This window comes from Hemibagrus wyckioides, linkage group LG01, assembly GCF_019097595.1.
Source record: "Hemibagrus wyckioides isolate EC202008001 linkage group LG01, SWU_Hwy_1.0, whole genome shotgun sequence".
Classification (NCBI taxonomy): Eukaryota; Metazoa; Chordata; class Actinopteri; order Siluriformes; family Bagridae; genus Hemibagrus; species Hemibagrus wyckioides.
The window spans coordinates 20,729,615-21,017,972 of NC_080710.1; the positions used below are offsets into that span (position 1 = coordinate 20,729,615).

The 288,358-nt window shown below is 39.1% G+C and overlaps 11 protein-coding genes across 14 annotated transcripts; 6 read left to right on the forward strand and 5 right to left on the reverse strand.

Annotated features, from left to right (window-relative positions):
* Window positions 1–5,342: 5,342 nt before the first annotated feature.
* tgfbr2b (transforming growth factor beta receptor 2b) lies at window positions 5,343–23,704 on the forward strand. The gene is made up of 7 exons (XM_058390196.1): window positions 5,343–5,654; window positions 10,608–10,758; window positions 10,985–11,175; window positions 16,541–17,322; window positions 18,288–18,429; window positions 21,582–21,709; window positions 22,725–23,704. Exons 1-7 carry the CDS (start codon window positions 5,576–5,578, stop codon window positions 22,911–22,913), a joined length of 1,662 nt encoding a protein of 553 aa, XP_058246179.1. The 5' UTR covers window positions 5,343–5,575; the 3' UTR covers window positions 22,914–23,704.
* Window positions 23,705–49,115: 25,411 nt separating this feature from the next.
* On the forward strand, window positions 49,116–84,531 carry stt3b (STT3 oligosaccharyltransferase complex catalytic subunit B). Its single transcript, XM_058399597.1, has 16 exons — window positions 49,116–49,613; window positions 66,783–66,891; window positions 69,356–69,643; window positions 70,387–70,452; window positions 72,726–72,825; window positions 76,077–76,175; window positions 76,320–76,466; window positions 76,941–76,989; window positions 77,847–78,001; window positions 79,797–80,008; window positions 80,421–80,608; window positions 80,779–80,950; window positions 82,009–82,182; window positions 82,307–82,420; window positions 82,529–82,735; window positions 82,853–84,531. The coding sequence occupies exons 1-16, from the start codon at window positions 49,357–49,359 to the stop codon at window positions 82,931–82,933; spliced, it is 2,418 nt and encodes an 805-aa protein (XP_058255580.1). The 5' UTR covers window positions 49,116–49,356; the 3' UTR covers window positions 82,934–84,531.
* On the reverse strand, window positions 83,913–133,761 carry osbpl10b (oxysterol binding protein-like 10b). Its single transcript, XM_058399609.1, has 12 exons — window positions 133,341–133,761; window positions 130,192–130,367; window positions 129,165–129,244; window positions 126,733–126,963; window positions 113,159–113,378; window positions 111,684–111,832; window positions 98,088–98,234; window positions 94,942–95,422; window positions 90,440–90,626; window positions 90,100–90,282; window positions 87,426–87,579; window positions 83,913–86,968 (listed from the first exon to the last, which is right to left on the reverse strand). Exons 1-12 carry the CDS (start codon window positions 133,550–133,552, stop codon window positions 86,921–86,923), a joined length of 2,268 nt encoding a protein of 755 aa, XP_058255592.1. The 5' UTR covers window positions 133,553–133,761; the 3' UTR covers window positions 83,913–86,920.
* Window positions 133,762–135,632: 1,871 nt separating this feature from the next.
* Window positions 135,633–144,861, forward strand: gpd1l (glycerol-3-phosphate dehydrogenase 1 like). The gene is made up of 8 exons (XM_058383851.1): window positions 135,633–135,810; window positions 136,153–136,330; window positions 136,501–136,641; window positions 138,993–139,131; window positions 140,800–140,912; window positions 141,552–141,788; window positions 141,956–142,062; window positions 143,091–144,861. The coding sequence occupies exons 1-8, from the start codon at window positions 135,767–135,769 to the stop codon at window positions 143,185–143,187; spliced, it is 1,056 nt and encodes a 351-aa protein (XP_058239834.1). The 5' UTR covers window positions 135,633–135,766; the 3' UTR covers window positions 143,188–144,861.
* A 73-nt stretch (window positions 144,862–144,934) lies between these two features.
* kiaa1143 (KIAA1143 ortholog) lies at window positions 144,935–146,977 on the reverse strand. The gene is made up of 3 exons (XM_058384259.1): window positions 146,727–146,977; window positions 146,479–146,623; window positions 144,935–145,732 (listed from the first exon to the last, which is right to left on the reverse strand). The coding sequence occupies exons 1-3, from the start codon at window positions 146,832–146,834 to the stop codon at window positions 145,536–145,538; spliced, it is 450 nt and encodes a 149-aa protein (XP_058240242.1). The 5' UTR covers window positions 146,835–146,977; the 3' UTR covers window positions 144,935–145,535.
* A 252-nt stretch (window positions 146,978–147,229) lies between these two features.
* tmem42a (transmembrane protein 42a) lies at window positions 147,230–150,584 on the forward strand. The gene is made up of 3 exons (XM_058384144.1): window positions 147,230–147,546; window positions 148,302–148,448; window positions 149,270–150,584. Exons 1-3 carry the CDS (start codon window positions 147,370–147,372, stop codon window positions 149,408–149,410), a joined length of 465 nt encoding a protein of 154 aa, XP_058240127.1. The 5' UTR covers window positions 147,230–147,369; the 3' UTR covers window positions 149,411–150,584.
* Window positions 150,585–150,747: 163 nt separating this feature from the next.
* zdhhc3a (zinc finger DHHC-type palmitoyltransferase 3a) lies at window positions 150,748–159,479 on the reverse strand. Of its 2 annotated transcripts, none has more exons than XM_058383976.1 (7): window positions 159,285–159,479; window positions 157,808–158,127; window positions 157,600–157,724; window positions 157,215–157,311; window positions 156,592–156,673; window positions 155,684–155,814; window positions 150,748–151,238 (listed from the first exon to the last, which is right to left on the reverse strand). In XM_058383976.1, exons 2-7 carry the CDS (start codon window positions 158,105–158,107, stop codon window positions 151,032–151,034), a joined length of 942 nt encoding a protein of 313 aa, XP_058239959.1. In that variant the 5' UTR covers window positions 158,108–158,127; window positions 159,285–159,479; the 3' UTR covers window positions 150,748–151,031. The 2 variants fall into 2 exon arrangements, with proteins under 2 accessions (XP_058239959.1, XP_058240011.1); XM_058384028.1 differs by lacking the exon at window positions 150,748–151,238 and adding an exon at window positions 152,652–154,562.
* A 1,574-nt stretch (window positions 159,480–161,053) lies between these two features.
* Window positions 161,054–171,074, forward strand: ebag9 (estrogen receptor binding site associated antigen 9). The gene is made up of 7 exons (XM_058395795.1): window positions 161,054–161,344; window positions 161,775–161,871; window positions 164,991–165,069; window positions 166,121–166,279; window positions 166,404–166,511; window positions 167,047–167,138; window positions 167,596–171,074. The coding sequence occupies exons 2-7, from the start codon at window positions 161,789–161,791 to the stop codon at window positions 167,711–167,713; spliced, it is 639 nt and encodes a 212-aa protein (XP_058251778.1). The 5' UTR covers window positions 161,054–161,344; window positions 161,775–161,788; the 3' UTR covers window positions 167,714–171,074.
* A 418-nt stretch (window positions 171,075–171,492) lies between these two features.
* Window positions 171,493–183,185, reverse strand: sybu (syntabulin (syntaxin-interacting)). Of its 2 annotated transcripts, none has more exons than XM_058395781.1 (8): window positions 182,837–183,185; window positions 179,501–179,561; window positions 179,184–179,355; window positions 177,382–177,582; window positions 174,557–174,659; window positions 174,093–174,242; window positions 173,242–173,397; window positions 171,493–173,169 (listed from the first exon to the last, which is right to left on the reverse strand). In XM_058395781.1, exons 2-8 carry the CDS (start codon window positions 179,522–179,524, stop codon window positions 172,002–172,004), a joined length of 1,974 nt encoding a protein of 657 aa, XP_058251764.1. In that variant the 5' UTR covers window positions 179,525–179,561; window positions 182,837–183,185; the 3' UTR covers window positions 171,493–172,001. The 2 variants fall into 2 exon arrangements, with proteins under 2 accessions (XP_058251764.1, XP_058251758.1); XM_058395775.1 differs by having other exon boundaries at window positions 179,184–179,361; window positions 182,837–183,184.
* Window positions 183,186–185,421: 2,236 nt separating this feature from the next.
* On the forward strand, window positions 185,422–191,557 carry gdf6a (growth differentiation factor 6a). The gene is made up of 2 exons (XM_058407441.1): window positions 185,422–185,923; window positions 189,017–191,557. Exons 1-2 carry the CDS (start codon window positions 185,578–185,580, stop codon window positions 189,910–189,912), a joined length of 1,242 nt encoding a protein of 413 aa, XP_058263424.1. The 5' UTR covers window positions 185,422–185,577; the 3' UTR covers window positions 189,913–191,557.
* A 73,482-nt stretch (window positions 191,558–265,039) lies between these two features.
* eny2 (ENY2 transcription and export complex 2 subunit) lies at window positions 265,040–266,692 on the reverse strand. 2 transcript variants are annotated; one of them, XM_058405706.1, is made up of 5 exons: window positions 266,614–266,692; window positions 266,074–266,149; window positions 265,889–265,959; window positions 265,390–265,464; window positions 265,040–265,288 (listed from the first exon to the last, which is right to left on the reverse strand). In XM_058405706.1, exons 2-5 carry the CDS (start codon window positions 266,139–266,141, stop codon window positions 265,215–265,217), a joined length of 288 nt encoding a protein of 95 aa, XP_058261689.1. In that variant the 5' UTR covers window positions 266,142–266,149; window positions 266,614–266,692; the 3' UTR covers window positions 265,040–265,214. The 2 variants fall into 2 exon arrangements, with proteins under 2 accessions (XP_058261689.1, XP_058261604.1); XM_058405621.1 differs by having other exon boundaries at window positions 266,540–266,629.
* Window positions 266,693–288,358: the final 21,666 nt, after the last annotated feature.

Genomic DNA, 288,358 nt, shown 5'->3' on the forward strand with positions numbered 1-288,358 from the left:
GAATTCATCTCTGGGAAGGTGCAGAAATCATTTTGAAATTGTTCCAAAAAACAAAAAAAAGTGTTACCATGTTTCTTCTTTGGTGTAAACTACAGTCCACGGCGAGTTTGTGTTAGTAATAGTATGCACTCAGACACAGGAATTCTACATAAAATGTAAAAATTAAAAGTGGAGCAAAAGCCTAATTAATGGCTGCTTGATCACCCAAACACATGTGCCAATTTCTTATAATTGCATCGGATTAAACACTTTTTTGTGTGTCACATATTATGCATATGCACTATTTACTACAATAAACAGTAAACAAGAATAGAAGCCTTTATTTGTCAAATATACATTACAGCACTGTGAAATTCTTTTTTGCCATATCCCAACTTGCAGGGTCAGCCATGATACAGCAACCCTAGAGCAGGGAGGGTTAAGGGTCTTACTCAAGGACCCAACAGTGGGAGCTTGGTGGTGATAGAACTTGAACCCCGACTTTCAATACCCAGAGCCTTAACCACTTACCCTTCTTGGGTACTTATAGTAGGTACAGCAGGGCTCATCGGTGGAAAAAGCAAACGCATTTGGTGTTAGTGCTGATTTTGTCAAGCTAAGCCTCACCTTCCTGTGGAAGAGGGTCTATTAGTCATGCTGTGTTTGTATTGCGTTTGCTCTCTCATACTGATTAACTCATAGCAGTTACTGAATAACTGAATAATAACTGAAAGTAATAATAAATTACTTTGTAACGAATAACTGAATGATCTTGATTTGGCTCTTTAGTTGGTTAACAGCTTAATTATTTGATTGTGTGCTGCTTCACATGCAAGTCATGCAAGTATTTGTCAAATTGATTAAAAAAAACATACTTAAATATATATTCAGAATGCATATGGCTAGAAATACATAACAGAATTATGTAACAATTTTCTGTGGAAGGTTAAATAATTGCTCCTTGATGACTGATTTCCTGTTTATAAACACATCATAAAAGCATGAGACCTATAAACCTGAATGCTGGAAAAATGATGAAATCCAAAGTAATGCCTAAACTATTCTATTGAGATTTATTAGTAAATAAAACTTATTTCAGACTGAGGTGTAGGCATAGCATTCATTATTTGCTTTCTTTCCGTTATGGTATTGGTCCTTATAAGACAAACAATGTTAACATTCTTCGCTGTTTGTGTGACTGATATGATCTGTAGTGTGACGCAGACTTTTTTTTTTTACTCATCAGACCGTGAGTGAGCAGCTGTTCTCATTTCTGTTAGCAGTCTAGCAGACATCCATGAGTTCCTTTACAGGGTTACAGTCTTTTTTGCACAGCCTTCAACTCTGTATCCCAGCCACTTGCCCCGCAATAAAACATGCTCCACTTCCCACCATCCATCATCTAGTGTTCTCCTGTGTAAAATGTCTTTATATAATGTAGCCTTGGTTTTGTGAGGCATTTTTATTTACATTTCTTTTACACTATCATGGCGATCAAAGTAGTTTCTTCGTATATAATAGATACATATGCGCAGATATTCTTTTGCAATGTAACCTTTGCTGTGAACCTGCAATAATATCGTGGTGAAATAGTTGGTTATAAATGTAAATATAAATGTAAAATGTGAATAATATTATTCCTGTGCATCTTTTTCAACTAGGAATCTTGTATGTTATTGATCTATTATTGACAACATAAGGAAGTTTACACCTTCGGGACTACAGTAAGTGAAAATAAAGTGAGTTTGACTGCAGGCACAAAGGCTGCAGCTTGTCTAATACAGGTGTCTTAGGTTAGTAGATTAGTGTAATGCAGGTACAAAAGAATTTTGCTATTATTTTTCTGCACTGTATATTATTCCAGACCTTTTTATTCGACACACCTCCCTTGGTGGACCGTCTTGTGCATATACACAGAGAGGGCAGATCATCTTTTCCATGCACAGCATATGTTCATCCTCCTGTAGTCTTTCATCAGTGGTCAGTGTCCGACCACTTCACCACTGTCAACACTCTAAACTCAGCAGCGACATTGGGATGTTTAAAATTTCCAGCAACACTACTGTTCCTAATATACTCATACCTGCGTCACAGCCATGGCACCACTACGATAATAGTGGCACTGCCATGCCGGATAACAGGAATGATCCCAAGGGCCCTTTCATTACTTTTCACATCCACATTGTTCTGAAAGCATTTACAAAAGAATGAATAGTGACTATTATATTCATTATTATTTCTATTATTTTCTGACTGCTTTGTTCAGTTGAAATGTGTTGGACCAGTACACATTTTGGCAGACATAGGGATGTATTAATAGCCTAAAATGAATGTAAACTTTCTCAGTAAAGCAAAGCTCCTCAAGTTTGGTTTATGGCTCTGACCTGCGGCACGTATGTACGAAGCATCCCACCCGCTGCTGCTTTCCACAGTGGCTCAGATCATATGACGCTGGAGGAGGGAGACACGGCACCTCTGTCAAAGCAAAGCGTGCCAACAGAAACCCAACTCCTCTACTCTGCCACTAAGTGCCAAGAATAGACCTGAACAAACTTTGCACCCCTGAAAACACTTTGATACAAAAGAAGGATAGTGTAACCATGGGAATAGTATATTGGCCTCTGCTTTTTACATCAAATATTGACTAGCTTGTTAGATATGGTGCATTTAGATATGTCTGTCTTTGTATTGTTGTGACATGTGTATCAAGCATGAAATATTAATAAATATTATATTATATAATATTGGTTTTATCACAGTGTGGAACAGCCTAAGACACTTTGTATCATCAGTACCTCATCTGCCAGAATGACAGGTCTGCATTCTATGTAAAAAAGGAGTGTTTAAAAAAGCATGGGAATTTTGTCTTCTTAGCAAATCAAGTCTTCCTATTGACCTTCAGAGGCTCCTGAGGTTTGGATTTTCTCTTACAGTTGTCTTTTCTCTTGCCAAATTACACAGTGCTTAAAAAACCGTCCCAGTGGAGGGAGCTATAGAGTATGATCTCTCTCTCTCACACACACACACACACACTCACGCTTTCTCTTGCTTTCATTAAAACCTCATTCTGTGAAGGAGTAACCTTCTGATGCTCTTGAAAATATCTATCAGAGCTTTCATAACCTATGCTGCTCGTTATGCAAGGGTGCTCTAACATAATGAAATGAGCCCTTGGCGTAATTTTAAGTGAGAGTAAGTTGAGTAGTTGTCACTCTAGACCAGGTGATGGAGGGAGTGACGGTGTGTGTTAGTCTGGGAATTAATCTTAGATAAACAGTGTAGCTAAAGAGATGAAGGAGGAGACCAACAAGGCGTCTGAGCCACGCTGATACATGCGTGCCCTAGCACAGTTATGTAAGCCGAGAAAATGTTTCAACATGAGCATTCACAAACAACAATCGATCATCACAAGATCTCTGCAGTCTTGGCTTGCGGGCTCAGAACACAGCCATATGTGCTGTCTTTTGATGTGTGATTTCTGTCTGTCTCTACATCAGGTGCTCATGGCTGTGTGTTTAGCGCTGGAGACAGACTGCATGTCTCCTCTCTCTTCTCTCCTCTCCATGTTCAGGGATAGGGTGTGTGAAGATGGCTGGGTGGCAACTTGCCAGGTGTGTGCATGTTCAGGCCTGTCTGTCTGCACTACTTCTTCATGTTGCTGAACCTCAAAGAAATGGGAGACAGTAGGAGACAGTACTAAGTCAATACACACTTTCTCACACACAGTACACTTAAAATACAGTTATTTTTTTAACCACTGTACATCTGTGTGAGCTGATATGTTTAAATGATACGTTTGCTAATTTTGAGACTTATCAGTCTTTAACAGGTGGCATCAAAGTCTACAGTGCAAAACAAGCTCTCTCTCTCTCTAGCTCACACTTGCCCTCTTGCTCCCTCTCTCTCTCTTACACCCTCTATCTCCACCTGTTTATATCAATTCAGTATGACTTTTGCCAGTTTTAGACACGCAATTACAGTGGCCTTTTAAAATCATTACATGCCATATTGTATGAGTTGATTCCAGTAAAATATTGGCAAAATTGTATAACAAACTGTGATATGTGTTCAGAGTATACACTGAAGCTCAGCGATTAAAGGAAGTTATACCACAGCTTGAATGAACTCTGATGCATTCAATCTGCTGTAATCTCATGCACCAGAACTGGTGCATTATTTTTGTAAAAAAGTGCATCTTCAGTACTTCAGGACCAGTACTTCCATCTGAAATATAAACAATAGGTTAATATGAATGCACTTTTTGTGATGAATTCTTGTTTCTACAGTAACAGCTCATAAAATGTCAGTGACGGATCGTACAGACTAACAATATAGTAAGTAATAATTATAATAAATATAAGTATAATAAATAATATAAGATTAACAATATAAAGTAGCACTGTAATTGCACAACTTTAGAACAGCTCTAAAGTTCAGACAGTTTTGGATGCATTCTAAGACCATCAGTCTCAAGTCAGGAACATAAATTCATATATATATATATATATATATATATATATATATATATATATATATATATATATATACATACACTACCGCTCAAAAGTTTGGGATCACTTGCATATTTCAGCTTAATTTCAGCTACGGAGGAAGATGCCATCAAACCAATCCATCTTGCAGGAGATGCTCCAGGAAGCATGGGGTGAAATCTTATCAGATTATCTTGAAAAATTGACAGCTAGTATGCCCAGGCTGCCGCAAAAGTTGTTTGAAATGATCAGAATCATTATTTCTAACTCTGACATGACATGTATATATGACAATATATTTTCTATTCATCTATTCAGACTAATTTCGTGTGTGTTTCTTGGGAAAACAATAACATTTTTAAGTGATCCCAAACTTTTGAGCGGTAATATATATATTATCTATCTATCTATTTATCTACCTATGACTGAATCAAGTAGCTTCATTAGGCGAAATGAATAACAATTGTTTTTTAATTGAAGCGTTTTACCAAAGTACCTTCAGATCCAGCAGCCTATAATCAGCATAACAATGTCAGAAATACAAGTATATCCAAAATTATAATAATTATAATTATATATGATAAGGCATGGCTTAAAAAAAAATGAAATAGCCCATAAAGAGCAGAGGTTTAAGTAGAGTATGTTTCATCTCTTGATCTTCTCTACGAGAATGAAAAAAAAATAATAACAATAATAATGATGATAAAAACTTCTGAGTGTAATATTGTCAACGTGTCATTTTAAGTGGTCTACCCTAAATTAGACTTTAAGGCGTATAATTACAGACCAGGGCAAAAAAAAAAAGTGCGTTCAGCAGCGGGAGGGAGTCGGAGGAGGAAAAGTCCTGCCCTTACTGAAAGATTTCCTGTTTCAGAGCAAAGCGAGCAGAATCCAGTGAGTCAACCCGCTTCATCGTTCACTCTCACACACACACACACACACACACACACTCACACTCACACACACACGCTGAAGGAGAAGGACAGATCCTGTTCGTACCACAGCTGGAGCAGAGGAGCGGAGTTACAGCCAGCGGGAACTTCTTTCCAACTCGGGGACACTTTAAACTTTATTAATGTGAGACACCGACAGAGAAAAGGTCGCTAATGGAGTATGTTGGCTTTTCCGTGCTGTGGTGGGTCGCTGTCTTCATGCCTACGCTCGCGCAGGAGAGGAACGCAGTCGGTGAGTTATTGTGGACCCTTCTGGTAGATCTGGGACGCTACCACAGTGGAGCACTGTTGAACACTACGTTCACAACTGGGTCCAACAGGTTATATTTCACTCTCGGTGTACTTTTCGCGTATTGCTTCGCCGTGCGGTAAGGTTACGCAACGTTATTACGCGCGCACTTTTATACAGGTGCTATGGTTCGAATGACGTCACTGCCGTAGTGACGTTTATCGTCAGCTCGTGCTGCTCGGAGTTCAGTTCCTTTAACTATAACTGTAACTTTCTCCTGTAGTGTTGTGTGGTGGAAAGTATTGACAGAGTTTTGGAGTGGTTGTGGATGTGACCACTGAACATAAGTGCCGTGGATTCTCACGTCATAACACATTTCCATCAGCCTCGTTCACTATTTCATCACTTTCATGCATCTTGCACAGTTGGTCTTTCTAACTCAGTTCTCATGTGGCTTAACCACGAACAGGTCTACACTGTGCACGAACGTTAATAAGCATAAACCTGTGCATTGACAGTGTGTCCTTATAGTTTTGTAATGGTTTCCAGACATACTACTCATACTACCAGGACAGAACATGTCCCCTCAATGGTAGCACCTCAGCAAGGAGGAAGAGTGTGGTTTGCTGGTTTGCCACCTTCATTACCGAGAACTTTTCATATCAAATTTAATCTCTTAAACTCTTAAACAGTGCATGGTTCCACACTGCTCTTAAAACGTTACACTACTTCTATTATTATATCATTATTATATTATTAGCTTAATTTTTGGCATCGTTTTCCATCCAGTTGCTGAATTATTGCCTTTAGGGTTAGAAAGAAATTCCATAATTAAAATGACTGATTATTCAGTATACCACAATGGGAAACCATTTTTAACAGGTCATGTATTAAAAGATGTAATTTTTTTTTGTTTGTTTTTTTGTTTTTTTTTTAAAAAAGAGCATCTAAAGTTCAGGCCAGGAGATCATTTGACCCTTTTTTGCAAGGGGTTTAAAATGTTGCACACATATTGCATCCATAAATCTGAAAGGTCACGTCATGACAAGTGTCCCACAACCCCTGCAACCAGAATTAAACAAACCAGATTAATGATGACTGCAGAGCTTTTCTTTTATCGTTCTGCAAGATTAAGTGACACTTTCACAGTAGTGTGATCTTGGGAGGGCAAGATTTCAATTCTAGCCAAATTCCCCCTCCTTTTATTGGACAGTGTAAGCTGCTTGTTTATTCACCTTTGCCTTGGCATTCATTTTAACTCTTCATCCCATAATTATAGGTGAGTCAGGTACTAATTACATCTAATGAGTCCCTCCCTGCCTCAGCTCTCTTCTTAAACAGCAACCTGTCTGTGAGAGACAAAGCTAATAGTTCCTCTTTGGCCTGTAGTGAGAAAGAATTCTTGTTATCTGTTATCAAGAAATATTGTCTATATACTTTGTGTGTGTGTGTGTGTGTTTGATTCAGTTACTATATCTTTGTTTGTCTTTTATATGCTATTACATATAAATGCTATTACTATACATTACTATTACTATATGCTATTACATATAGTAATTTTACGTAATGCTTTTACTTAGCTAGTGACTTTCTTTACTATCTTCTCCTTGTCTACTTGCTGTACTTGTCATTTACACACAAACTGTCATTGGGTAGAGTGCCACACACAGGCATTTATATCTTTAGTTTGGATCCTCCATGTTTACAAAGGCCCCTAAATTTGTTATATCCAAATGTGTGTGCATGTGATTGCTGTAAAACTTGTGTGTGTTATCATGTGCATGCTGTCTGGGTGCTCGTCTGTCTGCCTGTCTCGTGCTCGTCTGCCGGTCTGTCTGAATGCAACTTTGACTCCACTGCCATGATGTGGATAATCACATGTTACTCTGAGATAAAGTGTGCCACCGTTTCTGTTGCCTGAACTGACAACGCCACCAGTGCAAAATGCAGACTCCAACCCTTTCTATGTTTTTTTGCAGTAACTACCCTAGAAATAGTTGACTTTTCATACACAGAGAGAGGACTGGAGGACTTCAGTATCTCCTTTAAGAAGATTACAGGGATGGACTCTCCAGTGAAAGGCTCTTCAGTGCAGGCAGCAGAGCAGTGCCTGCCATCTGAAAGAGACCTTTTGTAGGCCTTTAGAAAACTGTAACGCCCAGGCAGTGAAGCAGGAAGGGGTGTTAGTCTGAGCCCATGTTTACTCTTGCCTCTCTGGGCCTCTGAGTGAAGAGTTGAGAAACAGCTATTTAGGGAGGAGAAGAGGGTCACATAACCTCTAAGTGGCAGGATCTGATTTGACCATATTAGTCTTCCTCTCCTCATCGTGGACACAATCCCCTCTTGGCCTGCTTCAGTAACCCTGAACATTTGCCCAGCTGATCAGCAAAGAAGGTCTGTTGTCTTCCCAGCATGTTTTGGCACTGTGATATCAAATTCAAACCAGATGCACTCCACCCATGACGCATGTAGAGAATTTGCATTGATAACTCTCCACAGTTGCTGTATGTTTTTTTCCCCCTAAAGTTTGTTATTTTAGCTGTGCAAAGGAAGACACATTTCCACCTTGTCTGTTCTTCCTTCCTCGTCCAGGTCACCTGGTCCATCCTTTACTGGCAAGAAGTGGAGAGGACGTAAGACAGGAAAGGATACAGAGAGAGAACAGTTTAGTTTAAGGCCATAACTTTTAAAGTTTAACGTGTTTAAATCCATGATTACGTTTTTTTTGGTTTGGCAGAGGGATTTAAACTCTTTCTACCAGTGAAGAACAATTTGTAACCTGCTAGCATGCAAAAAGTACATCATGTTTTAGATTTTGTATTGTTATAAGGGTTTCTGAAGCTTTTAGTGGGAATTAGTAGTGAAATCTCATAATCGGAATCATATTTTGCATACTTAATTTTCTTTTGCAAAATTGAAAAGAAAATGCCAATAAGTGTTTCATCTTGATCTAGCACATTTGCAATGTAGGTGCAATCACCACAGATCTTAAAATAATTTGCAGCAAGAGAACGGCACAAACAAAGTCTGACTTATAATAGAAGGCTAACACAAAATATTTTAGTGAACACTAATTATTTTCAGTAGTTAATATGATCTAAATTCACCTTGACTGATAGATTATAATGGTTGTAGGTGTGAGGCAGCCTTATGTAGTTGCATATTTGAAATATTTATCTATGGACTTAGACTGCCCTTAGACATCTATTATAAGTGAGTTCCCGTACTTTTCTCAGAACAGGGAAGTGTAATTTTTTACACTTAGGCATTTGTGGTAATCACACCTATAATACAGATGAAGTTGATAAACTCTGGAGTGTTCCTTTAAATCCCGCTGACTACTTGATTATTGTAACTCATAGCATATGTGGTTAACAGCAGTATATATCAGTTTCAGGGATCAAAGTTATAGTTAAGTGGCTTCATTCACAGCTTTATGTGGTTGATATTGCGTCAGTGCAATTTGTTGGAGTTGGATGTTCTTGGGTTTTACCAGCTGTTCACTGGTTGCAGTGCTTATATATCCTATTACATTCATGGGACCCGATTTTCTGTGATTTGTTTGCCCAAATGTTTCCCTTTTCAGCCAATCAGAAGCTGGGAAGCCTTTTATCAGATGAGAGGAAGGCTTTTATCAGGGGAGGCATGCTTATTACACAAGCCAACAGCTGGTCTAGAGGGCTACATTACACCATTTAATGCGTGCATATGCCCCCCACACACAAATATGAGCACACACACACACACATACACATTCACACACACTCACAGTCAACAGGGCCCTCAGCTGCTGGTGTTGGTTTGGCTAAACCTGACTATGCACCACATTTATTTACGACAAAGCAATCATTCAAAGTTTTAGCATACACCAAAACACTTTTTCACACCAGATTCAAAATCAGTATAAGTGGTGTATTTGTGGCAAAACTTATTTTAAGTAATCCAGCATAATAATGTCAGATCCAAGGAAAATTGGCCCAAGTGTTTTGGGTTTGTGTCTGAGGAAACTATCAATGTGGCTAGAGAGGAGAACAGGTCTGAGCAAGTCCTAAAGAGAAGATGGCCAAGGAGATCAGCATGTAAGATTGTACTGATCATGCTGACACACCATAATGAGCCTTTACACACTCCCCGTCCTCCAACCCACTGGTATGCCCCTTGAAGACAGGAAAAGGGGTATTATAAACGCAATATAATAAAAAAGACCTTCCTAATCCAGTGCTCAGGGACCACCAGGCCACTATTTCATTCTGTTCCGAACCAAAACAAACTTAAGATAGGTAATTAAGGGCTGTAGAGTGGTAATTATCTGGCTCTGCTATGGTGGGAACTGGAACAGAGAAAAAACGTGGACTGGCTGATTGTCTTGGATAACTAAAAATATTCATAATTAGACAAAATGTGAAGTAAAGGCTTTATTCATTCAGCGTTTATTATATGATGAATAAAATACAACAGAGTATGCTGTTATAAGAAAAGAATCCACAATGAGTTACCAAGCTAAGGTTGAATTATTTTCCCTATTATTTTAAACTGATTTATTCTTATTCACTGTTACTTTCCAACAGTTATTATGATCCTGTAATTGCTTATTTTACAGCAATTATAAACATTCATTCCCTCACTAAACTCTTTTTTTGCTCACTTTTAGTTTGAGTCTGACATGTTACAGAGAAACTGGAAAGCTCAAAGTCCTGCTACGGAAAATTTAGTGCTGACTCTTTCCGTAAATTTTAAATAAACATTTGGCCATCTATGTATCAGAAGGAGGAATACTTTAAAACATTTTAATCACAGCCAGGACTGTTATCTTGTCAGATGTGTCGTTCTAAATATTATTCAACACCTCCTGGCCAATCAGATTTGAGAACTGCGGTTTAACTTCTTTTTTTAAAGCACATTTTGTAGATTGTATACAAGATAGTATTGAACTCGTGTTTGTATGTTGTGTTTTAGGTGGGATGGTCCCCGGAAGATATAAAATAAACAATCTGTGTAAGTTCTGCGATGTACAGATCTCCACCTGTGATGGTTCTAATGAATGCCAGGCCAACTGCAGCATTACCTCTATCTGTGAACAAAACGATGAAATCTGCGTGGCAATCTGGTACGTCACTACTACAGTTTTTTGTTTCGTTTTGTTTTTTCACAAAATATGACACCATATTTAGTTCAATTTTATTTGTATAGTGCTTTTAACAATGTCTCAAGGCAGTTTTACAGAAATATAAATATTTCAAATAGATTCAAATTGCAGCTTATAAAATGCAAATGAATGACAACTTTTCTTGAATAACCCCATTAATTATTGTATGTGCGGTGCGGTCCTTCAGGAGAAAGAACGAGGAGAACACCACAATCGAGACGGTGTGTCACTCTCCAACACAACCGCTGTATGGCATGTTTCTGAAGGACTACAACAGCAGCATATGTGAGATGAAGCAACAAAAGACAAACAATGGGCTGCTCTTCATCTGTTCTTGTAATGAGGAAGAGTGCAACGAAAAATTGTTCTTTCCTGACAGTGAGTTTCACCTTTTTCTTACAGTCTTGCTATGAGCAGTGTAACTTTTTGATTCCGGGCCCCTGACCAGCATGGGGTCCACTGAGTTTAAAAAAAAAACACTTATTTGGCAAAAATGAGTATCAGGTATAAGGGGGGAGGGGGAGGAGACAGGGTGAGGGATATGGTATGAAAAGAGTAGAGACTGCAATTTAAGTAACAAGTTATGACATCAGGAAATAACAAAGAAGTGATTATCATGAAGCTGTGTGTGGCGCACAAAGAAAAAAGCGGAGGGCAAAAAACAGACCCACCTTAACTGCACACCAGTAATACCAGTCATGCTAATTAACCGAAGTCGGTTTGTCAAGTGAAGTAACTGAAATGGAAAAAGTACCTGGCTAGCTAATATCTAGAGTAAGAAGAATTAGCGTACCTTTCTAGCTACGTTTCTAGCTTAGGTTTTGTTACTGTTAGTTATGGCAGCAGTAGCTCAGGTAGCTGAAACCTCAATCACACACTTCTTTACGGACAAACAGTAACTCAGCCGATCACAACCTAAAAAAGAAATGATTTTACGTTCAGACCTTTCACTATGCTACGTAGCCAAATGGTAATTTTTCAGGTGCTAAAAGGAAAAATGTGGGGGACTCGTCAGGATTAGAACTTACTGAAAACGATTGAGGTACATTTTAAGCCAAAATTCGTCTTGACTGTATAAAACTAGATCTTTTCCCCCAGTCTAGTCTAAAGGACATTAGCTAAGGTTAACAGCTGGCAATTATGTTAGTGCAGATTATTTGCAATAGTTTTGTTGTCATTTATTTTTAATACATGCTTTGTTTCCATTTTTAATTATTTATTTAATTCATAGAACTTACTTGTTTTATACAGTATATGCCCTTGTATATGTATGTTGTGTATCCTTGTGTAGGTAGTTTAGTTGTTCAGATATTCTGATTTTCTTGTTGATTAAAGTATTATTTATTGGTTTTCCCTCAGGTAGGATAATTAAGTATTAGTTATGCTATTCTTGCATATAAAATAATATATATGATTGATGTGGGTGGAGCTCCTCATGCATGTTGTCACTTAGGGCCCACGACACTTTCATGAAAACAGAAAGCAGAAGGGTAAGCATGTGCTTGTAGGAGTGTGTGTGTGTGTATGAGGTTTTAAAGTTACACTTTGCAGGGTTAAACTTATGCTGTGACATGACTAGAAGTCTATTGGCAGCTGCTGGGACAAAATTGTAGTAGATCATGTTTATCATTTTCTTTAGCTAAGTGTTCACATTTGTAAACCTGGGACTGGATATGGTGGGGGGGGGATGGTTGAGCAGCATGATGGTGCAGCTCCTAAGCTCAGGTTACTCTGTGTGCAGGTTTCTTTACATGTTCATGTCCATGTGTATTTGCTCTGGGTTTCCTCCTACCTCCCGAAAACGTGCCAGTAGGTGGATTGGATAAAGATAAATTTTTTCCTGGTGTGAATGGGTTCATGGATGTGTGTGTGTGTGTGTTACCATCTGATTCCTAGAGTTCCTGTAGTTATGTGGGTCTGATTGCTCCATGAAACCCTGAAAATAATCTTCTTCTTTTTTTCACTCTATTGCTTTGTTGCATACTTAAATAAAACTATGGCCCAGGTTTGGTGAGGCACTCAGTGTCTCATTACTTTCTTCTTGTATGTTTATTGTTATAATGTTTACAGAGTATAATGGTTATGTAACATATTACATATTCTTAATATTTATTGATGGAGTTTAACAAACCTCCTTTACGAAACTATTAATGTACCTCTCTTTATAAGTAAACTTAAATTAGTGTGTGTAAATGTATTCCTTTTAATGGTTTTAATGTAAGTATACAGTCTGGATGTCATATAGTCTCTGACTTCACCGCAATATAACAGTGACAGGAAATGGTTATTGCGTCATAAAAAAAAATCACAGCTTATCCCATTCCAGTATGGAAATATGGGAATATGTACATCGGAAGTTGTTTGGGAATATATAGGGACAGATGTGTTTCCAATTCACGTTTACATACAAGCTAGAATGTGGAGTAAACGTGAAAACATCCTTCTGTACTTCTTTCTACTATGTGGTATGTCCTGTGAAACATCAGTGGTAGAATTCTCGCCTGCCACAGGGGAGGCCCGGGTTCAATGCACGGCCAGTTTTGTGGCTGGGACAACTTACTTTCAGTCCTTAGCTCTGTGTTGTTATTTAGCTCTCTGTTGTTTTATGTAGCACCATGGTCCTGGAGGAACATTGATTCATTTCACTATATACTGCATCAGCTATATATGATTGAAATGAATAAAAGCTTCTTGACTTGACTTGACTATTTTTAATACAGTGTAGGAAAAAAGATCTTGATAAACTACAAGCTTGTGAATAAGCGTACCCGAACGTCTCTAGTTAGAATGATATAATAGGGTTGCGTATAGGACACCTGCAGATAATCTTCACCACTTTACATTAGTTAGCAGTGTTTTGCCTGTTCAAGACAGACTGTAGTGTTGGCTCTGGTTGTGTGGTGAGGCAGGCAGCAGAGGATCCCAGACGTGTGGTTTCCTGTCTCTTTAACTCAAAACAGAGACAACACAACCACATAGCAAAACAGCTGGGTGTACTGGGCATGCTCTGACTTAATACGCTCGTGTGTTAGCAGGCCTGTAGCAGTGTGTGCACCATGTGTCATAATACGCTCTTCATGCTACACAAACCTAAGCATTACGGTAGTCATAGACAGCCCTAATATAAAATTTACATTACACAGATTCTTTCGTTGCCCCTGTGAGGTTGTAAGTATGAAATGAAATGTGAAAAGGCAGTCCAAGCTTCTAAGGAGTAGTCCTACTCTATGGTGAGCACGTGCTGCAGGAAGTCCATGTTTACTTATAGGAAAGGAGCCAAGGTTAGTTTTCTCAGAAAGGCTGAAATATTCTGCATTTTTTTCACTGCACATAACACATTTGTGACATAAAACGAAACTGAGAAGAGGTTTGCGCTCTTGCGTCCTCAAAAATTGCACGGCTATCAGTAGCTTTGCACCAAATGTCAGTGACAAGAAGATGGAATGCTATTTAGAAGACAAGAGAAGACAATTAAACAGTCATATGGACTCCAAATCTCTTCTGACTGTGCTTTCTGAATTATTCCAGACTTTGTGTTTGGTGTTTCCGTGTGACAGTCAAGGACAACACAAACAGATCTGGCTCTGAATTCAATACAGATGGTTATCACTACGGAAACCTCTTTATAGTGATAACAGCTAGTGGATTAGCTTTCTACCCGAAGAACATGCGCCTTTAATAAGCAACTTATAATACTTGTCAGAGAGCGTATGTTGGTTGTTGCAGTGTGAGTTTCGCACGGTTTATTTTCTGTTGTTGACGTCGTAAACGTGATTGGCTCAGTGCAAAGAGTGACAAATGTACTGAAGACAGCAGCAGCTGTCTTGATTTATAGCTGTTGCAAGCGTCTCGCTTTCATTGTCAGAGCTTCACACTTGACAAGTTTCACACTCAGCTTTCGCAGCTTGTTACTGTATGTGGCCACAGTGACAGGTTGTGAAATTCATTTGTCGCTGGGAATATTTTGCAAATTTTCTTTAGGAAAATGTACAAGAATAGTATAGATTTCACGCTGTTTTCTTTTTAGAGACACAAACGCGAGAGACCCGTGAGTTAATGTCTCATCTTGCAAGCACCTTCAAAATGTCTTTATCCTGCTGTCTCTAAAGGTTCAGGTTATTTGAACATCTAAGAGAAGAGAGAAGAAGCTCAGTGTGTGTGTCATTCTTATGAATTACTAATTTCCAAGACTGATTTTTTTGGTAGGATTGTTCACCCTCAGTTGATTCTTTATCACCAGTTATTTTTTTGAGAAAAAGGAGAAGAAAAATTGTCTGTCTGACAGGTCTAGTCTGGGATGATTTTTCTTTCTTCCCCCCACACTATGGAATCCAGAGCAGATGCTCTAAAGACAGGTATGAGTCACTGTCGGCTTAGAGAGAGAGAGAGAGAGAGAGAGAGAGCTGGCAAAAAGAGCGATAAACACTTTTATGGCGCTAGTCATACTGTGAAATGGAGTCGTAACCATAACAAACAATAAACAGTGACCCCAACACTTTACTATTCATATTACCAGTCCCATCCTAGCAAAACCTCCACACTCTTCTGTCCGAACAGGAGAATGTAAATTTTATGAAATTACACATCTGGCTATAAAATTGTGATATTTCGGAATGTTAATGTTTCACCAGAGGCTATATATCCACCTGGAATTTGCAGGATTAAGTACACTCACATCAACTGATTTATCCTTATGTGGTGCTTTGTAAAACTTTTTTTTTTTTTTTTTACAGATAAAAATGAGATGTTAGTCTTAAGCGTGTGAAAGTTCAAATTTTCCAAAACCTTTGTCACATTAAATCATGTCATATTGTTTAGATTTTAATAAGAGGTTTTGTTGTGTCACGTTGTATCCTGCCTGCGTTGCTATGTTGTGTGATTCACTGAAATGTTGTAGCAATTAGGATCTATTTGACTAACCTGTGAGTCAGGGGCTTTAAAGAACATAAGCTTTGTACTGCCTGTTATAAAGAGCTCAGCATGCACACACACACACTCACACACACACACACACACACATGTATGCACAAACACAGTGATGTGTTTAATCTGAGTATGGTCTGAGAATGGTTAATAATCTCACTACTCACCACAGCAGGGAGTTATTTTCAGGATTTTTGCTGCTGTGTGCAAAAAAAAAGCATGTCTCATTCCATAAAGTATAAATCTGTAGATTTCAGTCTTTATGAGTAGTTCTTCTATTTTGACCTTTCTTTGTTTTGGAATCCTTTCCAGTCTGCGCCTTTCTTTTATTGTCATGTTAAATGTTCCAGAGTTGGGTATCTATTTATGAGTGTTTTATGTCTGTACTGTAGTAAGGGTGGTGTGTAATGTGTGTGTGATGGAAAAATGTAGACAAGCTAAGCTTTTTTACCCCACTCTGTGCCCCTTATAGCTGGCACTAGTCTGTCTCAGTCTCTAGACTCAACCTGTAATGTTTCAGGAGGCTTTGCCAAACCTCAGGTTGGCAGGAAGTCGGAGTGGCATGGTAAATTTCCTTGAAGGTTGTAGACAGTGTTTCATTGTATAACCCCTTTCATCATGTGTCTCTCAGAAACGCAAACCAAATGTGAAATTTAGCATCTTTGTGAACATCCGTCATCTTAAGCTGCACCTACGTAGCAGCTTTGCAGCCTTTAGTATATTCCATAATATACAATAACTGGAGACATTTTACTGCTTTTGAATGAGTTAAATGCCCACATTGACTCCTCATCTTGTTTTGTCTCACGTTTGCCCCCAGGCACCACAGACCATGAGATGAATTTAGTAATCTTGGTCAGCCTGCTGCCTCTGGTGGTGCTGGCTATTGTAGTCATTGGTTCCTTCTACTGGTACCGCATCTACCGGCGTCGCAAGCTCAGCGAGTGGGAGACCAAGAAGCCTTCTAAACGCAAGGGCCCGTTAGACTGCAGCGATGCATGTGCCATCATGATGGATGACGATCGCTCAGACAGCAGCTCCACACATGCCAACAGCCTCAACCATAACACAGAGCCACTGCCCATCGAGCTGGACATGCAGGTGGGCAAGGGTCGTTTCGCAGAGGTCTACCGGGCCAAGCTGAGGCAGAGCTCCTCGCAGCAGTTCGAGACGGTAGCTGTGAAGATCTTCCCGTGTGAAGAATATGCCTCCTGGAAAAACGAGAAAGACGTCTTCTCTGACATTGACCTGAAGCATGAGAACGTGCTGCACTTCCTCACCGCCGAAGAAAGGAAGGTTGAGCGGCAGTTCTGGTTAATCACCGCCTACCATCCACGTGGGAATCTGCAGGACTACCTCACTCGGCATCTGATAAGCTGGGAGGACCTGCGGAGGCTTGGGGGTTCACTGGCTCGAGGCATTGCTCATCTGCACAGTGATCGCACGCCATGTGGAAGACCCAAAGTGCCCATCGTCCATCGAGACATCAAGAGCTCCAACATCCTGGTAAAGAACGACCTCACGTGTTGCCTGTGTGACTTCGGCCTGGCTTTACGACTGGACAATTCCTTGTCTGTGGACGACCTGGCCAACAGTGGACAGGTAATGCTGTGTGTTTTTTTCTAAAGGATCAGGAAACAGCTAAAAAAATTTGGACAAATTCAATAACAAATATCTTAATTAAATAAACCATAAACTGCACATAGCTAACAAATTAAATGAAATGACAAAAAAAAATGCAAGCTCCTGATGTAAGTTCATGCATGTTTAGTGCAAATGAATTTTCTATTAAATGTAAACTACTCATTTCCCATTAATTAGCATTGTTATGAGAGATAAGATGAATTTACTCTTTGATATGAATCTGTCCTGTTAATTTCAATCAATACATGCTTGACTCAATATTACCACTTATGATGCACAGATAAACTGCAGTTCACTCTCAGAAATGCTGCTGGAATCAACACATAAGTAACTAGAAATTATAAATCTGTATTCATTTCCTCTCTCATGTCTATTGATGGCTGCTGTGCTGGTGTGGTTCCTACCTGACATACACCTGAGAGTGAGTTTGTGAGAGTTTGTAGGAGTTAGAGCAGGGATATGTTTTCACATGCAGGGGAAAACCCTCAGAGCATCTTCACACTTCGATTTGTATGTGACCTTTGTTCTTTGTGTTTGCCTTGATTTATGATTCACCGGCTGAAAATGCAATGAACCAAGGTGTTGAGTGTGCATAAGTCGCTTCCTGTGAAGATTTCGTAATCATAGAACTGCTCTTTTTAAATAGTATTTTTTAAGCATATTAAGTGGTACGAAGTTTTTCTCTTATCTGTTATCGTATGTTATGCACTATAGAAATGCAGTATAATACAATTCAAAGTCAGCTCACTGTTTTATGTTTAATATCATTGTTCTGAGTGTACTAGCTCACTGATCAGATAATGCAGCATTTCCTTGCGATAACTCATGAAGTCCAAGATGAAGATCAGAGCCTATGCAGAGTTTAGACTACAGAGAGAAAGCAATGTAATGAGCCATGACTCTGTATTGTCTCTTCATTTCAGGTTGGAACAGCGAGGTACATGGCTCCAGAGGTGCTCGAGTCCAGAATCAATCTGGAGAACATTGAGTCCTTTAAACAGACTGATGTCTACTCCATGGCTCTTGTGCTGTGGGAGATCACTTCCAGGTGTAATGCCATTGGAGGTGAGATCACTCATAGCACTACACCCCTACCAGCTAAATAACAGGGTACTAAGTCAGTAACAAACACATAGGACGTCTTTGTGTCTGTTCTATTCATGGAGGAAAAAAAAGAGAGCTTGTCCGAGCGCCGTCTTGTGTCAATATTTCTAACCCCCATGAAGGAACTCTAAAGGACTTCTATTTCTATGGAGACGGTGGTTGCCCCTTAAGAATGAAATGGATAAAAATAAGTTAGTTATTTCTCCCATTAGTCTGTGGCATTTTGTTTTGCCAGTGTGGCCAGGCTATTGTCCCAGTCCTGTGCACAGAAAGCCCAATGTGGCCCGTGCGCGGTTTTGACCGATTTGCTGCTTCCTGTTATTTGGAAGCCTTTCAATATAACTCTAAAGTAGAACATTGTAGCAATACTGTTAACTGAGCTGCTGGAGAGTGAGGAATGTGTAGAATGCCAATCCTTCATTGAGCAGGTGGAACGAAATGCTATGAGGTTTCTGGAGGGTCAGCATGTGTGCGCATTGTAATGTGATCTTTTAAAAAATTTGTTGTCATATAGTAGCTATATTCCAAGAACAAAATATATAAAGTGTGGATTATATAAATCTGGCCAAAACAAAAGCCATAGACTAATGGGAGAATAGAGAATATATATATATATTCTCAAATGTGTGTGTGTTTGTGTGTGTGTGTGAAACGTATATTTATATTTAATATATAACTACTACTAAATATATATATGATTAGACTAATGTCTAATCATATATATATATATATATATATATATATATATATATATATATATATATATATATATATGATTCACCAAATTTAATGTAGGCTTACAAGATAGAGCAACACTTAACCCCATAAACCTTACAAAAAAATCTTTATTTGCATATTTACATATTCATCTATTTACCTACTTTCTACTATGAGAAACACAAGTCTATGAGTTTGTATAAACACAAAAACTGCCAATGTACAGAATATCTCTAAAAAGTCATGTGAAATACTCTCACGCAATTTAGAACCAAGCTGATACCGTACTTTGATATCACCCAGTTGGTGATAGCTATTTTAATGGGCCTTGTACACACTGTTCTGTGTGTGCATGTGTGTATGTGTGGTGTCATGCATACCATCAAAGCATGGGATTTGTGTTACCCACATGCCCCAGCATGCACCCTCTGTGATTGAGAGGCTCCTGTAGGCTTATCTGCAGAACTTGAGACATTTCCCGACAGACCAAAGAGACTGAATGTCACATTCCTGCCTTGCTCTCTGCACCAACATAGCAAGAATCGCTAGGATCTCTCCTAAGTCTATTTTTTTAGTCTTGGACCACCAGAATCCAATAGATATAGAGATTGCATGGGCTGTAAGGGAGTCAGGAGAAAGTCATGGAGCTGCCTGGTTGTGCTGTGCTCTGGCTCACTGTGTTGTTGTTAGTGTGTCCTAAATTAGCATGGGGTGCGGCTCTGGCTGGAACAGCGTAGAGTAGAGCGGCGAGCCGAGAGGCAGCCAGCCTAAATATCACTTCCACTCCTACCCCCTTGTGATAGAGCGATGGAGGGCATAGCAGCATAGCAGCTGTGTGGCAAGTGACAGAGCTCCATATGGCAAGTCCATTTGTCACTACAGGTGTCAAATTCACTGCAGGCTTGTTCTTCTCTCTGACATGCATACATATTCACAGCACTTACGCAAAATGCTTCAAGTCTTAGATAATGTCGTACAACAGTGTTGCTGCGTTTTAATTGCTAAGTTAACTAGGTCATGAATTCTACTTTTGCTAGTCCTGTGTTTCTGCCCTGCTCTTAAACAGACCTTCTTTAAATCCCAAATGAAACCTTCTTGAAATCCCAGATGCAGAGACAGGTAGGTCTGTGGCGGTTTCAGACAGATTATCTGAAAAGGAAAAGCTTGTTAAAAAGGGTTTTCCTGGAAAGCTCTGCTAGAGTGTATGGACTCAGCCTGGAAAGGGAGGCCTCGGTGCGCGGGACATCTGTTACCAAAAACCGCGGCATTCCTCACATAGTGAGCACACTCACATCGTTCAGGCCACAGCCCCCAGAGCAGACAGACAGACAGACAGCAGAGGGAGAGCTAAGGTTCCATTTCTGCAGTAGAGCTTTTTGTGCTGCTCTGATGCCTTTCAGGTGTGAGACTGACAAATCACACCAATATAGTGTACACAAGGCAAATTATTGTGTGGGCTGGAGGATTTTTGCTTTTCTACCTTCTCAAGTGTATAGCCAAGAGCCTAACGGGGACAGCAGGAATAGTAGTTAATGCGGTACGACTGCTTTTGTTTTAGAATTGAAACAGGGGAAGTCCACTTGTCAAAAACAGGATGCGTGCGCTTGTGGAGTCAGCTACTCTGCGGGGGCCCAATCACAGCCCTGTACTTCCTGTCCCAGACAGCATGCTGGTCTAGCCTCTTCCTGTGGGCCTGTATAGCAGGGAAGAACCACATAACACATTCTCTCCTTAAAAAAAAAGCATTTTCCAAAGTAAACTCATTCATCTACTTAAATTTGTGGGAATGGATTTTGGTTTGTATTGTAATAGCAGACATTCCCACTGTTCTATTATAGCCGTTTTCTTTGTCATACTTTTTTTCCTGTTGTGCACACTGAGTGTGTATGTGTGTGTGTGTGTGTGTGTGTGTGTGTGTATTTGTGGATGGGTGAGAGTTATAAGGCAAAGCTGTTGTGAGTTATAGCACAGCTGCCATGAGCTCTATTTCACAGGGTTTGGAAAATTACTGGAATACTGTTGTGCGTGTTCTCTCTGGCACAGTCCAGTCATTATCCCGTATTTCCTCCAATTTGTTTTCATACGGAAAACAAACAACACAGCATCATAACTTCTCATTATTGTTGGCACTCTGCTGGGTAAGCTGATCGCTCCAATGTTGTTTAGCATTTGTTTGCTTTCCCAGTGTAAAGAGGAGTGCCAGACAAATATTTCCAAAGGTGAGTTCCGACGTTACTGTTTCCCAAACCTCAGCGTTTCTCACGTCGACTCTTAGAGCCCCAGAGAACACTTACGATCTCTAAAAATGCACTTTTTCCTGTAGAAAGTTATACTCTGAATGATTAATTGCGTTCCTGTGTGTGTGTGTGTGTGTGTTGGGTGGTTGTGCATTTCAGAGGTAAAAGATTATGAACCTCCATTTGGCTCTAAAGTGCGAGAGCACCCCTGTGTGGAGAGCATGAAAGACAACGTGCTCCGAGACCGGGGCCGGCCTGAGATCCCGAGCAGCTGGACAAAACACCCGGTAAGACAACGACTTGTTACAGCTATACTTAGGTTCACTGATGGCTAATGGGAAAAAAATGACTGAGTAATTTGTAAGAAATGCTGCAGCATAAAAGCTGCATGCACAAAAATTACTGTACATTCACATTAGACACTCAATTTATAGACTAAACAAGCTATTTTCCTCAACAATATAAAGGTATATGGCTGTTAATATTTAGTAGATTTAGTAGAATAATTCTGTTCATTAACAGTTTATCACTTGCTAATATCATAAATACTATATGAAACAACACCACATGCTTTACTGTATATAATATCATCATTTCTTAGTTAAAAGGAAGTATACCACAGAGCTCCTGCATGCTCTATTCTGATTGGTCGCTTCCTAATAGTAGCAGGAGAAGTGAGGTTGGGTTAAAACAAAAAAGTTCATGGACACCTGTCCGTCACACCCATATGGACATCCAATTTCAGATGTAGTTCCTCTGCAGTTATAATAACCTCCACTCTTCTGGAAAGGCTTTCCACCCCAGATTTTGGAGTGTGGCTGTGGAGATTGGTGATCATTCAGCCACAAAAGCATTAGTGAGGTCAGACGCCGATGTTGGGTGAGGAGGCCTGGGGTGCAGTCAGCTTTCCAGTTCATCACAAAGGTGTTCAGAGGGGTTGAGATTAGGGCTTTGTGCCGGAAACTCAAGTTCTCCTACTCCAAACTTTGTAAACTGTGTCTTCACGGATGTTACTTTATGCACAAGGGTTTCTGATCATCCCTGTCATGCCAGAACAGGGAAAGCTGTTTTGTGATACTGTATAATTTGCATATATTAACCACGGCTGAGTTAGTTGTCATATTTATGATACAGAATAAATCATTCAGTTGAATTTGATTAGTATTTGGGTGAAGTTCACTGGCATGATTATTAAACATCCGAAAGATCATGTTGTAAGAAATAGAACAGTACTTTTAGGACTCCACATATGTCAAGAGAAAACCATCTGAAATGTAATAACACAAATGTAATTTCCTGCAGGGAGTGGCTTTGGTGTGCGCCACCATCAACGAATGCTGGGACCAAGACCCTGAGGCTCGTCTCACGGCGCAGTGTGTGGCCGAGCGCTTCAGGGAGATGAACGATGATCTGGATAAGCTATCCACCTGCAGCAGCTCTGAGGAGAAGATTCCAGAGGACTGCTCTGTGAGCGTCAGTGATGACAAGTGAAAGAGTGGGAGAATAAGCTAGAGCCCATTTATTCATCACTCTGGCCTGGGAGAGTGTTATCTGTGCTCACATTTTGTGATCGGCAAAAGAAGAACAGCTCCCTCCAAACAATGGAAACTGGAATACATTCAGTATGATATAAACAATGTGTGCTTGTGTGTGCGGGTGTGTATCCGGGGCCTCGGGACACGGGCCACAGGGAAATGAAGTAGCTTTAAGCTTTAGAAGTGTCTCGTAACCAAAGAGTTAATGCACTTTATCAGAATGTCTATGCATATGTAACAGTAAAGAAGCACTGGTGGCTTTATTGCAAGAGGACGTGGCTGGTGCTTCACTCCTCACAGCTCACCGCAGCTTAAACATTACCTAAGCAGGTATCAATAAGAGAATCTATGACATGTACAGTTTAATTTAGCACTGTTTGTGTTCATAAAAAGGTGTGTGTGTGTGTGTGTATGGATGTGTAAGAGCAGGTTTGATTATATGTGCATAAATGAATGTGGTGTGTTTGGTATAGCTTTATCAGAGATTTTTTTTTATTTTACTCATTTGCTAATGAAATAAAGCACAGTGTAAATATATGTATTGAATGAAAAATCATATTACAGCATTGGAAAGGTGAAAAAAGGAAAAGGACTCTGCTCTGGTGCCAAAAAGTATTTTAATAAAGCATTTCCAAAGCTGTAGCTTTATAAATAATCAGGAAAACACTTCAATGTGCATTTCTTTTTGTTTTTATAAGCAATATATTTGTAAATCTTTTATGATAAAATAAATTTGTTTACAGTGTATATTCTAATAATTGTGCATTTCGTTTTCTGCATTTCACCTTCCACAGTAATGTATACCACTGGCAGATAGACAGAAATGTAATGAGAAATCTAATCAAATACAGGGAGTGAGTCTTTATAGCTTTAAAGATAATTTCTATATGGACCAATTATGTATTTTAATAATGTTCACTTGCAGTGGAGAGCAAAATTTCCAGAACAATTTATAAACATTTTTTTTTTCTTGAAATATAGTTCATTTTCATTGCTCAAAAATTGACAGAAAGCATACCTGAGGTTTAGGGCTAGTGGTGGTTCAAACGGTTACTGGGGTACTGATCAGAAAGTCAGGGTTCAAGCACTGCCAATCTGCCACTATTGGGCCCTTAAACAAGGCCCTTAACCCTGTCTACTTCATGAGTGCTTTATTGTGACTGGCCCTGCACTCTAACCCCCAGATTCCTAGGCTATGATACGCTTAGATAAGAATGTGGGGCAGTGGTGGCTCAAGTGATTACGGCTTCGGGTTGTTAATTTGAAGGTCAGGGTTCAATCCCCAGTACTGCTACTGTTTGGCCCCTGCACAAGGCCATCAATGCTCTCTGTGCTGCATAATGGCTGACTCTGTGCTCTGATCTGTCCAGCTTCCAAAGCTGGGATATGCAAAGAAAGAATTTCCCTGTGCTGTAATATACACTACCACTCAAATGTTTGGGATCACTTGCATATTTCAGCTTGATTTCAGCTACGGAGGAAGACTCCATCAGCCAATGCTCCAGGAAGCATGGGGTGAAATCTCATCAGATTATCTTGAAAAATTAACAGCTAGACTGCCCAGGCTGTAATTGCTGCAAAAGGCAAAGTTTGAAGAAAACATTCATCATTTCTATCAAAATCATTATTTCTAACTCATGTCAGCATGTCCTGTTCTTTAGCTATATTTTCTATTCAGACTAATTTTGTGTGTGTTTCCTTGGAAAACAATATCAATTTTTGAGTGATCCCAATCTTTTGAGCGGAAGTGTATATGTGTGAAAAAATAAAGGCTTCTTCATTGTTCTAAGCATATCTTTTTGAACAAAAACATTTATTTTGTGTAAAAGACAGTGATCAACATTAGAAAACAATAAAAGAGTTGCACTGTAGCAAAAGAAGATTGCGACTAAATTTTTTGAGGGTTACAGCTGTCAAAAATTAGTAGGCAATGTAGAGGCCCTTGCTTTAAATGATGTCAGCACATCTGCAGCTGCAGGACATCACCAGTTTCTCACACTGCTCTGGTGTGATCTTGATCCTCTCTTTTTCCAGTCTCTTCAGAGGCATACCGACATTTTTGAACAATGAAGGGTCACAATATTTCAGAAAACAAGTATTTATACATTTTTCTCTAATTTTCTCGAAATCTCCAAAGTATACTTACATTTTATGGTAAATGAAACACACAACAACTCCTTATGGATTCTACCCCAGCTCCAAGCAAAGGTACAGTTTTTTAGTAGCCTTTTTCCGGAGTTTTTTGATCTTCATTTATCTTTAATTATCCATATAACTATCCATATACTGCACATCTCATGTTGATTTTCACTCTCAGCCTCTTGAAAAAAGACAGCTGACATATTTATTACTTGTGATACTGCTGTCTGTTACCAGATGCCCTGAAGAGTTTTCTTCATGAGTCTTAAACAACATTCCTTTCTTAGTAGTCAGTTGCTTACAGACACTTTGTAGCTGCCAGTACATCTTTACAATATTTTTGTTCTCGGAAACAAGCCTGTTAACAGTACCTCATTTGACATCAATAGTGCGCAATGTTTTCAACAGACACCACACTGATGTGCTAGTTTCTATACATCATCATGTATGTTCAAATTCATATTTAATTGAACTTGTCATATACTCAAGCATACACAATATAACATGTAGAAAAATACTTTTTCACTTGTCCTTGTCATAAAAAGTAGAATAAAAAGAATCTGTTTCTGGGTGCTCAAGGTGTCCCCAGGTCTATTTTGGTGTCATTAAGGTCTTATTGGTGTCCCCATGTCTGTTTCTGGGTGCCCAATGTGTCCTCAGATCTGTTTTTGTGTGCTCAAGGTATATATATATATAGCTCTGGAAATAATCAGTTTCTTATGTTTTTTTCTTCCAGATGCATGTATTGGTGAGATGAACAGTTTTGTTTCATTTTTTGTGAACTGCTGACAAGATTTCTCCTAAATTCAAAATATAACTATTGTTATTTAGAGTGTATATTTAAAGGAAATGACAACACATCAAAATAATGACCCAAGATCATGCAGTATTTGCAGAGCTTTAATAACTCAAATAAAACAAAATGCAAATAATTTGTAAACAAATTGTGTTAATGCTTTGGCTAAATAACATTAAGAAATCAGTATTTGGTGGAATAACCCCGATTTGCATGCGTTTTGGCTCCATGCTCTCCACCAGTTTTTCACATTGCTGTTGGGGAACTTTATACCACTCTTTTTGCAAAAAAGCAAACAGCTCAGCTTCGCGTGATGGTTTGTGATCATCCATCTTCCTCCTGATGACATTCCAGAGGTTTTCAATAGGGTTCAAATCTGGAGATTGGGCAGTGGTCTCTTATTTTTTTCCATAGCTGTATATATACATATACATATATAGGATTAGTGATAGATGCGTATGACTGTTTTTGTGTTTATTATAATAAGCACTAGCAGCATATATTGTGCACTGATGAGAGACGTTTCGCTTTACAAGTCTGGAAGCATGCAGAATGGACCCACAAAAAGGCAGAACTGTGAATGTGCTAAGTGGCAGAGAGTAGCAGCAGCAGAATAGCCGTGTAATTGAGCTTAATATCGTCTTCCTTATATCGAGACTCTTGAGGTATGAGCATGTTTGGAGAGAGCTTTCAGTTCAGACACTACAGCAGTTAGGCTAAGCTTTGCTGAACAGATGTTCCCACAACCAGACTATCAGACTGAACACTGCGTCCCTCAGACAGACCCTGTCTGACTTTAGAATAGCTACAAATTGAGTTTCTACCACTCTCCTCCTGCCCTCTTTCTCTCTTTCTCTCTCTCTCTCTCTCTCTCTCTGTCTGTCTCTCTACTTCACTCAGCCACCATTGTCCCGCTACTATTTTAGATCTAAACCACTGAAGTTGTGTCTGGAGCAATAACCATGGGTAAACTTGCTTCAGAAAATAGCTCTTTGTGGATACAATCTCAGAATAGTCTTCATAGAGTAAGCCTTGGCATTTCGACATGTTGCTGGTTTAAAGTGGACGAGGCTGACCAGAGCAAAACAGTTCATTTCTGCATTTCTGTGTTGGGTGGAGAGCAAGAAAACATTGCACATTTCACTTCACCGCAATTGCCAAAGGGACATACAAAAGAATAACTTGAAATATTTAGCATGGAAAAAAAAAAATCAAAATTCACTATTCAGTCATGGGTATTTGTAAATAAAACTAAAGACAGAAACAAAACACTATAGGAGAGTGTGGTTATAGGAAAACAATCAATGACCGGTTGGTGTTATGAAGCTCAATGAGAAGCAGAGTTACTTCTACCATCCCAAAGTTATTTATTTTCTAATAACAGCATGCCTTGTATTTTATTCCTCTAATACTCTGAGATTTTAAGCAGTACATTTAATGCTGTGGAACAGAACCTGCCATCACTGTGGGTTATAAATAAACATGACCAGATCAAAAACGAGACATTTTTATTTACCTGTCATTGTTTTGATTTCATTTATTATCAGGCTTCGAATTATGCCGAGCGTCTGCTATAGTCGGCATAATAGCTGTGAATGGGTTGTTGCTTAAGAAATGAAAATATACTGTATAAATATAAATCTGTTACATGAATTACAACTAGCACTGTTGTCTGAGTTGTGCTGTCATAGAAAATTAATCAACAACTTATCGACCAATCCAAATTTAACCAGAATTACATCTAACTGCATGTCTCTCTTGTCGTTCTCGTTCTAAAACCTTCAGTGTTAATCCACACAGAGTTTGCATTATATAAATAAAAGAGTTCTCACTAAAAGCCTGCACACTTCCAGTATAAAAGAGCTCTGACTCACTGGATTTTCCATTCCACTGCTGTATAATTTCCAGATGGTATCAATAACTTTGACTCCTGTTAATTAAAAGCTCTCGCAAATACTGATAACCAAAACACGGTGGATCATTTAACCAGTTGTAAATTAGAAAGTTGGATTCTATTGTATGCTATAAAATAGAATGCAAATGAGTTCTGCATGCTTGAGTTCAGCCTTATTCCAAGTGTGTGTGTGTGTGTGTGTGTGTGTGTGTGTGTGTGTGTGTGTGTGTGTGTGCGTGTGTGTGTGTGTAACAGTTAAACACAGTGTTTACAGGTCTTTTTCCACAGCATGTGGAGCTTATCCAAAACAGTTAGCACACTCCAGGCTGATGATGAAGAAACTTTCTTTGGTGCTGCTGGTAGGCAAACATAAGGACATTTCACTCTGTACTTAACCCCTGGGTTATTGTCGTTCTTAAATCCGCATTTAACCCTGGGTAGAGGAGAGAAAAATTATTTATATATTTAGAAAAAAAAAGCACTTTTTACACAGGGTTATTATGAAACCCTGCTCTGAAGCAGGATAAGCAGTGCTTTTGCAGCGTTAGCCCCACATTGTGGTGCCAAACATGTACCGTTTGGAACGACGTGGTGTTAGATGCTTAGCAACAGAAACCAATCTGAAACTGAATATCACATGAGAACTAGAACACTTAACCAAAAAGGGTTGAGCAGTGTCAGGTGGCAAAACACTGACCATCACAGTGCATGTAATAGCAAAGTGGAAATACATGACACTGGAAAATTATGTGGAAGTTGGATATCATCTACATAAAGTTAAAAATAATTAGCTTGTGAAAGATAACTATGCCAGCTCAGATGCAGACCAGCAGATCCGTCGTTTTTTCCTCGCTGATGTAGAAGCGTGAGACAAGCCATTATTTAAACCACTCGCACACTGTATTTATCCAATCGTGGATGATGACAGCACAAATATGCAAAGAAGAACAATACCCCAGTGTACAGGGTGAAACATCAGATCATGAATACCTAGGATTAATTATTAACACCAGGTAAAGTATGAGCAATGTGAAACGGGGAAACAGGATAAGCCAGGATTTTGTTTTTCCAGGGTTTACAATGACCCAAAGTGTGAAAAAAAAATTCAAGTTTTAAAGGCCCTATGATGGAGATGTGTTTTCTCATGTGCCTTCTGATCAACAGCGCCACCTGGGGGCTCACAGTGTCAAAGTAGTTAAAAGATTAAAAAGGAGGAGTGACGTAGGGTTGAGGTCAGGGCTCCATGCAGACCACTCGAGTTCTTCTACTTACAATCATGGCTTCATTTGCCTTTACTTTGTGTGCAAGGGCACTGTACTTTAGAATAGTAGAAGCAGAATGTTATAACTAAACTATTTTTTTTCTCTGAGTGGTCCTCTCTGGTCCTATCAAATGCAAGGCAAATTAATTAATGCAGTATATAAGAACAATCTCACAGTACAATGATACTAAATTTGACTAAAACACAAAAATATGATCTTTTTGAATCAGATGTGTGGCCATTCCTGATACATAACTGATACCACGATACCACGTGACCATGTGACCGTAACAGGGACTGTCAGCATTGAAAATATACTTTTCCCATCACACTTCTCCAGATGAGTATCATCTCCAGGCTCTGTCAGCGTCATTTCAGCAGCTGTGAAATGGACATGTAATCATAAAGGGCAATTAGAGTACCCTGACCTCATGAGCAAATCATCTGCACCAGAGCGTTCCTTTTAGCACTTAATGCCTTAATGGATTATCCAACAAATATGATACATTTTGTTGTTCATGACATGTGCATGAGACGTTACTAATTTGGAAAATGTGAACGTGAGTTGATTTAGTGAGCCAGAAAACGAGTTGTTTCATGTGAGTCATTTCAGTCATCTAAAATGACAGGTTTATACCAGCAACAGATTTCGCTCAATGACAAACTCAAACGTGAAGCACCAGTACAGAAAGATTAGACCTGAGCAAAAATCATAACTGTTAAGTAATAGAGCTTTAGAATGAGTAAGGCCTTACAGTCAGTTTAGGCCATAGTCATTGCTGCCAACTGTTCAACAAATAAACTCATATCTAAAACTTATGTAGATGCTTAGGATGAATTTCAGAGCTGCTAATTCAATTTATTCAAATGATCGCTGTGTATTTCAAGCATTAATACTCTGGAGGTATTTCTTATGTCTGAATACCAAGCCATTATCATCTTTCTTTTCCTGTTTAACAAATTAACCTTCCCTCAGAATTATCATCAGATATTTATATTCACTCTGTTAAGAGAAATAGCCAAACATCCCTGACTTGCAAATGAATATAACCATGACGGTTGCCTGAAGTGTGCTGTGGACTTCCCAGTCATTTTCAATAGAGATATTTTTTTTCTGCTTTTTTATGAGCATATCTCACTTCCCTTAAAATGTGAAATTTTCTTTTCACTTCCTCAGCCAAATACCCTCAGATAAAAGAAACACGTGAAATAAATAGTTACTTCAGACCACTAGATGGAGCTGTCTCTAAAGCAAAGCGAGGAAAGAGGTTTCTTAAAGAGGTTTCTTATTCATGCTGGTAGTTGGAAACTTTTTAGGAAGGCTTCTTTAGTAAAAAAATAAATAAATAACTAAATAAATAAATAAAAATCCCTATCTCTTTCTGTCTATATGTCTGCTTATTAACAGGTAGGGAACAAATTACCATCCTCTTTTCTTTACTTTACATAGCTTCCCTTTAATAACATTTGCCAATTGTTTGAAATATGTAGATGGTCATATAATAATAATAATAATAATAATAATAATAATAATAATAATAATAATAATAATAATAATAATAATAATAATACAGCCTAGATATGTGATTTGAACCACTGTGATACATGCAGCAGAACGGAATGTGGCAAAAATCATAAACACTTCCATGTAAGTCTAAGCAAATATTAAACAAATATTTGACATAGCAAATATTAGTGGTTTTGGCTGCACTCATATTTCCTGGTGTTATAGCTCCAGGGTTCTTAGTTTAGTCCTGAACTGTCTGTGCAGAGTTTTGGATGTGCCTGTGTAAGTTTCCTCCAGGTTGTTTTTTGTCCGAATTCCCAAAAACATAGTAGATCAGATGCTATACTGTAATATGTCAAGTCAAGAAACTTGTTGTCATTTCAACCATATATAGCTGACTCAGTACATAGTGAAATAAAACGTTTGTCCAGGACCATGGTGATACATAAAACAACATAGAGCTGCATAGAACAACACAGAGCCACTAGACACATAAAGTGCATCGTGTGCAACCTAGTGCAAAAAGACAGTACAAACAGATGCAAAACACTGCAGGACAGATATAAAAGACAAAATACAAGCTATTCCATCCTGGGTGGTGTTATGTTTGACACCAGTATTGGCATTCAAGTACATTTCCCAGAATTTAGTGCTCCATAAAACACGGCCATCGAGGACTCTCTTAAAACACAGAGACTCTCTCATGTTCACACTCAACAGATTATTGATCACCACCCCTGGTCTCAAGCACCTTCAGAGCAGTTTAACAGGACTCTCACTTCACAAATACATGTCATTTTGTACCAGTCGATTACATGCCTTTTGGTCCTGTGATAGTCTATCCGTTTTTTGTTGTTGTTGTTTGTTTGGTTGTTTTTTTTTTAATCTATTTAACTATTTTAAATCTATTTAAATGAGTTTTTCTCATTTGTTCATGCCTGCCCTAGTTATTGTTATCTGCTCATGGCCTGACTCTTGCCTGCTTTTGACATCCCTTTTGTATTACATCTCATTGTTTGGCCCATTTAAAAAAAGACCATTGAGTACCTGCCCTTGTGTCCTCATCTACTTCCTGACAGGTTTATTCCTGCCTCATGCTCAGTGTTCCTAGGACAGGCACGGGTTTCCCTAAATCTTCCCTAAGAATAAAATGGTTACTACAGAAAAATAAATGTCTTACCTGTGCTTTGCAATTCAATCTTATTCAGCACACATATAAACACCAAAAGACAACGTTGAGCCTTTTTTTGAAATAAAATGCCTTTTTTATTTAGCAATATTGTTTATCAAAATAGACCAAATAAACCCGAGTGACACAACCACTATGCTGTACAGCATTCTCCATTTTAGGTGATATTGCAAAGCCTTTTATATTACTGTCATACCCATTAAAATGTGGTTTAGTAGAGGAATCATGCAGATACTGAAAAGTTTTATACTGAGCCAAGCTTTGAAATTTGTCTGTTCATACAATAATGAGGCACACTTCCTTGGCATTGGTTAAGGTTTTTGTCCACTCTCTCTTCCATTCTCTGCATGCCAGCTGCCGTCCACAGCAGCCAGAGTCTGATAGCATCAGCTGTATGATACAGACTGACTTTCTGCTTCACTACGCACATCACAGATCTTACACTGCAAGAAAATGTTGGAGATCTCGACTGAGAGACATTGCTTCATCAGATTCTGCGTGAGATAAAGGACAGAGCTGATTTAACACGACTTTACAACGTCTTTGAAAGTTTTCAACCAGATAATTATAATGTCTAGTAGAAGTAAATCAAGATCATCTCGAAGAGTAGAGAATAATAACATATAGTCTTCCTGATTATAGTCCAGTCACAATGACTTACTGCCAGTAGACATGATTAAAAAGAACAACATTGCCAACTTGTGATGATTAGGAATGGGAATTTCTAGGCACCTCACAGTTTGGAAATTATTTTTTTTAAAATTCTATATCCTTCATTCATTCAGTTTGACGACACATTTCTAACATCAACAGTGATTTCTTTTCATGCCACAAAAAAGCACAGGATTTGGTAAATTTCCCAAAAAATGTTTTTAACAGGAACATCTGATACAGTTGCTTGCCATGTTTCACTGACAAAAATGCATATATCAGATCATCTGATTATGATACAGATTAACAGCTAATTTTTCAAGAGCAAGACTTGTAATGCATCTAAGAACTGATTATTTTTGTCATCGTTAATGATAACAGCATCAGCCCTATCAGGATTTGACTCACTGATGGAGGTGTAGTGGAGAATTTAAGAGGCTCATATGAAGTAGTGTTTTGTTCTGGATGAAGAGTGAACCACGTGGTAACCTCCATCGGTTTCCTGGGAGGCTTCGAAAGAAAAGACTATGAGGAAGAGAATCACATAAATAAATGATAGCATAAATCAACTCAGCTGATCTAGCATATTCATTAAATCGGCTAAAATACCCACTGAATTTGAGCACTGCATCAGAACTCCACTACCTCAACACTGCCTAAAGAGCATATGAGAGAGAGAGAGAGAGAGAGAGAGAGAGAGAGAGAGAGAGAGAGAGAGAGAGAGAGTGAATCAGAGATGGACCGAGAAACTAAAACATGGAGTTGCCAAAAGCCCAAAGTAGAGGAGTTCCTACTGCAGCAGGTACAGAACAGCTCTCTAAACAGACACACAGTCTCTCAGGTATCCACATAATGCTTAATACTTATACGACTGTAAATCTTAAGAAGCTGCTGAAGCCAAGCATATGTTTTTTAAACTTTAAAGCATTAGTTCTTCCAGATAGGGTCATGGGGGTTTCTTGTGGAGTTGTGGAGTCTTACTATATGTTTTGTTCTTGAGTACAAATTACAAGGTTATCAGTGTCACCTCTGTCACAGATTCAAGAGCTTTGACCACCAGATGTCGCCAAAGAGACTTGTTTTTGTTAAACTTGCCTAGACTTTCTTGTTATAGCCCCCTTGTTACTCTGCTCTACCTGTGCCTTATTGTCTCCCTGTTATGTGGCTATTTCGCTTGTTACCTCAGAGTATATTTAAGCCCTGTTCCCTAGCTATGACTTTGCTAAGTCTTTGTGATACCCTGTGTGTTGTAAATGTGGTGCCTTTCGTTGCTCTCTTGTAATGTCTCTGGATTTTCTTTTTGTTTTTGCCTTTTCAAGTCATGGATAGATTTTTGTATTTTTTACTCTGTTTTTGACCTCGATTATGCTTAGGACACGAAGAAACTTAGTCGATGTTCTTAGCCGATTTTCCACTTGATTGACTTTTTGCCTAAACTCCTGTGTTTTTTATTCTAGTGGGTTTTTTTTATTTTGTAATAGTTGTGTTCCTCTTCAGTTGAGTCTCTCTAACCTCCAATAGAGTTGATACTCTAATATATATGTAATATATTTGTCTTGCATAACCTGAAGGAGCAAGTTACTGCACAGTTCAGCATTTTTCCTACCGTATTCAACTGATTAAATCAGACGTCCAGTGGCACATAGCCTGAGTCGAGACAAAGCAATAATCAAAGGCCTAAAAAACAAAATAAAAATGTGTCTGAATTATCTAGAAAAACCCTGCTGTGCGAATGTCTTTAATGTTCAGTTATGAAAGTAATTTGAAGTGCTCACAGGCTGAGACTGAAGGCACTGGTGATGGAACAACCTACTGGAGAATAGTGTCCATGTCTGCATGCAGCTGACTGAATCAAGGATTAGCTGTGAGGAGGGAAAATTAGATAGTTCATAACAAGTAAGAAATCACATGACTAGTGCATGAGCATGTCATAAAGATCCAACTCTTCCTCATCTAGAGCACCAGGCCATATTAAGGGCACATATGCTTGACAAATATTTGCCTACCAAAATGAACGAAAAGCTGAATGCAAGGACATGGCATCTTTAGCTCTAGTCAGTCTATTTTCATTTTGTGCCACATTGTTCACATCAAGTTCACTGATTACCTACTCTATAAAGGTGAGGTTTGGCATTTGCCGTGTATTATGGAATGGAGCTCACATTGTTGAAAGAATGTTAGTTCTCCGTCAGCTTTATCAGCAAAGTTTCCTCTGTCAGCTCGAACACTGGAATGTGTTCGAAGGTATACCTGTCAACAGAACATATGGTATGAGAAAGCACTCACCACTCACCAATCGTCAACTACACAAATAAGAAAGGTAGAGAAATAAATTGAGTCATAAATCAGTAAGATTTAAGATATGTCTAGAAAAACCTTTGCATGATGCAGCATTTTATTGTCATTCTACTGTCTTTAATATCAAGCCGCTGTCCTTTTAACTTATTTATACATTTACCCACTAAAACACACAACTGCTAAAAAGGAGGAAACTGGCCTGAACACACCAGCAAGACCCGCCAAATGCACATACTAGATATCTGCGCTTGCAAAGTGTGTGCTTATGAAATAAAGGCCCAAAAATCCGCCTACATTAATACAGTCTTCAAAATAAAATAAAAAAAACAGCTTTAATTGGTATTGGCAATGCTGACTTGGCATATGCAGGATATGATCAAAGTGTTGAGCTGAGCTGAGCAGTTCAGGGTAAAGCATCTTGCTCAATTCAAGTTTATTTGTGCAGCAGACATTAAAAATAGACAGTGTCACAAAGCAGCTTTGCAGAAATCTGCATGTAGATTTAGATGCCTAACGAGAAGCCAGAGGAAATGACCCAGCAGAAGATCTGTGGTCATCCTGGGGTTTAAACTCACAATTTTGCAATCATGAGCTCATAATCTTAACCGCTTAGCCCACAATGCCCACAGCGTAACAATACAAGTGCTTGTTGAAATGACTTTGAATATAATACATATTTTTGTCATCCTAGTCACGCCAGCAATTTACAGCACTCCTTAATCACACGCCTACAGCTAGGACATTTTCTCACATGATAGATACAGTGCTGCAAATCTCCTATAAGCAGATATACTTAACCGCTTTCTTCCTAACTGCTTATCCGAATAGTTTCACTGCAGCATTTCTGATGAAAGCCATAATTTATTTTAGACATATACCACAAAATACCACCGTGTTCTGTATTCTTTAGTAGTCCTGCTTTGGGTCAGTGACTCCATATAATAGATATCATATATTTAGAACTTAATTTATGTGTAGTATATTTGTCTTACTTTACCTGAAGGAACAAGTTACTGCACAGTGTAGCATGCTTGCTTCCTACCAGATTCAATGATTTGAATCAGACATCCAGTGGCACATAGTCTGAGCCAAGACAAGCCAAAAATCAGAGGACTAATAAACAAAATAAAAATGTGGCTGAACTATCTATCTAAAAAAGAAGAAGAAGAAGCCTGCTGTGCAAGGATCTTTAATGTTCAGTTATGAAAGTAATGTGAAGTGCTCACAGACATTGAAGGCTTTAGTAACGAAACTACCTACAGAATAAGCTTCAATATCTGCATGCAGCTGACTGACAAAACCAAGATTAGCTGAAATGGGAAAAAAATTAGGTAGTTCATAACAAATACAAAATCACAGGTAATCAGTTTGCACCAATAAGTTATATAAAAAAAAAATACAGAATAATATTTCATTATTTTGGGACAAGTGAGCCTTAGATGATATATCAATGATAAACTGGGATCAGGGTTCTTAACCTAGGGCTCGGTACAGACCATCATAAGTGGACTGCTTAAGGTGTTCATTCTGATGGAAGTTATCATATCAGTAAGTTAACTAGGTGTCTCTCCAGAGCTGAAGATGTTTTGAGTGATTCTCACTTTTTGCTCTCAGCTCCAGATCCACAAGTTCTTTCTGCTGATCTGAACCATTCGACCTATACAACTATCCCACAGAAAAGCTTTAAGGTATAGATATGAAGCACAGGACTCTATTTTGCAGAAACTTGCTTAAAATCAGGAAAACAGTAAAACAACACTGAGCACAAAATAACTGATGTGTTGACCTCATAAGTAGGTCTGAAAAATCATGGGAAATATGGATTCTTTTTGCAACTCATAGACTTCTTTAGATTTGAAGAAGCCTTTTATTTGCCACGTATACAGTACAGCACAGTGAAATTCTTTTTTGTTTTTTTTGCATATCCCAGCTTATTTGGAAGCTGGGGTCCTTGCATACAGTCAGCTATGATACAGCATCCCTGGAGAAGTGGGAGAAGAGTGGGTTAAGGGTCTAATGATCCACAGCTTCAGCCTCTGGGTAGCTCGGATTACAGGCACGCACCACTGCACCCAGCACTGTGATACTGGAAATGACTTCCACTGAAAACAATACCACTGATTTCAAACTGATGCTTTAAGCCAATCACTCACTACCTTCCCTCGGGCCTCGGCAGTCTTCAATACGGCCTCCTTTATAATTATGAACCATTTAGAAAGCTCACTGGTATTTGAAGATCTAGGATCAGGCTCTAGGTTTTTCAGGTAAGTATCCAACAGCAGAATTTGTCTGTTTGAGACCCAAGAGAGTCCATGACCAAGTCCCTTTCTGAACTGAACTGATGGAAGAAAAAACAAAAAATAACAAATTAATACACTGGGCTGGATTGCAGTCCTGGATTCATATCTGTACTCAAGATTGATGACTTTGAATAAAAATGATTCATCTACAGACTGCAAATTCCAGTTTTATTTTCCTCCTTTCAGGAAGAAAGTACTCTGTGAGTATATGGTGCTTTGAATGCTCTCTGTGTTGAAATTCAATGAACATGTGTGATTGATCAGTTGACAGTTAACAGACTAGAATTTAGCTATTCATCATCATACAGCAATGCGTATAGCGCAGATCAAAGCTACAGCTGATGCAGGAAAAGAGTAACTGAATTAGATTTTGTGCAAATAATACAGCAAGGTGAATTCCTGTATATATATATATATATATACATATATATTTATATATATATATATATATATATATATATATATATATATATATATATATATATATATATATATATATATATATATATACATATACAGATCAGGCATAACATTATGAGCACTGAGAGGTGAAGTGAATAACAACAAAATATGAGCATCAGAACTGGCCATGGAGCAATGGAAGAATGTGGTCTGGTCTGATGAATCAAGTTTTCTTTTACATTACGTGAATGGCTGGGTATGTGTGTGTCGTTTACTTGGGGAACACATAGCACTATGGGAAGAAGGCAAGCCGGCAGAGGCAGTGTCATGCTCTGGGAAGTGTTCTGCTGGGAAATCTTTGGTCCTGCCATCCATGTGGATGTTACTTTGATAAGTACCACCTACCTAAGCAATGTTGCAGACCATGTACACCCTTTCATGGAAACAGTATTCCCTGATGGCTGTGGCCTCTTTCAGCAGGATAATGCACCGTGCCACAAAGCAAAAATGGTTCAGGACCATGAGTTTGAGGTGTTGACTCGGACTCCAAATTCCCCAGATCTCAATTCAATCGAGCATCTGTGGGATGTGCTGGACAAACAAGTTTCGATCTATGGAGGCCCCACCTCACAACTTAGAGGACTTTAAGGATCTGCTGCTAACATCTTGGTACCAGATACCACAGCACACCTTCAGGGATCTAGTAGAGTCCATGTCTCGATGGGTCAGGGCTGTTTTGGCAGGAAAAGGAAGACCAACACAATATTAGTTAGGTCATAATGTTATGCCTGATCAGTGTGTACATACACTATATTGCCAAAAGTATTCGCTCACCTGCCTTGACTCGCATATGAACTTAAGTGACATCCCATTCCTAATCCATAGGGTTCAATATGATGTCGGTCCACCCTTTGCAGCTATAACAGCTTCAACTCTTCTGGGAAGGCTGTCCACAAGGTTTAGGAGTGTGTTTATGGGAATTTTTGACCATTCTTCCAGAAGCGCATTTGTGAGGTCACACACTGATGTTGGACGAGAAGGCCTGGCTCTCAGTCTCCGCTCTAATTCATTCCAAAGCTGTTCTATCGGGTTGAGGTCAGGACTCTGTGCAGGCCAGTCAAGTTCATCCACACCAGACTCTGTCATCCATGTCTTTATGGACCTTGCTTTGTGCACTGGTGCGCAGTCATGTTGGAAGACAAAGGGGCCAGCTCCAAACTGTTCCCACAAAGTTGGGAGCATGGAATTGTCCAAAATGTCTTGGTATGCTGAAGCATTCAGAGTTCCTTTCACTGGAACTAAGGGGCCAAGCCCAGCTCCTGAAAAACAACCCCACACCATAATCCCCCCTCCACCAAACTTTACACTTGGCACAATGCAGTCAGACAAGTACCGTTCTCCTGGCAACCACCACACCCAGACTCGTCCATCAGATTGCCAGATGGAGAAGCGCGATTCGTCACTCCAGAGAACGCGTCTCCACTGCTCTAGAGTCCAGTGGCGGCGTGCTTTACACCACTGCATCCGACGCTTTGCATTGCACTTGGTGATGTATGGCTTGGATGCAGCTGCTCGGCCATGGAAACCCATTCCATGAAGCTCTCTGCGCACTGTTCTTGAGCTAATCTGAAGGCCACATGAAGTTTGGAGGTCTGTAGCGATTGACTCTGCAGAAAGTTGGCGACCTCTTCGCACTATGCACCTCAGCGTCCGCTGACCCCGCTCCGTCAGTTTACGTGGCCTACCACTTCATGGCTGAGTTGCTGTCGTTCCCAAACACTTCCACGTTCTTATAATACAGCTGACAGTTGACTGTGGAATATTTAGGAGCGAGGAAATTTCACGACTGGATTTGTTGCACAGGTGGCATCCTATCACAGTTCCACGCTGGAATTCACTGAGCTCCTGAGAGCGACCCATTCTTTCACAAATGTTTGTAAAAACAGTCTGCATGCCTAGGTGCTTGATTTTATACACCTGTGGCCATGGAAGTGATTGGAACACCTGATTCTGATAATTTGGATGGGTGAGCGAATACTTTTGGCAATATAGTGTATGTATATCTATATGTATGTATATAAACTGAGAAGCGTTAGTTATCTGGGCAGAAAAGCAGTTCAAGTTTTGACTTGCACTTAATAGAATTAATGTAACAGCATTCTATAATTAAGCTGGTCAACATCAAACAGGAAATTGACACAGAAGAATATGGGGTAAGAAAAATGATATACTGTATCCTCTGACTGACTACTTTTCACTTATAAGGTTATAAAATTTTATTGCACCTATTTATGCTGCACATATACTTAAGCACTACTACTGTAATAAAAATAAGCATAGTGATCCTTCACATCATGTACATTTATAAATGAAACATTTCAATTAAAAGAACCCCAAATGGACAAATATGGAAGTGTGTGTGTGTGTGTGTGAGTGAGAAAGACAGAGAGAGAGAGAGAGAGAGAGAGAGGGTGAGAGAGAGAGAGAGAGAGAGAGAGAGAGAAAGAGAGAGCGAGAGAGAGAGAGAAAGACAGAGAGAGAGAGAGAGAGAGAGAGAGAGAGACAGAGAGAGAGAGAGAGAGAGAGAGAGATCATTAGGTATGTTCTTGGCCTTTAATGATTTAAGAGGAACTGTGAGTAAGACTAACTGTGACAGCAAAACTAATTATTATTATTATTGAGAACATTTCAGTTATTTTTATGAAACTAATGAATGAATAATTGCATGTTTCAGTAGAATTCTCTGTTGGTTTTGGGTAAATAATTTAAAAATACAGTTTATCTATTATATTCACATTCATATGCTATTATTAAAGTGTTTAGCACGTGTGGAGGAGGAAATGAAATTTGTACTACAGCACTATAGGCTAAGGGCAGCAATCATGAGGACCTTAAGGTTTATTTATTGCAGTTTTTTGTCAGGAAAGGATATAAAAAAGTTTTATGCATAAAGTTTCCTCAGGATTCTGAATAGCACAAGGTTTCCTTTAGACCAGAAACATGGCCCTTTAGATATATCAGAGACTGCTGCTCCTAAACATAATGTTTGGGCTGAATGCTAGTGCTCAGGAGTGCTAAACTTTTAAAGCCAGCAGTATTTGGATGATAAATTTCAGCAGTGTGTGAGCGAGGCTGAGCAGGAGATACAGAAGCTTATGGTGTCTCACATTCAGATGGAGGACAAAGAGAAGGAGCAAGAGGTACAGCATAGAGAGGACCGCAGAAGCTGTGGAATGTAGACCAAGGCACATGAGATTAAAAAGCCTCTGAAAAAAAAGTAATTTTTAAAATAAAGTAAGAACCACACAATATGGATTTTTTTTGTTCAGAATAGGAAGCAGGTACACACATTGGAAATAATGCTAACCTGTGCTTGAAGACAGAGGAGAGAGCTCAACAGATCAAATGGAAGACTAAAATCTAATCAATAGCTTTAACAATAACTGTTAAAGGATCAATAATGCATTCATTCTCATTGATGGCATAGTAATGACATAATAGGAATGATGTGGGGCTATTAAACACACACATAAACACATATTATTCTATTATTCTAATTTAAAATAGTGTTCAGTAATGCCCAACTGGGTACAGGAGCGCTAGAGACAATTGACCTTTTCCATAATCAATGTTTTGGTATTTTATTTGCATAGACATGAATAAAATCATTCTTACATCTGCCCTTTTAGTTAGTTCTGTGGCCAGCATTAAACGGAAATCAGATGTTCTATGCTCTGTGTGTGTGTGTGTGTGCACTTTTTCAGTTGCATTCTGTGAAAAATTCTTCCTTTTCTCACCAAATCACTTCATTTAATCCCCACTAGCAATGAGTCTGTTTTAAACGGAATCTATAAGTGTCTAGAAGTCGATAAAACTAACAAGGTTATGTTATTGAACTTTCAGATCATTGAGGCTGAAGCTGAGATCGAATATCAGACGCATGATGCTCAGCTGGAGACTGCACTCCTGATGAATCAGGTTGAGACACTGCAAGACGCAGTGCAGGATATGGAGATCCTGATCTATGAGACACAGAAGAAGCATGCCGAGGTAATGAACAGATGTGAGAAAAAGCCTTGTGTGAAGCATAGGAGCATTTACACAAGACATTTGGTATTCATTGAACATCCAATAATTTGGCCAAAAATTGCCCATCAAGCAGTTTCCAATTTTCAGTTAGCCAGAATTTTCAATTTGCAAGTTAATTCTTTATTTATGGAATGAAAGTGAACAATTGCCTATATGAACATTAAGCCCTTATTCCATTTTAAGAGTTGGTGCAAGAGTGTCTGGATCACGCCATCCTCCGCTCCAAGCACAAAGAGATGGCAATGTTCAAGCATCATTTATCTTCTCCATACATATATTTTATTCTGATGTGAATACATAACTAAATAACAGTAAAATAATAGTTAGGCACTAAAATTTGAACCTCTTTGGCACAATGGCTGTGTTTTACTAGTCTGAGAGAAGAGAAGGCAGGTGGCTTACAGCAAACTGAGGTTTGAGTAGAATGAGATGAAGGAGTCTCTGACACACCAGAGACACTAGCCTAAATTGTCTCTGACTTAAACTAGCCTAAACGTTTCTTCTTATGAATCCATAATTGCTATTGTATGTGTGTGTCTCCATTATTGGGGAAGACTTGTCTGTTATTATAAGTCTCTAAATGTGCGTAGGGGTGTGTGTGTGTGTGTGTGTGTGTGTGGCGGTGGGGGGGGAATCAATATAGCCAACATGCCTTTGTGTTTGTAATTGAAGGTCACCCTGGATCTAGAGCTAAAGAAACATCAGAAGGTGATGGAGTCCCATAGTCAGATAAAGACACAGAAGTCTAACTTAATGGACCAGGTGAAGAAACAGCAAGACAAAGTGCAGGCCATGTGGCACATGATCTGTAAGGCTCAGAAGACTGAGGAGGTAATGAAGATAAGCAAGAAAAGCCTTGTGTTCAGTTGTTCTGTTAGAAATAATGGCACTCATTTAACAATCTCTTAGTAAGGTTGGAAGTCAAACTAAACTAAAACTTTCCGGTGGATTTAGAAAAGTTTAAGAAACAGTGAATTTGTATTTGCACATTTTCTACAAAGCTCATTTGTATGTAACAAATCTGCACAAGCAGCTGGGATAACAGAATGAACATTATCAGGAAATACACAAGCGGAAGTTTTTTTTTTAACTCACTTCTATAAAAATAAAAATATTTAATAATATATAGTTTACTCTTAATAGTAATAAGCATGTGCTAAATCTTCTGTCCACCGAGGTATTTGTTTACAGCTTACAGCTATGTGCAGACAAACCAGCCCATCCTCCGGTTATACACTGACATGATCAGTTGATTTTTCTTGATTTATGGGTTTGTTTTGGTTTTGCTTTCCATATTTTTCTTATTCTTTTATTAATGCCAATAGTATAAAATGGTTTTTGAAGTATTTGAAGCCCAGTGTGATGACTTTTCATGTTCATGCTGCAAGATGCAGGGTTTATGTGGTATGTTGGGGATGTCTTAGCATAGTGATTAAAACATTAGAGGTTAAGGCACTGGACTGCTGATAGGAAGGTTGCGAGTTCAAATCCCAGGTCCACCAAGCTGCCACTGCTGGGCCCCTGAGCAAGGCCAATTTCTCAGTTGTATAAAATGAGATAAAATGTAAGTCTCTCTGGATAAGGGTGTCTGTCAAATGCCAGAAATATAAATGTACAGAGATGTAAAAATGAATGAAGTTCATATGTACAAGTGAACATTAAGCACTCAAGTTTGAACCTGTTTTGCACCAGGACTGTGAGCTAGCGTGGCGAGTACACAGCACCCTCCAGCATGAACTAGAACAGATCATGAAGAAGTTAAACGTGCTTCTAAACATAAATCTTTCTTTTCACTACGCAATTGTTGCAAAGTGTGTATTTTATTATGGGCCAAATAAATAAATAAAGTATCTTTTCCAGTATCAATCAGCACAGTTTCCTACAGGCTCATGTGACAGATGGGTTGAACTCACAGGTCAAAGTTCACCTACATAAAGTATAGTAGAATATTAACGTACATGCTAACAAAATCAAATGTGTGATGTTTTATCTGGAAAACAGCAGATCATTTTAGTTTTCAGGTGTCTTCCATAATGCCCCAGCAAGGAGTCAAATCCCCTGGATGTTATTTAAATATGGACCATAATGGAAAAAATCCTTCCATTAAATGATCACAATCAAACAGCCCAGTATTGCAAAGTTAAATGACTTCAGCACTTCTGTTACAACTCAAATTAACTAAAAGGAGAAGGGAAATGAACCACTGCAGATATGAAATTTAAGCACTCAAGTTCAGACTACTTTTGCGTCATTGCGTCATCAGGGTTTTAGCGAGAGAGAGAGAGAGAGAGAGAGAGAGAGAGCAGGAATCTTTTATCTTTCTGTTCACTAAAATTAATGATTGCTTTGTCACACACAACAGGGAAAAATATGTGACATGATTTTAATTCGGGTTTCTGTCCACATTAAAAAACAACTGCAGTTTAAAGGAGGGGTGTGTGTGGACTTTTTATACCCATTGTATACCTGATTGCTCACATTTTGGGGAATGTATATCTTTTTTTTCCCCCTTTCTTAAGTAAATAAAATCAACAAGCCTGGTTTGTTGATTTTAAGAGCTCCCTGGCTGCTACTGAGGAGCAAAATAAGAAGGCTGTGAAGGTCATTGCTCAGCTCTTGGCTTAGACCAGCCTGATAAGCCAAGTGGAGACACTGCAAAGACAGGAAACCTGATTACTGAGACTTAGAAGAAATGTACCAAGGGAATAATTATAAGCAAATAAAAGTTTTGAATGAAATATTTTCTTTCGCAATAATGTAAGGACATGTTTTCATGTTTGTGCAGCATGATGATTCGCACCACAGGTTATGTGCACTTAACCAAAATGTATTTTCAATTTGCAATTTTTGAATCGAATGGAAGTGAACACTTTGCAGTGGAAATTGAGCGTGCTGGTTTAAGCTTGTGTGTCTGTGTATGAGGAGAGTGAGCAAAATCCTCCATTCCCTGAAAGAAGAGATGAAGGAGAACTTACAACAATGTGAACAGTTGTGAAAGATTAGCCATGCATCTCATGATTTGCTGTAGTGCATCAGTTCTAAGCCAAAAATGGAATACAGTACCTGTGGGGATATAAAACATGAATATTTGTCAGGGAAAAAAAAGTTTTAGAAGCAGTGTTCATGCTTTGTTCATTATGTTTTCAAGCAAAAGTAAGAAAACAAGGCAATAGTCTGGTGTAGCAGCTATGTAATAATGAACAGCTCTATTTTACTGACCAAAAGAACCGCAGTCCCGTCTCAGACTTTTTGTTTTCTATAGGCTCACATGACAATAGAAAGAGACTCACTCTACTGGCATTTCCATTCAACAAATTTTCTTTGAGTTTGGTTTGACCACTGATGAATCTTGATGATCTGAAGCAGGTACTGCCCATATTAGCAAGGAATCAAAATACAAAATGCTAAGTATAATCAATATATATCGACCAGAATAAAAGTAATTCTGATAATCAAAATTTTAATGCCAACATAGCCTCTGTCTATCATTCCATACGTTTTAAAAAATGGAACAAATGTGACCCATTGCAGATGCTGAGCACTTGACTTTCAATCTCTTTTGCCTCATGGTTGTGTTTTAGGAGTTGGAGCAAAAGTGGGGGGATTGCAACAACCTGAATTTTGATTATGACGAGATCAAGAAAACTCTGGCAGAGTTACAGTTACATAAGGTAAACTTTTGTGTGTTTGGGTGTCAAGTCAAGTGGCTTTATTGTCATTTTGAACCATGTACAGCTGGTAGAGTGTAGCTGAAGAGAGACATCAGCAGGCTTTGGAGACCATTGCTCTGCTGGTGGAGAGTTAAAGGACCAGCCTGAAGCACCAGGTAGAGACACTGTGAAACACAATGGATGACATGGGGCTAATAATCTTCAAGATTTAGAAAAAGCACAAAGAGGAGTGTGAGCGAGAACGTCAGGCTCAGAGAATCCTCCAAAGTGAACGAGATGTGATGTCTCTGAGGCCAAACCGCTGTTAAGAGCTACTAATGGTAAGATTTTCTTCTCACTAAGCCATTAAACTGTGTGTCAGTTATAGGCCAAAAATATATACAGTACCTCTGGATATTCCAAGCAGCATAATTATGGATATTGTGAAGCTTCATGCTCCATATTTTTCACAGAAATGAGGCAGGAAACACTGAGTAGAAGTGGATCTGCATCAGAACTGCTGAGTGTGAGGAACGTATGAGAGGTGAAAATAAATGTGCAGTTAAAAGTCATGCTGATATTAATTTCAAAAGGCCAAGTGATTTTACAAATTTAAAGATATTTGATTAAAACCATTTCATTGTTCTTTGTCACGGGTCCTTCGGGATTTTCTCCAAAATGGGTGTAGCTGGGAGCAGTACCCAGGTGGAGGGGGTTGATAGATGCTTCTGTCACTGGCACAGGAGTAGTGAGGTGACACAAAGTCACAGAGGGTAAGTGGGGTTTCAGAGTGAAGAGATAAGGGTAGTCTACCTAAATATCCTTAAATTCTATTTACATTTCCGTGCTATATGGACAAAACGAGTTTGCCTGGGAGCAGTGCTCCAGTGGAAACTCTAAAACATTCTGTCCTTTATTAATCAGATTGAAATTAAGGTATCCTAACATTTTTTTCAGCTTGCTTTTCACTTTTCATCTCTCATACCTCCACATCTATGAAAGAAAGGTAAATAAGAAATAAACACAAAGAATGTTAAAGTTCATAGTAACTAACAGACTTTTATACAACTCTTACCTGATCGTTATAAACTTACATTCAGAATCCTGATCAGCCAAGTGGACTATATTTTTACACTATGCTACTATTTTTGTTGCCTTAAATGATGAACAATGTACACTTAATTGTTTGCAGTGATGATGTAGACAGAATATTATGCCTGGTAGAACACATCTAATGTTACATTTCCCAAAATATCAGCACTGAATTGAATTACCAGTGCTAGTTTTGCTAAGCCAGAGGACACCATTTACACTTTCAGGTAAGCAAAAGCATGGTAAAGAGTGTGGAAAGTGCAAAAAAATGATTGCAGTAGCATGTCACAGTGATCCGAGTTTCATGTGGGTTCGTGTAGCACACACACACACACACACACTACTGACTATTTACAGATATCAGTCAGCATACAATGCATATCTTTGGACTGCGGGAAGAAGGCAGTACTGGGGGAAACCCCCAATGCATGTAGAGAACTTCACACATATAGGATGGAGATGGAAAAGCAAAAATGAAGGCAGCCCCCTGAGGTGCAAGGTGTTAACCACTAAGCCACCATGACTCTGTAATATTTGCATGAGCCCATTTTACACCAAACACCAATGCAGCCTGCGACCTCAGGCATGGAGCATTATATTCTGTGCTTTCCTTCACTGCTTTATTCACTATATCATTCAAATACATTATATGTAATGACCATTATGGAATTATGATTATGCATTACCACTGTATATGATCACATAAAGTTCATCAGACTAGTAATTTTCACTCATTAAATAGTTTAGATTTTGACCAGTGTGAACATTGTAACAGCAGGCTAAAATAACATTCATGTGCCTTTCGGATTATGGACAGACCTCAAAATATGGCATAAATGTATTTGGTAGTTTTTCCAACTTATAATCATGATCATGTCTCACAAACATCTGCTTATATATTTTTTTATTTTAAATGGCCTATTTGCACACTGCTTGTGTCTGGTGTACAGGCCAATTTGAGTAACATGGGAGCTGGCCATTTACTGATTGACATTGCAGGTAATCCTAAGATATTTGACAAGTCCAGATATTTAGAGACAGTTTTTCATGTAGGTGTTAATGATGCACGCTTTCATCAGTCAGAGGTCACTCTCACTAATAATAAATTAGTGATAGCAGCAGGTTATATCCTGGGGCCTTTGCAATGTTGTGCACCAGTGTAGCTTACAGCAAGTAGTCAATGAACTATTGTTTATTATTATTTAGTCAATTCAATTTTATTTGTATAGTGCTTTTAAGAATGGGCATTGTCACAAAGCAGCTTTACAGAAATATTTAAATTAATTAATCATTTTATTCAGGAAATTACAAACATTTTTATCCCAAATGAGCAAGCCAGAGGTGATGGAAGCAAGGAAAAAATTCCTTGATAGGAACCAGACTCAATATCCTCATCTGGGTGACACCGGATAGTGTGATTATAAAATATTTCCCCTTCTTTAACTGTGTACTATATGGTCAGTCTGTTCTGTTGAAGTTATCAACTGATTTGATACTGATGTGATTGTTATACTAAGCCATCAAAGGGTAAATTGTTTGTATCAATTGCAGTCCGACGTTAATTTAATGGTTTCTAAGTGGTACCATCCACAGTAGCCTCCAGTATCTTTAGGCTGTCAGTGTGGGGTCATCCTCACCAGCAGCAAGTGGTTTCTAAGTGATGAGAACTCCATCCAGACGTAGGGCTTCACGATGAATCGGTGAGGTCCAGAGAGCAGAAGGAGTCAGGATCAAAGTATTTCTAAATTCTTTATTGACATTTGGGCTACTTTTGAAGACAGGTCTGGCCTTTTAGCACAGGATTGTATAGATCCCACTTGAAAAGATGCTGCTTTGATTTCTTTGTAATGAACATGTCAACCTGCTGATGATTGCTGGTGCATTTATTAGTTTTGGGCAATAACGTCAGGGATTTCTTGACAGACTACAATGCACTTCTGTAAGTTCCTGGGTATCTGCTATAAAATGTAAATTAATTACTGTCAAATGTCAGTGTAAATGCATGTTAATAACTGAAATGTCAAAGCCGATTCATTACACATTTTTCTGTAAATCTGTTTTAATTACCCTGTATGCACTAAATATTGCAGCTCTGCAAAATGTGTTCTTTTTTTCCCAGTTGAATACTATGGGTGGGAAAGGGAAGAACTGTGTGCAGGAGTAGGCAAGTGTTTGTGGGCGAGCAGGGTCACATTTTTAGGGAGTGGGCGGAAGTCAGATTTAAAAAAAAAAAAATCTTTTCTGACCTCTCTGAATCATTTCACCCACTTACAGTTTATGGACTGTCTCAGCCTGGGAAAAGATAACTATGTTATTCTGTTCTGTCCCTGAGTCATGTATTAAATCTAAAGGCTCCATTATTCTTCTAAACCAGTCCGCTGAGTCTATAAAAGGAAACAACACTGTCCAGACATTTTCAGAGGGACTTAAAACCACTTTAACAAATGGATTCAGATGCACATTGTAAACAAACTAACAAAATGTGACTGTAAATAATAAATAAATTAAATATTTGAACTCCGCCTATGAAATAAACAATTTCCTGCCGCGGAAAACCAATAACAATCTTCTCCCGCCCCTCTCCAGGTAAATTCATTTATTTAATTGGTTTACAAATCCACAGGGCTTCTGCTGCCTTTGTGCTGATTGGCTGCACTTGGTGTCAGTTACAGCAGACCAGACTGGGCCATTGGTCATTTTTTATCTCCGCGCACCTTATGCCTAGCTTGTTTGACAACTATCCGGAGCACAAGCCTATTTTCTATTGGTCAATCCGGCTGCCAATCCGCTGCGTTATCGAAGGTGATTGGCTTGTGCTGTCAAGCGCGTGACCTTTATAGTGTTACCTGTCTCGCCGTGAGAGGCTGAGGACTCTTCCTGATGCGCCGCGGTGTCCCGCCCCTCTACCCCCGCTCAATCTCGCGTGCCGAGCGATACCAGCCGGCTAGCATGCCGCTCACACATTAGCATCGACTTTAACCAAATCTCGCTGCAAATACATGCTGTCCGTGCGCGACTAGGAAGCTAAGTTGTAAAAATAAAGAAAGAGCAGCGTCACGCGGTTGAGCCGAAGCGGTGTGTGAGTGTGGCCTGTGTGGAAGCTCTTGCTGACCGACACACCGCGGCAGAACATGGCGGAGCACCGCGCCACCTCCGACTGCAAGCACAAAGCAAGTCCGAACTCCAGCGGCTCGTTGTCGGGTAACGGACGCGCTAACACTCCGGCGGCGTGCGGTGGTGGAGGCCTGTCCGTTGGGTTAACGCAGCCTGCAGGCTGGCAGTCTCTCCTGTCATTCACCATCCTCTTTCTGGCCTGGTTAGCGGGCTTCAGCTCTCGGCTTTTCGCCGTGATACGATTCGAGAGCATCATCCATGAGTTTGACCCTTGGTGAGTAAAACCTAGCCTATTGAGCTACTTTGCTAGTTATCCTAGCAAAATAATGCACTCTCTGTCGCGGTTAAAGGCTAAATACGGATTTGTTAAGGAAATGCTTGTCCTTTTTTTTTTTGCACTGGACTTTGTAAAGAGCGCTCAGTTTAATAACCTTAGCGCTGTATTTCACGTTGATTTCACAAAGCTAACATTTACTGACAGTGCAGCACGTAGGCTAGTGCCTTTCTCCATGACGAGCACAGTGCAAGGAGCGCGGCTCGCCTTGTACATGACACGATACACACTTTACTACAGAGATTATAGCTACAACTGTAGACATTTACAGAGCTGTAGATTTCTAAGAGGTTTACCACTTTCGCAGTTTACTGTCGTTAATTACGACCTCTTCGCATTTCCTTGGACCTAGCCAAATTGTGTAACATTAATGCTGCAAGTGAAATCCGGAAATATCCCAGAGGAAGTGGTAGTGATGGTATCTCTTATCTGTCATTTTATTCTAATTTGCTTTTCGAAGAGACAGCTCTGCAAACACGTATCTGTATTACCTTATCATTAAGTTCACACAGACTGATCTTTAGTAACTGAAACATGTTGGGTAAATAAGTAATCTCTGCATTGAACACGTTTTTACTGGAGAAATCTGGTCGAGATGCGGCTGAGTGAATCCAAGAAAGCTGAGTGCCGTGTAGAAGTAGACACGAAAGTTTCTATGACAAATCCGTCTCCTGTTGCTAAAATGCATCAGTGATACAAAGGGAAAAGTCTCCTAATTACTGCCAAATAAATGTTCGAGTGGTGCTTATGCATTTAAACAGGTTTGTGTTGAGGCTCTTTAAGAGGCACGTTAATGATATGGGTAAGACTGAGCATGTTTAAGACTCATCTGCTGAGGCCTGTGTTATAATACTGTTAGCTGTGCCAAATCTTTTAACATGAACCCTGCTAATGCACGCTCAAAAAGTCCAAACATCCCTCGCCGAAGAACCCGAATGTCTAAGAAGTGAACCCGGACCTGATCCTGTGCATGGTATCAAGGCGGAGTCGAACCCGGAGTCCAGCTCAGTGTGGTGGTGTGTAGGTTAGGGGTTAGAGTCAAGCTTATCAGAGGAGTTGGATCAAGAACTTTTCTACCCCTTTATCTCATCTGGTCATAGACATTATTTTTTTTATGTTTACTGACGTGACCGTTAATTACGTGCATATCAAAACCTGTTGCATGAAGACACCCAGAATAGAGTTAGGAAAGATTACAGATGATAACTTTTTATAGAATGAAGTCTTTGGTCATGACACCAGCAATTTATGTATTTACAAATTACTGTAAAGATGCTGTTGTAGTGATTAGTTTGGAAAAGACTTCAAAAAGTGTGATTTAGTTCTGTAACTAAAATAAAATCACTAAATCTAGTGAGAGTCATAAGTTCTGAGCAGTGTCTGTTAATGATGATAAAACATAAATAGTTACTCACTGATGCTCCTTCTTCACATCTGGCTGTATTAGCAGGCCCTGCATCTCCATGCTTACTTTTACATGTAGTAAATCAGTGAGTGCTGCTTCAGAGCCTACTGCTTTCTGGCTTTGCAGTTTATAATCATTTAGAGAACTGCATTTTTGTGCAACAGAGACAAAGGCTGGACGTTGTGATCCCTGATTTGGTTCACTCTTATTGTCCTCTAATACCTGGGACGATTTATAAAGATTGATTTCTTTGTTAGACAGAGAGTTCAACCTGAATAATTCCAGTAGGCATTTCCTTCGATTCTTGTCTTATTTGGCAGTCAAATTTAGGTTTCAGGTGTCCACCTTCCTGTGTCTTTCTAAAATTCTGTTTAGTAATGCCTTTTGCATAACGCACACAGTTTCCTGAACATTGTCCATTAGGCAAACTGAATCAGAAAACTTTAAATATGTTCATGCTGATTCTTTCTCTGCTCGATAATGACTATACAGCACTACTGCTTATGCTGCAGTACACGTTTTTTGCACTGTTGTGACTCTGCACATCCATACGGATAAATCCTTCATCTAAACCTCTCTGGCTTATTAAGAATTATCATGCTGCCCCCATTTTTTTTTTTACTCATTTCCCCTTTTTGGGAGGTTATAATCCATTTTCCATGGCTTGGCTTTGACAGCTCTTCTTTGCTCTGTGTTGTTTGTTATTATTTTAAATAGGAGTGTACCACATTCATGGAGTATATTTCCTACATGCACTGGCTAATGATCTCCAGAAATCACTCTGATTGTACCTGACCTCTGGTAAATGACTGACACGCTGCTGTTTCTGATTAGTGTCGAGCCTGTAGCTGTGGGGGACATCAGTGATGTGTAACTTGACTTTCACAGAAACTGACTTTGTTCAATTTGGAGAGGAAGTAATTGATTGATTAGTAGGGTTGTAGACTAAACACATTTTAGGGCTGTGTGGTAATCATTAGCTTGTACGTTCTCCCATTTACTTGTGTATTAGCTCCACAACGAGAGGGAGGCGGAGTTTACGAAGTTTTTTTTTCTGATGTCTGAGACCAAATAGGCAGAGTGCAGCTGTTGGTGTACAGAGGAAGCATCTCTTGTTTTTTTTGCAGAGTAATGTAAAGATAACCCTGACTGTGCAGGAAGTGAAGTAGTGAGCAATTGTGATAGTATAAAGGAGAGAGTAGATGCTAGACAAGACCTAGCATGTACATGCTGCTAAATGGCCCTTTGTGCAAGCTGTGCTTGGAAAGAATATCTGATTTACATGTGAAGCCGACTACACTGTCGCTCTCTATACCCGTCTATTGCCTGTATGATACGACACTGTCTTATATTAAGACCGGCATCGTAAATCGGCAGGATGTTTTTCTTCATAACGATGCCCATATCCTAAAATACTCAGCATTCTTCTGACTGATAACCAATTAAGTCTAAGTAAAATAATACTGATGGAATCTTTCATATAGTACATTCAAGGTGTTTTAAATACCGCACACATGGCTTTTCCTCGCAGTCCTGCATTTCTGCAGTGCCAAGAAGGTTCCATATTACGATTAGACTGAACTTTTCGATGTTCCTGTTTTGGGACAAGTGTTCAGACCAGCTGATTCCACTGTAGTGCTCAACCGAACTGTTAATTGTGGCTAATAATAACAGGTGTAATGTCACATAGTTGTTGCTAATATTGTTTTTGTTAGAATCGTGCCTCTCTGTGCCGCGCTATACCTGAAGAAGGTTTTTGATTAATTGCAGAGTAAGCTGTCTCAAGATCTTGCAGATTTAAGATCACAGTCTCAGCTTTTCTGCCTCTGCTGTGTAAGTTTGCTGCTGTGTTTTTGTCGTAATAGATTGCAGTGCACCACATGTTGTAGAACCTACAGCCATTGCTGTGTTGTGTTGTTGTATTACAGGGTTCAGTAGTATGCCTGTTTATAAGTGAATGTTTGTATTGTGTTTTGTAGCACCGCCGTGCAAGTCGCTAAACAGTTAAGGCTCTGGGCTACTTATCTGTAGGTCGAGGGTTCAAGCCCCAGAACTGCCAAGCTGCAACTGTTGGGCTTTTGAGCAAGGCTGCTCCAGGGACACTACACAGCAGCACTCAAGGTCCAATGTTCTTCTATTTAGTATCATTTTTGATATTATTTATTATTTAGGATTTGAACCATCTGGAGTACTACCCCCATTTGCGTAGTGAAATGGACAGATATTGATTGGAGACTGGGGTTTGGTCTGTAAGCCAGAGCAATCTTTAAAGGCCGCTCAGTATTTGTGCAGATAATACTTCTGTTATGTCTGAAATTGAAGGACCGTGAAACCGGCCCGAAATCTGTCAGTTTCATATATGTGTGCATAAGGAGGTTTCGGAAAGCTGTGTAAGAACGCGCTATTATGCAAAGATTCAAAACCGAAAAGTGCTAGATTTATCGCTATGCTACTTTGAAACCAGCAGTGATTTATTCACTGCAAGTCCCCTGTCGCTGTACTATGAAGTCGTCAGCAGGTGTTCCTACTGCCGCTTGTCATAACTTCTATCAGTGGGTGGCACTAACAAATTCCAAATCAGTTTACCTGCTGCTAAAATCTAACATTCTACAGGGAGAGCATTTGTGTATAAAACTCACCAGTGTATATATGCATCATATCATTTGCCATGGATCATGTGCCGTCTACTGTCTTCGCTCCCATTGGTAGTCGTTCCATATTTGCATAAAGTTAAAATTTTCCCAACGTTGTCTGGTTGCTGGACACGCCCACATCAGGTTGCTGTCACTCATGTCACAGGTAGTCGACATACTGCTTTGCTTCTCACTTGCATGAAGTTGAACGACACTCAAATTTTTTACTTGTCCTGCCTTCTTCACATCGTTAATGGCCGCTTTGACTCGCCAGCCTTCACTGAAAAAGCATGACTTTGTCATATTACTCACGGTTGATGTCCAGAACGTTTTCATGTCATTTTTTTTCAGGTCAAGATTTGAACAGCGTCTTGAACAAGGCTCTTAAACCTTTCTGCTCCAGGAACACTGCATCATGGCTCTGACCCTAACTTCCTAACAAGCTGAGATATTTAGAGAAAAGAATTTCTCTGTGCTCTAATTTATATGCGGCATAAAGCCAGCTTCGCTCTACGGTTCCATGCTCCTGTTTATGTTGATTGTTGATGTGTTAGATCTTTCTCTGTTTGCTAGGTCAATGCTTGAGAGCTTTTCCTCTGTGAGTCACGTTGGTTAACCTCAAGAGAAGAGACGCATCTGCACCATGTGTAACAGAGAGTGTGGGGGTGTTGGTTGGTTGTACCGTACTGAAATACCTTGCCCCTATTCTTAGCGAGGAGTTTCATTGATTAGCAAGCACAAATGAGAAAATTGGATTTAGGTCTCAAGCAGTTACACAGCAACAGGAGAACACCGTTTTTTTGCAGTTCAGTTTGTTTAGATCAGTGATTTGACCGTACTCCTTCATATTCGTGTTCTGGTTGCACTTCCTGTTCTGCTTTTCTACTCATCATTCCTGTAGTGTTCTCTCTCGCTCTCTCTCTTTTTTTCTCTCTCTCTCTCTCTCTCTCTCTCTCTCTCGCTCTCTCTCTCTCTCTCTCTCTCTCTTTGTGGCTGTGGCTCACATCCACCCTTTTTTCATTCTCTCAAATCTTCAGATGTCTGTCAGATGAAAGCTCCACTTGAGGTCCAGCATTCTTTTATTTAGTATTATTTTTTGATGATATTTATTATTTAGGATGTGAACCATCTGGAGCACTACCCCCATTAAAATGTGTTGCTCTGCTTTTCATGCCTCCTCGAGAGCAGGTTTGTCATACAAGCCGTGCTGCCGAAGTTGGAGCGCCTCTTATTTTCTAACCGTAGTTTAAAATGACTACTCTCTGCTCCTTTTCGTCTGAATGGCAAGATTGATGTTTTATTTCTAGACCTTTTTACTTTGGGTTGTTCCCTTCTAAGAAGATGTCAAATAAATGTTAAACTGTCATAAAACCTGAGCTTGTGAGAAAGGGATGACATTTGGAATAGCGATCCTCCTACTCCTAATCCACCTCAAACTCGCTTGCATGTCAAACTCTGTGTAACCTCAGACAAGGCCTTCATAATGGATCACTTTAAAGGTATTTCCTGGAATTTTCCACTAGCAGCTGTTTTTAACATCTTGTAGCTAATTAACGTTGGGGTTCGATCATAATGATGAAGGTTGTTTTTAATCTTATGTGTGTGCGCGTGTGTGTGTGTTCTATTTAAAATCATTATGAAAGCGTCTCCTGAATATCACAGGCTTTTCTCACAGTTGGTTATATGGCTATTAGCCTCTTATTGGATTAGTGCTGTGTTAGGGCTTTGGTACTGGGTAGATTGTGTTGGTGCGTAGTGAAATGGACAGATATTAAAGATTTTTTCCCCCCATTGATTGGACACTGGGGTTTGGCCTGTAAGCCAGAGCAATCTTTAAAGGCAGCTCAGTATTTGTGCAGATAATACTGTGGTAGGACCATGAAACTGGCCCGAAATCTGTCAGTTTCATATGTGTGCATAAGGAGGTTTCAGAAAGCTGTGTAAGAGCGCGCTATTATGCAAAGATTCAAAACCGAAAAGTGCTAGATTTATCGTTATGCTACTGTCAAACCACCAGTGATTTATTCACTGCAAGTCCCCTGTCACTGTACTGTGAAGTCGTCAGCAGGTGTTCCTACTGCCGCTTGTCATAACTTCTATCAGTGGGTGGCACTAACAAATTCCAAATCAGTTTACCTGCTGCTAAAATCTAACATTCTACAGGGAGAGCATTTGTGTATATATATGCATCATGTCAGTTGAGATGAAGAAGCAGCGTGTGCTCTTTGCCATGGATCACGTGCCATCTAGTGTCTTCGCTCCCATTGGTAATCGTTCCATATTTGCATAATTTTCTCAACGTTGTCCCGTCACTGGACACACCCACATCTGGTTAACAACGGTTGCTGTCACTCATGTCACCAGACGCTCTCACTGAAAATGAATGGATGCGTTGTTACAGCGAGTCGCTGTATGTGTGATTGTAGTGTAGAGATGTTTATCTAGTGATATAGAGGGAGTTTTCCTCTTTTTGTCTTTTTCGTGTCATTAATGCTCGCTTTGCCTACCATCGTTTTGCCTACGGTCGCCAGCCTTCACTGAAAACACATGATTTTGTCATGTGTCAGACGTTTTGAGGTCATGTTTTAAGGTCAAGATTTGAACACTGTCTGCTTTGGCCAGTATTCTAACTAATCTTTCCTGCTGTAGACATAATAATAATTGTATGGTGTGATTGCTCTTTGTAACAAGGCTGGCTTGCATGATTAGATTTGATTACTTCTGTTTAAATACAGATCAATTAAAAAAAAGTTGGGTAATTGACTAGCCGGTTGCCCAGAGTGCCGGTTTGACTGATCTATCCACGGGCTGCCCGCAATCACGGCGTATTTTTGTTTTAAAGCAAAGCTGTTCTCGAGTCTCCCGTAGCACTGTTTACATTCGGCAGTACAGCAAGGCAGGTAATTAAATCAAAGCCTTGATTGTTGGCCTTTCTGCTTACATTTATGATTGTCATTGACATTCATTTTTGTGAGCTCCTGCAGATACTGGATGTAAAACGGTGCCGTTGATGTTATAGTGGAAGAGCAAGAAGTACCTGAAGAGCCTGTAAGTGCTGTTTACGTCTAGTGCATTCGCTCACATTCCAAAATCCCTTCACCACAACATATATGTTTATATTTTTCTGAAATTGTGATAAAAATTGTATGATTGAGGTACAGCATTTTAGAACGCATAATCTGGTATGCTGTTCTGGTGATTGGTGTTACTATAGAACTCAAGCCTGAGACACCTGCTGTGTAAAAACAACTAAAGCCGAGCCACAGATTCTGACATTTGTTTTCTGTGAAGCAGAGAGAAACAGGTGGAACAGAGAGCGGGCTGCAAAGATTTTAATCAATATAGACTTTTATTAATCAAATCAGAGCGACAGGCTGCACAGATTGAAATCTAGTCTTGCGTGTGCTGCTAAAGTTCAAATTCTATTCTTGAAAAAATGTGAAGAAAACGGTTGTACTGTGGAGCCCAGTCTTGTAGCTCTGCACGGTAAAGTAGTTTCTACTCTGGGCATGATGCCTGCAGTCTGAGTGTGATTGTTCCCAAGGCAGTGCTGGTCTGGTTTCAGACTCACTTTATTCCATCAAACTCATTTGCGTGTATCTTGCGTCATCAAAAAGGCACAAGGATAACACATGACTCACTTTCTGTTTTTGTTTTTTTCTTTTTCAAATTGTGGTACTATGGTACCATGGTACTATCTCGCCTCTCGCCCCAGCGCTCCCCTGCCACTCATTGGACACGTGTGTTGTGGAAACTAATGAAGTCGTCATTGACTTAAACACATGCACTGGTAACTTTACTTCCTGAGCAACTGTAGACCCTGTTATGAGTCACGTTCATGTTCACAAGAATCACGGCACAGTCCCCGTGCAACTGAACAACTCCTACAGGTAGTCTCGGGTTTAGTACCTACCATGGTGCACATCCTGGTGAACGCTGCTCAGTTTGAAAGCCAGTGTGAAAGATTCAGTATGAATCTGCCCGAGTGCAAGTTTCCTAATTCAACTGCAGGAGCCTCGGAAAAAGTGAATCACAGCCTTGTCTCACAGCTGGTTATGTGGCTGTGAGCCTGTTATTGGATTAGAGATGTGGAGGGATTCAGTACTGGGTGGATTGTGCTGGTGTGTGTAGTAAAAGCGTGAAAAGTACTGGATGATCTTTGGTTCAGCCTGGAATGGTTCTTACATATATTTATGCTAAATAAATAATTAACTACGCTGCAGCGGTAACAGAATCAAAACTGCTTTAATTATACACAACATTTGTGTTTGCTGTGAAGCATTCCTTTTATTAAAAACCAAATTTTCAGTAATATGGGCCTCGTGATGCTGAAAGTCAGATCTAAAACTTCTCTCTCAAACCCCATTTATTAAAAGTTTGTTCAATATGTCTGCAATTTAGCTTGCTCTCTGCCTCATTTAGATAAGCTCTGTTTACGCTGCCTGTCACATTATAAGTCACACTTTTTTTGTTTTTGTTTCTTTTTTTTTCCCTTTAGAAATGAAGTATAATTACGGTGTGTTTACTTGGCGTCTGTCCTCTCCATTCAAAGCACATTTTCCTCCTTCTCCCAGCGAAGACGGTGTAACGGTATTCCTCATATTGATGTGCTCTTGCCAAAGGACAGGCTCTCTTGTATCCATCTGGAAATCTGTTCCGATTGTTTCTCAAAGCTAATCACTTATTTTATGGTGGCTTTCTAAGAAATTAGCACCAAGGACATGAGGCATAACAGCGCTGATTGCTTTTCTCCCTTCAGGGCAAAAGATTAAAGGTGTTGTATAAAAAGCCTTAATCAGTGTGGGTTTGAAATGTTGACTTTCCCTTGTTCAAGAGAAGTAGATCGTTTCGTCTCTGTTTAAAAAAAAAAAATGTGAATAAGATGATGTATAGTTATGCAACATGAATAACAAAACGCAAGATATTTACAGTGCTAAAAAAATGCAATTTAAATGAATTAGTTCTCCCATAAACTTGCTTGCTTGCTTACTTCCATAAGATCAATATAAATACCAATAAATGATTTAAAGCCGCATCCCTTGTTCAATTAAAAGATTATCAAATTCTTATAAATATTAATAGATATTTAGTTTTTCAAATTTAATGGAACCTTCCACTTTTTGTGCGTCCCATGTGAATATACATATACAGCACTGGTACATTTTCTGCTCTTAGTGTTCACACGGCATTTTTACCCCCGACAATTCAAACACAACACTTCACACTCCAACAACGAGTGCTCATTTTATGCATTAAGTCAAGCGCAGTAATTGCTTTAGAGGATTAAAACGGTTGGTTGTGATGTACTTCACAGCTTATCACTGCCTTTTGTCATTGCCATGATTATGAGCTCACTTGGCTGCACGTATGCACACGGAGCCGTACGCTAGACACTTGGCGTCGAAGAAACTAATGCAGTTTCTGCAGCCAGAGAGCTCATTCAATCAAATGTGTCCACTATGCAAAAAGCATCAGCATCACCGCATTTTATCGGCCACCAAGCTCGGAAAAAGTAAGTTACTCCCGCTACTCTTTCCAGCTTTTTGCATCTTTTAAAAAATTCCACAAGAGTAAGTATCTCTCTCTCATCTCTTGACATGATCTAGTTCCTTCTGATGAATGAGGCCTGACTTGCAGTCATTTTCTGAATTAGTTATGCTTCACGCTAAAATATCATCTTTCTGTAACGGAGACGGCCAGTGTCTGGATTAAAATAAAGTAAAGTAGTAGTCATAATTGGTTTGACACTTTGCTTATAGAAAAAATATTATTTCTCCACTAAGGAAACGGACCTGGGTCTCGAGAGTGATGATTTATTAGAGTGGTGAGTTCTGCTTCGTTCAGCTGAGACTTGGACTCGATTTAGTTCTTGGCTTTTCTAGTGGTTTGCACATTTTCTGCATTTCTGCCAGTTTAATAACGGTTGATCTTTTTTTTTCTTCTTCTTTTCTCCCCCCTGCTTTGTAGATGAGATTACCGGATTGGTTAAATCTGAGCTCTTGGTTAAAGTAGGTGGGCTTGTAAAGGCCACTGAATTTAGTCACACGTCTCACTTGTACTCCTGAGTTTAATCTGTGGGTTTTCACCGTGCGCTTTGTTCAAAAACTGAACTTAAGTTGTTGCATTTTTCTGCTTGGCTCAGTTCACTTTCACACAGGAACATTGTAAAGTGCGCCAAATATCTTGATGCAAGTCTCTCACTGAGTAAACTGTCCTCTCATTGGGCAGGGCGCATCTGTTTATCTTCCAGCTTTCGGCTCCTCGCCGCAATCTTCCAAGATGCACAGTCAGCAGCTCTGCAAGCTTATTGTGGCTTTCTCTTTATCTGTAGTTGTTATAACTTGGCCATTTGTGCAGGAGTCAAGGTTTCATCAGGACATTGTTGTTTTAATTCTACTATTTCGGTGAAGATGTACATCATTTTTAAACTGAAGAGGCGTGCTTTGTTTTTGAATTGTCATGATGTGCTCTCACTCACACACACACACACACACACACACACACACAATTGTCACCAAAGATCTATTAGACACATTTACCAGTGATTCCTGCTGTGCACCATTAGCTAACCAAATAGTTCTCATCATGCATTACTACGAGTTGGTTTGTTGGTCGTTGGTTCATTGGATTGCTTTCTCACCACAAGCAAACTGCTCTAGAGTTAATTTGTGCTCATTTTGTTGTGGTTTTGAGTGCAGTTGCAGCGTTCATATATGTCTATATGAACTGAACCAATGGAGGAAACACACCAGGTTGTGAAATGTCTGGACAGAAGGAATGTGGAATGCTAAAGCAGGATGAACAGTTTGCTAACCTTGTAAAAGCAGATTGTGTCTGAGCTACTAGTTTTCACTGTCACCTGGCAGATAAATAGGTTTTTGCATAATGTGCTTCATGTTGGACCAGTAATCACTGATGCACAGTCCTCCATTGGTCAGATAATTTGTATTGATCAGTTTGTTTTCTCACACACACACACACACACTAGTTGGAATGGATAAAAATGATCTTTCCAGAATCAGCATGTATGTGGAAACATTGACGAAACCCAGCAAAAATAAATACTGTAGAGAACTGTCATATAACTCTCCTGCTCACACAACACATCACCTGTCAGCTGAGAGCTAACATGCGGCACGATCCAGACATTTAGACTTTATGTGAGGAAAGAATATAACGGCTCACAGCCGATACTTTAGATCGCAGCTTGCTGATTTTTGTGTTGGGAGCCCATGTTATCTTTCCTCATCATGCACATTATCAGGACAGAATAAGAACTGTATTTAAAAAGAGTAGGACATGTATAAATACTCGATCATTAGCTTTATTTCTAACCTAGTTAATTAGGTTCACAGGTAACTAAAACAAGAGACTCTCCGTTGCTCAGTGTGACAGCTGTTGAATTAATCATTTGTGCACCTCCGCTATGCTACCTGTGGGTCTTGGCATTGCACCTCACCTCTGCCTTATTGGGCTTGTCATACTTACAGTCTGTTCTGTAGTTATCAGATATGCGAAGGTAATTGGGGGGTTTCTTGTTAAATTTGCCACAAGGTTACTTTTAGCTGGATAATTGACCAGGTAATTGAATTTTCTCTTTTGTAACCTTCACAGTCAATATTACCTTTAGTGAATCAGCGAATTATTACTTCCATTTCCTTAAATCTTGCTCAAAAGCAGTGTGTTCCTTTTTCCACGGCCGCTGCAATTCAGCGGTTCTCTAAAACAGGTTAGAGCCGCCTTTTGTGCCAGAGGTCCATCCTTAATTTAGGACACAACTCTGCCTCCATCCCTTCTGCGCTCTGCATTAATAAACTCTTCTCCAGCCGAATTGGCCCCTTTCAGGGCCTCGTGTATATCCGTCCAGTGTGAAATTGAGTTTTTTATTTAAAAAAAAAAAAAAAACTGAGCGGAGTTAAGAGATGGGAGAGGCACTGAATGGATCGTCTGGCAGAGAGGTTAAAGAAGAAAATTCCAATGTGCCATTTCTATTTCAAGTGAAGTGTCTGAACTAGAATGAAGCAGCCATGTTAGTCAGAAAGCCTGGATGCTGTGAGTGTGTGTGCACGAGAGTGTGTTGAGTGTTTATGATAAACAGTCCTCCTGCTACTCCCACTCATACCTCTTATAAGGCAGTGGGCTGTCGGATCGCCACCCGAGCACTGCCATTTTCTCCTGTGAAAGGGTTGTATTATCTGATGGCTGGTCATTAATCTGATGGCTGGCTGTAAAGGAAAAAAGTTCCTCATTCATTCGGTTACCATGACTACAGCAAAACCACCATTTCGTCAAAGTGCGTTAAACTGAGTTTTTTTTTTAATTTTTTTTTTTTTTTAAGCAAAACCTGTAAGGCAGAAGTGTGCTCCGTCTCCACCTCCAGCTCCATTCCACACTCCATACTTTACATTAATAGATTATATTGTACTGCATTAAACTGCATGTGCACTCACTGCATATGTTTGTGCTGTTTGAGTAAATCATGTCAGGATATTGTCTTCTCTTTTCCCCTTATGGTGTGAAAGTGACTTTATGAGGGGTCTGATGCAGCCGTAGACCGATTAATCCGTGCAGGATCGCGAGATGGCGTTTATAGATCAGTCATGATAAATGAAACACCCTTCGCTGCTTCAGTTATAAGCTTTCATAAAACTTCGGATAGTATTGTGATGGATTATTTGCGCTTTTGTTGTTTTCCTGTAGCATGAGCAAGCAAATTGTGATGGCTTAAATCAATATTTGGCTTTAGGTGAAGTTTCTTCTGGACTAATTATTAAACCTATAGGTTCAATTCTAAAATCTGATTCGTTTCGAAACAGTTCCTCAATATATGTAGAGATTTGACCACATCACGATAAATGAATTCTGTCATAACGTGCCAGGATCTAAACCATAAGGCTAGGAACATGTTTTCATAGAACAGCCGAATCATTGTCTGTACTGTTGCTTAGCAACCAAAGCTTATTGTTAACAGGCTACAGCAATAAATTATTTATTGATTAAGTTTTTGTCCAGGGGTTAATACAGTGGTTAGCCTTCCAAAGTACAAGCTTCAGTTCCTGCCTCTGTGTTCAGGGTTTCCACCAGGTACACCAGTTTCCTCCCCCAGTCCAAGGACTTGCGTTGTTGGCATCTCTAAATTGTCTGTAGTGTGTAAATGTGTGTGATTGTGCCTTGTTGATGGGTTAGCACCGCATCCAGGGTGTCCCCTGCCTCATGCCCTGAGTCCCTGGATAATCTCCAGGTTCCCAACAACCCTGCATTGGGTAAGTGGTAAATGGATGAAGGAATTTTATTCTTTTTATATTTTTTCATATTCTTTTTATTTATAAAATCAATAGGCTACTTGAGGGTGTGCCTTACAGTGATGTTATTACATGTAAAGCTGTTTTAAGCACTCTGCTCACACATTCATGGCTGCATTATTGAAGATGATGGATTATCTTCAATGGGGGGGGGAAATCAGTGATGACACTGAAATAAAAACAAAGCCGAAAAGGGAACTTGTACCGGTGGAATAGTGTTTGAGGAGGCAATCTCATTTGAGCATCTCTGTAATTTCCTCTTTTATGTATATCATTTCAGATTACACAAACTGGCTGATGCACTTAGCTTAGAATTGCATTGGCCTTGCTTTCATTTAATGCCATTTTCTTTATCCACTGCACCACCGATGTACCAGACCTGCATCAAATCACTCTCAGTGGATGCAGGCAGCTCATTAATGACTACACATTAGGGCTACACAATATTGACTAAACAACATGATCTGTAGTAAAGGTGTTGAAGTTTTTTAATGCGTCAGACTGGGTGTGATGACAGTCAGAAAATGAACATTCTGAATATTTCTGGGTCTTGTATTATTGATGTCAATAATGCTAGTGTTTCTTTCCTTAAGGCAAACAACAAAATTACTATTTGCTGTGTGCAGAATAAGTCAAGAGGTCATCAGCACATGAGAGTTTGTTTTATTATTTTATTTATTTATTTTTTTTTAAAATTAAGTGCTGCCAACTTGCAGGTCAGCTCAATCCCTGTTCACCGATGCCCTGTTCACTGTGTGTAGGCTCAGGCTAGCTAGGACAGAGTGGTCCCAGTCTTATTCAGAAAGGCCCAGTGTGGATACAGGTTTTCATTCCAGCCAATCAGAAACCACACCCAATAGTATTTTTAAGTTCAGCTAATGAGGCAGGTGGAATCAGGGGTCATTCACGGTTGATTGGAATGGAGGCCTGCTTCATTAGTTGAACTTAAAAAATACTATGAGTTGTAGCTTCTGATTGGCTGGAATGAAAACCTGCATCAACACTAGGCCTTTTGGTGATAAGACACAATATTATGCACACTATTCCAGATTCAGCCACAGGGAAAATATGCATTCATACATACACATGACGTGAGTGTCCACTAGGAGCTGAAAATAAATAAATAAATAAATAAATAAAAATCTGCCTGTTTCACTGGGGGGGAAAAAAGCAGAAGAGAAAAACTCTGCTTACCTCCATGTTATAAATGTTCAGTTTGACATTTAAGCACTGATATGCCATCCCTGTTTATTTGATCACACTTTTAAGAGTCGTTTAATATGAGAGTGTATTCTAAGAGACTGTATTAGAAGTGCTATAAATAAAATATTATTGCAATGTGAGTTTATGCAACGCTCACTTATATCTATAAGATTAATTATGAAGCTCTTTAACAGTATCCAGAGTAGAGGAGGGAGATCTGAGCTTGTCGGTACAAATCTGTTTCCACTGCACTTGGCTCTGTAATGCAGTTACAGTGGGGCAAATAAGTATTTGATACACTGCTGATTTTTCAAGTTTTCCCACGTACAAAGAATAGAGAGGTCTGTAATTTTCATCATAGGTACACCTCAACTATGAGAGACAGAATGTAAAAAAAAAAAATCCAGAAAATCACATCGTATGATTTTTAAATAATTAATTTCCAGTTTATTGCATGAAAAAAGTATTTGATACAATAGAAAAATAGAACTTAATATTTGGTACAGAAACTTTTGTTTACAATTAGAGGTCAGACGTTTCCTGTAGTTCTTGACCAGGTTTGCGCACACTGCAGCAGGGATTTTGCCCACTCCTCCATACAGGTCTTCTCCAGATCTTTCAGGTTTTGGGGCTCTCTCTGGGCAACACAGAGTTTCAACTCCTTCCATAGATTTTCTATTGGGTTCAGGTCTGGAGACTGGCTAGGCCACTCCAGGACCTTGAAATGCTTCTTACGAAGCCACTCCTTAGTTGCCTTAGCTGTGTGTTTGGGGTCATTGTCATGTTGGAAGACCCAGCCACGACCCATCTTCAGTGTTCTTACTGAGGGAAGGAGGTTGTTGCCCAAAATCTCCCGATACATGGCCCCATCCATCATCTTCTCAATACGGTGCAGTCGTCCTGTCCCCTTTGCAGAAAAGCACCCCCAAAGCATGATGTTTCCACCCCCATGCTTCACAGTTGGGATGGTGTTCTTGGGATTGTACTCATCCTTCTTCTTCCAAACACGGCGAGTGGAGTTTATACCGAAAAGTTCTATTTTGGTCTCATCTGACCACATGACCTTCTCCCATGCCTCCTCTGGATCATCCAGATGGTCTTTGGTAAACTTCAGATGGGCCTGGACATGTGCTGGCTTGAACAGGGGGACCTTGCACATGCTGCAGGATTTTAATCCATGTTGGTGTAGTGTGTTACTAATGGTAACCTTTGAGACTGTGGTCCCAGCTCTCTTCAGGTCATTGACCAGGTCCTCCCGTGTAGTTCTAGGCTGATCTCTCACCTTTCTCAGGATCATTGATACTCCACGAGGCGAGACCTTGCATGGAGCCCCAGTCTGAGGGAGATTGACAGTCATCTTGAATTTCTTCCATTTTCTAATCATTGCACCAACAGTTGTTGCCTTCTCACCAAGCTGTTTGCCTATTGTCCTGTAGCCCATCCCAGCCTTGTGCAGGTCTACGATTTTGTCCCTGGTGTCCTTAGACAGCTCTTTGGTCTTGCCCATAGTGGAGAGGTTGGAGTCTGATTGATTGAGTGTGGGGGCAGGTGTCTTTTATACAGGTAACGTGTTCAAACAGGTGCAATTAATACAGGTAATGAGTGGAGGATAGGAGGGCTTCTTAAAGACAAACTTACAGGTCTGTGAGAGCCAGAATTCTTGCTGGTTGATGGGTGATCAAATACTTTATTCATGCAATAAAATGGAAATTAATTATTTAAAAATCATATGATGTGATTTTCTGGATTTTTTTTTTTTACATTCTTTCTCTCTCATTTTGCTAGAAATTACCTGATTTTGTGGAGATTGAGTTAGAGCCCAAGGTCTAAAAGTGGCACCTGTGTATAATCTGTCCGGATAACACACTGGGAATGGCTTTGGCCCTGATTATTCAGTGCGGAAAAATGTGAAACTTTTTTTAAATGGATTTTCCTTTCCCTTGAACAGTTTTTGAACTTAAGTTACAGTTTTAATTCTGGTCTAAGCTCATACACGCTTTTATAGGCATTAAGGGTTTTCCTGCACAACCATGACTGAGCACTTGATGTATTTGATTTTGCTGGTAATCCTGTTTACTGGTCTATGCTTATCTGAAAGCTGAATGAGATAATCCAGCAGGTCAGCTAATGTAAGCTTCGAGCTTTGCCTTCATTTCTGAAGGTTAGGGGCTAACCATTGGGATCATGTACCGTCATCCTCGGTCTCTAGAATATGCTTCATTGTTATTCTCTTCAGACCCTTTGTAATTTCAGTTCTTTGAAAATCTCCTTTTGAGGCTCGGCGTGGATACAGTCCAAATTGATCACAGACGGATGGAAAGGGAGCTTGGCAAACACGCTGTCCTGATTACCGTGTTCCAATTACAGAAAATGCAAATGCATGTTCTCATATTGTTCTGGGTTATGAATTAAGGCTTTGCAGCTGCATTGTATTCTAAATAAATAAATAGAAGTATTCTTTCTGACAGTCGGGCTCTGACATATCAGTGACGACATGTTCATTTTTTTTCCCCCTCCTACTTTTCTTCTTTCTTCCCACTCTGTCTTTCTATCCCTCAACTTACAGGTTCAACTACAGGTCAACTCATTACCTCAGTACTAATGGCTTCTATGAATTTCTCAACTGGTTCGATGAGAGGGCATGGTATCCACTTGGCAGGATTGTGGGAGGCACGGTAAGGATGGTCTAATTAAAATTCTCAACTAAGCCAACTCTTTCTGGTTCCCTCTCTCTCTCTCTCTAGGCTTCCAGACCTCCATCAGAACACCCAAATCTTGGACTTTAACCTGAGCTTCACCTTCTTATTCACAGTGTCAGGATGTGGTACAGGGACATAAAGCTGGCTTTGCAGAGTGTGTTTTTACAGCGTGACCGCTCTGATGCGAGAGCTGTAGAGACTTTCAGGAGACAGATCTCCCTAGCTGCAGCAGTGGCCATTTAGAGCAGACGCTATACGGCCTCTCATTTAGAGCAGGCCCTGCGGGCTAAGGGAGAAGAAAAGAAGGGCTGCAGAAACCCATAAAAATGCATCTTCCTCCCTTTTACCCTTTTTCGTCTTTCCTGTTCAGTGCTCCAGTTGTCCTTGTTCGAAGTAACGTGCGCTTTTGCCAGTGCTATTTCTGGTTTAAACATGTAAGGAGTATAGCAAATCTTGGATCATCTTTCCGTTTGAAACCATGCTTCCTGTAATACTGAAATTTTATCTTCTGCAGGTATTAGGGTGTCCCGAAAAATATAGAAAATTTAATTGTGTCGATTTTGGATGCACTGACGAATCAGCCAGTAATCCTTATTGGCCGATAAAAGCAATGTTTTTAAAAAAATAGTTCAACGGTGCCGATTCTATCCTGTCAGTCAAGCGTGAATTATTTTGAATTTGGTGACGGTGACAAACGAATTGCAATTCAATTCACCAGGTGGAACTGCTGCTCAAACCTTTTAGCTCATTTGATAACCCACCTTAAAGCTCGAAACAGCAAGGAATATGACAAGTTAAAGTTAACATGGAGGCTGCTTCACCCCAGCCAAAGGCTAACATTTACTCTGACTATAGCACAAGCATTTGATAGGACAAGAACTTTCCAACCGGGCAGCAAAAAAAACTCAAGACCTTATTTGGAGAGTAATGGAGTTTATCTTGCTGGACAATAAACTGTTGTCCGTAGTGGAGGACACAGGCTTTTCTGCCACTGCTGCCTTTCCTCAATACACAATACCAAGTCAGCGTTATTAGATATACAGCAGTGTGGCAGATCAAATTCAGAAACTTCTCCAGAATGACTTAGCAATGATCCTGACGAGCACACTTATACTGTGATGTACTATACATTCTGCACTGTGGGCTAATTCAAGACATTTCTAAGATGGAGTATCGTCAGCTGTCTTGAAATAATTTCTCATCCAGTGTCAGTGCTTGATAGCCCCGTCCCTCGATCTCGACGTAACCGAAGCTGCGAGCATTGAGTGCATTATTCCACACTTAATTTTTTTTTTCCAATTGAATAAATGCATCATTTTGTTATTTTAAGTGCGCTGCTTCTTGTTGGAACTGTGTTTGAACACACTACTCATATTATTTATCCTTAAAATGGTGTAGAATTATAGTAAGCATCACAAGTATAGAATTCAGGATGCAGCTCAAATCACTGATCAGTGGGTTGATCATGATTTTAAGTCTTGCTTCAGGTGCAAGAATTTACTGGATCTCTCACTGCACTGGCTGCGCCTCACAAATATTCACTGACATCTTAGATGGATGGACAATTGACAGATCAAGAGTGTGGCTTGTTGTTCGTGACAGCGTGAGAAATAAGACTAAAGCCATCCTGGCCAGCTGGAGGGAATGAACTGTCGATCAGTGAACGCATATTAAGAAATATGGACATGTTGATACAGCAAGAATAAACACATTATTTGTATTCCTTTCATAGTTAAGTGTAATTAATTATCTGTAATTTGAAACAAGGTATGGACAGATCATTCTTAAATAATCAGATATCTGCATTTCTTGTATCGATTCTGCAGCATTTGCACTGTAACACTACGCCCCCATTACTCTCTAACCAATGACCATAGGTGATTACACACCTGAACAACACCGCAGAAGACAGAAGTGGAGAAACATGGTCAGAAAGCTGAGCTGTGAGGGAAATTTAAATGTCCCCAAGACGCCTGTTTGTACTCAGAAGAAAGAAACCGATTTGGCTTAAACAAATAAAACATGAAGAAAACATTAAAAAGGAAGCATTAAAAATCTGGAGTGTTTTTTTTTTCCCCCTCCGAAGGATTATAGACTAGTGTCATGTATAAAAGTACAGTCCAGAGGGATTTCATAGCAGAAGGCCACATTGCAAGAATGTTGTTTCATCTTTGAGGGGATTTTGTCTGGCCTGCATGTGTGCATTGATAGTCTGGTCACTCTGGAAGGTTTCAGTGATGTCTAAATGGAAACTGTGCCAAGAAGAGGATGCTTTCCCTTTTACTCTATGAAGCATAACGTTTTGTGACATGTTCAAATTTACTATCAAAGAAAAAATAATGTCCCATAAACTGCTAAATGTCACACAAACTGTTCAGTGCTTACAAGTAAAATGATTTGGGTTGTTACTAATGCTCATTCTCCACACGTATTTCTCCAGGTGTACCCGGGTCTTATGGTGACTGCAGGGCTAATCCACTATCTCCTGAACCTGCTCCATGTGACCGTGCACATCCGTGACGTGTGTGTGTTCCTGGCTCCTGTCTTCAGTGGCCTGACTGCCATCTCCACCTTCCTGCTGACGAGAGAGTTGTGGAATCAGGGAGCCGGGCTGCTGGCTGCTTGTTTCATCGCCATCGTTCCTGGTTACATCTCTCGCTCCGTAGCAGGATCTTTCGACAATGAGGGCATCGCCATCTTTGCTCTGCAATTTACTTACTACCTTTGGGTGAGCTTCAAAGCAAACATTGCTTATTCTCGTGCTCTCAGGCTGTCTGCAGTCTTTTGTGGATAACTCCACACTCCTTCATGTCTTTTGAAAGGGAAATTCTTCATGCTCCTTAAATTGATGGGATTATTACTATTTTTTTCCCCCCAAATGCAAAGATATTTGACCCTCAAGATGGTCAATAATGATATTCAAGGTGAAATACAGTTCCTTGATTTTCAGTCAGTATGGAACCGTGTGAAGATTCAAACCCAAAATAGAAGAAACAAATTTGCTGCTAGGATTTTAATGAATTCCTATTGAAGATTAAATGTGCCATTTCTATTCCCCTAATTGGTCTCTTAGCAGTGTGCGCTACGCCTTTAAACCTTAGTTCTGCAGAGGTTAATCATATATATATATATATATATATATATATATATATATATATATATATATATATATATATATATATATATATATATATATATATATATATATATATATATATATATATATATATGATTTTGGCCACTGCAATTAGCTCATCACTGACAGAAGGAATTCAAACAGTGTTATGTTACTGAAGGAGAGAATTTTCCACCATTTACACTCTGGTTGTGGATCATCTTTATTAGGATTCTAATAAATAATAGTGAATAAGCATTAATAACTAATATAAACATCACAGTATCAGCTTAGATCAATATCAGCATCAATCATAGCATTGTAGATGCACTTAAACTAGGCCTTCTGTCTTTCAGGTGAAGTCTGTGAAGACTGGATCAGTCTTCTGGACCATTGGCTGTTGCCTCTCCTATTTCTATATGGTAAGTCTCATATTCATTATATTCATATATGAGCATTGTCCTGTAATGTTTTTGCATTTAATTACACTTTGCAGGACCAGGTGGGTCTAAGAGCGACAGTTCCTCACTTGCATGTGGAGCTGATTACAGAAATATATAAAGTAAAAAAACAGCGTTCAGTGTTGTTAATTAATTGGAGCCATAAATGAAGCCCGGGAGACATCTTTGGAGACAGGAGGCAGTGCTCATTAATAATGACATTGTGCAGTTCTGTCCTCCTTTTCGCTCCATTTTATTTCAGAACAAGAGCTAGCGTTGGCACAATGCCAATTTTATTTTCAGTTATCAGTACTGAAACCAGGAGTATTATCCAATACCAGTGCCATGTTTTCACGATCATCTTAAAAAACCCTTCAAACTACTCTACATAGACATCAACCTAATTTACACAAACAGCTATTTTTTTTATTTCGAGTAATCTCTTTCTAAAATAAAAAAACTAAAATAAATATCATAGACCAGGTGTGTGTGTGAAATGATAAATTTTTAGACAAAATATTATTCATATCAAATTCCTGATAAAATCTTAGCAGTGCAAAATGTAGACAAAAGCATGTGCAACTTTGGCTGGAAAATAAACAGCGTTATTTTCGGTGTACTGTGTGTATGACTGTGTTATTAACTCTGCCACTTTAGCAACTTCAGTGTCTGTTCTTTTTCTTCGTTCTCAAGGGGGCTAATTCTTGTTTAGAAAACAAAGCATTGTGACTTTCTCAGCTGTCAGACTGCTCTTCCTTTCATCAACTATATTAGAGCATTCCCAAAGAACTCCTTGTTCTCTACATATGCATGAGTTGCACAATGCAATTAGCCGTTAAAGCTGTGAGGCTAGTCAGCCTTTGTTGACTGTCGGGTACAGCAAGGGTTTATCTGATCGTGGACGGTAAAGGTGTGCACTTATCTCATTATCCAGCTTTTGCTGCACTTTCTTTCAAAATTTCATCTAACAGTCTAGAGAGGCTGCTCTTGCTCGTACTCGCTGTACCCACCCACAGGGCCGTCTCTTGCTGCCTCACATTGCTTCATATATAGTCATTTTGTCTAGTTGTTGCATCTTGTCTGGCTCTGCACTCGTACCAAGCTTTGTGTCTATAGTGAAGTGTCCACATTAAAAACGTAACAATTTCAATTTTCATGTAATATGCTAAACACAAATGCAACATGTCACTCTTTACAATGCAAAAAGCTGATATTACACTGCAGGCTCACTGGTTTGCAGCGAGACGATGCAGTCCATACTATTCCACCTCGTTTGCTGACCTTGTTGGGGGGTATTTGGGTGACATTCGGCTTTACTTTAACATCCTCTAGGCATGAATAAGCAAGTGGCGAGTGTTGGACGTCACCTACAATTTTTCTGCAGCTCGAGAGCGAGCTACAAGCATCGTCTCAGGGGAAAACACGAATTTGGCTCTCAATTTGCCATGTGTCGAAACACTCCTGTAGCTACAGTGATCCACTCCCCTACGTGACTCACGTCGGCGTACTTACTGAGCACGGCTCTGTCAGAAATGAAGTGTCGTTTTGGCAGCTTTGATCCAACTGTTCAGTAAAGTGCCAAACCAGCATTATCTGTTCTGTTATCTCCTGAGCTCTGATGCTGCCTGCAGGGTGTTTTTCTCCTTTCTGCTAACTTTATTCTAATGGTTAACGTTGCAGCATTTGTTGTCGTTTTTTTTTTTCCCCAGCAACCTGAATTAATTTTTTATAAAACACTTCTGAAAGCGTTTGCATTAGTTACGTTTATTGTACCGAGGTTTCCAGTGCATACAAAGCAGTCTGCTGTTTTGCTCTTCTTTCTTTTTAATTTAATTAAAACTTACGTTATGGAAACTCTGGCACATGCTGCACAATGTAGGTTTAGGTTACTTTTTCTGTCACATGACCTGCTTTATGTTTTATTATTCTACTTGTTTTCGAATGGGATTTGTTCTTTTTGTTTTGTCGTCTGCACCCCCCACCACACCCCACCCTGTCTACCATTTTCTGCTGATATCGGATTGATATACGGTTACTGGATATAGGATTGGTGCTTTCTGAAACAAGAGCAGTCGTCTCTACTATAGGCTTCAACACCTACTCAGCTTGGAGTACCACTAACCAACAGGTTGTAGGTTGAGTGACTAGACTCTCTAGTGTACACCATTCAAAAATGTACACTTTCCTGTGGCTGGCTGAATGAATTGAGTGCTTTGTGTAGATCAATAGTGTTGATTTTTGTGTGTGTGTTACAGGTGTCTGCGTGGGGAGGCTATGTTTTCATCATCAACCTGATCCCGCTACATGTGTTTGTGCTGCTCCTCATGCAGCGTTACAGCAGGAGGCTTTATATTGGTGAGTCAGCGCTCCATGAGTGTGCATGTGTGTGTTTGCCCTTTGAGACACACTACCACCTACACACACCTCACACAAACATAGATTATCTTCAGTATTCATTTCCAGTAGTGAAAATGCCTGTTTTGCTCTCACGCTCTTCTATATTTGTGGGTTTTTTTGTTCTTACCATGTTCACACATACACATATGTGAATATGGAGGACAAAGCTTCATGTTGCTTGCTGTGTGTGTCTCCAGTTTTTTTTAGTCATCTTGCTGCAGGAAGAGCAAAATGGAACGAAAACTGGACTTTTTAATAGCACATTTTTTCCACCTACTCCTCTGCCTCTCATAACCAATTAGACTGACAGCTTCTTACAACTTACCAACAAAACGGATCCCAACTGCCTAAATTAGGGTTTCTGTTATAAAGATGCATTGTTACATGCACTAGCAGCAGAGGCGTAGGACTTTTCTGAGGAGCGAATCGTTATTTGAGGGTTTTTGTTTTGATTGATAGCCTTGTTTTAAAGAAAGTGTGTGGGCTCGGCAGTGCTCGCATGGCGGACCAGGATAGTGCCGCTTTCTCCTGATAATTCTGTTAGGACTTTCATTATCCCTCCCCTCATGGCTCTGTGGAGCAGTGGCCCAGCTGCTGCAGTCAGAAATGGGCTCAGTGATGGATGCTGGACATTAGCCTCATCCAACACTGTTCCACAATACTCGTCTCCCTGAGTGCCACAGAACAGGTGCTGCATCTGGCTCCCCGAGGAGTTTCAGTTACACAGCACTTCTGTTTAGCTTGCTAATAAATTAGACCAATTTGGATTAAGTAACGTTTCGGTAGCTCCGAGATCTGGGCAGATATTCCAAAGTGCTTATGATAACACTTTGCTTCCAGTAGCTGTCCCTGGATGGTGCCTCTCAAAGCTAATATTAGAATTTAGACCAAGACAGAGAGCGCACTGGGGAATGAGACCTTGAATATTGCTGCTTTATTTAACATCTCATTTGAATTGACATTTTGTAATGTAATGTGACCTCTCCTTTTCTTTTTTTTTTTTTACAGCAGGGTTTGGCAAGAGCTGTGGCCATTGTATAGATATCCGGATGTTAAACTAATTCTGAATAGGGGTGTATGCCTTGGGGACAGGAACAGACAATGAATACAGAGCCTGGAATGGTTCCATTGTACTTTGGCCCCTCTGCAGCGATGGTAGAAAATTGCATGTGTAAAGAATTTATTTAGCAGTAACTGTTTTCAGCAGGCCATTCATGTTCTGTTAATCACTGTCTGTATTTTTGACTGTAGCAGGCATCCTGAAATGAGAGATATAATCCTTAACACTTTAACTACTGAAGCTTCACATAGTGCAAAGCATTTGATTAGCACTGTTGACGTCATGTCATTGACGTGACAGTGTCGCAGGTTTGGTATGAAAATAAGCAAGTCGTATTGTGTGGCAGCGTGACTGTGTTACTCATCAGTAGGTTCAGGGTTCAGCACCACCATGCTGCCACTCTTGAGCAAGGCTCTTAATAGTCAGTCTCTGCTCCAGGGGTGCTGTTTCATCTCTCTGACCCCAACTTCCTAACAAGCTGGCAAATGTGAAGAATTCCACACTAATGTATATGTTACAGATGAAGTTGTCGTTGTCTTCTCCTTCACCTAATATTAATTCTAATTGCAATGTAATATTTCTGGTTCATTTCATGCAGTACTATAAGGTAGCTAAACTTATATATATATATATATATATATATATATATATATATATATATATATGTGTGGAATCATGCTGGTAAAGAGAGCGAGCACTCTACATGCACTACACACTTTACACATCTTTGGAGTTTATTCTATGCAACTTTCTTAGAGGACAATAAATGTTATTTGAATTAACCACAAACATGCAGAAGGCTGCTAGCTCTGTGGGTGTGGGTGTGGATGTAAACAGTTTATTTGTGAGCTACAGTTTTGCTCTACTGCTCCCTATGACTACAGCTTCTTGTATATACTGCTGAATTTTACATTTGAATTTCAGTTTGCATGAGAGTTCATTCACGCTCGTTTCCTCTTTAACCCTTAAAAAAGTGTGTCTATTTATAGATGATACGAAGTTCTTTATTTGTAACACATATATTATATACTTGTAATGTAGAGAAAAGGTTTTCCCCACAGTGCAACACAATTCGAAAATAGGTAAAATTGAATATTATACGGAAAACAAGTATGTAGTAAAATATGATGATTATATACACTATCAGTCAAAAGTTTGGACACCTTTTAATTCAATGTTTTTTGTTTAGGGATTTATTTTCTACATTCTAGAACAATACTGGAGATTTCAAAACTATGAAATAACACACATGGACTTAAGTAATCCATATGTAATGACAACAAAAAACAGTCAGTTGTTATTTTAAGACACGAAGGTCAGGTGTTCTGGAATAGTTCTTGTAAGAACAGTACTGTTCTTAAGTGCATTTGGAAAACCCATCAAGCACCATGATGAAACTGGCTCATATGAAGACCATCCCAGTAAAGCAAGACCAAAATTTACCTCTGCTGCAGAGGAGAAGTTCATTTAGAGTTACCAGCCTCAGAAATCACCAATTAACTGCACCTCAGATTAGAGCCATTAAGAAGGCTTTACAGAGCATCAGTAGCAGACATATCTCAATATCAACTGTTCAAACGACATTATTGTGTATTTTGGCCGCCTTCAGCATTGTTTTACAATGTAGAAAGAAATAAACATCAGGAAAGACCATGGAATTAGAAGATGTGTCCAAACACAATTTTATAAATATAAGAAATACATACAATAAAATAAACATAGTGAAAGTACAAATGAACAGTTTGTATTCTATGAAAATTGCTGTCTAAAACTATTAGATTCTGCCTAATTTACAATGAATTGACATTAAATACAAGTTACTGAGTATGCCAACATTTTTGTGAAGTTCTGGCAGTGGTGCAAGCATGGCAGCCCAGTTTGTAGATGATTCAGAGCTCAAGGCCCAGCCTTCCCGTACCGGGCCTGTCTGATTCCTCCTCATTAGCTCTACTCACTGCTGCTTCCTTCTGCCTTTCTGCACTAAAATTCAGATCAAGCACAAAATTGGAATGAGATGAATAGCACTGCTTCACCAGCTTGTCACACAGATGTTCTGCACTTTCATACGCATGAGTGTGTGCGTGCCTATGTTTTGATAGGATTATATGTCCAAGTTAATGCTCTCTCTTCCCCCCTCCCCATTATACAGCTTACAGCACATTTTATATCGTGGGCTTGGTGCTGTCCATGCAAGTCCCGTTTGTGGGCTTCCAGCCCATAAGGACAAGTGAGCACATGGCCGCAGCAGGTAAGATTAATTCTAGTTGCCCAAATTTCTGCTGCCGAATAAAATACTTCGGAAAAGTGAACTGAACCTTGCTTAGTGGATGCCTGTAACAAGCCGCTCGTGAAGCCATGCTGAGTGTGTGTGGGTGTGTGTGTCTCTCTGCAGGTGTCTTTGCCCTCCTGCAGGCATATGCCTTCTTGCAGTATCTCAAGGACAGGCTGACTAGGCAGGAGTTCCAGACCCTTTTCTTTCTCGGTGTGTCACTGGCCGCAGGGGTGGTTTTCCTCACCGTCATCTATCTGACCTACACAGGTGAGGCTGCAAAATGTAACACAGCATATGTCCTCTCTTCTGTGCACTCCTCCTGTTCTGCCAATAAGTCCTCGGATTGTACTACACGCTCTTCATCTAGATACAGGGAGATTTTTTTGACTCGCCACCATAACTTTTTTTTTTTTTTCTCCCTTTCCAATCCTGCATGTCCGTGCCTTGTGAGAGTCATTTGCTTCACTTCCCCAGTCTCAACAGCCCTTTATTAATCACATCAATGCCTGCAACAAGCTTATGAGATCTCATTAGGGCCAGTTTGCTTTATTTTCTGTGTTGCGTTTACACCGAATACAGCCTCCCAGTGGAAATGACTGGAAATTGCATTGGGCATTGTAGGAGGTATTAGTCTGCTGAAAGCTATCCAAGCTACTTTGCCTCAGAGGAATCACTAAAGAGTTAGAGCCATTGTGTTTGTCGATTGCGACTGTTTTATGTTCCCGTTGTCTGTGTTTTCAGGCTACATTGCACCTTGGAGTGGCCGCTTTTATTCACTGTGGGACACAGGGTAAGTGGGTTCCCTTTTTTTGCATGCATGTGAGGTTCTGCAGCTGCTTTCTTTTAACCATAAATATCAGAAACAGGCTCTGACTTTTTTTTTTCATTTAGGTCTTTATTTCACAGTATGACATGCAGGATTCCTGTGTGGATTAACAGCCTAGTCAGACTTTGTCAACGTTAATAAGCTCTGTATGACTACACAGTTCCTTTTCTAGTATGCCACCTTGGAAAGTGTTCATTATTAGTCATATCATTATAATATTGAGTGATGGAATAATCACATGTACGGCAGCTATAAATGGAGTGTGGATGAAGATTTGTCTGGTGACGGGAATCGGGGTAGAATGTGCAGAATCGGCTTTCTGAGATTCAGAAACGAGCAGAAGAGGGAGAGAGGGGTTGTGTCAGGAGATAATGATCAGAAGCAAGGACAGCATTACAAGGTCTGCTGGTCCACTTAATGCCCACAAAGAGCTGTGTTAGAAACTAGACAAAGAGAACAGTACTGGATAAGTGCATATATAGAAGTAAAAAGATTGAGATTTGTTCAACTTGGTGAGTTAGTTGGCTCATTTAGCAAAGTTTCCACTCAACTCCCTTAGGACGTAAACTGCGAGTCTTTGATACATTAAGGCAGTTTGATGTTGAAGTGCTGGCTACGCAGTTAAGTATGCAGCTTGCTTCTTCAAAGAGCCGTTTCCCTCGTGTATTTGGACCATGAATTCATTGTTGCAAATGAACACTCAAGGTTAAGGAAACATTTCAAGTCAACTCGGGGGCACTAGGAGAAATGTTGTGAAGCGAATTCTAACATTTTAGACAAAATCCAAACCATACGCTTTTCTTGATTTTCGTTCTCTTCAGGTATGCTAAGATCCACATCCCCATTATTGCTTCGGTATCTGAGCACCAACCTACCACCTGGGTCTCCTTCTTCTTTGATCTTCACATCCTGGTGTGCACGTTTCCAGCAGGGCTTTGGTTCTGCATCAAGAACATCAACGATGAGCGTGTTTTCGGTGAGAACTCTGATAACAGTGCTGTTACCATGCTCAAGTAGCTGGTGCTAAATGAGTGTTGGCTCTGCATCTGCAGGCAGGAGAAGTATTATGAAGCGACGCTAAAGAACACAAGTGTGGAGTTTGTGTAGCCTAGTCTGCCACTCGATCTAGTCTGTTTAGCCGTATTTATTCATACTCTTTCCTTGCAGACTTTTGCCTCAGCAGAGACAGCTCAGGGCGGAAAGCAATAAAATCCGTTTCATCAGTCTGTTGTTTTGAGCACAGGGTTTATATCTCGTGTGTATGGAAAAATGTCTGAAGCAAGCTAAAGACAGTATTCAGGCAATTCCAGTGGTTTTTAAATCAGGAAGCAGTTTATGTAGTAATTTTGTTTTCATAGAGTCTGCAAAAGACTCTTTTGCTGAAATTTACAAGGTATCGCAAACAGAGTTTACTGTCGCATAAACGGCACAGAAACCACCCAGAGAACAGATGCACAAGAAGAAGGGGTTTGGTGAATAATTAAACAGCGCTGTGCTGCAACCTAATGTGGCTTCTTTGCATGGTTTGTGATTAGATTTAGGAATTCCATGGCTGTGTGTGTGGTGCTTTTTGTTTTTGTTTGTTTGTTTTTAAATCATAACTAAGTCATAACTGAGCTTGAAGAAATTCCAGAAAATTTGATCAGCACATCTTTTCTGTCATCAGCCTTAAAGATAACATTTATATTTATGCCTAAGGTAGACAATGTATTTGAAAATCACAAATTCATATTAGTAGTACATTTACTTGTAGTGTACCCTGCTAACATTATTAGCTCTGTAGTCCACTAAATAATGCTAGAAAATATCAAATATGATCAGGAAGGTCCACTATGGTGGCCAGTCTATGTGAAAAATGATTTTCCCTGAACTACTCCTTCACAATTAGACCCTGACGAATCCTAGCGTTGTCATTTTGGAATATACCCGTGCCATCGGACAAGAAGAAAAATCCACTGATAAGCCCATTATTTGGCATTGCTGAACTTAGTCCTGACCAAGAGAAAGAACCCCAGATAATAACACTGCCCTCCAGGCATGTACTTTAGGCACTAGGCATGATGGGTGCATCACTTCATCCTCTTCTTAACCTGATGCACCCATCGCTCAGGGAGCAAGGTTAAATCTGGACTCATCAGACCACATAACCTTCTTCCATTGCTCCAGAGTCCAATTTTTATGCTTCCTAGCAAATTGAAGCCCTTTTCTCTGATTAGCCTCACTAATGAGTGGTTTTCTTTAGGCTACACAGCTGTTTAGTCTCAATCCCTTTAGTTCTCTTCACACTGTGTGTGAGGAAATGCTCTTACTGTCACTATTAAACATAGCCATGAGTTTTGTTTTTAATAGTAACTGGAGTTCACCAAAGGTCTAATCACGATCATTTTTTTACATTATTTTTTTTCATCCCCATTTATTCCTGGAAGATGATGGTTCACCACTATAATAATATATAATCTGTTCGACAGTTCGTAACCCAGGTTTAGTAGTTTCACCAACTCCTTAGTAGTTTTTTTGCTTATTGCAAACTAATTGATATGTATGTATTCCAACATGGCTTAGACAATGAGAAGCTACTCACTGCATCAGTTAGGGTTAAATAACTTGTCAGCTGAACCATATTAATCACTGCAGTAATTGACCATTGGAAGGCTCTTACCTGTTTGCTTAGTTCCAGGTGGTGATTTATTTATTTATTTTTGGCCAAACAATGAGCGTGATGGGTCACATGAACAAGTTTATCTCACACTCTACTCTTTGCTGCCCTCCAGTGGCTCTGTATGCCATCAGCGCCGTGTACTTTGCGGGTGTTATGGTGCGACTCATGCTGACGCTGACTCCAGTGGTGTGCATGCTGTCAGCCATCGCTTTCTCCAGCGTGTTCGAGCACTACCTTGGAGACGACACAAAGAAGGAGAAGCCACCAGCGGAGGACAGTAGCGACGAAGATGACAAGAGGAACTCAGGAAATCTCTATGACAAGGTAAAAGGGATCTGCTTTGCACAAGGGTTTTTCACATTTTCACGAACTTTTAGTAAGCTTTCATTTGCAAAGCGCAGAAGTGTCAGGGTATTTAGAATTATTGACTCTTGCTACAGTAATACAGGAGGCACCTAAAAGTACATCAAATTTATGATATACATGATAACCTGTAGTGAAAGATGATTAGTGCCGTATCTGATGTGAAAAATCAGACTACAGAATGATCATAAAGTTTGTAATAGTAGTATAAAATAAGGTTTAGCATGGAGCCACAGATGTGCTAAAAATACTGTTGTTTTTTTCCTCTCTCTCTGCAGTCTTGGCAGCTCTGCATGTCTGTCTTCAACCTTTTGGTTTAAAGTTTAATTGTTTCCCGAATGTAATATGAGGTGTGTGTGTGTCGTCTTGGCAGGCAGGGAAAGTGCGGAAACACATATCTGAGCAGGACCGACAGGAGGAGGGCCTGGGCCCCAACATCAAGAGTATTGTCACCATGTTGATGCTGATGCTACTGATGATGTTTGCTGTGCACTGCACCTGGGTCACCAGCAATGCCTACTCCAGTCCCAGCGTTGTGCTAGCTTCTTACAACCACGACGGGTGAGGACACACCAACCCCGCCTCGTGTTACTCTACACGGCCTAAACCTGCTATTCATGTCTTTTGGCTTTCTGACGCTCTCTTAAACGACTAGTCTTGACTAGAGTTAAGGCTGGTTGTAGCATGCGCAATAGCAAGATGTGCTAACATTTTGTGTGCCTCTCGAGCAGGTCCAGGAACATTTTAGATGATTTCCGCGAGGCGTATTACTGGCTGAGGCAGAACACAGACGAGCATGCACGAGTCATGTCATGGTGGGATTACGGCTATCAGATAGCGGGCATGGCCAACCGGACTACACTGGTGGACAACAACACCTGGAACAACAGTCACATAGCACTGGTGAGAAGAATGATCTATCATCACCCGGTCATCCTTGAACAGCTGGCTGCTGAAAACCGCCAGAAAAGTGATGGAATGATAGATTTAGACACTTTCAGGTCTGTGATTATTTGTGAGTACCATGAGAATTGTGGTACCATATAGTGTATGTGGGGAAAATCTGCAGTGGTGAATAAAATGGAAACAGGTTCTTCCTTTTTCAAAGAAAAGAGAATTAAAGGAGGACATTGCTGTGTAGGATGTCAGGTTTGATCGAATAGAGGGAGCAAGATATGCAGAGGTGTTAGTGTAGCTTGTATCGTTATCCAGTACTACTGCTTATTTTCATACTTATATTTTCACACTAAACAGTGAGAATCAAACAAATTGTATAGAGGAGTAAGGACTGCATATGTTAAGCATGGTGGCTAATACAGTAAAATGAGGAGCTAGGAATTCAGCCTCATTATTGTTCTCTTTGAACTCCAGCACCAGTGCTTTCTCTCAGATATTTTATTGCATGTAAAGGCAGTATGTAATTGCCGATGCACTTTTATTGCCTTAAAATGCTCAATATTGTCCTATTTAATCAGCAAGGTTGTATAATCTGTCCACCACTAATGAGTATGTTGTGAAAAGTAAAAGCTTGTGTTTATTTTTGTGAACAATTTGTAACTGGTCTTCAGTACCTTAAGGCAGGTAAATGATGGCAGCCAGCTGTTAGTCGAGCTGATTTTCTGAATTAATGAAAGGATTGATCAGTCCTTATCTGGGCTTGTGTAAGAAATTCTACCATCATTGCCTTGTCACGACTGCAGTGCAAAAGACCTGAGCGTATATAAAGCAGATGGGAATGCAGAGGGCACTGTAATCACATGACCACATCTCCCAGCATGTGTCCAGTTCCCAACCTGTGTTGTCTTTAGTATTATTGGTGACTCAACACACCTGACAATACTCACTGATTTCAGACTGAGGCCGCATGCTGATTAAATGCCCACTGCCCCCCCACCATATTCTCACTGCTGCCATCCTGTGGTCACGAATGTTTATTACAATCTTTTTTGTTTCCTCTGCAGGTTGGCAAGGCCATGTCCTCTAATGAGAGTGCCGCATATGAGATTATGAAATCCTTGGATGTTGATTATGTCCTTATAATTTTCGGCGGTGTGATCGGGTACTCGGGTGACGACATTAACAAGTTCCTGTGGATGGTGCGCATTGCAGAAGGGGAGCACCCTAAAGACATCAGGGTAGGTTTCCATGGTAACCATGATGGAGTTGTTGGTTGTACTTGCAGTATTATTTATTCCTCTAAACCAGTCATGACATGGAAACACATCCAAGGTTTAAAGTTAATGTGGTCTTTCCTTGCAGGAGAGTGACTACTTCACCCCTCAGGGAGAATTTAGAGTAGACAAGGCTGGATCTCCTACCCTGCTCAACTGCCTCATGTATAAAATGTCTTACTACCGCTTTGGAGAGATGCAGGTATGAGGCCCCCCCCCCATCAATTTTATTGATTTTGTTTTCAAGATTTTTTTTTTTAAAAAATGTGTTGTACTTGTGTCTGCTAACTACCTGCTTTTTTTTATGCAGCTGGACTTCCGCACACCACCTGGGTTTGACCGGACACGGAATGCTGAAATCGGCAATAAGGATATTCGCCTGAAACACCTCGAGGAGGCGTTTACTTCTGAGCACTGGTTGGTGCGAATTTACAGAGTGAAGAAGCAGGAGAATCGGCAGCCGCTGGACCACAAGCTCCGCAACATCGCAGTCAAGCAGAAGTACACCTCAAAAAAGGTACAATATCCCATGAGCACCTATTATACCTAGGATGATTAATTAATTTATTTTTATTTATTTATGTATTATTTACATACAAGTTTTAACCTGGTCTCATTCTTTCTCGATTTGTAGACAGCCAAGAGGAAGAGAGGATACATAAAAAATAAACTGATCCTGAAAAAAGGCAAGAAACTGAGTAAAAAGTCAGTTTAGACGTCAAACGGAAAATGGTAAAAATGGCAAACAAGGCAAAATAGACAATGACAAATGCAACCAGTAATCCACCAATCAAGAAGAAAAACAAACCCAGTCGTCTGGCATCTGACCACCTGAAAATATTTGATTGGAGGCTTTGACCCCGTGATTGCCATGACGACGCGGAGGCTGTGTGATCTGACTGAGGGAGTTGAGAGAGAGAGAGAGAGAGAGAGGGCCTGGACAGGGATCTCTATTTTAATCTATTGATTCTGGACATTTTTTTTTGTTTCTTTTGTACTTGAATGTGTTTGTAAGGCAGGTGAGCTGTCCTATCCATCAAGATGGCAACCTTTATCTGTGTGGTACAGTTCTATCTAATCCACAACAACAGTAATATGAAATAAGATGAAGTGGTAAGCTGAGTGAACCTTGGAGCAATAGCACCAAAGATCCAGTTTTTGTTTTGTTTTTGTTTTTTCTTCAGAGCCTGTGTTAACTTTTTGATTAAAAAAAAAATAATAATGATAAAAGCTCTGGAGTATGAGGGGTATGGAGTGGTGTACAGCACGAGAAGCCCAGGCCCTCCTGCAGGCTTTCATTTATAACTGATGAAACCCTCCTGTGTGTAGTTCCCAGAATGCATCAAGTTCCTTGTCACTTGAATGTGTGTGTGTGTGTGTGTGTCAGTTCAGCAGGCATTGCAGGGGACTGAGTTATTACTAATGTGCTTAATTATTATGGTGATTTTTTTAAAAAGAATTTTCTTTATTGTTGAATTGAACCGTTTCATTTTTTCTGCTCCTATCTCTTGTCCAGAGGTCTGGTTTGGTTTCAGCGGTGCCCCAGGGAAGTGAATACTGTAGATAGACTGTTGAATAAAGGCTGTTCTGCAGTGTTGGGCCTATTGTAGGAATCTGTTTCTCCCCCTTTTTTTCCTAATGACTGTCTCACTTTGCCTGTGCTGAATGCCAGGAGGAAGTGACACTTGTATTAGTTGTAGGTTTTTTTTTTTTTTTATACAATGCTGCATTATTAGCTTGTGCACTTTTGGCTTAGTTCACCTTAAAGTGGATCCACTACTGAGTAGCATGCAGGTGACGAGTGTGTATTCTTAGTGATAACGTTTCTGTTCCGGGTGACAAATTTGCATTTCTCTCACGTTTTCCGTTTTTTGTCTTTTCGCTCCTGGCAGACAGCCAGCTTTAACGCTCATCATATTTCTGAATCTTGGTTCGTTCTCTTGCTCCATGTTTTTTCTTGGTTTTCCCTTCCCTCCATGCGCTGCCTCTACTTTATCTTTTGTGTGCGAGTTAACAGAAGGGCAGTTTTTAGTACTTTCTGAGGAAAATTCCGACTCAATTTAACAGCCATCTGCTTAACAACATATCTATTTCATAATTAATAGACTCGAGAGCTATTTATTTATAAGAACAAAATGGTAGTAGAAAAACGAGGGCAGCATCAAATCACAAAATGCAAAACGGTGCGGTGTTTAAGTTGGGATTTCTTCCAGAAGGTTGTGAGACGGTTTGGAAAAATGGATGATGTTGTCAGAATCAGCGATGCCTTTGAAATTAAAGGAGTATATGAAAGGTTCTGCCTTATCACCAGTCGCCATGTTTGTACTTCTTTTTTACGTCTCATCTCTTTTCTCTCCTCTGCTTTTGGTCTGTCTCGCTATTGAATGGTACACCGCCGTTTCATTAAAAAAAAAAAAAAGTTCACTTGTGTTTTAGTTTTAATATTGTTCTTATATTAAAGGTTCCATGCTGCTCCAGCAGTCATACACGTAAAGCCTGCATTGTCGTTCCAACCACTACACAACACCGAATAAATGCTAGCTTGTCTATTCTTCATTTATTTTTATTACTTTTTTTTCGGTTAATTTGTATTTAATCTTGGTTTATTCTGGGTGTCTGGATTTCTGAGCTTTCTCTGTAAGGACAAAAGTGAAAGTGAATACATACTATACAAAAAAAATATTTTCATTCTATATGAATGTCTTGTGTCCGCTAGATGGCAGCACAAGTTTAGACCTGTTAAACCTGGCAACCCTCAACATCTGCCATTTTATTTTATCCCATTAGAGTTAAGGGAGTTGTTTTTAAAATGAGAAATAGTAAAAAAAAAATAGAAAATAGTGTGTGTTTGTGTGTGTGTTAGACTGTTAACCAGAACCAGGTTCCTCACTGACATTTTACATCATCCATTGAAGAGTCTTTACACGTACACAGAAGTAGCACACACGCTTGTTTACAGAATATTGAAATGCCACTGACATCCTAATCATCATGAATACACAATTTATATTCCAATTACAACCAATTTCTATTCCGTCTCCTTTTTCAGTTTCAAAAAAACCAGCATGTATTTCTACAGAAATGTTTATTTTAGCACACGTTAAGACTGTACTAATGGAAGTTATCGTCCACTCCCTGCCTGGATCTGGTGAAATGAACATGTTGCATAGTTTCTACATTGGTGCACAAAGTGTTTGGTCTAAGCTCTGAATACATTACGATGCTCTACGTCACTTCGCCTAAGACTCTTCACATAAACATGGAGCACTGAACATGTCTCGCCCATCTATTCTACATTATTTGCCCCCACCTTTTTAGTTTTTCTCCCTAATTCACAAACGTGCAGAAAAAATGCTGCATTCCCATAAGGCCTGCGAGGGTTGTGTATCTCCAAAGCCAACTTTTTTAAACATTTTTAATTTATAAACAGAAAAACATGATCAGTGGACAGAGTTGAAGATGTCTCAGACTTTCTAAGATGCTCATTAAAGGTTTAGTCTGGGATTTGTAGTAAATTCTAAAGATTACAAACTAATAACGAGTTAGCAACCATTTGTTTTCCCTCTATAAACTGGCTGGAAGTGGGGAAGTGTGTGCCAAGACATACAGCATACACACAGTGGTTTTGTGTCTCTGAATACCATGAATCTGTGATTACTGCAGTCTTAAACCCCTGTACAAAACTATCAATGAATTTACAAACTAATAAGAACATGCTTAAAGAAGTGTACCAGCAAACGGAACCATAAATCATCATTCTGAACGGAATTTCAATTGAATGGTTTTTCTCAAAAACGAGACCTGCTATTCTAAGGAAGGATTTTTTTTACGTTTTCCACAATATTGTCAGACTGAGCTCGTTATCAAGGCTCTGAAACCGTCCTGACCTTTCGATAAAGTAGTCGTCGTAGGCTGTCGTTTTCTCGGCTCATCCTTGCGTCAGGATGTCTCGCGTTACGGTGGATTAAATCTGGAACCTCATTTATTTAGACCTTATGCTGGAATGTTATGAGCAGCTACTCCGAGAGCTACAAGTTTAATCTTCTCTTATGACTGATCACCAGAACACTTACGCAAAGAGATCTATTACAGTCACTTTCACGACTACTTACATCAGACATTAATGTAATGCTCAGTGATTTCACACAAGCCTGTAGTATATTCACTTCAACATGCAGTCGTGGGTCTAAAAATAGGCTTTTGCTCCCATTTTGCTGCACCCTGAACACATTCTGACGTGAAGCTTGAAGTGGTTGATCGGGACTGACGCTTTCAGCACAGATATCATTGTCTATTAGTGTTCAAAGTGTCCGGGGTTGTTCCGTTTAAGGGAAACTTGAGTGCTGATCTTTCAGGAAGCATGGACGGATTAATAAATTTCGATTCAGGAAGAAAAGAAGAATGCAAAATATTTCCATTGTGTACTGTTTGACCTCCACGTCTCCAGTCGAAGGCTTTATCGGGATCAGAAAGACAGCTCTTTGAGGATCTGCTGCAGTGGGTGGTTGTTCTTTCAGGTTGGAATATTTGGGTGGGGGTTGGCACCTTTAACACTCAGAGGAAAAGGTCAGGCTCTTTCCTGCTCCTGTGAAGTCCGGTTCCTCTGGTTCTATTGGCTGGCCAGCACTCTCCCTGTGTGGCCCCGCCCATCGGTGGGCTGGGCTCCGTGACAGACAGCTAGCTCATGATACTTTTTCTCTTCTCAACAGTTAGTCTTCCACAGAGGATTGTGATAGACCCAGCCTTCTCCCTACACACACACATTAAACATCATGAAACATTCATATTCCATTTGCTACAGAGACAGAGTAAACATATTCGGTGGATTTATCTAGAACGTTATGAGTCTGGTTCGTAATAAGCAGGCTATTTGCTGACAGTGGAGACATGAGTCTGTTCTGATGTTGATGAGATGTAAGACTAACAGCTATGGAGTCTGCAAATCATCTACAGAGGAATTTATGTTAAAAAAAAAAAATTACACAGCTTCTTCTCCTGCCTTCTCTCTCGACAAGGCGTCATTCACATTCACAGTCACTCTGTCTAACCAAGTAAGCATATGAAAGAGGAACAAAAAAAAGCTGATGGATCTGCTACTCTGTTGCAATAATCTCTTAAGTTTCCTGTCTGAGCTGACACACAGGATAGGAGACGGAGAGAAAGCGGCTATTATGAGAGTGTTATCGAATTCTACCAGGATGTCTCACCTCTTTGATGAAGTACTTGGGTTTCCAGGCGGTGTTGGTGGCTGTTCGCTGCTTCTCCTCACTGCGTTGTCTCTCCTCCAGCTGGTGTTTGTGCTCCGTGGCTGTGTCGATGTCTCCGGTTTTGAGCGCTGCGGTCACATGCTGCCACAACCGCCTGTCAGTCAAAAATAATCAGGATACAGCACGAGTTCAATGTTTACAAAGTATTTACGAAGGACACTTGAGAAATGGCAAGGCATTAATAAAAGACAGTGCTTATTCTAACACTCAAACGTTTCTGAAGAATGAAAGACAGCAAGGATTTCACTCAACTAATCATGGACAGTGTAAATCCTGTTAAAATATTACAGTGACCGTGTAACAGCGGTCTCAGTTTTTTCGTTTTTTTAAAATCCCAATCCTTTCTGCTCCTGTAGACAGTATGAGAGGAATGTGCTGAAAATAATCCATGATGGGGTGCTGTGATAACAATATGGCCCAAAATGTTTTATCCGTCTTAGAAGGCTGAAGACGGAAACCTTCCTGACTGTTAAAAAGCTGCTGATCCTGTCCATTAATGTGGATACACTTATAAATGAAAAATATATAACCTGAATTTATACATTTCAAGTCAAGTCAAGAAGCTGCTGTTGTCATTTTAACCATATATAGCTGACACAGTGCACAGTGAAATGAGACCACGTTTCTCCAGGACCCGGGTGCTACGTAAAACAACATAGAGCTACATAACAACACAGAGATAAGGACTGAAAGTAAGCTGTCCTAGCCACATAAAGTGCAACGTGTGCAACCTAGTGCAAACAGACAATACAAACAAAACAGTACAGGACAGATACGCAAAATACACAAAATAGCACCGACCAGTAGACATTCTATAGATTATGTTATATAGTGCAATGTGTCTCAGTGTCCTGGAGACATGTTGCTTCATTTCACTATGTACTGCGTCAGCTATATGTTGAAGGGGTTGAAATGACAATGAAAGCTTCTTGACTTGACTTGATGTGAGAACTATAAACAAAGAGGGTTCTTGTAAACATATATACACCGACCAGGCATAACATTATGACCACCTGCCTAATATTGTGCTGGTCCACCTTTAGCTGCCAAATCAGCCCTGACCCGTCACGCACTGTGTATTCTGACACCTTTCTATCAAAATCCGCATTAACTTCTTGAGCAACAGTAGCTCGTCTGTTAGATCAGATCACACGGGCCAGCCTTCGCTCCCCAAGTGCATCAATGAGCCTTGGCCGCCCATGACCCTGTCTCCAGTTCCCCACTGTTCCTTCCTTGGACCACTTTTGATAGATACTGACCACTGCAGACCGGGAACACCCTACAATAGCTGCAGTTTTGGAGATGCCCTGATCCAGTCGTCTAGCCATCACAATTTGGCTCTTGTTAAACTCGCTCAAATCCTTACACTTGCCCATTTTTCCTGCTTCTAACTCATCAACTTTGAGGACAAAATGTTCACTTGCTGCCTAATATATCCCACCCACTAACAGGTGTCATGATGAGGAGATAATCAGTCTTATTCACTTCACCTGTCAGTGTTCATAATGTTATGCCTGATAGGTGTACACTTCTGTATAGCAGCAGTTGGTGCCAGTTAGAAATGTGTTGCAAAAAAACAGCATGTAAACAGCTATAATATGGGTGGTGCTGTAGACATGAATGTGTTATAGACATGTTTGTGACCAATGTTCACTGTTAAAAATGCTACTGAACTGAATTAGTGTTCGATTCTGTAGCTCGTCCACCATACTGTCTGTATAAATGAGTTGTTACTATTGAAAGGATAATGTGGTAGAATGAGCACAGTGCTTATAAACCTATAATCATTTAGAATTACAGTCGCAGCCACTGTTAGAGCTGTTGATCAACACCTTCTGTCCAATCGGATTAGAGAATTCAGCATCACTCTGGTGCAATTACAGATGGTTCAATTTCCTAGAATATAAACATTTTAGTCATTTAAACAGCTGTGATTTGGGTTAATTTCCAAAATAAACAGACTGTCATTTTGTAATTATATACTATTATAATCACAGGCTTTGTTTATATACTTATCTGTTAAATGAATTGCAAAATGCCAAAAGCCACATTATTGATTCCCTTGTGCATTGTTCCTAATCAATAGTTATATTCTGACCATGTCTCTGTGCTGTAATGACGAGTGTGTGTGTGCGTGCGTGTGTGTGTGTGGAGAATGGAAATCAGGCCGTCCTGAATGCCTGTCTCCTTGCACAAACCAGCTTAGTGCATCTCTATCCTCTTTTGATTGCATTAGGCTGTGATGCTAATGCCAGTCTGACAGCGTTATGGTACTCTGATGCGGCATGGCTCTGGCTCTCTCCCTGCAAGACGCAGCATTACACTTATTAAGTAAGCGGTCCAGAGAGACAGAGTAGCATGACAGGAGCCACGTTGCATAAGAGACCCATTGAGGATGGAGAAGAAAACAGTGTTCTTGGTTAAAATACACTACTTACAAGCTCTCAGGGGCATGCATTTTGTCACGGCATGTCCCAGGTCTGCTTTCTTTTCATGCTCCTGTATCCTTTTACCAAGACTACTTATTCTTAGTGGTGTGAAATATAGTGAGATACCTGAGCACAACGAAAAAGTACATTCCTTTTCCATATATGAATATTGTAGACTTTCTCACCGGGACTCATACTGGCCCTGCTTTTCCAGTGGGCGGATCTTCTTCTTAATGACTGGCAGTTTCGATGTGTCAATCACTTTAGTTTCTCCACTACTATATGTGAACTCCAGGGTACCGTTCCACTCTCCTTGAGCCTTACACACGATGGTGCTGGTGGGATTGTGCTTGACCTCAGCCGTCACCCTGTCAGAGGCAACACAGTCTGAGATGTCAGGCATTTAGCTGAAAGAAGAATTTGCCTAGAAATGTAGGCATAGTTAATGACACTAATCTCTAGCTTTGTACATTTATAAAGTCTGAGGGAATTGAAATGTCTCTACTCCTTGAGCCATGGACTCACCTGTGCACTTTTCCCCCGTAGAAGGGTTTGGTGTGAAAGGTGACGGTGGCAGAGTAGCCAGTCTTGGCACAACTGATGGACACTTTTCCCCCGAGCTCCACCCATGGCACAGTGAGGATAGAGCGGGCGTAGGCACAGGGCAGCGTGAACACGTACTGTTCTTCATGCTCCAAAAGGTGCAGTACCCCTGACACACACCAAGAGAGAATTTTACTTCATCATCAACTAGCTGTGGATTTGTTAAATCCTGATTTTCACATTCACAACAATGACAGATGTTGCGTGAGAGGATTTCATACAATAGATTGGTCAGTTATGCCGTAGCAGGTTTAGGTTTATAAAAATGAAATGACCAGCCATTTAGTTACATCTGATATCAAATATTATAATTCATTTTTTTAAAGGGAAGTTAAGACATATACAGTTATACTTTATACTCAATGCTCACACCAAAGCTTTATAGCTTCTGGCCACTGTTGCAGCAGTGGCCCTGACATTTTGCGCTAATAGCGAGCAACAACAACAACAGGTGCCACACTACTTTCTTTTTTTTTTTTTTTTTTGTTGCTGGATGCCTTATTTCTGTCCTGCATTGCTGCATCTCAAAAACGTCTAAAGTACAATGAGGCAGAGAACACAAGGAAGCTTTCTGACCCTTAATCTAAATGATAAAAGGACAATTACAGAAAGGCAGCAAGTACTTCCTTTTACAAAAGCACTATAAAATCCTATTAGAGCTTTTAGGGGAAATGGGTTTAAAGGGACGTGTTAATTAACCTTCGAGCAGATTGGAAGCAGCACTGATGCGGTACTCATGCAGTGCACTTACTGTGTCTGGAATAAAATGCTCTCATCTTATAAATACCAGGAAGCATGTTGAAACTGCTTTCTGTGATAACTGTACTTATATTACAGTAAGTGTTCATAAAATTTAGGAATATTTATAGCACAAAATCTAACACTCTTTATAGTATATTCAAATTTAAGACAATGTAATGGTAAGATCTTAAATTTCTCATGATAATGAGGGACCACCTCCCTCAACATGTAACATGACCACGTCACGCGTGCCAGTGATCTCACGGCTCTTCTGTCAGTTCCTCCAGGATTTCACATCTTCGTGATCACAAAAATGAATACAAAAGCAAGCAAATGCTACACTATTCAAAGGAGCCTGAAAATGTTCACAGATTTTCCAGACATTTGAGATAGACGTGTCATATGACATCACAATACACGTTCAACCAAAACCCTGTTTGAGTCATGTATGTGGAACAGGACTTCATGTATGTGGAACAGCTTTCACAGGACGTCATCATGTATGTCTTCACTAGTAGCTCAAAAAAGAGAAGCAATTCAAGCCAAAAAAACAGGTGTACAAGGAAATCCTGGAGAGACTAAACTAATAAGCTGCCCTACTTAAGTCCTGGTTTCTGTATGTTTCTGGGTCCAGTTTTTGTTGTATTTGTGAAACATAATTTTACATTTTAAAATTCAGCCTTTTCTTAAGGAATGCCATGTACCCTTTAAATATCCATTATGATAATATACAGTAATATGATTAAATAGCTGTAATAACAGCTAATAATAACATTAGTAAGATTAGTAAAGTCTATTTAGTAAAATGAAATGCTCAGTAAAATCCTAATGCTTTTTTGATGGCATATTCTTAACCTTTAAACTTAGCTGATCAATTCAAACCGCTGATCAACAATAAATAATTAATCAATAAAGTCAAGCTATCACATGTATAGCATTATTAGCTTTGTTCTTTGAGACGTGTCACATTTTGGGGCCTACACTGTTTCAAACTTCATCATGATTCATTTATTGCATTTACTGACCCCCATCACCAATCACCCAACTGTTACAGAAACTTCACTCATCACAAATGGAACCTTCCCAATTCACCAGATTGCTTGCTCGGCCATTAGACTTTGTATTCATTTGTATTATTATTAAACATTTCTGCATCATCTGCTCTGAATATCAAACAAAATGTGTCTGAAAGTCTCTTTATCCTGTGCAGAATCCTGGCTGTACAACGTGTGTATCCTCACAGGACAGGCCCTCTCCAGCTCTTATATAACAGTCAGCTGTCTTGTGGCACGTTTTGGTGCAGGCATAGGGCCAGGGCTGACACAAACACATCTGTTTCCCCAGGAGAGGCGAGCAGGAGAGGGCTAGAGCATGGCTCTGTGCCCCTGCACCTCCGCTCCACAGGGGTGCATGGGACTGCCATGTGACACATAATGCTGCTGAGGTCAGCACTTTCATACAGCCTCCAGAACAGTGTGCAAGAAAACCGAGCGCTCGGCCTGTGTGTGTTCAGTCAACCTTTGGAGGTACAGTGGAAACTGTAAGATGGTCATTCCTAAACATTAATTTTCCAATTGTTTAACCATTTCTGTGTCTATTTAACTCAAGCGCTAACTAAGGTAGAGTCTAAGGCACCTAACAGAGGCATTAGATTTTGGGATGAAATATCTTGGTACTTAGGAGCATTTACAATGTCATCAGTCTTCACAGGAGCCCATGAATCACCAGCAACAAAACAGCCCCAAAGAATTAATGATCCACATCCTTATTGTACAGTGCCTTTCAGGAGGAATTCCCTTTTGCCATCAGGCAAGGAAATTGACTCTTGGAAAGTTCATTTTTTTGTTTCATCTGGCCACAGTACAGATGTTTGCTGTATTTTAGTCGATAAAGATATAAATCTACTAAATGTGAAATTTTAAAATGGATAAAACTCTCATAATGTTATGCTTTTCACATATATATAAATATATATATATATATATATATATAAATATATATATTATTGCCTCCCTTCATAGAAAAGAGGAAATTATTGTTTAAAATAAACATTAAGACTACTTCCTGTGCTTCTCTGTTCTCATGTGTGGAATCATTACACAGCATTCAAGAAATTCTCATTAATCCCCATCAGGTCTCTCTGTCTCTAATTACCTGCCTTGCTCTTCTAAAGGAGAATTAGTTCCATTTGTCTTGTAAGTAATTAATGCTGGCCTAATCAGAGTGAATCACTAATAGGCTGAGGTTAGCTTGCAGAGGCAGCAACTTTATCCACTTCACTGATCACCTGGATGTCTGCTAGCACTGGAAACATGCTGACGGAAAGGCAGGAGAGCTGCTGTGCTGTGTATGTGTGTATCATCATTATAGAGACATTTCAATTGAGGTATGCAGCGAAACTGAAATGGAAGCTGGACAGAAAAATGAGAGGCAGACATAGAGAGGAAAGTTTAGGATAATATTCCCTAGAGCTTAGCTGGCTGACTGAGAGATAGGTTGTACCAGTAGAAGCCATCACATGGCCCGAGGCTTGTCCAGCTTATTTGAAGACCGAATGTACTTTGGGTGCGACGCTAAAAGGATGACAGAAAGCAGAGCTGGAGAGAGCACAGCATCACAGATAAGCTGGGTTTTTTTCTGAGGCCACACATTTATATTCGCTGAACAACCTATAGATCTCCGTTGTATTGAGGACTCTGTTCTGAAGATGTTTAGTCCACCAAAATATAACAAAATTAAATATACATAATATTCCTGAGTCACATGATGTCTTACGTAGGATATGTGCATGAGTTTGGTAAGGAATAAGTTTGGATTATGTGTAATGGACAGTAGGCTGCTATGCTGACTAGCATCTCTAAATTGATTTATTTTTAACAAAATTCAAATATTTTGTTTGTTTGTGTATGTGAATGTCCTCTGCTTTGTGCCCCAAGTCTCCTACAATATGCTCCATTCTCCCTGAACCCTCTGCAGGATAAACAGTAAAGAAAACGGATTAATGGAATTGTACATTAATGCTGACATTGTTTAGGTGCAGTGGGGAGTATTGTTTACAGCTCCAGGGTCACTGGTTCAATCCTTCCTCATGTTCTCCCATTGGCCATGTGGGTTTCATCCCAGTTCTCTCATTTCCTCCTGCCTCCCATTAGGTGGATTGGTTTGCTAAATTTAACGTGAATTTAAAGTGAATAGTTACTACACTCACTGGAGAGACCCAGGTATCTGCATCATATACATCACCTCTACATCATTTTGTCAGCTAAACTGAATGTAGCTTAACGTTAAACCCTGACGCCATGCTGCTATAAACGAGACCATCTCACTATTGTATTATTAACACTCAGCCCAACGAGAGACTTGGGTCTCTGAAACTCCACACACATTTTGTCTAAAGATTGTGAATCAGTATGACAGGCGCATTGTGCATTCTTGAACACTTTATGATTATAATATATTTGTTTCGGACACATTTTTAGAACTGTACAGCTATAACGGCCATCACACTACACACTCAGCATCCCAGAGACATTTTGCATTAAAAAAATTCTTGCCATAAATTTCTGCAATTTCAATGCAACAAACATAAGATTCAATTTCCTAACTGTATTATTAAGCCGTATTTAATCTAAAATCAAATCTGTGAACCAACTATTAAGCACATATCATGCAATTTAACTCACCCTCTCCGACCATAGACACGCCCACGGACATGCCCATGAACTTGCTCTTCGTCCAGACATGGGCGTTGACACACATTCCACGTTCCTTGCACTCGCAGTAGAACCCTGAGACCGGCGGATGGTGCGAGACCTGCTCAGCCACAAAGTGCAGCCGGTAGCAGTGATCAGGATTGGCTGAGCTTGGGGGCGTAGCCGAAGGTGCCGTGACAGAAGTGTTGGTCCTAAGAGGCCGTACTTTTTCATGAGGGACATCCCAGCTACACAGAAAGCTCTCACCAAGTATTGGGTTATAGGGCTTTTTGGCCACAGCACCTTTGCGTCCCTCATGGAAGGCAGTTAAGTAATATTCCACGAATCGCACGATGCGCTCTTCTGGTGTTGTTCCAGCTGTGATGGCCAGGAACATATCGGGATGGGCCATGAAGTTAGCATACATTTCCAGCAGAGAGCGCTTCTCTAAGATGAAGGTAGGAAGTACTACCTAGGAGAGAGATAAGAAACTGGCCTTTAATTATTTCGTAATCCATCGCAAGTCATCAGAGACTACGGCAAATACAACCGGGATACCTGAAAATACATCTGAATGCACTTTTAATTATCATGAGCTATTATTTAATACCATTTAAGGCGTTATATATGGACTGGAATGACACTCAGCAAGTATTCTTCTGCTCAGCAGAAAGAGTATTCAAAGAGAGAAAGACAATTAGGTGGGATCTCACAAGTGTGCACTATCCTTACAGCAGATTGAGCTGACAAATGAACTGGTTTAGAAGCCAAAATAAAAAATCCTTACTCTTACCAAAAACCCAGGCACTGGAAACACTGGGGCAAAAAAAACCAAATCAAGCACAATCTATAGATTTTTGATGAATTAGTTTGCTTTTACAAACCACTGCTTACATTTTTACACACTGTTTATTGACATCATTATTTTTATTTACCCTCAATCTTTTTCATTTTCCGAACATAATACTAATAAGATGTGGAATTATAGTAAAGTAAGTTAATATTGGTCATTAGTTTTGATTGAATAATTGAATACAGCCCTATGGCTGAGTATTGGGCATACTCACAAGAGCTAGCTCAACTTGTTCCCCATCTCTCTCTCTCTCTCTCTCTCTCTCTCTCTCACACATGTTACTCACTCAGTAATCGATGAGTCCCAAACCACTGCTTGAGACATATTAATAAATGTGTGATTCTGTGTGACGTTCTATCTGACCCACACTGGATCAATGTGCTGTCCTTTTGCCCCAGGCCTAACAATCTCTAACACACATCGTTATCTTTACTCATCCGTGATTCCCAGAGACCTGCATCGATCCCTGCTGAATGCTTTTAACCTCAGCTAAGCCCTGCAGAAAATATATGGGCAGGAAAAAAAACAACAAAACTTGTTCTTCTCTAGTAGAAGTACTATGTATGACAAGCTTTTTTTCTTTTTTTATTTTAAATCAATAGACTTTCATTACCTCTGTCAAATTCATCATGACCATCATTCATCATGGCCTCACGGATATTACAGGGTGAAAAAAGATTAATTGAAATGATGAAATGACATCCCACAATGATGCTTACATTTATGTCTGTGAGAATCACTACAGAGGGCTTGTTAGAAGATTTTTACACAATCACACAGTTGAAAGCTCAATTCTGAACGCTATAAAACAGCACGGCTCTCACTTTATTCCCGGCTGCACCATTTACATTACTGCACTCTTTCTAATACATTATCGTGATTTGTATGGTGGATGTTCCACATTAATGGAGTGATGTGTAATCGATGATATGGTGAGTTTCTTCTTTGAGGAGATGATTATTTAACATTTGTGAAAGGAATCTCCAGTCTCAGCACTTTCAAAAGGGAAAACTCTAACTTTACGTTTTCTGGAACTGGAGTCTTTAGGACAGAGAGCTTTGCAGTTTCTTCATAAAATGACAAGATTTTATCATAAAATATTAAATTAAAGTTTCATCTTATTAACTAAAACTCATGAAGGACCTTTTGTTTACAGCTCTTATTTTTATCACAAAATTAAATATAATAATTATTAGATAAATTGTAGTGCAATGAAAGTCTCATTCTTTAATAAATAAAAATGGCTAACAGTGGCACTTTGAGACATGCTGGTCGTAAAAAATGATAAACTTCTATATGTTGACCGCTTCCTGTTAGGCCACACAAGACTGTATCATTGGCCATTTTCTAGTAAGAAAAACTCTTTTTTCTACACCAATCAGGCATAACATTATAACTACCTGCCTAATATTGTGATGGTCCCACTTTTGGTCCAAAACAACCCTGACCCCTCATGCACTGTGTATTCTGACACCTTTCTATCAAAATCCGCATTAACTTCTTGAGCAACAGTAGCTCGTCTGTTGGATCGGATCACACGGGCCAGCCTTCGCTCCCCACGTGCATCAGTGAGCCTTGGCCGCCCATGACCCTGTCACCGGTTCTCCACTGTTCCTTCCTTGGACCACTCTTGATAGATACTGACCACTGCAGACCGGGAACACCCCACAAGAGCTGCAGTTTTGGAGATGCTCTGAATTTGGTCTTTGTCAAACTCACTCAAATCCTCACGCTTGCCCATTTTTCCTGCTTCTAACACATCAACTTTGAGGACAAAATGTTCACTTGCTGCCTAATATATCCCACCCACTAACAGGTGCCACGATGAGGAGATAATCAGTGTTATTCACGTCACCTGTCAGTGTTCATAATGTTATGCCTGCTTGGTGAATACAATACATTGTTGATGCATTTGTGCAAGCAATATTCTTTCTATGGAGAATTAGTCCGGCATTGGACTACTGCTCAGAAGGATGTGAGTTCTAATACCAGGTTCACCAAGCTGCCACTGCTGGGCCCATGAGCAAGGCCCTCAACCCTCAGTTGCATAAAATGAGATAAAATGTGAGTCACACTGGATAAGGGCGTATGCCATAAATATTTATTAACACACAGTAGAATAAAGTACATAGGAGAGAGCAGTAAGAGTTGTATAATCACACGTCCAATTATGTATGACATCGAGAGCACGCCTAAGAATGGGATTTCTGGATAAGCCAATCACACCCAATGAGTCAACCTGAGCTCTGTCTCTGTGTGTGTGTGTGTGTTTGTGTGTACATACCCGTGTGAGGTCCATGCCCAGTTTGAGCTGGGAAAGCAGGTGGAGGATGATACTCCTTTGTTCATCCAGCACTCCCAGGTCCTCTTCCTCATTGTCCTCAGTGTCTGTGCTCTCCTCACTGGGGTCCACTGTGTTTGCATTGAAGTGCTGCAGGAACACAGGAACTGGTTACTAACTCCCACTGACCATCACGCATAAGGGCCTGCTGCAGACACTTTATAGAGGCATAAAACATTGAATTTCTGAATCAAAACTTTGACAGAAGTTTGTTCTAATTTAGAGGGAGATGAATAAAGTGTCTGAAATACATGCTGAATACTTGATGTACTTTTGGAGTTCACCATCCTGTTTTATATAGGATTGTTTTTAGGAGTTCTTAAATGAAAATGTAATTTTAGTCACAGATGATAAAAAAGTCAAACTTTTGACACAAATCCTCAAATAAATAACCCTAATTCCTTTTCCAGCTGGAGCATTGAGTATATACTAATGTACTTCATCATCATCATCATCATCAGTATACTTTCTTTTAACTTAACTTTGGATTTGTGAAAAGGTCCTGCAATTATAATTTTTTTTTAAATTATAAAACAGCAAACTTCTATAAAAAGAAGAGAACAACCATGTTATACCTTTTATTCTTTATTTATATATTTATTTTTGTTATTAATAATGCTATCATCATAATTAGTTAGTGTCATGATGGCTGGTACAGTGTTATGCTAGTTTTTAGCTTGGATGCAGCAACAGCGTTACTTACCTATTACACCCAATACAAGTCCAGTAATTTATTTTCTTTTAAAACGTAGATAAGAGATTTACTATGTGTATTAACTTGTAAGTTAAAGCTTCTAAGCTGGAATGCACCTGTTTTTGTGCATGGCAGACTAGCCAGACTTGCTTATGTAGCTTTTAAGACATGTTGATGGTGTTTAAGTGATCTAGCTTTGTGTTCTGTCTTTCAAAATTTGTCATTGTAAATCCCATTGGAATGAAGAAATAAACTATTCATATGAACAATAAATAAATGCATAGATCTGTGATGAATAGTTTGTTTGTTATAGTTAATAGGAGATTGATATGATTTGTGCAAACAGGTTATATATGTACAGGGGATGTACGTCTGTTTGTGAACTAAACAAACCTGTATTCTATGTATTCTTATGCATTCTATGTCGTGAAATTATCCCGTTGACGTCTATTTTTAATCTAGGTTTCCACATCTGGATAATACATGCAATACTTTCATTTGGGCATAGTCCGTTCAGTCTTAAGTGTTCTTAGCTGATCTGGCCTGGTTTGCGTGTGTGTGTGTGTGTGTGTGTGTGTGTGCGCGCTCTGCTGTAGCCACTCATGCGGAAGCCCTACATAGTTGCTAATGCATAATATAGTACAGCCCACAAGTGCATTCCTCAATGCACAGTGGGGAAAAATATATATAAAGTTTCATCAAATATTGACAGTTCACAGATAAGTAAGAAATGTCACATCCTTTTGTCTCTGAGGATTACTTTCTATTCCTTCATGAACATATGAGCAACTCTAAGACAACAGATGGGAACTGAAAAGCAGCAGCATGCTTCAGGCCACAATGGATTCTGTGAATGGACTATAAACTGAAAAAGTGACTAATGTTATGATCATATGTTGATTTGATCTGCTTCCCTCGTCCTTCTGCCTAATGCCGGCAGCGTTGGGTGAGTGGAGAGTCTAGAAGAAGCGGATGAAGGGAATGAGGAAGGCTGGCTGTGTGCTTAGAGCAGCAGTGATATTTCAACTGAATATTTCATAAAAGAAGCATGTTGCCTTATTTCTTCTCCTCGTCACAGCAGCCACACTCTCACAAGGGTAAAGCAATGCAATCAGCTCACTTTCAAGGTCAAACATCATGTGACACTCAAACATCCATAAAGCTTGTAATTGAATAGAGGCTCTCAATTAAAATGTAGAGTAAAAAAAAAAAAAAGTAAAAGCAGCAATTTGTTATACAGGGGAATCTAATCCTAAATCTAATGAGAATTACTCTCACATAGAAACACATGCACGGTACAGTGACTTGTGGATATATTGTAAGTAGTAAGATTTAGATTTTTTAATATTACAACAAAATCAGAGGAAAAACCTAGTCAGGTTCTATTCCACGGCACCATCTGATATAACAATATATAAGTTTGCAGCTTTTATGATAACTTGGTGAAACTAAAGAAAAACTCTGGCACTGCTCCTACTACAACAGCATAAAGTACTAGAATAGTAAATATTAAAGAGAAGCGCATTTAGAGTTCCAGTCTTTATAAAAATTAGTGTGCCAGTGTCTTACAGGAAACTCCTCCCATCCTTCCACCAACAACCAGATCAAACAGAGGACAGAGAGCAAAACTACCACACATTCATCACAACACAAATCTCTTTCAACTTACATTCATGTCTGAGCCAGTTTAGTTAAGTCCTTCATCTCACAGTGCCAGTAAGAAAGTATGCCCCAGCACCTCTTCTTCTCTTCTCTTCTTTCCTTTTGTCTTTCACTCTTTTCTCTCTCCTACTCTGCTACTTTTCCCTGTCTGAGTAGCTGTCCCTGAGCCGTGGTGGTACTGCCCCTCCCACTCTGCACACCCATACATTTGCACTCACGCTCATGCACACGTACACCATACACCCACTAACACTGCTGCTGCTGTTGCCCAGACTTGCCACAGGCAAATCCAGCTGGACCTCCTTGCCTCTGTTTAGCTACATTAACAAAGAGAGAGAGAGAGAGAGAGAGAGAGAAAGAGAGTTCTTTATTTTTTATATATTTTATCTACTTATTTCTGTTGTCTTTTTCTAATATGTACTTTTCAATTTTAATGAGTGTGTGTGTGTGTGTGTTAGAGGACTTGTCCTCCTTATACTCATTCGGAGATTACACGGATGCTCTAAATCCGTCACGCCCCTCCCAACTTCCCCTGAAACACACATGATTTCCACCCATAGCGTCCTATTTGCATCTACAGTAAATATACATTCTGGAACAGCTTCTTCACCCTTAAGCGAGTGTATGACAAGTGCCTGCAGATCCGAAGGTCCCAAGCCGCCATCTCCTGCATGTATTCATCCACCTTCTATTATTCTACACACACTCCCACACAACCTCTACTTCACCCTGCCACATTGTTTTATTCAACTAATCATGTAAAAGCTCCAGACCCAGAACACATAAGAGCAGAACTATACCTTGTCCTGCATTTACTTTAGTTGAAATCATGTATTAGTAGATTATGTGAGTGATTAATATATGCGTGGTTATTGTTAGAGCAGCCTTTTATGTGTTTCCTGTTCCTTAAAATGATTAAAATAGTAAAGGTTTTTTTCATGACATATCACCTGACATATCCAACAGAACAGCAAGGATTTTTACATCAAACTGCTGTGACGCATGGCAATATGAATATAAAAGAATATGGCAGTGAGTGAGAGAGATAGAGAGAGAGAGAGAGAGAGAGAGTGCAAAAAAAGTCTAACGAAGTTAAGAAGCTCAATAGCTAATAATTCTATTTTCTTTTTTATATTTTTCTCCTTCAATTTTGTGTTGGGGAAATTCTTTGGCTTCATCTAACTGGCTATTTCGGCTGTTATTTATTTTTAATAATCCAGGAATTCTTACATCATCCTGTTGGAGGGAATCTTGCCCAGAGCACTAAATCTGCCCATTTATCAACCGCATTTAGTACCACATTTTCACTGGGTCACCTGAGGCGCACACATCAGGGCTTTCTCTAATTGAACATGACTTAGTGCTATGTGTTTTTACTCTTCTCCACCTGTATACTCTAATGAGTTATAATCCCATTTTCCTCTGAAGTTCCTCTGAAGCATTCTTCCTCATGCTATCTCTTCTTCCTCATGCTATTTCTTTTGCAACTGAACTACATGAAGATTTCTGTTAAGCTGACATTATTTGTTGTTAAAATGTGATCAAATAAAATTGAATTGAACTGAATTCAAATGACTTATAATGCCAATCTCATTATGATGACACACATGTTGATGGCACAGTGATGTGGGTGCTGCATCTCTGTGAACATTATTGATGCTAATTTTATCTCCAAGTTCTAATTTTAGCCAAGGCCATATAATTGCTCCATTAGTCGGTGTCCTAGCTGCAAGCCACTATAACATCTATGTACCTTACTCAGATCAGGAATAATCAGTAATAGCTGTAATGTGATGTGATGCTCACCTTACATTCATTTTCTCTAGAGTTCTGCATTTCCCTTCTGTGTCCATGATGCCTTATATGTCTTAATCATCATGGCTCTGTGTCTGCCTGTATTCTAAATAATGTTCTGATCAAAGCTACTTCTTTGTTAAGACAAAAGCCAAGGTTGTATAAATCAATAAATGAATTAGATTAATGCACCTTCTAGCCAAGTAGGCAATATGTTTCTGGAGAACTAACCTCCAGATTTGAGGAGTGATGGACAGGTTGTGTGTTTGAGAGTCCAAGTGAATGTCATGTGGCTCGGTGTCTGAATGTATTGACCCTGGGTTGTCCCATGGTCTGATTTGATCTGCTGCAAGCTGTTCAGCATGTGATTCATCTCCTTATGAGCTCTGTGTGTGTGTGTGTGTGTGAGAGAGAAAGAGAGAGAGAGCGAGAGAGCAGAGGGAATTAAAATAAGTTAAAGATTAAAGGGTCATTCTGGCACAAAATGAGCATTTATGATGTTGTATAGTCTTCTGGATCCCTCAGTCTCAGCATTCGAGCACTGAATCATCCAGCATACATTACACAATTTAATATTATACAATTACCTATATTAGCAACTATAGTTGGGAACACACACCAAATACTTTCTAATGAACCTAGATAAAAAGTTCTTAAACTTTTCTGTAGTTAGGGAATCCTTAAACTCCACAAGCCTCCTCAGCACAGAGTTACTTCATTAACTTCATTAGTCACTTTAAATCTCTTATTTAAATATGTATAATAATATATGGGCTATTTATTGGAGGTATAGAGCTTGTTTAGTCCTGAACTTTCTACGAACTGAACACATTAGGTTCAAACTGACATTAGAGATGTTATTGTTCAATACACACAAGTAAACAGGCTGATAACTACAGTAACCCAATAAAACATATAATAACTCTGGTAATGATAAGTTGTGATTTTCACTGTTATAACAAAAAAGTCCCCTTAGCCATGCTTCATCTAACCCTGGAGGAGCCTGGGTTCTGCTGTGGGCAGAACAGTGCTTTGGAAAGCAAGCTAGATTAGATAGTTCGATTGTATTAGGTGGTATGAGGACCGGTATAAGCGATGTCATGGTAACAACGTGAGGGACTTCCAAGAGAGCCAATAATGAGCAGCACTGCCTTATGAAGAGCTAAATGTACATACTGCTGTGCCCTTCATGTGTGTGTGTGTGTGTTTAGTAGAAGGTTTTTCAGTTGACCTGAGCTTATATCATAATGCAGAGCTGCAATAAATAAATCCCTAGTGAATAAATAATCAGTAGCAGTTTATGTCACACAGTATACACTGTTCTGATTGTGACAAGGTCCACAGTCACAAACACTACACTAATAAAAAAAGAACTGAACTGTATTGCAGCAGATTAGTTCACGCCCACACAGCATGAGAGTGCTGATGCTTTCCACTAATTCTCCTTAGGTGTCAGGTGTTAACGCTTCCACAGCAAATCCAGACATCAGTGCTTAAACTAAGCCTTATTCATCACAATTATTGCCACCTAATGAATATTAATGAATAGGGATGAAACGCTGTATTCATTCACAATTTGACACAATTTGCTTCTAGGAAAATTGGGGGAAAAAATTTGAATAGAAAATTATGACAAAAAAAATTATGAATTTCTGTATAATAAATAATGAAATGTTTATTTTTATATTTTTATATTATATTTTTACTTTGGAGCTCTATTTTTGCTCTGGAGCATATATATAAATATATATGTATATATATATATATATATATATATATATATATATATATATATATATATATATATATATACACTATATTGCCAAAAGTATTCGCTCACCCATCCAAATAATCAGAATCAGGTGTTCCAATCACTTCCATGGCCACAGGTGTATAAAATCAAGCACCTAGGCATGCAGACTGTTTTTACAAACATTTGTGAAAGAATGCGTTGCTCTCAGGAGCTCAGTGAATTCCAGCGTGGAACTGTGATAGGATGCCACCTGTGCAACAAATCCAGTCGTGAAATTTCCTCGCTCCTAAATATTCCACAGTCAACTGTCAGCTGTATTATAAAAACGTGGAAGTGTTTGGGAACGACAACAACTCAGCCACGAAGTGGTAGGCCACGTAAACTGACGGAGCGGGGTCAGCGGATGCTGAGGCGCATAGTGCGAAGAGGTCGCCAACTTTCTGCAGAGTCAAACGCTACAGACCTCCAAACTTCATGTGGCCCAAGAACAGTGCGCAGAGAGCTTCATGGAATGGGTTTCCATGGCTGAGCAGCTGCATCCAAGCCATACATCACCAAGTGCAATGCAAAGCGTGGGATGCAGTGGTGTAAAGCACGCCGCCACTGGACTCTAGAGCAGTGGAGACGCGTTCTCTGGAGTGACGAATCGCGCTTCTCCATCTGGCAATCTGATGGACGAGTCTGGGTGTGGTGGTTGCCAGGAGAACGGTACTTGTCTGACTGCATTGTGCCAAGTGTAAAGTTTGGTGGAGGGGGGATTATGGTGTGGGGTTGTTTTTCAGGAGCTGGGCTTGGCCCCTTAGTTCCAGTGAAAGGAACTCTGAATGCTTCAGCATACCAAGACATTTTGGACAATTCCATGCTCCCAACTTTGTGGGAACAGTTTGGAGCTGGCCCCTTCCTCTTCCAACATGACTGTGCACCAGTGCACAAAGCAAGGTCCATAAAGACATGGATGACAGAGTCTGGTGTGGATGAACTTGACTGGCCTGCACAGAGTCCTGACCTCAACCTGATAGAACACCTTTGGGATGAATTAGAGCGGAGACTGAGAGCCAGGCCTTCTCGTCCAACATCAGTGTGTGACCTCACAAATGCGCTTCTGGAAGAATGGTCAAAAATTCCCATAAACACACTCCTAAACCTTGTGGACAGCCTTCCCAGAAGAGTTGAAGCTGTTATAGCTGCAAAGGGTGGACCGACATCATATTGAACCCTATGGATTAGGAATGGGATGTCACTTAAGTTCATATGCGAGTCAAGGAAGGTGAGCGAATACTTTTGGCAATATAGTGTATATATGTATATATATATATATATATATATATATATATATATATGTGTATATATATATATATATATATATATATATATATGTATATATATATATATATATGGCCCAGGAACTGAAACAAGCTCCAGAGAAAAAATAGAGCTCCAAAGTTGCCTAAAATGCCCATTTTCTGTGGCATATGTGGCACTGTAGATCACAGAGGCATGACGATTGTGTTGTTTGAAAGCTACCAAAGATCTTTACCTTACTGTTTTAACCATTATGTGTCTGTATACAGTAATACACACCACAGCACAGAAGTTTAGCGAGTTGGGAGAATGAGAATCTTATAGGCTCCCCATGAAACTAAGCACTCACATGTATAGATATTTTAACTTGACTGGTTACACAAAATGAGATGTCTGGTGTTCAAACATCGTCACTGTATTACATGCATTACTAGTTATAACAGAATGCTGATTTTACACATTAACATGACACACCATCAGATTTTTGCATCTCAAATGTATCACGTCATGATGCATCATTACACAACTATTCATGAACACATATTTACTTACTCATTAATAAGCAGCTACTAATATGTTGAACATTCATTTATTTATGTTTTGTTTTTCCTCATTTTCTTTTAAATGATGCTTTATATAGTACACAATGATAACATGCTATATTACAGTTTTTTGTCTTTTAAAAACAAGGCAGTGCTGCTCACCTAATAAACACAATCTCGTGTATTGTTACTGTGTACTGTGATGTACTGTGATTTTAGCAATACTGCACAGCCCAAGGTTTTTTGATATGATAGGATTGTTGGATTTCTACTTGCTGTCTTATGTTCATATCCATCTCTACTGAATTCTTAAGTATATTGTCTTGTACTTATTCCTAACATGTGCGTTTTTCAAATCTATAGCAAACCTAATATTGAATCATTTTCATTTCTAATTATTTACACTCTGCAAATTTGTAGAGAGCAGTCATCTGTCTGTCACTTTACACTAACAGAGAGCTGACAGTGCCAGCAGTGGTGGGAATTACTGCTAATTTTAGTGAGTCAGAGCAATCAGTTCAGCTTAGCAAGAAGAGATGATTCTCACTGCCAGTTTTTTTTTCTTTCAAAACCACCAAATATATTGCCTGAATTATTTATATTTATAAAGTAAAATCTTTAACAAAATGACATATTTATTCAAACATAATTTGTTGGCAACTGCCCATCACACCCATATGTGCTTGTTGAACATCCATATTCCAGATTGTTATTATAGCCACCACTCTTCTTGGAAGGCTTTGCACCAGATTTTGGATTGTAGCTGTGAGGATTTGTGTTCATGCAGCCATAATAGCATTAATGAGGTCAGGCACTGATATTTTGTGAGGAGGCCTGGGGTGCATCTGATGTTCCAGTTCATCCCAAAGTTCTTGTGCAGGATATGAGTTTATCCACACCATGTCTTCATAGACCTTGTTAGTGCAGAAGGGCATTATCATGGTGGACCTGGTTTGAGCTCCTTAGTTGCAATGAAGAAAAATCTTAATGCTTTAGCATACAAAGACATTTTAGACAACTGTATGCTTCCAACTTTGTGACAGAACCACATATGGATGTTATGGTCAGGTGTCCACATACTTTTGGGCATGCACTGCATATATTATCACTTAATATATTATAATATATTATCACTTATCTTCAGTAATTGCTTTATTCATGTCAGTGTCATAGCAGATAAGAAAGCGTATCCTAGGAACACTCGGCATAAGGTAGGAATAAACCCTGGGCAATTAAAGTAGACAGTCCACTGACCAGCATGCGTTTGGACAGTGGGAGGAAACCAGACAACCTGAAGGAAACCCATGTGAAACTCATTCCTGTCGTAGACAGAAATCTGAGCCCAGGATTAAACCTATGATCCTGGAGCTGTGAGTCAGCAACACCTCCCACTAAAATTCTGCAATATAAAAATTGTTCATGCTGTTATGTTTATGTTGATGGATTCTGAACAGAGCTGCACTTTCTAGTGAATAAAGAACACTAATGAATCTTGAATAAGTGCATCTGTCTTCATTTCTGTTTCTGTATAAAATAGAGGGAACCTGTTCAAGTAGCTGACTCATCCATCACTTAAGACAGATCTTTGCCCATCTAAAGACACATGCCCGGGTTAAAGAAAAACCACTGCCTCAAAAACTCCAAGCAAAAGACAGTACTGAGATTTTTTTTAGGGTTTTTATTCAGTTACAAATTTTATAAATACCTGAGAGTGGAAGCTGGGGTTGATTTTACATGCCTGATATTTGCAAATGACACCATCCAAAGTGGACCTCTGACATTCACATGAACATTGTGTTCTCTCATCAGCTGCGATGAAAATCAGCAACATCCAGTCTGATATCATAGTTCTGATGAAAAAAAATTGGATGCTCCATCACTTCACATGAGGGAAGAGACCTTCCCTGTGGGAATTTGGAATCTTATTCATGAGTGATGGAAAAAAGAGATTTTGAGGTTGACAAATGGATCCAGTCCACGGATGGCAGCAGTGTTTCTGTTCCTGTACTGGGATCAGGATCATTCAGGACAAACAGTTTGATATCATTTACATACCAAAGCACTCTGACTACACTCTGAAACTCCATCTCTATCCCCACCTATGGTCACCAGTTGTGAACACAGAAACCAATACAGGTGGAAATAAGGTTCTTCTACAAGGTTGTTGGGCTTGCTCTCAGTGATGGAGCTCAACGACACAGAAACTGCTACTTCTCCAAACTGGAAGGAGCAAGTGAAGGGGGCTAGAGCATGTTATAAAGATGTCCCCTGGTGTGTTCCTGCTGGAGCTTTATCAGACACATTCAGCTGAAAGCAGACCCAGGACAGACCTTGGACCTGCTGGAGAGATTATATTTCACAGTTGGCTTTTGAAGATCCCCCTGGAGGAGCTGGAACCTGTGGCTTGGTATAAAGAAGTCTGGCCTGACCTACTTAGCCTGTTGCCACCATGAGCCTCACCAGGAAAAATATGTAAGCAATGCTGCAAGTACAAAAAGTGTCTGATGTACTGTATGTTAAGGTATGGAAAAATAGCATCTTTAATTATACTGTTTCACATAAAACTTTAAATAACCTAGTGAACCTGTGGTGTATCATAGGGTTCAGTCTGCAGTGACTTTCATACAACCAGAAAAAAAATCCCCAGACAAATGTACCTGAAACCTCAGAAATGATCATCACAATTAAAATGTGGTTTGTTACAATGCTCATTTGCGTGCTTGTGAGCACAGATGACTCCAACTGTAGTTCTTTATTACCATCCGTTGCTGAATTGCTTGAGCATCGACTTCCTTATACCCCATCAAGCCTCCCACTTTTACAGTTTACTACTCTCTAGCCCCCTCATCAGGTTATTACTCAAAACACACAGGCATTTAAACCAGCATGATGAATGAAAATGCTTACTGGGTATGATTAGCATTAAAACCTATACAGTGTGCACCATCTACACACACACACTCTCAGTGTGCCATTTTGGTGCAGTGCCATCAGTGATAAAACAGAAAGCCTTCCTCAGATTTATGGAGCCTCTGACTGCACTGCTGTTTTACACCATGGTTTACTAGTTTCTCATTCAAAAGAGAGAAATCACTGGAGTGGCTGCTGCACAAAGCACCTGCCTAATTGCTTGTGCTCTTCTGCTAATTCCTTGAGCACAGTGCACACAAAAGGCACTTGAAGGGAACATTCTGTCCAGAAAATGAAATTTACCACAATATCCCCTTATCTCAAACACACTCAATCAGCACAGACACTTTTGTTGCCTGGAGTTTGTTTCTTTTGTTTGACACCAGAGATAACAAGGCCTGTGCTAGCAAGCATGAGAAGCATATTTACTAAATAAATGTTAACTAGATTAGCTTAACCTCAAGCAAACTCCATGTTTACATCCGCTCACCTCAAGACAACATACAGTACTTAAGTAATCTTAAACAGACTTGTTTATGTTTATGTGGTTTCTGATGAAAAAATCCTTAAAAGTGATTGTTCATCACTTTTGTCCTTAGCAATTAGTTTGCTAAAACCAAACAAACCCATCAGTGCCTTTTAAAGTTACGATGTGTTGATTTAGCCTAAACTATAAGCTTCCTTCACTTTAGGCACTTCAGGTCTCATAGCTCCAGGGCAGTTCAAGTCAGGGTGAACTCCACAAGTCCTAACATATTACAAACTGTCTAATGCTGTGTTTGTGATGCCTTGTAGGTAGTCACGATATCATTGAAATGATGTCATTTCCCACCTCATCATGTCTGAGATGATGTGGACAAAAATACATGAATGCCTCCACAAAAACATTTCTTCTGAGGGTACTGGTATTACTCTGGGACACTGAACTTCAAGCACTTGTGCAACATTTTTGCAGCACAGCAGCAGCAGAGAACAACAATGTGTGAATGTTAGAAACAAGTAGCCGGTTGCTGAATTGGTTCTCCTTATATGTCATACCTACAAACTGTTGGTTGAACATTTGATGCATATGGCATTCAAAGTTGGAAAACCACTCAGAAGTTTTGAAGTCAACTCTACAGGTTTTCAAGGAGACATGTGTGCCTCCCTCATGGAAGAAGGAAGCTGGCATGTTTACAATTGTGACAATGAGCGTTTACGGGGATGCTGGACTTTCCAAATCATGTGAAGTTATTTAAAGGTATAGACTCATTATTTTGAACAACTTTCTTAAATGAACAACATATGATTGCCCACTGGTCTGTTTTTTTAGGGACATTGACATGAACATTTTCATGCCCCTAAACATGACACTGAACAAAACAAACTGTGATTGGTTGCTTTACATGTCAGTCCGATTCCCTCTTTGCACGGTCCTTGGGTAATAAAAACTGCTATGGAGTCCAGACCTTCTGCCGTTAGTCTGAAGGTCTGGCTACACGAGACTAGTTATTGACCAGAAAATACTATCAGATTACGTGCAGAGAGTTTGGTCAATTAACAAGATAGTGCCTTCGCCCCTCACACACTACAGGTTTGTCCTATTCTGCAGATTTCAAGAGCAGAGTCATAGTCAGTAAAATCAGTTAAAACGAGCTCAACAGTATCAGGGCGTGAAGTGAAGTAAATTCATGTAGTATAACCCAGGCATTAGCTTACTAGCAGTACTTGGAGTAATATCTACTTCTATAATACAAGCAGTGTGTAAAATATTATTTTTAATAACTTTTTTTAAATGACATATATAAGAATGCCATATTTTCACATTCCGTTGAATAATATTATTCGTCAGATCATCTAATAAACAGATTGCATAAAATTTTAAAATTTAATCTTACATAATGTAACAGGAAAAAATATAGACTGGAACTGCATTCAGCTGTAACGTTGCAGGTTTATGATGACAGAAAACCATAAATGCTTTTCTGGACAGTTAATCTGAGCTGGCTGAATGATCTTGTGCTTTAAAAGATGGTTTGTCGGTCCTCAGCCGCCGTGATCAGCTACACACTCCAGCTGGGCTCCAAGAAGGACAGTCTGGATTGATGTTACTCATTTCAGTAGCTCTAAGTGCTGAGGCCTATCAGCATATTTCACTGTCTGTGTAGGCAGAGTGCCAGGGATGGCCGCATGCTCCACCATAAGCACAGCGTGTTTCAGCTAAACATGGCAACATCCAACCGGTTATATATCCTCTCACACTTAACACACTCAAGCATGTTACTGGAAACCAGTGCAATGTTATCCTGAATAGTGTGAGCAACGTGCTGGATTTCATTCCACAGATTGACATGAAATTTGACATGAATGCAATATTAGTGATGAGATTAATGGTATCTTATTCATTAAATATCATAGCTTTGGTTCTGTTCACTATCCTGAGTGCTGAGTGCACGTTGTCTTTACAGGGAGTGCTTTTAATGACACATTAAGCAGCACAACATCATTTCCATCCCTTCAGGCACACACATGCTCACAAACATACACATATCATGAAGCACCAGTAATTGTGGCCTAATTCTAAAAGCAGGCAGGCAGATGACAGAGATGTAGGAAGAGCAAAGGTTCCCAAAAGGGACCGAGTGACTCATCCCCCCTCAGATAGGGTTGTTGCAGAGCCTCAGTTACCTGTCAGAAAACTAGAGCACATCCAATTAGAGCTTCCTGTGCCAGACGAGTTCGGCAGGAAACGCACAGAACCCTGGAGTGTGTCATTTTTAGGCAGCTTTGACTTTTTATACATAGCCACTACAACTAGAGCTCAACATATGCTAGTGACCTTACTATAGACTCTTCTGTGATTTTTTATTTTTTTTTGTATGTGTGTGTGTGTGCGCATGTACCTCAGAACCTTTGTGCACTTCCTTGTTGCTCCTGTGTGCAGGAGATGGGGATGCTCTGTTAGTGGTAGAGTTAGAAAGGCCCATCACTGATCCATTCTCCACTGGTTCATCTGTTGTAGGTTTTGCCCCCGACCAGCCTGAATTGCTGTCTAAACACACACACACACACACAGACACACACACACATTTACACCAATTCACTGTCAAGCAAAGCAATAGCTATTTTACAATCAGCTCAGGAATTTGGGAGCGATGACTGCAAGCAAGAGACTTTTTGGAGGTTTTTGCTTTGTTCTATATTCCAGTTAATTTAACACCTTTGTTCAAAATGATCTGATATTAAAGGAGCAGTCTGTGATTGTTGGATTCTAGAAGGAAAATTAAAGCCATTGAATGCTAATGAGTCTCCCCCAGCCCTCAACCAGAGGTAGAAAGTGACAAAGCACAGTTAGTGTTACACTAGCTAAGACTGATTTTTATCGTTTTGTATTCAACTTCAATTTTTCTTTGACCTTATATTTTTGATCACTACTTTCTACGTTACTGCATTTATTTACAAATCATATATTTATAAAGTCATAAGGTGCCTTTTTTTTTTAGAATCGGACAGCATGAAGCAGCTGATTTAAATCCCTAACAAATCTGAACTAACAGACAATAAGTATGAATAATTACTAGACTTGATGGTATTCTTAGTTTGAGTCTGGTTCACTAGGCCACAGTGTATTTATTGATAAGAGCCTTCAAAATCACTTCTGTAAGCCACTCTGGATAAGTACTGTACAACTGTCAAATGCCATAAATGTAAATGTAAATGTCAGTGTCTCTGTAAGTGTAACTGTGAATGTAAATAATAGCCATCAGGCAGTTTGTACTGTGGTCTGCATCTAAATGACATGTAAGTGATTGTGGAACATTAAAAGAGTGGAGTACTGTGAATTTCGATCCAGAGTTCAGGGTGAAATCTAGTTTGTGTTACATAGCCAGACCTTTGGATAAAGACTCTTGGGTTAGAGTTAAAGAATAGTAAAGAGGAGATAAGGCAGTGTTGGGTGAGGCCTGGTCAATACTGGTAAAAGACAATGCTTTACTCTTATGTGCTTTGGATATTGTTTTGTGCCCAAACTTCAGTTATTTTCTCATAACAATTAAGGAATTTTAAGGTAAAAAAGCAGAAACAGTTCTTTTCTGGTTGAAAAAAACCTAGAAACCTGCAACCAGAACCACCAAATTTTAATGTAATTTTAATTTTCAGTCTCTGTTATATAACATTGACTTTACTTTTGAAAATTGCTCTATATTTGAGTGACACACCAATTCCAGTCAAATTATTTACTTGTCACAATAAGTCTCGACCATGCCCTGTAATATGTCAGTCTAGATCCACAGTGAATCAACAAAACTCCTGTCATCATTTCCTCCTGTACTGATCTACGCCACTGTGTCCTAACAGATCAGATCACGCTGTAACTCACCTGTGTTCAGCCCTGGTGTGTGTGTGGTGATGTTGCGGGCTGCCTGGGTGACATTGTGCTGAAGGATGCTTAGGCACTCTCCTAGACAGCTTAGCGTGGCTGCAGACGTAGCCTTGAGAAGCAGCAGGTCAGGATCGAGTGAGGAGAGAGGCCCACGGCTCGGCAGAGACTCAATGGAGTGCAGCAGGTTCTTCTGCTGGCCCTCAGCCTGAGACATGACCTGAGTACCAAACAATACTTTTAGAAAACTAAAAAAAAGTCTTGGACAGAACCATGCTTAAAAGCTATGTTCAAACAAGGTTCAAGCTATAATTTTAAAGTGATCTGACACCAATTATTTTTCAAACAACTCAATATGTTAAGAGTACAGAGAGCCAATGAAGCTTATGCAGCAGATCCTGTGTCAGGGCAATCACATGCATTTGTGCACATAAGAAAATTATTTTTCACACACTTTTATAGATTTTTATCATGCACCCTTTATAATAAAGTGAAGACATGGCTTTTGAAAACAAGATAATGATGAAAACATAATATTTAAAGATGACCTGATGGAAAAGTATGCATTTATTCCCCGATCTCAACACACATACACACCACTGTCCAAAATTCAAGTCAAAATTGAAATCATGAATAATATGAAGCATATAACATATACTTCACACTGCCTTCTTTACAGCCATGAATGGATCACTGATGGTTAAGCATTTAAAAGAAAACTCTTTCCACCATTTTAGTAATGTTACTTGCTTATACAGTAACAAGAATTTTAAGTAACTGGACATTTTCATATTTCGTTGAATACCCCTTATATTAGTGCAACGGAACTGTCAGGACCTTTTACACTAATCACAATCTCAATTAATTCCAGTAATTAGAGCAGTACACCTCATATACAACAATACAAGCTTATTAGAATGCAGTAGCTGGAGCTATTAAATGACCTTTTCAATGACACAACCTTATGTTCAGCAAACTATGAGTGCTTGTGTCCTTATGCAACAGCTTTCAAGTGCTTGTCGAACCTGAGAACACTTATTGGACATTATTATAGCAGATTTCCCGAATTACAGGAACAGTGCAACATATTAATCCAATCTGAAGAGGTTTGAATACATGCCATACTGCTGTAGTTTGATGAGAAACACTTATAATCTCAGCAGAGTGAAACAAATCTGGATTAAAGTCAATCCCCATATTCTCACAGTAACAGAGGCCCAGTTCAATCTGTGGAGCATCTTTCAGTAACATTTGAGTCAGGGGGAATAAATGACAGTGCATCATGTCCTTTATGTGGTTATAATGCAGACCCGCTAGCATCAGCACAGCAGAGGATTTTATCGGGAAGCCGAACTGTAATGTGGGTGGTGTGAATTTGGCAGGAGTTGGCTTGTGCACTTGTCATCTATTTTAAAGCTTGTCACAAACCGAGTAATGATGTCCGCTTATTTGATGTGCTGTAGATATGAAGCTCCTCTATTACAAATGGGACAGACAGCTGAGGAGGATCGCAAGGTGGTGACTCATTACTGTGGGCCGCTCAAAGAGGAAGCAACTCGCACCAAAACACCCACACATCAGCTCGCTCTGTATTCCTCTGTCACTTTCTCTTATAAACTCACAAACACACACACCATAATCATCTCTCTGTCACTTTTTTCTTATTTCTTTCTTCCCTTTCTCTTTTCTTAGCTTTTAACAAAACTAGACTGAATTTTTAGTAACAGACATATGAGAGACTGTTCCCACAAACATTCACTATTGACACGTACATTATATCTCAACAGCATGATCCTTTTAAACTCACTATAATGAACAACAAATTAATTTATTTATTCATCTACAGTAAGTGATTTATCCTAATCAGGCAGGGCAGTGGCTCTGAATCTACCCCAGAAACACTGAGCAACCTACACCATCCTCAACTCATCCCTGCATGCCCAAAAAACAACCTCAACCCATCCCTGCATCTACCATGTCCATCCACATCCTATCCCCACTCGTCCCAATGCTGTCCCCATCCCATCCTTGCATTTCACAACACCATCCTCATCCCATTCCTACATGCCCCAACACAGTCCTTATCCCATTCCTGCATGCCCCAACACCATCCTCACCCCATTCCTGCATGCCCCAACACAGTCCTTATCCCATTCCTGCATGCCCCAACACCATCCTCATCCCATTCCTGCATGCCCCAACACCATCCTTATCCCATTCCTGCATGCCCCAACTCAGTCCTTATCCTGATCCTGCATGCCCCAACACGGTCCTCAACCCATTCCTACATGCCCCAACACCATCCTCATCCCATTCCTGCATGCCCCAACACGGTCCTCAACCCATTCCTACATGCCCCAACACCATCCTCAACCCATTCCTACATGCCCCAACACGGTCCTCAACCCATTCCTACATGCCCCAACACCATCCTCATCCCATTCCTGCATGCCCCAACACCATCTTCATTCAATTCCTACATGCCCCAACACCATCCTTATCCCATTCCTGCATGCCCCAACACCATCCTTATCCCATTCCTGCATGCCCCAACACCATCCTTATCCCATTCCTGCATGCCCCAACACCATCCTTATCCCATTCCTGCATGCCCCAACACCATCCTTATCCCATCCCTGCATGCCCCAACACCATCCTCATCCCACATATGCATGATGTAATACGATCCTCACCCCATTCCTGACTACCCTCACACAGCTCTCATCCTGACCCAGCTTGCCCCAACAACATCCCCATCCCATCCATGCATGCCCCAAGATGATACTCATCCTGTCTGTGCATGCCCTAACAGCATTTTCACATTGTCCTTGCATGTCCAAACACCATCCCACCCTGTCCCCACTTGACCCAACACAGTCCACATTCTGACTCTTCTTTCCACAACACATTCCCATTTTGTCCCCACTTGCTCTACCCCAACCATCATCATATTTCCCTAACACCATCAACCCATCCCCAGGTTTTTTAAATAAGTATACATATTACAGTTTGAGATCAAATGATGAATATAAGACAACAGAGCAGAATTTCAGCTTTCATGTCCAGATATTGCCCAGGTGTGTCCTGTTACACTGACTGTTTAAACAATTAATAGCTATGAATGTCTACTCCTGGTTTAAGCCCCTGGATTTCACCTGTGAAGACTGTAATTGCTGAAAATATAAACCCACATGAATGCCAGAGAGCTGTCTGTGTGAGAAAAGCAAGCCATGCTGAAGCTGAGAAAAGAGGGAAAATCGATCAGAAACTGGGCATAGCCAATACACTGATACTAACATCCAGGCATGACCCAGGACAGCCAAGAAAACAACAGCAGTTGATGACAGAAAGATTATAAGGAAAAACCCAAAAACAAGAGTCAGTGACACTACCAACACCAAGTTATCACAATCCACTGTTCAAAGAAGACTTCAAGAGCAGAGATATAATAGGCCATATTACAAGATGCAATCTACCCACCAGCAGCAAGTATCAGAAGGTCAGATTTCAATTTGTAAAAAAGTACCCACAAAAATCTTGGAACCAAGAATAACTTCTACCAAAGTGATCACTTATGATCCAAAACATACATGCTCATTGGTACAGCATTTGTGGAGGTAGTGGGCTTACATGGCTGCTTCTTACTGGAGAGAGTTTGAGTTTGCATGGCTGCTTTTAGAATGAACTCACTAATCTTTATTAATGATAGAACTCATGATGGGAGCAGCAGAATAAATTCAGCAGTCTATGGAAACATTCCATCTGCCAACTGTATCCAGTTTAAGAGAATTGTATCCAATCTAATTGGAAGGATCTACATCAAGAAGCAAGAAAATTACCCAAAACACACTGCCAACCCAACAAAACACTTCACTTGAGAGATGGAATGGAAGGTTTTAGACTGGTCAAGCCAATCACCAGACCTTAATCCAACTGAAAATGTATTTCACCTCCTGAAAAAAAAACAACACTAAATCCCTCCAAAACAAACAACAAGCCTGGGAAAGCATCGCAAAAGAAGAATGCAGTGGTTTAATGATATTAGTAGGTCACCAGCTTGATGCAGTTATTGCAATCAAGGAATATACAGCTAAATATTATGTTATTTACTTACATCTCTGTTCCAATACTCAACAAAATATTGGATAGTCTTCCAGCAAAGATAACTTGCTCTAAGCTGTTTAACACATATAGATGTACATGTTAGGAAATGAAAACTGTAATTATGATCTATCTATATTCATTTTTTGATCTTATTTAGCAGATATAAAGTCCAGCATGTTAAAATCCATTGCTCAGTATTCAGTACTCATTCTGACCTAAGCACCATGTGTAACCTAAGCACATGTGCACCATGTGCAGAGCTGACACAATGAACAGTGACAGTATTACAATATGCACTATCCCAAGTCACAATATTTACTATATATATATATATATATATATATATATATATATATATATATATATATATATATATATGTTAATATAATACTATGTGCAATATGGTCTTAGTTCCCTAGCACCATTTTTCAAATTTTGTATACATTTGGTATACACAGAATATTTCACTTATTTTTATTTCTCTTGTGTAATCTGAAGCAGTCTCAGGCAAAAGAATTTCCTTCAGGAGTAATAAAGTTCTGTCTTATTTATATATTTCTATATCTTAAGTGCTTTGGCTGAAGAAATGATGAAATCAGATTTCCGCCTCCACCAAAAATTACTGATTGGAAACTTGAAACCATATCACAAGTACCATATTAAAAACCAAGACAACCACAAGCTCTGCTCTAAATCATTTTCACCTTTAAAACATTTTGGCTATATGGAATTATGTCCCTTTTTTCTTGGAGTGTTATAATGTGGAAGGATTGTGCTGTGCTGTGCTGTGCTGTGCCTAGAATTTCATAATTCATCTTGCATTAAAAATTCATACACTTTAATATTCTCTCTTTGTCTGTGTGCTCCAGTTCTTTTTTGTCTGAGGCTTCAGAAGTTATGATCATAGCTCCAGAAAGCGTAATCTATTCCAAGTGCATGTTGCATGTTTGTAACTAAAAGCCATTCTCGACTGATGTGTTTGGGAAAATGTGGCTGCATTTGGAGCTCAGTCTGAACCCAGCAAAATTGCTTATAGTGTGTTATTATTCTGCTTTTACCAGCTTTATGGACACATAAGAGGACAAAAGGTAGACAGAGTACACAGAAAACCACTCTCTTTCATTCCAAAATAGTCTCCTGTTTTCCCCTTCATCTCAATGTGCTCTTTCACTCAATACATTTTTTTTCTCTCTCTCTCTCTATGTTCGAAATCTCTCTTTGAAAAGTCCATGGCAGTGGCTGTAACTAGACACAGTGGCTGTAACAAGACACATGATCAGACTCTCTCTTTCTCTCTCTCTCTCTCACACACACACACAAGGTAAGAGGATTGTTCTCTATTAGATCTCTTTCTATGCCACTGGCACAGAAAATTATTATAACCTGCATATTTGTTCTGTACAGCAAATAATGTTAACCATGTCTGCATACTAGCAGTCTCAACTGAAATCATGCAAACACAAACTAGCTATGACTTGATACAGTAGTGCAGAGCAAAATAAAAAGCTAAAATGTACCAGAACTACAACACACAGTAGCTAGAGAGGAAAGTATGTGCACGTCACGCCTACCCCTCCATCCCCACCCATTTTCCGTGCTGAAATGAAGCATTAAGACAAACGCAGCTAGGAAAAGGTCAAGTCTAATGGGAAATAAGGAGCTGTTATATCTCCAGCAACCATGAGATGAGCATTTGCTCTCTTTTACTCACATTCATTTGATCTTTGACCCCGGCTGCCAAGTGTAGCTCCGTTAGGTGCCTCAGGAAGCCTCTTATCGTTCTCTGTAAATGCTGCAGTGTGAACATGGCACACACTGTGCAGTCAGTAATTACACAGTGTCACAGTTCTCACTGTGTTGCTCTGTGGTCCAGCGCAATCAATTGTCCAATTCTAATCTGCAGAATGTCCGCCTCAATTTTAGATTAGGATTATTTTAGACTACTGGGACATTCATACAGGAATCACAGCTCTTTTGCCTAATTGAATCCTAACAATTGGCGGCTTCGCTGACATTAAGACATTAGGGGATTTTCAGGCTGAGAGACAACAGCAACAAGTTACACACAAGGTTCAAACATAAATAACACAGTGCAGTTACTTACTGACTGCATACTGCAAGATAGTTTGGAATTATATACAGTTTTATTATACAATTCTATGATCCTCAGATGTTGAGCCATAAAAACTTGGGTTAAGGCAGAGGAGTATCCAGTTATTAGTTTCAGGAAGGAAAAGTGAATATTTTTAATAAAATCACTGCTTGATCTGTACAATTAAGCTGACAAGTGTAACTTACACTGTGCATGGATGCCAAATAGTAGCAGAACTAGTGGCGCTATTCGGGATTTGCCATTTAATTATTTAACACATGATCTAGGCTACCATAGTCAAATCTATCCACATTAATAGCACTAAAAGGCAGCAAAATAAAATACAGTTGTTCAAGAGCCGCTGGAGAAAAAAAAGATTAAAATAACATGCTAGTGAGATGGGAGGTGGCATCTTATCTTAAAACAATAGCTGCTTATTTAAAATGCTCCTACAGTTTACTTCCTATACTTTATTGGCTCTCACTTTAATATCCCTATGCTGTGGGTCGCTATGGTAATTGTCAAACAGAAATGAGAATCATACATGTTTCCTATGGTTAATTATGGTTCTAGCCAAACTATCCCTAAGCTGGTAGTCAATAAGAAGCTTTATTTTAGTCAATAAGAATCTTATTTTGACACATTATACATTACAGCACAGTGAAATTCATTTCTTCACATATCTAAGTTTATTACGAAGCTGTTTTCAAAGATGATACAGCACTCCTGGAGCAGAGGGGGTTAAGGGCCTTGTGTAAGGACCCAAAAGTGGCAACTTGGCAGTGTTTAGGCTTGAACCCCAACATTCTGTTCAGTAACCTTAAGAGTAAGAGCCTTAATCATTGAGCCAGCACTGTGCATGTGTGGATAGTTTAAAACAGGCTAAACAAAGTAAGTGTGCATTTATTTGATGGCCAGGTGGATTAAATCGTGATGACGAGGGTTTTTTTTTTTTTTTACTAACATAAGTATAGCACAAAAATACAAATATAGTATATAAACACCTGCAAAATATCCGAGTTGCATAAGAAATATTTGACAATGCCATAAAATATCTCACAGGAAAGTCAAACTTAAAGTTCAGCCAACTATGCCTGTTTGTCAAGGAAGATACAACTTTTACATTTTCATTGAATATTTTAGTCTAAATCTTCTTATATATATGTTTAGTTGCTTGTAAATAACGTGTCTTTCCTCCGAACTGTCAGTTACAGACTTATATTTTAAAGGTTTCAAGAATAAGAAAGAGCTTTCTTGGCCAAATAACATGGACTCTGAACAGTCAATTATTCCTGATAGAAAAGGTCAAAGGCTGCTCATCTCCTGGCTGCTGGAGATAGCAGTAAGGTGTTTTTTTTTATTATTGTCGTTTAGACTCCACATCGTTTTCAGCTGCACTGATTTCAGGGTTCAATTTCAGAGAAAAGGACATATTCCTACATTAAGGCAATGAGCCGTGTATGTGAAGCATATCATCACAGAACCAACCAGACCAAGTTCCACCTGTCAGTCAGTCTGACTCACTGAAATACCCAAAGCAGAGCTGATACAACATGCCTGAAGCTGTTACACATCCGATTTGTTGTAGGATGACCTGCCAGAGCCAAACAAAGACAGTGGATAAATGCTAGTCTATATCCAAAGCAACAGATCAAGCATAGCCCTGGGTACCAGAATAGCTTAAAGTTTGACGACAAAAACAATAAACACATTATGACACTGGGTGTGTTGGTTAGCCTGATAATTTCATTTCCACAGGTCATAAATGACTGTTCATTCAGAAATACAAAAAAACACAACAGCCATTTTTATCCAATCAGCAAGCAGTCTGTGTTCTAGTGTCAAAAGTATAACAAATAAGATTAAAATAAACATTAACCAAATATAGGTACTGTATGGGATGAGAAGATTGTGGTAAAAAGGAACCGTGGTCTATGTAACTTGGTGGCATGTGCAAGTAAAAAAAAAAAAAAGGTGTGCAGTTAAAAGCAATTCCCTTGTGTTTACTGACTGACAGCAACAGCAGGATTATTTCTGAAGTGTAAAGAGCCACAATGCCAAAGCCACAGGAAATGAATAGCTACAATTCAAAGCAACGCCATGAAACATACTGAGCATCTGGTGATGTCTGTAAGTTGTTAACTTTAGGCAGGCATCGTCTGTACCCCCAACTTGCAAAAAACTAAATGTGATGACTTAAAAAATATTTTTTGATTATTTAAATATCTTTGCTTCTCTAAACCGATAGTGGCTATGTATGCAAGCTGTGTGGTTCACTCAATAAAACATGTTAATACTAACATTTTCCACTTTATTCATGTTATGTATGGTTGCAGTTCTGACAGCAGTGTTGCAAAGCATGGTCCAGACACCCCCAGGGAGGGCCAGTTATGTGATTTATTTTATTTTTATTTAGAAAAATTGTGGAAACATTTAGGGGTCCAAGCACTAAAATCAGCCCAGATCTAATGTGTTCTATTGATTTAGTCCTTGGCTACAGAAGGGTTTGTGAACCTCAAGTGATGTGTATGATACAAAGATTGGTAAGATAGAAAAAAAAACATGACACAATGAGTAACATTTATTCCATAAGCTGTTGTACTAGCAGGATCACCAAAAAAAGGTTTTTCATTAGATGTTTTAATGAAGATGGTGGTAAAAAGTGCTGTCTAACACATTTTTCCAAAGTCTCCCATAGGTGTTCAACTGGGTTCTGATAAATGTAAGAGCCAACGCATATGATTTACAATATTTTCATCCTCATCAACTATTCAGTGAGCCCTCATGCCCTGGGCATGGGAATATTATCATCCTGGAAGACAGCTCTCCCTTCAGGGTAAAAATGTTTAATCATAGATCATTATTCAAAATAACACTCATTTCAGGTAAGCCTTCATTCTAAAGGAACAGCTGAACCAAACCCATACCTAGGAAATGTCCCCACAGAATAACACTGCTACTACTAGTTTTCCTTTAATTTGTCACACATCTGTATGCTTTCATCCATCCATCCATCCATTTATCCATCCATCCAGTTTCTGTAGAAATTATCCTATACAGGGTCACAGGAAACCTGGAGTCCATCCCAGGGGACTTGGGGCACATAGTGGAGTACACCCTGGACAGGGAGCAAACCCTTCACAGGTTTATGCTTGCAACCACTCCATTAATGATTCATGAGTCTGATTTTTTACTCATTTTTGTCCAGGTACAAAATACATTCTTCTGCAACAGCTCTGATATGATACAGCAACTTGGATATTTTTACCCAGCATAAACAGGCACAATGACTATACCATCCTGGCTGGACAATTACGTTTTATTTTTGCCAATGACGAGCATGAAAAAAAAAAAATAACGATTTTATGAACTGGCACTTCAACTTAAACAAAGAAAACAACTTAAGTCTTTCAAATCAAGTCTTGAGTCTCCCCGAGCTGCCAAAACAGCTTCACTGCATCTTGGGCATAAATTCTTCATTTTCAGAGCTACATTTACATCCTCATCCCCTGTCAATATCTCACTGTACATGATAAGATCTCGTGCTAGCATTGCTTACTGTGTTTAAGTATTTAACTGAAAACCCAGCAGAGCATTTCGGAACAGGCTGCTGAAGCAGTTCCTCTGAAGTGAACATTAGCGCTTTGGCTGGTTTAAATGATTTTCATTCTGGCTGCCTTTGGCCTAACTTGTTGACGGAATTATTTCATTATATAACTGTCTGTTTCATTTACTTAAAACTTTTTAAAAAATTTTTTGACAGAGATTAAAAGGTCCTAAAGAAAATGTCTGAATGTCAGCATGCTGTACATGTTGCTTTGGGAGCTCTGTTGAGCCCTGTAAAATGTTTTTTTTTTTAAAATACTGTAATTTATAAACAACGTTAGTACACTTCCTTTATTTGTAGCCTATAAAGGATGTTGAGCCATCTATCTTAGACTATGTTGAGCCCATGAAGGATGTTGAGCTATCTATCTTAGACTATGTTGAGCCCATGAAGGATGTTGAGCTATCTATCTTAGACTATGTTGAGCCCATGAAGGATGTTGAGCTATCTATCTTAGACTATGTTGAGCCCATGAAGGATGTTGAGCTATCTATCTTAGACTATGTTGAGCCCATGAAGGATGTTGAGACATCTATCTTAGACTATGTTGAGCCCATGAAGGATGTTGAGCTATCTATCTTAGACTATGTTGAGCCCATGAAGGATGTTGAGCTATCTATCTTAGACTATGTTGAGCCCATGAAGGATGTTGAGCTATCTATCTTAGACTATGTTGAGCCCATGAAGGATGTTGAGCTATCTATCTTAGACTATGTTGAGCCCATGAAGGATGTTGAGCTATCTATCTTAGACTATGTTGAGCCCATGAAGGATGTTGAGCTATCTATCTTAGACTATGTTGAGCCCATGAAGGATGTTGAGACATCTATCTTAGACTATGTTGAGCCCATGAAGGATGTTGAGCTATCTATCTTAGACTATGTTGAGCCCATGAAGGATGTTGAGACATCTATCTTAGACTATGTTGAGCCCATGAAGGATGTTGAGACATCTATCTTACGGAACAAATGTCCAGTGTTTCAATCCTCTCCAGCTTTGTAGGGAAGCCATCTCATATATGGCTAAATATGAAGCTGTGTTTGATCTTTTTGTGGTTATTAAAATGATAATGTCCTATGTTGTTTTAAATATGAAAGATCAAAGTGTTGGCACAGTAATGACACTCATTACACCAACATGGCAAAGCACATTAAACACAAATATGCTGTTTATTTACTGTCATGCTGTCTCGTTTTATGTTTTTAAGCAAATTGTGAACTGGCATAACTTGGACTGTGCAATGAGTCAGAAAATGGAGACCAAAAAGCCAAAACCGTATAAAGAAGAACAGCTTGTAATGAAGGAAACAAACATACTTAAGATAAAAACTCTGAATTGCACACTACAGTACACACACACACACACCATGATGGTGGTTAGTAATCTGATATGGCAAAGCAGTGGAAACTGTCCCCACCTCAATGTGACAAACTGTCCCCACCCCGGTGATCCACTGACACTGTTATACACATGAGCATTAGTATATTTGCTAAAAGACAAAAAGTCTGATTACTCAATTTCTGTCTGTAATGTTAAAGAGACATGGTGTGGTTTGGATGGTTGTTGACTTTAAGCAAACTATTTAGAAATAAATATTTTATTCCGGTACTAGACTGTATGAAACACTTGTTACATGCTATGTTACAGATACAGAAAGTTGTTCTTCATTATTTTGTGGATCATTTTTCGGACTTTCACTATTGGTAAATTGCTCAAAGCATGACAGTTGATCAATACTACAAATGCCAGCACTAATTTGAAAGAAATGGACAATAGAGAGGGAAGACAGAAGAGAATAGATGGAGAAATCAGGTCATGTGTCATTAGTGGGTCAAAACATGGAATTTACGGGGTTAATTTTAGGTGTGTACATAACAAGGCAAAAACTGTTCATAATACAGTTATGCAGTGCACTAAGATCCTGAATGATACTGAATGATACAGCTAAATGTTAAGACATAATTCCCTTTTTAAATATTATATTTAATTGACTTATACCTGTTGGAAAACAGTACTTGGGTACTGTAAGTTGCTTTGCATTTTTATTTAGCTGATCTGGAGAGTTGAAAATGAGTCCAGCCAGATTAGCATAGTGACCAATGATGCGTTTTAATCTGAATTCATTTATAGTTATACCCTCACTGCCTGCTTTAATAGGAACAGCTAGATCTCAGGTTCGATTAATGCAGGTATCCAAACAGCCAATCGTATTACAGCAGGACTCTGCGCATAATATTGCACCCAATGCATAAAATGTTTATATCAAATATCAGAGTGTGGAAATGTTTATCTCACTGATATTGATTGTGGCATAGTCTTCGGTACCAGACATGCTGGTTGGAGGATATCTGAGATTTTCAAACACAGCAGTCTCTAGTGTTCATACTGTATGGTAGAAATTGTTGAAAGCATCATGTTGATGAGAGAGAGGTCAAAAGAGAACGGGCAGACTGGTTGGAGTTGACAGAAAAGCTACAGTAATCCAAATATCCACTCTTCACAACTGGGGTGAGTAGAATAGCGATTTAGAATGAATAGCACATCAAAGATTGAGGTGGATGGGACAACAGCAGCAAACCACATTTCCATCCATTTCTGTCAGACAAGAATTCAAATCTGAGGCTACAGTGAGCAGAGGTGCAGAGGTTAAAGATTAGAAATTAATCAATCTGCAAGACGTATTGCACTGATGACGTGCACGTGATCACGTGATTGTCTGACTGGATTTCTGCATAAATGAACAGCTGTACAAGGTTTCCCATTAAAGTGGCCGGTCTGTCTGGTTTCAAATAAGTTGTGTCACTTATATGTCCATACATAATTGTAACTGAACTACATCACACCTTATTTACAATAGAAATGCATTATTTAAATTAGTAAAAATTAATATTAACTCAATTTCATTAAATAAATAAATAAAAATAACTGATAACAAAACTTAATTTGTTAACATAATATAAATTATAAATGATTATAGCCTCAGTTAAGGCATACAGTTTAAGTGCACATTCACCATGGCCTTTCTCTCATAAAAATGAAAGAGTGAAGTATTGCTGCAACAACGTCAAAACAATGTGAAGACACCGGCTTTCTGCTGAGCAGCCACTTCTGGATGCTGACGCATCAGTCGCACACCCGCCAAGATTGAAGAGTTCTATAGGGAATGTGGCTAATGCACACCACGCACTGAAAAACTGCACTAGCATGAATCTTAAGAAGGAGTTAAAGGAACACTTAACACCTTAGAACCTGCAATCCATAACAACACCAATAATACGTCAAACTATGGAGACACCTCTAACCCCCATGTTCAGTTGATCTCTTTTGAGTTTAGAAAATAACTCTTGTCAGTAATAGAAATGCATTTATGGAAATAGACGTAAAATCATTTGACAGGCTTGGGTGTATGCACAGGCATGAGCTCAAATAAGAGATGGAGGAGGAAATGCGCCAGGGACAAAAATCACCATTTTGTTTTTTCAGTTTCTTTAACTTTTATGTCAACTGTCAAACTCTTATAAGCTTAATTTTGAAATATATTTTATATCTATAGCAAACTAAAAAAATTTAACCATTGTCATAAAATAAAAAAAAAACATTTAAGAAAGAAAGAAAGAAAGAAAGAAAGAAAGAAAGAAAGAAAGAAAGAAAGAAAGAAAGAAAGAAAGAAAGAAAGAAAGAAAGAAAGAAAAAGAAAGAAAGAAAGATGAAATAAAAATAAACTTTTTGGGGTTATATATCTACCCTGGCATTACAGATTGCGTACCCTACCTCTTTGACATGGTGCAGACGGGCAGGATTGTGGCTGCAGGCCCGGTGCCCACTCGTGGGTGATTTGTGGTGGGTGATGGTGATGATGGAGCTCGGGGTCCCGTGCCCATGCGGGAGGTTTTGCCTCTGGGTGGCAGTGGAGGAGCAAGATGGAGCGGGATGAGGGAGTAGGGAGCAGCTGCGGGTCCGGCTGCCCGTGGAGGAGGAGGAGGCCGAGGATAAAGAGCAGCCCTGAAAAAGATAGCAGCAGCAGCAGCAGCAGGAGTGAGACGGGACACGAGCAGCCAAGTCCCGTCTCCTGTCAGAGATGCGCAATTGCCCTCGACAGCCACCCCGCTGCCCTGTGACACACGAGGGCATCTTCTGCCCACTACTGCAGCCTCACCCGCAAAGAGGGAGGGAGGAAGGAAACAAGGGAGGGAGGGAGGCAGAGTGCAAAGGGGTGGAGGGAGTTGTATGGAGAGGGAGGGAACGGATGAACCAGGAATATGAGAAGAGAGAGAGAGAGAGAGAGAGAGAGCGAGAGAGAGAGATAGAGAGAGAGAGAACAGAGAGAATGTGCTGGAATGTATTACACTCCCCAGGGAGCATTGAGAAAAGAAAAGATGGCACAGTTCCATCTCTGAAACCTCTTCAGCATGCACAGAGGAACAGAAATTCTAATCTGTCTGCAGACAACCATGCAATGTAAACAATGACATTATTTTTTTTACCTCATTTATCTCATCCCCTAATTCTACATCATTTCAATACAAACAGACTAAAATCAATACATCAGTCTGATTAGCTGACAAAAACACTTCTAGGCTTCTTCTGCAAAAACAACATGCACAGATTTGCCTGTGCATTCTTGTAGAAAGAATCGGGAAAATGCTCCATAAAGACCTCCTTCTACAAGTTCATCTATTTCTAAACTGGTTAGGATGTTTAAAGGATTGAACTATAAACGAGGAAATGAGCATGAATAAAGATTCACTAAAAAGACCAGGCAGCTTCTTAGAGGCAGTGTGGCTGCTCTAATAAGACCTGACAGTGCAAAACTGCCTCAGTCTAATAGGCAGTGCATTACAGACGCAGGCTTATATTTCAGCCGTGAACAGAACACAGACACTCAGAAACACATACACACCCACACCATACAAACAGGGCTTTGAATGCCACCCCACAGAGCTTCGATAATCTAACACCTCATAGACCTCAGCAGGGCTGTGTACACACCTGAGTGTGTAAGAAATAATGTGCTTGCAAGGATTTAAGCATATAATATATTGTCAGGCTGCACGAAAAGACTTTCTGCTGGTTTCCTTCGTAATCTTCACAAATTCTAGAAATTAGATGCATTTACTACGATCCTGTCTGGATAGGGATCGAAAAAAAAAGTTTAAATATAAAAGCATAATGATTTACATGGCCAATAAATATAAACAGTGGTAGTAAAGGCACCTTTAGTAACCCTGTCTAGTGAGACCTTGGTGATTTATAATGTGTAACTAAATAATCAGACAAAATGAGAGTGAATGATTAACGTTTAACTTTACAGAGGTTAAAAATAAAATCAATGTCGGTTAAGCCCAAGGTGTTTAGCAGTCCTGTTAGATTTCGCACCGCTGAGTTATCCTTTTTTTTGTTGCTTGTGTTGCTTGACCCCTTAAAGCACCAGCTTAGCATTGATTTCTTTATCTTAAAGTGTATTATTCAGTAACTACATCAGTACAGGCTAGTAGTATAGAGAGGGCAGAATGTTTCCAAACCACTGAAATCCTTTCGGTTTTTAATATGCAGTAAAAATGTGTGGAAAAACAGGAGAAAAAAAATGTGGAGCAAAACCAAAAGAGCGTACTGAGTACAGTTTTTCGCAAATTAAAAACAAACTTCTGTTGCCCAGATTGCTGTACAGGGGTAACTTGAGGTTTACATCCTAGTGAGATTTTCAAAAGCTAATAAATAAAATGCAATTTGAAGCAAATGATACTTATAATAATAATAACAATTACTATTAATGAAACAAAATGTCTGTGGCAAGTAAAGTAATTATGATTCTCATTGATAACAGAATGCATAAAATAGCAGAGATTAGGAAGAGGAGAATAAACTATTACAGCTTAAGAGACAAAGAAATCAGCTAGCTTCATTTCGTTACACAACCAGCAGCCACTTTTTTTGCCTTTTGCAACATTGCAAACTCCAAAACCACTCTGAGCAGTACAGGATGTGACACCAACATCCTCTGGAGAAATTAAACTTATTATCCCACTTTCAGCTGAGAGAAAATGTGAGACTAACCTTTAAATCACAAGACTGCTGAGGCAGTTTGCCAAAGTGCAACAGAGGTCAGAGGAAAGGGAAACAGAGGGGTCAGAGAAAGGTGGCGTGACTGTGAGAAAGAGAAAGAGACGGAGAGTATATGTGTGCACTGTAATTAACTATGCTACCTTGGCGCTGCCCTCTGAATGGCGACGGGCACAGATCTGAAGCTGGGTCATCCACTGCTGCCGCTCATAAGCATCGCAAGCTGTACAGATACAAAGCACACACATCAGACTTTTATACAGACATATGTGTGTGTGAGTGTGTATGTATATTCACTATATTCACTGTATGTACTTGATCTAGAACCAATCACTCTAATATTACAAAAAAAGTAATGATGCAGTGTAAGTTGAGCATAAATCTAACATGCTTATGTTCCATCTAATGAATCTTACATAGACAGGACAAATTGCTGTTCACAAAGGACAACCCGGGTCTATCATTAGAAAGCAGTTACAGTAAAAGCTTTTGCAGCTTCACGATGACAGTGAGATATTACCTGTCTGTTAACTCTTATACGAAACACTAAAACTCAATTTGAAGGTTAGCTGTAGCCTGCGGTCAGAGCAGAAATGTGTGAAATGAGAAAGCAGCACCTGAAAATTGTGACAGCAAAAAACATTACAAAGTGGGAGAGGAGTGGCATCCACCACCTGCCGCAAGGGCTTCATAGCACGCTATCCCACTACACATAACAGCTATGTTTCATGTGCTTGTCTAGCAAGCCCTCTAAAAATAATTTTGTTATACAACCATGTTATTTTGTCCTCTTTACATGAGGTCTGTGTGAACGAGTGTGATTATCACAATGACAAGGATGCAACAGGTTCAGGAAAAGGAGTGAAGGTGACTAATTAATTGCTTCAGCTGATTGACACCAAAAAAGTGAAAATGAGAGAAAAATAAAGACGAATGGGTTCCAGTGGAAAGACAGGGATCTGCCATGGGTAAAAGCTGACATAAAAGGATATGCTGCTTTAAAGATGGCAGACAGATAAGTCTCAAAGGAAATGAGCAGGGAAGAAAGAGAATGAGTGACAGCAGGAAAGAAGCACAGGAAGGTGAATCTGACAAGAGCCAAGAGGAAAGAGTGTGATGAAAAATGAGCAGAAATGAAGCTTCAAAAGAAGATGGAGTTTATTCTTTTACCTCTCAGCTTAAAGAGCTCTCCATTAACAGCATAGACTGTGAACATGAATGGAAACTCATCACTGGGGGCCACAGAAGAGCCAATCAGAGGCAAGGAGCCCCGTGGTTTCTGGCTCTTACTTTGTTCGTTTAGAAAGTACTGCAGTTGACCAAGCTCAGGGTCCAGAACAAAATACCTGTAGAGGGGATAAAGAGATAAAGTTTGTGACTGGTCCAGCCCTAGTGCAAGAGAGTTGTAGAAAGAAGAGACACCAAACAAATGTGGCCATATAATGCTGTATTACATTCTTTAAAGGAGGCGTTTGTAAGTTATGCTGACCTCCACTCTCAATTCCCATCCTCTGACCAGGAAACAATAAAGAAAACGCCTCCTAGGAACTCTGAGTGGTCTCCTCAACTGCTCTTAGAGTTCCACCGACTTCAACAAGTGATGTCAAGTGAACATAGCGTCAGCAGTAGCACCTCTTAGCTTTAAATGAGTTATGTTGTCTATATGTATCTGGTTTAGATCAAACAACATACAGACAAAACAACTTGTTAAATTTCTAACACTGACGATACAGAATATAGGAAAATATAACTAATAACTAATATAAATAACTGGTTGCTAACAAAGGATATAAATATTCATCAATTATCAGTTTGCTGGTTGCTAACTGGTTGCTAACTGATTAACTGGTTGCTAACAAAGGATAAACAAGCATGTGGATTTGTACACTGAATGCATGGACGTCAAAAAAGACACCATTTCTAATTTCTGCCCTAGAAATTTATAAAAAGAAGCATGTAACCTACTGAGTTCCACATATTTTTCTAAGGGGTCTTTAACAATATGTGTTTTTGTAGGTCTATTAACAAGGTTCAAAACACATCACAAACTGTACCTTTAAATCTCTGAGAGTGTACAAAGGAAGTGTCACTATAGCTTCTAGTAGCTACTAAGTAATATGCTTTGAGATAAATCACTGAATATAAAACTGAGTTTATAAGTAGACTATAACTACAGTCAAAGCAATCGATCTGAAATAATCAGTACTGTAAAAGAGAATGTTCCATCTCTATATTTTACATACAGTGAGGAGGAACATGCAGTGTTATGACATGTCATAATGCATCCTGTCATGCCTAATACACTCACGTCAGGGGGTTGTTGGGGTTATAAAGAACGGACAAGTCTGCTTCATGATAAACATTAGATTTATGAGTGGATGGCTGTGCTTGTTTCAATGAATTCCAATAGTGAAGAGTAACCACACAAATCCCCTGGGTTCTAACGATTCTTTCCATTTCTCTTTATCATTTTGCATTAAGAACTCATTTTGCCTCACAGTGGTCAAAGTGTTACACTTGCAAATCTTTAAGTAAACTCCAACTGGCATGCAGCTAAATGCGTGGCGTGCCTGAGAGCCAGCATATAACTCCCTCATCTTAAGGATCATTATATAGCTGGCTGCTTTCCCCATCGATTGCAAGGCGAGGCAGCAGTGAGAAGAGAACATTAAGGGGATGGGGGATTTCCTCTCTACAGATGAGTCACAGTCTCTCCCAGATGAAAGGAGCATAATTAGGACTACGCTGTATTGTCTGATGCGGTACCCACAGCCATGAAATTCCCACCTTCACACATTACAACAAACCGCCCCACCATGAATGAGGACTGGAGGCTTACACTGCTTACACAATTTGCATTAAGATACACGCCTACTACAATCAATGAGATGTTACGATACTAATAAACAGGCCTTGTGTGACCACATAAAGAAAAAAAGATCTTTAAATACATTTTAGGCCTCAAAAGCGTTGATTCATATATGAGAAATATAACATAAGCGTGTCGAAATGTGAAATGCACTGTGTAAAAATTTCTTGCAGGAAGTCCCTGCAGTACAGAAGCACAACAGTTTGCAGTCACGAATGCCTATTGATAGATGTGTGAATTCAGTGGGCATGCAGTCTGTCGAGTCGGTCATGAATATGCGCGAACATATTGTGTTTGCGTGGGGAGGCTTGAAGACTAAAGTACCAATTAACATAATAATAACAATATAAAAATAATTAGTGTTCTCTTATTGTTAAGACACTGGTCAGCTGGAAATTAAGTCATTGCACTGATTACATTACTTAGAGAAGACAACAGGATGATACCTCAGCAGTGTTGGTTGAGAATATGCAATAGGGATGCATGATATAGACCTAATATCGTATAGCAATTTAATTTATTAAGGTCGCAAACTTCTGCACAGCTCAGGTCATAGAAACACATACATAGATTAAGCTAGAGTTTGGGGTGGGGTTAGCATTCTGATCTCTCTGTTTGATTTCATTTATACAAAATTCAATGAAATTGACCCATGCTGTAAACAGGCTATATTTACTGCACAGTGGAGTCACTTAATGGGACTAAATGAATGCAACTCATTATATGGACCTAAATCATTAACGAATGACATGGCCAATATAACTAACATTGCAAACTCATAGCTCCAGGGTCCCAGTTTCACTCCTGAGCTTGGCGTACTGTCTGTGTGGAGTTATCATGTTCTTTCCATATCCACATGTGTTTCTTCTAGGTTTCAGATTTCCTCCCACAGCCCCAAAAACAAGCCAGGGGGTGGTCTTAGACGGATCTACTCTAAACTGCAAATGTGTGTGTGTGTGTGTGATGCCCATCAAAGCTGTTTTCCCACCTCATGCCAGGTATTCCCGAGGATGAGCTCTCCTGACCAGGATAAGAGGTGAAGATAGTATTAGGACTTCTTGGATCGTGTGAATTTGTCATTTAGTTTAGATTTTAGCACAGGACTAATTTTGCATAGTGTATTGTTTCATGTTATATGCTTTCAGAGCTGAATATAACAGTCCTCTGAGATGTCAACAAACGATCATGGAGTCTGAGTGGACCAGAGTGGACATCATGAAAGCTGAAATCGAGCGCGAACAATACTACAGAAATCAAAGTGCTCTTACTCAACAATCTGAAAGTTCAGGATAAAGCTAAGTGACTGTGGTCAACCAAAACTGCATCCAGTCGTACTAAACAGTGTTATAAGAAAGGCAGCTATAGAACTGTGCGGTACAGTGTGCGGTTTTGACTATATGATGATTAGTCTGTGATTATGGCCTCTGAGAGACATCAGTCATCGCGCTACCTGTGTTGCCATCCTTGCAGTAGATTGGTGTATTTGTTGAGGACTCCCTCCAGTCCTCGCCGGAGGTTTTGCTCCGCTTTCCCGCTGCAGCTCTGGGGCACTGGAGCTCCGGGCCGCGCTTGCGCTCCGCTCGCCGCTGCTCTCCGGCCGCGTTCCACCGACACACTGCGCTTATTAGCGCTGCCACAGCGAGCCGCACCGCACTTCTCCATCCCGCACGCACCCGCACACAACAACCTCCAGCGAACTGTTAAAGGAAACCGTAACGCAGGAACATGACCGCGGTGTCGAGTGAAGGCTCTCTGCGTCCGACTCCGTTCACTCCGGAGCAGCTCACTCGGTGGAGTGTGTGTGTGTGTGTGTGTGAGTGTGTGTTCTCGCTCCCTCCCACCTTCCCTCCCTCACTTGTTTCAGCGGGAGTAGTCCACTCAGCGAAGGCGTTAGGGGTTTCTACAGCCAGGCGACGCGTGGCACGTTCATCTCTTCTGTGTAAAGAGTCCATTGGTTATTATTATAATTATTTTGATTTTTTTTTTTTTAGAAAAAGAAGTCTAAATCTGTATGGCTTTTATTATTTAAATCGTATTTTTTCTATTCCAAAGTGCAATAATTGTTTCATATCAAATCAGTAAGTTATTCTGACCAATCATATCCTATAATGAGACATTTCAGTGGAATGGAGCGCATTCTTAAAGGATGACACTGTCTACGTCCTATCCACATGGCACGAGAGCTCACAGAATGATTTGATGAATATAAAAAATGATCTATGACATAGGTCGTGACAGTATTTTATCCTAATTAAAAACCAGGAAATTTGATAGGAGAGCTGGTAGGAGACGAAAATTTGGTGCTCTCTACAACCATCACCAAAACACTGTCTTATAGAATATCTTTTGCATGAATGGGGTTCATCCCTTTTGTACAATTACCAGGACTTTAAGAAACCATACCAAGTCTCACTGAAGCTACTCTGGCAGCTCATGTTGGAGTATCAGCTTACTAAGGAACTTTATGTACTTTTTCTGGTAAATTGTGACCTATTTGCCAGCTCTCCTTACATTTATACACTACCTAACTTTAAATAAGAATAATTTCTTTCTAAACAAATCTATTTCCTTATTGTCTCCATGTAGGCCACAGGTTCTCAAACCTGAACCTGGAGTAAACATGACTTTATGTCTAAATCATGCAGCTGTATTCCACGTCCTTACGAAACAACACTGGGGTATTGACTACATCTTTGTACTCCCTTCCCTGCACATTCTAGTGTTTCTCTGCTCTAACACACCAACTCAGGAAAGGTTGTTGATTAGCTGATTAGTTAAATCAAGTGTGTTGGGAACAGGGAAAACATTTATATGGGCAGGCCAGGGGGCACAAAGACCAAGACAACAGGTCAATATCTCACTGGCATTGGCAGAGTGTGCAAACAGAGCTGTATCATACAGACGTAACATCCTATTATGATTATCAAAACATGTTGCAAATTTGAAATAATTTGCACAGTCATTTGGGATCAGGGTTGGGAAGCTGTGATTTGGAATATAGTCTATGTTTGGCTCTTAACAGTGTTCAAAGTCTTCCCTCTATATAGTCCTAGAAATATAAGGTTCATTAACGATTCTTTCCAATAGGAACTGTACTTAGAACCTGACCGAAAAACACTTTTTTTTGCATTTTTATGGGAGACACCTTTTGTAGAGTCCTGCCGCGAGTGATTTCTTTTCTTTTTGTTTGTGTTAAAAACCGTCACTGACTTGTTAGACACTTCTAACTGTACTAAATGAGCTCTATGCCCAAGAACTACAACTCCCTCATTAATCTGTTAATTATCTTAGCAAAGTATTATATTCATGAGACAAAAAATCATTCAAAAGAAACCATCATATATTACCTTTTATAACACTGATCTTAAAATATATTGTGAAACCCTTTATAACATGAGATCATAGAATAAGAAACTTATGAGAACGATCAAATTTATGTAAGCACTTTTGTCCTGGCATTCATTCATTCATTCATTCATTCATTCATTCATTCATTCATTTATTTATTTATTTATTTATTTATTTATTTATTTATTTAAATTTAAATTTATTATTTGTTTTGTTTCATGTTGATTTAAACTGTTTGACATTGTTTTGTATCTTCCCTGCGCTTCTTGTATTGTACTTGTGTGTGTGCGTGAGGGGAACTAAATATAAATAAATAAATAAATAAATAAATAAATAAATAAATAAATAAATAAAAAGAACTATAACTCCCGTCGGCGTTGGTTCGTCGTCACGTTTTAGTGACGCAATCAAAAGTCGACGAACACGTTCACGCCCTCAGGGTCCACATCGAGCAACTATAATCAGTTGGCTGTGTGCAGTAGTTTCCGCCATATTATTAGGTTTCTCTGTGTTTAGAAGATATTTGCAATGACTGCACCGCTGAAAGTGTGTATCGTGGGCTCAGGAAACTGGTGAGTACACACTGTTTACCTCATCGCCAGGTTGGAGGTGAATATCATACTGTTAGCGTTAATGTTTAACCTTAACACCTAGTTTAAAAATTAATCAAATGCATTTGCATTCATTTGCATATATAATCAATAATTATTTGCCCCTAATACAACACTTAAGGTTAATTGCTTTAAAAATAAACTCTGAGATTGTTTTATTTTATACAGAAATGCAGTCACAAATTCACCATTGTGCTTAACACCTGCATTACACACCCTATCCTAATGAACACTTCAGTAAACTGAGGATGAATAATGAATAATAATAATGAATAACTTAATCTCTTCTTATCCTCCAATCAGGGGCTCTGCAATTGCTAGGATCATTGGCCACAATGCACAAAAACTCCAGCGTTTTGCCACCACTGTCAGGATGTGGGTATATGAGGAGAATATAAATGGAAGGAAACTTACTGATATCATTAACACCGATCATGAGAACGTCAAATACCTCCCAGGCTACAAACTTCCAGAAAATGTGGTAAGAATTATTTAAGGTGTCTGTTTAATAGCCGTGATCTTACTTCGATTTGTTCCCCTGTCATATAAAATGGAATACACTCGTTTAAAGCCGGGCATTGCTGATTCATGTATGCTGTAATAGGATAGAGTTTGCTATGCTGGTATTAAGAAGCAACCCTCTTATCGCAGATTGCAGTGCCTGAGCTGCGGGATGCTGCAGATGGAGCAGACTTGCTGGTGTTTGTGGTCCCACACCAGTTTATCCGAAAGCTGTGTGACGAGATGGTCGGCTGTGTTCCTAAGACGGCCCGTGGAATTACCTTAATTAAGGTAAAGTGCATTTTATCCAGTAAATATTGTGCTTTGTTTGGACAGACATGAGGAAATGGAAAGACTATTCATGGTACTAGACCATAGAGAGACAATGGTTCTTAAATGTTTGTTTAGATGTAAGAGTAAATACTTCATTCTTATTGTACACAATACAGTGTGGCAGCTCTGAGAGAGTGTGAGAATTGATGAGCATGTACCTCTTTCTAGATGGAAAAGAAACAAACATTTGTGTCCTTGGTGGGTGGAGTCCTTGATGATTTTGCTGGTCATTGTGTGTAGTTGGCTAGCGTACACAATATCCAGGTTCGGGAGCTCAAAGCTTATAATCTGCTGTGCTGTTTTAACTATGCGAAAAACTTTTTTTTTTCCCCTTAGTGCAGCTATCATTATGATATCATAGGTGAGTATGCTCTCTGTTGTCCTGCGGTTGAAGTCCACTGAGAGCTGTGTAGGTAGTCTGGCCTGCTTAAGTTTCCGCAAGAAGAATAGCCTTTAGTCTAATGGCTGTAATGCAAGATCTATAAAACAAGCTATAAAATCAGCTTGGTTTACTTTGATGAAAGTTATTTTTGACATGGACCAGCCAGATAGACAACTTTTTTAACTGCAAAATAGTCAGGATACACCTGATTTCACAAACACTATGCCAATATTTTTAATGGGGATTTGAGATGGAGCTGGAGACTAAGGCTGCATTTACAGTACAAGCTTCTTTGCCCAGTTCTGATTTTGTTTTTCCCCTCAGATTGGATCTGTCTATCCTGACGGTTCACATTCATAACCACAAGAAATCCATATCTGTCTTAATGTGAACACATCTCTCTTCAAAATGTCCCACATGCACACATCAAATTCTTCTACGGTTTTGGTGGTTTTCTTCTGAATCACCAAAATCAGTTTCCCAGCTCTTTCCCCTTAGGCAAAGTCAAAAAAGCTTTATTGTCATTTCAACCATATATAGCTGATGCAGTACACGGTGAAATGAAAGAATGTTTCTGCTACACAGAACAAAAAAACAAAACACAGGGTGACTCAGACAAACATAGAACTAAACTATACTTCCAAGGTGCAAGAATTTTTTAAACTAAACATACAACACAAGTGCAGAGGATGACGAGACAGTGCAGACAAAACAAGGCAAGACACATAACGCCGACTGTGTGCAAAAAGACAGGGTTAGACAGTGAGTGCAAAAAGACACAGGGTTCGGGACAGTGTGTTATAGCAGCTGGCCCTGCCAAGACTAGACTATGGTTATGATTATGAAGGTTATGTGTGCATCTACATTATCATGTGTTGGGGAGAAAAAGCCACAAATTCTATTCCGGCTTTTCACCTTCTTGCTGCTTGGCCACTTATCAGATGCGTGTCTCATCTAGGACCACATACAAAAGTGGCTCATTTGAAAAGATCAGATTTTTATATCCACAAGGTCCTAAAACTTTAGGCCTATTTTACATTAAGGTGGAAAATCAGGTTTGAGTCACTTCAGCCTGGTAATGTGAAGATAAACTAAATTTATTGTTATGGATTGCAAAATAAAAGAAAGTTAAGTCCAAGAACTGTCGAAACTTCTAACTGTTTCCACATCACGAGTTCTCTACACTTCCACCTCTCTGTTCTATACAAAATACAAGCTGAGGAATGATGTGGGTGGATTGTGTGTGTGTGTGTGTGTGTGTGTGTAGGGCTCAGGGGAGTGCACCATATGTGAGCACGACTCATGAGTCAAACACGGACTGCTGGCTTTCTGGCCAGCTGCTTATTCTCTGTTTATTTCTGAGTTTCAGGTTCTCTCTCTCTCTCTCTCTCTCTCTCTCTCTCTCTCTCTCTCTCTCTCTCTCTCTCTCTCTCTCTCTCTCTCTCTCTCTCTCTCTCTCTCTCTCTCTCTCTCTCTCTCTCTCTCTCTCTCTCTCTCTCTCTCTCTCTCTCTCTCTCTCTCTCTCTCTCTCTCTCTCTCCCTTTTATTACTGTTATAATTTATCCCTCCACCTACTTGGCTCTCATTGGAATTCACTCTGGGACCTTTACAATGCAGTCACATTTTTGTGTTGCTTTTATCCATGACATAATCTGTTTTTATAAGATTTCTACCTTTGGATGGCTTTATTCATTTTGAATGTCTTTAATCATTAAATAAAAAAAAACATAGCATGTTCCTGATCTGCATTTCTTACTCCCATTCTTTATTTTTCTCCTTATTTCATGAGTCATTGGGCAAAAAGCTCTTCAAGATGTTTTTTTGGGAACAGCTGCATTTCACAGCTCGATGCTTCTAAAGAAACAGATGTTGAGATTTGCATAAAACACATCTGAGTAAACTTTATCTATCCGGTGTTCCTTTTTAGGGTATTGATGAAGGACCCGAGGGGCTGAAACTCATCTCTGATATCATTCGGGAGAAGATGGGTATTGATGTCAGTGTCCTAATGGGGGCCAACATTGCTAATGAGGTGGCGGCTGAAAAGTTCTGTGAAACCACAATCGGTAAGAAAAAAGCTTAATTGCTTGGCAATGGTGAGTTTTAATGCTCCGGCCGACGTATTTGCAGGATTAGCTTCTTTTTCTTAGCTGTAATGTTGGTAGTGACATCATTATTCACTGCAAGAGAAAGAAACAAATTGGGGTTTTTCAATCGAGACCTACTTCTAATGTACTTTTGAGTAGCAGAACTGTATCACGTGGGATATGTTGGGTAACATAGTGCAGCTGATATTTTTGTTTATTATTATAATGTGTTGATTATATTTCTGTAACAGCAGCTCTGACATTTTTAACTGCAAACTAAACCATATGTTTGTATTAAGCGGTTCCTCCAGGATTTTGTCATTTTGCGTTTGAAGAGATGAGCACAAAATCAAGCGAACTTCTCAGTATTCAATTCTTGAAAAATTTTTTTTGGCGATTGGAGCGAGACGTGTCATGTGATGTCATCACAATGCACATTCTGCCAAAGAACATGGATTGAACATGAGTACAGCTATCACAGAAAGTAATTACACTGGCAGTAATTGAAAAAGAAGAATCATAATCCACAGCTAATGATATGTGCTTGAAAATGTTTGGTACGGCGTATTGTTCTTTAAGGAAATGTTTATTTAAGTAGGCTCAGTGCTTTGTAACTGTCAGGAGGTTTTCTTCAGGAGTCCTACAGGACAGCAGACTTTCCACTTCCTTACTAGCAGGACAAGCTGCATTTTCTTTTCAAGAGAAAGTAAAACATAGAGGTTGATGATGGAACAGCTACATGTAATGTAATCAGTAACAGAAATTAACTTTTCACAGACACTCCCCAACATCAAATGTAACAATAATCTGAACGTGTATGTTTGTGATTTATTGAAGAAAATGTCATCACTGGCAAATTATAGTGCTGTGGTAATGGCCCCCTTCTTTCAATGGGGCTGTATCGCACTGTCATGTGCTTTATTTCTAATACAGTATGTATGACTCAGTATTAGGGATATGCTTATGTCATTAAACCTTTAACCCTTTCACCCAGCCTGTTTAAACCTGCTCTGGCTAGCATCGTGTGGATGTCGTTTTCAGTACAGGTCAAAAAGAGTAGTTCGTATTTCGTTTAAACCTCTAAGCTTAGTTTTGTAACCCTCAAACCACTGGTTACTAAGATTACCCTGAACTTGCCTGAGTTCCGTGAGTGAGAGGTTGGTAAATGCAAGGACAGTGAAGCAGAGATGTTAACTGCACTAGTTCTGCTCTATTACAGTGTAATGCCCAAATTTTAAAGTAGATCCTGTGTGGGGGGAAAAAAAAAAAACCCAACAGTTTTTCCCCCATAATATCTTTTGCAACTCTGGTCTTGTTTACATTGTTGGCACTCGCCATTAGCAAGAATTAGGTGATTTGACACACCCAGGCAGGGCACTGCATGTCTTGTGCTGTTTAACTATAAAGTGTAGTTAAATACATTTCTATTTCTGCAATCCACCCCTGAGCATTGCGTATTAACATAGTGACACGTTCATGACAAATCTCTTAACCACCAGAATATTTAGCCTTTTACAGAACCATTTCATATAAAGACACACCACTGCTTGAATGACAGAATACCAGCTTTAGTGTAGAGGGTAGAAGGCAATATCTTATTGGCCGGAAGGAGCTAAGCAGTGCTGCTGTTTGTTCTTCACTTTGCAGGCAGTAAAATCTTGGAGAATGGACAGCTTTTTAAGGAGCTTCTGCAGACGCCCAACTTCCGCATCACTGTCGTGGATGATGCAGATACCGTGGAGCTGTGTGGAGCTCTCAAAGTAAATAGCACTCATATTGGCTGCTTTCCCAGGAAAAGCCTCTCTGTGAATAAGGAGGGCATATGAGCTGAAGTGTGACTCATACACATGCAACACACATTAAAATGCCTGTGGAACACAGCAATAAGTCTTCTTAATTCTGCTTGCTTAGATAAGCGAAAATGCTTTAAATGCAAAGCTGAAAGGAGTTTACATTTACCCCGAACCTTGCGTCTGGTCATATTATAGAGCTGAAACAATAGATTTGTTTCTGTCATATCTGTGGCTTTTTGTAATATCATTAGTTATGGTTAAGCATTAATCATCACCATGATTCCACACTCTTATTATAGTATACACACATCCTTCCACAAGTGAAGGCCTAGGTTTAATAAAAAACAAAATAAAAATACATTTTATTATTTACTATAACTTTCCTCTAGTCTTATATTGTTCAGTTTTATGTTTCAGTTTATCTGACATATTTACAGCAGTATTTTCTTTTCTTAATTTTATTATTATACATTAATAAAAAAAAATAATAATAATAATTTGTGGTGGTGGTCTTTTTGTTACTATTTTTTTGTTCTATTTAATTATTTATTTATTTTAATTTATATATATATATATATATTTTTTTTTTTTGCCTCTGCTTTTCAGAACATTGTGGCAGTGGGAGCAGGTTTCTGTGATGGCCTGAAGTGTGGAGACAATACCAAAGCAGCAGTGATCAGGCTGGGGCTGATGGAGATGATTGCCTTTGCCAGGCTCTTCAGTAAAGACGATTCTGTGTCCTCTGCTACCTTTTTGGAAAGTTGTGGAGTAGCTGACCTCATCACCACCTGCTATGGCGGACGCAACCGTCGCGTAGCAGAGGCCTTTGTCACAACAGGCAAGGTGTGCAGCAGTATGACACCCATCTTTCTGCATGGGAGAATTTTTTTCTGTTACTGATGTGTTGTTGATATCTTAAAGATGAACCACTGTTAAACCCTTTATGATTTCGAACTTAGGAACTTGTGGTGAGCTTCAGGGTAATGAAATGACTGTGTTTTGTGTCCTAGAGCATTGAGGAACTCGAGAAAGAGATGCTGAATGGTCAGAAGCTTCAAGGGCCACTAACATCTGCTGAAGTTAACCACATCCTCAAGCAGAAGGGCCTAGTGGACAAGTAAGTGCGTTTGTTCCTTTTATTTTCTCATAACAGACATTGTCAACTTTTGACAGTGCACAGTGACACAGGATGTGTATTTATAAGTAATCTGTTATACCACACTGCTGATGAATGCTTGATTTGGATTGGTCCATTGCAGATATAACAGTAGTGCAAGGCAAAGAATTAAAGAATAAAATAATTCTTTAAGTTGCCTTTCTTTCAATGTGCTTGTTCATACAGCGATCAGACATAAACAACTGACGGGTGAAGTGAATAATTATCTTGGTTATGATCATGTCAGTGTCACATGATAAGGAGTGGGATATGTTAGGCATGTTGGAAGGAGGGAAAACTTTGACAAGGGCCAAATCTGTGATGGCTAGACGGCTGGGTCAGAGCATGTCCAAAACAGCAGGTCTTGTGTGGTGTTCTCGGTATGCAGTGGTTACTACCAACAAAAAGTTACCTACGTAGGGAGTGAAGGCTAGTCTGTCTGGTCCGATCCCACAGAAGAGCTACTGTGGCACAAATTGCTGAAAAATTTACTGCTGGCTGTGATGGAAAGATATCAGAACACACAATGCGATCAGAGCAGTATTGGCAGCAGAAAGTGGACCTAAACAATATGAAGTAAATGGATTTAATGTTATGGCTGATCGGTGTATGATTTCATTACTTTAATAACAGCTATCACAGGGACTTTTATACTTGATGCCGTGTATAAACGGATTTTATAAAAGTCTCCACTGTAAATGCTTTGTACCAGATTTCAGAGGGCTTTGTGGTTTCTCAGTTATGTGACAAGCTGCATTTTTCTGACTAATTGACTTCAAGAGCAAGACAAAAAGGATGGTGAGGGAAAGACTATTTATAACTGATGTACAGTAAGTGATGTTAAAGAAAAGACACTATTTTATTTTTCTGTTATCCTGACAGGCCACATAACACCACCCATGATTATTTTTACTATAGTTATTGCTTACATAGAAAATAATAAAAAATGATTGATTATTTTTTCTAAAGAAATATACCTTATGTTCTAGGTTCCCCTTGTTCACGGCTGTGTATCAGATCTGCTTCGAGGGCAAGCCAGTTCAGGACATGATCTCCTGCCTGCAGTCTCACCCTGAGCACATTTGAGAGCCTCTCAAAGAGCTGCAGTCATGGTGGCCTCAAAAGTAACACCTCCACCAGCACCTCTGCCTTTGATACAGTGATTAGTCCTGCCTTTATCATACTTTCTCTGTTTACGCACATTTATATATATATATATATTTTTTTTTCAAGTAGCCTTTAGTTAATAACACTTCGGGATTTAAATTGTTAGGTTGGGGTCATTCTCAGGGTCTAACCAGTCTCAAAGCTGCAAAACATTTTGACTAATTCCACTAATCACATGACACATGGAGTGATATCTTTCGGAACATGAAGCTGTATGTGATATCTACTCCTTAGTGATTTTTACTCTCATTTGGTGTCGACTGCCCCCTTGTGGAGGGCATAACTACTGCAGAAACATTAACAAAGCTCATACAAACTCAACTCTTTGTATCTCACCACTGACCAAACTAACAGTTCATATCATGTTTTTAAGCTTGATCAGTCTTCTAAGCTCAGTAAGGTTTTTATCCAGTAAGTAGTACTGTTGCTGGTCAGAGCCAGTGAGTACTGCACATCCCCCCCCCCCCCCCCCCCCAAGTTCTCCAGAAGGCAGAAGGCCATTTGATGAATATGCTGCTAACATGCTCACTGGTGATGACCTTCTGCACACAGATGCAACTTTTGGGACCATTTCTTGATCACCAGATCCTTTTTCCTGCTGGGCAAAGAAACTTTAAATCCAACCTCATCCCCCATGAAAACAATTATACCTCTGTTTTTAACTGTTTATAAAATTTTTAACAAGAGTTTGTATCACTTTATCCCATTTACCCAGTGATGAGAAGAACCTGCCAGAAAAAGCTCCACTATTTATTTCCCCCCCTTTTTTAATGGAGGTCATTTGGTGTCTCTTGTTAAATAGAAAATGTTTTTTTTGGTCAGTTTCTTTTTCAGTGAGCTTTTTTTTTTTTTAAGGAAATGAAGGGAATTAAGCAGCGCTTTAACATCATACTGTGAAAGGGTTTTCTCTTTAAAAATCCTTGATAATCAGAAATGAAATGAATTGCACTGTCCTGTGTGTTAATACTTTTCCAGAATCACTTGTGCACTAACAGCTGTAATGGAGTGTTATGGTCATTTGTAGCATCATCATATTCAAACGGATCATTTTTGTATGCTGATTTTACTAATCAATACTAATTAACCAGCACCACTTTTTTTTTTATTTTTTCTGTTTGATTTCAAATGTCATGAGTCCAATTCCGTCTGTTTTCTTCCTATCGAGATAGCTCAGTTTGCTGTTTTTGTTAGTTGGAAAGTCTAAATGCTATTTCAAGTGTCCTCATCTTCAGCTATCATGTTTTAGTAAGCATTGAGAATGGACGGTTTATAGAATTTGGCTCAGCAATGCTCACAGATGTAAAATCGGACACCTTGTTAGCTGAGCCTGTGATTCATTTCAGATGCTCTGATTTCTCTAAGCTGTATTGCATTCTGGGTGTAGACTTGTAAGCAAGCCTCACTCCATGTAGTTTTGGTGCTGATTGTCATAATTCTATAAACAATTTTTTTTTAACACTATTCTGTTAACGCTGCAAAAATCCGATCCTCTGTAATGTCATATGTGAAGGTGGAAAGTGAACTGACTGCAGAATGGCAAACATTCACAATTAAACACAGCCTTGTCTAGATGAATAAAGTGTTTACTACTTACTGAACTCCTGGTTTATTCATTCAGTCATTACAGTGTGGTCTGGCAAATGACCACATATGAAGATAAGAGATGTGAAATAATAATTGTTTTTATTTGTGATATATAAAACCCATAATGAAAGAGGTATGTACCAGTATCTCAATCCTTGAGATCCAAAAAAAAAACAAAAACATAACTCTAGACAGCTCCTTTATAGAAGCTATACATGTATGAACATCTGCTTTTGGCAGAATAATTTATCTACAACACAAACTCTCAATACAGTGACTGCAGCTGAAACCCACCACATGTTAATTGTTGATCATTTGCATTTTGCTTAAGCACACCGATTTTAAACAATGCTAATACATAGCTCCAAAAATCTGCAAAACATCTGGCAAGGAAAATACAAAAATGGTACATTACACACAGAATTACAGCAGGAAAATGGTTATCAGTTTTTTTTTTTTATCATGATGCATAGAATGGACAGCACATATTTTTGCTTGTTGATATTAAAACGTTCTGGCAGACATGCCAAGATAACGAATTAGATCATTTCAATAATGATCCAAAGATGTCTATAATCTGTCTCAGAAAAGTATTTCAAATTACAAAACAATTTCATTAAAATTTCTAAAATTGTGTGTGTGGGGGGGGTTTCAACCGTCATATACTTTGATTAAGGTATAGCTCAATCTTCCTCCTCATCATCACCAAAAGACAAGAGGCTCCTGTTCTTCACCTTCACTCCAGACTCCTTCTTCTTCTCCTCATTCTCGCTCTTTTTCTTCTTGCTGTTGGAGCTAGCGGTTATGCCTTCAAATTTATCTGAGGAACGTTTTGCTGGCTTCTTAAATAAAATCTTTCCATCTGCAGGAGGCTGCTCATCTGGGACATAGGGAAAAAAAAGTATTTTATGTTCTGCATTCAAGTGGGCATTGACTACAACAAAGGATTAGTTTAGATGATCTGTACAGTTATAGCAAAACACAGTGGTAGGTGTGTGTTTATACCTAATTCATGGACTATTAGACTCTAAGCACATCAAGGTTCTGGGCTTGTATGTTGATTAAGCAGAGAATACAGAAAATCTAATCTGCTTATTCAATGAACAATGAATCCAATTTCATTTAATTTAGTTTGTTTGAGATGACATGAGGAGAAAATCGCAAGAGGAACCAGACAAGAGTTTGGTGTGGAGGAACCTCACTGGCCTGCGCAGAGTCCTGTAAAATTCCTCCACACCAAACTCACTCATCCATGTCTTTATGGACCTTGCTTTGTTCACTGGTGTGCAGTCATGTTGGAACAGGAAGGGGCCATCACCAAACTGTTCCCACAAAGCTGGGAGCATGAAATTGTCCAAAATGTCTTGGTATGCTGAAATATTAAGAGTTCCTTTCACTGGAACTAAGGGGTCAAGTGCAAACCCTGAAAAACAACACCTGAATTCAATGATTTGGAGGGGTGTCCCAAAACTTTTGGCAATATAGTGCACATACTGTTTAATTCAGCTTTATTTCTGATTACTCGACAAAACTAAACTGTGTTGTGCAGAAATTCTACAGAGCTAGTGTTGGGGAAACTTTGCATTCACAGTGTAAACCATCTGGACAATAAAGACACTTGACTACCTTTGTCAGATCCTTTTATATCTTTCTTGAGCAGCATAGCCTCCTCTGCGGTGAGGTCCCCCTTCTTTAACACCACCACCTGCGGCATTTCATCCTCTCGGTCACTGTCCCCGCTGTCCTCATCACACTGGGGCAGTTCCTGTCGCTGTGATCACAAACATAAAGTCAGCGCTTAATAGCCAAACCATTATACATATACAGTATATCAGTAACACTGACGGGAGTGGGAGTTAGCTTAGCTAGGCTACCTTTGTTTCTACAGTTGGTCCTTCTTTGTATCCAACGTCATTCTTGAATTTTCGCAGAAACGATGGCTCGCTCGGCTTCACCCACGACACGTTACCTTTCTTGTTCATTCTTATATTGTGATAAATATTCAATACAGCTTCTATACAAGTGGCTCACGCTAGCGCCAACTCGGGTCAACAAATACAGACGTCATCAACGCGCGCGGCTTTCCCCAATTCGCTTACTAAATAGTGGTCGAGATTGGATTAGAAGTGTCCCAAATCGTAGTATATTTCGAAGCGTCGGAGTTGTTTCGATGTTCGGAGTTTTGTGGAAAAAATAAGTGAAGGATAAATTATATTGTTTAAATTATATATGGAATAATTTCTAGGTAACTATGTAACAACGTTCTCTTCCTTTATTTGACGCGTGAGTGTGTATAGTAGGCACTTCCACACTCTTTTTCTGCACACTCAAAAGTACGTACTTTTTCTTCACAAAAAGAGCACAGTGCGTAGTATTAGTATGCGAATTGGGACGCAGGACAATCCGGGAAGTATTCCTCTGCTTCCTCATTCAATGTTTGGCCACAACGCTGGGCATAATGTTGACTAGTCTGAACGTCAGTATTTCTTTGCAGTGATATAATTCCCACGTGTAGTTATGCTGACTGGGTTGATGTACGCGTTGTTAGCCGGATTGTTTGGTGCGTTTGCTTCCTCATCTGCAAAATTATCTTTGGGAGCCACTTACCTTAAAGAGCTGTGCGACACTGCTGTGAGAAAATGGACCGAGGAGGGCAATTTAACCCCTGGTGTGGACTCTACAGCTTGTGAATGGGTAAAAAGACTTAGTTTCATTGCATACACTGAGCAAGAATAACATTATGACCATCTGCCTAATATTGTGTTGGTCCCCCTTTTGCTGCCCTGACCCATCATGCACTGTGTATTCTGACACCTTTCTATCAAAACCAGCATTAACTTCTTCAGCAATTTGATCAACAGTAGCTCGTCTGTTGGATCGGATCACACGGGCCAGCCTTCACTCCCCATGTGCATCAATGAGCCTTGGCCGCCCATGACCCTGTCTCTTTACCACTGTTCCTTCCTTGGACCACTCTTGAAAGATACTGACCACTGCAGACTGGGAACACCCCACAAGAGCTGCAGTTTTGGAGATGCTCTGATCCAGTGGTCTAGCCATCACAATCTGGCCCTTGTCAAACTCGCTCAAATCCTTACACTTGCCCATTTTTCCTGCTTCTAACTCATCAACTTTGAGGACAAAATGTTCACTTGCTGCCTAATATATCCCACCCACTAACAGGTGCCTTGATGAGGAGATAATCAGTCTTATTCACTTCACCTCTCACTGCTCATAATGTTGTGTTTGATCGGTGTAAATCGTAGCAGTGCTTCCTGAATTGATTCTATCCTAGACTCATTTTCCAAAGCAACAGATCTGTTCATAATGATATAATGATATCTGTTTCCATAAAACACTAGTTAACAGTAATGCTACATTATTTACGTGTGAATATGATACACTATAATCATCTGAGTCCTTTCTCTTTATGCTGATGTTCTCCACAGGTCCACATTCCTCTGAGACTGGTGTGTGGCCTCCTGCTGTTCAGCTCTAATGCTGTGATGTGGACCTTCTTTGCCAAAGCTCTGCGACATTCATCGTCTTCAGCTCAGGCTACTGTAACCACTACTGCCTCTAATTTCATCTCCTCTGTAAGACTCAGCACAACAAACTGCATTAAAGAGCATAATAGTTCCAGAAAAAAAAGGGTTACAGTTACAGCATTTAGCAGATGCCCTTATCCAGAGCAACTTACATTTTATACAACTGAAAAATTAAGGGCCTTGCTCAAGGGCCCAGCAGTGGCAGCTTGGTGGACCTGGGATTCAAACTCACAACCTTCTGAGCAGTAGTCCAATACCTTAACCACTAAGTTACCGCATCCCATTATTCTAGTGCCTTTCTGCCTACAGGTTGTTTATTTTCCTATAACAGCAAGTCCTAAAAGACATTATTAATCATATACCACAGCAATTTGCCAAATTTTCTTTTTGTTTATTAATGCACAACATCATACATTTTAATTGTTTATTGTAGTTACTTTTACATTGTGGAGCAAGTTATCACTTTATTTCTCATGTTACTGCAGTTGAAGCTGCAGTTCTTCGTCCTTCTCTACTTCTTTACACTGGAGACTGCTTCAACAATAGAATGTCCCCTTTACCTTATCACCTTTCAACATTTAGATATTTTTCATGTGTTTCTTATTTGCCCTAGTTTATGATGCGTACCCACTGTGTAAGATGCAGCTATAGGAATTATAATATTTCAGAACGAGTGCATTACTATGATTTGAATTGCACACAGCGTTGTTATCAGAGCTGCAGTTACAGAAAATTAACCAGCATGCCTGTGACAATGCTGTGGTATAACTGGCAGGAACACATTCCAGTTCAGTGATTTGTTTTTAAATAAAGCCCAAAATGTAAATGTCATTTTGATGTGACCTGTCTTTGCTATTTATATTTTTCAGGCATTCCTTGGATATGGGATATTTGGAGAAAGCCATGCACTGTTGTGGTGGGTTGGCATCTCACTAATCTTGTTGGGGCTCTTCCTCTTGCATGGATCATCTCTCAAGGACCAGCAATTAGATGTGAAAAAGGATGACTAATCTCTCAGATGTGTTAAAGATGATTTCCAAATGATTAAGTCAAGTTTTTAGAATGTGTTTTATTTAGATTGTGTTATGCAGGGATTTATAGCTGACCCCACAGCTAGGCTCTATCTTTAATTTATTAGGAGCACCTATGCCAGTACTGGATAGAGCCTGCCTTTGCTTTCAAAACACCATTCTACAAGATGTTGGAAACACTCCTTTAAGACTCTGGTCCATGTTGACAAGCCTGCAGCACAGGTACACTTTCATGCTGTGAAAGGAGATCTGAAAGGATCTGGTAACTGGGAAAGGCACTGAATACCACTGAACTCATTGTCATGTTCATGAGATAACTTGCCTTGTGACATGATGCATTATCATATTGGAAGCCATCAGACGATGGGTACATTGTGGCCAGGAAGGAGCGCACATGTTCAGCAACAGTACTCAAAAAGGCTGTGGCATTCTTTCAGTTGTTTCATTACAACTGTTCAGGAAGAATTTCATCACCACAGTGTAGTGAAATGATGAAATGAAGTTGGGAGTGTGTGCTCTAGTGCATTGGACCTCACCTGTTTTGTGTGGTTGTACAGACTACATGTGATTGCACTGACATTGGGATGCCTATAGGGTATGTCCAGCTACTAATCAATGGTGGTCAAGCTTCCTGATGGGCTTGTCTGGCAATAAAGGACTCCTATAGGCATATCCTATACTGAGACACCAGAACAGATGCTTGAAAGGGAACTTCAATCCTGGTTCTCTGATAGTGTGAGTGAAGTATCTGACCAGACCATACATACAGAATTTTACTCCTTTAAAATTCTGTAATGGCAATACATTGTCTGTCAAAGAGAAGGAGCAGCTGTCCATGACATGTTCAAGCACTGTGAAACTGAATAAATATTTGTGCGTGATGTTAAACCACAATGATCAAACTCGTTTGAAGTAAACTTGTCCCTTTTTATTAGTGTGTGTCCTTTAATTCACATGAAATGTTCATTTTACACAAAAGATTACGATATATTTTTCAAAAAATAATAAAAGTTTGTTTGCTATGAAATAATGCACAATTATAACATCATAATGCCCTCACAGTATTGGGATTTTCACTCTAGCTATTAGTCTGTCAACCATGTAACCCTTCACACAATGTGTCACTGGATTCGGTTTCATAAACAGTCCTAATGCCGTCATAGATTTTGAGTTGAACAGAAAAATATATTTCTCAAAAAAATACACATGGCTTATACTTTGTCTTACAAAGATCATAAATATTAATACATAATATTGGATTTTTTTCTGGATAATTATATATTTTAAGGCACTGTTGGATACTATTAAGTGTTAAGAAGGTCTTATTTCTTGATCTAAATTTCTTGGGCACATAGATCAAGAATTTTTTCCTTGCATTATACATTTTGGAGGGTTATTTCAAATGAAATGTATTTTCTGTTGCTTGTAGCTCACAATCAATGCTTTATCAAAACCATCCGGTAAGCTCTTTATGGAGTCCATGCTTGGCTTGATATATTAAAGTAAACTGAGCTCAGTTAATAATAATATTCCCATCTCATATCATTCTGAAGGTCTCATTCTTCTGTATTAGAGGCTCAACAAGCATTGTTCTTTACTATTATAAGGGGATTTCAATGACATCCTCTGCTATTATTTCCCCTTGTGGGGCTTCAGGGATGTTGGATGAGTCATTTGTCCTACAGGAAAGGTCAGAGAAGGGGCTGAACCATGCCAGAGACAGAGAACCACCAAATGCTAATTTCATGGCTTCCCAACATGCAGTCTTCTCCCATGTTGGAGTCTCTCCTTTTAGTCGCTCAATGCCCTAAAAAAAAAAAAAAAAGAGAGAGAGAGAAATAAAGGTAAGACGTGAGCTTATTTCATGATACGTGTGCAACTAGAAAACACAGACCGATTCCCTTGAAGGTACTGGGAAATAAAGCACACTGACACTATGGACTGGATGAAGTGGGATGCAGGACAAATGTTTGTTTGTAACTCTAGGTGTTCAGTTAGGACTGAAGAGTGTTGAACTAATCTCTACTAAAGTATATGTCATGTATGGATGAATAAAAAAAACACTGTGCACATGCAGCATGCTTTCAGCAGTCATAAGGTACTCTTAACAAAAAAAGTTAAAACTCCTGGGGGTGGGGGAAAAAAAAAGGCTAGCTTTCCTTTCATTTCAGCATCAGCATGCATTCAGGCACCAAATCTACCAGCTGGGATTTTACTTGGCTTTTCAGCCAGTGGTGATCAAGGCTTACCTCCATTTCATATCAATCAGAATGACCTCACTGGTTTTTTAAATAAATGATTTTAGCTTTTAACACAGAGAGTCACAGAATAAAGTCAAAGTACAGAAGAAAAGAATAGAAAGAATTCATTACTGTAAGATAAGAGAAAGGACAGAGCAAAGGAACAAGAGAATACAGGGAGTTTGGACATTTAGATATAAAAAGTACAGACCACTAACAAGGATTTTTTTTTTTTTTGTTTTTCCACTTTAATCTTGAACTTTAAACTCTCCAAAATTGCCAGTGATTGCCATTCATGTACCCTGAAATGACTATTCAACCGTTTTGTTCAGTTTAACTCATTCATAAGAAAACAAGAAAGCACCAACTGTAAAACCTTCTCATTACAAGTCTGTAAAAATAAAACACAGCCATTGTGTACAGAATCATAAAACTGACCAAGGTACTATTCCATTTAAAACACCAGCACCTGAAAAAGAATAAAAGTCGATGTATTCATAGGTCTCGGAAAGGTCAGTATGCCCCGTGTGAGGAGTTGATTGGAAGTTTTTAGAGCCCTCTGCTGCCTGAGAGACTAACTGTAATGTCACATTGAATATTAGCAGGATTTCCTCTTCCCCTAAAGCAAACCCTCCCCGATCTGTTTTCCGTAAATGTGGGTGGAGTTAATCACGATCTTTTCATTTGAGTGGAAGGAAATTTGCAGGCTGGAAAAAATACAAAATACTGAAATATGGAAACTGGCATGGGAAAGATCTCGAAACACTTAAATATGACAATCTGCACCTTTAAAAACCTTTGAATTCAAATGGAAAATATTTGAAATAAATATTAAACATAAATATATCTAATATACATTGACTTTTTGTAATGCATTTCATGAGTAATAATGACATCAATGGATTACTTTTCCTTATTAGCTATTAAGTATTTAAAGGATAAAAAAAAAAACACACATGTATCATAGTTGTTATAAATGGTTAAAAAAAAAACAACATATATATACTTTATTTACAAATTGTAAAGTAAATCATTTCAAACGAGTCACAATGAGCTGGTTTCCCTCAGCGGTCGTAGTGCTATGATATAATGCTCATAGACTTAAACAATTAAAAGATCTCGTCTTGCACTGATCTATTTAGGAACCTCCTGCAACACTGCAAAGGACAACCGATTTATAAAAGACATTATTAATACATCATCCTGTTCATGTAATCATATCTTCATTCATAATTCAGTAGTAACAATACTTGACATAACATCCCTTTTTTCCTCACTAGATTTTACACTCTTACTTTCTGACAGGAATGAAAAGGACAGGAAGGCTAACAACAGGCTGTATTTGGCCATCCGTGGAAAAGGAACATTAAGTAAAAAATAAACATAAAATAAAATCATCAACCATCATCATCATCATCGTCAATAAACCAGGATGTTATATAAAAGTTGTTTCAGAGAAATTAAATGTTACAGAATGGTGCAGAATTAACCCTTTCCCTTGTTCCTGATCTGATGTTTTATATAGACATGTGGAGAAGAATATACATGTACATAGGTTTATTGAGTAACATTTCTTCAAGTCCATTTTACACCAGAAGCGATGCAACACGCATTTGCAGGACACAAGCACTTCATGAATAGTGATGTGATTTCAAGCTCACTTCACTGGGACAGGTCATGTGGCTCAGTGGAACAATATAAAAAAAAAACACACATCTTCAGTAGCACTTCAGCAGCAATGCATCAACCACAATAGTTTTCGCTTTTCTATAACATAAAAAAATCTATAAAAATGCTATACCTTCTACAGAGTGTCCCAAAAGTTTCCATCCGCAGGGGAAATTCACACTTTTTAGCAAAATGTAACTTTTCAAACTGATTGCCAGTTTAAAAAAAATTATAATAATAATAATAATAATAATAATAATAATAATAATAATAATAATAATTATAAACCGAGTATGAAAACTTGTGGAAGACATTTTGCTCCAAAAATGTATGGAGAAATTTAGGACACTCTGTACTTAGCTACAGAGTATTACGTTGCATTGTGTTTGTTCTTACACCTTCTTCACTATATAAAATGACAATCTCATAAGCATCTACAGAGTCAGACTCTTGCACCATTAAAGCTTACGTTACGCATGAATAAAAGTCAAACAGTTTCACGTTGTGGCTTTAAATCATTAAGCTATACCAACCAGGTCAGCTATCGATCATCAGATCGTTCTGCATGTGATTAATAGCATCCAGTCTACAGAACACAGATGAGTTTTCAGCTATAGGTTGGTATAACTATGCGTCATTGTCGTTTACCCAAAACTGGGGGGAAAAAATAAGTTGGCTACCTGCGTTCACATGAAATAAGTGGTTTAACTTATTGGCAAAATACAAATAAAAGGTTATAGTGATTAACACCCTGCAAGCAGCACTGCACTAGTGCCAAAGCAGTTACTCCGTCTGGTGTAAAATGAGCTACGGTCCTGAAGTTTACCTTTGCCGGAAAATAGAATGGATGCAAAGATATAAGATAAGGGATAAATGTTGTACATATACAGTAGGTTTCATTATAGCATTTAATAGTCCCACTGGTAAAAGTAATGCAAGACACATTACTCAGGTCAGGATTACAATCACGGATGCTGGCCAGAGTTTTTGGAGTTAAACGGGTCCAGTGAACTCCAGTCTCTACCGTAAAGCCGGAAAGGGAAAGAGGCTAAATCTTCCTGAACTCAGACCACGTACTGGTAGGGGTCAGCTTTCCCATGGTCAGGTGTAGAAAACGGACTAAACCATGTTATTGAGAAGGGGTGTCCAAATACCGCCTTCATGTTCATCCATTTAGTTTTTTTAGCCCATCTTCTCTCTTCCTTTTTCAACTGCTCTATACCCTAAAAACAAGAGACAACCAAAACTTCAGAGTGGATGTGATGGGATTACCTCGATCTCTAGAGAACTGCCAGAACCATGTGCAAAATATTCATAGCAACTTTAAAGATCAACTTAAGCTTCAATGCAACAATGCATACATCTGAATTTAGAGAATGAAAGTAGAAATTGTCAGTATATTTTATAAAAAAAAAAAGGTTCTATGAGTTTAGGAGGAGAATGTTTGTTAGTAAGCAGAGTAACATGAAAGATGTACCAGAAACAAATCAATGTATGTTCAAACTTAACAATATATAACAACTTGATTTATTATCTGGTATACATGGGTGGAAAAAAAAATAAGTAAAGTAATGAGTTTCTTCCATGCGAAATTCCTCGTTAGGAGATTCCAAGACAAATGTCTAGTGGGAACAAATGGAGAATACTCTTTTGCTGACTGCGCTGTAACTCGGCCAAAGTGCACTTTAAGATGCTTAGAGGAAGGGAAGTAATGGACCTGTGCTAATAATTTCACCTTTTTAAAGGCTTGCGGTGGCAGAACAGACACTTGTGCAGTAGACCTATGAGTGAACTTGAGGGACGTGTCAAAGAAAATTAATTTTAGTCCAAAGAATGACCCAGTTCTAATGCATCTCTGCTAGTGGGGAATGATGTTATGACTGACTTTCCTATTCTGGGTCAGTAGTGCACGGTTTTTCCAGTCTAAGGTCTTCTAAATACCAGATTTTGAGTGAATATAGACTGTAAATGTTTATAAAGAATCAGCATACTGCTGACATGTTCAACAAGAAACCAAAGACATAACCGGTATCTGGTTTCTCTCAAGGTTTGTTCTTAATTTCACCTCACGGCCATATTCCTTACCATTGTCGCCACTGGCTCGGTTAATGGAGATAATTTTTTTTTTATTTAAAACGTATATTACAAGCTTACATATTTCCGTAAAGCTGCTTCGTGATGTTGTCCATTGTTGTCCATATTTGCACCATACAAATAAAATTGTATTGAAGACCTAAAATCAGCACATTTACTCAAATATTTTATACCTAAACAGCACTTCTACAGACATTTTCTAGAGCAAAGTAGGAAAGGTGGGCAGAGGGAAGGGGTACGGGTCACTCACCGTCTCGTCCGTACAGATGGAATGGACTTGGGTGCCAAACATCACAGAGGTGAAGATGAGAAAGAGGAGGCCCTCAAAGCACAGGAGGATGAGGAGGATGACTGTTGCTGGAGGTGAGAAGGTACTGCATTCTGGGGTTGGAGGGGAAAGGGTGGGTGCTTAACACGCAGTAGAGGGTAAACAGCAGGATCACACAGCTACTACACAATGCTTTAATGTTTACATACACCAAATTCCAAAATACAGATTCACTGAATGTTATTTATCAGCTTTATCAGCTATTAGTAGTAAGGAGATCAGTGACTATGCTACGCTGGAGGAAAGTGAAGCTGATACTTAACTGTATTGTTAATTTTTTATACAACTGTGTAATACGAGACATCACGGACCCGTTAACAATAGTTCACGGATAAATTAAGACAGACTGCCATCTTGAGCATATATATTTTACATGAATAGTGATGAAACAACTTAATGTCAAGACGTAAAGTGTAGCAAAGGATGATACATATTTTTAAACAGATTTTCACATAGAAAACTGTACATATGTCACAATAAACCATTTTCATCAAACTAGTGCTAACATTTTGTATGGTAACAAAGCAGTTATTCACATGCCATTAGCAGTCATAGTATTATCACATATCTGAGGTTAGCTGTCAAGAATAAACTTTTGATTAGATGTAGTTTTTATTTACTAATCAAATGCATCAAACTTGATTTATTCTGTCATCAACATGCGACCGCGTCTCTGTTCACCCTGTATAACACCAGCTTAAATACATATTTAAAGAACAAAAAAGTCTCAATGGGATTAACAGGAAACATTAAAAATAGAGCATGGGCTCTTAACATTTAAATGTGATTTTTGCATTAGTTGTAACGAATTCTTAAATGCTTTTACTTACTTGTCCAATCATCTTCAAAGCAGTACAAAAAATGAAGAACCACCATCACCAGGGCATGCAGAGAGATGAGTGCAATGTACATCTGAAATGCAAAGAAACACTCGGGGTTACACTGTCCAACACACTGAGCTGCTGCTGCTGCAGAAGCACATAAAATCCATCCCTTTTCCTGTGGCTCACATTCAGCAAACTGTGTCTAAGTGTTTAGATTTAATGCATGCATGGAAAAATTGTCATATTTTCCAGTTAAATAATTCAACCAAATCGTGTACACATATTTGAACACACGACTTCCAGAGTGGGCCAAGCAAGACGTCATGCATTAAACTTCTTCACCCTTTGCCTTTAACATAATACCAGAGCTGGCTGCCTTTGAATTATTAGAACTGCCTGTTCGATGCATTTAGATAACTTTCAGTAAAAAAGATATAGCGGGACCAATCAAATTCTACAATCCTGTTCGAAATTTCCTCACAAGGGAAGGCACTTGAAAAACAATGTGCAATTTCTAACCACAGTTGAAATCAGATTTACATTGTTTCATCTGTTATACACAGACACAGTACAAAAATAAGATATTAATAATAACAAAATCTAAACTCGCACCGAAGTGAGTTACGTACCGTGAAGAGCACAAAATACTTTTGGTTATTTTCACCGACACAGTTGTTGACCCACGGGCAGTGGTGGTCCATCTTTCGAATGCATCGTTTGCAGACACTGGTTAAATAAAGTATTTTTTTAAAAATCAGTTGTCACTATGATTTAAAGAATTGTATAAGCACTTTATGTAACAGTGTAATGTAATACCTAAAAATAATCATTTTAAATCCTGTGAAGATGAATGTTTAACAAATAAGCTAGAAACAGAAAGTAAAGCACCAGTCATGGCATGAATGTGCCTGAAGTTGCAAACAAAACAACACATGGTTCCAGTACACATAGGCAGCGTTTATATACATTCCTAGCAAAGCATAAAATTTCAATCCTCGTGCTTGGCTTTCTTACCTGCAATGGTGAGCTCGGTCAGGCTTGATGCTGCAGCATTTAGGACATTTGTACACCACCTGACCTGGCTTCAACTGCAAGCTTTCTATATATTCTTTTGTGGCATTTCCTTTCGGTACAGCACCCTAAAAACACGTACACCTTTGGTTTAACATTTGATACAGGACGTACGTCTTTCTTCGTTAGTTTCGAGTGCATGTGAACTTACCGGATCTGTGCACATGGCCCTGAAGTGGGATGCCAAGGCCAGGAAAGCCAGGCTGTTAAAGATTGCACCGTTCATCAAACTGTAGGTGAGGTTCTTAGATGGAACCAACATGACAAACAGCACGACAAAGTCCGCAAAGAAAACAAGCAGCCATGTGATAACGCCACAGACAATTCCACAGGCATCCCGAACAAACCACATGGTGCTCTGTCTGTCATGACAGGGAGGAACACACTCTATGGGCTGCAAGCTGCTCGCCTGCTTCTCGACGTCCCTGAAACGAGGCACTGGGCTTCTCATCCTATCACAAAGGCTTCATGCTGAGGAGAGACACAACAGGAAAGTAACAGTTACCGTGCAGTTTTTTTCAGTGGACAGGAGAACATCATTATAAGGTGTACAGTGTTAAAAAAAAAAAAAAGATACGCTGATATGCTTCGGATCATAACCACCTGTCTATCGTTTTTATCCAAAAAGAAGCTTTAGACAGAAGTCGGTACATTATCTTTAAGGTCATTCAGACAGAATAGGCATCACAGTCCCACAAGCAGCAAATCATCATACGAAAAGAGAACAGGCTTTAATACACTGATAGGGAGTGACAAGATTTCTACACATTTCCAAAACAGCTACAACAAGGTTGCCCAACTGCGGTGCTGTATAGCATAGCACAGTTTAGATAAATTACCCTTAATCAATCCTGATACAGCTGTTTATTAATAAAAATCCATGTGCTAGAAATCCAGCTCTCCAGGACTGCACTTGGAGTCTCATGGGTTACAACACCTTTACAAGCACGTGCATAACACCAAATCAGATATTTCTGTATATCAATATAATAAAAAAATAACATCTGGCAAATACCTTCTCTCAGAATGTAGCTTTGCTGTCCTCTTTAAAGAACACGGAAGCAACTGCTCCTTATCGTGTGTACCCTTGCTTGGGGCAAACCCGCATACTACCCTACTGATTAGTAAGAAGTGTGCTCGCCTTATATACCAATGCAGGGGTACTATTTTCACATACTACTTAGTAGGCTAATATTCAATCTCGAGCCTAGCCTTGTGCTCGTAAATGCACGTACTCGGTTTCAGTGTGTCAACTTTAAGTGTGTCACACTAATCCAATAATAAAAAGTACTGTTAGTAACCGAATGCGCTAAATGTATATTTAATATAGCACTGAACAAACGATACGGCTCCATTCAGGCAACTAAAGCTAGTCAGGGTTTGCCAGGTCAGATACACTCACTAGCTTACCACGTCGCAATTTTGGCCAATTTAGTTCAATCGTGCTGAGGTTTGAGCAATAACTCATACAGCTAGTGAAGGAAATTGTTTAAACAGACCGGATCTGAGCGTCTTACCACATAGTAAAGCGCAAGTTTTGATGATAAGGAGGTAATTAATGTAAGACGCGGAAGCTATATAAGGGTCTGCGCTACCTGGGCCGAGAGACGCTTCATACGGCTACTTACATTACTGCCCAAAATGCTCCTCGCGATTTCCTCATCCAAATAAAATAAGACTTAAATGTGTCTTGCAAAAATCAAATCGTACATCAGTTCCTTCTGGTTGCGGGAATCCAATTTGACCGAATACAAGGCAGAGGCTGTTGTGAAAGCTGCATTTTTTTTGTGCATCCCCGCCTCCTTTCGCTGACTGACAGACAGAAACTCGAGCAGGCCACGCCCCTTCACACTCACACATATATATATATATACACACACACACACACACACACACACACACGGTCAGCAAGCCACGCCCATTCAACCACACAAATAGGCCACGCCCTATCTAAGCTAGACGCCCAGGAGAGAGAACGAGCTGAACGAGATAATTTAGTCAGAACCGGTTTTGAACCGGTATCGATCCAATCAACTCAGACTATAAGAATGGTTTCCATTGTAATATTTAGCTTGGAGCTGGATATCTTATTTCAAGCTATAGGGTCTCATTAGCTCATAGATAGTTCGAAATTGCATTTTATGATTGCATATTAAAAAACTTTTTGACAGTGCACTAAAAATATCACACCCCTTTCTACCATTCCTTACCCACAGAAAAATAATCTGTTGCTTTGAGTTCAGTTCTGTAAAGTCCAGCTCAGAAAGTAGCTAGATGGACGCCAGATGACACAACAAATTACATCGGATATTCATCACATTGTAATGATCGCTGATTGGTGAATGGTCACTGAAAAACAATAGTGACTGGTCTTGGTAAAGAGTGGTGATCATCAGTGATTGGTCATTAGGAACATAGGCTCACAGAACAACTTAGAGACTTTGTCACTAGATTTGATGACTTTTAAATTTCACAACTGTAACTTCAAATGAAAGTCTAGCGACAGTCTAAAGATCTAACTGAGCATACATTAGTGACTGTACTGGCTCTCCTGCCTGCATCATAGCTACTGTTGTACAAGCTGAGAGAGCGGGTTTGCTCGACTTACCGTAAGTGAGTAAATCCTAACTGTTTTGTGCTTACAATCACTGAACACTATTGTTTCTAAAGGCCGAACTCTGGCCTCCACTGGCAGTCACTGATTAACACTGTTTCCCAGTGACAAATCACTGATCACCAGTGTTTATCCCACCATCTTAATTCTTTGTTCTTAGATATTTAGAAAGATATTTAGAAATAATGAAAGTGTGTAACCAATTCCTTATATGCCAGTGATCAAGATGCATAAACTGTATGCGAATTAGTCTTTGACATCATCTAGCTACTTCTAGTATAATTTTGAGCATGCTTTAGCTACGTTCCTCTGAAAAGAGTTTGCAACACAGAGAGCAGCTCAGCTAGGCTTTACGCACTGGTGAGTTAAGTGATCCTGCTTTCTCAAATCGAATACCCAGCACTTGTGATGTGTGCTGGAAAACTACATCAAGCATAGGACAGTTTGCTCAGAAAGTCTCTAGATGTGCTGCTGGGCTGTCTTTATTTTTTAGATAAAGTCACTCAACTTGAGCACCACTGTAACTGCACTAGGAATGTCCTCCTGTGATGTCAGAACAGGAGACCATATAATGGAATTGATGAAAATGCAGCATCATCAAATGATATTATCAGAATAATTACTAAACCGCAGTGGCTCGGACACTCATCACTGGTGCATACAGCTGACCTGAGGGTGTCGTCCATGTTCTTCAAATTCTGTGTCCGCCGGAAGTTGAACTGGCTTTTCTTTTGAAATATCCGTTTACAGAAGACTACATGGAAATGTGTGTGCGCGCGCGCGCGTCTGTGTGTGTGTGCGCGCGTGCCAGTCCGAGAGAGAAGCCACACCATAATGAAGTCTTTAGTGTTCGGTGCCAAACGGACACAGTGGCCTGTTGAGCAAACCGCCCTGTTTGACAGCTAGGATTCAAAATGATTCATGTTTCTTTTGTTAATTGAAGATAATTTCAGTTTACATTAAATTTGCATATGTTAGTTATTTAGTCTGTCGGGACGCTGTGGCTCATATTCAGCACCTTGCTAGCTTAGCTAATGCTATGCATCCACTGAGAGGTACCCGGATATCTGCCTGGTGAGTAATGCACGCTAGCTAAGCTACCTGTGTGACAAGGGCCTGGAGGTGCTCTGATTATAGCGAATAGATTAGCAAATACAACATAAAGACAAGCTGTTAAATGAATGTGCAGTTTAGCCACACGTTTAGTGACGCTTCAGTGCAAGATTAGCATATAGCTGGACGGCTCGGCTACCTTGCTAACTCTGCTAGGCTGCTATCTTTTCATAACCTGCTCTTGTAGGCGGACATCCCCATTTAGCGGACATTATTATTATTATTACTATTATTATTATTATTAGATTGATTTTGCATGGAAATATCAAAATATATCTGGACATTAGCTAGCTAAAAAGAGCAGTTTTGCTGTTACAAGGTCGCACAGGAGTTAGCTGTAATGTGGCATGATTGAATTTGCTGACTTGTTTCTATTCTGTGCGTGTTTCAGACACTGCTATCACTATGGCCGTGACTCAGTTTCGTCTGTTTAAGATCTGCACATGCATAGCATCCATCCTGTCATTCTTTAAAAGGCTCATATGCAGGTGAGTCCCTGGACTAGCATTTTGTAATGCTGTTGTTCCTTACGAGTGTGAAAGAAAATTCTGCATGTTTGTGCTGTCATGTGACTCAGGCAGAGCCTTAACAAACAGAGTGATCTGCTTCCTGTTTACGTTTTTAATAAGCACAAATGCAGTTATAGACTGTTCGTATATTAGTTTGGGAATGACAAACACAGTCATGAATGCTCCCAGTCCTGTTATGGAAATTGTACTGCTAATACCTCAATATACACTATATTGCCAGACGTTTTGGGACACCCCCCCAATTCATTTAATTCAGGTGTTGTTTTTCAGCGGTTGGGAGCAGTTTAGGGATGACCCCTTCCTGTTCCAACATGACTGTACACCAGTGCACAAAGCAAGGTCCATAAAGACATGGATGAGTGAGTTTGGTGTAGAGGAACTTGATTGATCTGCACAGAGTCCAGACTTCAACCTGAAAGAACACCTTTGGGATGAATTGGAGCGGAGACTGCGAGCCAGACCTTCTCGTCCAACATCAGTGTCTGACCTCACAAATGCGCTTCTAGAGGAATGGTCAAATATTCCCATAAACACACTGCTAAACCTTGTCTAATTCATCTTAAAGGTGTTCTATCGGGTTGAGGTCCAGACTCTGTGCAGTTCCTCGACATCAAACTTGCTCATCCATGTCTTTATGGACCTTGCTTTGTGCACTGGTGTACAGTCATGTTGGAACAGGAAGGGGTCATCCCCAAAGTGTTCCCACAAAGTTGGGAGCATGAAATTGTCCAAAATGTCTTGGTATGCTGAAGCATTAAGAGTTCCTTTCACTGGAACTAAGGGGCCAAGCCCAACCCCTGAAAAACAACACCTGAATTCAATGATTTGGAGGGGTGTCCCAAAACCTTTGGCGATATAAATGTAAGTATATATAATATAACTATTTCTACTACTGTTGCACTGACCTGAACACACAACTGCTGAGAATCACACACTCTATTCCTTAAATCTAACACACACAATTCCGTGAAGAAAAAAATTCCAAAAAGAAAAAATATCCTAAATTCCAGCAAGATCTTTTGTCATATTGCTGTAAAGTTTAAATATACTCTTTCAGTCCCTTCAGGATTTTGTGATTTTTCAGAGATAGCGCAAAATCAAGCGAATTCCTCAATATTAGAAAAGGCTGCTGTTAACTTTTCTGCAGATTTGGGCCAGGATGCGTTGTGTGACATCATTACAACACACATTCAGCCGAAGCCCTCTTTGAGCATGAGTACAGTTATCATAGAAAGTAATTACAAACGTGACTTCATTAGAAATGCTTGTATTTTAATCAATTCATGTAGTTTCCTGCAAAAAAAGCACAAAAACTCTGCAAGTTGCATCTTAAATTAGAAATAAAGCTGGAGCAATTTCAAACATTTTTGGCTGTGATCTTGGAGTGACCAAATATGGTCAGTAGGTTGTGGACAACTTTCTTTTACACCAATATATGGGCTTTCTCCATATTGCTGCAAAATAGGAAGCACACAGAATTACTTTGTGTGCTAAAATTGAAGGATTTCTTTTAACTGAAATTAAGGCATCCAAACCTGTTCCAACATGACACTGTCTCTGTGCACAAAGCAAGGGCCAGTTCTAAAAACATGGTTCAGGATGAAGTGGGAAGCTAACTGCACCCCAGGACTCCCTTCAGTGCCTGACCTCACTTATGGCTGAATGATGACAAAACCCCACAAACACACTCCACAATCTTAAGGAAAGCCTTTGTGAATGAGTGGAGGTTATTAGACCTGGAAAGGGGGACTAAATCTAATGGGATGTTCAACAAGATATGGACGTGATGGTCAGGGCTCAGCAAGAAGTCTGACGCCATGCTTATTGTACTTATACTCATAAAATATGCTACTATGTCAAAATCTGAACCCAGGCGATAGCTTGTGACGTGAGCTCAGTGCACACTGCCATGCTAAGAGTTGACATGCCATCTGGTTATATTTCACAGTTAATGATTGCAGTCAAACCAAAACAGACTGAAAACTGGGCTTAGTGAAAATATAAAGATCATTTTCATTCTAGTACACAAATAACCGGATAACACTTAACAATAGTAAGATAAAACTCAAGAAGAGGAGTTTCTAGCATAGCACACACAGCAATCTACAGCAGCAAATGCTGGCCTAGAGACAGTCATAGGTGAGAGGAAAATAATAGCTCTTACACCGTGTGTGGTATTTCTGGTGATCTGCCACCATCAGTCATTGACCACAAGAGAAACATATTTTATTTACAGCTATACTGAAGCTCTTTTCCAAAGTCAAACAAAATCTTGTCTCTTCCATTCTTCTGTGTCTCTCTGTCTGTCTGTCTCTCTCTCTCTCTCTCTCTTTTTCTCTGGGTGTAGAAACCACACAGATAGTGATTTTTAAAGATGATATGCAAATCAGAATGAAAACAGGAAACAGCTCAGTGATTTTGGCATCAGGAGGTGAAGGAAGGTGCTATCACATGATGGTTAATTTGTTTTTTTAACACACACACACAGGCATGAGGAAATCTTAAAATATTAAAAGGGGGACAAAACCAAGGGTACCAAAACCAGTGTTTACCAAACACTGGGTAAAGGCAGTTTTGTCTTTTAAGAATTAATACTGCCCACATGTGCAGAGTATAACAGGGCATGACCTTATAGGGTAGTAACCAGGTCAGTGTTGGCTTTATTGTCATGCACAGAGAGTTTTGTTAGCATTTATATACAGTGAAATTATTGTGCTACAGTTGCACACTCCTACAGTGTGAAGATTATAAATAAATTCATAATTAGTAAAAAAAAAAAAAAAATAGCAATCTGTAAACCATGGACCCAGACAAAAGAAGTGCAGGATTATAAACGCACATTACAAAAGTTAAAAATACTAATCTGTAAACATTGTGTTTAACATTGTATTGTGTTTACGTCATCAGACACTACTTTTACATTATAAGGTAATTGCTGTGAATTACATGTAGTCGAGGCAAAGGCTTTACAACTGACATCTGGTTAAAAGAAGCCAGACACCATATCCTTATAAGGAATGATTAACTCCTTTCTTGACTCTTGACTCTATTAATTTATTTATTCGCCTGTGTTTTAGAACTGGGAGATCACGCAAGCGAAGTGGTGATCAGATCACGCTCCCTACTACGGTTGATTTTTCCTCTGTACCCAAACAGGTTAGTGTATGCTTTGTTTGTTTTATTTTCTGCTTAATCAATGCAGCTTTTAAAGCTCCTTTTTTTCTAGTCCCTTAAATAAAGATTTATTAAAAACATATAACATTTAATAGAGTTGTCCATCTCCAGCAATACAATGTGAAAGAAAGCAGTAAAATGGAACACAAGAAAAGTAGTAAAAGGAAACTGTTTAATTTCATGGCCTTCATGGTTGTATGATTTAGAAATCTGGCCCTCTGTGGGGTAAAGTGTTTATTACAGGCTAGAGGAGGAAGAACAGTTTGTACTATATATTGTGCCATATCAACCGAATGAAACCATATCAGAGCTGCAAGTGCTAAGTCAACACACTTTTCTCATACACATGGTTCAGGTTATGTGTATGTGAAATAAATACACAACCAGTTATGGCATTATATCTGTACTACTGTAAACAGAAATTCATTACTTATATATATATGATGCAGAGCTCTTCTGATTGGCTGAGTGGTTGTTTAGTTTGGCCTACTTTCATACCCAAAATTAGGGCATGAGGGTGATTTGTGTATCACAATTGGCCTAAGATGCGCTTCATGTAACAAGGGCAGTTTTGGTTTTTATTGTCATGCAGAAAGAGTTTTGTTAGCATCTATATACAGCAAGCTGTAAGCCATGAACCCAGACAAAAGAAGTGCAGAATACATTTGTAAACACACATTACAAAGGTAAAAATGCTAATCTGTAAACATTGTGTTTAACATTGTATTGTGTTTACGTCATCATGCACTAACCTTACATCATAAAGTAACTGCTGTGAAATACATGGTGTAGTCGAGGCAAAGGCTTTACAACTGACATCTGGTTAAAAGTACAAGTGCAAATCTTCCGCTAATTCCACGCTCACACAGTGCTATGAATTACGCTTACAGGATTATCAGAGCAACTCGCAGCAGCTGAGGAGCATCAGATTATCACCTGACTCAATAATCTTTATTTCACACTGTTGCATTGATTAAGTGGATTCACTTTAGTAGGCTTATTTAACTTTATGTAACATGCCATGCTTATATAGCCAGAGATTGAGGAGTGGAGTTCATGGGATGAAGAGGCCCCTACGAGTATAAAGATTGAGGGAGGTAATGGAGCTGTTCCATCCCAGCAGAACCAAGTGGAGAATGAAGAGCCAGATTATTTCAAAGACATGGCTCCTACTATCAGGAAAACACAAAAAGTTGGTTCATACCTTTGCTTTATTATCATTATTATTATTATTATTTTACCTTTGTCTCCAGAATAGTGACAATGGTTCATAGCTAACTTAATCATCGTTCTCTCTAATCTTTACTTCTTGCTAGATTGTCTTGAAGAAAAGGGAGCCAATGAATTTCTCTCTCCCTGATACCAGTACAGGATTCTCAAGCAGATTGGCAGCCACTCAGGATATGTCCTTTATCCAGCCTTCAGTGAGTGCTGCGTCTTTGTGCGGTTATTTTTCTCTTCCACATGGTCAAGGCACTTGCGCACACCCACACACGTTTCAAACATTATTTTCACTCAGGGATGCTGTAGTAGATATATACCTGTACATGTGCTAAAACTACAGATTTATGTATACATAAAACATAGGATGAATAAATTAAATGAAATTTTAATTTGAAATATTTGGTGTGGGAAAATATAAAGTGTTTTCAAAGTCAAGTACTCTGAATGTGTGCATTTTATACCACACAGAAATACACACTCATTGACTCATTTCTGAGTTACTCATTGAGCCAGCAATACAGACTCATTTTGATATAAGCTGATAATGTGTAATGATCTACTAATTCAGAGGTGTAAATGTATTACAGTAATTTATGCTGTGCACCTTACAAATATGCGGCTTCCATCCAACCTGCCTACACGTGGTGAATCGTAGATGTGTGAGGTGACTTGAGGCATGTGTATATAGCTTTCTGGTGCTTGATTTACTGAGAAACTTGTAAATGTGGCATACAGGCAGAGCTGGGAGACCTGGAAACCTGGCAGGAGGACACTAATGCCTGGGAAGATGAGTCTGATGCTTCGTGGGAGGCAGAAGAAGTGTTAAGGTATTGTTCTAGAATCAGAAACTTTATATTAGGAAAGTAAGGACGTGCTGTTAGACTAATGTTGTGAGGCTTTCAATAGGGATTTTTGTATAACAGGAAAAAATCGTTTGACAGAGATACAGGTTTTACTGCACAGAGAGAGAGACACAGCTTCACTTGAATCAACTGGAATATTGTTCACAATATATATTTAAATCATTTGTCCACTAGATGGCAGTAAGGTACAATCAGATTCAACAGATAAAGTGCACTATTATCTAGCTCATTAACTAGTTTATGTCGTTTCAGACACTTTTCTTCTTACTTCACTTCTTCTGTTTCTTTTGTACTTCTCAGTATTAAAGCGTACTTGACAGTGAAGCAAAATGAAGATTACGAGCTGGCTTGAACCTTATTCCAGTTAAATGGCTGTAATATTTCGGGTTTGATCTAACCATTCATCTATTTTGGATTTCAGACAGCAGAAGATGGCAGAGAGGGAGAAGCGTGCCATGGAACAGCAGAGGAAGAAGATGGAGAAAGAGGCACAGAGAATGTTGAAGAAGGAGCAAAAGATGGCAGTAAAGCTTTCCTAACATTTCTACGCAACACTGGACATTAAAAAAAAAAACCCCGCAAATGATCCTCCACCAGTATCTTTCATCAGTTTTTATTCCCAGTTCAACATGCCATTGTTTTCATGTCTTCAGCCATCTTTTTTTTCCCTAAAGTTTTACTGATTTTCCTGTGTTTTTCTTTTATTGTATAGAATCCAGTGTACCTTTTATTGAAATCATTTGTCCAATGCCATCAGCTGACAAAGCCAGTAGTACACATACAGAAGGAGCTGGGGCTTTAGTGTGTTTGTATTTATATAAAAAAAATTGACTGTAAAGAGAATGAGGATATTTTATGCCTCATTAAAAAATATTTTTTGCATTAATTAATGCAACCCCTTATGATTCCAGAAACCCAGTGATTAGCTCCATCAACCTTTTTTTCCATGATTTTCACAATGACTGCAGGAAGAGGCCTTACCAAGTGGCATGTACTTAAAAACAAACAAAAAAAAAAGTAGAATGGGGTCCGAAGTGCACCTTCCACCAGAACAAAGGTCACCTGAGAGTAAAATATATATATAAAAAAAAGCATCCCTGAAAAGAAGAAAGCATTATGTGCATGGTTTTTTGAAAATGGTGTGTATGTGGGATGGAATGAAGGACTGAAGCCAGTGTTTCATGTGATGTGGGTGGTAAACCGTTGGTCGTCATGGAAACATGGCAGTTTTTGAAAGCCTGGAGTGTCATCAAAGCACCTCATGTCTTATCTGTCTTAAATTTAACAGCAGTCATTGCAATAGCATATAAAGCACCAGATACTATTTAACCCATGCCATATGTAGCACATTTAGGTTTTTGGCAGCAGTTCTGTATGTTTGAAACCTGTACCTTTTTTCTGTTTGTCTTCTTTTTTTTTACCCACATGGATTATTTGATGCAGGGTAGACCAATGACATCTCGATTGATATTCAAAGCTTTACTAAGGTGATGGGGTGGATGTGGATATCATGTGCATGCAGTAATGATAAAGGGTCATTGTCATGAGTTTTTGGGTGCAGGTAATAATTTAAAATGATTATTTTATTAAAACAACGTTTCAGGGGATAAAGAATTCCAAATGTCCAAGACGAGTGCTTTTATTTATTTATTCTTTGCAGTTGGAACTGGTATAAACAACAGGAACTTATGACCACCAATTAACATCATGCACCAAATGCATGTGCATAACAAAACAAAGCTAGTGGCAGCCATTTTCAATTTGGAATCATGTCATTCGATTTATATTGGAAAAATTAAAATACAGACTCATTGTGCTATTTTGATGCAGATGGTTATACATAGCCCACTAATATTGTTTCAGTATTGTTCAGTGAGGATCAGCTCGAGTCTAATTGGTGATCTTAGGCTTTCGTTTCTTGTTGGTTACATTTGCGCAAAGCTCCAAGTACAAAACTAAAACAGCAAATTTTGGACACCAAATGTCTTGGCTGAGGTATGTTGGAAATTTATGTAAATGAGATTTTTCCCCCAAGCCATCCTTTTAAGTTGTGTCCCAGTAGACATGAAAGTTTCTCCGAAGATTTACAGCACAAGCATCATGATTACATTCTGGAGACAACGTTCAAAGGGCAGCTCTGCAGTACATTTGGGAAATCAGGCCTAGGCAATGAATGAGACATGAGCCTGTCATTTCACAACCATTGTTCCCATTTTGTGCACACATTCATTTTTTCCCTGTAATAAATGTTTGGATTTGTAAAAAAAAAAAAAAAAGAAAAAAAGATGTGATTACTGGATTTAACAAAGCCATACTGTTTTATAAGATGTATGTGCAGGTGTAGATATAGCACTGTCTCTGTGAATCAGATCTGCAAATGGAATTAGAAGCATGTTTCATTTGTTTTTTGCCGAGTCATTTGCTAATTAGACACTCAAACAGGCTATATGTTAATGTCATAAATCCTCACAGTGCACTAGGCTTTAATATCATGGCTGAACACCGTGTGAAGAGATGCCCTGTTAAATGATTTAACACTTGTGCATTTTCAGAGCTTATACAAGGTCGTGTTGTTCTGACTAGTGGAATATTCCAGCCCTGAGAAGGATGTCGTAATCTCCCATCTGTTTCTGCAGCGCCCCCAGCCCACAGCCTGACCCACTTTGATATTAAAGCAGTTTTTTTTTTCATTCTGGACGACAGGATGGTGCGTGTCAATTCATAAAATGATTTTTGTACCTCATTTGAATGGCAGGAAAGAGCATTATTGCAAGTAGAAGACCTTTATTTTATCAAGATCAATTTACCCTTTCAAAATGGAGGAGCTCTGTTAAGGATTATATGCAGCCCCTCAGACAATGTACTCATTTTATATATATATCATCTATAAATCTTTATTTGCACTTATATCCCTAAGCAAAGTTATAACATATCAGTTAATTTCAGTAAACACTTTATTCTTGTCAGGACAAACGAGTATGTGGAGTCTATCCTGGGAACAATGGACATGAGGTAAAAATACAACCTGGATGGGATGCTAGTCCATCAAGGGGCCTGTTCACGCCCACGCACATGAACACAATGGTGTTTCTTGGACTTCGGAGCAACCAGAAAACTGAGAAAAACACTGCACAGGAGCACCACACAAAAAGTAACTTGACCTCCGAATCAAACCATGGACCCTGGAGCTGCAGCACCACCATGCCACGTGTTTTCTACACATATTGTATCATTTTAAGATCAAAGCATGATTTGTTCCCAAATTTTACATGTGCATACATTTTGGGTCATGTTTTAAATGTGGCTTAAAACAATCTGCCTTCGGTTTTATGGACTAAGCAGACAAAAAAAAGCTGCATTCTTAGCTCAGGCTTTACTGCTGTTTTTGCCTTCTGCCTTTGGCTAAAGTCACAAAATTGGAGTGTTCCTTGCACTGTATCACTTCTGTCAGATTGTCACCTTTTTGGCTTAACCCTGACTGCAAGGGTAAATGGTTGACATCACAGCACTGATTGGACTGTCTGCAGATGAGTCATGAGCCAGAGCAGCTTTTATTTAAGCTTACTTTTTAATGCTCGCTGAATATGAGGTCCAGCTTACACAACAGTTGCACCCCATCTGGCAGCCTACGTCATGCCTTGTGTAAGATTGTCCAGATAACTGACTGAGCCAGTTGCCTGTTTGTGATATGGTAGGATTGCATCCAACATTTATGAAAAGATAATGCTCATGCTTTGTTATGCAAAATGTTTGCTTTATCACTGTGTGTGTGTAGGATTGAACATTAGCAGCTCTGCCCAAGGGAACATCTCTTTTACTTTAAAATGTAGTTTCTAAATGTAGCTGTCCAGCTTCTTTATATGTTGCCTATATAAACTTATTTTCATCAACAAGATACCATTAAGTTGCATTTCCTGCATATGGTTTAACTGGAATTAGCTCCAAGTCATTATCTCTGGAGCTTCTTTTTGTAACCTCTACTAATTTATCATCCCTTCAATCATACTTCATCCTGGTCATGGTTGCAGTGGATCCCAAGAATATTGAGAACAAGGTGAAGAAATTCTAATGGACTGGGTTGCCAGTCTATCACAAGGCACCACTGCACACACACTCACTCCTACAGTTAAACTAACAGCCAACCCACCATGCCTGTTTTTTGGGAGGTAGGACAAACCAGGAGAACTGGAGGCTTTTACTTATTTTTGTATAAAAAAAAAATGGTTCCATTACATTATCATCTGCATCTTTTTTTTTTAAACCCATTTCTAATCCAGATCATAAAAATAACTGGAAGAAAAATAGGTACAAACATGAATGGGGTAATCATGCTTTAATGATAAATAAATATATATTTAACATGTCTAATACAAATAAATATTGCACATTGCTCAGGCACAAAAGGGTCATATGTACTGTAGCATTGACTGTTTAGGGAGTCAGCATGGTCACAAAAAGAAACATGTAAAAACACTCCATTCCTGGAGATTAATTCACAAAAAAAAACTGAACAAGCTTTGGCTGCAGGGCTACTCCTTTGGAAACAAGATCACCAACCGTCAATACCATTTCTACACACAAGAAATGGACTAGCTGGCAGCACAATAACATGATCACCTACCTAGATGATCACACATCAGGGCAATGAGCAATACAGTACAATTCGTGAGAAATAAACAAGACAAAAATCTACAAGTTAATTTTTCAGACATTTATGGCAACTATACACAGTGCAAAGTGGCAGAACTGAAAATAAAGTACCAACACACAAACCTATTTTAAATCCATTAAGTGCTCTTGTTAGCTGTGCCTAAATGTGAAAGACCATTACACATGCGGCCCATAGGTGACAAGGCGAAGAGAGTGCAATCCCATAATGCAACAGCCACGGATTAAAGCTGAAATGTTGTACTCTGGTGCCCCATCAACTGCACTGTGCTGAGAGTACAACCAGGACACTGTAGGAAGAACGGGTGCTGCCACAGCAACAAGATCAACCAAGAAACCGTTGCTCCAGTGGCTTTTCTCCACCACAGTTTTATCACCACCGTTGCAAGTATTCTTCATACCAAAGTCCAGCTCTTCCATGAACCCTGGGGCCACATCGGGTTCTGAACTTTGGGTTGAACCTCCAGGGTCCTGTGGAATTAACATTGTAGAAAGTGTAGGATTATATGGAATGTGATCCATCCCTTCAATCAGATTGGGATTCTGGGCTTGAGGCAATTTGTTTTTGATCAGTTCCTCCCCTTGTTGTAGGTTGGATTCCTGTGCTTTGGGTAACTTTTGGAGAACATTTGAAGACAGCCCAGTGCTTTGAAGATTCAGAAGATGTAAAAGCAGGGTTTGAAGATCAGGGTTAGAGAGAGACTCATCTGTTTGGACTGCCTTTTCACTTGAAGCATGTTGCTCATCAGCTGTGGTTTGACTGTAGATTTGATCTTTTGAGCTCTTCATAGTGTCTTCAGCAGCACTCTGAATCAGAGTGGACAGTCCTGGCTGGCTCATGAGTTTGGCACTACAATCATGGCTGCAGTCCACAGCTGTAGACATGAGAACCTGTTCTAGCGTGTCCATCTGGTTGGCTGTCTCTTCGCTAACAAGCAGCCCACTGTCTGCCATCTCTTCCTCTGCCTGAGCCTCAACATGCAGCTCTTCTTTCTGCTTCCCTTCAGAGGGCTTTTCTGGAGAGTCACAGATGAAGTCCAGCGTGGGCTCGTCATGCAGGTTGGCACCACTTTGCGCCAGTTCCATGCTATGCAGTAAGGATTCCAGCTTCCTGTTCTGGATGTTGATATCAATGAAATACTTCTGAATGCCTTTATCCTTCTCCATCAGACTGTTCTTCATGGTTTCAACTACTTGCCGTAGCTGTTTGATCTCCTTGCGTGCTTCCTTGAGAGACAGTTGTGCCTCCACACGGTGACACTCTTCCTCGATCCAGTCCTCACGCATTCGGTCCAGCTGAGACTTCAACTCCTGAATTTCAGACTCCCTGAAGGATGGCGAATAAATTTAGTACCAAGCGAAAGACAGTATGCAAAAAAAATACATCACCGGGGCTTACCGATCAGAAATGGTTTGCTCAGCATCCCCGAGCTTGGTCCTCAGGTGTCGGATTGTCACCTCTTTTTGCTGTAGAGGGGTCAGGTATTGCTCTGGATTGGGAGGTCTGATGCCATGATTGTCACCACATGAATGGTAGCTCCCTGGAGTGGTTTTTCTATAATAAATGCGACTTGAGTCATATTGTTGTAATGTAGTGCAATACAGATACCATGCATATTATAATAATTATTCTTCCAACAACAGCACAGAATAAATAGGTTCTGAAATGATTCATCTGAACCAATAATTTCATCATGTTTCAGTCTTGGTGGACAAAAAGCCAAATGCCAGCCTTTGTGGCACTGTACCCTTTTCTCAAAGTGGGAAATTCCTGTAATAAGTGATGAATCAGTAGCCTTAAGCAGCAGTTCTGAGACTGGAGCACAAGCTCAGAGTTATGCTTTATAGTAACCTCTGCATATCTGTTATAAACACCACACTGCAGTGCTCCACTCAGACATTACTAATCAACCCTATAGAAATGCATATGTCTTAATATATACACAGTACATATTAATATTCTTCACTGTTTACAGATAGATTCAACTATCCACAAAATTTATTATAAACTTTGAAGTACTGATTGAATACATAAACTATTCAGGCTGCCAGGCTCTGCCCAAAGATGGATTTAAACAAACCTCTGCAGTCTATAGCCTATGACCAACGTAATAAAATGATTTGGGACAAAACCCAAATATGACTGAATGTATTGAATCGTTTACAAGAAGGAGAGATTATCTGATACATGCTGAAAAATATAATTCCCTTGTTCCCATAATCACTGGTCTGCATATCCCAGTGTCCTACCTGGCAGTGGGGCTAGAATTGTTTCTGATGCGTGATGAATGTGTCTTTTTGGGTGGTGTTGTGTAGGGGGCATATAGTTCTGCATCACGAGGACCAGTTGGGCTTCCTGGAGGCTTAAACACAGGCTGGCTTCTGATGTGCGGCAGGCGACTAGAGAGCAGAAAACATAAGATTATACAATAGCTCTGATTACTGGCTGTTACATTACTGCTGTAAGTGGGCACTTGAGAAATAGGGAAACATGGTAGAGTATCTTAAATCAGACAAATAAGCAGACAATAAAATAAACGATATTTCTAAATGAATAATTCACTTATTTTATGCTGATGTTTTTGCTTAATATAATAGATTATATTTAAAAAAAAAAAAAAAAAAGCCATTAAAACCAATTCTTGTTTTATTGCATACATGAGTCAAGCAGTTTTACTAGTGATATTTGGGCACAGAAAAAGCTGCAGCCTCACCTGTGTGAAAGGCAGCCCTTTTTCCCAGTGGAGCTGTTAGCCATAGTTCCACGGCTTTTGAAGCTTCCAGTGCTGCTGGAGGAGCTGAAGTCAGCCTCACTGCCTACAAAACACACAAAATACTTTATATCTGCTTCTGTGTACACCAAAAACCCCGGCAGGATGTATGCACTAGAAAAAGGTCAATTTCCAAGCTCAACCAAATAGATTTTCCTAAACATAATGCTATTTTAATCTGCATCCATTTCCAGCATCCAGAGTAGGTAAGACCAGTCTGAGGAAAAAACATTTAAAAAAAAAATAAAAACTCTTCCTTTTCCTTCATCACTCCATGCAGATTCATTCCCAAAACAAAACTCTAGATAAACATACACTAGACAAAAACAAAACACCAGCAAGATTAACATGATATGGCGACATGCCATATAAAAACAAAGAGCTGAGAGAAATGATTCATAATACCTAATAAACATAACCTCACCACATACATGAATATATAAACATGTACCTGAGAAACACCTCTTTCCTTTTGATAAAACCATCATACTGTGCACTTTGAACTTGTGAGGGAACAAAATAAACTGCTAAACCTAGCAGTCTTTCAGTGTTGGCAGTGATTTTGATATTGTTAGTCACTTCATTGAGCCAATGGGGGAAGTTAACTACTTATAATTACCCTGATTGGCCACATGCAGCCTGACCGATCCACCAATCAGCAATCACTCTGTGTATGCACAATCAAGTGAACAACACCTGTCTCATCTTGGTTTGGCATGCCTGCAAATCCATTTCAAACCCTTTCACGATGAGTTCCAAATAACAGTAGTAACATTGCTAATGACTGGTAAAAATTGAATAGGGCATAGCTAGGATAACTTTAAGAAACAAAGAATTAATAAGATCTGATTAATGCCATTCATATTATTTTATAATTATTAAGACATATAGCAAATAGATGAGAAAATAATTTATCAACAGTACTTTCAGTGTTTTCATGGTGAGTGACATCATGGCACAGTTGGTTAAATTGCCATTTCACAACCCCATGGTCCTGGGTTTGATCCTGAGCTCATGTTCTTTGTGCAAAAGTGAATTTTGCAAACTGTGTGTGTGTGGGTTTCCTCTGGGTTTTTCCCACCTTCCAAAAACAGGCTTAGAAATACACAAGTGAGCTGATGATGAAGAACAAGAAACTTCTGTATATGCTGAAGTTTGTTTCAGGAGTCATCTAGCAAGCCATAGAAAATGCACTGTAGTAGTCAGTTCTGGAAAACACACATTAGCCTTCACCATCTGGTAGTGACATAAATGGTTTAATCCTGGAAGCACTAAAAAGATCTTTTTAAAAGAACGGCATTTTAATGTGACATTTTTAAACATGTGCTTCAAAGCAGAGTTGACTATCAAACGTTACTCACCCCAAATTACACAGCAAAAAACCACAACAAATTCCAGTGAGATTTATGAATATGTGAAGTCGTACGAATAAATGACCTCTGACTTGGCTGCATCAATGATTTTATGATTACAGGTAATGTATTTAGTAGATGAAAATGATGTTACTTGAACTATAGGAGTTTCTACACACATTTATCCAAATAACCGAGAGAAATGTTTTTGAAAATCTTACGTCATAGTGCAGCTGCTTCACAATAACTGTCTGAACGGTGGTAATAATAATAATTCCAAGGTCATTTTATATTGTTAGATGGAGTCAGTAATAGCTTAGACTAGGATTTGGACAAGAATGAAATAACATTATTTGAACATATTACAAAAGAGTACATCTGATAGGAGTGCAAGAAATAATGCCTTTAGAATGCAATAAATAAATAAATAAATAAACAAAGCTAGCCATAACTTCATATATCATGCCTTTAGAGATCATTCAGTCTATACCTGCTCTAATATGAATGAACTTTAAAGGTGTTAAACATACTGTGTTTTTCCCTAAATCTTCAACTGCCAAGGTTCAGGGAATCTGTGCCCAGTTTTTCCACAGATGCTACACTGATGCGTATTCTTAGTAGTATCTTCTGCTGTTGTAGCTTACTTACTTTAAGGTTCAATGTCATGCATTTTCTAAGATGCTCCTCTACTCATCACCATTATAAAGAGTGATTATTTTTAGTTAGCGTGGAGTGTCTTTAGCTCGAACCAGTGCATCCATTCTCCTCGGCCCTTTCTTATTAACAAAGCATTTCCACTTGCTGAACTGATGCTCACTGGATGCTTTTTGTTTTTCAGACCAGTCTCTATTAACATACTTCATAAACACTTGATCTAGCCCATCTGTGAACAACCATGGTATGCACAAAGTCACTGAGATCACATTTTTCCCTATTTTCATGTGAATATTATCTGAAGATCTTGAGGCTCATGCTCATCTGCATGATTTTATGCACTGGGCTTGTGCAATATAATTCAATAAAAGAACGAATGCATAAAGTGGTTTCTATTAAAGTGACATGTAAGTGCATTAAACTAGGACTCCAATGTTTAACATGGATGAGAATAATATTAACTTGTGCACAGAGGGCAGTGGTAGCTTTAATGGTTAAGGTTCTGGGTTACTGATCAGAAGGTTGAGGGTTCAAGGGACAGTGTATCATGGCTGACCCTGTGCTCTGACCCCAGATTCCTAACAAGCTGGGATATGTGATGGAAAAAGTTTTTACTGTAACGGAGATGCAGCTTCTAACTGAGTGAAATACTAACCATGTTGCTCAGCAACATTCTTCACACCTACGAGAGTATGCCATGTTTCTTTTATATAAAGCAGCTCTAAGATGTGATCAGTTAAATCTAGGACAATATTCACTCACCCTTGTGCAGAAAAGAAGTCTGTTGTTGCTCTTTCTTGTGCTTCTGTTTAATGCCATTACACTCAGCCACTACATTGACTCTGACCCTCTTGACCTTGCTCTTGCTCTTCACTGGTACAGGTGACCCCAGAGAGCTGTTGTCTGAGCCAGATCTGATTTTAGCAGGAGATGGACACTGACTGCTCGGACATCCAGTGTCATCTAAAACCAGGGGAGCACATGTCAACACTGTAAGCAAAAGTTAATGCATAATGCTTTTCCTTATTGTGTATAGACCTCAGGACTAAATGCTCTTAAATGCAACAGTGTCCTTCTTTAGGACATACAGTGAGGGAAATAATTATTTGATCCCCTGCTGATTTTGTACGTTTGCCCACTGACAAAGAAAAACGCATTTCAGAAAAGTTCTACATTGATTTGCATTTTAATGAGTGAAATAAGTATTTGATCCCCTATCAGTCAGAAAGATTTCTGGCTCCCAGGTGTCGTTTATACAGGTAAGGAGCTGAGATTACAGTAGGAGTACTCTCGGGGAGTGCTCTTAATCTCAGCTTGTTACCTGTATGAAAGACACCTGTCCACAGAAGGAAGCAATCAATCAGATTCCAAACTCTCCATCATGATCAAGACCAAAGAGCTGTCCATGGATATCAGGGACAAGACTGTAGATCTGGAATGATGGAATGAGCTACAAGACCATCGCCAAGCAGCTTGGTGAGAAGGTGACAACAGTTGGTGCGATTATTCCCAAATGGAAGAAACACAAAAGGACTGTCAGTCTTCCTCGGTCTGGAGCTCCATGCAAGATCTCACCTCATGGAGTTTCAATGATCATGAGAACGGCGAGGAATCAGCCCAGAATTACACTGGAGGATTTTGTCAATGATCTCAAGGCAGCTGTGACCATAGTCAGCAAGAAAACAATTGGTAACACACTACACTGTGAAAGACTGAAATCCAGTAGTGCCCGCAAGGTCCCCCTGCTAAAGAAAGCACATGTACAGGCTCATCTGAAGTTTGCCAGTGAACATCTGAATGATTCAGAGGAGAACTGGGTGAAAGTGTTGTGGTCAAATGAGACCAAAATCCAGCTCTTTGGCATCAACTCAACTCGCCGTGTTTGGAGGAGGAGGAATGCTGCCTATGACCCCAAGTACACCATCCCCAGGTGACAGGACAACTGCACTGCATCAAAGGGACGATGGACAGGGCCATGTACCGTTAAATCTTGGATGAGAACCTCCTTCCCTCAGCCAGGGCATTGAAAATGGGTCGTGGATGGATATTCCAACCTGACAATGACCCAAAACACACGGCCAAGGCAACAAAGGAGTGGTTCAAAAAGAAGCACATTAAGGTCCTGTAGTGGCCTAGCCAGTCTCCAGACCTTAATCCCATAGAAAATCTGTGGAGGGAGCTGAAGGGTCAGCCACAAAACCTTAATGACTTGGAGAGGATCTGCAAAGAGGAGTGGGCCCAAATTCCTTGAGATGTGAGATGTGTGCAAACCTGGTGGCCAACTACAAGAAATGTCTGATGTCTGTGATTGCCAACAAGGGTTTGCCACCAAGTACCAAGTCATGTTTTGCAAAGGGGTCAAATACTTATTTCACTCAATAAAATGCAAATCAATGTATAACTTTTTTGAAATGTGTTTTTCTGGATTTTTTTGTTGTTATTCTGTCTCTCACTGTTCAGATAAACCTACCATTAAAATTACAGACTGATCATTTCTTTGTCAGTGGGCAAACGTACAAAATCAGCAAGGGATCAAATCATTTTTTCCCTCACTGTATCCATACCTGATGAGAAGCTGTTAGGACTGATGGTTCTGTTCTGTTTTCTGCTCATGTCACAGTCTTTGCTTTCATCCTCAGATATTGGAAATTCAGAAATCTGCAAATCCTTAGGACGAATGGGTTGAAGCATAAGGCGGGGGATGCGGCTCCTAGGGCTGTCCTTTCCAAATGACTTCTTAACCTCAATTAAATGTCAAAGAAATTTTTAAAATAGTGGAAAAGTGACAAGTCTACTGATGACACTGATCAAATATTTAAATCTCATATAGAGATTGACTAGATTTAAAAAAATTATCATTGTGGGTATGGAAAGCAAATACCTTGTATTCCTGAAATTGCCCCATTCTGTTTGAGTCACAACACACTTCAGGAGGGAGAGTCCTGTGAGGGAGAAAAAGAGATTATTTCACTTTGTGTATATACAGTATATGCAGTATCTGTTTTCTGTTTTCTCTCAATGTTCTTATGCTACCTATGCTAATTAATTACAAAAAATTCTTATGTGTAACTTTTAATACCTACTCCAAAATATTGCACTGCTTATGTTTGATAGCTTATGTTTATATTTAATTATTAGAACATTTTGTCCAATTTCTTTACAGGAGGACTTTAAAATCTACTGTCTTCTCCTTGGAAAAAAAGTGAATTATAATATATCTGAACATTTAACCTTCTTCTCTGCTAATTAAAATTGACCATTTTGACTAGGATTCACCTGCATTCCTTATATTGTGAAACCACACTGGAGTAAAGCACAGCAAGTTTCCCCATTCCCCTATGTAGTATTTCTGTTCATGCATTTCTGCAAATGTTCATACTTTAATGAGATACTTTTATAAATCACAATTTTAGTGAGAGCTCTCTCTAACAGATATTCCCCACCTGATATTAGTGTTGGAATGCTAAGTTGTCCTAGCCACATAAAGTGCATAGTGTGCAACCTAGTGCAAACAGACAAAGGTCAGTATAAAAGTCAAAGGCTCAAGTATGATGTTTTATCCATACTTTAACATACATTAACTGATTTATCCAGTGAAATGGATTCATTATATTTATTAATTATATTCATGACTTTTTCTTACTTCAGTTCATCCACTACCTAAAAAGAACTTTATAATCTGTTTATCTGTCTTCTTCAGGAACAGTGGGATATTGTTTTGTTATTCGTTTCATATGTTTCTAGGCCTTTAATAATCTTCAATTTATCTATTTTCTATACCTGCTTTATTCCTAACTGGGGTCACGGGGATCTGCTGGAGCCTCTCCCAGCACACATTGGGCAAAAGTCCTACTCCTGGAGAAGGCAGACTGGACAGGCAGGCCCACATATAGACATGTACATGTTACTGGACTCTGAGAGGAAACCGAAGTACCCAGAGTAAACCCACACAGGCACAGGGAGAACATGCAAACTCCACACAAAAAAGGCCCCTGCCTGTTCAAACCTGGGATCTTCTTGCTGTGAGGCAACAGTGCTGACCACTAAGCCACCATGCTGCCCTTAATAATCTTAATTTTGCAAATATATTTACAATCTCTCAAACGTCTTTATCCTACTGAAAAACACAGGCTTGCATGAACACAGGCCGAGTTACTTGCCAGCAGTAAATAACAGCAGTAATGCAGTTCTGTAAATATTAGACATTTATTGATAAATCTAGTTGGGAAAAAAAATGAAAATTGGAAAAATTAGCTTATAGCTTCTCATTTCAAGCTTTTCAGCCAGGTAGTTTTTTTCTGTTTTAGGATTCTGCTTAGATTTTATTTTTGGCCCAGTAATTAGCTCTGACCTTCATCAGCACAGAACCGTTCAGCTCTACCCATTTTAGCAAATAGACAACTAAAAAAAACATGCATACAAGGTCAGTTTTGTGGGAAAAGGGAAAGGTTTTGCCTTGCAATTTCCAATTCCAGTTGGCTTCACAAACACTACCATTGACTGTAATATCAAAAATTTCTCCTTTAAACAATTTTATCAGTGTAAGCATATTTTTGCTGTTGTTCCAATGTAGTTTACAAAAATACTATCTTTGAGTGTCAATGGTTTGTTTGGGTGTCTTCTTGTGGAGTTTTGTTTTATTTATAAGTCAATGCTCAATAATGCTTGCCTGAGTCTGATAAAAACATATCCAACTTTTCAACCCTAGAGGATTGTGGACATAATACATAATATATTTTAATTCTCTGAAAGGTTATAGGCTAACCTTTCAGAGAATTAAAATATATTATGTATGGTTATGTAAGGTTGGATGTGCTTGTTTAAATGGATTAAATGAAATGATTTCATATGAGGTTTATCACATGCTATTATTTAGGAAGCACAAGAATGAGGGATAGACAGACTATATGTTCTCTCTCTCTCTCTCTCTCCCCATATATATATTTAGATATATAGATTTGTCAAGAATTCTGGAAATTTACATATTAGATATTGTCCAAAAAAAGGTGCTTGTTTCCATTCATTATTTTCTTTTGCAAACTGTTCGTTTGATGTTTGTTATTCAGTGACCCTTCTCTGTAGCCTCATTATGTGTTTATCATTTGCGATTTTGTGCTTGCTCAGAGTTAACTGTGGGTATTGGTTGTTGGTAAATGACCTAAACTGACAGTAATAAAGCTAAAGAGATAGGATGGGTTGGCTGAATCTAATACTAGGCATATACAATAGAGTTGACCCAAATGATTTACTCTTCATTACAATTATTTTTAGACCATATGAGACAAGATATAGGTCATGTGCTGTAGATGAGAAACTCTACAATATTATAGAACACTGTTTAATACAGCCTGTTTAGTCATTATATTTAAGTTGATAAGTTTTCCTTTCTCTTTGTTTATGTTAATGATAATGGATCACCATTATGAATCAATGATTGATCATCATCATCATCATCATCATCATCAGCAGCAGCAGCAGCGGCAGCAGCATCATCATGTTCATCATCATCATCATCATCATCACCAATTATTGTTTTAAATAACTTTAAACAACAAAATCTTATGCAAGACTACATGAAAAACTGTCAGCCATACAAAAACATCAGACAAACAAGTGAACCTAAAAGGTGATGTTTTTGTTGTTGTTTTATTGTAGACATACAATAAGACAATAGTAGTGTAATGATGCTGATTCACTGTGATTAAAAGAATGAGACAAACCCCATCTGTTGTATTATTCACATAGAAATATGCATGTAATGTACCTTTAAAGCTTTATAAAAACAATTACATTTCACTGACGTACCTTAAATCATTTTTATAGACTATATCCACGTTTCTACGTCAAGGATAAACATTAAAGGTATAAAAAATGTAACAATGAGGGCACTATCCCAGCAGCAAGGAAAGCTACAGTTTAATAATAGAATTTCTGAGAGTGAACTGTCCAACATGCATACATGCTGTATACGTGTTACACTGTAGATAATTAGAACAATGTTTTTATATATCTCTTAAGCATGATCGAACATTTTATAATATAAAGTCATTTATAGCTACGTTTTAAAATAAACTTCTTCTTTCTTTCTTTTTTTAATAACCCCATTAACCTTTCTGAAGCCTGTTTTAAGGAAGATAATAACTTGCTGAATAACGACGCACACAGTGTTCCCTACTGTATGTGTATGTGCTGTGGCGCAGTAGGTAAAAACACTTGCCTTATGAGAGGCGTCTTCTTCTTAGCGAGCTTTCAGATTGATGATACACAGCCCAGAAAAGCGGTGTGCGTGTGTGCCTAGTGTGTGTAGCGTTCTTTTGTACCTTGTGCTCTTCCACTCACGCTTCACGAGATGGTGACTTTTCCTTATAGATGGGAAAAATCCCTGGGAAAGAACCTGTTTCCCTGCTTCACCAGCCTGACATAAATACCACCATCTGAGTGTGTTATGCAACACCGCCAGCGTTAACCCTTACTTTACTGCACCCTACCAGCTTTTACAAACCTTAAGCTACAGCTATGGAGATGGCTGAGACCAGGGGATATGTCCCACTGCTAGCAGTCAGCGTGTGCAACACAATTACATAAGACCATGTGTTTGCTTACTTCAGTGCGAATGACGTCATTGGGCACAACGGTCCTTTTTCACCACGTCACTTATAAGCTTTACCTTGTATGCCTCAGGTCATTACGAGACATGGCATATTTCTAGAATTCACGGTCGTGTCCGTTTCTTAGCTTCTGATAAGCTACGAAACGTGTTTTAATCAGCTGATTTGCGTTAGAATACACCCAAACACGTGAGACTAAAGGATACTGTTAGGCATTTGGTGACGTGTATGGTTTGTTGAGGTAGAATTGTAGGTGGTTATCCGCAGGGAAGAAGATTTCAGGATGATCAGAATGACTCAGTGCTGCTGGTTGTCAGCTCTCCATGGTGCTGAAGTGAGAGAGCTGAGAAAAGGCGCCATGGAGCTGAGTGCTGAGCTTCGGGTACAGCTTTAGACGTATGAAGCTCATTTCTATTCCCCTGAGCAGGAACAAGTAGTTGATTCTGATTACATTTTGTCTTCTGGTACTCAGGGCTGACCCAACACATAACTCAAATTATAAATTAAGCTGTACTTAAGTACGTAATGACTATGGGTGGAACATAATAATATAAATCGAATATAATGTTATCAGACCTTTATCTGTAGTGTATTCTGTTGCTTTCTCTATTTAAGTTTAGACCCATGTTTTTTTAAGTTCAGACCCAAGTTCAGACCCATGGCGTTAATGCGTAAAAAAAAACTCCAAAAACAAACAAACCTAAAGGTAAACACTACCCTCTGGTGGTAGATTTAAAATCTGCCAAAGAACACTTTAAGTTTATTAGACAAATAGTGTCTTCTTTGAACATGTGACAGTCAATCATCTTGGATAGTCTATCGAATATTACTACTGTGGGTATTATCTATATTTTTTATGTATGCTAAGAGTTTTATAACATCTTGGAGATGTTTCTACAATGGTGTACATGGGAACCTGTTGAAAAGGGAAATGAAATGAAAGGGTCATTTCTCTCCAAATCAATCACACGGTCTGTTTAAATGTAAGAGTATAGGGCTTAATGTTTATAATAACAATAATACTCCTCAACAATAACTATCACAACAACAGTATGTAACAATAATTATTTTTTAAAAACTAAGTTTTAATATGAATCAATATAGATTTATTTTGTGTTGTAATAACAACAATAATCATTAATAATTAATTAATTTTAAAAAAGACTATTTTAGCTGAAATTATTTATTTATATAATATAATATAATATAATATAATATAATATAATATAATATAATATAATATAATATAATATAATATAATATAATATAATATAATATAATATAATATTATTATTGTTATTATTATTATTATTATTAATATTATTGCCACTCCTAAACAAATACTTTCAGCTAAAATGAAAGATGTTGCATTATGAATATTAGCTCAAGTCTGAGTCAGCCAGGCTCCATTTGTGTCACTGAAAACGTCATTGGTTGGGTAATTATCTCTACACATCCGGCTCATCTGTTTCTTTTTCTTCTTCTTCTTCTTCTTCTTCTTCTTCTTCTTCTTATTATTATTATTATGAATGAATGAATGAATGAATACTGACTCAGGTTAACTTGCAAACGCTTGCAGAAGCTGTTTCATTGTTTCGGTATGTAACGGATAGGGGGCAGTGCAGCTCCAGAAAACGTTACAGTGTAAACGACGTAGGACACTTTAAGGCCTCCGTTCAGCTGCCAATTTTTGTGATATAAACAGTGTGCCATCCATGTGGGGTATATTCACTAATTTATTTATTATTTTATGCGTAATAATCCTGGGAGTGACACCAATAGACTCGGTATAGCAGTGAAAAGTATATTAAGTAGCTATATCTTGCATCTTGCATTAATTATCTTTCTTTAATGTGTCTTTCAAACAACATGACTAAAATGTGTTGATGCAATTTTCAGCATTATTCGCACAATGAGCAATACACAGCTACCATTTCTTGTTTTAAGATGTGAATAAAACTTTATGCATGGCAACGTCTCTTAGTGTAGTTGTAGCCTGTGCAACAGATCCGTGAATATTTCTGTCGACATGTTAACCCCCGTCAGCTATGTTAGTCCACTCGTAATCTCGGCCTAACGTCGCCCCGAGGCTATTCGGCTCCCCCTCCTTCGTGCGCCCCAGTGTTGAGATGGACAGAAGTGGGCAGAGGCTTCTCCAGTAATTGTGTGAGCGCGCGGCGGGTGGGCGTGTCCCAGCGGCTCTGGCGGCCTCAACGCTGGTGCGTATACAGAGCGCAAAGCGAGCGCACGTCACTGCTGTTCCTTACTACACCGCCTGTGCGTAAAAGCGAACCCAAACGCCGGCTTCACTGTGGAGAAAGTTTCGGCACACATTTGGGACACCGCCGCTATGGACGCCTCGCGAACACTAGCGCTATGCGTGCTCTTGGTTTTCCTGTGGAGTTTACCGTGCACCCGGTCGGCCGCGATCGTGCCTTCCTCGGGGCCGAAAAGGAACAGGGGGACCAGGAGCCCACATGATGGACAAAGGTCACCCAAATTTCTTAAAGAGGTTTTTGCGTCCTCCCCAGGTCTAAGTGGACGGGATGATTTTAAGAACTCGGTTGTGCCACACGATTACATGCTCTCCATATACAGGACTTACTCTGCCGCTGAAAAGCTGGGGCTAAACGCCAGCTTTTTCCGCTCTTCCAAGTCTGCGAATACCATAACAAGTTTTGTAGACAGGGGAAAAGGTTTGTCTGATTATTTTCTGCATTCACATGGAACTCTGCTGCATTAATCATTTTAATTGTGTTGTAATGGGAGAACTGTTGAAGATATTTTTTGCACATTTCCAGGTTCCAGGACAGAGTTTAGTCCTGTCGCGCGCATCATTTTTGCTTAAATTTGGATGTCTTTGCAATTGATTATTTTTTTAATTTCTAAAACAGGACAAACGTTTTGGCAGACAAAACCAAGAGTATATGAAGATAAAACTGATGCAAAACATGCCAATAAGCGTAAATAAAAATGATCATGTGTAGGAACCTCAAATTCCCTCTACAAACAACTTTTAACATTAACATTGGTCTTCTTATTTTGTGAACAATTTAACCCTAATTGTAACTCCGCCTTAGATTTTGGGGCGTATATCCTACATTTAAATAGGGTTTACATTGACGCAAACTACCACGCCACTAAAGCCCTAATTGGTGCATTTTCTAAATGAAGGTAATAAATCATTCCTCCATCATACTTGCGTGCAAGCAGTCAAAACCTGTTTTCATATAATTTCACATTGCAGATTCACTGCCTGTCTAGAAAAATCCAGTGTTGAATTATCAGTGTTCAGATGGATTAAATAATGCATCCTCAATTAATTGAAATGAACTTGTATGAACACAGTATGAACATATTTATTCTGGGAATATTTACTTTGGGACATTTTTTTCCGGGAGAGGTCATCTTTAGATGAGCCATAGAAAAGAGTTATTGAATTAATTAAAGAAATATTGAATTAATTGTATTTTAATGTCAGTTGAACAATATGTTCAATTAATTTAAATGGCGTGAAAGGACAATATGAAGCAACACTTTACGCACGATTGCCCTGAGTAGAATATAGTGATTATATGAGCAATATATTAGGCACAGTTTAAATTAGGTAACCAATGAATTATTTATTATTTCCTAGTATTATTCCCAGAGGATAACATTCGTTATTTGATCTTATTTAAAATGAAAGATAAAAAGAAAAGGGAAAAGAAAACAAACAAACACATTTTGTGTGATTTTGATTTGGTGTGTCACTGGCTGTGTCCCACTGGTGGACCCACAGAGACCCGAAACCATCCCTGGAGAGTTTTGATTCTGATTTGATTGAGTGTTGATATAACCAGCACTGTGTCTGTATTGCAGTAATGAATGAGCTCAGCCAAAGGCACATCAAAAAGAGTGAATGTGAATAGAAGTTGAATTTTTGTCGTACAATTTCTACCTACTTGCATGTTGTCAATTGTTGGACCACTGCAGAAAAGGTTTTTTTTTAGAACTTGGTGATGTGACCACTGAATGAATTTCTTTTCGGAGACAAGACAGACGCCCTAAATGTATTTTGACAAGGTTTCTACTGCATACTAAAACACACTGCACTCATTGAAGTACTAGTGGACTCCGTATTTCCATGCCTGCAAACGGGACATTTTTAAAAATGTTTTTATGAAGAAAATAACTGATGCTAGATTGCATAGGCTTTGCAAAGAGTTAAGTATACTGTTCTCACTGCTGGATGTTATGAAGCATAAAGTTAAAGCATTTTAACACCAGTGAACATTTGATTATGATAAGCCACAAGTCTTTATATATAACGACAACAGTGTTTTTCAAAAACAGATATTTCCCAGGGACGTGTACGTCGTTATAGTTGCAAGATTGGACAAAAACAAGCGGATGAAATGTATGAAAATTACCTTTGGCACTTGTAGTAACTCATTAAAACGCAGATGGTCTCTCTCTCTCTCTCTCTCTCTCTCTCTCTCTCCAAATTATATCTGGCCAAAAAAAAAAAAAAAAAAAAGCGCACGGTTGTAAATGGGACAGTAGAGGAATTGTTTGTCTGACGCTCTGTTATCAATTTTTAAAATCTTCTAAAAAGCTGTGTAGGCGCTCCTTGTTCCGAGTTAATGGCGTATATGCCTGTGCAACTCTGCAAATGGGACTGCAATAACTTTTATAGTCAGAATAATCAGGCAACGCATTTTTTGCACCGAAAATGTTATCGTTGGCAGAGAGCATGAAATATTAGCATTGAAGCCTTTTTGGAGGGGGTCGGGGGTGCAGAACTGTTAATTATTTGTTGACTTTGTATTCGATTTATTTCAAGTCTTAAAAGTTAATGCAAGCCATACGCGCATAGCAACAGAGATAAACACACCGTTTTCTTCTGCTGTAATGATGCAACTTGTGCAGAAAGACACAGACACACACACAGGTCCTGTTCTCTTTATTTTAATAGGTAAAATAGGTGTTTTGTTTAGATTAAGAATAAACTTTAACTTGGATAAGCATGGTCTATTTATCATTTGACTTAAAAAAAAAAACATTATTACAGTGTATTGTAAATAAACACAACATGTATGGGAATTAGTTTTTTGCTTTTTACACGTTATTGTCATCCTTCAGGTTAGTGTGAAGCGATATTTTATTCGTCAAAACGATCAGATGAATTTCATCCTGGCATTGCTCGTTGTGGTTATGTACAACTAGGCCTCCAACTTCCCTCTGGGGAGAAAACGCATAAAGTGTGTATTGCTCGGCTACACTCCCGACCCATTGGGCCATTTTTCTTGCTGCCTTGCGCAGTCTCTCCCTCCATCAGCGCATTAAGAAAGTCTTCAGTTTAAGAAGTAACAGGTCAATGTGACATTTTGTTTTCATTTCTTAGTTAAACTGTGCACGTGTATTTTTTTAAAACCTAAAAAAGAGAACGGAAGAATTTGGCAGTGAAAATTGCTCGATAATGTTCTGTGTTTATTGGGAAAGGCGCATAAAAGGTTTTAATTTGCACCTATAATAATCAGCTGATAAACTCCAGTTTCCAGTAGTTCTAACATGACACACATGAGTGATTTTAGCTTCACAAATAAACAAGAAGCACTGAGAAATATATAACGAAGCGAGCTATCGTCTAAATAATAATAATAATAATAATAATAATAATAATAATAATAATAATAATAATATGGTTGTTTTTTTTCTTATGTTGCATTATTATCATGTTGCAATACTCGTTATTTTTGCGATACTGACAACAATTTCTTTTTCTTTCTTTCTTTTTTATCTGGCAGACGAACTCTCGCATTCCCTTTTGCGAAGACAGAAATATGTGTTTGATGTCTCTACTCTCTCGGACAAAGAGGAGCTGGTGGGAGCGGAATTAAGGATCCTCCGTAAACCCCCAGAGGACGCGCAGTCCTCTCCGTCGGGTCTCTACAACATTGAGCTGGTGTCCTGCGGTTCGGCCAGGTCTCTGGACTCCGGCAGTTCCGTGGCTCTGCGCAACGCCCGAAACCCGGAGTGGGAGGTTTTGGACGTGTGGAATATGTTTAAAAGCAGACTTTCGACGGCTCACGGGAGTCAGCTGTGTGTGGAGCTCAAGGCCACTGTAGGTCAGGCCGATGCTGAAATGGACTTGAGGTCACTAGGCTTTGAGAGACGCGGTCGCGGGCAGCGAGAGAAGGCCATCCTGGTGGTGTATGCCCGCTCCCGAAAGAGGGAGAACCTTTTCAACGAGATGCGGGAAAAAATCAAATCCGCTCGAGGCTCTCGCGGGACCGAGCAGGACACGGGGCTGCACTTTAAAGCCCGTAGGAGACGGAGAACTGCGCTGAGCAACCGGCACGGCAAGAGACACGGCAAAAAGTCGAAGTCGAGGTGTAGCCGAAAGGCGCTACACGTGAACTTCAAGGAGCTCGGGTGGGACGACTGGATAATCGCGCCCCTGGACTATGAAGCGTACCACTGTGAGGGCATGTGCGATTTCCCACTCAGGTCGCACCTGGAGCCCACAAACCACGCCATCATCCAAACTCTCATGAACTCCATGGACCCGAACAGCACGCCGCCCAGCTGCTGCGTGCCCACCAAACTAAGCCCCATCAGTATACTGTATATAGACTCCGGCAATAACGTCGTTTACAAACAGTACGAGGACATGGTTGTGGAGCAGTGCGGCTGCAGGTAGCGATGCACGACGGGAATTTACGCTTAACACACTTGAAGTAGAGACCACCCGAACTCGAGTCCGTGTCCAGAATAAAGTTAAAGATCCTGCAAAAGGAAAAGACGTGTTTAGGCCACATAGGGATTCATGGTCATTTCTTGCCAAAACCTGTTGTCTGATCGTGCTTATGTTCTTATATACATGAACTCTAAAGTTTCATCACTATGACACCGACCACTTTTCTAGAAGGAACCTATTTTTCTATAATGGTACAGAAGCCCTATTTTCATTAGATTAACATATTATAGCTTGCACAGTGCCTAAACAGTTTCCCATTAGCCACATATCGAAATGCGTAAAAAAGAGCTTAAAGTAGGATTTTCTTGTCTCTCCGGCAAGTAGCCTAAGGTAACAAAAGGCAGGTTTTGTGCATAACCGTCTGGACAGGATTCACTGGGGATTTTGTTACACCATTATCTATGCGGACTGAAAGGAATGGGGTGTTGGGCACCTGTTCAAACGCAGCCAGTAAATGTGTCTGAGCTCACTGTGTTTCACTACGGTCCGGTGCACGGTCACGTGGTGCCTTTGCCTGCCTGCGTCCTGCTTTAGAGCAAGGTCTGCGCATGCGTTATTATTACCCAGATTTTACATTAATAGCTCCCGCAGTGTTGACAGTAATTTGCCAAAAAATTCTGAAAGCAATGTTCTTGTGTACTAAACGTCTGTGGGAACCTCTGAGAGAGAGAGAGAGAGAGAGAGAGAGACAGAGAGAGAGAGAGAGAGAGACAGACAGACGGAGAGCTGTTTAAAAAAAGACAACGCTTGAGCTGAAGAATAAAATTGTTCCATGCACGAGAGACCGATTATGGCAACAAAAAAAAAACAACAACACTTGGGTAAACTTTATTTTGAAGTGCCTGGACATTTTTATTGCATGGGGTCACGGTGCTTGCTAAAAAGTCCAGAAAACCTGCTCCTCGTATTGGACACAAGGGTGGACCAGCAAAAAAAAAAAAGACTTCTCTGAGAAAAAGAGAGAGAAAGAAAAAGGAAAGAGAAAGGATATCAGCGCTCGCGTATTCCCGAAATGCACTTCACAGTAGCGGACTGTCCGGAGCCTTTCCCCCGCGCCTGACCCACTGATGAGGGAAAAGAGACTCTAGCGAGATTTTTATTTAAATGCACATTAGCTTCGAATGCACTGTTCTTCCTTATTTGAGCTGTAAATATGTGTACAGTTAAAAAAACTAAAAGGCGCAAGGAGTGGAGAAATGACCAGCCACGCTTCTTTGTAAATGTACATTTTAAATGCACTCAAATCGTTATAATTTCTATTCTATAATTATTTTTTATTATTTGTGATGTACAGAGTTTCATGATAATCTCGTATTTCTTTACAGTGATACAAATTAATAATTTAAAAAAATGTATTCAGTACTTGCTGAGGGTGGAAATACCGACCAATATCGATGTCTACCTCATTATGGCATAGAGTTGAAGTTTTGAGGTGCATTCAATTAGAGTGTAAAGGCTTTTGTTTTTTCCTTTTTCAATTCTATATACAATATATCAATGGATAATAATCCACACTATTACTGTACTAATAAAACCCAAAATGAGTTACTTGTGTGTCGCTAGTGGCTCATGAAAACACACGATAAGTAAAGGGAATATATATATATATATATATATATATATATATATATATATATATATATATATATATATATATATATATATATATATATATATATATATTAATAATTAAAAGTCAAATAAGTAGTGATTTTCTAACATTATATATATATATATATATATATATATATATATATATATATATATATATATAAAATGTTAGAAAATCACTACTTATTTGACTTTTAATTATTATTAAGTGACTAGTACAAATCTGTGTAGATCACCTTATTGCTGTCCAGGTTAAATTAGTATATTTCTCATAAAATGTTGTTAATGTTAATAAAAATCTGTCACATTGTTATTTTATACTAAATTTTATTATACCTGATATACAGTGATGACAAATTTTTCTCCACTTTGATTTTTGATTCTAAATTATTTTTTAAAAATCAGAATTTTTTTAAATGACTATGTAATCTCTACAAAACATTACAATCTTTAATTCTCAATACAAAATCCAGTTATTAAAACCTTCCTGCACCTTGTGCAGTGACCTCACAGCATATGGCCATGTGAGAGAAATCCAGCAGCTGTCAGCACTATGAAGCAGCATGTACGATCAACAGGCTGTTTCTCAATGAATTAACCATCCACAGGTCAAGTTTTCTTAACACTGTAATGTTTCCCAATCTTCAGATGAAAAGATTTAAAAGCAGGGATTGCTTCCATATAGGTGGCTGGCCTTGGCCTGGAAGCAATTAGAAAATTGCTTTGAAATGGCATATGTTGTCCACACACCAGTACAGTATCGTGTCGCCCTACATATGTTTGGTCAGTGAAGAAAAAACGTGCTAAACACAGCTTTTAAACTGCCTTAGAAAATGACATTTGCAACAGAAATTCCCTGAGAATAAGCCTGGTGATAGCATTATGAGTGTGTTAAATAGGATCACCAATAAATCCACACGTCATAATAAATAATGAATTAGTACTCAGTTCACAAATGCTGTAAAAAATAAAGTCAGGCTTGAATTCAAGCAAAGTTTAAGTTATACATATAGGATAACTGTAAAGAAACCTTTGCCTCTCAGTGCCTCACATGATTTTTAGCATCCTTTCTGCTTTTTATCAGGCAAGCAGAGAAGCATTGTACCAAATCGTTCATTAAAAGATGCATATGTTCGCCAACAAAACTTGTGTTTACATTTCTATTTCCAAAATAGAAAAAAAGCATGACTGTAATACTAGCATTTCATTGTCTTTACTCCAGATTTGATTAACATATAATGAATAGTGTCTGTGTTTGCTGAAGAGTGCACTGAGACAGGAATGTTGGATATCTCAAGAGTGTTTAGGAAAATGGACAGCAGAGTTTATCATTTTCAGTTTCTCAGTGCATTCTGGTGTTCTGTGCATTTATGAGGAGATGGCACATCCCTAGTCTCCCTCTGGCTGGGAATGTATCTTAAGACATTGCTGTTTATTTAAATGTTGTGTCTTGAAAAGATATAACCAGATGCCTGGCAGAGGGACAGATCATTTTCAGTTCAGATTCAGAGAATGTCTTTGACATAACCCATCTGTGTGATGAGATATCAGGCTAGATGGCGGGTCGAACTCTGTGGGGCTGATGCCTCAGTCCTAAGTAAAACTTTTAACAGTATTCAACAAAATTTAGTGCATATGTACTCATAGTTTATTCTCACATGATTCTTCTGTTTCAGCAGGGACAGTAGTGCTCAGGGAAACACACTTGGCAGCTGCTCATTAGAGAAAAACACAGGATGGAGCAGTGCAGGGATAACAAAAGGCAAAAGAGATATTCCTCTAATGGGGCATCTGCTGGCCTTCTCCTTTCTCCACAGAAGTAAGCAGGAGGCTCCTGGCCCTTGCCCCAAGCCAGCCTAGGCTTTATTGAGAGGATAAATCTGCTGGGCTTTAGCTTACCTGTTAATCATATTACTCCATGCACTCTGGAGGCCTTTCTGAAAGCTCAGACAGTTTCTTTTACCTCGTTATCACTATCATGGGCCTTTAAATCTGACTGAGACTTTATGGGAAAATTCAGACATTTTTGCTGAGGTCTGAGAAAAGGAAAATACTTATTAGGGATTGTTGTGATAAAGACTAAGTGCTTGTTTAAACTGTGAATGCTTTGGCTGTGCCTCACACCTGTCCAGTGAGATACTTTGTTTATCTTGACATCTTCTTAAGGGTTGGTCAAATTTGTTCTCTGGAAACAGCGTTCAGTTTAGCACTTAAGGACAATGGCTTGAGACTCGTTACTGTTGTTCAGTGGTGTCTTGTCTGGGGGTAAGTTAAAGTGTGCGCTAAGAGCATGGTAAATTTGCACAGTGGCTCGGACAATGGTGCTGTTTAGGGACAGGGCAGGGACATGACCTCTCCATCTGGTCTTACAACTGAACAGTCACGTTCAATACAACTTCACCATCCTTCAACATTTTCTTCCACTCAAAGAGTATGACGGGCACCTCAAGGACTGCTGTATTTCAAAAACAAGCTTGTGCCAGAAGGAACAATGGTACGTTTGGAGTTGTCTTGTAAAATGATCTTCTGAGAAAAACAAACATGGGGCTGGAGCTGGGAGCTAGTGAGAAACAGACCCTCCAAGAGCACAGGAGTGGGGTGGGCTGAGGTCCTGATCACAGGTGTTGATTGGTGGCTTGTCTTGACAGACACCTATAGGGCTCTGTAAAGGCACAGCTTTCACTTAAAAATGGTGCCTGTGGTGTCTCAAAAGGTCACAGCCCCACTGGCTTGCCCCATCCATTAGTCATGAAGCACTACAGCTTACCTGTCTTGCTTTTCAGCTGAGCGCAATACGATTAACCTCAATTATGCTTGATTACAAGGTGTGGAGAATGTGTGGCTGAGGCTGCAGCCTCCAAAAAAAGATCAGACATTAATTATGCACTTTTAGATCAGATGAACTGGGCTGGCGTTAAGTTAGCGGCTGCTCCCAGGGCATAGGGGTCATGTTTGTGCTGAGGTGACAGTGTTTTTGCGGAGAATTGTGTCAGGTTTTCCAGTGTGTGACTCTCTATGTTTGCAGTTTTACAACTCCACAGTAATGCGGTGCTGGGTAGCAGTGGTACAAATACAGGGAGATGTACAAAAGAGGGGCATGTGGGCTTTGGCGGAGACCCAGCCCTCCTCACCGTAATTACCCCATTACGCCTTAGTGGCGGATGGAGCTGTTACAGATGTTTTATGACGGGGGCTGGGGGGTGGCTTTTCATTTTGTCTCCCTGATGAGGGACAGATTTATGGTGTAACTCAATGATTCCATTCAAGAGAGCATTTCCACACACATTCACGCCCTTCCCCCCACACAGTGAAACACACATACAAACAACAAACAGATGAGTTTAACCGGATGTGTTTTTGTAGGCTTCTGTCTGGGAGCCAGTCATATTGCATACATTTATGGGAAAAGTAGTGAGTAATAAACTGCTCATCATTATAACTAGATTTTCTAATGGTATTCTGAAACATTTTAAATATCTGGGAATAACAGATGTTGCGGTTGCTAGCATCTGACTCGATAAATTAATGCTAAATACCGTAGATGATGCCCTGTGCTAGCATGGATGGTGTTACATACTAGTGATGCTAATAGCTTTATTATAATAATCTCTTTGGCATAATATTAGTCCCTGCAGCCTTCACGTATAGGTTCAAGGAAGTTTTTAAATAGTCTTCAGAACTGGTACTTTCCTGGGGAGTCTTTTTTTCGGATTCTTTGTTTGGTTTCCTTAACGCTGATGCAGAAAGCATCAAGAATAATTTTAGAGTGGATTAGTTGAGAAAAATAAGAGCGTGAAATGAAATGTGGACTGTGCCATCACAGAGTCCACCATTTTCATTTCTTCTCTTTTTTATCATTATATTCTTTGGTCTATCTATCTATCTATCTATCTATCTATCTATCTATCTATCTATCTATCTATCTATCTATCTATCTATCTATCTATCTATCTATCTGGTTTTGATTATTAAAATAAGTGTTGCAAGTTTATTCAAGTTACACTGTGGATTGCTCCTCATCAGTTTGAATGGCAAGTGTGCTCATGTATGCTAAGACAGTCCCTTAGTTGATAACAGATAACAGTGCCTTCTAAAAGCTAATCATTGTGAGTTGTCAGGTATGAGTCATTTAACCAGCAAGGTCAGAGGAGGAACAGTTGACATTAATCATTTACCACACACACACAATGGGGCCTGGCGAGACTAGATAGCTCTGTTCGACCAGGGCTTTGTGACCTGAACACATGCTCCTTGTGTTTCCAATAAAAACGAAGGCAGACAGTTCTGATATTCTCCTCAAAGTGGTCAAAATGTGTTTTAGTTGATTTGTGCATTGTTAAAGTAATTCAAGCTGAAGCAGTGCTCTGGAATTATTGTGTACATTACTACATTGTTGCCATTCATCCCGAATCCTTTATTTAATCCTTTAACTGATACACTGTGGCAAGTTTAATCAATTTCAATTCCTCCAGGTCTTCAGTTGTGTCGCATTCCTGTATCTGTTTGGGCGGATTTTTAAGTACTTTATCTGATCTTTGCTTTTGTCTTGTTTTCCTGTCTTTCACATCACTTTAAGCGCCAGTCACTGAGCTACTATGGTCCAATATTTCTGTTTGCAGAAGTATGACCTCTTTCTGAACTGCTGTTAAGTGAAAGGCACTTTCAGCTATGGAATCAAATGGCAGTAACCATATGCCTTTCAAGTGATACAAAGGTGGCAAGTGAGGTGTGTGTAAGTGTGTGTGTGTTGCTAGAGGGTTTTTAGGGGTATGCATTTTGAAAAGGAAAGTGCCATCTCTCTTTGTGATGGTTAGGTGTGTGTGTGTGTGTGTGTGTGTGTGTGTGGTGGCTGGACATGCTGTGGAACAGAGTGACTGTCTGCTCCGCTGCTCTGGTGGTGCTTTTACATGGATGAATGCAGTGAGCAAACAGCATTCCTCTCTTTGTGCTAAGGTTTGTGGGTAAGTGTCCATGTCTGTTAGGTATGTTCATAGGTGAATGTGTGTGTGTGTGTCCCAAAGTTCAGCTGTAATGTACCCATCTTGACCTTTAGGTTCATTAAAGCAAAGAGGAAGATGCACATTCTTCTTGATCCTGAAGCTCAGCAAACATCAGGTCACTGGCAAGAGGGATGCTGTCTGGAAATGTATCAGAGAAAGAGAGAACAAGAGCGAGCGAGAGAAAGACACACAGAGAGAGAGAGAGACCACACAGAAATGGATTTAAAGTTTTACAGATTGCCTCGCATACATTTTCCCTTACTGGCCAAAGGGAAAAGAATGCATCTGTCTATATGCCACGCAACAGAGTAACTGATAAACGTCTATTACCATAAATGAGACTGTTGGTGTGTATACACGTCCCCGCTTCCCCGAGAGAACACACACATGAATGTACTCACACACATTTTATTGATCATAATCTGCAACATGACCTAAGAGGAGGTTGTAGGGAGGGGGGTGAGGAAGGGGAAGGATGTTTAGTACAGAAGCAACATTAATTCATTCCTTCAGCTCCTCTTTGAAGAGCGCAGGCAACTATGACAGGCTAAATGTTTCCAGAACTGTCACATTTCCACCCAATCCTAAAGGGCTCTCATGAGCACTCTTCCTTTCATGTTTGATTCTATTTACAAGATTCCATGATAAACAGACGAGGACAGGATGGGGTCTGTGGACAACAGGAGACAGGGCAGCAGAAGGAGGACAGGCAATGTACTCCATTCCCAGCTTGCCTTTGCAAATTAGCTCTTTGTCTACTTCAGAAAAGGGGATTGAAATGCAAGTCCAGTGAAATCACACAACTGATCCTGAGCATTGTAGGAATGCATGGATAGGATTCCTTTATCATCTTCATCCATCTCTTTAAATACAGGTTGGACTGAGCGACAAAGCTACTTATAAATGTGTCTAAATATCTAAGAAAACAAAAGCCACTCGAGAAGGACATAGAAATAGATTTCATCGCTGTCTTCTATGGAACAATTAAAGCTAAAAGTTATCTTTTAAGTTTGCTACGTTTATCCAGAGTGATGCCAAAATTAAAACTTACTTTTAAAGTGTGTGTAAATTCATAAAAGAAAAAAAAACAACAACCTAAAAACAAGTTGGTTTTTACAAGTGCTAAAGTGGTTTAGTGAGTAACTTGAAAAAGGACAAGTGAAGATTTAAATATGTGCATGAGCAATAGCGAAGTACCGAAGTAATAGGAAACAAAAAAAACAACAAATATATTCAAAGACGTTATAGATGTTATCCTAGACCATGTCTGAAGAGACATTTGCAATGATAAAAAAACACAGAAAGTTAAAGTAGTAATTTGACTAGACACCACACACTAGTTTTTGTAGGAAGCTAAAAAACAAAAAAAAATAAAATATGCACATATTTACATAAAGCAGAAAATAAAGCAATAATAATTGTTTTGGTTATAGCACCAGATTAAGATATATTTAAATTGATGCTTACTGATAAATGACATTTAATATTAAATCTACATGTTTTGATACTAACGTCTACAAGAGAATTAATTTTACATATCTTGTATTTAACAGAACAACTACCTGATAAAACATCTCTTTCTCTCTCTCTCTCTCTCTCTCTCTTCATGAACAGAACTGTGGAGTATATTGCGTCCTTACACAACATCAGATGCTAATAAAAGGCTCTTGGGGGAACCAGAACATTTCAGCTCAACTCCTCAAATAAGGTAGTAAAAATGAAAGCAAACTGGGGCAAACAAAGAAGGGGAAAAAAAAGAAAATAAAATCATTAAAATACCAGAAGAGCAGTGAAACAACTTTTCATTATTCTTAATAAAAGCCTTAAATGAGCCTGCATTAATGGGTAATGTTTCATAACATAGGGTCATTTAAATGCCTGTGAGTATTGTTAAAGAACTCTTTAGAAATGTCTGTTGTGGTGTCACTTAACTGCCTGCTCCTTAGACCCAGCTTGGGCCTGCATCGGAGTGTTCTGTAAATTTGTTCTCTGTGCTATGAAACGTCATATTAAAGATATAAAGAAATCCAAGCACACACAAATCAAACATAAAGGTGATCAGGTGATAAGACTGAGACAGGGGTTTCCTAATCTTGCTAAAAGGTACTAGAAAAGTTAGGATCTAACAGCTTTTGGGATTCCAGGGCATTTTTTCCCCTTGATGTGTGGGATAGAGCAGGTCTGGGAGGAGGGATTTGCTACATGGAGAGAGAGGCTGATCATAATGAGGGTGGAAAGGATGGATGTTGTAGTGGTTGAACTTTTCTTGCTCTGACTCAGTGAAGTGACTTGGCGAGAGTTCCCACAGGCCCTGGGATTATGGCGCAGAGCTGCAGGGCTCCTGGTGGGTTTGGTATGAGGAGGGGGCATTCCAGAGTTCCAACCAGGCTGATCGGGGATGGCTACTCCTCCTCATCTTGCTCCAAGGCAATGCACTGGGCCTAACCAGCAGGATGCCCCCTGACAGGCATATCTCATTAACGGGGTGGCGGTGGGAAGGTGGGAGGGATAGTGAAGGAGAGAGTGTGAGAAAAAGAATTAAAGCAAAGGGGAATTTTTAGAAAGTCATGTGTGCTGTACAATTGTCCTGATTATAATTATGAAAGGCTATGGATAGCATTAATGATATAACAGACTACACCAAGTATCTACTGCCTGATAAATGGCATGTGTGAATATTAGATATCTAGATCGTGATAAGTCTTTATTTTTCACTCAAAATGATGAAGGACGTCAGCTAGACAGGTGAAGCATCAATTCCCTCTGGCTCCATCAACAGGCGGCTGGCACTTATGACGTGCCAAAATTCCAGTCACCTTCAGGCTACCCCAAAAATCCTGTTTAGATCCAACAGATATCTCATTTGTGGTAAAACTCTACTATACTATAAGTATTATTTTGGGATGTTGTTGAAGTTGAGCACTCAAAAGGCTGAAAAGTCATGCTAATTCATCATCTGTTGTAAACTTAATTTAACCAGGTTTTTGTCCGGAGTAACTTTCTGGATACTTTTAAATGAGAAAGATTTTGACACATTACTTCACTATAGTCTTTTTTACACCCCTGTTTAAAAATACTGATCAGACATTTTGCTTACTTATATTGTTAGGACTATTGTTCTTTAACAAAACTTCTTTTTTTTTCATCACTATATACTTGCCAGGTATAAAAAAGTGTGCTTTTATGAAGTCCTCTGTGTGTACAAAAACCTTTGGAGAATGGAGTGCTTACTTTTAAAACTCTGAAAAATAACAATCATAAAACGGACAAACAAAGGCCTTTAAAAGCACAGGGTCATGCCAATAAAAGTGTGGATTTAGAGACATGTCGATTTTATGAGTGTGCAGTCACAGCAGTAACACTATCCTCTTACTGTGCCCTGGCCACTTAAAATGGCTCGAGTGTTTATGCCTTGCAGCCGGTGACATGCCTGTACTCTTGGTCATAACAGTGCAACATGTTTACAGTGTTTGCAGACAGAATTATGTGTGTAATATGTAGAAATGTTTTGCAGTGTAATTTAATGGGTGGACAAATTATCCTCTATGGGTTAATGTATAAAATCAATAAAAATGGCACCTTTTTGGTGGAAATAGTGTATACAGTATACAATAAATAATAAGACGGTGCAGTTTGGTTTTATACTGTCATGTTGCGGGACATGAGGTTTCCCACTCCAGGGCCGGAGGAGTATTTAACCAGCATCTAAAAGATCTAAGACTTGTGTAAAGGGCTGAATACCACATATAACCACATAAATAAACAGGAGAACATTAAAAAGTCTGGCCTATTCACCTGTGAACTGGTGAACTGGACTGAACCAACACATTTCTGTCCTTGCCTTGTACTAACACTGTGCTCAGACCACGATGGTGATCTTCTCCTATAGACAAAACCACTCTACCTCTGTACAACCTGCTTTTTTGGTTTAAAAAACGGTGAAGCTTGTAACTGGAGCAGCATATACAACTTTTTACCTTTACCCATGCCCAAACTTGTTGCTGTAGTACAGTGAGCTTTACCAAGAGGTAAGTAAAAAAATCATTTGGTTGTTTCAGTATTACAAGCGAAAGTATTTTGTGTTAAAAGAATCAAACAAACAAACCCCCCCCAAAAGCCCCATGTATGGCAACAACCCATGTAGCCTACAGTTTTTTGAGCACTGACTACATCCAGGCACTCATGTTTGTGTTCTCTTGAGTCTTGTCTTTCAAGCTGCAAAGATATTAGGAATTAGGAAACATACCTGTGTAAACATGACCACATCATTAAAAGTAGTTGCTTTACATACCCTATACATTTTTGTGTGCTTCTATTCTGTGTGTGTGTGTGTGTGTGTGTGTGTGTGCATATGACCTGCATTATGCCTCTCCCCATCAAAAAAAAAAAAAACCCTACTTACAGTCCTTCATGTTCTTGCCCTGAGGCTGACGGCAGGGGTTCCATACTTAGTTTCCTGTAAAAAATACCTCCGTGCTCCACATCCTAATTAATCTGAAGGGCATGCCCAAGGTCCCTATAAAATCATACGAGACTATACCAATTTCCTGGTAGCTTGCGCACTACATGTGCTTCTTGTTCTTCAGCATAAGACTTTCCTTCCCTGGAACTCCACTCCAAGATTTACATCTCCTCAGTTTTTTTGTTCTAAACCATATTCTCTCAGAGAGATTTAGGTATTATGACATGATCCTGAAGAGATATACTTTACCTGTGCTCTAAAATGCAACATGAAGGTTACGTGAAGAGGGCCCACTGGAATTTGTTCGAGAAAACAACAGAAACATCTGGCTGCTTTGGCTTCAGAATACAGTACAATTAAGTCAAGCGATAACACACATAGGCAACATGGGTAACTGTGTGGCTATTTAAGAGACACAGACACACAGAATAGGAGTGTGTAAGGTGTCTACTTTTAATGATGTGTGTGTGTGCATTTCATAATACTCTTCCTTGCTTACCTTTTACCAAGCCTGGAATGCCTCAAAACAGTAGGTATTAATTTAGGGGGAAAAAAGACTTCACTTGCTTGAGGATAGTCTTGTTGACAGCGTGTTGTCACTTAGTGAAAGATTAAAGAGCCTGATGATGAGATGGAATGATGGTGGAAGTGCCTTCTTCTCCCTATCTAAAGCTTATGACGTAGTCCAGATTCAGCTCCCAGGAATGTGCGTGTGTGCGCAAGAGTGTGTTGTTATGTGTTTACAGACCTAGACCTAGTGAGACCTAGTGAGCACCAGTTCTTTGCCTTTATCCCCAGTGACCCCCAGAGGACACTGCCAGCATATCCATTTTGGCTTGTTGAATGGATTTATTTGTTGGTTCACATCTCTTTCTGTGACCTAAACACTAATGGTTTTCATGAAGAATTTTCAATGAGCCTATTCCACAAGAATCCAGTTCACACTCTGTGTTCTATATCTTTCACATAAGATGGGTTTCACATAACAAGAATGTTTTCATTGGCCTCCAACCAAGGAGCAGGAAAAAGAGGGAACTCCGATTGGCCCACAGCACCCCAGACTGACCTGAAGGAAACAACTGTCATAGAGAAAAGGCAAAAAGTTTTACTGTCTGATGGATGGGGGACCTGAAAGAGTATTGATAAGCAACTGCTTTGGCTGCAGTGGCAAAAAAATCAGCAGAGAACAATGTGTGGTCAAAGAGAGGAAATTGGTATGTGCGGCCATAAACTCACCCTGTGGAACAAGCACAGTGTTCCCACACACCAGTTTAAGTTCAGCTGCCAACTCTGTGTCTGACCGTGAGGAAGGAGTGTGGGGAATACAGTCTAAAATTAGTTTAAGAATGAAATTTATTACCCATCAACTGATCTCTGATCAGCCTATAAGTAACAACTAAATTAAATGCTATAGGTGGATGTGTTGATAGATTCAGGTAAAGTTATAGATTATTATTATTATTATTATTATTATTATTATTATTATTATTATTATTATTATTATTATCATTTAATTTTTTTTATTTTCTTTTTTAATATTTTTTATGGAACAGTTTGGATTGGGTTACATGTTAAAAAAAAACCCACACGAATTTTGTCCTGTTCACACAGCACAATAAATTTTGTTTTCTGTAAATAAAATTCTGTTTTTAAAAAAATTTAACGCTTAGTTCAACACCCTTTTAGCCTTTTGCACTACCATAATAAAGATAAATAATAACAAATAATAATAATGAACAATTGATTTGACAAAATAAAAAAGTGTCTAACCCTTGTTTTTTGTGCTTAAACAGGCTGGAGGACATGAAAAATAAATCAACATACTTAATGCACACACACACACACCAGTGAAATCTGGACAGCAATATTTAAAGTTAAGGTATTTGTCAAAGGTTAGATATTTCAGTGTCTTCTAATCAGGCCATATTCCCTGTTTCCTCCCAGCCATGCTCCATAATTTTCAGCCCTGTATTGTAACACAGCACGTCTTTGATCTAACTTTCTCATTAGCATTGCAAATACCTGCGGGTAGTTTTGGGTGCTCTTGCAGAAGGGGGTGACTGAGAACAGAAGAAATACTTGTATAACAGGCCAATACATATCAAGGCTATGTTTATTGGTTTTGAAGCGTATTCGCCATTTGTTGGGAAACACTAAACCAGGGAAGGTTCCTGGCAAAGTGCTGGGGTGGTGCTCTTTTCTGGGTCAGTAAGAGCACTGAGGAAATCCACTCTGACATTAACAGGCTGCTATAGGAAGTGTTGTTGGATTAAATTAACATGGTCCTGGTGGGTGTATGAGCGGGTGGGGGTTGGGGAACAGGCTGGGTGTGGGGTTGTGTGGGTGCTCTCAGTGCTGTGAGGGAACCTTTGGCTGGGGTCTTCATGACGCACTTTTCATGTGAAGTGGAGTCACTGACTGTAAGCACAGAGGAGGAGCAAGGTATGTTTTATAGGCAGAGAGGTATTCCTATTTCACCTTCAGAGCATAATTATAGCCCAAACATGGGGAATGTCACTGAACGGCAATAGCAGAACGGAGGAATGATTCATACACAAAGTGGTGCTGGCTCCTCGTTTTCATGTGTGTGTGTGTGTGTGTGTGTGCACTCTAGATTTTTTTTTTTAGAGTTCTATAATATTCCCTGAAAGACAAAGTCTTAAGTGAGGTACCCTTTCTTCTCCCTTGGTCAGATCAAGGAAAGTTCCGCTCTTTGACCTTGGGCAAGGGTCACTAAAACCAGGAGGGTTCAGGAAGGAGTGCACGGAAGCGAGGCTATCAGCCCCTCCACAGCTCTCTCCTTGCTGGCCGGCTCTCTCCGCTCTCTAAGATGCAGATTACAGTTAGATAAGGCTGTAGGGGAGAGGGGAGCAGAGCTCCTTGCCAGAGAGTGGGACTCCAGGCTTGAGTAGCTGCCTCCTCATAGCTGTCTCTCATCACGCCATTGACCCCCCAGGAAGCTTTAGATGCCAAGGCTGGTTTCATAATTCTCTTATCCAGGCAAATCTGTGAGATAAGCCCAGAGGAGTTGAAAGTGTAAACGGAGCACCATGGCGCTGGACTCCTGCCGCAGACTCATTCTTTACCTGCCTGCCAGATTCGCTTACAGCCCTGCATCCTCCCCTGCATAACCAAGTGTGTATTAGTACTACAGACAGAGGTCTCTGTGTATATATACGTGTGTGTGTGTGTGTGTGTGTGTGTATGTGTTTTCATGTATTCATGTATGTGTGTGTGAATATGTGGTGGGCCTGCAGGGGGCCTCCGCCCTGTCAGCCTGCCTCACCTCCCTCATCAGGAGACACACATACACACACACACACACACACACACACAATTTGGACTAGGGAACATTTGATTGAGCTGCAAGAAAAAGGAGAGAGAGGTTTTGGTCACATCCTGTGACTGGTGCTGATTTCCCTCTCCAGAATGCAGCCCTGGAGTATATCTGAGTCTCAGTGTCATGTTTGTATATGTTTTTAGAGATCATTGAGAAAGTGAGTGGTTCGGGAAGGGTGGGGGTGGTGGTGGAGGTGGTCCAACCTGAGCGAGTTTAAAGCAGAGCGGCCTTCCAGACAAATTTGCGTCATGGACAGCGGATGTGGCTACTGGGGAGTGTGCTAATTGAGGTGCAGATCACATGAATCATACAAACGAAGGTTTAAAACACAAAGGTTGCCCTTTTTAACCCCCCTCCCATTAAACCCCAAACCTCAGTCCTGTGCAGTCTGCTATTCTGTTCAATATGTTACTCATCCTGTCGTTTAGTGGGAATGTTTCTCTGTGCATCATTCATGACGTCCAAGCTAATTGGTGGTTTCTGACACAGTAATTCATATTTGAAAGTGTAATTTAGGATTTTTAGGATTTACAGCTTCTAATTCACTCTTTTTTATTACCTGCAGCAATATGTTTCATGCCCTTAAAAGCCATGTTTTTTTATTAAGCTGTTTTATAAGACTGATCCTGATAGTCATCAACCTCTCAAAGAGTACGTCTGGCACAGCTCAGGTTTTAATCTCACATAGGCCTTAGATGCAGAGTTGCTCTCTAATTATCCCCACATGCTCTTCTTTAAAATAACTTTTGAAAATACGCATACATTTGAAATAAATTTAACAGACATGGAAGATGGAAGAAGAGCATTATTGTTTAGCTTGTTTTGCAGATGCATGCTTTTATTTTGTTCAAATAAAAACAAATGATCGCTTCATCCGCTATGTTTACACTGGCACTATATAAAAAATATTAGATTTAATTTTACAATGTAATTTTATGATGATAAAAAAAATAAATACACAGTTAACAATTTTTCATCTAGAATTGGGTAAAACACCTGTGGTGTTTAAGGATGAAGTATAAATACTTTAATGTTTTGGTTGTACACTTATATATTTACCATTTATATGTACCATATATATAATTATTATTAATGTCAAATTAAAACCTCTATAAATATTGTAGGGAGTAAATAGATCATTTTTTAAAAAAATAAAAAGAATATATATATATATATATATATATATATATATATATATATATATATATATATATATATGTATATATATATATATTCTTTTTATTTTTTATATATATATATATTCTTTATATTTTTATCTCCAGGCATTTGTAATGTGTGCCTGTAGGCTTGTTTTAAGTTAAGTGCTAGGAATGCAATGCATTTAGACTCAAGAAACTCATAGAAACTACATTGCACTCAGAACAAAATAACTTGCCAATAGATTACAAATATCTTTTAAAGCTGCACCAGGAGGACTTATTTTATTTTACTCATACACCAAATGGATGAACTGCACTAAGACTGTTAATCAAATAATTACAAAACCTCATCCATATATTAGGTCATTTTTAATGGAAATATCTCCCAAAGTGAAAATATTTGCATTTTAGCAAAGTAAACACTTTAGCAGAGTTTCTCACCATTTTTGGCTGTATGTTATGAAAAAATCGTTGGTTAACTGGTAAGTTAACAAGGTTGACAAAATGTGGATTGATTATATTCACAGCTGTTAAACTGCTGAAGTACAAGAAGATGCGCAGCAGGGTCTAACCTGTGAAGCTGTGCATCTCTGTCAACATGGTGCTGCTTAAAGATGATAAATTGTTATTTTTATGGCCCTTAAATGATGTCTGAAACCAAAGCTGGCATTTTAAAACTGACCACACAACAACATTTATACCCCTACCCCTATATATTATTTTGAATATTTGATGACTTGTTGACGCTGGTAAAATGATTATTTATTTGTTTGTTGTTTTGTTTGTTTGTATTTATTCCTTCTGTGTATTAATCTTGAAATTGTCCAATTAAAAGCCCTCTAGACTGTATAAGTCCCACCTCAAGGGTAGGTCTTGCTCTACAGTAGCAACTCAATCTCAAGAAACATGGTATAGCTGTGTTTTATTTATTTATTTATTTTGGCTGTATGTCTTCCTGCACACTTTTTCCTTATTCCAACCATCCTTTAGTTGAAAAAAATAAAATAAAACTTAAAGACAGCTGAATTTTATGAGTACAACTAAAAGCAGAAAAATGTAATTTGAACTAACCTTGTTCCTAAGAAGCATGTGTTTGTAATACTGGTGTCACACAAATGAGAGAGATGGTTAATTTATCTTTTTTATTCCATAATATCATCTGAAAGTGATGTCAGTATAGTGTTCAGACTAATGTTAGGTCTAACGGCTTGCCATATAACCAACTCAATAGCATAGCATTTTAGCAAATTTAGCAACAACTTGAATTTGTTTTTATTTATTTAAATGCAAAGCAATTTAAAATGTAAAATACACCTACTATATGAATGCAAGTTGAAAATAAAATGTTAGAAGGCGAGGAATCAGAGGCATTGGTGTAACAAGCAGATATTTTTATGTGGGTTAAATAAATAGTTTAAATTAAAATTAAATAGTCCCATTTTTCTTACAAATTTTATGCTAGAAATGATTTCCACTACTTTAGCTCATGAACTAAAGGTGACAGTGTGCGGCTCAGACATGATCTGAGTACTTTAATCTCAAAATACAACAGCAATATAGAATGTGATATAGTCCAGCTTCGGTCTGCTGTAATCGGAAGAAATCAAATATTCTGTGTGACATTTTAGTTACTGGTGCAAGCTACAAGTGAACCATTCACTAAATAGCCTATGTTCTTATCAGCTGCAGTAGTTTTAGCTGGTATGAGTATGGTACATGCTGCTTTAGCTCTTTATACTTCACAAAATCTTAAAAAAAAATACTTGTTTTAGTTTATCTGTTTTGCACTTATTATTTTATCCATTGACATAAGACTATTGAGCCTATAGGCACAGATTGCTAAAAGTGTCATAAATGTTGCATTGGAAAAATGTAGATGTGGTATGGTAGAGTGATCTGAAAGGCAGGATTTTGATTGTCCAGTCCAATTCTGATTAATGTTCCTAAGGGGAAAGGTCTATATACATTATTTCAATTCAAAGTCAAGTGTATTTAGTACAGTGGATTCTGGTTTGGCCCTATCTAAATTCCTATCTTTTTCACTGATTAAATTTTTTAGCTAAAGAAGATGTGCAGAAAGTTATCTTACTCTGTAACATTAAAAACCATGTTATATTTGTGCTCACTTTATATTTATATTTATATTATATTTGTTGCCGTAGTATAACTTTTCCATGTTGGCCTGTGTTCAACAAGGACATGATTGTGAGCTCCTCTGCCTCGTCCTCCCCTTCACGATCATGCCGCATTTTAGCATGCACAGATTATAGACCTCGGAAGCAGGTCCATAGACCTCTTCTTGGATATCACAGTAATTCAGTAATGCCCCGGCATGACAGGACTCTCCCCTTTAATTATCTGTAGCCAATTTTTCAGGTCTCCATTTTTTTTCCTTTTTCTTTTCTTTTGGAGTTGTTGCTGGCTTATTCCTTTCATCTCTGTTCCCACCTGATTGTGGGCAAAAGGTATATAACTATATAATGTGTGTGAATTTGAGGGTACAGTGGGTTGAAAAACAAAATGACATGCCGTCAGAGTGGGGCTTTTACACGCAATTCTCTTCATGTAATGAGACTTCAGGTCCCTTGCAGGCACACACACACACACACACACACACACCCTCCATTCATTTGGTGTGATTCATATAGAACATGTTAAAGCAGTAGCTTTTGGAGGGGTGCTGGGTAAAGAAGCCATAAAATGATTTCAGTATAATATTGTGGACACATTTTTGCATTTGTAGTATGAGTGTAGAATTATTGGATGATATAATTATACATTATATGGGCAAAAGTTTATGGAAACCTTACCATCACATCCATACCCTTTTCGAAAACCCCCATTCTAGATTTAGTCCCTCTCTGCTGTTATAATAACTTCCACTGTTCTGGGATTTCTGAGCATGTCCTTGTGGATATGTGTCCATTCAGCTACAAGAGCAGTAGGTCAGTCACCATTGTTATAATAGAAGGTCTGGGGCAAAGTTGGTGTTCCAGTTCATCTCAAAATTGTTCAGTGGGGTTCATGTCATGGCTCTGTGCAGAGCACTTAAGTTTTTCCACATCATCCTTAGCAAACTAAATGTCTTTATGAACCTTGCTTATGCATGGGGCATTGTCATGGGGAAACCTATTTGGGACCCTTAGTGCTAATCAAGGGTAACTTTAAAGCTACAGTATACAGATATAAGATATTCTATACAATTGTGTGCTTCCAACTTTTTTGGCAACAGTTTGGAGAAGAACCACATATTGGTATGATGGTCAGGTGTCCACATACTTTTAGCCATGTAGTTTATTATGCTAATTCAGGGTTATTAGTGTTTTTTTTTGTGTGTGTTTTTTAAGGAATATTTTAAGAGGTTACTCAGAGGTCAGGTGGAAATAACTTTTGCAAATATTTATATAAATAATAGCACTCAGGACACTTAATTTTGGAGGTGATGACAACATCTAAGACCTTTTCAAGGACATCACTGCAGAGTAACAGGATAAAATGACAAAATGAATCTAAATGTCTCAAGTCCTGTTATTGTGTGAGTTCTCTTTTATTTCCAGTTGCCTCTAGTTTGATGTTTTTCTCTTGAAGCTACTCTCTGCTGTATACAGTACTGTATGTAACAGAACAGGTGTGAATATCAATACTTGCTTGGCTTTGCTTTTTTTTTATCATTTTGTAACATGACAAAGTTGCTAGCTTAAAGTATGCAGTACCTTTTAAAACTTGAATGGAAAATGAAAGAGCAAGGATGTTTACTGAGTACCTGCCCAGTTAACCTGTAGATCAGCCCTGTTAAGCATTGTTTGTTCAATTGACTTCAGGCAAGACTCTGATCTAACAGGAGTGTGTAGTATCTGTAGGTATTGGTAAGAATGATGTCTAACAATCCCACCCTTTTATGCCAGGCCTAGCCTCCAGAGCATGTAGCTTGTTGGAAAAAGAGAAAGATTTAAAAGCATTGGCCATACCGTCTTTGTACTCATTGCTGATGAAGCATTGTGGGAGGAGAAAAGGGTTATCTTACTTCTGATATGATGCACTGGCTGATGAAGGCTGGCCAGAAGGAAATAGAATTGGAGATAGATTAAAAAAGACACAGTTAAAGTGAAAGCAAGGCAGTGACAAAGTGAGAATGAAGAAAAAGAGGTGTGTGGTGTTTGTGGTAATGTAGTACTGTGAGGTGTTTGCAGCACACTATAGTTATAGTGTCATGACTCCATGAACAAGCTTTCAAAAATGATTAACCAGACAGGGAGATGGGATTTATACACATAAATCCCAATATGTAATTTGCTTATATGTATTTAAGAGCATTTTGTGCCTGTGTTATGGACATCTTTCAATAGTATATCTATAAAAAGATTAAGAGATGCTCTTGTTTTTATTTAATTATCCAGTAATGCTCTTGTACTCAGCCAGTGAATGCCCTCTAGAACATATATGTCCCTCCAAACATGGTTCAGTGGTGTGTTTTTGGCTGTATAAGCTTGCTGCACCTATTGGAAATTATTCCCACCATTCCTTGGTTGAGAAACATATAGCTATTCATTTTGAAGAGGGTGAAATATATGAGAGTTCACAGTTATGTGACACGTTTTGGAGGAGTGTTTTACCATCTTGGGGCTGTTTAATGCTGGAAAGCCTTACAGCTTCAGACTGATCAAGAACACAATTACGTCTTTATACATTGTCAGGGCTTTTCCATCAGCAAGAAGAAGTAATATTATTTTATCTACCACTCGGTCAGGTCAGATATCCCCTGCTGATTTCCCTCTGGCTTTCTGTCACCATTGGCACTGTCGACCTTGGCTTTAAAAGAGTTTAAAGGAGTTGGAAACACAAAGAAACTTTGGAAACATTCAGAATGCCATAGATTTTATACCACTACTTTTTCCACTCATCCTGTGCTTGAAGTATGTTTAGCACTATTTACTACTTTAAATCCAAAGACTTGGCTTACATTGGACCGCTGTGTGTTTGTGTGCTCAGAGATCAGACAGACACTCCTGGGCCACCCGAGCCTGTCTACCACCAAACACGCTCACACATATAACTGCACATGACTGAATCCAGATTCAGTGGCTTTTCTCCTGAGCTGGAGTCTTTAGGTGGAGCTGGTTAGGGACTGGAGCACTCGGTCAATCCTTGGGAACTTCCACCCTCAACCATACACCCCAATCAAGCCTGGGTGGCCTGGATTACATCACAGTGGCTGTTGTTAATGTTACAGCACCACAGAGACTGCATATGAAATACATGTTGTGATTCTGTGGGCTTGTGGGATGGCCATCCCTGTACATCATGAATATGTCTATGTTGATCAGGCTATGTTCAAAACACCAGTCCCTGTAGACACTCATGCAGTGCTGTATTTAAGGAAAACATATTGGATCCTAGTGTATGACCGTCTTTGTCTGACTGCTCTGGCCCTTTCCCTTCCAAATCGAACACCCCCGAGACCTCAGGTACAAATGGTTGCCAGAGGTCTTCTGGGTTCTGTCCTGTTTGACCCTGGGTGGGTGAGGATCTGCTCTTAATCACTTGTCTATCTTCATAAGCCCATCTTGTCATTACAGCACTCAGTGGCAGGACTGCTGGACAATAAATCAGCATTGTAATATAAGGGCATGTTACTGCAGGTATGAGACTTCTCCATTACGTCCCACAGGAACAGATCAGCATGGTTCTCTGTAACACACTCAAATAAAAAAAATCTTAGAGGGGGACCTGTGCAAGACAGAAGGGGAAATCTGCTGATCAAAGAGCTGCTGGATGAGAGATTGGTGTGCTATATCATATTTTGTCAAGGGATAAACTTTTCATCTGGAAGAGGTGGATGTATATATGTGTGTGCTTGTGCTCATTTCTGTGGCAGGTGTGATGGAGTGTATGTCAAGATGGAGGCAAAGGGAGGCCCGGGTTTTCTCTCCATACATGTGCGTGTATGTTTTGATGCGGGAATCAAGCCAGTTTAGGGTGAGCACTTCTTGTTATTTCTTAGCGGATGGTTCCCGCTGGTTCTGGGGCTTCTTGTGTTTGCTTTGTGGAGTGCTTCCATATGCAAGGCCCAACCAAAGAGACATCTGGCAGTGAGAACCGGCGTTGGGAGATGGGAGAACAGCATGACTGGCCTCTGCCCCACTCTGTGCTCCCTCACGCGGGACTCTCAACTCCTTTATGACCCAAAGCTGCTAGTGAATATTGTCCATCACCACAAGACATGGATCTGCTTTATCTGTGGATGTTCTACTGTGTAGATGGCTGTGTTCTTTTCACAAGTTATATACCTTTTCCCAGTCTGAGCCACACTCAAGGTTTCCAGTAGAAAGCGTTAACAGGCTGCATGAAGTCTGGCCCCTTGGTTGCCTTGCATCACCGGGGACGTGCAGTACCATCATATTAAGAGCACTTATTAACACTTTCCCCAGACTGGGGGAATGTTCCCTGCAGTATGGAAAAGGGCTTTTAATAACCTTCCTCTACTCCCCACTCTGGGAGAAAACAGGTTTAAACAATTATGAAGCTACTGTACAAGCACAGCGTACAAAAGCCCTGCTCTAAATTACCTCACTTAAGCTGTCCGAAAAAATGCACCACTACCTTAAGGAAGGAACATGTTGTGCATGACACAAATAATTGCTATCAGTTCTGCATGTCTACTTCTTCACTTTCCCTTCACTCCTGTCACATGTAGAGAAACAAAAGCCCAAATGTTCCTCATACAGTCAACAGATAAATGGGACTTAGTAGAACAACATAGTGGTGCTGTATATCTAAATAGTAATAGAACGACTATGACTTTAAGAAATAACTCGCACCTAAAACATACTGCAAATCATTTTGTTCTGGCCTTTCCAGGGCATTGTACACTTGGGGGGTTAGGGGCTAAAAGGGGACTGAGGCCATACTGACAGACAAGAGCAAATTGATTACATGTGGGAGAGGAAGGCTTTCTATTAACATTATTTATTTTAAAGATATATGCCTATGCCTGAGTCCAACTCTTGCTTATTGTAAGAAGTCACTTCCAATCACATTCAGACTCAGACCCTGTGGTCCATGCCATCGACACACTCCTCTCCCCACCCTACCCTCCTGCCCCCACCCCATCTCTATCCCTTCGTCTGTTTTTGAACCGAAAGAGGGGACGCAGGGTGAAGTTGTGAGCTGTTGTTAACCTTTGTTTCACACCTGCTACACAGTATGGGGTTGCCACAGTTCAGCATACACCAAACTTAAAATTACTCCGGTGTTCCTGTGCTTGTAATTCGATCCCAGTCCATATGTTCAAATTTCAATCATAGGACACCAGTCCCATGAAAAAAGAGCAAAAAAACACTCATAAACTGCATTTGACAGCATCCATACTCCATGCTCATTGACGGAAACGACACACTTTATTTGTAGGTTGTTTTCTTCTGGGAACTCCTGAGATCAGAATCACAATTGAGAAGGGCAACTCTTTAGGGGTCTAGTCATCTCTGGATTGACCAACAGAGGAAATCACTGGTGTCATGCCTAATTGATTAACAAGCCAAGATGTCAGTTTCAAGCTACTTGAAATTTTGTAAAGGTTGACTGTAATTTGGATGAATTTTTCGGAGACTTTTGTAAGTGGTCTGGATTTTAAGGGTTGGACGAATCATGCATTTATATTCTGACCCACTGGGAAAGCTCCAGTGTGTGGCCTAGTCTCAAATTTTGGTTGCTAAAATGTGCTAGGTAACATGCTAGTTTGCAGGTTATTGCATTAATACAAAAAGAAAGAATTTTTTATTATTTTCTGACAAAGCTTTTAGTTTAAAAAACAAACAAACAAACAAATAAATAAATAAATAAATAAATAAAGAGTAATAAATAAATAAATAAAAATAAATAAATATATAAATAAATAAATAATTTCAGCTGTGGTTTTTGGCACTTGTATCACAGGTAAAGTATATTCTATAAGTCTGGCAGTTTTCTCCTGATATGTTAAGCCATTAGGTGACTGTTACTCATTGCAGTAGACATCAATTTTTAGAGCAAACATATAACAAATATTTCTGTTGTGTGAACCAATAAGAAGTAAGGACATTTTCAGGATCTGCTTGTCTCATGTGTCCCTTAGTAACAGATGACACTCAGGTGTAATTTGTAGAGCACACACAGTCATTACATTATCAGGCTATGTCAGGCCCAGTTTCAGATAACTGGTTATGATGTGGCAACATGTAATTTCAAGGTATTTTAATAAAAAGAGAGCTACATCGTTACTAGACCTTTATAGCGAGCAGTGAATTCAATGTCTTTGAGTTTTGAACTGTACCTCGCTGAATCTTCCATGGATATGTTTGATAATAGATCATTTATAATATCTAATAATTTTTGAGGGAGTGGTGCTAATCTTATAGTGGAATTTAACATTAGTCACTTGTGCTGTTACATTATGTTGGTGTGGCACAAGCATTTGTTAAGTTATTTTAATAGGACATCATTTTGTTAAAGCAGAGACAATGCAAACTAATTTTAACCAACAGCTGTAGCAATTTTGTTAATTTCAGGGCTAAATTCCTTCCCGTCTGTGCTATGAAAATAAAGGCTTATTATCAGTCTATTTATCTGGTTGCACATTCGTCAGTAACTATTATAAATTTATATGCCACAGTGTTGCTGGGTTTGATTGGTCAGAAGGTGTTCATTTTCTACAAAGGCATGGCCTCTGGAAGTTTCTGCTGCTGTTTAATCACCATTTATATTAATGCTTTACACTTGTTTTGTGTCTTCAGTAGCAAATTCAAATTTAACAGATTAAAAAATTGTGTGTAATTGATAGTATATGGTGAGGTTTTCTTAAGCAAATTTGGGTTACTTCCATTCCAACACGGGGAAGACTTCAGGATAGAGGGCTTTGAGGTTTCTCTATAACATGCCAAGAAAAGGCTGGTGAAGTAAATACAGATTGTAGAACAGATATAAGAACAGTGACAAAAAACAAAACAAAACTAATGGTATTCTAAGTCTGTGATCTATTGAACCAGTGTTAACGTATTCGTTGATTCATAGAGACTTTAAAACACTTTTGTACATCACTCTGGATAAGAGTGCCAAATAGATAGATAGATAGACAGATAGATAGATAGATAGATAGATAGATAGATAGATAGATAGATAGATAGATAGATAGATAGATAGATAGATAGATAGATAGATAGATAGATAATATATCAGAAAAATACTAAATACAGAGATTTAGGAATAAATATGGAGAATTAGATGTCAGAAATGTAAAATGTACAATAGGAACCACCTTGTTTTCATGGATGTTATGCAGCATTAAATCTAACTATCAATAAAAGTATAATAAATTAATATAAATGCATTTTGTTAGTGTTGTGATGTGGTGTAGGATAAATATACATACTTCTGGATATGCTGTAATAGAAGAATACTTAATGCTTGACATGGCCTTGAAATATAGAATTAAATTATTTTCCAATACTAGTAGGCACCTGTCATGTTTTATGCTTTAAAACCTTACATCACTTGCTCACATTCGGTTGAGAAAAGTGTTGCTTTGTCATGTTTATGTTTTGTTTCCTAGAGTCAGTAAAATTTAACGGCACATGTATACAGTTTATAACTCAACCACATCCAGCATTCCTGTTTTCTTAGCATTTATGTCTGAATGCAGAAGCAAGAGAGGTCTGCTGCTCTAAATATTGACGTTAGATAACTGGGCTAGAGTTTGTGTAATCTGACTTTGTTTATGGTATACTTTGGGCAGGGGGTGAATTATTACCTCGGAGAATGAAGCGTCACTTTATCACCTTGAATTGCTGATTGATCTGAGACTGGGTCTGGATTCGGGAGCATTTTCCCATGGAGATTAAAACATATTGCTGAAAGTCGTTTCAAGCAGCACATTCACTAGAGGTCAGAGGGCAACTACATAGTAGTGCCTAATGGTAGCAAATAGTGTCAATCATGTCAGATTGACCTGATGGTGAGGCTTGTGGCGGCATTTTACTGGAATGTCAGGAATGAGTTCATTGAGTGAGTAGTCAAGAAGGGCACAAACAAGTCTCTTTCTTTCTTTCTTTCTTTCTTTCTTTCTTTCTTTCTTTCTTTCTTTCTTTCTTTCTTTCTTTCTTTCTTTCTTTCCCTTCTGTGATACTAAAGGAAATAAGCAAGTTTATGATTATTATTTATTTAATTTAATTTAATTTTTTCTATGTTATGACTGGTACGTCACAACAGTTATGACTGTTAACATGAAGAAATGTACCATTATGTGTGATTCTTTCTTTCTTTCTTTCTTTCTTTCTTTCTTTCTTTCTTTCTTTCTTTCTTTCTTTCTTTCTTTCTTTCTTTCCTTCCTCCCCCTCTCCTTTCTTTCTTTCTTTCTTTCTTTCTTTCTTTCTTTCTTTCTTTCTTTCTCTTTCTTTCTTTCTTTCTTTCTTTCTTTCTTTCTTTCTTTCTTTCTTTCTTTCTTTCTTTCTTTCCACTGTTGATAGTTTGCTAGATAGATTAATAGACACTAAGAGAAACAAGTAAGTTTATGATTATTATCCTCTTGTAACAATTCTTTTCTATGTTATGACTGCTACATCACAACAGTTATGACCGTTAACATAACATAATGACTATTATATGGAACTTTTGTTATGAAATGACTGTTTTGTTTCCACATATCTGCTGATGTGTTTAGTGCAGAAGGTGCTGAGAGTTGCTTGCTATAGTTACAATTAGACATACATATAAAATAAAACAAAAGACAAATCTGTTTGTCATGGGTAGTGATTTGTCCCCATATTATTTTACAACTTGCAGCTAAAAGCTTGTCACATGAAGAAATGTACCATCATGTGTCTTTCTTTCTTTCTTTCTTTCTTTCTTTCTTTCTTTCTTTCTTTCTTTCTTTCTTTCTTTCTTTCTTTCTTTCTTTCTTTCTTTCTTTCTTTCTTTCTTTCTTTCTTTCTTTCTTTCTTTTGTGCTCCCTCTTATTTTGCCCATTTCCCTCACTCATTTCCCTCTTGTTGAGGCTTGGAAGAAACTGTGTAATGCTTGGCAGTGGTTGTGAATACACTCGGTGGATGAGGAGTGGTGGCTGGGAGAGGCATGACTAACAGCAGCGCTGTTCTGTCATCTAGCTCGGCCCAAAACACAACACACTCCCTCTGTCAAGGTGAAGCGATACCTCATTACTGTGCTCCAGATCCCAGCTCGCCATTTAAGAACGCTCAAATTAAATGGTCTCTCTGTGTTTAGTGGGTGGTGATGTGGTGTGTTTCTGAAAGTGTGTAAGCCAACACAGACTATCAAAAGCTTTTCCGTAGGTCATCTCTGTCTGAAATCTGTGCACTCACTGCCGGCTATAGTGAGGAGAATAATAAAAAAAAAAAAAAAACGCAGAGGTGATGGAGAGATTGTGAGAGAGCCTTCTACAAGGTTTCCAGATAGACTGTGAGGTAATGTGGAGTTAGAAATGTTCCCTTGCCTATCTCAGTTTCTTTCTGCTTTAGTTCTTTACATGGTTATATGTATTACATTAGTGAATCTGTGAATCTGGGCGAAAGATTCACTACTATGGATTAAGTCACCGATGCCAAAAAAACAAACAAAAAAAACTCCTGTCCCACTTAGCATCAGACTGCACTCTCAAAGGTCTTTACACTATTTTTCGGCTACCAATATTGGGCTTTCATAAATTTTAGGCAATGTCAGGGAAAGAAAATAAAAATTTGATTGTGGAAAGAAAGAAGAAAAAGAAAGAAGAGAAGAAGAAGAAAAAGAAAGACGGAACAACTTTTAGATATCATGGGTATCATGGGTAGTGTGATCAAGATGCTTTTCATGATGCTGTAATTTTTTTTTTTTACCTTCAATAAAGACACACTGAAGACCTTTGGAGAAAGTTATATGTCATGTAAATAATAGAATACATTATACATGCATGTTTGATTACCACTTCAGTTTGAAGCCATTAAAATCGGTCATTCAGCTTCTTAATAAAAACAAAGAAACTCTAAAAGTGCTTCATAAAAGTTTTCACTGCAAACGGACCAGCAGTATTTCAGTTCAAGAGCCCTAAATTCCATGCACCAATGCAAAGTAGATGACAGATGGTCACTTGATTCAAGCCTTTCCTACATTCTCCAGCACGGCTTTATTTATACAATACTTATAAATGTTACAGACATAAAGTGTCACCATTTGTTTTGAAAATTCCTACTTTGTTTTTACTAAGAGCACATTCATTAGGCATGAAGAGAATACTTTACATTCCTGTGCATGTTTCTGACATTAGGACTTCTTTAATAATAAGTCATACTGGAGATGGTGGACAATACAACAGAGCAGTGTTACAAATGCAAACCTGATTGCTATTTTAGTTACAAGGCATAAAATCATTAATCAAGCTGAATCATGTGCTTCAGAAATAAGTAAAGTTGTTCTGGATTGATGCTTTCAGGGGTTTTAGAATGTAACTAAACCACCACTTCTTCACTTGAGGTACATCCTACATGTACACAAGCAGTACAAATATGTCCCAAAAAGATAAATATTACATATGAGCAATCTACAGATCTTGATCAATCTACATAATGCTAATTCATAATCAGGATTTTCTTAGGGTTCTAAGCAATAAAACTGCTTACACCATTAATATCTCCTCACAAGTTCTGACCATGACCCAGAAATCCTTCAGCAGTGTTTCATTAAAGATTTATACAATATTAATGCATTTTAATGCAGTGTTTCTGAATGTATTGCTGATTTATGGATGTAGTGATAATCGATGATGTTTCACAGCCTAAGAAATAATTTTCTTTCCCTTCAATTAAACTAACAGTTCAGGATTTAACTACCAATTTATGAAGCATGAAGTTTCATTTCAATTACAGCTGTAATTATACATGTATGAAAGTGACATCTTTTGTAATGATTAGGAAAAAGTTTTAAAATGTGTGTGTATTTATCAGCTTGATCTCACATGTGAAATGTGTGGGTAAGCGAAGGTTTCAGAGAGGTAGACTAATGAACACATTGCTTATGTAATGTGATATTTTAGAAGCAAAACACATTGCTTCCATGCACTTTCACCACAGCGCCAGTGTTTAAAGTGGATTAATTAATACACTAATACTGGGATGTGAAATGTTTGGGGTTAGAAGCTGTCTTTTTAAGCATTCAGAATGTTGAATAATATTTTATTTGTAAATTTTTTGTTGTGCTCAAAAAACAGAAAAAGGTGAATGAGGATGAACAGTACATAATTGGATATTGTAGGTTAGAAATTCTTTGTTAGGGGAGTTTTGAAATGTTTGTAATAATTAGCAGCGTAATTATCAGTTTGTGATATGTACCATTACCAGACTAAATTGATAGATTGTTCACTAGAGAGTTTATATATATATATATATATATATATATATATATATATATATAAATAAGTAAGATAAATATAAAGAAAACTAACAATACCAATAAGTAACAATAATTTAAACAGTAAAATAACAATAATTCTGTAAGGATCAGTAAAGAGGCATAATAAATGCAAATATAAACAAATAAAAAATATAAAACAACTTGGGCAGTCTAAAAAGTAGAAGGTGTAAACAATTCTCATTCTTTTTACTTTTGATCATTTTGATTTTTGACCATTGTTATATTGTACACTAAAAGACATTTAAAAAAATATATACTGTTTTTAAAATAAGGTAGATTTTTAAACTTTTGTAAATTGCTAACATTCTTAATGTGAATTAACTATTTTTGTATGATATACCTAATATTCGAGTAATAGAATATATTTAAATGCAAGTAAAATAAATAGGTTATTTTTTTTCTTGTTAATATTGGCAGCTGTATTTTGTTTAGGTGAGATGAAGTCCTTGTAAAATTATATTACTAATCAAATTGTACAAAACGTCAACATTTTTTTTTTTTTGCAAGAAATTCATGTGTAGATCCTCTGTAACTGTATATATTTATTTCTTTACTTCACTGGTGAAATCTATAAATATTTGTATCTTGTGTTATAATTTTATTATTATTATTATTATTATTATTATTATTATTATTATTATTATTATTATTATTATTATTATTATTATTATTATTTGATTTGATATTTGTTAGTAGCAAAACTAGTTATTTATCCTGCTATATTAGATACTTCTACAGAACTTCAGTGAGTATAGTCTGCTCTAGTTTATAATTCATCTGTTCATTATTTGTGACTTTCGAGGTGTAACAGAGCAGTGTGTACACAGAACCAAACATACACACACATCCACTTGTATATTCGTATAATGATGTCCCTCTGAATGAGCGCACAACTACAAAGAGAAGTAGCAGGCACCATGCTGTGGATAGCAGGTTGTGTGTGTGTGCGAGAGAGAGAGAGAGAGAGAGAGAGACTCTCCCCAAGGAGCCCCTTGTCATGGATATGATGTATATCAGTATCAATAGTAAATGGCCACTGCTATTCAGCCCATGAAACTGGATCTTTGGTGTGTGGCACATAGTTAGGACATTAGTGTTACACACGTGTGTGAGTGCGCACACACACACACACACACACACACACACAAACACACACACAATCCTGCAGGCACACACTTGTATGCAAAGATATATGTCTCATATTTTGTGTAATAATCTTTTCTGAAAGGATCAGTAAAAACTACGTGTTTTGTAAACTTTTCCATTTTGTGTTGTACTGTAACTGGCTTAATCAATCTGAACACTTCTAACATGGCTTTATTTCCCTGAAGTGTGTTAGGAGAGCACTGGAGCAAGTATGTGTGTGTGTGTCTCTGTGTGTATATGCAGGTGTGAAGTGACAGTGTTATAATTGAGCAAAATCTTGTGTATGTGTGTTGCGAATTCTACTGGAAGTTGGGAATGTGCACCTTATAGACAAAGCCCAGTAAAAATTCCTTCACGACCAAGCATGTACACACACACACACACACACACTTGCCTGTCTCTTTTTCATCAGTTTATGGCACACCTTTTGGCACCGAGTTAACTGTTAGAGATTGATGTTCCCTTGTGTTAGGAGAGCCTCCCCTGGCGCAGTGCAGCATGCTCTCAAATAAATGACAATGTGTATGTGAGTGTGTGTGTGTGTGTGTGTGGACACAAGTGTGGTTGTGCAGATGTTTGACCAAGTATTTGGCCAGTGCACTATAACACATGGTCTATGGATGCTTCTCATAATGCAGTTCAGTTACACCATAAATCATTTCTTGTTTTTGTTTGCTTAGGGCTGTACAGAAGGACTCCCGTTCTCACTATGTACACATGTTCGGCTTATGTTAACACTTTGTAGACACTTCAAATAAAGCCATTGCTTTAACAAGTTAAAAAAAAAACAGAATGCCATTGATGTTTGTTGATATTGTAGCTAGAGAAAATGTGTTTTTCAGAGAGTCGCTGTATTACAAAGATTTTTTTTTTTAAATCCTATGTTAGTGGATGAAAGATAATGCTCACTTGTGTAGATGAAGACATGTCTGGCCATGACTTCTTTGTTGCACAAACCTTTTCTCTCCTCTCTGAAAGATCCCTCATTGTTCTAAATGACAGATGGCTACTTTATCACATTAAGCAGCAATGACACTCAAAAGCAAGTATTTTTACAACCTGCAAGCATCACTGACCAAATCTAAAAGATTGCTTAATTCTGTTGTTGACCTGATTATCAGCCAGTGGATGCGTCTTCGCCAGGCAGCCAGGCGTTTTAAACGCAGTGAGGTGCCAGCCAGAGAAGTTAATGAGCTTTAAGCTCTCTCTCTCTCTCTCTCTCTCTCTCTCTCTCTCTGTTAGCTATTCACAGAAGCAGTGCTCTGAAGGTTGCCTCAAATTCCCCAAAGCTCAGCTCATCACATGACTAGTGAACGCTGTGTTTTCACACCTGCTAAATTTACTGAGATGTTCAAAACTTTTTTATGGGCAGCTATTTTTCAGGAGCAATGCTTTTGTGAGCATGGAAAGTACATGTTATTTTTTCCACTCAGCCTCAACTACTTTTTGGGTTTCCAATTTTGTTTCATTTCTTTTCATGTACGTCTTACAAGCGAAGTTTAGGAAGTGTGTATGTTTATGCTGGTGTGGATGCCCATTTTCTTATGTGTATGTCATGTACATGCATGTGTACACATGCATAAGAGACCGGCCACTCCAGGTCCATGAGTAAAAGACCACCTCTCTGCCCTCCAAATGTGCTTGCCAGGCACAATACATGCAGCCAACAAAATAATCAGGTTCACTTGGATTTGTCACTCCAAATTAACCCTAAAAACAATTAAGTCATAGGGGCCATTAACTACGTATAACCATCATAAAACATGTCCCTGCCCACGTGAAAAACGAAAGAAAATATGGGGGTAAAAGCTTGGTCACAGGAAATGAGGTAATAACGACTACACGGCTAGTCAACCTGCCTTTCTGCTGTGTGTGTGTGTGTATGTGTTGTGCTGACCTGAGAGCACAAGAGGGAAAGGGGGGTAAGGCAGTGGACGGGGGTTTGGGTGAAGTACAGCCTCTAATCCTCTCTTCAGCAAAGCAATCTCATGATGCTGGAGGCTTAGTTGCAGCAGTGAAAGCAATCTAATGGCCAGTGAGTAATCAACACTATTGCCTGTCTTGACTAATATAGACGAGCATAGCAGAGAGAGAGAGAGAGAGAGAGAGAGAGAGAGAGAGAGTAAGAAAGAGAGTACTCCACTGCTGCATACACCAGGGATTGGATTGGACATTTTGCACCTCTAACTCTAATAAAAATACACACACACAGAGACACACATCAACATTTTGAAGGTTTGTGTATTTAAACATTAAGATCTATAATTTATTTAAATATTAGGATTTATAGAAATTATTCCTGAACTTTCCATAGAACATGTTCATATTAACATTTTAACTGACATCATTTATCAGCTACTTGTTTCAGAGTTACTGATGTTTGGATTAAACCAGTATAAGTGGCCAGTCAGACAGGGATTTCCAACGGTGTATTAAGAGAGAAGAAAGTGCACATAGGACATGTACACACAGGCTGTGTCTGTGTTTATGGTCTAAACAAGGTTCTCAAAGTTGGGTCTGGGGAACCCCAAGGGTCTGTGATGTATATCCATGTGGACTGTATTGCTTTTTTTAATATGATGTCATTGTGGTAGCAATGGTCGTATTATCATGCTAACATGGGTACATTTTCTTCTTCTTCTTCTTCTTCTTCTTCTTCTTCTTCTTCTTCTTCTATCCACATAGATTTTTGTTTTTTGTGGGTTGCAATATTTGATGTAGAGCCAGGAAATTCAGCAGGACTGTAGATCCTAAACAGGAATACAGTGCTTGTGCTTTTGGCAAGAATCGGAATGACGGTTGCTGTGAAGCAACACTCCAAAAAGAGATTTCTTCCCATAGGAATACACTGTAAGATTGTTTAAAGTGCTCAAATTTGTTCAAGTCTCAAGCTACAAAAGCTGAAATTCACACAGTAAAACCTGCGTCCACCAGAACCTGCCATGTCAAATTACAGACAAAATATTACGTCCATCCCTCTTGTTCTAGCCATCCTTCTTTCCTTCTCTGTTCAGTTTAGTGGGAGAAAGTTGAGAGACTGATGTCATCACCACTGTAGTGTTGAGAGTAAACTGAGTGAATTCACTGTATCATCAAATCATTTTTATCTACACGTCTTATATTTTAAGCTGTATTTTCAACTCCATACAGGCTATAAAATTTCGAAGTAATCCCTCTTTCAAAAACCTATATCTGATATTTTAATTGATTTGAATGATATTAGTTATGAGCACTGGTTTGGCACTAGGGCAAGTGAAGGGTCTTATTCAATCTGATTCAAAATCTGTCTCCATCAGCTTTGATTTTACTAAATGTTCATGTTTTAAACAACCATAAATCAAACAATTCCTGCTCTAGCTTCTCATTCTTGCAACAGATCAATCAACAAAGTCTTTACATACAAATCTTGCTATTAGTGAAACAAATCGATGAACTTCTGAGAATCGGTTCCTGTGTTTTGAGAACTTGTTTCACAAATCTCAGTTTGCTGTTCAATTTCTCTAATAGACAACTATTAAAAGTCCAAAAAGGTCTTCTCACCCCCTCTTAACCTCCTCAGGAATTGTGACTATTTAAATGAAAGGAACTAGCTGGCCACTATTGTCTTTTTTTTTTTTTGTTAAATATAAAATATAAAGGGTGCAGTAAAGCTGTGGACACACTACAAACATGGCAATGTGATTGATTATGATTAAAATATTATTAGATATTATTAATAATAATATTTTCTGCAGAACAACAGAGGTAAAAGTAAGTTTTACATTCAGCACTGTAGGGGAGAAAATGTGGCAAAAATCATATGCAGTTATATTAATAAATAATGATAGGTTTTGGGAAAGAATTTAAGGAATTTTTGGGTTAGCTTAACAACACCTAGCAACCACCTGGGTTAGCCTAGCAACACCTTAACAACTAACTGGTTTTGCATATAAGCCTATAAGCACTCTAGCAACCAACTGGTTTACTCTATCACCCACCTAGCACCACCCTAGCAACCAACTGGTTTTGCATAGCAACCTATAAGCACTTTCGCAACTAACTGAGTTATCCTAACACACACCTAGCACCGCCCTAGCAACCAACTGGTTTAACTTAGCACCTGCCTAGAAACACTCTAACAACAACTTGGACATTTTATTGGTTTAACATAGCCTCAAGCCTTTTAACAATTAACACACTTAATTGTTCATAGCAAGCAAGTAGCATCACCCTAGCAATTAACCGGGTTAGCATAGCAACCACGTGAAATATTATAGCAGTGTTTTAGCATTTATAATATACTTTTTAGTTAAAAAATGATTATTTACTTCTTCTAAACATTTAGCCTTTTAACCTTTACACTCTTGACTGTTAAACATTTTAACTTTTTAACATCATTGACAACAGAACATTGTAATATCATTTTTCCTTGGTTATTCAAGCCAGCATCACAGTTCTAAATAAGTTCTAAAAGAAAGGGGCTAATCTAATACTGAACAAACAAGTTTAAATAATGTTTGCACTTTTAACAAAGTAGCTCTATTAATATGATATGCATTGTTTCTATATATACTAAATATCTGGTAAATAGGGAACAAATTAATTATTGTGGTATTAATTTGTTTGCCAATATTGTGAATCCTGTTAAAATGTTTACGTTGTGTGTTCTGAAAACTCAGAGGGGTGTCTTTGGAAATCATGTTATTATAAAATGGATTCCTGGTTGCAAAAAAGTTTGAGATCCCCTGCTCTAAACCTTAACCAGACTTCAGACTTCACTAGACAAAAATAATAAATAAATTTTTTTTTAAAACAAAATGTGTTTTTCAGCATAAGTACCAGGCAAATGTCTTCAAAAGTCCAAACTTGTCATGTATTTCCATCTCTTTGGCAATACATGCTCCACCCCTTTCCACCCTTTCCCCCTCTTCCACACCCACATTCACTCTTAACGACTCCTACAATTTCCGATGTGGTATAAAAGGATCAGCAATTGGTAATATTTATATGTTTTGGTGTACTTCACTGCCTTGGAACTGTGATCTTGTGGATTTTGTGTTCTGTGCTGAATCCAGCTGTGAAGCTGCTGGGGAAGCTCTGAAAGCTCACTCCACCTCAACATGGTGGAATGCCATGCACTAAGGCCTTATGACACAATAAGCTGTTTTTGGCTGCTGCAAACAGCTGGAATCTGTGTATGGAGCTAGAGCCGATTAATCTGTCTGCTGTGGATACTATATGCAGTGAATGCAGGATGCACTCTACGCCGGGTGTGTGGTGACTTTATACAGGTGGCCATTCCATACCTGCAGCTGTTGTGTTGTTATGATGCATGCCGAACCTGGACGAACCTGAAGGTCCATGCTTTTGCAGCTGCCCTGGCATCATACCTGTTCTGTGGCAGAAAGGGCTATTGGCAGATGAGATGGAATAATAAAAAGGAAAGTGCTTGTTTGATAGGATTTATGGAAGCACATAAAATGGCATTTATTTTGTTGGAAGAGTAAAGTGGCAAGAGGGCAGTGAAATCATGCTTCACTTCGCCCTTCCTGCTCATGTGTTCCACCTGCCAAAGATGGGTTCAAGCCAATTTCCAGGAAATGTGGAGTAGTGTGCTTTAGAGGTCACATCCTTTGAAAGCAGCATAATGAAACTGTATTGCTTATTCATGTGTTGTAGTTCCAAATCTGTCATGCTAGCCAAGCACCTGTTGCCTTATTTACTTTTCTTCTTCTTTATGTTTTATCCGTCGCAATTTGGATCTTGAAACAGAGTGGTTCTGGTCTTTGAGGGGACAGGTCAAAATCTAAAAGATCAAGACAGTCTAGTCATATGAGCAACAATTTAATTTAGTGTAACTGAATAAAGTGTATTGATGAATAAAAATTATACAAATTCATGAAGGAAGACTATGAGGGAAAAAAAGGCTTGATCTCTATCTCTCTCACTAGATTGCACAGTTATAAAGAAAGCCATTTAAATGATCTAGAGCTCTTTCAGATCTAAAAAGAGAATGAGATTGTTGGTGGTCGCTAATAATAACCTGTTTTGGGAGTATATTTATTTCCCCATTTGCTGAATTTCTGGAACAAGGACAGTGCTCGTGGTTGACAACCTGACAGAAGAGATTTCTCTAAGAAACAAATGCTAGTGAAAGAGGAAGCCTGCTAACCTCTGTCAAATGCCCCATCCATCACCAGGCTCTTTAACCTGGGCCACACTGAAAGACGGCCCAATTACTCCACCTAATGAATGAAATAAATACGTTCTCACATTAGGGCCCCTTACAGTCTCTCTCGCTGCTATTCCTCCCTGTTCTCTACCAAAGGGAGATCGTAAAGGGACTGCAGAGAGCAGAACACAGGCCATGCAATGGTCCAGACCTCTCAGGAACCTCTGGCTCTCTCCGTCTGAAAATGAAATGTGGAATGTGCATGATTTTGAAATAGGGTTTCTTCTAGTGAAAGTCAGAAGAGTTTAGAGTAATGGTGTACAGTTTTTTTTGAAGGACTGGCTAGAGTAGCATATAGAAGGAAGAACCAGCAGTTTGTTAAAGTAGGCAAGGATTAGGATCATTCTCTTTAATAATACTGAGAACTATTAGACATTTTTGGTCTATTAGAACTTGTAGACATTTTTGAGCTTGGCTAGCACTATTGATCACGTAAAACTGGACCTTATTTTTGTTAGTTATGTTGTCTTCTTTATGAGTTTATTTTTTATGAACTTTCATGCTTATTATTAGTATAGCAGTATATTTTGTTAAAAAAATATATAAATTAAAATCTACAAAAATAATTTTGGAGATATCCCTAGTTTAATTTTATAGTTATTATTGCGAATAGCCACTTTTGCGAATTTTTATTTTTTTTTTGATAATAACAGTGAAGACTAATTCTATTAAAATCTATTTCATATCATTTGATGTGTCACTGTATACCACAGTGTTGTTAAATGGTCAAATCTGATTTGTCAGAAAGTGTTGTTTAATTTTCTACAATAGCATGGTTTTATATTATATTTGTTCTTATGCTTTTAATTTTCTCCATTTAACTGCTCTCTACAACAAATATGTTCTGCCTTCAGGGACAGCTGATGCTCTGTTACTTTTTAGCAGCAAAACATGGTTTGTCTATTCATTTTTGTCTGTGCATCTTCCAACACTCTATTTGCTTCGTCTACTTGTTGGAAAGCTCTGCTACCTTAGTGTGATCAGGAAGTGAATGTGACCGTGAGTCCATTATTATACCGTATCATAATATTCCACCATATGATCCTTCAGCTTTCCATCACTGTTGGTGCCACAGATGGCTGAGCTCAGCTGCAACTTCTTGCCATCTAGAATATTGTCCTTGTTCAAATCGAGAGGGGTAGGTGAAGGTGATGGAGAGAAATCCTTCACAGCAGAATTTTTTCTACTGTGAAGGATTTCTCTCCATCACCTTCACCTACCCCTGTCGATTTGAACAATGACAAGGAGGGGTAGGTGAAGGTGATGAAGAGAAATCGTTCACAGTAGAAAAAATTCTGCTGTGAAGGATTTCTCTCCATCACCTTCCCCTACCCCTGTCGATTTGAACAAGGACAATATTCTAGATGGCAAGAAATTGCAGCTGAGCTCAACCAAACTTTTCACTGTTCCACATAGTTAGCTACTTTGCTGTGTTACTGTCAAGTGTGTTTAGATTTGGCACGGGTAAAATCTTGAATGCTATTGACTGATTCGTAATGTTGTAAGAAAAACATGCTGTCACTCTGACTTCCTTTTTCAAAAGGAAATATGTCAGCATACAGGATCAAACCATGACGCTCAATCCATTTTCATTGGGAACTTAAGTACCAGTGTTGTATCTTTCTGGATACATTTACACCGTACCTTAGAGAACAAAAATGTACCTATAAAATTCCTTATTGTCAGCGTATGTGTGTAAATTCACCTTAAGGGCCTTGTCATCCATCCATTCACCACCTTTTTTTGCCATGTTACCGTCTCTACTGCATTCCAGGTGTTCTTGGTTTACAGCCAATTTTTGTCCTTTAAAGCACAGTAAAGGGCTGAGAAGCTGAGTTAAAGGTATAGGGGGAGGAGGCGTGTGGACCTCTGTTTATTAGACAGCACATAGGTTTATGATGTGGAAGGTCATTGTTGGTTAATAAGTGGCTATGTGAGAGCAGGCAGGTGCTGTGTTAACACCTCTTCTTAACTCCTCACCATTCATTAGCTCAGTGTTAATGAAGGTTCTAGCGTTATTACGTTGGTGGCAAAAAAAAGACGACCAGGTATTCAGTGCAGACTGTTTGAAGAGCTGAAACAAGTTAGATGTGACCCTGGCCCCTGAAGGGTTAATTTTGAATTGGGCACTTGGGCGTTCTTTTGTGAGGCATAGTTTGGTTGTAAGGAGCATTTTCAAATGCTTGGTCAGCTGTTATCGACATTGTTTGGGATAGTGTGAATAAAGACTAACGTACTCAAAAATGTTATGTCATTCACTGTATTTTACACAGTGTTTTGGAATGGTCAGTTCTGATTGGTCAGTTTTTCACAACAGCATAGTTTTTTTAATTAATGAGCTTATTCTTATGTTATCATTTCTAGAGTAACAACTCATTCACATGGACTTGGCAGATAATCTAGGGCTAATAATAAACAAAATAAAAAACTACATTTTTACTGTTAACAAATTTTATTTAACAAGGAAAATGTAAAATTGTTGATATTAATGGAAAGAGTCTTGTGTGTAAGGAAATCATGAGGTAATTATTGTTTGTAGCTGCGGAAAGTGAAACACGACCACTTTTTCTTGTGGATGCTCCACAATAATAAGATGGTTTAAAATTATGCTATATCGTTTATATATTAAACTTAAAATTTATAAGTTAAAATTTAACTCAAAAACTTCACTCTGAAATATAGTTATCTCAGAGTGCTGTTGAGTCAGAGGCATAAAACACTTTTAGGAAAATAATCAACTTTGATTGATTGGTAAAAATAACCCAACACCCTGTTGTTGATTATTGTCCTGTAACAGCATGCACTGTTGTATTTTATTCTTTAGATCATTTGTCAGTTATTGTATAATAACACTATATTATGGTATTAGTATCAGTGCTGTGTCAGAGATTTACTGTTCACATGCTGCTTAACAGTTACTTTGCCCTAAAGGCATATCTCTGCTGCTTTTACCCTCCCCAAAAGCTGAGTAAGTCATTCATCATGTGACTTGTCTTTCAAGATAGATTGTTGACATCAACTTTCTTCAAAGGAGGACTATAGGTAGGGTGGAACTAATGGGGATCAAGAAGAACTTCTGTTCAGGGCTTCATCATAGACTGTCAGTTTTGATTCTCTCTCTCTCTCTCTCTCTCTCTCTCTCTCTATCCATCTATCTGACTAATTTCCTCAGTTACTACTGCACATTTTCATTTTAAAACTACAAAGTCTATCTATCTATCTATCTATCTATCTATCTATCTATCTATCTATCTATCTATCTATCTATCTATACCATATTATCTACTGGTTAATTTCTTATTATGTGTTCATAATAAGAGTTTATCCATATTATTGTTTATTGTGAGCCAGGCTTGCTGTTTTCAGGGAATAAAGGGAAGGCCTGTAAAGGAGCAGCCTGGACTGTAAGAGCATGGATGCCCATCTTCTTCTTCACCTCAGGCTGTTTAAACCCCTCTAACCTGGGGAGGTAGGGGGTATTGGTGGGGAAGCCAGAGTTTGGAGCTTAACAAGACAATGTGGTTTGTGTAGTAACAATTAAAAAAGGCCAGGTCAGTGGGGAGGGTGGTGTAGGGATAGAGAGAGGCCTGTTATCCATGCTTACAAGTTACAAGTAGTGCTGGTGGCTGTACTTCGAGGAGTTTGTATCACTATGTGTATCATTAGGCTTGTCTTTACTCATTACAGCACTGTGTTTGCACATGTTCACAACCTCAAATCATGTTCCAAAAACGCACTGTGTGTGTGTAAAGAAAAAAAAGTTGCATTGCTATTATAAAGCACTTTCAGTCAAAGAAGTGAAACAACTCCATAACACATCAAGTTAATGAGCACTGCAAGTGTAAGTGAAGCATGAAGCAGCTTCTTAAATTGTGTGGTTCTTGCGCTTATGCATTTTGTTTTGTGGTTTTGTAGTTTTTAGTGGTGTGTGTGTGTTTCTGTTCTGTATGTCCTGGAGCTCAGCTGCTGCTCTTTGCTATTAGAGCATAAAATGTGTGTGTAGAATGGCTTTGTAATGCTGAGTACTGATTGGTTGAATGGTCAGAATTAGGAGTTTAGTGGCCCTGGTGGTAGCTTTGGAGTATTTTATGATTCTTTCTTTCTTTTTTTTTTATTAATGGATAGTTTGCAGCATTAATGTTAATTATATTTTGGCATGCATTCAGGGGCTTTGTGGGAAGTTGTGGCACTTTGCATTAATGGGTTCCAGTTGGGATGTGAGATGGGGTTGAGGGGGGAGCGAGGCTGTATAATAGTTAACTGAAAGGAACCATTCTTTTATCCAGCAATTAACCCCATCTGGGTAAATAATACTGAGTTGTGCAATGGAGAAGTTGCTCTTGAACGTAGTACCCAGAACTGGAGAACACTTCAAAAAGATCCAGCCCTGCAAATGATGACAAGATGCAGCAGACACTGCCTCTCCCAAAGCATATAATACAGAGGATAGTGTATCATTGTACAGTACAGAGAGAGAGAGATGAAGAAAGCGAGAGGGGGGGGGGGGGTTGTGAGGGGCTTGAGCTCCTGTGATAACACTGATAACATGTCTGGATGCACTTACCTGCCTAGAAACCTGATCTTATTATTTTAAATTCTGTGGCTCAGTCACTTATAAACGGAGAGAGAGGGGGACACAGGGTGGGAGAGAGATGCTGGAGCAGTGGAGGAGAAAAAAAGACCTTTAAGTGTGACAGTGAAGGAAAGGTGGGGGGTAATTGCATTGTGCTCTGTCTGTGTCTCTCTCTGTCCCGCTCTCTCAAATATTTGTGAGACATGGATATGTCCATCCTTGTTTCTCATGACCCAAGCCCCCTCAGGACATTCTAACACACCCGAACCATCACATGCAGGCTTAAAAGAGCTGTAATTACCCTCGATCAAGACTTCCTACTCTGGAATGGGCGAAAATCTGATATGGTCAACATGAGCAGAGGCTGGTGGCAGAGAGGGATCCAGGGCCTCCTAAAGAGAGGTCCTGATCTTTCTATAGCAGCATGGCTGGATCAGCCTAAAGCTAAACTGCTCAGGCAGTCATGGTCCTGGGAGTCCTGTTATCCCTTCATCCCACTACAGCGTATAGGGTGCAGGGAGAGAGCCTCTTTGGCCTGGACTATGGAATGCACCACTGCAGGAGCAGAGGCCACTCACCTCCTCACCAGGCCTGGAATGTGAGCAGACACCCAGCCCTCGCTCTCTGTCCTCCCTTGTCTCGTCCTATCTCCTCACGTCATCAATCGCTTTTACTGCTTTCCTCCGCTCGCTGTCTGAAACGTTCTTTACACTGAGAATTACAATTATAGCCTGCTATTTTATTTTTGCTGCAGCCTCACGAACAAATGACATTTTTTTCAAACGAACAAATCATTTACAGTACATTTGTCATTTTATAACGAACATACATCATTTAAATTGACTGAGAAACTCAAAACCGTCTGGTAAAGGGAAAGGGATTACATTACAGGTCAACGGGAAAATGTGAGTGATGCAAACAATAATAACTGTAATTTATTTTTCTTTAATGAAAAATACTTGACACCAGGACTGCATCATAGAAATAAACCAGCTACAGTGCAAACTTGCAATACACATTTCCAGTGTTGTGTTTCTGTTTCTAACACAGCAAATCAAATCCCTAAAAATAAAACTTCAATCTGGTTTTATTATAAGAAAATGTGTTGGTTTTTATAAAAAAGTCCTTATAAAAAGCACACATTGTATGAAATCTTATATAAAAGCCCATATATGTATATATACGTATATGTATGTATAATAGTTTAGATTTTATTTTACATTTATATATGATTAAATATTGACATTTCATTTTTAATCATAATAATTACAGTGCATGATTGCAAAAGATCTTTTCTCTATGCCATAAAATTTCCTGAAGGTAATAAACATCTCATGCGGTACAAGAGCCAATCTCACTGCCTCATAATCTACAGGGTTTCATATCTATAAATTAGTTTATGCTACAATTAGATCCAGGTGAATTGGCCTGATGTTTGATATTTCATGCCAACTCATCCTTATATGAATATATTGAAGAAAAAAATTGGAACTACAAACCCCTACTTTAATGGGCTATGTTTCCAGCTCTGGTTTGTGTCATACTTGTTCCTCCTTAGCGTCTTGACAGAGTGCCATTTCAGCAAGTCACACTGAGGACCCAGAGGACTGCTGCATTTGGTGGAGACATGCTGGGCATCTCTGCCTTATTCTCTGTGTAGTTTATTATCTAATCATGGAGCTGTCGGAAAGCCAGGCACGTTCAATGGACCCAAACGACATGGCCAATAGAGCGCCTAACAGACTGTGTCATCCCAGCCCCCAGAATCGAAAACAAACACACAGCTCTTGTTGCTTTTCTGCTGGGACTTGAACAAGGCCGGGCTCAGGGGGCAGGGCTGGGAGTTGAGGTAACAAAACTCTAACACTAGGCTGAAGTCAATTTTATCTATTCAGTTTATTTATTTATTTGATCATTGGTTAGTACAAGAGCTTTAAAAACAATGAGAAGTTTTGCAGATACATGATTTTGCTGGGTGTATTTGCTGAAATGGCTTTCTTAAACAGGTGCTTAAATGATGTCTTTAGTATGTTTTAATGAATTGCCAAATGTTTTCATGAGGGTTAGATTTCCTGTTCACTTCCTAAGCCTTAATGCTCCCAGGTAATCCAAGCATACCATTCAGTTTAGTGCATCACTGCATGTGCTATGAGAGTGCACTCTTAAAGTTCCTCAAACAATTTCATCTGTATATTATTAGAACGTTTTACACTATACATATATATTGTTATTGTTATCACTACTCTGTTGAGGAATGAAACCCAGCACAGCATACATAATCACGGCTTTCTAATAAAAGTTCTGACCTGTTGCTTTTGTTCTTATAGCCTCTATTAATCATTAAAGGAACTTGTTCACACTATGAGAATGGCCTGCTCAACCACATCCCATTAAAGGGAAGAGCCAGAGAAAAAGCAGCTCCCCGTGAGGGTATCCCACTCTTTAATGAAAGTCCTGTTTCACCTGCCTCAGGTAACTCTGCAAGGTGATTGCATCTGCCCAAACAATTACACTGTCACAATCAAAGGAAACAGACCTTAAATAGTCTGTCAGGTTTCGCAGGGAGCTAATAACCACTCATTTCTTTCCCAGCATGTCACCAGGGCTCTGAATCCTCCCTTTGTTCTTCTGATCACCTGCTTCCAAATAGATTGCTTGTCATTACACTTCAAGCACTTAGATGTTCGCGCTCAAAGCGGCGAGCGGTCCAGCCCTTGGGGCGAAAGCAGTGCTGAGGTGATATCCATGCTGACAAACGCCATCATCTGACCACCCTTCTCTCCCTTGGTAACAGGCTTTCTCTTTTCTCTCCATTGCCTCTAAAAGAAGGGGTTAAATGCTTATGAAGGCTAGTGAAATCCATCAGTGGGGGTGTACGCTCTGACTTTTCTGCTGCAGGACATACATGTTGTTTGTTTGCCTTGTCATTTCTTTCGACTTTGTTCAGAGCCTGTGACTGTGAGCCTGTAAACAGTGCATGCCACTGGATCCTAATCTCTTTAATTTATGGCCTTATTACACATCCTCTGTGGTGAACACAATGTTTTTAACTCCCCTTTTAATGCTCCACAGATCTCCTTCTCATCCCCCCCCTTCCCATGCTGTAGGTTAATACCGGTTTCATGTTTTGGATCAATTAAAGGTCTAATAGTAACAGGGGAAGACACAGTGAAGAAAGGAGGCATCCTGCAGCTTCTCTTCCCCGGTTTAATGATTCGCCGGCAGCCTGGATATATGGCATGTGTGGAATGTTTGTCTCCCTATCCAGAGTCATTGTGTCAAAAAAAAAAGAAAGAAAAAGGAAAGAACAATCTGTGTACCTACCTCTGTGTATGTGTGTGTGTGTGTGTCATCACTGATTTGAAATGATTATTGAATCTATGGTTGATGTATGTTCTCTTATAAGAACCAGAGCAACTGGTTTCATTTTACCTCTTCACCAGTACAGGGTTCAATTTTTAAAAAAATGCTTGTTTTTCTTTTCTTTTAGAAAGCATTCATCTCTCTCTCTCTCTCTCTCTCTCTCTCTCTCTCTCTCTTTCTCTGGGACACCCCATTCATTCATTTTTATTAAACTTCAGCGCTCTCTGGGCTCATTTCCTTTCCCAGGTTCTTTCCTGTGGTTTTTAGTGGTTGAGTAGAGCGGGAGCAGACAAAGACAGACCAAGGAGGTTGAGATGGTGTAAAGCGTAGTCACCTAAGGTTGGCATACATACGCCACCTGTTTGTCAGACACTAGTCTATTCATGTTTCTGATTTAATACCATCAAACATCATTTTTTGATAATCTGGAAATTTGGAGTATGATTTTTAAAGATAAAACAGAACCATTGAATCTATGTGTATGTGTGTGTGTGTATGTATATGGATAAACAAATTTCCCCATACCGATTTCCTCATGAACAAACTTGCGTTTTAGAACTTTAATTTTGAGAAAACAAATTAGTTGTTTATGATTCTAACTAATTACATCTACTCAGCTTACACTGTAATACATGTGATATAATCCATCTGGGGGTTTTTTCTCCATACTAAATAATATGCATATGGCTTGCTCACAGAAATTGCGAAAGATGATTGGTCATGTTCTGTTTTCATTTTATATTTCTGGTCATGTTCTGTTTTCATTCTGTTCCGTTTACTTTTCATTAGGAGACTGATATAACTAGCTGTAGATTAGTTGCTGTGCCTCTTGTCTCATTTTCTAGATAGCTATAAACAAGCCTTTTTTTTGTACAGCAACAAAAATAAGTAAAAACAGAATATTAATCTAGTAATCACTGTAAAATGCTGTAATATGGATTTTTTTAAACAGATTTGTTTCTTATGTGAATGAATGCTAATGAATCTGAGTTTAAGAAAAATTATTTGTTTAAAGAAATTTCATAACCCTGCCCTAAAAAAGGAAGTAACCTGTGTAATTACTGCAAAAAATACAGTGTAGATTCTATAACCCAAGTTCATTTCACTTCATTAAATGGGGTCATCACTTTTTAAAAAAAATTTTTATCTAATCATCCATTCCCTCAATCCTGTCACTGTGCACCTTGATCTGTTACAGTAAGCATAGTTATAAGCCCCCGGGACATACGGCGTGAAAGATTATTCATCATCACACAACAGTAAACTTCCTCTCTGCCTGCAGATGGCAAGCTGTTAGCCTAATGAGATGCATACCAACGATTGAAGCCTGCGAGACAGATTGGGCCTCCTGCTAGCTTCGTCCACTGCGGTCAGAGACCTTCCCTTTACTGCCCTGCAGGCGAGCTGTTTCAGCTACGCTCCCCTTTTCACATCTACAGCTTTCAGTACCTCTGCAAGCTACCCGTCTATGTTTGCATCCCTTCACGTTCATCAGACCTGCACAGTGTTCATAAAAGACAAGTGGCACCCAAATGCGCATTATAAGACAAGGCAGAATATTTGTACTGTATTCTTTACTGCATAAGAGTGCTTAACCACAAGTTTTCTGAGTGGATGGATTTAGCCCATATGTGTCTGTTGATATTTTCCAGTCAGTCCTTCCTTTGATCAGTTAACATGCATTTCTTGAGACTTTAAGGGAAAAAAAAGAGATCTTGCTGTTACACATCATGAGATGAACTATCTAAGGTCAGCATACTCCAACTTAACCCAGGTTGTACTGCTTTTAAAGGTCACTGTATTTCCTAATTGATTATCAATTGCCAGTTTCAGCATTTCCATACTTTACAGATGTAGTTTCATATAGCTTCAGTTGCCACCACAACCTGAGTCACTGCACAGAAGCAGCTGCTGGAAATTCCACACAGTCCTCGTAACTTTCCCCAAAACATGACATTTAAAGGAGTACATTCAAAGAAATACCACATGAGAGGAACCACTGAATTTTCCGAGTCTCCGGTGCCTGTGACCTCTTCCGCACTTCATAATTCTCCTCCCAGAAAGTGTGTGTTGACCCCGGTCATATTTCAGGCTTAATGGACCTATTAAATGTTACCAGACTAGTGAGATAAAATAATATCACCAACTCGTTTACTCCTGAGAACATCACTATAGGCAGCTGGTTGATCCAATTTCACATTAGTTGCCTCTTCCTCAAAATGACTGACTGAACATTCCTTGCCTTGAATTGAGAGAGGACCAGTTTAAAAATAATCACAAACCCACTGAATGGTGCTCAACAAACCTTCATGCAGTTGTACAAACCTCACAGTGAGGGGCTGTTCGGACCAATTCGCTTATTATCCTCTTCTAAAACCGAGCCCAAACAAGAGCTTTCATTTATTTTCTTTTCAGAGGGATGTTCTCTCTGGGATATTGTCTGATGTACTGATTGTTTTGAGAGGGGTTTCTTTGTGTGAAATCTCTCCCTGCCTAAAACAACAGTGCTTCAGAAGAGTGAAATTATCCACTGCAGACGCTCTTGACTCTCCTCCAGGTCTGTCAAATTGAGAGTGCTTGCTTGTCTTCCTCCTGCACCTTTTCTACCTCCTCTTCTTCCTCCATTTTTTTGGGTTCTATCCTAAAAGTCTACTTTAGATGGTGAATGATTGGTAACTAAGGATTTATCACCTCTACCAAGTTACATCATTTTCCTTCTAATGGTTGCATTGTGGTATGTTTTAATGGATCATATTTATGTAAACGTGCTGTATGATCAAAGCAGTGATGTGTGAGTTCATTTCAGCTTCGCTCAGCAGTACTGAAGCCTGTAGACTGTTTGCTCCCAGATTTAGTAATGTTTTGGCTCGTTCAATTTGAAGATTAATTTTGGCCTGCTTCACACAACTTGGCTGTCAGAAGGTAAAAACTGGACTTCTATCTCCAGCACTGTAGCCGTTTCACTGGCATAGTGCACTGTAGAGTAAGTGTCATTTTAAAAGTATCCAGTGTCCTCTGTTTTGAATTGAAATTACTTGGCCAGGGCTTACTTTCAGCACAGTCCAGTTATCTGCCAAATCTATCAGCATCAGCAGAATTTTGATACATTCCGGGTCTGCGTTCACACAGCCTTTTAGAATAAGAGTGCTGATCTGAGATCATATTCCTTATGTCTGTCTTACTTTTCAGCACTGAGATATAACCCAGAATTTCTGACAATCTCAGGCTTTGAAAATGAGATTCTGGGACTAAGCCAGTTCTAGACGGCTGGGAAACACCCTCTCTCCACTACTCATACATGCCATTAATAGTCATTGTGAACAAGTGTAAATAAATGAGTTATATAGCAATGGCTGTTGTGATTCTCTGGAAAAGAAAATGGCTATAATACATAAAATCAGTAAACACAATCACCACTTGGCTGAGATTTTGTTTCTGTCCAGTTGTGTCACCATGGCTACTTAGCCTGTCCAGTAAACTGATACATAAACAGCAGCTTTACTATGAAATTTATTTGGATTTCAGACTTAAATGTGAATCTCTTTTTTTCAAAGGTCATTTTGGAAACATTCCCCAAGAGACTCTAATTTTGGAGGATCTTAATATACAACAGATGTAGTACGTAGCTTTTTCAAGTCCCTTTAAGTACCTTCTCCCTTCGAGCTTCCCTCCTTACAGATCCCTGCTTTCTTCATTCTTTTTCGACAAGTTTGTTTTTATTCACCCTTGTCAGCATGAGGGAGAGCATGAGCTGTGTTCTGGTCATTCCAGCTGGACTGAGAGAAGGGGAGATTTGGTGCATCGGGCCAGGACTCTGCCTCCTGCGTAGCCCAGACTCTGACCTTGGGTCGGACCATCACGTTTGCTCCTTCCACGATAGATTGTACAAAGTCCCATAGTAGGGTCTGGAGTAGAGAGGGGTGGCTCTATTGAGTGATGGTGGAAAAAAAGAGTAGAAATAAAAACGCCCTAGTGTCTTTTCAGGCCACTATCTCAATCTGATCCAAATCATGATGTTTAACAGAGGCAAATTAACAGAGAGAGAGAAAAAGAGAAAGAGAGAGAGAGAGAAAGAGAGAGGGAAAACTTATGAAATTGTGCCTCTCAAAAGTTTTCTTTACTTCCTGCTTTGAGCAAACCCAGTACAGTTCACACCGGAGCACCTGATTAATAGTGAAGCTTGCGATTTGTGAGAGGTGGCCTGTTTTTTCCAGATGAGGCTAGTGTTGCACAAAGAGCTCAAGAGGGAAAAGGAAAGGAAGAAGAAAGAGGTTAATGGCAGAGCCATGCTCAGATAGATTAATATCAACTCACTTGTTAGTGAGGTAATGAACTTCTCCTTGGAACTGCATTGTGAACAATTTATGCACAACTAAATGGATGGTCATTATTTATAGTTTACTGTTTAAGTGCCGTCAACTGGAAAGCACACTTTTGACACAGTGGAGGGACTCATACTCTACACACACGAAAACACACAGAGTGTGAAGGTATAGCAGGTGTGTGGCGTGCTCTCTTGCTCCAATACTCCTGCTATCCATGACTCAAGGGGCCTCCCTCTGCCACACATTTTCCACTCAGTGTTAAAACTCTGCATGAAGCATGTGCACAGCAGCACTCTGGCTGCATCTGGAAGCATCTTTGGAATCTGGTTTTGTGAGATGAATACGTACAAAAACCATGCGCAGGTCGTATTCCAGGTTTTTGTTATTAGGCATGTTTAACATATGTGTTTGTATGTATTAGGCATGTGCTGAATAATAAAAGGTCATATTATTCCTTAGAACTTTCTGTTTAGATATACAGATTACAATATGATCATGATATTTCTTATTGTTATTGAGTAGCACTTTAACCAAAAATAATAATAGACAGGAAATACAGAAATGCATACCAATAATGTGTGTGTGTGTGTGTGTGTAGATTATCACACTGTAAACCACACTGTTGTTGAATTCTTGAATCTGATCTGCTCTCTATAATGGCAGCGCTGAAAGTTCTCATTGTAATTTAAATCGCAGGATTTTATTAATGCACTTGTTCTAAAATGTTTCAGCTCATTTACAGGGATTTGTATTGCATATGCACCACAAAAAAAGTCTAATAATAAACACATTGGGGAGAAAAATGAGATGTTTATATATAACAAATATGGAAGGAGTCTCAGATGTCAGCACATTGTAACAGTAAGTCTTCAAAAATTGTGCTTTAGCTTACCCTGTAACACCACAGATTTTTTTCTTTACTTAAAGACTTTGAGTGAAAAAAGAGAGGCTGGTGAGGGAACGACTGTTTATAGCTGCTGTAATGTAAGTGATAACCAGAACTCTCTTGCAGACTTTCCACAAATATATAGGGTTAAGCATGAAATGTTTGTTAATAAATTGGAAGTATTGACGAATTACTATGGTAAAAGAGGAATAAAACACTACAGGACATGCTGTTATTGGATAATAATAATTCACCATGGGGTCTAATGAAGTGGATTATTCTCCTTTAACAGCTCAGTCCATCATGTTTTATTCTTTACATATTGTTCGACTTATTGGTGCAAGTCTGCTTTACGCTGTGCATTTACATGTACGGAATATTAACAATTTCACTCTTGCAGGACTCAAATTCAATCCCAAATGTGCCTTAGATGTTAAGGAAAGCTGTAGTTGTGGACCTCACATAAAGGTATCTATTACACTGACTACCAAAGAAATGCTCTTTTAATTAGCCACATCTATCTTTTTTGCATGTTTTGACAGAAATTCTTATATAAACATACAGCACAAAGAGAGACAGAGCAACACAAAGCATGCTCATTTTTAAGTTTGACAGAGCCACTCAGTAAAAACAACAGTGACCCGGCTGTGCCACGCTTTCCATCATGGATTTTTTTTCCCCCTCTATATGCTTTTAAGCACAGCACCTGCAAGAAAACAGAAATACATGACAAATAGGTCATTTCATATAACACACAGAGTCATAGTTTGGATGTATGACTACTTTTGCAAATATATCAGTCGAATGAAAGTTTCTTTGGTACCTCATGAGTTTAAAAGACAACAAGCTCAACTTCCTTCTAATACTAGGACCATTGGGAATTTATCTCTATTTGAAAAGTGACACAGCAGCTGTCTATTACTTCATCCTGTCTAGCTCTCTCACCTCTTCTTCATCAAGCTCCCAACATTTCAAAATTCATACTAAAACTAGTATGAATGTATTAGCTAGTATAGCCAAGCTGAGTCTTCGTCGTAACTCAGTGCCACTGTTTTAAATATCTACATGACTCCAGCTTTTGTTAACTCAATTCTCATTTGTTGTTATTGACCTTCAGCTGCTCCCTGTTCAGGGTCACCACAGCAGATCATCTGATAATTCCACATATTTTGATTTTGGTACAGGTTTTTCGTCGGATGCCCTTCCAGACACAACCCTACCATTTTATCCAGGCTTGGGACTGGCACTGAGATTTAACCCCTCAGTACCAGGGTTGGTTCACCGACTGGGAATCAAGCCTGGGCCGGGGTGGAGAGAACGCAGGATCCTACTGCTGGACCGCTAGGGACTACTAACTCATTTATCATTAATATGACAAAATTTCTGGAAAACTTTGAGTGAGAAAAGAAGGTCTTACATGATGGTTTTTTTGTAACTAGCAGTGAAAATGAACTACGTTTGAGATCAAAAGTTTTTCTTTTATTAAATTTCGAATGTACTCGAAAAATCAGCGCAACAAGAAAACATGCTAACCTCTCATGAGAATAATAAAAATACAGCACCAACCAACAAATTAGCACCAGAATCGCTAAGCACATCAGAAATATTTCAATATAAGCATAGTTAATGTGTTTCAGAGTGGATTTTTACTTTACAGCCAGCATTACTGGAACATCCACATCTGACATCTACACCCCTGTCAACTTGTGAATGTGTCTGAATGCTCTTAGCACAGCCATGCTTGGAATAAATAGGTGTAAAAACAGAACCTGCATGTTCTTTGGAATTCTTGTAACTGGTATATTACAAGTGCTTAAACGCTGGGCAAAGGAAAAAAGAACTTCGACATTTTACATACTCATAAACGAATGTTTTTATGCTAGGCTTTTACATTATCTGTTGTTAATACTCTGTTTACAGTGTGGCCAGTATGAGATCACATGGCTTATCTTGGCTAGGAGGCTGAGAGCAGTAGGGAGGCAGCAGTTTTGGACCGGTCACATTCAGTCATCATCCAGAGTGGCTTTAGGAACAGCATGCAATTGACCAGGCGCACTGTGTCTCTGATTCCTCACTGACTCGCCTCTTAGTTACACACTGGTACCTCACTGTTTAAAAGGATGGTGTGAATTTTATTGAACATGAAACAACATGGGCATCTCTCCACATGCACAGCTGAAGCCAAAAAATCAGAGAATAATTGCAAGAGGAATGAAAACGTCCGTGGGGCCCAGGGGATGGTGTGCCTGGAGTAAAAATAAATAAATAAATAAAAGAACGAGAAAGGGAGAGAGAGCATGCTCACCTAAAAAGTTTTTCTTTACAATGTTACAGGTGTTGTGAGCGCATTGCATAGTAGCAGAGAGGCCTCTGCCATTCTCCTGACTGGACAAGATGGCGTAATGGGAATTGCCAGCTGCAGTGGTAATTACAGCATTGCCGAGGAGGACCACGGCTGTTTTTCTTCTGGGAGGCATGCAGCTGAACTGATTTTTCATTTACATGCTTTAAGTGAGATGAAGTAGCTCTACAAATGGGTTTGAGGCGTACATTAGTGAGAGTGGATATGTGCTATTTTTCAAGTGTTGCTCTTTGCCACCAGTGAATTGTGTTAACATGCCTTCTTGCTCTCATTGTATTAAAGTCATTAGGCTTCAAGGCATGCTCAGTGAGCCGATACAAATGACTCTTACCTTTGGCCATACAAGAGTCATTTCCCCGTCAATTAATCAAAACAGCTTCCATGACTAGTGAGAAATGCTTGCGGTATGTAAATATCCATGGAGTTCTAGAGTATGACATTTATTTTGTAAATGCTTAAAAACTGGGTGATCTTTCTCGGTTTTAGTCCATTTTACTGTCATCCTGATAGATAGCAGAAATTCCATTGTCAGGTGGATGAAAGCTGTACAACCAAGAAGGAAGTGCAAATAGTCCCCCCCAATGACTGAACCTACAGACATGTGCTCTGTGTGTACTAGTGAAATGAGAAAGTCAGTTGGCTTTGACTTCTGAAACCTTCCACTAATGACATTAGGGCTATGAACACTTTAGCTCCAGTGCTGCCAAATTGGAAGAAGGAGAGAAGTGGAGCGTTTGAATGTAAGCAGATGGCACTATTTTACTCTGCACCAGGCCATCTGGAGTTTGCTTAAACTGATGACTTCATAATCAAACATTGGCCCTTTTGCCAAACATGGCACCCGCCACACACACACACACACGCACGTGCGCAAGCTCACACTTCACATTGTGAAGCCAGAAATGTATTTTGGTGGGATTTCATTGCAGCAACAGCACACCACCAAAACATGACCTATGCCCACAAAGTGCTCTTGTAATAAAATGAAATCATCAGAATTATATTTATAAGATTGACATTGCAAGGCTTCTGGACAATAGAATTGAACAGTGTTAAGTGAAGCCAGTGAAGTTTAGCTGGTTCTGTCACTCTCTAACAGTTTAGGAGTGCTACACAAGTATCTTGAGACTTGTGATATGAAGCATTGCACGTTGCTCTTGGAACCAGAAGTACACTCGTGTAATAAAAATGACTGTTATTGTTTGTACTAGGTTTCGCTGTTTTCCATATTTTCTACACTTGCTGAATTGTTTTTGCATGGGCCAGACCTCCACACCTTCTGGCTTGCCTCTAACCCTCTGGCTGCACATGGTCTCTTGTGGTGATTAAGGGTTTGTTTTGATTTATAATATGTCTTATTTCTGAGTAGTTAGCTGCCTAGAATATTGTCACATGCTTATGAATTTGGAGCATCATGCAGTGAAAAGATATGCATAGCAAAGTTTAGCAGGTCTAATAGACTTCATGATTTTTTTGGCCTGTGGCCAACATCATTAATATTATGCAATAGAATGTAACATGCAAAGCAACGTTTTGTTCCATATAAAAGGTAATGGCTACTGCTAATAGCTGACATTTGTGACAATATGTACTGTGAATTAAAAGGTTTTCAGAATAATACATCTTTAACAATGTTGGTAATATTTAGCGTTCATCTGTTTCTGTATGACTTCAGTTCCATATACAACAAACATTATGCAAAAGTCTTTTAAGTCTTCATAGAATTTCTGAAAAAGCTAAAAATCCATTTACTCATATCTGTTCTCTGTTTCTTGTGGACAGCCTGTGGGATGATGGAGTCAAATATCAAAGTCCACTGAATTCCCATTAAACCATAATATATTATCACAAGGCCAGAATTAGAGCGCTATATAATGTTTTATAATGGATCCAGATAGCTCTCTATCTGGATCCATTATAAAGCAAAAAAAGCAACTACAAATCAGTCAAACTCCTTTGGTAATCCATCGGCACCCTTTACATCATTATATCAACACAAAATACCATTACTGACCATTAAAAAACCACAAGAAATCACTAGACACCAGTAATGGTTTATGTTTTTCCCCCCTGCGTTTGTTTGGAAGGCCTCCTTTGAGACACCTGCAGGTGTTGGGTGAGTTGAAGAGAAAATGTTCATGTCATTGCCACTTAAGTCATATTAGAACTGTATTTTCCAATGTATGGTTTTCCCTCTTTGAAGTGTTGAGGTAATTTAACTTTATGACATCAGAATAACATTTACAGACTAACAGAATTTTACAGTCACACTGTGGTACCACTTGCAGTTACTATAAACTGCACTCTTCTATTATAATGACTTTGAATAAGAGAATTTTCAAATATAAGTCTTTGTTGTCTATTCAAAAATGTTTTTAATAAAATAACATTTTAAAACAAACAGACTACAAGAAGCTGGACATATGGTGAGAAAACCCCCTGAGGGGATGCCAGTCCATTGGCCAAGGTCAGGGCACCATACTCACACATTCACGCACAGCCAATCCACCTGCTGGCATGTCTTAAGGAGGAAACCTGAGAACCTGGAGGAAACTCAACCAAACACAGAGTTAGAAAATGTGAAACTCCATATAGATAGTAACATGATCTTAGCATTGAACTGGGGGCCCTGGACCTGTGACCTGCCAACTCTACCCCTACTCCACCATGCCACCCACATGGGACTTTTGCCATGTCATAATGAATAATATGCTACACTAATCAGCCATAACATTAAGACCACTGCCTAACGTTGTGTCGGTCCCCCTTGCTTCCCTATAACAGCTCGAGGCATAGACTCCACAAGCCTCCAGAATATGTGTCGTGGTATCTGGCACCAAGATGTTAGCAGCAGTCCTGCAAGTTTCGAGGTGAGGGCTCAATGGATTTTGACTTGTTTGTCAAGTACATCCCACAGATGCTTGATCAGATTGTGAACTCTTTGTTAAGGTCCTCAAACCAATCCTGAACAATTTTTGCAGTGTGCCATGCACATTACCCTGCTGGCAACTGCTATCAGGGAAATTTGTTGCCATGAAAGGGTGTGCTTGGTCTGCAACAATGTTTAGGTAAGTGCTACATGTCAAAATAACATCCACATGAATGCCAAGACCCAAGGTTTCCCAGCAGAACATTGCCCAGAGCATTACACTGCCTTTGTCGACTTGTTTTTCCCCATAGTGCATGCTGGTGTCACCTCTTTCTCAGGTAAACAACATTCTTTTCCATTCTCGTGCTGAAAGCACTATGCAAATAAAATTCAATTGAATTGAACTGATGCTCACATGACCATTGTAGGCACTTTTGGAGATGGACAGCATGAGCCCTGTGACTGGTTTTAGGGCTACAGTAGCTCTTCTGTGGTATCGGACCAGAATGACTAGTCTTTGCTCCCCACATGCATCACTGAGCTTTAGGCACCCCATTGCTTACTTTTTATTCCTTGGACAACTTTTGTTAGGTTCTAACCACTGCATACCAGGAACACTCCACAAGACATGTCATTTTGGAAATGCTTTGACCCAGTCATCTAGCCATCACAATTTGGCCCTTGTCAAAATCACTCAAATCTTTTCACTTGCCCATTTTTTCTGCTTCCTGCTTCTCAACACTGAGAACTGACTGTTCACTTGCTGCCTAATATATCCCATCTCTTGATGCCATTGTAATGAGATAATCATTGTTATTCACATTATCTATTCATGGTTTAATGTTATTCGTGTATATGGCAAGAAGTGTTTGTTCAGAGCCTCCCTCTAGTAATGCTTTTGTGGCTAAAATCCCCACAGCCCCACAGCCAGATTTAATGGAAAGCCTTCCTAGCAGTGTATATTGGAATAGAGACATTTCAAATGTTCCAGTGTTGTCATTAACATCCACCCACCTAGTGGCTTTTTCAGACCTATACATTGATGACTCTTCAATAAGCTTCAGTGAGCATGCTTATTTGATTAAGTGCACTATGTCCACCTCAAAATACTCCGGCCAAATACTGCTCATAGGCAGGGCATGGTCATGATCATGAACAAAAAAAAAACAAAAAAGCAACAACCACTCAAACCAATACTCCCTTGTAGACATTGTGAAGCATGGCCATGACCACAGGGGAGGGACCACCTGCTCTCATGCTTGAGGCAAAGACCCCCAGATCTCTCAGATCTGGCCTGAGGTGAAGCACCTGACCCCACATCTGTGAGAAGAGACACCATGCAGCACAGTGGGAGGTGCTTTGCTTTTCTGCTCAGTGGTTGAATAATGACCACAAACCAAGAGCATCATGGAACTACAAGAACTACCCGGAAACTTCCTTTTTTATTTCAACAAGAGATGGCACTTTGCTGGAGGGACAATTGCTCTGGGAGGCCCTAGGAAAACTTTTGGTTACTTTAGAGTCTCCTTTTGCTATTGTATTTATTTAAGCATAGGCCTACAAAAGCAGTACCACTTATCAATTAAAAATGTACATCTGCACCTATGCGCTTATGTTACAAACATTTAATCGTCATAGAGTCTGTTTTTCCACACCATTTTATTCTCCTTCTGGGCAGTCTGTTAGGTCAGGACTCAAGTTGTATTAATTTTTTTTTCAAAGAAAGAGAAAGTCCAGGACACTAAGAGTGTCGTAATGATGATTCGATTAGCAGAGCTGCACTTAAACAGTAAGCTATTGTTGAAGGAGCTAATGAAAAACATTTTCAAATAATTTAATGATGCTGCATAATATGGCTAATACATGGTCAGCTAAGCCAGCATTAGAAGAAAGTGTGGTAGTTTTATGTTAGAATTAAGAGGTGGGGTGTTCAGGGTGGTGCAGCAGACAATTGTTTGTGGTCTCAAGGTTTGTGAGTTAGACTACAATGATGCCACATGGGAGTCTAAGACGGCAAAATTGATAACTCGAAGAAAGGAGTTTGTGCTTTCTTACAAGTGTGGTCAACTGCCATGTGACATGAACAGCAGTTCAAATAGATATGGTTGGTGGTTTTGTTTGTCTCTGAGGAAACACATGTTAGCCTTCACTCTGAGTAGTAGCTGCTGTGTGATATGGGAAAGGTAGCTAGTGGGAGGGAATGACCAAACTGAGGAAGGAGAGGTGCATTAATACACAATTTATCTAAATGAGGTTGTGCAGTGCACAAGAGTTTTGAACCCAAAACTTGTGCGGAATATCAATTACAGAATGCAGTTGGGATTTTTGCATTTACTATGGAAGACGGTTAGGTATAGAGAGAAAAGCACAAAGTTAAGAATCATTATTTTGAGTCTTCTGTTCATACCTGGTATATTGTAAGGAAGGATGGGCAATCACAGATAATGTAAAGATAACTTAAAGAAGTTTCTGTTTACATCATGGCTGTTTCTGCCTACTAGAATTACTGTTAACAGTACATTACTAGAAAGTTCAGAATTCTATTTCCTTACATTCACTTTCTGTCATGCAGGTAACAGAGGAAACCAATTACTTGCACATACTTATGTTGTTTTTTTTTTGTTTAACTTTTTTTATTGAGATCCTATTAATATAGTATAAGTATATTTTGCTTCCCTCTGCAGTTGTGTGTCTTTATAGTCCCCCTGTGTTGGGTGGACTAACTCAGCTGTGTGCATGCTTGATACTATGACCATAATCATGGAGGTTTTTTATTTGACTGGTGGTCACAGGGCACCCTGCACTGGTTTCACACTTTCTCCCATGTGTGCTTGAGTCAGGTCAGGGGCCTGGAATGTCAGCCAGCTCACTCCTGTCAGCACGGCCTGAAACCAGGACCTGGAGCGGGGAAAGGAGGCAGAATAGCCGTAGGCCACTTGATTTTAGGTTGGCGGACACAGCTGCAGCCTGTACCACTTCATTAAAACTGTCATCTACTTCACAACATAGAGCAGGGCTTTGCAGAGTTAGTGCCATGGGTCTTAGACTGACTTATGTCACTTTGTAATGACAGAAGGCTCAGGTTGTGCACATGCCAACACTGATCTCTTAATCATGTGCACTGAGCATATAGGTGTGTGAATGTGAAGACTTACATACCATGTGCATTTAGTTACCCATTGTTATATATAATACAATAATATAATACCAACATGGATTTTTCTCGATATCCCTGCTGATGATAACTGCCTACCATGATGAGCATACTTTGAGTTTAACATTCACATAATTCTGCACTGTACTACAGAATGAAAGGTTATATGAGCACATTGTGTACTTTAAGACCACATACCATAAAAATGACTATGCTCTACATTTAAACTACATTTAAATCTCTTTTAATGGAAAACACATCTTGTCCTACTCTACAAAAGCATGAAATAGTTTTTAACTCAGAAAACCTCATGCAAAATACTCAGAGGTTGTATCAGTTTTGTTCCCTGAAAAATAAATGTAGAATATTTTCTCTCTTGCAATTTGCTAACAAAAGAAAGTACCTTTAAGCGTACCTTTAAGGCATCACTCGTTTCACTCAAAGTTTCACTTCCAAATGAACTGCTTCAGGCCTACAATGGCTCACAATGGTCAAAAACACAGCAAATGTTCTCTCTCTCTCTCTCTCTCTCTCTCTCTCTCTCTCTTTGTCTCTCTCTTTCTCTCTCGCTCTTCTGAAAAGAAAATTAAATAACCCTAATTTGGTGAGTATAGCATGATTGTTTTTCTATTCCATATTCCAACATCTACAGTGCTTGCAACATAGGTCAAAATGGATTTATAATGCATTGCCAAGTTGTGTGTACTTTGTTCTCTGTATGTGTGTGTGTGTGTGTGTTTGTGTTCGTCTGAGAGAAAATGTTGAGTGCATTTCGACGTGGTTTTGTTTCCTAACAATACTGTCCTGTATTGTGAGTAAACATGACCGAGGAAAGTGACCTGTGCATAACCCTTTGTAATGTTTCTAAGAAATAGGATTTGTCTAAGCCACATTTCTCATGTTATTTTAAAGCTTATATCAACTGTGTATTAATGAGGACCATGTTTGACTCCTCTAATCAAAGGCATATATTTAATTTCATATTTAGGGTTCCCAAAATGTCACACAATTACTAAAGATACACACTTTCTTTCTTTCTTTTCTTATTAACTATTACAGAGTTAATGAAAGAAGAAAAAAGTTAAACAGGAAATAAAAAGGGCAAAGAAAAGGAGACAGTGAAGAAAGCCTTATTGAGTTTTGTGCTGAGTGATTTTCATTGAGTCTCCTTTTTTGCCACCCAGGTCACTCACGAGAACCCCCAGACAGGAATTCCAGCTCAGCTTATCTGAGCAGCCCATCTACACACAACTACGAGGGGGGAGGCTGCAGTGAGTGGGGGCCATCGTGGAGGCCTAGATTAGGAAAAGAGGAAGCCTACGCTTGAGGTGAGCTGTTCATTTCTATTTATTTTCTAGCATCTATGAGATTCTGTCAGAAAGGTTTATGCAAATGTAGATGAGTTTACATGAATTTTATCACCTTGAGAACAACTGTACTGTGCCTGTAGTACAACTGAGTTTACTGATAGATAAAGGATTACAGAGAGAGGATTACTCCCTCTCTTTCTGCCTCTCTCGGGGGTCGATCAGAATGACCCAGTGCTTGATTAGGTCAGTATAACACAGCCACTGTGCAGTAAGTGCAGATCTAATAGAGCCAGTTTGCTCCCAGTGTGGCTCCCTCTGTTCTTCTGCTCGAACACAGGACATTACAAGTCTAACAGCCTGTGTGTTAAAGCTGCCAGTTCCTCTTACTAGACTTGAACGCATTTGAGGTCAGTTGTCACCTGGGTTTACAGATTGATTTTTCCTCTGAGGGCATGATTTCATTTTATTTTGGAAAAAATGAAGGAATGAAAAGAGCTCATAACTGAAAGTTGCCTAAGAAAACAGTGAAAAAGATGTTTGTGATTCTGACTGAATAAAATGGACCAGCTGCTGCAGCACACTACTATTTGACCTATTACTTTTATGATATCTAATGGTAGAAATCAAATCTAAATCTGAGCATATGCCTACATTTTTTGTGTAGGATATAACACACACAAGAGCTGTTTCAACATCAGTAAGTCCAAATCTATCAAGTAAAATGTCTATCAAATAAAAAGAAATTAAGATATGAACTATTAAAGAAAACAAGCAATATTTATATGTAATAATGTATATAAAATATAATATAGTGATGTTTTTACCTATGTATTTTTTTGTCAATTTTAATAGCTAGTTTTAAAAAAAAGATATTTTAAAAGAGATATATGAAATAGGTATTTTTAATATTTTTAACACACATATAGGTTGATGATGCACATAAGAGACTGGAGTATTCTAGCTATATAGAATATACAGTAGAATGACGTGGCATTTTCCAAGACCTTGGTGCGATATTAAACACGTGACAACAGTGACACAACTGACAACATATAGTGCAAAATTCGATAAAGCGGCAGTGAGTAATAGACAATGAACAATTTGATTGTCTTGTATGATATAATGAAACAGATTAGTCTTGAATATAGAAAATCTTTGTGGAGTATAAACAAAACAAAAAAAACAATATGATGAGATATAGAATTATGAATTTTTTTCCCCACTTGGATAAGTTTAAAATTAAGCTTAGTCTCTACACCACATAATTAAACAATATATAAAACCTGATCTTTCATGGCACGAGCACTATCACAGATTTTAAAGGGTTAACAAAAAAGGGACTGATTATCGCATGGTGACATGATGGAACTCATTCCTACTTGGATTCTAGTAGAATTTTACGCTTAACCAGGTCGAACTGACTAGGAACACAACTGTAAGTTAAATCTGCTATGTTATTGTGATTCAGCAAGCCTAGCCCAAACTCCAGCAAGCTTCATTTGAAGAGTAAATGCAGCATTCTCGCAGTAGGGGCTAGGATAATGCTGCCGTAAAAGATGGTTTATTGGCATTTTAAAAGACCATATTTTATATAGTCAGTAAATAATGGTGCCCAAAATGGTGCTGCAAAGCCGAATTGAAAATGTTAGAAATGCTCTGTGCATCTGTTGACCAACTTCAAAGGCCCAGAAGGCCAGCTGAGCATATTTAATAACTCATCTGAAATAAAGTGCTGTCATTTGTCTATTCCTTTTTTGGAAGCAAGCCAGAAGTCAGATGCATCTGAAGCCAGCCAGAATGAGCTATTAGCATTAGCATGGTCCCGTAGTTCTCTAAAATCTAAGACTAAAGGTATATCCTTATTATATAAGCTAACTGATTTTTATAAGACATTGTAAAAGATTTTCAGCATCCACGTCCTAGTAAAGTTACGTTGTACCTCATAAAATTAGGATGTTTACAGTTAAGAAAGTTTTAGTATTTAGGAACGGAATTATTGTGTTTTTGTGATAATTCACTATGAAATGTATTTTTTTTTCTTCATAAAGCTTCAAACAGGAGAGTGTGTGCATGTGTTTGTTTGAATCAAGAGGACAAACCTTGCGTGCACAATCTGCAATTAGACTGATCAGTAATGGCTTTTGAAGTCATGCATCCTGCCTCATTCCTGTGCTTGTGGTGGGGCCACGACTCCATGCGGAGGAAGAAGGAGGCGGATTGGCAGTGTGTTTGAGATTTTGTGTAAGCGTGTACTCTGTGAAAAGAACCGAAACAGTAGTGGGCTATAACGACAATCAATGTTTCAAACTCAATAAATGATTTGTTTCAGTGTTTATCTATCCACACTGTGCCTGGCAAGAGAACGGGTCACTAGATGGTACCTCTGGCTTTGAACCAAGAGCCTTGACGACCTCTGCAAATCCAGGGCAAGAGTGTGTCATTCACTCACGTGTGCACACAAGCAGATTCAGAAGAGTGAGTCCTTGCAAGCCAAACAGAAAGTAAGTGAACAAACAATGGTTAAGGAGAAAACAATGGAATGTGAGTTGACAGACACACAATTGGAATAAATCAGTAGACTAAAATAAGCATAAATATTTATTTAGTTTTCATGATGGTTATAAAAGCATATTTTAGACTTTCAGGTTCTTAAGCTTTTGCATTCCAAAACCTTTTTGATTTAAAAAAAAAAAAAAATCTTTTACATCCATTGCAAATAAGGCATTGTGCGAAACGTGTTGATGCCTTTACCATACAAAATATTCTCTATCATCTCTCTGTGCATATGTGTAAAAATTATTTTGCACCAAGAAAAAATGAAAAATCAGGCAAAAGCCTCATTAGCTCATGTTTCCCTGTATTATATATAATTAACTCTGACTGTTCAGTCACGTTAATAACACTTCAATGCGTGCGTGTGTGTGTGTTGGGGCGTTTTTCTATCTTGGTCGGGACCAGTTGGGATAAGAATAGCTGGAAACCTTGACCCCGTTGGGACATTTGTCTAGTACCCTCTAGAAAAACTTTTTTTTTTTTTAATTGCAGCATTTATTTAAAACCTAGACCCAAAGGTTTTGTTTTATTTAGTGACGGTATTAGATATTAGACTTCAGTTTATCTGTAGCATAATATTAATTAGCTGCATTAATAATTTTGTCAGTGGAAGGTCTTCACAAGGATAGTAAGGTGTGTGTGTGTGTATTTTAAATTGGCCTCATGCACTGTAAGATGGATTGTGAAATGATTATGCAGAAAGCATCTACACTCCAAATAACTGCTACATTTAATCCATACTTATGTGATTAGTTGTATGTGATAAGTTATTATATAGGGTGGAAAGGTTTATACTATCAAACTTTTCACCGTGAAAAATGCAGAAAATTCACCATGGGACTTTGACAAATGTAGTAGGAGCTTATGGTGATGGTTACATTATTTTATAAGAGAAATATTTAAACAATTAATTTTTTTAATTTAATTCCAATTTATACAAGACAGAAGTAGCAATCGAAGCTACATTAATATTTGACTGAGAAGGTAACTCTTATGGCTTATGTTGCTTTATTAAGATATGTTTTCTGCACATCGACCATAGAAACATTCATATTAGATCATATTCCAGAATTAGAGACTTCTTTGTCTGTGCCTAAAAAAAGCGAGCAAAAAAAGAGAGGGATGGAGCACGGGAATGTGGATGTAGATGGAGATGTATATGATAACGTGACTGAGAAGTCCAAATTGGGTTGTGGAGTGTGGATCGGTCGAGGTGCACAGAGTAGCCAGATGAAGCAGCTGGGCCATTAGTGTGTCCAGGCAGGAGTGCCCTTTCTTCAAGTCAGCCTAATGGGCCCGCCTGAACTTTCATGTGATAAATGTTGTTTATATTAGGGCTCAGCCCCTTACATTAGTGTCTTTCAAATGCCTCTTGGCCTGGTTGAAGTTCAGTGTTTCTAAATACTTCAGTGCCCTCCTATGTAGTGGCTATTATGGTGGTGTTGGAGCAGGAGAGGGCTGAAAGGGTAAGACTAATTGAGCAGGAGTGAGCGTGGACTGCTGTGGCGTGCAGTGGAAAGACTATGGTCATTGCAGTGACCCGGGGGCTCACCTGTGAGTGAACTACTGAGAGCGAACACTGCCCCCTATAGGCATTATCCCTCTTTGTGCCTCAGACGTAAATGCTTATATAAAAAAAAAATTGATGGATGAAGAGGTAGAGAAGTTCTCAGTAGTTTTGTATTATTATATTATGCAAGTGATTTTTCCATAATTGGCTCATAATGTATATGTGATAATTTGTTGTTGTTATTAATAATAACCTATTTTACCTGATGTAAAATCCTAATTTTGGTTTAATGAAATATGCAGGACTAAGAACTGGTTTGTAACAACTTCAAAAGTTTCTACTCTCAGCCTAATGATGGACTCCTTCACTTGCATCAACACCTCTTTGGACCAAGAACTCCCATGAACAGCTACCAAATGCAAATTCAACACATGGAATCAGCTCCAGACCTTTTATCTCCTTAATTTGTCATGAAATATTGAAGAAACAGGGCACACCAACCAGGAAACTGCTCATCAGTCAATTGTCTGATTACTTCTGAGCCTGTGATGATGGAGGGACTATGTAAAAAATTCCTAATTCCTGTAATTCCTAAATTATTTATGGAATGTTTTTGTGAAACCCCTTAAATTAAAGCTGAATGCTGACAACTCAAAATAATCTTCATTGCTAAATTTCATTTATATTGTGTTGTAATGAAATTATGAAAATCGTGTCACTGTCTAAATGCTTAGGGACCTGACTATAGATGCAGCACAATGCTGCCTGCACAATACTGTTCCTCTATAAATCTGACAATCTATAAAACAGAAAAAATTGAATATTTTTTCTTAAATAAGGCACATATTTCCCCTGACTTAATTTAAGCTATCGTGTTTCCAAGGTCCAAGTGAAGCATAGTTTTAGGTGACAATAAATTCCCCAGCATGGTCTCCTGAAAAAAAAACACACACACACACACACAAGCACATCTATTTTTTTTCCATCAGAGTGTCTAATTCACCCTGGAGGAAGAGGTCTGAGTCAGAGCCAAATAAAGCCGAGGTGTTGAAAAGTCTGATGATGCAGTGCGGGTGTGGGACAGGAACAACACGTGCGGTGAGTGTAAAAAAGTCCATCGTGGTCAATCAGGCAGCGGAGGAAACCTCATCTAACTGGCTTTCAAACATAGCACTGCACGCACAGCCCCAACATGGGGGATGTAACATACTGCCTGCTTTTTAGGAATGCTTTGATTCCTCTAAAGGTGCTCCTCTGGCCAGGTGGAGCATATTTACACAAGGCTGTCTGAGAGACGAGAGCCTATTCTCTTTACGTGGAAAGAAAGGGCCTTAGTTATTTTAATTACAACTGGAAACAATTAGGCACAGCTAAAGGAAACGTTGCGAATCCGATCATTTGGAAATGGCACAAACGTTACTGTAAGCCAGGTGCAAAAGTCAAACTTGGTGATTGACATTTTTAGTCTGATGTGAAGGAGATCCCAGTGGATCCTTCTTATTTTTCTATATGCAGGCCCTGATGAGAACTAGGTGGAAAGGAAAGAGAAGGAAGGATTAATTAACAAGAGGAAGACTGGAATGCATGGCAAAAAGAGAGTGTGGTTTTACTAAGGAACAACATACCATAATGTGCTAGATTCTGAGGGAAAACATTGTGACCTTTTGTTGTGCGTCTTAAGCATGAACAGATTTACACAAATGCTGTTCCTTTTTCCCCCCATACCAACCCTTATAGCTGACTATACTGTGAGCTATCTTATGAACCCAGAGCAGTTAAAACAAGCACAAGGACCGTAGTTTAATGTTCAACATTCCTTAAAGAGAGCGCACATATATACAAACCTACAGACAAAAGACCAATAGCTGCAAGCTATTTACAGTTAACTAACACAGAGACGGCCATAAAACACTCACTTTGTCCATGTTTATTCACTGTGAAATAACTTGGACACACATACCTGGATAAATGGGCTATTTAGGCCTGCGTAACTCTTAGGAGAGCAATGAAAGTATGTATATCAGACCTTTCTCACTCTTGCTTGTGTTAAAACTCACCAAGTCGAACCTTAATCAGTTCCACCTGCGAAACTTGAAAACGTCATGCGTCAGATAGTCTTAGGACAGTCCTCTGTGAATGAAGCATGGCATTGCATTACTGTTACTGTGCTGGGTCACAAATGTTTTTTCATGTGACAAAGATTTGACCACTTAAGCAGATTTAACGTTTAATTCATCTGTTAATCTAGAAACACTGTGTATGTACAGTTAGAAAGTTTTTAAAGGATTAAAAGACCATTCAGCAGAGTATTTTGTGCAAGCTGAGTAAAGTACCGATTAGCTTTCTAACCTTGCTTCTTTGATATGGTTCATGGCCTTTTCAAATCCTCTATTCACGTCTCCAGTGCTATGCAGTGTTTAGGAACAAGTAAGTGTAAGGAGTAAGGTAAGTGGACATGGTAGTGTTTTAAATGTAAACAGGCAAGAGATATTTGGCACCCAGTAAAAACTGTACCCTCATCGAGCAGTATTTAATATGTTGTTTCACATAAGGTCGCTGTAAGAGATTCCGTTGATAGCTCGACTGATTATTGGCCTCGTCGGATGAAGCTTAAATTACGTATGAGCCCATTTCTGGAGCATGAAATCACAGTGTGACCAACCAGCTCTCCCACCAAGTGAGGGAAGCTGACAGGTCAGACAGGTTGTTGGTCATGGGGTAGGGGGAGTGGAGTGGTAGAGTCCAGCTCCCCACAGCTCCCAGTTGGAGTTCTGCTGGTCGGCAGGGGGCGGGCAGGCCAGGCCAGATTGACTGAATGCTTGAGATCCTTAGCTGTGGTCCTCCGGGCTCTTTTTGCATTCAGTAAGCCTGAGCTGTTAATTGTGTGACTAAACCAATTGTTCTCTTTAATTGAATCCATTTAACCCCTTTCACCTATTCCCCCTCAGGTGTGCCACAGGTGACGAGTATAAGATCAGTCAAGAGGCTGATAGCATCACGAACAGACAGAAAATGTTTGGATTACACTAAGGTGTAGCGTTGTCTTTTTTGGAAAGACACGGGGTGAGCATTAGAAATTAATTTACAGCTGGTTCGCTCAATGTTTGATATGCAAGCATATATAAATTCTTAATAAAAAGGAGCTTGTGGAATTGGCAAATCTTTTATGGCGTAGATTTATGTTTGTAATTAGTATTTGAGATTTTGCTATAAGGACACACTAAGTGGAACCAGTGCTGCTATGATATTGGGATTTATCTAACGTACATTCCCCATAGCAGACTGTAACAAGCTATTGGTTGCTCATAAAAAGTGAATATTTGAATATGAAACTGCACACAGGGAAATAACCCTGTGAAATAGCAGAGGTAAAGTTCTCTCCTCAGGATTTATAGCTATACAGGGTATAGCCAATATTTATATGGTATTACGCCAGCTATGGTCAGTTATAGGTGAACTCCAGTCAGGATGACCTTAAACTTGGGGGGTGAACAGAAGATTTGAAAATTTCCATTTGTGCTCTTTTTTTTCCACCTCCTTGTTAAGTTCTGCTTTATGGTTGACAAATCCTCAGTCAGTTTTCCATCACTTAATGTCACAAATAGAGCGTGGAGACGGGCACTAATGGCTTTAAAGAGGTTGTTCCTCTTAAATTCTGAAACACCTATGAACCAGTTTTATTTGCAGAGCAATATTTTTCAAATGTTCTCCCCATTTTGTTGAATTCACAAGACCTGAACATGTTCAAGCACTAAAGGCTACACTAGAGTAAGACTGTTCTTGAAAGTAACCCTCCTCCCCTGGAATACAAAAAGCAGTTCTGGCCAAGGTTTGTTTTCACCTGAAGCAGCCATTTGTCTTGGCATGTTCCCAACGTTAAACCACTGTGTATGTTTCTACGGTCTCAGAGGGCCTGTGTGCGCACCATAACCACTTAATGTGGTGGGAGAGCTAAAGATCTCCATAACAATCTTGAAATTGTGAAACCACACCATTTCCTTGCACTAGCACTAACATGAGAAAAACATGTTTTCTTTAAGTAGGTGCCATCCAATACGGTCAAGTGAGAATTGCAAACCAAATCTGTACATAAAATACCAGTGCTTTTTTTTTTTTAAGCTGGGATTTCTTTAGATCCTAAAAACAAATGTAACACATTTAAAGTACAACTGAGAATAATTCTGCTTGACTACATTTAATTTGAGCTCATCTCCTTGTGGTTATAATGAGGAGCAGTCAGGTAGTGCTCTAATTCCTGGCTCGACGTCACCCAGCTGCACGGTGGCAAACCTGAAGTGTCTAACACATTCCTCGCGCCTCGTTTAAGACAACAGGGTGGAGTGGGATTAGAGACGCATGTTTGTGGCTAGTTGTTATACAACAAAAGAGAAAGGAATAAAGACCCATAGCCTTTTCAAGTTAGGAATCCAACCTGCTTTAGCAAGATTCCAAACATGGCCAGTGTCTGGATTAAACTTTGGCCATGGAACTGAAGACATTAGAGATAATTGTTTTGAAAGGTTTACAATATGCAGTAATAAAAGGGAGTCACTGCTATGTAATACGCATCCATTTGCAGGAAATGTCTAGCATAGATTCCCCGTGACTGACTGGAAATGGTAGCAAAGGTTCAAATTCTATCTACATTTTGCACAAGAGCATGGATAATATCAAAGTAAATACAAAACATAGCCATTAGCAAAATGTCATTAGAAAGGAATGATAAGAAACCATAACACGGGTTATAGATCTGTACTGTATAGATCAGTTTGCAGAGTTTATATATTTTTCCTATCAAGTGGACATAAGAATGTCATATAAATCTCTACAATGAAAACAGAATGAAATTGTACACAAAGGGCCTCTTAGAATGATCCTGCTGACCTGGACTGGAATACGTATGTGCATACGGGAGTACATATGTGTGAGGAGCAGGGTGGAGTTGTAGCCCTGAGCTGTGTGTGTGTGCGTGTGTACAAACGGCTGCTGAGCATGACTGGATGAGGAGAGAGAGGCCCTTTTGAGGTGGATCCTAAGCTAAGGTCCCAGGGAGTCATTTCATCTCGTCCATGATACAGCATTTTATATATATGTGTGCGTGTGTATGCGCATGGTGCTGGGCTCATTCTGTGTTCTTCTCACCCCGCCTGTCTCGCCTCAGTCGTGCTGGAAGTGCAGAGGTTTTGACAGCTGTGCTTGGCTCATTCTGATGGTAGTCTGGAGGAAAAGGGTGTGTGCTGAGTTGGTTTGTGTATGTGTGTGTGTGTGTGTGTGTGTGTGTACTAGAGAATCAGGTGAACTTGAACATATTCTTATATGGGTTTGTGTACAATGCAGTACTAATACAAAATATCTGCTGGTGTATTGTTGATTGTTTAGAACTGTCTTGAATAAATCAGAATAGAGAGAGCTGGATAGCTAACAGGGAGCTATAGGTGAATAGGTGAGGAGACTGTGTGTGTGTGTGCACATGGAGGGTAACAGTATTGTGTGTAGGCATGATCAGCATGGCTGAGGCTTTGGGAATAAAGCAGGAATGTGCTCTGGGTCAGGGTTAGCGAGCGGCTCAGCCCTGCAGGGTCGTGGGGAGCACAGCCAGACCGGCCACATGAGTCTCAGCTGATCCCTTTTCTAACCAGCCCAGTGTGGAGGCCTGAGTCAGCCTGAGTACACACTCCACTTACCTGGCCTTCAGGAGAAAGCTGTCTCAGGGGTATCATTCAAGGTGTTTTCACTTCTAACTTACCTTGTGGCAGCCAGATGTCAGGGTGGGAGTAGAGGAAGGAAAAGGCTAATGAAGCAGCTTGCGGCCAGGTCAGCACAACTGATTTGAATTGGACTTACTCAAACTCCAGAACTGCTATATCGTGTGTTGCATGTAATATATCATACTCTTTGCTGCTTTATTATTTTTGTTGGCCGACGATGCGATTCCTTCACAGCTGTGAAGTGAAGTGCATTAATTAGGCCTAGAGAGTTCACGTAAGAACAAGGTGAATCACTTTGATTGTACTCTAGACACATACCTGTACAGACGTGTTCCTGCTGTTTTACGGTAATGACGTCAAACACGAGCCGCTATCAGACTCATCAAAGAGTGCTAATGATTTCACACAAAGCTGTAAAACACTAGCACCTCTGTGAGCTACTCCTAAGGAGCTGATTGTGTCTAGTCCATGTTTCTGATGGGAAAGAGAGAAAGAAAAATGCATCTTTTCCTGTGTTTCTTTTTTCCTGCTGTTTTCCAGGATGGTCATAATTTGAGGTGGTTACGCTCTCGTGGCAGAATGAGGAAGCAGTTCTCTTGTCTCCCCCTCTCGTTTGACTAAGACGCTCATAAAAACACAGGACATCCTGTGGACTTTTAATGACACAGCACACATTGTAATCAAATGAGTCAAATAAACACTCCTGGCCATGGCATCCTATAAATATAGTGCAGGTGTTTTTTTCTTCTTCTTCATAATTTGTGATCTACTCTGTTGTAATATTACAATTGCAATAGGTCTTTAGTGTTTATTCTACTTCATTCTATTTATTCTAGTCTCCCATGCTCAGATGCAAAGGTTCAGACGAACTCATTCATCCCAAAAAATAATAATTAGGAAAATAATAAGCAGCAAAACTGACTCCAGTTTTCAGCAGTTTATGGTCTTTTGATGGAATTTGTTGCAGGAATCAGTGTGACAATTTGGTATTATTATGCCTCCAGGTGGTTGATCTTTGCTATAGCTGATGAATGTATTCCAGTCAGACAGATCAGACATCTAGTGCCTTGACATCATGAAAATCTGTTCAACCAAACAGCAGAACATTCAGCCATGTTTTTACTTAATTTCTTTCTTGATCTCTACTGATGCTTTTACCTGCTCTTGTTTTGTTGTAGTGATGTTTTAAAAGAAATGGATCAGAGATCCATAAAACACTGCAATTTACTGAAAAGTTATGAGCTGTGAACCAACAGGTTGGGTCACACACTGCATTAACACATTTACTCCTGCTTTAATCCTGCTCTTGTTTTTCTATGTTAATATCTTTGATTAATGACTATAGTTCGTTCTTTGTAAAAACTGCTATGGGGGTGTGCATCAACAGTACATAAGTCTATAAGCGATTTTAAATGATGCATATAAATACTCTGTTCCCCTGCTATATAAAGTTTCAGCGTATTGTGTTAGTGTAGTACTATGAAACACGTCCAGATGTAAACAGTAGAAACAGATGGATGGATTTGATATGGAGTTAAAAATGAGATGGTCTGATGAAACAGTGGGTCATTTATGATTTATGGCCATATTAAATCAGAGTAAGATGATACGGAATGTCTTTTTATTGTGTCATCTGTCCACAACAGAGAGCCTCATGTGAAATTTACGCAGTAAATCTCCAACAGTGAGTTGATACAAGATGAAATTTACAATGTGCACTGGAATCTTCCTCCTAGTGTGCTTAACTAGGCAGTTGAAATGTATCTGTATGTACGTGAGTGACTAATTGACACACGTCGTCATAATAATCTACTGCTTATTCACGTATTCACGTGATGTGGGTGCTTCATTTTGGTGTGAATGGCTTGCATAACACCTGGTTCCATACCAGCTTTTGGCTGCAGCAGTTGCTGTGATACACAGGTCATGCACTCTCCCTCCCTCCTGCTGCTGCGCCCTTTAGACATGATTAACTATATTCTGCTTTTTTCCCATTCCCCTCTGTAGCATCTCCCCCTGTGCTGGAGCATAAACCTCAACTCTTCCCCTCGCTTTTCCATGCTGACATTCCCGTCTTCTCTGACGGTTAGTACTATTTGTATCCGACTGAAGTTTGTGGGCCATGTAGTGGCCGCTTGTTTCCGAGTTGCTGCAAGTAAACTGCTGCCTATTTTCTGTTGATGAGATGTGGACTGCACAAGCCGAAGACGGGGCTGGCTGTGATCAGGGCTGTAAATTCAGGTGGGGAGGGTGAGATCCTGTAAGATGAAACCTCCCTTTCTGCCAGTATCAGCACACGACTCCACAGAGACAAGAGAGAAGAAGCAGGCAGTAAATCCATTGGAGTTCACTGATAGCGCTGTTTGCACAGCCACCGCCGCTTCCTTTGATCAAATCGCCGGGGGAGCAGGGGGTCGTGTGTCGCTGCCAAAGGTCAGCTATATATTACACTCCTAAAAGTGATTACTGAAATTCTTAACTGAAACCATTCTGCTGCCAGGGTGTGCCAGAAGCCCCTGCGGCGGTGTCTGGGCCGCTCGGGGGCCTCTCTGCAGCCCTGTTCGGCGCACAAATCCTCTCCGCTTGTGTTTTTTATCATCTGAGGAGGGCCTGAGCAAGGTCCACATGGAAACATGTGCTATCCGATTGCAGCATCAGCGGGCAAACGCTGGGAGTGTCTGCGGCTCAGGCCTCACAGTCAGGAAATATAAATGTGTACCGCACTTCAAAGGGAGAAACTGCAAATTAAGGCAAGCCAAAGAACAAGACAGTGAGTGCCTTAGTATCTGCAATAACATAAACATGCCTGAGGGCTTATGTTTCAATCTTGTCTTGTTCAAACCTTACCAGTTCAACAACAGCTCTCAGCTTTTAGAGGTTTTGAGTAAAAAATGGTTTCGGTGGATGGAATCATGATGGTACACATGGCACCTGAGCAAATTATATTGACTAGCACTCAGCATCCATAAAGCAGTGGAAAGTCTGACTCCTTTATGGTGGAACTGAGGGCTTTTAGTGATTAGAGGACAGAATGGGTCACATGGTGCTGGCCTGCACAGCCTGACCTTTAGGTGTAGAAGTCTCATACAGAATTACACAAGCAATCCAACTTCATTTGATTCAATTCTAGATGTTCTCATAAACAGCATCCTCTCTTCGCTGCTGCAGAGTCAAGACGCTGCCATGTTGGGGCTAAACAAGAGGAATGTGACTTCATGCTCAATGAAACTTAATACACATTTGCTGATCATTACCTAACACTGCCATGTGTTAACTTTGGCAGACCTCTGCTTGGCTCTTAAATTAAAAGGGATGATGTATTTCCTCTTATTTGTTATTTGCACACCGCTACCGAGAGTGAGTTTGTGAGGGAGAGAGAGTGAGTTAGAGAAGGAGAGAGAGCGAGAGAGGTGTCTTTGTGACCAGCTGGCACATGCCAGAAATAACAGAGCAAACCATGCTCTAGAGTCTCATTAGCTGGTGGAAAACAGTTCCCTTGAGTTGCAACAGGGTGTAAATATACATTTAAAACATCTCAGACCTGAGCACATTTTATGCCAAATTTTCCTACTCTCTGAAAAGGGGATGAGAGAGACACCCCATAAACTATAAGCTGAAAACCCATGTTGCACATCCTGTAAAGTTACTCGCTGTAATTCAAAGTGAATTAATGGAAAGCTGCATACAAACTGAGAACTATTTCTAGTGTTTTAGACAGCGGATATATTTCAGCATGCTTAGTTTAACCTGAACATAAATTTACTCTGTCTTCAGTTTTATTCATGATAGAGTTAGAAAAAAAACTAAGGCTTCGGGACTATGTTCAGAGACAAGCAAAATAGGATAAATGCATTTGTTTATATTGGAAAAAAAAAAAACCTAAGATTAATAAATGTAGTGACATGTAAAATATAATATGTATAAAAAAGAAAATAGAATGAATAGATTAGCCTTGCGATTACAAAAAAGCAAAACCAAGGAACAAATATGTTCTGTTCTTTAAGATTTGCAGTAGTCTAATCAGAATGAATTTCAGATATATTTGTCTTTACTCAAGAGATTGTCAGATACCAGCATCCACCACAGCACATGCAAAAGCAGCCAAGACAAAAGAGTTTTATGTCACTGTTCTGAACTGCAAATAGCTTGAGGGCTCTAGACTTCATCAGCAGAACCACATTATAAAAAATATATATATTCTTCAGAGATTTTCCTTCAAGGTTCTCACTGACTCACTTTCAGTACCTGGATTGAAAAGAGACCCTGAAGCTGTGCGGCAGCAATGCCTCCATCTCTTTCACCACCTCGCCATTAGTGGTTCTTCTGAAAAGGATTCAATTTTTTTTAAAAATAATTTTCTAGTTTCAAGACAAGGATATTTAAATGTCAGTCCTTCATTTGCATGTTTTATACATATACACAATCCACTTTATTAGGAACACCTGAACACCTGCTCATTTAAGCAGTTATCCATTCAATCAATCATGTGGTAGCAGCACAATGCAAAAAGTCATGCAGTTTCAGGCCAAGAGATTGAGATGATGTTCACATCAATCAGAAACGAGAAACAATGTGATTTCAGTCACTTTAACTGTGGCATGGCTTTTTTGCACACTCTAAGCAGGCTGTCATTGCCTCTTACTCAACAATGGCTTGCCACCCTGCCATGAACACTACAGGTTCTCCCATCTCTGCAGAGGACTTTTGGAGCTCTTTCAGTGTGACTGTTGGGTTCTTTTTTACCTCTTTCACCAAGGCTGGATGCCAATTTAGCCAGTTGGCCAATATTAGGAAAATCACACCTCTTCTCTTTTAAAATTATTTTGACCACTGTGGTCCTAGGAACACTTAAGGGAAGTCTTAAAAATTGTTTTATATTTTTGCCTTGATTTCTGCCACTTGATCATGGAGATTAATGACAGTTCCCTTGACTTCATGGCTTAGTTTTTGTCAGACAATGCAGTATAAATTGTAGGCCCCCATAGACCTTTGTGTGTGCCCTATAGAACTACTGCCCAAACAAATGAAATTACGTCGGGTGGACTCGGATTCTAGACACTCTCAAGGATAATTGAAGCAATCAGGTTTCACTTGAACACAACAATCTTGTGAATAAGTGATGTCATCTTTATGGGTGATTAATTACATATATATATATATATATATATATATATAGTATTAGTATATACACCAATTAGCCATAAAATTATGAGCACTGAGAGGTAAAGTGAATAACACTATCTCCTCATCATGACACCTGTTAGTGGGTGGGATATATTAGGCAGCAAGTGAACATTTAGTCCTCAAAGTTGATGTGTTAGAAGCAGGAAAAATGGGCAAGCATAAGCATTAAAGCAAGTCGCTTACCTGACACCAGGATGAACTATGGGACGAAGGCAAGCCGGCAGAGGCAGTGTCATGCTCTGGGCAATGTTCTGCCATCCATGGAGCCATCTTGGGTCCTGCCATCCATGTGGATGTTACTTTGATAAGTACCACCTACCTAAGCATTGTTGAAGACCAAGTACACCCTTTCATTGAAACAGTATTCCCTAATGGCTGTGGCCTCTTTCAGCAGGATAATGCACTGTACCACAAAGCAAAAATGGTTCAGAAATGGTTTGATGAGCACAACAACGAGTTTGAGATGTTGACTTGGACTCCAAATTCCCCAGATCTCAATCCGATTGAGCATTTGTGGGATGTCCTGGACAAACAAGTTCGATCTATGGAGGCCCCACTTCACAACTTAGAGGACTTAAAGGATCTGCTGTTAACATCTTGGTGCCAGATACCACAGCACACCTTCAGGGATCTAGTGGAGTCCATGCCTCGACAGGTCAGGGCTGTTCTGGCAGCAAATGGGGGACCAACACAATATTAGGCAGGTGGTCATGCAAGTTATGCCTGATTGATGTATATAAGCATGTGTAGACATGTAAAAACAAAAAATGTTATCCTTTCTCAGCTGTAGTAACCATATTTTAACCTCACCTTTTATTATTATACTTACATTTTAAATGTGAAATTTGATTTGTCAAACGTTTTTCTTTTTCTGTGGTACTCTTAGGCAACAAAGCAGTCAACACCATTCAGTTACAAAAATGAATAAACTTTATTGTTAAAACAACAAAATCATTCACCAGACTTTATTTCACTAAGGCAGTACACAAACAGATTAAAAAAAAAGAAATGAATGAACAAAAAGAAAAAGATCAATTTTACAGCTAGTGTGGCATTTCAGTTGGCAGAGAGTCCAATATCCTGTGCATCATGTAGAATGTTGGGCTAAAAAGGCCCTTATTCTCTGCAGAAGCTCCTTCTTTACACTGTCAGGCACCAGCGCTGAAAAACAGACATTTATTAAAATCACTGTAATTACTTACTTAGAGATCTCTGGTTTTGATAAACCAAGAGTTTGTAGAAAATGGAAAACAGAAGCCAACCTCTTCCTTTAGGAGTGACTCCAGCCACTAAGTCTTCTACAGTGACATTCTCAATCCCCTTTTCCTTGATGACATCTGTGAAAACAGTTTCGATGTAAGCATGAGGAGACAGAAATCAGTTTTGATGTAAGCATGAGGGGCTAGAAATCAGTTTTGATATGATACGAGAAGTCTTTAGTAATAAAACTTGGTCAAGTGGAGGTTGTATAATGCAACCTAATGTGTGCATGCACTCTGAAGTGAAATCACTCTGGTGGGAGAGCTCCTATTTAACCATGGTTGTGTGTTTTTTTGTTTTATTTTGTACAAGACAGCATTGATTTTCTTCACAGTATCATTGTTTAAGACTTGTTGATTATAAAAACCAGACTCCTCCAAACATGATCGTGACTAAGATGGCCATGGCCTATGGCCATTAGAGATGACGGTAAAACTGAGTGGACTTCCCAGCATATAATAAAGTCATCACTCCATGAGTCACTCCAGACCATGGTTTTACCTTTACAATGTGCTTTTAACTGATCTCTCCAGCCACACTCAATGAGCTTGGCTCTGAGCAGCTCCTTTAACCTGCAAAGCAAATAAAAAAAGATAACGTCTATATGTCCGGGAAATATATCTGATCTAAAGCAAAGCCAAGTTAGCTACGTAAATAACAACAGAAACAATTAAAATAAACCTTACCGCTCCCTCTCCCCCATTTCAATCAGCTTCTGGTTAATTGCAGCCCTCATCTGTAACTCTTTACTCATCACTCAGCCTGAGGGACAATAAGTTTTAGTTAGAAACAAACACACACACACACACACACATACAGACATGGCTCGCTAAATAGCTCGCTAAGTAATCTTAGGATAGACATTTCTCTTGGATGTCAGAAATTAACTAATCAACAGACAACCACGAGAATAATAAATAAAAATACATTTAAAAAGCGCAGTTTATCGCCGTATCACGTTTTTATGTGTGAACATTTATCTAAATGCTACAACAGCACAACACATGGATTAGCTAACGTTATTATTCTAGCCTGTTGACGCAGTGTATGCTAGCTTACACTTTTTGGCGCAAAGTTAAACCATGATACACCGCAAACGCAAAACACACAAACAGTGATGTCGGGATGTCGCTATATTATAAAAACAATTACCTAAACGATTGCAGAAATGGACATAATGTTTTCATTAAAGGATGCTACAGCACCTTGTGGCCAACGGACCCTACCTTATTTTAGTCCCCATGAAACACGCAGATAAGAAGAAAGGTTCCTACTTTTAAGACCTGGGGTTTCGAAGAGAAAACTGGGTACTGTAATTAATTAGGAACTGTAAGAAAATAAAATGAGGTAACTATATACGTCCTTTGACCATTTAAAATTATTATATTCTGTGTATTTAGTGATGAAGTAAATAAAAGCAGACGTTACCGCTACCGTGTCCAGGAACTGTGCCTAAAAAGGTACAAAAATGGTTTATACCAGCTTTATACTAACACGTATGAACATTTATTAGTTTAGTGTTCTTCTGATTTCCCTAGGACACTGATGAACCATATAAACAAAAACACTTCTCATTTTTCTAAACAGAAAATGGAGGCAGTCAATTGTTAACTTGTTAATCATGATAGCCATGTGATGGCAGTATTGCTTCACCTTGAACAGTCCTGACTGTTTGGACCTGAAGCAATGAATAGACACTGACCAGGCATAAGATTATGGCCACTTGCCTAATATTGTGTAGGTCCCTCCTTTGCTGCCAAAACGGCCCTGACCCATCATGCACTGTGTATTCTGACACCTTTCTATCAGAACCAGCATTAACTACTTCAGCAAGTTGAGCAACAGTAGCTCGTCTGTTGGATCAGATCACACGGGCCAGCCTTCACTCCCCACGTGCATCAGTGAGCCTTGTCCACCCATGACCCTGTCACCAGTTCACCACTGTTCCTTCCTTGGACCACTTTTGATAGATACTGACCTTCTAACACAATTTTGAGGATAAAATGTTCACTTGCTGCCTAATATATCCCACCCACTAACAGGCGCCAGGATGAGGAGATAATCAGTTACTCACTTCACCTGTCCACTTCCCCATTTTTTTTTTATATTTAAGGGTATTATTTTGAAAGAAATCTTTATTGATCTACCTTATGCCTGTATGAGCTGTGCCGAATTATACCCTTTTAACACAGTAGGCCAGAGTCCTTGCTTTAATAGCTACACTTCAACTTTCCTACTAGTTTTGCTGTAAATTTCAGTAGTTAATAAATTATGCTTTACGATATATAACTAAATAATAAACTATGAATATGCTCCCTCTGATTAATTCTTAATTTCTTTTATTGAGCCAGTTAGCAGTAAGGACCTATCCATGCTATGCTATGCTTAGCTCATAAATCTTGTACCCTACTTTTTTCCACACATACATTCTTGACTTGCATTTGACAGCCACCTTATATAAAGGAATGTGAAGATGTTTTAAATCCACTATATATAAAATACTGTGCAAAGATCTTAGCCACAAGCAAAGATGCCTTAATTAGAATTAACCATTTTGATATAAAATGGGCAGTAAGCAATAAACTACATCAATAAACAAAGTCAATATTTGGTGTGACAACCTATTAAAAATACATGTTTTATAAGGTTTCATAAGGAAATTGGTGTTTCTAAGCATCTTGCATTTCATCTGGAGACTCTTTTTTGAGAGTCTAGACTTTTTATTGTGAATTAAAGTGGTGAATTATGTAATATGTTACAGGTGTTCTTTTACTGACATACAACTGCTTTTTTTTGTTGAAAAACGAACATTTATTTATTTACTTTTATGTATTTATGTATTGTTTTTTTCCCTTTTAAATAGGGTACTTAGGATTTTTCAACAGTACTGTATACGATTTCCTATTAAACACAAAAATTCCTTAACTATCCTAACTACACCCACCATCACCTGTAAATGGGGAAAACTCCACAGTCCCACACTATACCCAGTGACCTCTCTGTTCTTATGAAACAGCAACTACAGGAACTGCACAATGCGTAAATGAGCACTGATACTGAATATACAAACACTAAATGGACTGTGATGGGAGCTCTGGTAAATGAAGACAGCATTAATGAATGAAATAAGGGCTTATAGAAACAGTGCCCTTCTTTCCTATGAGAAGTGACACTGATGTATTCTGGATATACCACAGCTCTGTTTAATTCTTAATTCTAAGGTTAGGAGGTGTTGATTGATTTTCTATAACAGCAACTCAGACAGCAGAGTTGGTTAAAAGGCACGAATTCCTCCTGTCACTCTCTTCCATGTCATGTGATTTTCTCAGTTCTCTATATAACTTTGTTATTGTTTTGGTTTAAGTTTCTCAAATTTAACTAGTTAATTTTGTTTTCTATGTCATTAGTGTCTTGCTATTAGTTAATGACACTGCATGTATATTTCCTGTTTATTTTCTTGTTCATGGTGTCTTCTCATGTATTGTGTCTTCTCTCTGGCTTCATGCTTTTTGCCACACGAATTACCTCACCTGTGTTTCCCTAGTATTACAGGTCCATGTAAAAATAATGTTTAGCCTTTGTGCACTTTACATTTTTATTGTACTTCCTTGTTTTAAGTTTTCACATGCTTGTTGTGTAGTCATTGTTTCTATAGTAACAACTTATGCAATGGGACTTCATGTTGGCAGATGCTCCACAAGTCCAATAATAAACTGATCAAAATGTGTTGTTGAATAAATATTTCTAATTAGCTTCAAGAGAGTGTAAAAACAGAAGACGGTAAGGGAATGTCTGTTATAGTCTGTTATAATGCTTATAAAGTGATCAGAGGAGCTAAATTGTCTCATGGATTGTCTATGACATTAAGTAAATGGATAGAAAAAATCAGATGTGTCATTCTTTAATGAATAAAAAAAAGGTTAGATTTTAAAAAATGTGAATCAGTTCTTGGTTTTATATTTTTAGTTCTTATGTGATTTTAGTGAAACATTATGACTTTACTTATGACTCGTTTTCAGCACACATTAAAACAACAAACCATGTGGCTCACATTAAAGAAATACACGACATGATACAAATCCATATTTACACATAAATACAATGATTACTCATCTCCTCGTCTCTTTTTCTACTCTCTCTCTCTCTCTCTCTCTCTCTCTCTCTCTTTAAAGCACACATTCGTAATCCCACACAGTGACAGTAATACATCCTAACGCACAGTGGTCTTGAAGCTGGAGAGGTACAGTATGCTGGCACTGGAGGTATTGAGCTGAAAGCCCTCAGCTGTCAGTTAGAGACTGCATTAAAGCCTGACATTTAGCCCACACCACAACAATGTGCTGTCAGACCTTGTTCACCGTCCACTGACAACTTATATTTGTTTATTATTTGTATTAGGAATTTTCACTGAATCAGTAATGTCTACACAGTCATGTTTCATTGACATACACTCTTTTATACAGTCCCAGTGCCATTAGATATCATAGTAATGTAGTGGTCTTTTAAAGGTAGACTGCATGATATATACACTATATTGCCAAAAGTATTCGCTCACCTGCCTTGACTCGCATATGAACTTAAGTGACATCCCATTCCTAATCCATAGGGTTCAATATGACGTCGGTCCACCCTTTGCAGCTATAACAGCTTCAACTCTTCTGGGAAGGCTGTCCACAAGGTTTAGGAAGGTTTAGCACATTTGTGAGGTCACACACTGATGTTGGACGAGAAGGCCTGGCTCTCAGTCTCCACTCTAATTCATCCCAAAGGTGTTCTATCGGGTTGAGGTCAGGACTCAATGTGCAGGCCAGTCAAGTTCATCCACACCAGACTCTGTCATCCATGTCTTTATGGACCTTGCTTTGTACACTGGTGCACAGTCATGTTGGAAGAGGAAGGGACCAGCTCCAAACTGTTCCCACAAAGTTGGGAGCATGAAATTGTCCAAAATGTCTTGGTATGCTGAAGCATTCAGAGTTCCTTTCACTGGAACTAAGGGGCCAAGCCCAGCTCCTGAAAAACAACCCCACACCATAATCCCCCCTCCACCAAAAGTTGTTCTCCTGGCAACTGCTAAACCCAGACTCGTCCATCAGATTGCCAGATGGAGAAGCGTGATTCGTCACTCCAGAGAACGCGTCTCCAGTGCTCTAGAGTCCAGTGGCGGCGTGCTTTACACCACTGCATCCCACGCTTTGCATTGCACTTGGTGATGTATGGCTTGGATGCAGCTGCTCGGCCATGGAAACCCATTCCATGAAGCTCTCTGCGCACTGTTCTTGAGCTAATCTGAAGGCCACATGAAGTTTGGAGGTCTGTAGCGATTGACTCTGCAGAAAGTTGGCGACCTCTTCGCACTATGCGCCTCAGCATCCGCTGACCCCGCTCCGTCAGTTTACGTGGCCTACCACTTCGTGGCTGAGTTGCTGTCGTTCCCAAACACTTCCACGTTCTTATAATACAGCTGACAGTTGACTGTGGAATATTTAGGAGCGAGGAAATTTCACGACTGGATTTGTTGCACAGGTGGCATCCTATCACAGTTCCACGCTGGAATTCACTGAGCTCCTGAGAGTGACCCATTCTTTCACAAATGTTTGTAAAAACAGTCTGCATGCCTAGGTGCTTGATTTTATACACCTGTGGCCATGGAAGTGATTGGAACACCTGATTCTGATTATTTGGATGGGTGAGTGAATACTTTTGGCAATATAGTGTATATATATATATATACATACAGGGGTTGGACAATGAAACTGAAACGCCTGGTTTTAGACCACAATAATTCATTAGTATGGTGTAGGGCCTCCTTTTGCGGCCAATACAGCATCAATTCGTCTTGGGAATGACAGATACAAGTCCTGCACAGTGGCCAGAGGGATTTTGAGCCATTCTTCTTGCAGAATAGTGGCCAGGTCACTACGTGATGCTGGTTGAGGAAAATGTTTCCTGATTCGCTCCTCCAAAACACCCCAAAGTGGCTCAATAATATTTAGATCTGGTGACTGTGCAGGACATGGGAGATGTTCAACTTCACTGTCATGTTCATCAAACCACTCTGTCACCAGTCTTGCTGTGTGTATTGGTGCATTATCATCCTGATACACGGCACCGCCTTCAGGATACAATGTTTGAACCATTGGGTGCACATGGTCCTCCAGAATGGTTCGGTAGTCCTTGGCAGTGACGCGCCCATCTAGCACAAGTATTGGGCCTAGGGAATGCCATGATATTGCAGCCCAAACCATCACTGATCCACCCCCATGCTTCACTCTGGGCATGCAACAGTCTGGGTGGTACGCTTCTTTGGGGCTTCTCCACACCATAACTCTCCCGGATGTGGGAAAGACAGTGAAGGTGGACTCATCAGAGAATAATACATGTTTCACATTGTCCACAGCCCAAGATTTTCGCTGCTGGCACCATTGAAACCGACGTTTGGCATTGGCAGAAGTGACCAAAGGTTTGGCTATAGCAGCCCGGCCATGTACATTGACCCTGTGGAGCTCCCGATGGACAGTTTTGGTGGAAACAGGAGAGTTGAGGTGCACATTTAATTCTGCAGTGAGTTGGGCAGCTGTGGTTTTAAGTTTTTTGGATACAATCCGGGTTAGCACCCGGACATCCCTTTCAGACAGCTTCCTCTTGCGTCCACAGTTACTCCTGTTGGATGTGGTTCGTCCTTCTTGGTGGTATGCTGACATTACCCTGGATACCGTGGCTCTTGATCACAAAGACTTGCTGTCTTAGTCACAGATGCGCCAGCGAGACGTGCACCAACAATTTGTCCTCTTTTGAACTCTGATATGTCACCCATAATGTTGTGTGCATTGCAATATTTTAAGCAAAACTGTGCTATTACTCTGCTAATTAAACCTTCACACTCTGCTCTTACTGGTGGAATGTGCAATCAATGAAGATTGGCCACCAGGCTGGTCAAATTTAGCCATGAAACCTCCAACACTAAATTGGCCAGTGTTTCAGTTTCATTGTCCAACCCCTGTATATATATATATATATATATATATATATATATATATATATAAATATATATATATATATATATGTATATATATATATATATATATATATATATATATATATATATATATATATATATATATATGTACCATGCAGTATGTATACTTAACCATGTCAGGGTTGCCAGGGTTTTGGTTTTGACTCCTACATATTCTAGTTTTGGCAGAAGGTAGTGGGTGGATTTTTTATTCAGCTGGCTTAAAAATAGTAAGCCGCTGCCATGATTTTACACTCCTGTTTTATTACATAGGAGGAATGGAAATCGTCTTATCAGACCTTTTCGACAAGTATAAACAAACAAATTATTTTATCGCTGCAAGTCTGATATAAAATTTGTCAGGACAAATTTTTCTTTCAGCGTGTGGCATTTTTACCACTGTTCAGATAACCATACACAAAATTTAATGGTTGAAGATAAAGCCTTCACATTTGAGATGCTTATGAACAAGCACTTGGGGCATCTCACAGAACAAAAATGGGTTTGATATCACCATTTACGTTGAAGATAGAAACATTTGTGTGGAATAAACTAACCTTTTTTGAAACTTATCTATGAATATATTGCCCCAAGTAGGCCTCTAAGTCCCTAAGCATCAACTTTCATATGAGCTATTAAGCACCACTGTGTATTGTGAGATGACAAAGAAATACCATGCTGAACAAAATCACCCCCAAAACAGGGAGATAATCCATTTTTTGGCCTTTGGTAAAAAGAGTTAAAGTGAACAATCAAACTTAAATCTAATCAGTTTTCATAAATATAAGCTCTGAAAAACAAAGAGAAGTTGAAATGCTGACATGGTGTACTGCACCACCTCTGTTGTGGGATAAATCTTTTTAATGCAAATAATAATTCAAATCATGCTCAGAGTGATAGAAGGGAGATTATGGAGTGGATAATGGCCATGGCAGGCATACTGCAGATGCTGCAAATCAGAAAGGAGTGTGCACCATGGTGAAACTGATTTCAACACTAGGAAAAAGAAGAAAAATGCATTTTCCTTATTTAATTCTAAAACCTTCTAGGCTGTGTGTGTGTGTGTGCATTTGGTTTTTGATATGTAGAAGTATTAGTAAGTAATATTTAGATCAAATAGATATTGTGAATTTGTGGTTTTATAGTATTAGAAGATAAACACACAATATGTTGAAGTGGTTAAGTTCATGAGAAGACTTGCTAAATGATGCAAAGCATACAATAATGCCTGAGGAACATGATAGCACTTCTTTAGGCAAGATGACAGTAAAAAAAAAACCCACTGTCAGGAATATTATCACCTGCTGATCATTACATTCTGTGTGATTATAATTAAATTAACTCAACTTCTGTGGCCACCTTATTGAAAAAAGAAGCCAGCACGATGCCATTTAAATGATGTTTGCATATATATATATATATATATACACTATATTGCCAAAAGTATTCGCTCACCTGCCTTGACTCGCATATGAACTTAAGTGACATCCCATTCCTAATCCATAGGGTTCAATATGACGTCGGTCCACCCTTTGCAGCTATAACAGCTTCAACTCTTCTGGGAAGGCTGTCCACAAGGTTTAGGAGTGTGTTTATGGGAATTTTTGACCATTCTTCCAGAAGCGCATTTGTGAGGTCACACACTGATGTTGGACGAGAAGGCCTGGCTCTCAGTCTCCGCTCTAATTCATCCCAAAGGTGTTCTATCGGGTTGAGGTCAGGACTCTGTGCAGGCCAGTCAAGTTCCTCCACACCAGACTCTGTCATCCATGTCTTTATGGACCTTGCTTTGTGCACTGGTGCACAGTCATGTTGGAAGAGGAAGGGGCCAGCTCCAAACTGTTCCCACAAAGTTGGGAGCATGGAATTGTCCAAAATGTCTTGGTATGCTGAAGCATTCAGAGTTCCTTTCACTGGAACTAAGGGGCCAAGCCCAGCTCCTGAAAAACAACCCCACACCATAATCCCCCCTCCACCAAACTTTACACTTGGCACAATGCAGTCAGACAAGTACCGTTCTCCTGGCAACCGCCAAACCCAGACTCGTCCATCAGATTGCCAGATGGAGAAGCGCGATTCATCACTCCAGAGAACGCGTCTCCACTGCTCTAGAGTCCAGTGGCGGCGTGCTTTACACCACTGCATCCGACGCTTTGCATTGCACTTGGTGATGTATGGCTTGGATGCAGCTGCTCGGCCATGGAAACCCATTCCATGAAGCTCTCTGCGCACTGTTCTTGAGCTAATCTGAAGGCCACATGAAGTTTGGAGGTCTGTAGCGATTGACTCTGCAGAAAGTTGGCGACCTCTTCGCACTATGCGCCTCAGCATCCGCTGACCCCGCTCCGTCAGTTTACGTGGCCTACCACTTCGTGGCTGAGTTGCTGTCGTTCCCAAACACTTCCACGTTCTTATAATACAGCTGACAGTTGACTGTGGAATATTTAGGAGCGAGGAAATTTCACGACTGGATTTGTTGCACAGGTGGCATCCTATCACAGTTCCACGTTGGAATTCACTGAGCTCCTGAGAGCGACCCATTCTTTCACAAATGTTTGTAAAAACAGTCTGCATGCCTAGGTGCTTGATTTTATACACCTGTGGCCATGGAAGTGATTGGAACACCTGATTCGATTATTTGGATGGGTGAGCGAATACTTTTGGCAATATAGTGTATGTGTGTGTGTGTGTGTGTGTGTGTGTGTGTGTAATCATTTTATTTCTATTATAATGAATACATGTGCCTATTTTTTTTCTTTGTTTGCTTTTGCTGCAGCTATTTTCAATGGTTCTGATACTGTACTCTGCTTGGACAAATAGTGACCGTAGCATGTGTTTTGGTAGGAGAGAATGTGTAGCAAATACACTGAAGATCTGTCTAAAATGAATGCTTGTGTTCCGTCAGGTGTTAAAAGGATGATGTAAAAATCATAGAATGGCTGTAGGAAGGATTTGTGTGTGTGTGTGTGTGTGTGTGTGCACATCAGGAAGTGAGTGAATGAGAGGCTGACGTCAAGTGCCTATGAATGAATGATGTCAGTGGGTGCATAGAAACCCATATTTACTATCATTCTACTTTCTTACTCATCAGTGTCCTTTCATTATCTTCAATACAAGAAGAGGGTTGTTTACCCCCCTCTTCACTCACTCACTCACTCACTCACACACACACACACACACAAACATCATATCCAGATATAGTTGTTTATTTGGCTTCTATTTCCACCTCTGAACTCAAAACCTTGCATCATTCAGAATTGTGAAACAGCACTGCATTCTTTTATTGTTGCCATAGTGACTAGACAATAGTTAAAGGCTTCTGTGTGGCTCTGACAAAAGCTGAATATTCAGTTCAGGGCAATTTCGTACCTTCATCAATTCTAATACTTCTGAGCTGACACCTTATTCAACTTGTACAGTGTACACTGTTTAAAACATTTGTGCTTATAATAAATAGCAGAGTAAATGTTTTCTTGGTGCACCTGAGAGGCTTCCTATACTCAAGTCAAAGTCAGGAGCTGGATTTTGATTAGTTTGGCTTTTCCTTTACATGCTGAATAAACATTTTGATTATAACCTCCTCAATCATTTCCCCCATTATGTTCCATGCAGTTAACCAAAATGAATCAGCCAAATTAGAAAGATAAATGACCCTGGCTTGTAATGAATTGTGTCATTAAAAATGTTTTTAAGCTTAGATGCATGGATTTGGTTTCAAATATCCATCCATCTATTTTCTGTACCACATATCCCAGCCTATTCAGGTGGGTCAGGGCACAAGATGGGACAACACCTCATGCATTGCCAACCCATCGTATACACACACACACACACACACACACACATACACTCACACATACTCACACATTACAGACAATTTAGAGATACTAGTCAGTCTTCACTGCATGCATTTGAACTGGAGGAGGAAACCGGAGTACCAAGAGGAAACCATGGGCACAGGGTTAACAACATGAAATTGCAGAGTATGGCAGAGGTGGGAATCGAATTCCCAACCCTGAAGGTTCAAGGCAAACATGCCAACTACTAAGCCACAATGCTCCCCTGCTTTCAAATATAAATAATAATATTAATCCTATAATAAAATAATTCTCAGTTTATGAATTTAGTTCATTCAGATTTGGTTCTCTGTCCAGAAACTCTGATCATATTTTTTAATTGTGATAAGTGACTTTATGTTCTCTTGACTCATTTATGTGCAAGATGACAATGTATAATAAGCAGCAAAGTCATATTTGGACTTGGAGACAAAGGTCTCCATGTCCACCATCTACATTACCTGGGCCACTCTGAGCTGTAGGTTGTGTCTTCTACAGCACTCAAATTACAACTCTACACACCCGCCTCCTGTCTTTTCCTTACACATAGTAAAAAAAAAAAACATTCTACCATCAGCGACATGTTTGTGACAGATTATTCATATGTTAAATTGAGTTGAGGAATAATATGTTGCAAAGCATTAGCTTCTATTGAGAAGTAGTGCAAAGCTCCTTATGGATTGAAGGTAAGGGGCAGCTGGCTGTAATGCAGAGATAAGAGCTTTTGAGACAAACCCTGACTGACTTGACATTTGTCTGGCAGCCATTAAACAGGGAACAAGAGTGAAAGGTATACGTATGTTGTAATTTATTATTCAACCTGAGACATGTCAAATAATTCACACAAAAATAAAACACAAGCCTTTGGTTATGTGAAATCGATTTAAGCTTCCTGATCAACAGGGCTGCCTTATTTGACTGTGAAATAGGGATAAATAGGTCAAGGCATTCGCCATGGTACATATGGTACAATGCACACAGTTCCATTTTTAAACAGAACTAACAAAAGCACAGGCTTATGATTAAAGCCTTTAGCAAAAATATAAGTATACTACATTGGTCAGATTTCAAGCTCGGGCACCAATCTCCTTCTCATCTAAAGTACAGTTTTACAAAACGCAAGTAAAATTCTCCCAGCAGAAGAGACAGTTCCTTGAAATGAATGCAGGACATGGAAACATGCATTTGCTTCTGATAACAGTTACTTTAACTTCATGCCAAGTTTATCTAGATCAACTTTGACATGTTTTACATACATCTGTCTTGTGATCCAGTTGAAAGCAAGAAACATAGAGAAGCTGCTTATGGTTTTTCCTAATAGTTGACTTATAAAATAAATAATATAGCTAGCTAGCTAAAGTTACCCCTGCATTGCCCCTTATCCTCTCCAGTCACATGATTTTGTAGTCACTGGAAAGGAAATCAGAATGACAAAAGTTTACTGTGCCAGTGGTTTATTCCAGTCAGTCTAAAACACATGGCTTTGGACTAGGGGTGGAATTCAGAGTACTCGTAGGTAACCCCCAAAGCAAAGGGAGAACATACAAACCTTCAGGGCAGGAATCAAACCCCAACCCTGAAGGTATGAGGCAATTTCACACATATCAGTAGATTTTAATTAAATATCGATGTGAACAATATGTTCAGTTTGTTGTAAAATTCAGTTTTGTCTCTCTACCTTCTAGGATGTTCTAATTTGCAATGTTGGCAGCCATATTGAAATTGCTATATTAAGTCAAGATATACAAGGAAAATAGAGAGATTATATTATATGTAATGTCCGTTCCATTAAATAAGATGGATTTTCTCAGGTTACAGTAACTAGTTCGATACAGCTATTGTTTTATGGATAGCAGTCTGCTGATGAGCAGTTCTAGACCAATTATATAGACAGACAGTTCATCACATCTCTTAATTTGTGGAAAAAATGATAATAAATGTAAATGCACAATATCTATATACCATGATTAATATTAGAGATTGAATGCCGCAGGTGCATGTCTTGTCTTAAATAAAATTCTGTGTCTGCTATTTTTGAGGACATTTGCATTCATCACATTCAAATTCTATTATTTTGTATTGTCGGAAATGAGCATTTAATGTGGTTTGTGAGGAATGGCTGTTGAATTGAGTTTTAAGTTTAACACCATTAAATTACAAGCATTAAAATACAATCACAACAATGCAATAGGATTAATGGGTAATAAAAAAAGCAAGAAACTGTAGAATAGTGCAGAGGCACACACTTAGAGATGAGGCTTAATGTATTTCCCTGTAACCAGTGCCATGTAGCCAATCAATATTTAGGGTCATGCATATTTTGACCTGGACTTAACAACACAGATAATGTAATATTGAGCACAATCAGCTGAATTAGACCATAAGTTGTGAAACTTGGTCCTGTATCGCCTGTCCTCTTTAGTGCTGAGCAGCACAGGCAGACGAATTACGCAAGAAAAATGAACTGAATTAACTACAATGTGTAGTTTTACTTTCTCTCTCTCTCTCTCTCTCTCTCTCTCTCGCTATCTTTGTTCTTCTAATTCTACTTCTCACCCGTCATGTGAGGAAGTCTGGAGCCACTGAGTGAACACAAAGTAATATACTGAGGCCATGTTTTGTTTCCTGTGGCCACAAATGAATTTTTTAAGGCCATAAGTTAAGCTACATTTTTTGAGATACTGTATATTATGGTCATTAAGTACTTAAAACTATTGTATTATAAAATGAGAATGGGAAAGAGAAACTCAATTGAAATTGTATATCACTTTAAACAATGGACTGAACACAAAGTAGCTTTACAGAATCCAGATATACAATTTAAATGTAATTATTTATCTTTATAAATCAGTTTCGTTAGACCACAAGTCCTGTACTGCTTGTGCTGCACATTTTACTCTTATTAGAGTAGACATACTGTAGTCACTAGCACTGTTACATGGATAAATCTGTAAGGGATTCTGGATTAGGGCGTCTGCCAAGTGCCATAAATGTAAATGGAAGCACTATTAGCCCATGGCACTAAATATCAGACTGAAAAAAACTGTTTTTATTCCTGCCAAATAATTGACTAAAGGCAAAATGATACGTCTCGGTTTTAATTTGCATGACAAATATATCAGAATATTCAAGATTCTGCACTTTTTCAAGCACTATTTGTAATAGTGACCATGTTAACTGTTTCATACAAAAGGTCAGATCTTCCTCATGTCTAATCACTTCTACTGAAGCATGTGTTCAGATGCCACACTGTCATTAAAGCAAAAAGGGGCTTTTACTAAATACTAAGAAACTCTGAAATTCAGGTAAAAATATTTTAAAGATTCCACTTTTCACTTGGCAGTAATATAAGTTGTAATAAAAAATTTGGTTGTATTCAATTAAAAAAAAGTGAAATAAAAGCATTTTTACTAGTGTTGGTTCTAATGTATTTTTAAAAACTTTGACCCCATTTAAAATACACATACACCGTACAAATCCATGAATAAGTTGGAGGACTGAGGAAGAATATTAAAGGTTAAAACTGAGGTAGGATAATTAGTGAAATGTCCTCAACTACTCATGAATGTTCATGTTATTTGCTATTCATCACCGTTTAATTAAAAAACCTAAGTACAGACTTTCTGGTCCTGACTGATACATTCACTTGTCTCCTGTATTTTCTGTATTTTACAGACCAGAGGATCAGAAGGCCACTTCGTCTTTCCTTCAACCAATTAAAAATTTATGCTATCATCCTTTTCTGTGATAAGCACATCTCTCCTGTGCAGGCATGCTAAATGCCACTCATAAATTAGCACCTCAAACACTGAAAGTCAGAGAGGATTAAACCAGTGCTGTGGTATGCTTCTTTAATGAGTTCTCCTTCTGGTGTCAACAGGATCAGCCTGCTTGGAATGAGACAGGGTGCAAATACTAATTGAGGATTTGTTTATATAATGACTTCTTAATGAAGTAACACAATGGTGCGTTATGCTAGCAGGTTGTCCAGCTGAGTTAGAAGACTGTGCTGTTTTTAAGGATGAGTTAGTCATTAGAAAAACATGGATGCCATCAGCTAATCAGATTTCAGCAATAAAATATCAATTAAACAGTATACTTGTGGTAAAATGTTCTTTTCTCTATCTTTCTATCTGCTCAGATTTTCTTATTAGCAATGTTGGCAGTGAAATAACACAACGATGTGTATGCTAGTGAGGTTCTTATCTTATACTGTATACATATTAGCTTTTATGAAGTTATCCTCTGTTCTAGAGGCACAGTATGGAGTTTAAGTGCAAGCTTTTTGCACACATTTCCACACATTGTGCTAGTAGATAAGCTAAATACATAGGTGTTTCAGGCAAAGTAAGTAAGGTTATGTTATCTGTTGTTTATGCAAAGCCAGTTCACCAGAGCTGATATTAGCTTGTGCTGATTGAATTGTGGATTTGTAGGAAAACCCCCTCACCCCGACCTACATGAAGGCCAACGGTCCATATTTAATTTTTTTTTTTCCCTTACCCACAATGATTAGACATTCTATTTATTACTGACTTTTTACTGTTTATTAGCGAATGTGACTGGTCATTTGCATTGTTGATCCAAAGTCAATAACTTAATAAAAAAAATACATTACATTTAACTAATGAGCTGAAGTAAATCTGTACTGATTTCATTTTAATGAGCTTTAGGAGTGCCTTTTAAAATCAGATGCACAATTTAATTCCTCAAGTCTATTTTAACTGCTTGAAACAAACAACATTTTATAAGAAGCCTGCACATAATACACATAAAACACTTTACACATATTAAAAAAAAAAAAAAATGCTGGGTAATGATTTAAAGTTCTTCATCAAATTTATTTTCCAATTTTAACACAATTCAAACATTAGTTGTGTTGAGAGCATTGCAGCAAGTTGTGCTACCTCATACATTATGGACAGGTGTTTTTTTGAGGTATTTAAGGGAGTGTAGCTGTAGTATATTATAGCACTCTCTTTCGTGGGGTATTGATGGACCTGGTCATTTCAGCTGTCATCCTGCAATATTGAGAGCATTTCTCATCTGACTCATGCATAGGAAAAGAGGAAAAGTAAATCTACTTTCCAGTTTATATAACATTATTGTCTTTCTATGCCTTGGGCTCAGAAGTGTGTAACTGCTAAACAGAAACCGACAAATGCACGGTGAAGATACACACTTGTGTTGTGTTCTTCCAATGTCTCTGTTCACTGCCTAGGCTTACACTGAAGCCTTTAGGTTTAAACACCTTTAGGGTGTTAAAACATCCTACAATTTAAAACACATCATATTATACATAAGTGTAACTGGGAAAAGTGACAAGAGACAATAGACAGTAAAATCTAAATGGACCCACAATGATAAATGCTATAGACAAAAATATTAATTTATTCATGCTTTATCCTGATGACAGGGTCACAGTGCTAATCCTGGGAACAAAGGGCACAAAGGGTACATCCTGGATGGGATCCACACACACACACACACACACACATATTGACATCCAGGGGCAATCAGGTAAAGAGGAAATCAGAGAATGCTGGAAGAAACCTAGCAAACATGAAATTCAATACAGATGGTAAACTAAGATCAAGATCGACTCAGTCAGAAACTTAACTCACTGTGCCACTTTGCTGCCTGTTAAACTAAGAATTAAAAAAATATATATATACATTAGTCAATTATTACATTTATTATTTAGCATTTTAGTCAATTTACCAAGCCTAGAAACTATTAGCAGTGCTCATGTTCACCTAGGAAGCCAGAAACCAGTGTAATGACGCAAGATAGCAATGGCAGATGAAAAAAAATAAACCTACAGAAAGCCTCAGAGGTAATTAAAAGATTATTAGATCTAATTATACAGGCCACAGGCTTCCTGCACAAGCAATGAATTACAGAGGTCTGGGCTTTTGTTATGAAATTCCTTCTTATTCCATGGTGTATCATGTGACATACTGTATGTATGTATTTAGGAATAGAGTATTATGGTCAGAACATGAGCCTGTACACTCAGTAACATCAAATCAAAGTTGTTCGATAAGAGTAGGCGCTTAAACTACTGCTCAGCTACAGAGGTGTTCCTAAATCAAATGCATATCCAGGACTGAGTGTATAATCACCCACACAGACCTGCCCTCAGGTCATTCTGCCATTAAACAAGCAGTACACCTTTGATCGTTGACACAATAACAAAATAGGTTGTCAGGCAACAGTGTAGATGTCAGGAAGTGTACGCTGATAAAAAACACCCTAGCTGTAGCAATCACAGCTAAAGCATACAACGTTTTCATCATTTTATGGGCCTTAAACCCATGATGATGGAATTGGAAGTCTGAAAACAGTTTGAGGTCAGAAACTGACAAGAGAAAGTTTGGTTGATTTGACTGAACGCTCACAAACTGTTGTTGTTGATGTGCTCAAAACAGGCAGAGGTTATACACAGATGCAATGAAATGTAAAATTGCAAATTATAAGCAATAAACAAAATGCCATAATGATGAATATGTCTACCGGTTTTAATGCAATGGGGAAACAGCTATCACAGTATAACTCAGTCATATTTGCCTTCCAAAATTCTTTTTAATAACTTTTAGCCTAAATGGCGCTTATAGGATATTTGCTAGTTTTTAGTGCTTTGCAAGTTAAAAATGAGTTTTAAAAGTAGCTTTCAAAAATCAAAAAAGCAGATAATACTATTTGGGAAAATGAAAAGCAATATGTGTTTTGAACTGAGCATGAGCAAAGAATTTAGAAAAAAAGAATCACGATGCTAATATACACACATATCCCTTAAAGGCATGAGCTGAAATGTAAGCTCATATTCAGGACTTATGATGGCACTAGAGCTTTTGATTGAAACATATCCATGTTAATGAGCAGTAGATATTAATGCGTCACATTTTGGATCAGTTAGCCAGCAAAAAGCTGTCAAATGCCTGATGAAATGTGATTGGCAGTTGACATCCTATTACTAACTCATTCAACAATCACTGTGGCCTTTCAATTCAGTTGGAAATTGGGGTGAAATTCACCGGTAATGTCGTCCCAACTAATTGACAGAGATTAGGCATATTGAGATTGGTGTAGGTTGTGCATATTATGCAAATAAGTACAAAATCTCAGTGGATAGATCTAAATGTTAAAATGGCTTTGATGACTTTATGTGGCATTATTGCAGCACCGTTACGTCATGGCTTTTTGGCCTTATTGCTTTCAGTTTTTGTTTCCCATCCTGTTCTAAACAACTACAACAACAAACAAAAAAAGCCTTCTGTGATTGGATCCCTAATACAATGCAGTAACACTGTTACTCTGGGAAATGTTCAATCTAAAGATTAGTGCTAAACGTTTTGTGCTCTCTTGGCAAAAGTTAAAGTTACATGACTGTAGTGAGATTATCTATTCTTTTATATATGCTATCTATGTTTATTTATTTATATTTTATATATATTCCCCATCTGCAAATATTACCAAACTCTTTACAGTAAGCATTATAGTCAGCAAGCTACATGAACTCCTGGTAAGTAAAAATTCTACACTGGGTTATATCTCTTCTAAACACAACATGCATCTGACGTAAACTCACAACCCCCGTGGGTCACTTGTAAAATTGTTTAAATGGTTTCCGAAAGAAAAAGATCAGATAGTGTCATTTTTTCATATCACAATGCAACCTTTTTGTTCACAACATCAAATAGCAGTGTAAGAAAATAGAACACAGCATGTGCTATGGATTTTCACCACACTGTACATTTATGTCCCTAGCAACTAAAAAGAGAGAGCGGTTTTCTTAGGTTATCAATACAGCTTTGGAGTCTTTGTGTGTTTTTGCATGTGTTGTGAAAGACTGAGTGCTCTTTTCACTATAGTGGGGCTTGAGCATCCATTAAGTATGACAGGGAGCTTCTGAATATTTGGCGCATCGTAGGGAAGATGAAAGGAACATGCTGTGCTATTATGACATTGGTACACTGAGTCCTGCATCTCTTAGATTCCCCTAGAGCAGTGTTCATGTAAGAGCCTGGTGCAGCATATGTTCGGGAGAATGAGATAGCTTAGTTGACCCTTAATATCATACTTAAAAGTGCAGGACAACATAGTGCAATTTTCCATAACTTTCACTTCCTCAAACATCATTGTGATGTGTCAAATGTGCAGAATTGGACATGTGTCTTTTACCTGCTAAGGTGTATGTACTGTACCTTTAAAGTCTAGCTCTATGGGCTAATTAATAAGGAATAAAATACTTCATGGTGTGCTGTTGTAGAAAAAAATAGTCAACATCATTATAGCACGATGTAGCTTGACATGAAGTAGGGCTACCAATTTTCCAGTTTTCCAGTTACAACAAGATCCAAAATGTTTTTATACCACACTCTTATACCACAGCAATTTATCAATGCTAACAAATTTTATTATTAATTTCTTATTAAGAAATAACATTCTATTTTCATTTACAATCCATTTACAGTTATGTTTAATATGGATAGTCTGTGAAACAAGTTACATTTAACAGCAATAAGCAGGCCTTTCCCCACTTTGGACAAAAAAGCAAATTGCCAAGTTGGGAAGAAATTTCAAAGCCCTTTCTCCTGAAGTGTTACTGAAGTGTTCATGAATATACACTATATTGCCAAAAGTATTCGCTCACCCATCCAAATAATCAGAATCAGGTGTTCCAATCACTTCCATGGCCACAGGTGTATAAAATCAAGCACCTAGGCATGCAGACTGTTTTTACAAACATTTGTGAAAGAATGGGTCGCTCTCAGGAGCTCAGTGAATTCCAGCGTGGAACTGTGATAGGATGCCACCTGTGCAACAAATCCAGTCGTGAAATTTCCTCGCTCCTAAATATTCCACAGTCAACTGTCAGCTGTATTATAAGAACGTGGAAGTGTTTGGGAATGACAGCAACTCAGCCACGAAGTGGTAGGCCACGTAAACTGACGGAGCGGGGTCAGCGGATGCTGAGGCGCATAGTGCGAAGAGGTCGCCAACTTTCTGCAGAGTCAATCGCTACAGACCTCCAAACTTCATGTGGCCTTCAGATTAGCTCAAGAACAGTGCGCAGGGTTTCCATGGCCGAGCAGCTGCATCCAAGCCATACATCACCAAGTGCAATGCAAAGTGTCGGATGCAGTGGTGTAAAGCACGCTGCCACTGGACTCTAGAGCAGTGGAGACGCGTTCTCTGGAGTGACGAATCGCGCTTCTCCATCTGGCAATCTGATGGACGAGTCTGGGTGTGGTGGTTGCCAGGAGAACGGTACTTGTCTGACTGCATTGTGCCAAGTGTAAAGTTTGGTGGAGGGGGGATTATGGTGTGGGGTTGTTTTTCAGGAGCTGGGCTTGGCCCCTTAGTTCCAGTGAAAGGAACTCTGAATGCTTCAGCATACCAAGACATTTTGGACAATTCCATGCTCCCAACTTTGTGGGAACAGTTTGGAGCTGGCCCCTTCCTCTTCCAACATGACTGTGCACCAGTGCACAAACCAAGGTCCATAAAGACATGGATGACAGAGTCTGGTGTGGATGAACTTGACTGGTCTGCACAGAGTCCTGACCTCAACCCGATAGAACACCTTTGGGATGAATTAGAGCAGAGACTGAGAGCCAGGCCTTCTCGTCCAACATCAGTGTGTGACCTCACAAATGCGCTTCTGGAAGAATGGTCAAAAATTCCCATAAACACACTCCTAAACCTTGTGGACAGCCTTCCCAGAAGAGTTGAAGCTGTTATAGCTGCAAAGGGTGACCGAAGTCATATTGAACCCTATGGATTAGGAATGGGATGTCACTTAAGTTCATATGCGAGTCAAGGAAGGTGAGTGAATACTTTTGGCAATATAGTGTGTATTTCGTTAGAGAGGTTTAACAATAGTCACAAAATAAACTCTCAAATAATTAAGATACATATACTTTACAGCACATAAAAAAAATATTCTTTTCTTCACAAATCCCAGCTTGTTAGGAAATTGGATGCAAGATCAGTCACGACACATCCCTCTGGAGCAGCGAGGGTTAAGAGCCTTAGTAACCTAGTGCCATAATCATTGAGCCACCACTGCCTTTATTGACTAATGAATTAGCTACTACCTAGTAACTCCATAATAGGCAGTGGAGAATTGACAAGCAGTCTAGCAGCTCTCTTTTTAGTGGGGTTAGGTGCCCCACATAGGTTAGGGGTTGTTCAACTGAGTAGAATACAGCAGCTTTGATACCTATTGCCATTGTCACAGTGTGTGAATTAATAAAACATGTAATACCATTAACCAGGGCTTCCAGCTTTCAGCAAAATTTACAGCACATTGGAACTGGAAAAATCTTTTCTCTTTTTCTCAGCTTTTGCATGTTAAACAAATGGTCATGCATTTCTGGTCATATTATCTACTCCATAGTTTCCTCTCCTATGTACATATCTCCTCCCCCTCCCATTTAAAGTATATTTCACAGTTGGTTCTGTACATTTTAGGCACACTGTCTGTATGTGTGCTTTGTTTAACAGTGGTAGCTCAGTTGTTTGGACTCTTGTTCAGAAGGTCATGAGTTCAGATCTCAGCACTGCCAAGCTGCCACTGCCCTTGAGCAAGGCCCTTACCCCCCAAATGCTCAGCTGAATAAGTGCGATAAATGTAATGTCCTAACACTTCTGTGTATCATTCACTGTAATCATTCTGATTATTTGCTATAATTAGATTTAGCTACAGAGTACTTTTAAACTAGACCAATTTGTCATAAAAAACACAGCCTTGCCAACCCTGTTCTGTGAGCAGCTCTTGTACCGCTGAAAATGTTCTGAGAGCGAAAATGCGAAGCACGATTCCTTCGCCAATTAACCTCTATTAGTGCTCATTGCAGTTCCTATTTTTGACCGCTAAGTGCAATAATAACTCTATGGTGCTAAATAGAGCAGTAATCTCTCATCATTGTGCAACATTTATAAAGAACAGTGCTGTTGAATAGTAAAATGTTTAAGGTCATTGCTCATTTAAAAGGGGTAATTAGTATTTTTAAATGTGTGTAATGAATGAGGACTTTATGAAGATTGAATGGCTGCTGTATATTCCCAATGGATGAGCTGCTACTGGAATTAAAGTCCTTGGGCAAGTTGTGACTATAGAAATAATAATTAATCAGAGAAAGTACAATTGGAATTGGAAAATTACTGATAAATGTGTCCCTAATGTCCAATTATGTACCTTTAAATCACTCTTAAAGGTACACAATTTACCTTTAGAAGCGAACATTATATATACACTACCAGTCAAAAGTTTGGACACACCTTTTAATTCAATGTTTTTTGTTTAGTGACTTATTTTCTACATTCCAGAACAATACTGGAGATTTCAAAACTATGAAATAACACACATGGATTTATGTACACATGTAACAACAAAAAACAGTCAGTTGTTATTTTAAGACACGAAGGTCAGGTGTTCTGGAATAGTTCTTGTAAGAACAGTACTGTTCTTAAGTGCATTTGCAAAACCCATCAAGCACCATGATGAAACTGGCTCACATGAAGAACATCCCAGTAAAGCAAGACCAACACTTACCTCTGCTGCAGAGGAGAAGTTCATTTAGAGTTACCAGCCTCAGAAATCACCAATTAACTGCACCTCAGATTAGAGCTGTTATGAAGGCTTTACAGAGCATCAGTAGCAGACATATCTCAATATCAACTGTTCAGAGGAGATTATTGTGTATTTCGGCCGCCTTCAGCATTGTTTTACAATGTAGAAAGAAATAAACATCAGGAAAGACCATGGAATTAGAAGATGTGTCCAAACTTTTGACTGGTAGTGTGTATATATATATATAAAGTTACAAAAGATGTATATTTTTAACAAAGACAAGGAAAGTTAGAGCTTAGTAGATTTTAAAGAGGGTTTAGGGTTTCTATTATATATATTATCATTCAATATTTGCTTATCTTAAGAATTATATTTTGGAGTATATTATTTTACTCATTACTGTCCTTGCTACCTGAACATCTATGGAAATGAAGAGAGAAGAGCATATCTGATATGCACCACCTACTTAAAAGCTTTATTAGGATTCTGGATGTTATCTAACCCTTTGTAATGCTTTGCACGTATCCCGCGTGTGA

Bases quoted from the DNA above. Each gene is read 5' to 3' on its own strand.
- kiaa1143 (XM_058384259.1), bottom strand. From the start codon at position 146,834: ATGAACAAGAAAGGTAACGTGTCGTGGGTGAAGCCGAGCGAGCCATCG. The intron at 146,624-146,726 runs GTAGCCTAGCTA...TTGTGATCACAG, and splicing joins GACCAACTGTAGAAACAAAG to CGACAGGAACTGCCCCAGTG. The intron at 145,733-146,478 runs GTAGTCAAGTGT...CCTATGTCCCAG, and splicing joins TATAAAAGGATCTGACAAAG to ATGAGCAGCCTCCTGCAGAT.
- ebag9 (XM_058395795.1), top strand. From the start codon at position 161,789: ATGGCCGTGACTCAGTTTCGTCTGTTTAAGATCTGCACATGCATAGCA. The intron at 161,872-164,990 runs GTGAGTCCCTGG...CCTGTGTTTTAG, and splicing joins TTTAAAAGGCTCATATGCAG to AACTGGGAGATCACGCAAGC. The intron at 166,280-166,403 runs GTTGGTTCATAC...ACTTCTTGCTAG, and splicing joins CTATCAGGAAAACACAAAAA to ATTGTCTTGAAGAAAAGGGA.
- tgfbr2b (XM_058390196.1), top strand. From the start codon at position 5,576: ATGGAGTATGTTGGCTTTTCCGTGCTGTGGTGGGTCGCTGTCTTCATG. The intron at 18,430-21,581 runs GTGAGATCACTC...TGTGCATTTCAG, and splicing joins CAGGTGTAATGCCATTGGAG to AGGTAAAAGATTATGAACCT. The intron at 21,710-22,724 runs GTAAGACAACGA...AATTTCCTGCAG, and splicing joins GCAGCTGGACAAAACACCCG to GGAGTGGCTTTGGTGTGCGC.
- eny2 (XM_058405706.1), bottom strand. From the start codon at position 266,141: ATGAGTAAAGAGTTACAGATGAGGGCTGCAATTAACCAGAAGCTGATT. The intron at 265,465-265,888 runs GTAAAACCATGG...CTGTTTTCACAG, and splicing joins GTTAAAAGCACATTGTAAAG to ATGTCATCAAGGAAAAGGGG. The intron at 265,289-265,389 runs GTTGGCTTCTGT...TCTGTTTTTCAG, and splicing joins AGTCACTCCTAAAGGAAGAG to CGCTGGTGCCTGACAGTGTA.
- tmem42a (XM_058384144.1), top strand. From the start codon at position 147,370: ATGCTGACTGGGTTGATGTACGCGTTGTTAGCCGGATTGTTTGGTGCG. The intron at 147,547-148,301 runs GTAAAAAGACTT...TGTTCTCCACAG, and splicing joins ACTCTACAGCTTGTGAATGG to GTCCACATTCCTCTGAGACT. The intron at 148,449-149,269 runs GTAAGACTCAGC...TATATTTTTCAG, and splicing joins CCTCTAATTTCATCTCCTCT to GCATTCCTTGGATATGGGAT.
- zdhhc3a (XM_058383976.1), bottom strand. From the start codon at position 158,107: ATGAGAAGCCCAGTGCCTCGTTTCAGGGACGTCGAGAAGCAGGCGAGC. The intron at 156,674-157,214 runs GTACGTAACTCA...TTTGCATTTCAG, and splicing joins AGTATTTTGTGCTCTTCACG to ATGTACATTGCACTCATCTC. The intron at 151,239-155,683 runs GTGAGTGACCCG...TTTTTTTTTTAG, and splicing joins CCATCTGTACGGACGAGACG to GGCATTGAGCGACTAAAAGG.
- stt3b (XM_058399597.1), top strand. From the start codon at position 49,357: ATGGCGGAGCACCGCGCCACCTCCGACTGCAAGCACAAAGCAAGTCCG. The intron at 72,826-76,076 runs GTGAGTCAGCGC...CCCATTATACAG, and splicing joins CAGCAGGAGGCTTTATATTG to CTTACAGCACATTTTATATC. The intron at 82,736-82,852 runs GTACAATATCCC...CTCGATTTGTAG, and splicing joins AGAAGTACACCTCAAAAAAG to ACAGCCAAGAGGAAGAGAGG.
- gpd1l (XM_058383851.1), top strand. From the start codon at position 135,767: ATGACTGCACCGCTGAAAGTGTGTATCGTGGGCTCAGGAAACTG. The intron at 136,642-138,992 runs GTAAAGTGCATT...GTTCCTTTTTAG, and splicing joins GTGGAATTACCTTAATTAAG to GGTATTGATGAAGGACCCGA. The intron at 139,132-140,799 runs GTAAGAAAAAAG...TTCACTTTGCAG, and splicing joins GTTCTGTGAAACCACAATCG to GCAGTAAAATCTTGGAGAAT.
- osbpl10b (XM_058399609.1), bottom strand. From the start codon at position 133,552: ATGGAGAAGTGCGGTGCGGCTCGCTGTGGCAGCGCTAATAAGCGCAGT. The intron at 87,580-90,099 runs GTGAGAAAGTCT...TTTGACTGACAG, and splicing joins CAGGGCCAGTATGAGTCCCG to GCGGTTGTGGCAGCATGTGA. The intron at 86,969-87,425 runs GTGAGACATCCT...GTGTGTGTGTAG, and splicing joins CCAAGTACTTCATCAAAGAG to GGAGAAGGCTGGGTCTATCA.
- sybu (XM_058395775.1), bottom strand. From the start codon at position 179,524: ATGGGGCAATTTCAGGAATACAAG. The intron at 179,362-179,500 runs GTATTTGCTTTC...CATTTAATTGAG, and splicing joins GGCAATTTCAGGAATACAAG to GTTAAGAAGTCATTTGGAAA. The intron at 173,398-174,092 runs GTAGGACACTGG...CATTTATTATAG, and splicing joins AATTCTAGCCCCACTGCCAG to AAAAACCACTCCAGGGAGCT.
- gdf6a (XM_058407441.1), top strand. From the start codon at position 185,578: ATGGACGCCTCGCGAACACTAGCGCTATGCGTGCTCTTGGTTTTCCTG. The intron at 185,924-189,016 runs GTTTGTCTGATT...TTTATCTGGCAG, and splicing joins TTTTGTAGACAGGGGAAAAG to ACGAACTCTCGCATTCCCTT.